At 41.4% G+C, this 288,358-nt stretch overlaps 3 protein-coding genes and 2 non-coding genes across 29 annotated transcripts in view; 3 read left to right on the forward strand and 2 right to left on the reverse strand.

Annotated features, from left to right (window-relative positions):
• The window catches only part of maea (macrophage erythroblast attacher, E3 ubiquitin ligase), a 38,061-nt gene extending 6,160 nt beyond the window's left edge, over nucleotides 1–31,901 (forward strand). For both annotated transcript variants that reach the window (XM_042343281.1, XM_042343285.1), the window contains exons 3-5: nucleotides 7,239–7,442; nucleotides 29,547–29,669; nucleotides 31,797–31,901. In XM_042343281.1, the coding sequence (XP_042199215.1) occupies nucleotides 7,239–7,442; nucleotides 29,547–29,669; nucleotides 31,797–31,886 (417 nt within the window). In that variant the 3' untranslated portion in view covers nucleotides 31,887–31,901. The remainder of the gene's footprint in view (nucleotides 1–7,238; nucleotides 7,443–29,546; nucleotides 29,670–31,796) is intronic.
• Nucleotides 31,902–34,757: 2,856 nt separating this feature from the next.
• LOC121848040 (E3 ubiquitin-protein transferase MAEA-like) lies at nucleotides 34,758–48,068 on the reverse strand. The gene is made up of 4 exons (XM_042342431.1): nucleotides 47,901–48,068; nucleotides 46,440–46,622; nucleotides 35,283–35,300; nucleotides 34,758–34,862 (listed from the first exon to the last, which is right to left on the reverse strand). The coding sequence occupies exons 1-4, from the start codon at nucleotides 47,967–47,969 to the stop codon at nucleotides 34,758–34,760; spliced, it is 375 nt and encodes a 124-aa protein (XP_042198365.1). The 5' UTR covers nucleotides 47,970–48,068.
• Nucleotides 48,069–55,577: 7,509 nt separating this feature from the next.
• On the forward strand, nucleotides 55,578–237,823 carry ctbp1 (C-terminal binding protein 1). Of its 24 annotated transcripts, XM_042343318.1 has the most exons (15): nucleotides 56,217–56,311; nucleotides 65,672–65,759; nucleotides 66,641–66,831; nucleotides 75,828–76,007; nucleotides 150,939–150,997; nucleotides 205,632–205,702; nucleotides 211,239–211,320; nucleotides 219,951–220,105; nucleotides 227,179–227,323; nucleotides 231,519–231,725; nucleotides 232,730–232,944; nucleotides 233,564–233,694; nucleotides 234,429–234,556; nucleotides 235,459–235,576; nucleotides 237,273–237,823. In XM_042343318.1, exons 5-15 carry the CDS (start codon nucleotides 150,946–150,948, stop codon nucleotides 237,454–237,456), a joined length of 1,488 nt encoding a protein of 495 aa, XP_042199252.1. In that variant the 5' UTR covers nucleotides 56,217–56,311; nucleotides 65,672–65,759; nucleotides 66,641–66,831; nucleotides 75,828–76,007; nucleotides 150,939–150,945; the 3' UTR covers nucleotides 237,457–237,823. The 24 variants fall into 24 exon arrangements, with proteins under 24 accessions (XP_007896153.1, XP_042199252.1, XP_007896162.1 ...); XM_007897962.2 differs by lacking the exons at nucleotides 56,217–56,311; nucleotides 75,828–76,007 and adding an exon at nucleotides 55,578–55,712; XM_007897971.2 differs by lacking the exon at nucleotides 150,939–150,997.
• Nucleotides 142,951–143,022, reverse strand: trnav-uac. Its single transcript has one exon. It is a non-coding gene; the product is annotated as a tRNA-Val (tRNA).
• A 43,217-nt stretch (nucleotides 237,824–281,040) lies between the features above and the next one.
• On the forward strand, nucleotides 281,041–281,113 carry trnat-cgu. Its single transcript has one exon. It is a non-coding gene; the product is annotated as a tRNA-Thr (tRNA).
• Nucleotides 281,114–288,358: the final 7,245 nt, after the last annotated feature.

Raw genomic sequence — 288,358 nt, forward strand, 5'->3', positions numbered from 1 at the left:
GTCAAGACTCACACATTTGCAAATAGCTGCCTGAACTTCAAAGTATCAATATAGAGACTTTCAGATTACAAATTAGAGTGATTTCCTGTGGAGTGCTGTTCCGTAGTGGTTAGAACACTTGCCTTGTAAGCGAGTAGACCCAAGTTCGATTCCTTGGCTGGATAAAACCTTAGGCTAGTTTTCTTACTCCACACATGTCTGTTAACCTAGCAGTAAGCAGGAACACGGTTGTTAATCGATTGGCGGATCGCTTTCTGTGGATGATAATCCCTTTAAAAAGAAATGTGGTCACTCAACCCACGACTGTTTGTGGGACACAGGCTGCTGCGTTTTAACCACCAAATATACATTCAATTCATGTTACGGTATATTCGGTGAAGGCTTTTGAGATGTCTTGATAATGTGATAAGGCGCAATATCAAATGGAAGGATCATTATTACTATTATTAATAACTTGGTTGCAGGAAAAGATGGAGGGGAAATAAGGAATTACAGTTACTTAACTAGCTAGCTAATTAGATGGTTAGGTAGCCTCTTCCCCTAAAAAAAAATCCTCTATTTAAATGTATCTTGTACTACAGCACATTAAACTTCACTTAACTGCTGTATAAAGTTGATCATCTAAAACTCTGCAGCCCGTGTCCTCCTGCACCAGACTCCGTGATCCTATTACCCCCATCCTCGCTTGACTCCACTGGCTTCCCATCACACAAAGGCTACAGTTCAAGATCCTGCTCCTCACCTTGAAAGCCCTCCATGGCCTCGCTCCCCTCCAAATCTGCGACCTACTAAATCCCTGCCCACTTTCTCCACTCAGGGGCTCCTGCTTCACACCCCTGCTTCGCCTGCCCTATCATTGGCAGGCTTTCTGCCACTCTGCCCCCACCCTCTGGAACTCCATCCTGTAGTCACTCCGCCTCGACCCTTCCCTTGCCTCCTTCAAGACCCGTCTGAAGACCCTCCTCTTCAACCATGCCTTCCTTCACCCTCTGCCTTCCACCCTCCCTGATCCGGACCCCCAGCTCGGGTCCGAAATACTGATAGTCCAGCAACTTGGGACGTCCTCCTGACACGAAAGGCACTATGCAAATGTAATTTTGTTGTTGTAAAGTTATTTGTATCTATGAGAGTTTGCATCGTGAAACCTTTTAAGATGTTCCTTTTATGAATAATGGTCTGAAAGTGAGTTTAGGAAATGTTTTGTTCCTGCATTTATATTACTGTAAAGTTAGTATTTTATTTGAAAATATAACAAATGCAAAATCAAACTTTGCTAAATGATAAAACACAAACAAGTTTTTTTGGTCTGACACAGTTTATACTGCACCTTTTATGAGAAGAAAATGGCAGCAAATCCCTGAAAGAAAACAGTTTTAAAAATAACTTGGAACCAAGACATGCCTTTCACAGTGATTTAGGCTGGAATCCAGTTGTCAACTGTGAAGGGGCGTGTGTTTGTCCAAGGCATCGATTCACACCAGCATGGTGTAAATCAATTCAGGTCTACTCAATAAAGCTTTTAGGCTGCTCAAGAACTTTTAAGGACAGTTTTCAATGTTACAGAATCAGTCACTCAACCAGCTCTTCAACAGTTTTTAAAAACTACTCGCAGTGGTTAGAGGAGCACTATGCATGCAAATCGGCTTCCACTACCCTTTCAGGCAATGCATTTCAGAAACTTGCTGTGTGAAAAAAATTCTTCTCACTTCCCCTTGGGTTCTTTTAACAAGTATTTGGGAAATATGGGAAATATATATTCATCTTTCTTCACTGAATCACTTTCAGCTTCAGTCTCACCAACAGTCACCAGGTGAATGAACAATTTTACCCAGAGCATTATTGATTAACCCCCCCACCCCAGGCAAAAATACCTCTAAATAATATAATAGGATCTTTGCATCCACCTGTGGACAGACGACTGGGATGTTGCCATCTCCAACAATGTCCTCCAGGTGTGATAAGTACTATATAATATATATTTTTGTATCACATTATACAGTACATTTTCTAATGAACCATAGTAAATCCTTGCAATCCTTCCATAATTTTGAAACATCTCTGCCAAGTGTTTCACAGGGAATTATTGTAAAGTGTCGTGATTGTATTTGTAGGTGAATTTGGCAGCAGATTTGCACACAGTAATGTCTCACAAACAGCCCTGAGTGAAGGACCAATTTTATCTAGAGGACTGTTGGTCAAGAGTTTAGAGAAACTCAGAATCCATAACTGGGTACAATTTTGAATTCAGCAGCTGTGCATTTCTGTAGTAGGTTTATAGAAAGAGAAATGCCACATTTCCGAGTGCTAACTTTGGTCTGAATTATATAGTGATGTTCTAACCTTTAATGACCCTAACAAGTAACTGAAAGTGTTTGGCTTTAGCTTTGACAAATTATTTTTATTTGAAGTGTTTTTATTTTGAAATCTTATGAAGCCTGTAAATAGGATTTGTACAAAGTAAAATTGCTGTGTTTTTTTCAAAATGAGACCTTAAACAAAGGCATTGCTTATACTTGGCGACAAGCTAATTTCAGCAATTTATTGTTTTGCCCACAAAATATACAGTCAATTCACTTTACAGTATATTCTGTGAAGCTCTTTGAGATGTCTTAATGATGTGATAAAGCACTGTATCAAATGCATGGATTATTATTGCTTCCCTGCTGCATTAAAACTGGTGCTTTTCCTTTGATTGAATTAACAAAATGAAAACTGAGTGAATATGTTATTCAGATAAGTTCTTGCTCTAATACTTCACCAGTTTGCATTTGATATTTAAAGCAGAACTTTGTGATACAGACATGCTGGGAAAAGTTCTGCATTTAAAAATATTTAAAATGCATTGTCTGTTTAAACATAATATTGGTTTACATTCAGACAAATAATCTAAAAAGGTGATCCTCAGGGTGATCTATCTTTGCATTATCCAGTCAAAGCAGATGAAATTGCAGTTGGGCACACTGTAATCTGCAGGAGGTGACTGTTAATCACCCTCTTTGGGATTGGTTTTTATAAAAACAAAATTAGTTCTTTAGAAGGAAGAAAAATATTTGACAACAGACTTGGATGATAAAGCTATCAATACTCTGTTGTGTGATTATGGGGAATATACAAGTTGGGTTGTAATTTGCAACCATATAGCTATGTCTTTGCTTTGAATTGCTAGGTTGGATATTTAACTGAGAAATATGAAATTAGTGGTGAGGTATGTATGTCAGAATAAGAAAAATTCTTATTCTGTATACATGTGCTTTCTGTAAGGATTACTTCTGATCCTTTTATTCAAAAAAACACTTTATTACATTTTCACTGAGTTTTTTCCACAGTTGAGATTCTTGCTACGGTCATCTGCATATACTTATCTGTTAAAAAGACCTACCCTCTTTATGCATGAGTATCATATACACCTCCTCCTCCACATGTACATGCTTTTGAAATTGTTTAATGATGGGTGGGATGGAGGAAGCTGAGATTTGGCTACAAAATTCTGGCACAATAACCAAGCCATCTTGCAGTAAACCTTTTAAATATGTCTAGGGTGTGTTTTTCACGTGAATACTCTAAAAAGCACTTGTATTTGCTATTCTGGACGAATCCTTTAGATTCTCCATGGCTGATTTTGCAGTTCTTTGCCTGTACTTCCCAGATGTCTGCCTGCTTAGAGATAAATGTCTACCCGTTCCATACAACTTCCATTCATTGTCCTCTCCCTCTCTCCTTTCACCTCCCGACCATGAGACCTATCTCCTTGACAGTACTTTTGGCTATCCTCCCCATCCCTCCCCCACCACCACCAGCTTGGGCTCACAGTCAGTTGTGTTAAGCATTTTGAGATGTCGTTTTGACGTGAAAAGTGCTTTATATATAAATTATTTTGTTCTGAAGATCATCTTACTGAATATAATATATGGTGGGCAGCTGAAATTTTTGCTCAGGTTTGGCTTAAGAGCAGTCCCCTTTTTCTGTTATATGCTCAAAATGGCTTTCCGCAAATTGGCTTTTAACTTTTTAAAACAGCTAACTTCTATTGTATAAACAAAGGTATAACTTTGAACTGGTACCCACGGGTACTAACATGGTATGGAGAAAAGGTGAAATGATTTTGTTAGTGTAAAACATGCACTGAAAATGGATCAATGAGCATTCAATACATAAATTATGAGGAGTAATGCCTGCATTCTCATTACATATGATCTATGTATCTTCAATTTATAATTTGTGTAATATAGTACTTTAGAAAATTCTCATACAATTTGATTTTCAGAGTACCCAAAAAAGCTTTTGTGTTAATTATATTTGCAGTTTAAGGATTAACATTTAAATTAATTGACTGTTTCTCGGATTCTTTCTTGGAATGTTCGGGAAGTCTCCTCTCTCTTGGAAGTGCCAATTAATTATAATTATAACAATAATTATAATGTTAATGAAATGTCATTAACATTCTAATTATTAGAATGTTACTTTAAGAATTAAATGTCAGATAAAATAAACATTTACAGAGGATTGAAGCAGCGCGTTTAATTCTTGGAGTGAAGGATTCAGTGTGTTTCTGCAGCGCCAAGTGATACAGTGATGTATCACTTTAGGTTGCGTCATTGTTGGGACAGGGAAATATTTTTTTATTGCACAGGCACTGAAGTAAGAAAACAGATATGAATGATTTGGAAGAAGTTGAAAGTTAATTGGAAGGTTAATTTCAATAGGAAGTTTTTTTTAATAAAAACACTTTTTTCTACCTTGCTCGATATGTTTTAAATTTTACTTTATTTTCCCTCCCTGCGACTTTGGCCTTTACAGGCACAAGATGATGTTGACAACTAGCCTACTTCATAAGTTATTACGACTCTATAGGGATTTGTGTATTTCTGCATATTTTATTAAGATTTGATACATAGGTTGTAGAATCAGAATCATTTACTGATTATTTAAGCACAACCTGCCCTTTAACAAATACTTTTTGAGTGGTCACAATTGAGTGGTCCATATATTTTCAAGTGTTCATTTCAACAACAACTTGCATTTATATAGTGCCCTTCATGCAGAGTCGTTTTGGAGTGTATAATTAGTGTTAATTTGTGAATTAACACTAATTCACTAGATTGAAGCAATTGACTACAATTTGTCAGATAAACTGGTCTATAGTTATCTGGCTAATCTATATGAAGTTTATACAGTAACATTTGCATAAGTTTTATACTTATAAATAATCTAATCGTCTTAAGTCGTACATGCACCTGAGTCCATTCAGTTTCCTATCAAATCCATTTAGATTTCTTTGCACTAGTCTTATTAATCATATCCTAATTTGTAAACCTGCTCCCCTATCCTCCATTTCACCCGCACTTACTGGCTGCATTGAATAGAGGCTAGTGACATCCTGACTGGTTGCAGCACTTAGCGACTGGCTGCATTGAATTGCAGGAAACATAGTCTTGATCTGTCGACGCATATGCAGAAGAACTTAAATTCCCGCGATGCCAATGCTTGCCGATAAGTGCGCATACGGCAATGGATCAAATCGCATTGAATCGCGGGAAATGTAATCTTGACTAGTCCACGCATGTGCACTTACTGGCTGCATTGAATTACATATGGCAATGTAGATTATTGATTAAATGGGATCTTATATGACTTGCACAAGTTTACGTGCAACTCGAACTTTATGTAAATCATATTAAATGTCATGTTCCTGCCAGATATGATGTGTGTGAGTTTTATTATATGCTGGAGGTTTTTTTATTCGAATCCACAACAGAACTTTAGCTGACATTCCAGCGAGTGCTATATTTTTGGAGTCGCTGTCTGAGAGACGAGGAGCTAAACCCTAGTTATTCAAAGAATACAATACAAATAAAGAGGAAACTCCCCCAGTCTTGCCCATCATTTAAGGACTGTTTAGTCTGTTTTTTATCTGCAAAAAAATGGAGTTTTGGGGCCTGTTTGTTTTGTCAAGCATGGAAATCTTGAAACTATTTTGCTAATTTTTGCAGCAAGTACAATTAAAATGTTAGTCAGCACAGTATTAAACATACAGAATGTAGTTTCCAAATTGAGCAAAAGAAAATATAATACAACAACAAGATTGCAATTATAGAACGCCTTTCACGTCGGGAGGACACCCCAAGGCGCTGGACAGTTGGGTCGGGACCCGAGCAGGGGGGAAATGGTCAGGGTGAGGGAAGGGAGGGAGCGAGGAGGGGGAAATGGTCAGGGTGAGGGAAGGGAGGGAGCGAGGAGGGGGAAATGGTCAGGGTGAGGGAAGGGAGGGAGCGAGGAGGGGGTAGAGAGTCAAGAGGGGAGCTGAAGGCTCGGTTGAAGAGAAACGTCTTGAGACCGGCTTTGAAGGAGGAAAGGGAGGAAGCGGCGAAGGCACTGGGGGATGGAGTTCCAGAGCCTCGGGGCTGAGAGGCTGAAGGCCCGACCACCGATGGTAGGGCGGTTGGGGCGGGAGATGTGGAGCAGATCGGAGCCAGAGGAACGGAGGGTACGGGCAGGTAGGTAGGGGGATAGTAGGTCGGAGAGGTAGGAGGGAGCGAGGCCGTGAATGGCCGTGTAGGTGAGGATGAGGATCTTGAATTCGATCCTCTGGGGGATGGGGAGCCAGTGGAGGCGAGCGAGGGTGGGAGTGATGTGGTTGTGAAGCCTGGTGCGGGACAGTACATGAGCTGCAGAGTTCTGAATGACCTACAGCTTGTGGAGGGAGGTGCCGGCAAGGCCGATGAGGAGAGAGTTCCTGTAGTCCCGGGGGGGATGGGAATGAGGGAGGAGAGGTTGGCTCCCCGGGTCTGTGTCCGGGGTGGCTGGCGAGTATGGTGGGGAATGGGGCAGTGGCTGCTGGACAGCCAACGCCGAGTGCCACGATGAGCCCGGCGGAGGATTCCTGGGCTGGAACAGAGGGAGGTTGTGGGAGGGTTAAGTGGTTATAGAAGGCGAGGGGACGGAGAGAGAGAGGAGGACAGAGAGGGAGAGATGCAGAGGGGGGAGGGTTTGGGGGGAGATAGGAGGGGGGAGGGAGAGAGGGGATGAGGGGACTCGGGTCAGAGAAGCAGCCATAGTGCGCACGCGGGGACCAGGAGCGAGCGGTCAGGTGGGTTAGCAATGTTTTGTTACCAAATGTATTTGAACAACATTCTGTATGATTCTAATATTTCTGAGCATAAATGAATTGGATTAATTGTCATATTACTGCAACCTGTTTAGTTTACAGATGCAAAAATAGTCTTGTTTTTCTCTTGCAGGCAGTTGAGTCGATACAAGCTGAAGATGAGAGCGCAAAATTGTGTAAACGTAGAATTGAACACTTGAAAGAACACAGCAGTGACCAAGCAGCAGCAGTTAATATGTGGAAGAAAAAACGCATGGACCGTATGATGGTGGAACACTTGCTGCGATGTGGCTACTATAACACTGCGGTTAAACTGACTAAACAGAGTGGAATTGAGGTGAGCTCAACCTGAAAGCAAGCACTGCTTTTTGTAGATTTTCAATTTTTATTTGAAAATAGAAGGGACATTTATTCCCTTCTAAAGGTGAGATGTTGGGCAAGTTTCCTTACTCCACACACCTCTGTTTACCTAGCAGTAAGTAGGAAAGCAGTTGTTAGTCAATTGGCAGATCGCTTTTCTGGGTGTAATAATTCCTTCAAAAAAAAAATAATTTGGTCTCAATCCATGACTGTTTGTGGGACACTGCTGTGCACAATTGGCTGCTATGTTTCTCCCTCAAAATATACCGTCAGTGCACTTTACAGTATATTCTGTGAAGAGTTTTGAGATGTCTAGAAGATGTGATAAGGCGCTATATCAAATGCAAGGATTATTATTCAGTTCATGTACCTTATTTGATATTATGTACCTCAGAATTTTCTGTGCTGCAGTTGTGTTTATATTGAACCAAGTGGGTCCCACAGCGAGTCTGAAGATAAGAACTAAGCTATATTATTGTATGATAGTCATTGTATTTCATTAATTGTATTCACTGCATAATTCTGACTGTCAATTTAGGATTTCCTCTGCAGCACACATTCTCATCTCTAGCCTTGTATTGCTGCCCCATTTATACTTCAGTATTGGTTTGACAGAGGCACTGGTTTTAAGACAACATGTCTGAGGTATATTGATAGCTGCAAATCTTGCTGTCGGGTTATAACACTTGTGTGTTGTACACATGCATACCAGATTCTCAAACTAAAAATAGCCAACAACAACTTGCACTTATATAGCGCCCTCCACGCAGGGTAGGGTCTCAGAGCGCTTAACAGTGGCAGAACCTGACTCTGAGCCTGGGTCGGTGGGGGAGCTGACCATAAGCATGGTCGAAAAGGAAGGTTAGGAAGGTTTTCAGATGGGACTTGAAAAAGGGGAGAGGGGGCAAGCCCTAATGTGGGGGAGGAAGGACAGCTGGGGGTCGAACCAGACGCCGAGATTGCACATAGGTTTGGTGAGTCTGAGAGAGATCCCGGGGAGGTTGAGAAGTTTATATCTGCAGGAGTGAAGACGTTGATGGGAGCCAAAGAGTATGGCTTCCGTCTTGTCCACATTCAGCTGCAGAAAGTTTACACTCATCCAGGCCCTGATGTCTGCCAGACAAGCTGATAGAACATCGGTGGACCTGGAGTTGGTACTGGAGGAGGCAAAGTAGATTTGTGTGTCATCTGCATACATGTGGAAGCTTACCCTGTGTCTGGATGACATCGCCAAGAGGGAGCATATAGATGAGGAAAAGATGAGGGACAAGGATGGAGCCCTGGGGTACCCCACAGGTGACCAGGCGGGGGCGGGAGGAGAAACCATTTGCCGAGATGAAGTGGAGGCTATTGGTTAAGTAGGACATGAACCATGCAATTGCCTTCCCACTAAGGTGGATGAGGGAGGAGAGGCCGTGGTGGAGGTCTTTATAAATGAATCCACCTTTGAAGGAGGCATCTTATGATGGAGTTGCCCAATAGTTTACATCATTATGCATTATTACACATTTTTAAAGCAAATTTGGTCATCAGAATGGGTTTTAGCTCCTATCCTATATCATTTTGAAAGTTTGAGATAACATGAAACATATTGAATCCATTTCAGCCTGTATTGGGAAATAGCCTGATGCTGATAGTCTGCTTGATCAGGCACTATTTTCTGTCCAGCTAACACTATGGTCTAGATTTTGTTCCAAATGTCAATTGCGATTTGAACTGTGTTAGTTAATATCTTTCCCAATAAAAATATATGATTTAGATTGAGATGGGATAATCCCCTGAATATGCTTTGAAACACAAGTTCCATATCTAAGGAATTCAATCTAAGAAATTAATCTGAACAATGAAGGCCTTAAACTGATCAAAGTTGAAAGGATTTTGAATTTGCTGTCACTGAGCATTTTCATTGAATAAATTTGCCATGATCCACAAAAACCTTACACGAAACAGGAACAATTTCTTCCAAATTTGGACAGCTTTGTTAATGTCAGCATTAAATAAGATATCTAGTCTGTTTTGAAAAGTGTATATTTTTTAAAAAATTTATAACGTGGGTATGAATAAAATACTGTGAACTGGAAATGTTTTCATTTCATTCTACTTTGATCAGTTTGCAGCTTTCATACTTTAGATTAATATCTTAGATTGAATTCCTTGGTTATGAAATTTAACATGCTTGAAATCATATTCATAGGATTATCCTGTCTATATTTAGTCAGAAGGTTGTGGGTTCAGGCCCCACGTTGGCACTTGAACTCATATAGTATGAGTTGACACTCCAATGCAGTGCTGGAGCAGATGCATTGTCGGAGGTGCTGTCCTTTGAATGAGACATAAAACTGTGGTCCCGTCTGCCTGTTCAGGTGGACGTTAAAGATCCCCCGGCACTATTTGAAAATAGAACAGAGTTTCTCCCAGTGTCCTGACTGACAACCTCCCAAATAAAATTGGTGATTAGTTTCATGGCTCTTTAGGGGACACTGGTCTGCAGCGTTCGGAGACAAATACACTAAATTCAATGAAGCTCTTTGGGGCATCCTCCTGATGAGAAAGGCGCTATATACAAAATTATTATTACGTGTGGCTAACTGGATCGAGTTACATGAACAAAAAATTCCAGACTGCATAACACAATTATAGAGTGCTTAACTGACAGGATATATACGTGGATTAGGCAGTTGAGTTGGGAAATGTGAACACTAAGGTTAGCCAGCATTTCAATATTAGAGAGTATGGCCTGATTTCTCCCCCCCCCCCCCCCCGCCCAGCGTGCGATGAGAAAAAAATTCAGTTACTATTTTGAAATAAATATCTTTAGTCACATATTTAGTGAACATTTCTGGAGTCAAATCACAGGGCCAACTTTTGAGATGAGTTGTTTCCCCCTCCCCTGTTTCTCTTGTTTTTGTAGGGTAACGCTCGCTTTGCAAGTGAGAGGACCCGGGTTCGATTCCCAGACAGGTGAAACATTAAGCAAGTTTTTTTTGTTATTCCACAAACCTCTGTTTACCTAACAATAAGTAGGAACCTGGTTGTTATTCGATTGGCAGATCGCTTTCTGGGATAATCACTTAAATTTAAAAAAAATAATAATTTGGTCACTCAATCCACGACTGTTTGTGGGTGCAATTGGCTGCCGCATTTCGCCCACAAAATATACAGTCAATTCACTTCACAGTATATTCTGTGAGGCACTTTGAGACATCTTGAAGATATGATGAAGTGCTATAGCAAATCCAAGGATTATTCTTATTCAAATGTATGAAATATTTTCAGAGAAGCATAGGAATATATACAACTGGAAGAAACTCAAGTAAAGTACCAAATAAATCCTATAATATCTTTCATACCCAACAATCTTATTTTAGTCAACTAACTATCTAATTCAGTATTTAATTTTCTGACACATTTTGCTTCTGTTCCTTCCCTGGAAAATCTATTCCTCATACTCTGCAAAGTTATTTAAGATGAATTCTCCTTGTTGTAGAGTTTGTAGCAGGTTAAAGTATATGAGGATTGAGTCTATCTCCACCCTTAAGGATTGTGAATTCTTCCAATAGGATCTCTCCTGAACTTTTCCTTTTCCAGATTGAAGATAGTCAGCTTCAATAGACCCTTCTTGTAACTTACCTTGCCTAATTCCAACTGTCAATCTAGCTTCCCCTTTAGTTGACACTTTTGAAGATGTGTTAAAGTGCTCTATCAAATGCAAGGATTATTATTATTGCTGTAACTTGAATTTTTCTTTTTGCACCACAGCAGTCAGAACTGAACACCGTGCTCTCAGTGGGGCAGAGAGTACTCTGTAGAGCTCTGTAACACTTTCTTTCACTTCTGCTGTATCCCTAGATCTTAGTTCATGCTATAATGCTTCCTTACACTATGCTAATGGTTTCATTGATTTATCAAAGATTTCATAGTTCCAGTTGAAATTCTACGTACTATAACACAGAAAACGTCAAATCATCCCATTGTGCTTGTAGGTATGAAATTATCTGTTCAACTGTTCAGCTTGGCTCGATTAGTAGCTCTCTTGCTTCTGATTCAGAAGATTTGGGTTTCAAGTCCCACATTGAGACGTGCAGTTGATAGTCTAGGCTTGCACTCCAATGGGGATGTAAAATAGTTTAAAAATTTGATAGGGATAACAAATTGTGAACAAAATATTCTACCCAGGTATAAATCATGTTTTATTTTTTTGTCAGCTGGATGGATGTCTGAACACATACTGAAATGCATAATCCATGCTTAGGAGTATCCCACCTGTACAAGTTCCCACGTATTGAGATGGAATGTGTGCACTCACCCTTGAATGATGCATACTGGTTATCTAATTCCAGAGAGTATTAGGCACAAACTGACAAGAACTAAGGCTTGGCGACCCCAGAGTGCGCGTTGGGGTAACTGCTGCAGTTTAACCAGCCTAAACCGCAATGCTTGCCATTGAGAGCACTGTCTACCAAGCTTTCCTACTGCTTGTCTAGCTAGGAGCACTCTACCCTTTAGGGCTTTGGCTTGCAGGGTTAACCGGAGCTGAGTGGGAAGACTATCCCCAAGACTGGTGTAACCTCCAAGTTGTGCCGATAGTTAAGCTGAGTGGTCTGTCATCAGCAATGCCCTGGAGCACTGCAGACCTGCCTACCAGGACCACTCCAGGGTTGACTTAATTTTGGCATTCGCCAAGGATGTTATCTCGGAGCCCGTTCAGCTCCAAGGAGACCCGACTTTACTACGCCTGCCCCTCCTCCGCCCGGGAGGATGTTTTGAACCTGTCATTCCCTGAAAGAGTGACTGGATACCCATACCTGAAAAACATTGAATTGAAACATTTTGTTGAGAAAATGTAGTTTCTTTTTGTTTTAAAAAATGCATTAATTGCACCTTATTTTGCCCCCTCTCTGTAGTCAAGATACTAATGGTGCATAATTTAACTTTGGAAAATGCTGTGGTTTGTCAAGGGCATCCTGCAAATAACATGTATTTTCTTATCAAATAACCTGATGTCCCACATCAAACAATAAAATGGCATTGAAGCCTCACAGTAATTTAACATATGCATACAGTCCACTGTTCAGATATATTGAGCATCAACCTCATTGGTATTCTTTTCCTGTAAACATAATGCCTGTTTGCAAAGCACCTGTTTCTCCAGTTATGAGGAAGTGACAGCCGTGACTTCCAGTGGAAATCTTGTGCTTGTATACCCAGTAGTCAAGAGTTGAAACATCTGTTTCTGGTTGAATGCATCCAAATGTTTTTGTTAGAAGAACAAAGTAGTATAGCGAGCTGACATCTTGGTCCAAACTGATATTTGCATTGTGTGAGGGATTCATCGGAAAAGAGCTTTGAATTTTTCGCACAGATCAGTGCCAGGATATTTTTGTAGGGTTTCACTTGTCTGCCATAAACCAATTCTTAAAAAATATACTCAGCACCATTATCGGGACATACACTAGAAGTCCATTTTATAGTATATTAATTCCTCCGTGCCTATGTAAGACAGTCAAAATAAAGCAAAATAACGTTGGTGTTCTAAAATGGTTAATACGTAAAATGAGTCCACAAGTTCGTTTCCAGGTGGGTCAACAAGTAATACAATAGATTTGCTGATGGAGTGAAATCCATGCAGTTGGCATTCTTTGCTTTCAAATACTTTAGTACTTTAGGTCCCATACCTCTGGAATTGAGAACGATTGCATCCAATGCATAAAAGAACAAAAACTTTCAGTTTGACATCTACCCTCAGAGAGGAGAACTGACCTCTACGTACTTCTGAGAACAGCACTGGAAAATATTACGGAAATGGTTAGAGTAATTTAATGCGACTAACGCGGCTGTAAGAACTTATGTGCAATGTATATGTTGCACTTTAATTGAGATTGATAGCTATAATACACCACATCACCAACAAGGTTTAAATTAGCAAACTCCAGAGGTCAAACACAATGTTTTTTTCCCATCTCTACTTATTTTCTATTTATGAAGTGTGACAGTTTTAAAGCTGGGTTAGTTGACTAAATTTCAAGCATTTATATGTAAAACATTGTATTATAACCTTTCAGAGAAGAGAAAACAATAAATTCAATACAGGCATAATGAACTGCTGTCAGCACAGATCCCAAGTGTGATGATTATGAATGACATTCAAAATTGCATAAGGCAACAACCAAGGACTCTTTAAGAATTTATTTTGTCTAATGTGTGACCAAATAACACTGACTGAAAGCCTGAGTGTGACCATGTCTTTTCATTTGGGTTATTTGTTAATCACAATTTTGAGGTGATAAATTGTTTTATTAGAGAGGAGTCAGACTTGGAAAATTTCTTGGAAAAGAAGCTCATTGCTAATCACTTATTAAGCTATAATGATCTATCTCACTTTGATTCTGTTTTGACCTTGATTTTATAATAATATTTGATACAGCATCTTATCACGTCATTGAGATGTCTCCAAGCGCTTCACAGTATACACTGTAAAGTGGGTATATTGTGGGTGAAATACGGCAGCCAGTTGCACATAGCAGTGTCCCACAAACAGCTGTGGATTGAGTGACTAAATTATTTTTTTTGGGAGGGATTATTACTACCCAGAAAGCAATCTGCCAATTCAACCAGGTTCCCACTTACTACTGCTTGGTAAACAGAAGCATGTGGAGTAAGGAAACTTGCCTAAAGTTTTGCCCTGCCTGGGAATTGAACCTGAATCCTCTCGCGTGTGAAGCAAGTGCTCTAACCAATATGCTTTAGGACTGTACTTAGATAATTGCTGCTTGTATTTTTTAAAATATTGGTCCCTGATTTATAGTTTTGGTAAACAAAACACAAACACAAAATACTGTAGATGCTGAAAATTTTAAAACAAAAGAAGTCCCTGGGAACACTCAGCAGGTCAGGCAGCATCAATGAAGAAAGGAAAACGAGTCAAAGTTTCGGATCCACGACCACTGAAATAATCACCTACGATTACATCTTGAGAATGTACTACTATATATCAAAGGTGTTATTGTGAACTTGCATAGATTACTCAAGAAGCTACACTTTTGTAGGCAGCCACTTCGCACACAGCAATGTCCCATAAACAACCTTGAAGTGAATGATCAATTCTGCTTGGTAGATTTTTGATCAGGTTACTGGGAGAAACTCCATTCTATTTTCGAATAATCCATTGGGATCTTAACATTTTGAACAGAGAGGTTCAATAATAATAATAATAATCCTTGCATTTGATATAGCGCTTTTCACGTCGGGAGGACGTCCCAAAGCGCTTCACAGAACACACTGTAAAGTGAATTGACTGTATATTTGTGGGCGAACGCGGCAGCCAATTGCGCACAGCAATGTCCCACAAACAGTCGTAGATTGAAAATGACCAATTTTTTTTATTATTGTTTTTTGGTTTTTTTGGAGGGATTATTATTATCTTGTTGATACTCGTCAACAAGGTGATGTCTCACCACTGTAATCATAGACAGACTGCAGACATGGTTGGGAATATCTCACTTGAAGGGTGGCTCCACTTGGCCATTGCAGCATTCCTTCAGGACTGTCTTGGAATGTCAACCTAGACCAGTGGTGGCCAGTCATTTTGGTTGGACAACAAAATAAATTTTCTTGATTGAATATTTCTTGATTTATATCATAAATATAGAAATATTCAATCAAGACAAATACGCAAACACACTACCAATTGAGCACAGATTTACTTAGACTAGTGCGAATGTTCAGGGCGCAGCTTCTTGATGGAATGGGCTGTAGTTTGGCCATGACTGCCCTCGATTATCAGTCTCAGAATCTGGGAAAACCGAGGAGACCAAGACACAATTACCTTCACTGACTACTTCTCACTGAAGAGTTTGAAGATTTGAGGGGGCAGTGGAATGTTGCATTTTATTTTAGTATAGCATTGTAAAAAAAATCAAGACACGATTCCTTTTTGTGCACTTTTAAATCTGAGTAACTATAACAATTGCACATTAAATGTATAGTTCTGTAAAAATGTTTCTTCACAAAAAAAATAGAATTTTTACTTGACAATGTGGTTAAGCAATGCAGTAGATTTTCTGCAGTGAAACTAGACTGGCATAACTCAGCTCAGTTGTTTTAAGGATCTCTACCTGTTTCTATGGATACTGGAGCTGCTTCAATGTGAAGTTATGTCAGAGCTGGAGAAGCTCCTCACTCTCTTTTGTACTGACATGCTATTGGTTTTGAATCAGTAGTTGCAAGGACTGTCAAACCCTGTGTGGGTTTATCAGCACACTGTGCAGTAATCATAGCTGTGTGTGCTGTTAATAGCCTGGGTTTCATGTGAAAGCATTTGCTGGATGACCTAATCCTTATTGTGTAAGAATATCCAGTTAATTTACTGAAGTTCTGTATTAAATACCAAAGGAAGCTTGTTGTTTTGCATACTAAACTATAATTGATTTTCTTCTGGCAGGACTAGAGTTCTGCAGAGGGTTCATGCAGATAAACCAACTGATTTTGATTCTGAAATAGTACCTTGAATTCACAATGTACATAAGCATAGTACAATTTTGGGGGGGCAGGTGGAGCTGAGGAACTAGTTATAGTTGAGTTAAGGGATGTTGAATGTCACATCTTTTAGAAAATATATTGATCCATTATATGGTAAACTAGGAATTCAGATCTGCAGCAGTTGAATAAGCCAAATAAAATCAGTTTACATTTAGAAAATAGATGATTGTTTGGTAAATATCCAGTGCATAGTTGTTTGGAGGAATATTTGAGTAGCTTTGTTTACCAATTAATTATAATCTGTTAGAAGTAAAACCATCAGTTGAATGAGATTCCTAATAAAATGTTGCTACAAGATGAAAGCTTTTTGGCCTTTTCACCATCCATGCTGTTTTGATGCAACTTTGCATTGGTCCCTTTTATCTCTTCGACAAGAATAAAGATAATTTCTAACATAATACATATTTCGGTTGCATCTTAAAATTCTACATAGTTAAGAAATATTTCAGTCAATATGAAAATGGTGCTCATTACAAATTACTGCTATGAGAGATCATTAACACCTAAATTTTAAATCTGTCTGTTAAGAGGTTAAACGATTATTCATCCAAGCATTGTTTTGATTATATTTCAGTAATTAGAATGTCAAGAACATGGAGCTAATTTCTAGCAAGTTCATAGTTTTTCCATATGAAACCTTTGAACATATCCCATTATATTTTACAGACATGGCTTCCTTTCAGTTAGTGTTAAACACACATATAATCTGGTCTATCCTATTGTCGTATATATTATGTAACCATCATAAATTACATGACATCAAAATGTTAACTAAATTGCTGAAAATGTGAAAGCCCTCAAGAGCATCTCTGCTGTAATCAAGATGCAAGTACAGTTTTCCATCTTAAATTGAAGCATGTAATTATCATTGTGGAGTGCAATCTTTTTGAAGAGCTTTGCATAATAACTGCCCATCTGACAAAGCTGACCTTCACAGGTATGACCACTTTCTGTCATTGCCCTGGTAAACCATGTTGAATGGATTTATTCCCAGTAACAAACTGTGTCCAATTGCTTAGAATTGGTATTTTGCAATTGACCTAAGTGGTTGATTCCATAGCATCTGTTCATATAACATTTTTATTATTGGTAACTCGACATTCTAGAGAATAAGTGAGTGGTTGCTGAAGGCTTGGTGGACATTAATAGAGAGTGGAGGGAAAGAGGAGTTTGGAACTTGACAGCTTTCCTGACAAGAAAATCTGCGAAGGCAAAGTGGGATACATCATGTTTGATCCACCATTGAGTAACTAATTGGTGCTCAACAGATCATCATTTGGTAAAATTAAACATTGGCAACAGTGAAAGAGGAAACTGTCCCCTGCAGCCCCTACGTTATTTCAACAATAAAATCAATGTACTATACTTGTAAATAGTGCATAAAATAATTAAAATTGTGGACTAATGAAACAGCAACTTTAGCTTTCTTTACTTTAGATTTTAGTTCATCAAATCACAATCTTGAAAAATTACTTTAAGTTTGTATGGTTTAAATTTGATTTTTCACACATCTGCAACGCATGCCTGTATTGTTTTGATCCAGCTTTGTCACTCCATTTCGGTGAATTGAAATGGACAAAGCATCATCACCGTATCATCAAGCGTATATTGGAATGTAGGAACAGGAGTGGGTCATTCAGTCCCTTGAGCCTATTCCACCATTCTTAGATCATTGCTGTTCTGCACTTCAACTCCAATTACCCGCCTTTGCCCCATATTAGCAACAACAACAGATTACATTTGTATAGCATCTTTTCCATCAGGAGGACTCCCAAGGTGCTGGACATTCAGGAATTTGGACCTGAGCAGGGTTTGGGATCAGGAGGGGTGGAGGTTATGGCTAGGAGAGTGGCCCTTGATATGCTTACCTAACAAAAAAAACTATCCACCTCAGTCTTGAAAATGTGAATTGATCCAGCATCCACAGCCTTTAGGGGAGAGAGTTCCAGATTTCCACTACCCTTTGTGTGAAAAAGTGCTTTCTGATTTCAATCCTAAATGACCTAGCTCTAATTTTAAGATGATGCCATCTTGTTCTGGATTCCCCCACCAGAGGAAATAGTTTATCTGTAGTGACATGAAATGTCTCCTGTGAGTCTAAATGGAAATAGAAGTTTTGGGGTAATATCAAAATAGAGATGTAATCAAATCAATACAATACAATTTACATTTATGCAGTGTTTTTCAGGTCAGGAGGATGTGTTCTAAATAGTCTAATTTTGATAGGTTTGTGTGTGCATGCAGTTTGTGGATTGCGGCAAAAGTTTATAAAAAATTCCTTGCTTCTGAATTTTCAGATTCTGTCCTACAGCAATATGATATTGAAGTCATTTACCTAGTTATTGTGGTCTAAAGGGTTAAAATATGATTTGTCTAACCTGTTTATACCTAGGTTAGTTCCAGTTGTACAGGCAATGGGAAACTCGCGTGACAACTTTCACAATGTTTTTTGCTGATTAAGTTCCAGTAACATATAAATACAAGTTGTAGAAACCTTGTATTTTCAGTTTATTCAGTGAAATACTCTCCTTGAAGGCAATTTGCTCTTTAATGCAGTAATCTTATTTATTGAGAGACCTTTGGGATTATAGATGATACTTGTACTTAGCAATTATGAACAGAAACCAATAAGGTTTCAAAATGTAGCTTGGTGGTATAACTGAAAATAAATTTTAGCTTCTCATCATGTGCCAGCTTGTTTGTTTAGAACATATGCATTCTCAAATTCAAATGATCCAAGTCTGCAATGTTGTCTACTGAATTGAATGTGTTTGTCATTGCACGTAAGATGTCCAAGGTGTTATCCTATATCATTTACTTAAATCTAAGTTGTTGAATTCATTTTTAAATTGTGGTTCCCAACTATTTTTGACTATTCCCCAATTCCTAGGCAACCCAATTAGCACCAGCAGGTAAAAATATATGGTATTGGTACTGACTCAAAGCACTAGTGAATCTCATGGCAGTGGGTGGAGCAGTCTAATTTACCAAACTGCATTACTGTGGAACTCAGGGCTGCCATTGTCATAAAGCTGTTGTGTTTCTCTGTTTTGGTCATATTGTTCATCACGTTGGGAACTTGAATATGGATGAGTTACTGGATGGGATCATACTGTTCCAAGTTCAATGAAGAAAAAAGATTTTGACATGTATTCTTTGCTCCTGACCAAGGTCAAGAACACATCCTACATATCTTAATAGCACACAAGAAAGGCACTACATTGCAGTAGCCCAAAAACCAAGGTGGTGCAGTTAAAAACCACCACTGTCATTCCTCAGATCAAGTAAACTCCTTCTCAGGTCTGCACGACGCTTTGTGAACCCCACATATCACTGTATTGCATTAAATCCTATAAACAACAACAAATTACACTTGTATAGCATCTTCATGTCGGAAAGATGTCCCAGGCTGCTGGACAGTCATAGTTTTTGGACCCAAGATGGGAGTTGGGGTCAGGAGGGGTGGAGGGCAGGAGGGGTGGGGGTGGGTGGCCGAAGGCACGGTCGAAGAGGAAGGTCTTTAGACAGGACTTGAAGGAGGCAAGAGAGGGAGTGAGGTGGAGGGATTGTGGGATAGAGATCCACAGTGTGGAGACAGAGATGTTGAATGCCTGACTATGAATGGTGGGATGGGAGGTGCGGGGGACCTGAAGCAAGCCCCTCCGCTGAGTGGAGGGAACTGACAGGCTGATATGGGGATTTTGAGACATCCTCCCAACTTGAAATGTACTATATTAAATGCAAAAATGATTTGCAATAATATAGCACCTTGTTTTATAAACTGAGTATAAGGAGGACAGAAGCAGGAGGAGGCCATTTAATCCATAAAGTTTTTCCACCAGTTTCTTCAGTTTATTCGATTTTTGGAAGATATTTTAATCCCAATGCTGTTCCCTTTTGCTTTAATTTCTTATTTATCTACTACCCAAGTATCTGTCCATCTCTCTTTTAAACATAATCATTGATTCCACCTCTAAAACTTTTCAGAACATTATTTTAAATAACTTGATTAAATCACTCCTTAACCTCCTCGGCTCAAAGGGCTATATTCTCTCGTCATTGCTAAACTTCTTCAGCCATGTATTTGTCCAGTGAACCGATCATTGCCAATGTGTTGATATAATAAGAAAAATAATTGTTAGTATGAGGAGAGGATATCTATTAAAGGAGAGCTTTAATATGTGACTTATTTATAGTTAAACTGTAATTAAGCATGAGAATCGGGGCAGCTTTATAAACCGATTTCATATTTCTAGTTTTATTGTGGGCTTGTTCTCGGTTTTTGCGATTTAACAGTTTAGAAATATAAAATTTGATCTTGGGAGCAAATATGTTTTTTTTCACATTTTCCTGCCGTTTCTTCCAAAAAACTTGTTCACGGTCCTGACATGAGGTTTGAACCCACAACCTTCTGACTGAGTCAAGTGACACCTATTGGCTGACCCACTATTCCATGGATGGAATCTTGGTCAAAACCTTTCATCATGTATTTCTGTGGGTTGTGCAGTCAAAAACTTTACTAAGCACAGCAAGTTGCATCGATCTTGTTTGTATTGAAACTTTTGTCATCAACTTTCCACAGGTTTGGTATCCTGGCATTTATCCATTTCCAGTGGCAGCTTTGGCACTAATTATTCAGATTTGGACATTTGCCATAGCCTTTTACAGCCTTTTAATGGAAACCACAGAGTCGGAATGCAGATGCATGTTTGTAAGGTTCAACTCAGGATACCAGCAACTGGAAGACCTGATTTCTTGGTATCTTCCCATATTTCATCCTGTTTCTTTAGAATATTCTATTTTTTTAAAAAAACACACACAACCTAAGCTGTTTCTGTTGGAGTCGAACACAGTTATTGAATAAGTATCTGTGTTTGTGAATACCGGAATTAAGGCCACACCCAACTTGGAAGATTTATTACTGTTTCAATACTCGGGTATGTGATCTGCTGGTAGATTAATAGAAGTGTTAGGAGATTGTTTAGGAATCATTTTAGTGGGGACAATAAAAGGCATCACTGTGACAAATTGTGTGCCAACAATGTGCTTATAGGTTTGCTGATGATTGCTGGCCTTGGAAGGGTTGTACTTTGCTTAGCTAATTCCAGAGAGTATTAGGCCCAGGTTGGTGAGGGTCAAGACTTGGGGCCCCCAGAGTGTTTGTTGCGATATTGCTGGAGCTCAACCATCCAAAACCATATAACGTGTCATTGAGAGCACTGTCTGGTAAGCTTCCCAATGCTTGTCCAGTTTCGACCACATTACCCATAGGACTTTGGTTTATAAAAGGGTTAACAGGAGCTGAATGTGAAGACTCCCTGCTCTCATTAAATAGTCTGCCTCTCCAAGACCTACAGATGAACCAAGCTGTCTGGTCTGTGATCACTGCCCTGGTACTATGGACAAGCCTGGTTTAGGTGACAGACTATCAAGAATGTTGGAAGATTGCCAGCTCAGCACCAAGGAGACATCATTTACCTTTGACCACCTTCTCTCCCTAGAAGGACACATAAGGATTGAGCATAGATTAAACATCCATGATTTATAATAATAATAATAATAATACATTTGATATAGTGCCTTTCATGTCAGGAGGACAACTTGAAACAATGCATAGGATATTCTGTGAAGTGTAATGACTATTTTGTTAGCAATTGTGGCAGCCAATTTGCCTACAGCAATGTTCCACAAACAATGTTTGGGGTCAGAGCACTATTTCTGAGCTATGGAGTTTAAATATTGCTGTTTATGTCTATGCTTCCATCAGATGCAAAGATTTATGTGGAAATTTCCATCACAGAGGTCCATTCGGCCCCTAGTGTCAATGTTCAGAATTTAACTGTTAACTGACAAATAGGGAATAACTCTTCAATCGATATATCCAGAATAAGGACATACAATAATCTGAAAATAAGAACTGAATGGTTTAACTTGTAAGAATGTGGATTGTATCAGACATGAACAAATGATGATGCAGATATTTGGGAAAATAATTTTAAAGAGTAATAATAAACCTTACATTTGGTATAGAGCCTTTCATGTCAGGAGGACGTCTCAAAGAGCACTTCACAGGATATATTGTAAAGTGTAGTGACTGTATTTGTAGGTGAATGCGGCAGCCAATTTTGGCATTGGAATGTCCAACAAGCAGCCATAAAGTGAATGACCAATTTTATTTGGGAATTATTTGCCAGGACAATGGGAGAAACTCCTCTTTTCGAATAGTACCATGGAATCTATAATATCCACCTGGACAGGCCTCAGTTTAACGAAGGACAGCACCTCCAGCAATGCTGCACACTGCATTGGAGTGTCAGTCCAGGCTATGTGGGTTGAACCCACAATCTTCTTCTGACTGAGAGGCAGAGTGCTACGGATTGAGCCAGGCAGATACATGAGTGAAACATTCAAAGCACAGGAGGCAATTTAACCCATTGTATTTGTGTTGGTGAAAACCCATTGAAGGTTTGGGCTTTCGTCCCATTTTCCAACACTGCCTCCATAAAATCTATTAAAGAACATTTTTTATGCATATCTGTTCCATACACATGCGAGAGGGTACTTACGTCATACTCAACTGGGGCTGTGTGGAATAAATTCTATGCATCTTAATAATAATCCTTGCATTTGATATAGCGCTTTTCATGTCGGGAGGACATCCCAAAGCGCTTCACAGAACACACTGTAAAGTGAATTGACTGTATATTTGTGGGCGAACGCGGCAGCCAATTGCGCACAGCAATGTCTCACAAACAGTCATGGGTTGAAAATGACCAATTTATTATTGTTTTGTTTTTGAAGGGATTATTATTAGGCGTGTGGAGTAAGGAATCTTTTGCAATACTACACTGGATTTACCTTGCAGTGATGACAGTGTCTGGATTCGCTGTCTGTGTGTGATTTTGCAGTCTTCAGCAGTTTCATTAGTGTCGATATGACTCCTGAGAGTTAGTTTAAGCACCGATATTTATTTCTGATGATGGTCTTGCTCATGTTTTGTGGGTGAGTCCAAAGTAAAATCTTGAGGATTTTTGTATACTTTAACCTGTATTACAAGTTGCTGTTTTGAGTCATTTGCCTTACGATCTGGGCCAGTTGTTTAAACAATATGTGCCAGTTATCTATTGATGGCTTTTCATTAATTCATAGCATTTGATGTGACTTTCATGTAGAATCATCTCAAAGTGTTTTACAGATAATTGCTATCAAATTACGCCCAGAAAATTGATGGTCAATTCATTTTACAGTGTATTCTGTGAAGCTCTTTGAGACGTCTCAACGACGTGATGAAGCGCAATATCAAATGGAAGTATTATTATGAGCTTGCCCAGGATACAACTGATACAGGAGATGATATCAGCTGAGGAGTTCCAACTAGATGCTTGCTTTCCTTCTCTCTCCCCCTCCCACTTCCCGAGTTGAACTGGTACAGAACTAGCTCTACCTTCTTTGTATTGTGATTACTAAGTACAACAACAACAACAACAAGATTCCATTTATAGAGCGCCTTTCACGGCGGGAGGACGTCCCAAGGCGCTGTACAGTTGGGTCAGGACCCGAGCATTGGGGGGAAATGGTCAGGGTGAGGGGAGGGAAGGGAGGGAGCGAGGAGGGGGAGAGAGTCGAGAGGGGAGCTGAAGGCTCGGTCAAAGAGAAAGGTTTTGAGACCGGCCTTGAAGGAGGAAAGGGAGGAAGCGGCGAAGGCACTGGGGGATGGAGTTCCAGAGCCTCGGGGCTGAGAGGCTGAAGGCCCGACCACCAATGGTAGGGCGGTTGGGGCGGGGGATGTGGAGCAGACCGGAGCCAGAGGAACGGAGGGTACGGGCAGGTATGTAGGGGGATAGTAGGTCAGAGAGGTAGGAGGGAGTGAGGCCGTGAATGGCCTTGTAGGTGAGGATGAGGATCTTGAATTCGATCCTCTGGGGGATGGGGAGCCAGTGGAGGCGAGCGAGGGTGGGAGTGATGTGGTCCCGAAGCCTGGTGCGGGACAGTACACGAGCTGCAGAGTTCTGAATGACCTGCAGTGTGGAGGGAGGTGGCGGGAAGGCCGGCGAGGAGAGAGTTCCCATAGTCCAGCCTTGAGGTGACAAAGGCGTGGACCAGGGTTTCAGCCGCGTGAGGGGTGAGGTAATGCCGTAGTCTGGCGATATTCCGGAGGTGATGGAAGGCGGTGCCAGTTGTGGTGCGGATGTGAGGGAGAAAGGACAGCTCAGGGTCGAACAGAACCCCGAGGTTCCTGACTGGCTTTGAGAGGTGGAGAGTGCAGCCTTGGATGCTGATGCTGTCAGCGCCTGAGGTGCGGAGGCGCTGACGTGAGCCAATCAGGAGGGCCTCAGTTTTTCGCACGTTGAGCTGAAGAAAGTTGTCTCTCGTCCAGGACTCGATGTTGGACAGGCAGCTGTCAGGACATCGGTGGTCGTGGAGTTGAGGGTAGAGGAGGAAAGGTAGAGTTGGGTGTCATCCGCATACATGTGGAAGTTAACTCCATGTCTGCGGATGATGTTACCTCAGGGGGAGCATATAGAGGGTGAAGAGGAGGGGACCGAGGACAGAGCCCTGAGGGACACCGCACGAGACAGTACGGGGGCCGGAGGAAAAAACGTTTGTGGAGACAAAGTGAAGACGGTGGGAGAGGTACGACCTAAACCACTCAGGGACAGTGCCTTGAAGGTTTAGGTGGGAGGACAAGCGGTGGAGGAGGATAGTGTGGTCGACCGTATCGAATGCTGCCGATAGGTCGAGGAGGACGAGGAGACAGAGGGAGCCCTGGTCACAGATGGTCAGGATATCATTGGTGACCTTGACCAGGGCAGTTTCTGTGCTATGGGCAGCACGGAAACCCGACTGAAGGGGTTCGAATAGTGCATGGTTGGAGAGGAAAGAGCGCAGCTGAGAGGCGACAACTCGTTCCAGGACCTTGGACAGGAAGAGGAGGTTGGAGATGGGCCTCCAAGTACTCAAGTAGTGGTATAATGGATCTCTCCAGAAAAAACATTAAATATAAATATTTTCTTATCCATGAAATAGATTCTCTCAGTGGGTCAGATTATAAGATGATTCACAGACTTGTATTATTTTATATTCTGTAGTTTTTAAAGTGGCTCACAACATGCCATTCCGTTTCTTCTCCCTTGTGTTTAATAACAGTTTACGTAAGTGGTAGGTACATTGAGGAATTGTAGATATTTCAAATCATCATATTTCCTCTTCCAATGAACCATTTGTCAATTTGGGATCTGTACGCTAATATAATCAGAATCTGTCAAAGTAACTGTCATACAGTGGAATGAATTGTAGTGGAAGTGTGATATATAATGTTGAAAAGAAAAATCACTATCAGATTGATTTCTGTAGAGTGATTTTTTTCTAAAATGCTCTTGTTATTCCTCCATTAATATAGAACTTCAGAAATGTGACTCAGAAAACGTCCCTAATCTAATTACAGTATGCTCTTTGTAATTGCTTTGTACTAAAGCATAGATCATCTTTCTGAAGGCGCTCATGTGCTTAATGCTGTTCCGCTGTGGATCAATGATGAAAATTTTCATATAGGCATTGCAGGAATTTAACTGCGCAAAATTAAGTTTTATTCCCTAAACTGGAAGAATATGGTCAATTGAAATTAAAGCTATATTTCATAGTAATTGATTTGAGTTCAAATGTAAATGTTTAATCTTTCTAAAAATGGTAAGAAAAGTATTAGTTTGGTATGGAAGTTTCTAAACGATGGTCACAATGTGATTTTTATGCTAATTTAAACATTCTGAGATCTGAATCAATTATCTGTTTACAGCAGCGTGAATAGTAGATTTCCCTGAAGATATTTCTGCACCATAGAGTAGAAGGTTCCGCAGTGGCATATTTGCACAGTGCTGAATGCGTCACAAGGGACGATCGGTCAGTGCAAATCAGCTTCCTCACAATATTAAAAAAAACTGGCATTTAAAATTGTAGGTTGTATAACCACTACTTTAAAAAATCTATTTGACACTGTTGAAATGTGATTGCGTTTTGGATTCAGTGATGGCTAAGGTCGTCTATACAGATACATGGCATTCCTCGTGAACTACAGGCCCGTAAATCAGTTAAGTGCTTACCCGAGGCAAATGGAATCCCATGTTAGACTTCTGAACATTATTTTGTTGCTCAAGTGGGTCAGATAATGCTTAAGGTCTCAATACAGCTCCAATATACTGGACTCATATGCTACTAAAGGAAATTATTTACTTATTTTAATATCGCCCACAAAATGTAGTCAGTTCACTTTACAACATATTCTGTGAAGCGCTTTGACACTTCTCGAAGACGTGATAAGGCACATTATCAAATGCAAGGATTATTTATTTCATTGTTAAAACATCATAGGCTTTTGAATATTTAATTTTGTTCATGTATAGCAAGTGAATGAAATAAAACATGGAAGGTTAAAAATGTTCACTTTTTTTTACTATAATCATGAAAATGACATGCACTGGTAGAATTTCCACTTGGTCTAGATTTACTCTATTAATGTAGCATGTTAAAGCTTCGAGAATTTGGCAAATTCTTAAATGTAGCTTTAAGTTTGAAGCTGATTTTCTATAAGTTCTTTTAAGATCTACAGAAAACAGATTTGAAAGTTAAGACTGAATTCTGAAATGTGCCAAACTCTGGATGGTCTAAAATATAATACAGTATAAATTTGTATAGCGCTTTTTACTTTGGGGGGGGGATGTCTGGCACATAAAATGCAACATAAACAGAGGTGTGATCTATGAGCATAAATGCTATATTCAAAATCTCTCCCACAAATCTTTCAATTCTTACATGTGCTCTGTGAATAAAAGTAATATTAGGATGTTCTCCCGACTTGAAAGGTGCTATAGAAATGTAAATTTAGATTGGAATATGAAGTCGTAGGGCTCTGACTACAATTTCATACTTCATCTTCTTTTTGCAATTCTAGAGTCTGAATTTTTGAACTTTCACGAATGAAAATGCTAAATCTTTTTCCCCGTTTGTTTCCTCCCACTGACCAAACAAATTCTTGCTGTGACTTTTCTCCCTCCCGTGATGTGCTTTTTCTATACTATAAACCTCACCCGAGTACCACAAGATGATGCCAGCTCAACCAGTATGCGTGAAGAGGGCTGATAAGAGTCCTGCTGAACCACTTGCAAACTGGCAGACTGGTGTCAGAGCATTTCCAAATGCTCAGTGATGTGCATCAAGTGTGTTAAAATTTGTGACTGGGACTCGGGGTTAAGTTTTCTCACCTGCAGTTGTAGAAATAGTTTGCCACGACCAGCAATATAAATACAGCTGGTTCAGGATTATTTTTTAATGTGGTTCAATGAAAACTAGATATTGCAGTTGAATTATTCTGGAACTTAACTACAATTATTATGAGCAGTTACTTACAATGCTGCTTCAGAAATGTAATTGTGTCAAGCAAATGTTATTTAAGGTACAGTACAATTGTACATTACACCATAAATTAATCAACTGTATTGGTGTTGTTGGTAGTGTCTTCGATTCAGTGATCACAGACAGTGATATTATATCAAGTGTTGAATATTTTCAACTGAAGTGTTTTCTGGACAGTAGTATATTGTACCAATGGAAGTGAAGAGCAACTGAGCAAAGACCAATGTTTTTGGCCCTTTTGTTTGTCCTCTAAACTGACCTCTGATAAATTGTAACGTTCTTAGCATTATTTAGCTGTGCCAGCGCCCTCTCGTGGAAATAATAAAGTACAACAATACACAAAAAATGCCAAATTGTAATAACTGGTTTGCACCCATGTAACCTCATTATCCAAAGCTTGCTTATAAATTGAGAGACTGAATTAACGCCATGGGGTTTGTGATGAAATGTAATCCAGTCCAGCACTCTGTTAGGATCTTATAACGAAAAATTGTTTGGGGAATAGGAGAGAAGTAGAAATTTCTCTTGGTGTTGCTAGGATACACTCAAAATGTAAATCTGCTTCACGGATTAGCTTTGAAAAGGCTGAAGAGGCTTTTTCTGGTTGGTCTGAAGTTCTGAAATTAAACTTTGCATTTACTGATATCCAAATTTGAATCATAAAAGAAAATGTTTTATCTTTTTGTTTTTTTTATTAATGGCTTCATTCACAGCCTGTAAGACCCGAAAATTGTGCAATTTGCGGTTCATGAATAGACCTTTGATTCTTCGAACAATAGAGAACATTTTCACATTCCCATTTTTTTGGATGGTCAAGTGCAACTTGACTGCTTCTCCAGATCAGTTGTAATTAAGGCTCCTACATTTGAAATTGCCAGTCTTTTTTCAGATTTCCACTTGCAATATTTTCTGATTTTATTGCTTGAATTTTACATAAATCCTTAATTTCAAAGCAAGTTTCCAGTGGCATTTATAACCAATCTCGCTTAGAATTCTAGTTTTGACTCATAAATACTGAACTTTGTAAAATGTTATAGGTATCTGTCAGATATTCCCATAAATAAGCAAAGGTAGTTTAGGAATTGAAGATTCACGCAGATTATATGACCAGCGGATCAGTGTCATTTATTGTACAGTATGAATAATCTTTTACTCTCTAGTATACAATTTTCAACAATCGAATTTTTTTTCAGTAGTTCTCTGCTAATGTTTGGAGCAAATATTACAATAAGTGGATTAAACAATTAACATTTATACTTTTTTAAAGTTAGCATTTCTTAGAGAGTTTCCATTTAATCTGAATTTGGTGTGATTTTTAAAAAAATGGTACATGACATAATTGATCATTCACTTCTTAGCTTAGCTGTTTGTGGAAAGCTGTGCACAAATTGGCTCCCATGTTTGCCCACACAACCCACAGTCACTGCAATTCCAACATAGGCTTGATGGGCCCATGGCTTGATTCTATGAGTTCTTAGAAATCTGAGCTTGTATAAAAGGAGCAAAAGAATGGGTTTGGGGTGTGATTAAGCAGGAATTCTTGACCAGCCAAAGGAATGCAGAGATGTTGACCAAAGTAATCAATTATGCATGTTGTAGATTTTTTATCACACAGTTCTAATATCTTAGTTAAACATCCTGTTGTATCACCTTCACTTGCTTCATGTTTTACCTTTGGCCTGGACTGAAATATTAATTAGAGCATAAATCTCAACACCTACATTGTGAATTCATTGATAGCAGTTTTTTTTTCCTGACAATATAATGGTTCACAGAGCTTTTAGACTTATTCTAAGTAATGACATTTAGATTGTAATGTACTGGTCGGTTGTAAATAAAGTAAATAGCATTACATTTCACAATCAAACATTTCATCTAAATTAAATGTGAAGTTATTATGTCTGATATGGATTAATTTCACATTTGAAATTTTAAGGTGCTTTTGCCAGTGACCACACATTCACAACTAGTAATTTTGAGCAGTGGATAATGCTTTACATTTTGGTGAAAGGGGAGAGATCAAAAGGGACTGAGCTCATTTTAAAATTGTTCATAACTCAAGCTGGGATAAAAAATGTTGTATACCTTACAACTGGGCCAAACTGTTTATTATGTTCTGTTTTTTCCCCCCATCTAGGATCTTGTGAACATTGACATGTTTCTTACAGCAAAGGAGGTTGAGGAGTCGCTGGAAAGGCAAGAGACTGCCACTTGTCTGGCCTGGTGCCATGACAACAAGTCAAGGCTGAGAAAAATGAAGGTATGTTGGGTTTATCAACCAAGATGGTTTTGAGTAGCCCACAATAAACCACATCTTGTAAGTTTTTGGATGATTTACATGGTAGATTAGATGTAACTGATTACCTCAAAGCAATATTTTATTAGAAAAGTATTACAACCCTTCAGCTTTATAACAAGATCAAAAAGTAACTTTTGTTCGAATATGAAGCAGTCCAGGAAGCTACCCTGCGTGAAGGGCCCTATATAAATGCATGTTGTTGTAGAAAACAGTTCAGTGCCTCTTTGATCCGGGGAAGGGGTAGAGGTAGAGCTCCCATTTCAGGAGTTGCCTTGGTGCTGAGTTCCTGATACAGCATAGGTCTTCATTACAGAATGCAATACATATATTGTTTGTTAGGTGGGAGTCCAACCACAGGGAGGTACAGACAGACTAGGATTCTATTAATGGGCTAGTGAACATTTTTGTTGGCTATGTTTTTGTAGGTTTTCAGTTAACACACTGCATAGGTTACAGTAAAGTGAATTTTGGCAAATGCATGACACTGCCGCTTCTCTGGGATAAGGGAGGAACCACATTCAGTGTTTTTTGTTTCCGACTCATCTTTACCTTCCCACTCACTTCAGTTCCGATCCCTAGCTCGGATGTGAAAGACACAATATATATGCAAATTTGAATCGTATTGTACTCAAAATTAACTAATTCCTCAGTACCATCAGTGAGCAAATTGCACTCAAATATGGTTGGACCCTATTATAAGACACCAGCTTGGATCCATAAACGCACACCATTTTTTGTCGGTCCCCATTATAACTGGTCTTGTTATACAAATGGCCATTGATCAGCACTCCTGGGTCATCAGATCATTATTGGCATTATTTCCTGTGCATGAATAATAATTCTTGTATTTGATTTATCGCCTTATCATGTCAGGAGAACGACTGAAATTACTTCACAGGAATTACTGTTAAGTGGAGTGACTGGAATTTGTAGGCAAACACAACAGCACAATTGCGCGCAGCAATGTCTCACAAACAGCGATGAAATGAAAGCCAATTTTTTGGGGGGGATTGTTGGCCATTGTTGGGAGAAACTCCTCTCTTCGAATTGTGCCAGGAGAACTTAAAACATCCACCTGAACAGGCAGACGGGGTCTCGGTTTTATGTCTTGTCCAAAGGACAGCATCTCCGACAATGATACACCCCCCACCACTGCATTGGGAGTGTCAGCATAGTCTACGTTCAAGTCTCGACGTGGAATTTGAACCCACAACCTTCTGACTCTGAGGCGAGAGTTCTACCACTGAACCAAATGGGAACACAAACTGAGAGCTCAAGTGCATGTTGCTTTTAAAGGCAAGATATTTTTGTTAATGTAACCTCCCTATTGCAAATATATTTCTTTAGCTAAAATTCTATGTCTTATTTGGTCCAATTTAAATAAATAGATTTGAAAATATTTTTACAGTAATGCATGAGCGAATTGCTGATGTTTTTAAGTGAAATCCTATACGTAACCGTACAGTTTTGAAACTGCTTTCATATTCCTTTGTTTTGCCAACAAAATAATCAATTCACTTTACAATATATACTGTCAAGTGCTTTGAGACGTTCCAATGTCGTGATTAGACGTTATATCAAATGAAAGGATTATTATTATTCTAGTTGCTCAAACTGTGACTGTCCTTTGTTGAAATAATAATAATCCTTGCATTTGATTTAGCGCCTTATCATGTCTTAGAGATGTCTCAAAGCGCTTCACAGAATATACTGTGAAGTGAATTAACTGTATATTTTGTGGGTGGGACACAACAACCAATAGCACACAGCAGTGTCCCACAAACAGTTGTGGATTGAATGACCATATTTTTTTTAAGGGATTATTTCAAGAATAATTACATTTGTTAAAATCGTTAAAATAGCCAATGAATGAACTAGTATAGTCTCACTTACAGCTAATGCTGAATAGTACAAGTTGGCAGTTTCTGAATCTGAAGATTTTACAATTTAATCCCAAATATTTTGCATTTCATCATATGATGAATGTTTGTTACATGTGTCAGCTTCTGTCAGCACTCGCCTCAGTGCAGTTTGATGTAACAGATTACAGCATGACCTGTTATTGAACCATTTCTTTTGCTTTTGCAGAGCTGTCTGGAGTTCAGCCTGAGGATTCAGGAGTTTATTGAACTTATCCGACAGAACAAGAGGCTGGAAGCTGTCAGGTACAGGACATAAGACTTCTCCCCCCAGCTTGGAAATTTAGAAATAGTTGGTTGAAGTTGATTTATTTGTTTCCTCCCTCTCATAATCTATTATATCCTCGCTCATTCCAGTTAACCCACAATACACAAGTACTGTAATATTATCTGGTAGGTCAACAGTGTTCAACATGAGCAGTGCTCTGGTGCTCTTGTATTATCTGTGTTCAAACTTAACACTGCTCTGGTGCTGAATGTAACTGGCATAGCATCAGTGACTTATTATAGCTAGACATGTTATAGTCCAGTGGAGCAGTTAAACAAGGGAGAGAAGCCTACAATTTGGCAGCACTGTCATGTGAAATGTACATGTTCAGGATTTTGTGCTTGTATTTCTGTAAAAGAGACATCAATCGATGGATTTTTGGATGGTTGTTAATCAGTTTATGAATCCACTATAATCCCATCAAATAGAGTCCCACTTCCCTGCCCTTTCTGTGTACCCTTTTATATTTTTATTTTCAAATATTTATCCAATTCTTGTCAAAGCTATTATGGACAAAAATGTGCTTCTCATTGCTGTGGAAATTGAAGGAAGCAGGAATTAGATTTTCTGCTTGTTGTTGAATTCAATACATTTCTCTGAATAAATTATCCATTTCCTAGTAGATAATGGATTTTATTATATTGTTCCTTTTGAAATATAAAGTAGTGCTTGGGTTAGACAGCACTATATGTAGTTTACTGGGTTAGCCAATCACTTAATGAACTGTAACCCAATTACTGCATCACTCCTATAATCTAATTTGCTATGTAAAGCCTGGATTCTCTAGTAAAAATTTAAATTATTCCTGTATACTTTTCTATAGTTCAATAAATCCTAATTACAGCTCAAAGGATATCTCTCTGATTAAATTCAAAACAATACTACAACAGTTTTCCTCCAGAGCGTACAGAATAGACAGGGAGATAGTGAGATTGGTAGTACTGAATTTGCATCTTTGAAGTGACTTGGAAGAACGTTGTGGACAAAATTATTCTGTCGTTTTGCCTCCAGTCATCTTGATAACTACATTCTCCTTGGAAAACATTTGTGTAAAGTGGCGGAGAGAAAGAATATTAAATGGAAGGTGCTCTTAAAGTATTTTCCTTTCTCTCTACAAGGTTTCTGTGGCAAGCTCCATGTTTCAACCTTGGAACATGAGGAGTCAGGGTGACCCTTGATGGTGTAGAGGACAGATCGTGCTGGACAGTTGCTCATCAATCTCAATCCGAGGTCATGTTGAATTTGCTTGTCTCAGTGAGGGCTGCATTGGGAGGCTAAATTGGCCATGGCTTTCCCAGATTTGCAGAGAGGAAAACACCCAGGGTTCTTGCTCCTGGCTCCTCTACTGTTTGTGCACATGTGTGGCAGCCAGCTGGGGAGCAGTTATGCTTGGCTACACTCACTGCTAGAGTTTACACAGGAACAGTGGCCACTTGGGTGAGGCTCCAGAGAGAAACCTTACCTATAGACCACACCCAGGAAAAAGGAGGTCAGACCAGGAGCTAGAGGGAGAATGGGGAGAAATTTTGACACTTGACCCTCTTTCCAGGCTCCTAAGATTACTTGAACCAGTTAGTACAGCCACTGTCTTTTAGAAGAGTGGAGAAATCGTTCTTTTACAACAAAAACAACTTTATATAGCGCCCTCCACGCCAGACGGCGTCTTGAGCGCTTCACAGTAACGGATCCCGGGCCGAGCCAGGGGGAGGGGTCGGAAGGTGACCAAAGGCGCGGTCGAAAAGAAAGGTCTTCAGCAGGGACCTGAAAATAGGAAGAGAGGGGGTGAGGTCAAGGGAGTGAGGAAGGGAATTCCAGAACCTCGGGACATAGTGGCTGAAGGCATGGCCGCCGAGGCTGGAGCGGAGGAGTCGGGGGATGAGGAGGAGGCCAGACCCGGAGGAACGAAGGCAACAGGTACTGTTTTGAGGAGAGAGGAGGTCGAAGAGGTAGGGGGGTGCAGAGGAGTGGAGAGATTTGAATACAAGGGTATTGAATCTTGATCTTGACGGATCTTGAAGTCGATCCTCTCGGGGATAGGCAGCCATTGCAGTCTGGCGAGGACTGGGGTGATCTGGGAGCGAAGTTTGGTGCGGGTGAGAATGCAGGCGGCAGAGTTTCGAATGATCTGGATTTTATGGATAGGAGACCGGCAAGGAGGGCGTTGGAATGGTCCAGCCGAGCGATGACGAAGGCATGGACTAGGGTTTCAGCGGCTTTTGGAGAGAGGTATTGGCCGAGACGGGCGATGCGTCGGAGGTGGAAGAAGGCGGTTCTGGTGAGGGACCGGATGTGGGTGAGGAAGGATAATTGGGGGTCGAACCTGATGCCTAGGTTGCGTACGGGTTCGGAGTTTTATGGGGATGTCGGGTAGGTGGAGGAGGTGAGAGCCATGAGATTCTTTGTGTGGAACTGCCTTTCTTCCGATCAGAGCATCTTCTGACAAGTTTACCAAGACCGTATGGATTCACCATATAGTGAATTAGTGCAATTTATTACCTGCTGTCGGGTACATCTACTATTTCAACAACTGTTGATGATTTGGAATTTTTACTAATTTTCCAGTGAGTATCAAAACATTAGTTCTTTGCCTCCAATTATTTTTTTCATGAACCATGTGTTTTACTGGAAGGAAACTACCACAGCAGTGTTTCAGTGCAATGCAGGAGAATGAATTTGTGTGCCTGCAATTCACTGCAGGGCTGGTTCCCATCTTAGTCACATTGCAATGGAGAAGTAATGAGCATGTGGAATTTGCTTCACCACAGAATGGAAGAATTAGATGGCATGCCTCCCAGGCTGTAGTCTCTCTCTTGCACCTGTTCACAGACTGATTTAAGCAGAGGTCTGGGAATGAGTTGACGCCTACCTGTATTCTTGGCAAGGCACCAACAGAAAGATGAGGGTAAATGGGATGATTGGGCTGGCAGGCAGAAGTGTGTAAACATGTTTACTTTTTTGTTTGCTCCACTATAAATAATGCGTTGAATATTACATTATTGGAAACTTTAAATGTTGGCGAGCTCGGTAAGCTGCATTTCCTGATCTGCAAGATTGTCATATTTATAGTGGTCAGAGCACTCGCCTCACAAGCGAGAGACCTGGGTTTGATTCCCGGGAAGACAAAATGTTGGCCAAGTTTGCTTACTCCTCATGCGTCTGTTTACCTAGCAGTAAGTAGGAACACGGTTGTTAGTTGATTGATGGATTGTTTTTCTGGGGTTAATAATTCCTTCAAAAAATAATAATAAATTGTTTACTTCAATCCATGACTATTTGTGGGACACTGCTGTGTGCGATTGGCTGCTGTGTTTAACCCACAAAATATACAGTCAATTCACTTTACAGTACATTCTGTGAAGCCCTTTGAGATGTCTCAAAGAAGTGAGCTTGTATCGACTCAACTGCCTGCAAGAGAAAAACAAGACTATTTTTGCATCTGTAAACTAAACAGGTTGCAGTAATATGACAATTAATCCAATTCATTTATGCTCAGAAATATTAGAATCATACAGAATGTTGTTCAAATACATTTGGTAACAAAACATTGCTAACCCACCTGACCGCTCGCTCCTGGTCCCCGCGTGCGCACTATGGCTGCTTCTCTGACCCGAGTCCCCTCATCCCCTCTCTCCCTCCCCCTCCTATCTCCCCCCAAACCCTCCCCCCTCTGCATCTCTCCCTCTCTGTCCTCCTCTCTCTCTCCGTCCCCTCGCCTTCTATAACCACTTAACCCTCCCACAACCTCCCTCTGTTCCAGCCCAGGAATCCTCCGCCGGGCTCATCGTGGCACTCGGCGTTGGCTGTCCAGCAGCCACTGCCCCATTCCCCACCATACTCGCCAGCCACCCCGGACACAGACCCGGGGAGCCAACCTCTCCTCCCTCATTCCCATCCCCCCCGGGACTACAGGAACTCTCTCCTCATCGGCCTTGCCGGCACCTCCCTCCACAAGCTGTAGGTCATTCAGAACTCTGCAGCTCATGTACTGTCCCGCACCAGGCTTCACAACCACATCACTCCCACCCTCGCTCGCCTCCACTGGCTCCCCATCCCCCAGAGGATCGAATTCAAGATCCTCATCCTCACCTACACGGCCATTCACGGCCTCGCTCCCTCCTACCTCTCCGACCTACTATCCCCCTACCTACCTGCCCGTACCCTCCGTTCCTCTGGCTCCGATCTGCTCCACATCTCCCGCCCCAACCGCCCTACCATCGGTGGTCGGGCCTTCAGCCTCTCAGCCCCGAGGCTCTGGAACTCCATCCCCCAGTGCCTTCGCCGCTTCCTCCCTTTCCTCCTTCAAAGCCGGTCTCAAGACGTTTCTCTTCAACCGAGCCTTCAGCTCCCCTCTTGACTCTCTACCCCCTCCTCGCTCCCTCCCTTCCCTCACCCTGACCATTTCCCCCTCCTCGCTCCCTCCCTTCCCTCACCCTGACCATTTCCCCCCTGCTCGGGTCCCGACCCAACTGTCCAGCGCCTTGGGGTGTCCTCCCGACGTGAAAGGCGTTCTATAATTGCAATCTTGTTGTTGTATTATATTTTCTTTTGCTCAATTTGGAAACTACATTCTGTATGTTTAATACTGTGCTGACTAACATTTTAATTGTACTTGCTGCAAAAATTAGCAAAATAGTTTCAAGATTTCCATGCTTGACAAAACAAACAGGCCCCAAAACTCCATTTTTTTGCAGATAAAAAACAGACTAAACAGTCCTTAAATGATGGGCAAGACTGGGGGAGTTTCCTCTTTATTTGTATTGTATTCTTTGAATAACTAGGGTTTAGCTCCTCGTCTCTCAGACAGCGACTCCAAAAATATAGCACTCGCTGGAATGTCAGCTAAAGTTCTGTTGTGGATTCGAATAAAAAAACCTCCAGCATATAATAAAACTCACACACATCATATCTGGCAGGAACATGACATTTAATATGATTTACATAAAGTTCGAGTTGCACGTAAACTTGTGCAAGTCATATAAGATCCCATTTAATCAATAATCTACATTGCCATATGTAATTCAATGCAGCCAGTAAGTGCACATGCGTGGACTAGTCAAGATTACATTTCCCGCGATTCAATGCGATTTGATCCATTGCCGTATGCGCACTTATCGGCAAGCATTGGCATCGCGGGAATTTAAGTTCTTCTGCATATGCGTCGACAGATCAAGACTATGTTTCCTGCAATTCAATGCAGCCAGTCGCTAAGTGCTGCAACCAGTCAGGATGTCACTAGCCTCTATTCAATGCAGCCAGTAAGTGCGGGTGAAATGGAGGATAGGGGAGCAGGTTTACAAATTAGGATATGATTAATAAGACTAGTGCAAAGAAATCTAAATGGATTTGATAGGAAACTGAATGGACTCAGGTGCATGTACGACTTAAGACGATTAGATTATTTATAAGTATAAAACTTATGCAAATGTTACTGTATAAACTTCATATAGATTAGCCAGATAACTATAGACCAGTTTATCTGACAAATTGTAGTCAATTGCTTCAATCTAGTGAATTAGTGTTAATTCACAAATTAACACTAATTATACACTCCAAAACGACTCTGCATGAAGGGCACTATATAAATGCAAGTTGTTGTTGAAATGAACACTTGAAAATATATGGACCACTCAATTGTGACCACTCAAAAAGTATTTGTTAAAGGGCAGGTTGTGCTTAAATAATCAGTAAATGATTCTGATTCTACAACCTATGTATCAAATCTTAATAAAATATGCAGAAATACACAAATCCCTATAGAGTCGTAATAACTTATGAAGTAGGCTAGTTGTCAACATCATCTTGTGCCTGTAAAGGCCAAAGTCGCAGGGAGGGAAAATAAAGTAAAATTTAAAACATATCGAGCAAGGTAGAAAAAAGTGTTTTTATTAAAAAAAACTTCCTATTGAAATTAACCTTCCAATTAACTTTCAACTTCTTCCAAATCATTCATATCTGTTTTCTTACTTCAGTGCCTGTGCAATAAAAAAATATTTCCTTGTCCCAACAATGACGCAACCTAAAGTGATACATCACTGTATCACTTGGCGCTGCAAAAACACACTGAATCCTTCACTCCAAGAATTAAACGCGCTGCTTCAATCCTCTGTAAATGTTTATTTTATCTGACATTTAATTCTTAAAGTAACATTCTAATAATTAGAATGTTAATGACATTTCATTAACATTATAATTATTGTTATAATTATAATTAATTGGCACTTCCAAGAGAGAGGAGACTTCCCGAACATTCCAAGAAAGAATCCGAGAAACAGTCAATTAATTTAAATGTTAATCCTTAAACTGCAAATATAATTAACACAAAAGCTTTTTTGGGTACTCTGAAAATCAAATTGTATGAGAATTTTCTAAAGTACTATATTACACAAATTATAAATTGAAGATACATAGATCATATGTAATGAGAATGCAGGCATTACTCCTCATAATTTATGTATTGAATGCTCATTGATCCATTTTCAGTGCATGTTTTACACTAACAAAATCATTTCACCTTTTCTCCATACCATGTTAGTACCCGTGGGTACCAGTTCAAAGTTATACCTTTGTTTATACAATAGAAGTTAGCTGTTTTAAAAAGTTAAAAGCCAATTTGCGGAAAGCCATTTTGAGCATATAACAGAAAAAGGGGACTGCTCTTAAGCCAAACCTGAGCAAAAATTTCAGCTGCCCACCATATATTATATTCAGTAAGATGATCTTCAGAACAAAATAATTTATATATAAAGCACTTTTCACGTCAAAACGACATCTCAAAATGCTTAACACAACTGACTGTGAGCCCAAGCTGGTGGTGGTGGGGGAGGGATGGGGAGGATAGCCAAAAGTACTGTCAAGGAGATAGGTCTCATGGTCGGGAGGTGAAAGGAGAGAGGGAGAGGACAATGAATGGAAGTTGTATGGAACGGGTAGACATTTATCTCTAAGCAGGCAGACATCTGGGAAGTACAGGCAAAGAACTGCAAAATCAGCCATGGAGAATCTAAAGGATTCGTCCAGAATAGCAAATACAAGTGCTTTTTAGAGTATTCACGTGAAAAACACACCCTAGACATATTTAAAAGGTTTACTGCAAGATGGCTTGGTTATTGTGCCAGAATTTTGTAGCCAAATCTCAGCTTCCTCCATCCCACCCATCATTAAACAATTTCAAAAGCATGTACATGTGGAGGAGGAGGTGTATATGATACTCATGCATAAAGAGGGTAGGTCTTTTTAACAGATAAGTATATGCAGATGACCGTAGCAAGAATCTCAACTGTGGAAAAAACTCAGTGAAAATGTAATAAAGTGTTTTTTTGAATAAAAGGATCAGAAGTAATCCTTACAGAAAGCACATGTATCTTATTCTGACATACATACCTCACCACTAATTTCATATTTCTCAGTTAAATATCCAACCTAGCAATTCAAAGCAAAGACATAGCTATATGGTTGCAAATTACAACCCAACTTGTATATTCCCCATAATCACACAACAGAGTATTGATAGCTTTATCATCCAAGTCTGTTGTCAAATATTTTTCTTTCTTCTAAAGAACTAATTTTGTTTTGATAAAAACTAATCCCAAAGAGGGTGATTAACAGTCACCTCCTGCAGATTACAGTGTGCCCAACTGCAATTTCATCTGCTTTGACTGGATAATGCAAAGATAGATCACCCTGAGGATCACCTTTTTAGATTATTTGTCTGAATGTAAACCAATATTATGTTTAAACAGACAATGCATTTTAAATATTTTTAAATGCAGAACTTTTCCCAGCATGTCTGTATCACAAAGTTCTGCTTTAAATATCAAATGCAAACTGGTGAAGTATTAGAGCAAGAACTTATCTGAATAACATATTCACTCAGTTTTCATTTTGTTAATTCAATCAAAGGAAAAGCACCAGTTTTAATGCAGCAGGGAAGCAATAATAATCCATGCATTTGATACAGTGCTTTATCACATCATTAAGACATCTCAAAGAGCTTCACAGAATATACTGTAAAGTGAATTGACTGTATATTTTGTGGAGAAAACAATAAATTGCTGAAATTAGCTTGTCGCCAAGTATAAGCAATGCCTTTGTTTAAGGTCTCATTTTGAAAAAAACACAGCAATTTTACTTTGTACAAATCCTATTTACAGGCTTCATAAGATTTCAAAATAAAAACACTTCAAATAAAAATAATTTGTCAAAGCTAAAGCCAAACACTTTCAGTTACTTGTTAGGGTCATTAAAGGTTAGAACATCACTATATAATTCAGACCAAAGTTAGCACTCGGAAATGTGGCATTTCTCTTTCTATAAACCTACTACAGAAATGCACAGCTGCTGAATTCAAAATTGTACCCAGTTATGGATTCTGAGTTTCTCTAAACTCTTGACCAACAGTCCTCTAGATAAAATTGGTCCTTCACTCAGGGCTGTTTGTGAGACATTACTGTGTGCAAATCTGCTGCCAAATTCACCTACAAATACAATCACGACACTTTACAATAATTCCCTGTGAAACACTTGGCAGAGATGTTTCAAAATTATGGAAGGATTGCAAGGATTTACTATGGTTCATTAGAAAATGTACTGTATAATGTGATACAAAAATATATATTATATAGTACTTATCACACCTGGAGGACATTGTTGGAGATGGCAACATCCCAGTCGTCTGTCCACAGGTGGATGCAAAGATCCTATTATATTATTTAGAGGTATTTTTGCCTGGGGTGGGGGGTTAATCAATAATGCTCTGGGTAAAATTGTTCATTCACCTGGTGACTGTTGGTGAGACTGAAGCTGAAAGTGATTCAGTGAAGAAAGATGAATATATATTTCCCATATTTCCCAAATACTTGTTAAAAGAACCCAAGGGGAAGTGAGAAGAATTTTTTTCACACAGCAAGTTTCTGAAATGCATTGCCTGAAAGGGTAGTGGAAGCCGATTTGCATGCATAGTGCTCCTCTAACCACTGCGAGTAGTTTTTAAAAACTGTTGAAGAGCTGGTTGAGTGACTGATTCTGTAACATTGAAAACTGTCCTTAAAAGTTCTTGAGCAGCCTAAAAGCTTTATTGAGTAGACCTGAATTGATTTACACCATGCTGGTGTGAATCGATGCCTTGGACAAACACACGCCCCTTCACAGTTGACAACTGGATTCCAGCCTAAATCACTGTGAAAGGCATGTCTTGGTTCCAAGTTATTTTTAAAACTGTTTTCTTTCAGGGATTTGCTGCCATTTTCTTCTCATAAAAGGTGCAGTATAAACTGTGTCAGACCAAAAAAACTTGTTTGTGTTTTATCATTTAGCAAAGTTTGATTTTGCATTTGTTATATTTTCAAATAAAATACTAACTTTACAGTAATATAAATGCAGGAACAAAACATTTCCTAAACTCACTTTCAGACCATTATTCATAAAAGGAACATCTTAAAAGGTTTCACGATGCAAACTCTCATAGATACAAATAACTTTACAACAACAAAATTACATTTGCATAGTGCCTTTCGTGTCAGGAGGACGTCCCAAGTTGCTGGACTATCAGTATTTCGGACCCGAGCTGGGGGTCCGGATCAGGGAGGGTGGAAGGCAGAGGGTGAAGGAAGGCATGGTTGAAGAGGAGGGTCTTCAGACGGGTCTTGAAGGAGGCAAGGGAAGGGTCGAGGCGGAGTGACTACAGGATGGAGTTCCAGAGGGTGGGGGCAGAGTGGCAGAAAGCCTGCCAATGATAGGGCAGGCGAAGCAGGGGGTGTGAAGCAGGAGCCCCCTGAGTGGAGAAAGTGGGCAGGGATTTAGTAGGTCGCAGATTTGGAGGGGAGCGAGGCCATGGAGGGCTTTCAAGGTGAGGAGCAGGATCTTGAACTGTAGCCTTTGTGTGATGGGAAGCCAGTGGAGTCAAGCGAGGATGGGGGTAATAGGATCACGGAGTCTGGTGCAGGAGGACACGGGCTGCAGAGTTTTAGATGATCAACTTTATACAGCAGTTAAGTGAAGTTTAATGTGCTGTAGTACAAGATACATTTAAATAGAGGATTTTTTTTTAGGGGAAGAGGCTACCTAACCATCTAATTAGCTAGCTAGTTAAGTAACTGTAATTCCTTATTTCCCCTCCATCTTTTCCTGCAACCAAGTTATTAATAATAGTAATAATGATCCTTCCATTTGATATTGCGCCTTATCACATTATCAAGACATCTCAAAAGCCTTCACCGAATATACCGTAACATGAATTGAATGTATATTTGGTGGTTAAAACGCAGCAGCCTGTGTCCCACAAACAGTCGTGGGTTGAGTGACCACATTTCTTTTTAAAGGGATTATCATCCACAGAAAGCGATCCGCCAATCGATTAACAACCGTGTTCCTGCTTACTGCTAGGTTAACAGACATGTGTGGAGTAAGAAAACTAGCCTAAGGTTTTATCCAGCCAAGGAATCGAACTTGGGTCTACTCGCTTACAAGGCAAGTGTTCTAACCACTACGGAACAGCACTCCACAGGAAATCACTCTAATTTGTAATCTGAAAGTCTCTATATTGATACTTTGAAGTTCAGGCAGCTATTTGCAAATGTGTGAGTCTTGACAATGATCCTGTCCACACTGCACATCTTCCTGCAGGAGTCACGAGATAGCAATCAGGAGTGGAAAGTCGAAGGGCGTTGTGGCCAGTCGAACCATTGCTACTTGCTGCCACAGCTGAGATAAGTTAACTCTACACAGGAAAAGGCAAATTCAAGTCTGTTTTAAAAAAAAGTTCAATGATTTATTCGCAAGATGAATAATCTGTCCAATAACCTAAACTAAGTGCAGCTGTGCTGCTGAAATATCCAGCTGGCAACACTGAATTTATATAAGCAGAGGAATTTTCCTTCTGAGTCCTGTGAACAGGTTTTCCCCCAAAACATAGTTGGAATACCTACAATACCAATACAAGACAGTTGGGCCCAATGCTTCATAGACGTCCTCCTGACACGAAAGGCAGTATTAATATTTTCACAAAGCTGCAAATTAGATGCAGTTTTACTGTAGCTTGCACCACAAGGGAGAGAAGTTCATCACATATGCAAATCAAACAAGAACAATGCACGAGTTAGCAGCTTCCTGCACCGTTGGCAAATTTTCTGTCACTTTACTATTGACTCTGATCCCATTCTCCTGCTCCCTATCCACATCCTTTAATATTCTTCTTTTTCAATATCTCATTTCCGATTTAAAATATTGATGAATTCTTGCCTTAACTACAATTTGTGGTAGATTTCCAAATTCTAACCAACTCTCTATCCAAAGGTTTATTTTTCTGACCTCCTATTGACTAGGCTCTGTGGTTATCTTAAATTTGTCTCCTCTTATTACTGGCTCCCCACTGGTGGAAGGAATCTAATACTTTTTTGGTCAAAGCAGAATTTAATTTTGACATTAAATTGTCATGTAGTTCTTCAACTTCAAGCCAATTATGAACAATAACATACTTACTAAGTGATTTTTTACAGAGTGAGCTAAATGACTAATATTTCATCAGAATTCCTGTTGTACAGAAAGATGTTTTTTTTTAAAAAGGTAACATTTGTATTTTATTACCCCACCCCCCCAATTGTGCTAGAGCGATCCAAGAATATTGTTTGATGATTACAAAATGATTTCTGCCTGCTGAAGGCTGGTAATTTCCAACCAGGGAGATATAAGAAACTAAGAGTAAAGAGGATATTACAAAATACTAATGCCAGGTCAGAAGATGTTGTATATTTGCCTAAGAAATGATTTACGTTGCAAAGAAATAAACACAAACATACACAAAAAAAATGAGGAATGATACTTTGGTGCACTATCACTCACGGGTTGCATTTTGAAACAGACAGAACAAAAAATCTATGTGGATCAAAATTGTGATTAATGAGTGGCCAATGCAAAAACTGCCATTACCACCACCTAAACTGACAGTACTTGTTTCACCAAAATTCCAATCTGACAGAAAAAAATACAGGAAATATTCAAAATAGCTGAAGCATACAACAATGAATTAATCTTTAGAATCCAGTGGACAGGTTAGCCCATTTAGTGCACTCAAGTTGTCAATACCATGGATGAGATATATTAATGTTAACCTGGTCATATCTATGAAGCATGAAAAGGATAGAAGGAAGTCAGACTGATCAGAAATAAATGTTTAAGTTACAAAAATAATGTTTTAAGTGTGTATGATTAATATTACAGTAATGAAGGTACTCTTGTAAGGCAACAATTTTAATGTTATAGCTTGCAGGATGAAGTTTTGGAAAATGGCATTCCCTGACGCTGCTGTCAGCCTATGGATTAAGGTGTACCTGTTTAGAAAATATCTATTTTAGGTACAAAAAGTTTGTATTTCTTCAGAACAGGCAATTTAATGCTTGTTAATATACAAATATCAGAATTTTGTAAAAAATGATTAGACTGCATCTGTAATCCATTGCATTTAGCACTCTACTACGTATAGCAACGATAACACTAACAATTTCCATTTACTTAACACCCTCGACTCGCTTAGGGTCTTGGAGCACTCAAGTGGAACAAATTGCACAATCATAATAATCACAAATCAATTAAAAAATGCAATCATAATAAGGACCTGTGCATTTCATTGTTTTTATTTAAAACAAGTTTATGTTTCAGGTGAGTCACAGAATCAGGATCTTTTTCAAACCGCTTGATCTAATAATTAGATTCTGATTAACATTAACCTTTTAATTCTGCACAAATTCAGGATACGAATGTCCTGGGGACAACTCTCTACTCATCTGGGAATGCACTAAACTTGATCTGGGAATGAGTTTTATTCCCTGCTAGTTGATAAATCCGAGTCATCAGTTTGCCATTGATATAATTTCTGGCACTGAATGATTGGATAGTATGTGCTTAGCATTTTCCCATTTTAGGTACACACCACCAAGCTCTAAATTTACTATCCAGGGCAGAATAGTTCACATTCACCCACCATAGTAAGTACATTTATCACATGGATAATCTCATCCAACATAATAATAATAATCCTTGCATTTGATATAGTACCTTGTCACGTGATAAGAACATCCCAAAGCGCTTCACAGGATTTACTGTGAAATGGAGTAACTGTGTATTTGCAGGCAAGCATGTTTAAAAAGGATTACCAACAAATACACTGGTATTACAACGTGGTGTTTTGGGTCCATAAAATTGAACCGTGCATTACAATTGAAATAAAAAAAAGGATTCAGATCCCACTTCCGAGTCATCAGGTCACTATTGATATGACTTTTGACGGTAACTGGCAAGATTCGTGCACATGCCTGTTAGGAGTGAAAGCATACCACCTCTGGTCCACTACCCACACTATAACAAGTCACATTATAATGGGGTCGGACTAGCATTATTGTAAAAAGAAAGTACTGGTGTCATTTTTGGGTGCATTTACTTGGAAGCATTACTGAGCCTTGCAGCATAAGGAAGCTGCATCAAAAGGCTTTATTCCAAAGAATGGCATAACAAGCATTGCTTCAACTGAAACGATTAAAAAATTCACAGAACATAACAATTTAGTGAAACTCACAGAAGTCTTAATCAGTCGGGAGTATAACATTTAATATGACTTGCACAAAGTATGAATTACAAGCAAACTTGTCATATAAGTCATATAAAATCCAATTTAATCATTAATCTATTATATAATTACAACATTTGATAAAGCGCTTTATCACGTCTTCGAGACGTCTCAAAGTGCTTCACAGAATATACTGCAAAGTGAATTGACTGTATATTTTGTGGGTGAAATCTCCACTGTGCATGCATACTTCCATGCAGTGGTAAGTGCGCATGCGTCCACATGTCAGACTATTTCCCGCGATTCAATGCAACTGGTAGCATTACGAATTAGGAGACAATTTGCTTTATAAAATACAATTCGTGCAAAAAAATCTTAGGTAGGAAACTGAATGGGACTCTGGTGCATACGACAGGCGATAATACGATTTATAAAGATAAGACTTGAGCAAGTTTTATTAAATTAATTAGGTTGTCTCTGCTACTTGAGATTTTCAAGTCAAAGCCCAAGAAGATACGATTGTCCCAGCAGGACAAGTAGCACAACGTTTGCCAGTCAGCAAACACACATTCTGCAGTCCCAAAGCTTTGACTCTCGCCAACCTGTGCAGATACTCTCCAGGGTTAGGTGAGCAGGATGCGTCCCACCAAGGAGTGTGCATCTCAAAGGAATCGGAAAGGCAGGCACTAGTAACTGCTCTCACCAGTGAATAGTTTTCCAGTTATTGTGATATGAAGATTACCTCAAAGTGAACCCGGATATATTTACTGTCTACAACAAGTAACTAATGGCAGATTTGGTGAATAATAATCAGTGAAACAAACTAAAACAAAACAAAGATAAGCAAAAGTATTTTTAAAAAGTTAACATGCAGTACTTACATTACAAAGCATTTAATATTATAAATTAAGACTGACAATATTGTGAAACAGATTGTTCCAGGTCATTTGATGTTTGTTACGAACCATAACATAGAACATGTATTGTACCTTTCTCTTTAAGGCGCTGAGTTTCTCCACCACTCCATCCAGCAAGGTCACTACAGAATCCACAGCTGGGCAGTTGCTCAAGGTTTTCTCTAGTTCTGCAACTACCATGGTCACATGACTTGTTTCTCGGTCAATATTTTTCTGAGCGGCTCGAAAGCGCTTGTTCAAAGTTTCATAAGGTACCTACAAACAAAGGTTAAAATTGTTTGGTTGCAAAATGCTGAAACAATCAATGATATTATTTGGATTCATATTTCTTTGGTTAAAAATGGTTCTCTCACTGAAAAACTGAATCTTTAAATGAAAGAATGTTTTTGTATTTTCACATAGGAAAATAAATCACTGACTATTTGTTTGGGAAGAGAAAGGCTGACTTTCTGAAATGTCAACAATTTCCAGAAAAACACTGACTCATCAATGATGTAACTAAAATGTTCTAATCCAACAGTTTATTTACAACAGTGAATGTCCAGCCAGGCTGCAAGAAAAAGCATCATATAGCAACTTGTCAATATTTGATTCAGACTAAAATAACCATAAGCATGTTGCAGAGGAGAATAGATTTTAAAAGTCAACCTTTTCTAACACATTACTGTACTATTTAATCACAAACCACCTCAGGGGAGGGGGAGAGGAGAATACAAACCCGAAACATTGCTGCTTTGTTTAGACAAACCAATTAATTTAATAGGAATCTGACTCCCATTGCAGTGTAGGCCGCAGCATAAAATAGCAGAACATTAAATAGTAGTGTTTACGAAATAAGATACTCTCATTTGGTTTTATACTTCTGTAATGGGTCCCAACTTTACACGAATCATAGAAAGTTGACAACACAAAAAGAGGCCATTCTGCCCATCGCAGCTGCCCCACTGAAGCCTGTTACTGTCTTCCCATTCCCCTACTTTCTCTCCTCCCCCAATGTTCTTTTGAGCTTCTTCTCAGTATAATGACAGTCTGAACATTTTTGTTTACAATTTCCGGGTCGCTCACAAGGACCACAGTTGCTCTCAGTTTGCCGAACCTCACAAAGGGGGGAAAAAAAAACCTGACAAGTGAATGTGACATTTTGTATTGAACATTAATCGCAAGCAGCACCGTGGCATTCTCGCCATCCTCCCCCTCCCGAACAGCCACACACAGAATACATCGATTACCGTTTTACATAAAAGAGAGAAAACCAACCACCGCGCGGTTTGGTTTCACCTTGAATTCGGCACTGGGTGGGGGCGGTGACACAAACGATTTGCCTCGGAAAAATAGCTGCAAAAGAGGTTGAAACGGCCTCTTTTTTTTTCCCCCCCTCCCCTCAGTCAGCGACTAAAAAAGGTCGTGTTTTCACTCAAAAATAGCAGCCCTTCTTTCTGCTCAGAAAATGGGTGAAGCAGCCGAGGATGGGGGGTGGGGGGTGGGGGGGACACGGACAGGCGCGGCGGCCTCGGGGTTCACCAACAGCCGTACCTTCAGAGTGGGGTATTCCTGCACCTTTAACGCCATCGAGAGCTGAGCAGCGGACTCCTGCACCGCCATCTTATCTCAACTATCAATACTCCGAGGCAACATGGGTAGACCAGACCGGACGTGAGGGCGACAGACAGACAAGACAGACAGAGACGGAGGGAGAGAGAGAGAGGGAGAGAGGAAGAGGATGTTTGCGAGAGTGAGAAAAAAAGCGTGAGAGAAAATCAGAGAAAAAAAGGGTGTGTGTGTGAGAGAGAGAGAGAGAGGAGAGGGAGTGTTAGTGAAAAAAAATGAGAGAGAAAGGGAGAATGTGTGTGTGTGTGTGTGTGTGTCAGAGAGGAGGGGAATCGGATGGGGTTTATTCAAAGGCAAAAAGTTTGTCCCCGTTCGTCAATCAACTTCGTCGAAGTCAAACCGACTTTTTTTTAAAAAATACGAAAACCGAGTGGAGCGCGAGACGACAGTTCATCTTCTTCTTCCTCCTCTTCCTCCTCCTCCCCCTCCCCCCGGGCGCGGAGAAAGAAACGAGTTAATTTAACAGAAAGTTTACGGGGCCAGAGTTTCGTGTGTGTGTGTGTGTATATATATATATAATATGTATATAAAAGTAATGATTTCCTCTGCTGTGGCTCCGCTTTCCCCCTTCGTTTTGCTGGTCAGCCTGACGTCACGGGGGAGAGCGCAGCCCAACACACCTGACGTGAAGCTGCCGTCATCCTCGCCCCCTCCCCCTCGCTCTCCCAAACAGCCAATCACCCGCGCGCACTGCTGATAGACGTATACACTGACCAACCCAACCTGCTTAGTAGAGCGGAAGTTCCACCCTTCAACTCCCCCCTCCCACCCCCGGGCCGCGTGGAGCCACGGGACAATAAGACAATAGGATGCGCACGGCTCTTCGTCCCGCCCATGCGCCGCCCTCAATATTGATCGATGTACATTCTGACCAATCGGAAGATTCAGCGCAGCAAATGCCTCCACTCCCGCCCCGCCCCCGCCTGGGATTTTGATCGACGTGTGAACAGATGCTGTAGGTATTTCTCAGTGATGACCAGGACAGAGAATGACAAGTTCAGCCTCGTGTGAGGGGACTGTGTTTCCCCACAAACAGCAGCCACGATGGAACACCAGGACATAAACCAAGAGGCACATTGCTGTGCGCACCAGCAGATTGCCATCCAGCTTCCTGGTGGGGTTTTTGCAATAATCCAGAGATGTTTTGTCAACTCTATAATTGACCAGACCGGCTGCAGCTGCTGCAGACATTAAGCAAAGCACCGTGATACCGTATAGATAAAGCATAGCTGTTGAATGTCCCACCTGTGAGCTGTACACAATGAGAATCCCCTATACAGTCAATTCACTTTACAGTGTGTTCTGTGAAGCGCTTTGGGACGTCCTCCCGACGTGAAAAGCGCTATATCAAATGCAAGGATTATTATTATTATTGTGGCTGCCAACACTGCAGCTCCCAGAACTGGACCTGCCATTAGACTGTAGGTCCTAAAGGTAACCTTCAGAGCTCTGTGCTCTTCCAGGGAACGCCCCAAAGTTCTTCCACATAACGTAAAACATGGCAGATGCAAAGACGTGGAACTCAATGTTGAACGGGTACATATAATGGGAACTGTTGTAGAAAATAGCGCAGGCATTTCTATTGCAGCTGCAATTTGATCCAGTGTCACCTACAAAGAAATGGAATGAAGCATTAACTTGAAATTGGGCCCGAGATTACTTGGTAACAAAAGTCTACTTACTGTTGGCATCCTTAAAATATCATTGTAAATTCCTGTTTATTTTTGGTAGGCACTTTGTAATAACCCTTCAAGTCCCTATTCAAATGTATTTTCAAGTCATTTTGCAATTGCATTGCAATTTTTGTTACCAAAATGAGTGCCTTATCACATCAAAACATCCTTCATAAATGTAAATTATATTCAATCATGAAACGTCTGAAAGCACTTCACAGGTAATTGCTGTCAAGCGTAGTGACTGTTTTTTTCACAAGCAAACATGTCCGTCATTTACAGCAGCAAGATCCCAAAGACTGGCATGGGAAAAATAGCTAATCTACGTGGGATAGCTAGTTAAACACAACAGCAAGCAGTTTTGGGTCCAACATTTTCACAAAATCAGGGCAGGGAAGAGGGGGAGTTTACCTAATGAGCTAATCCACTGGGATATTTCCAGGACCAGAATATCTGCCAATGTAATAATAATCACCCTTCTAATTACGACACTGAAAATCACATTCTCTCCATATTTCTATTTTTCTTTGATTCTTCATACAAAGACACTCCACTCATTAAAAGAACATCTACTTTATTCACTCTATGGTTGTCTGGGACATTGCTTTGCGTAAAATTGTCCCCTACAAAACAGTGACTTTACAGTATATTCTGCAAAGCGCTTTGGGATGTCCTCCCGACATTAAAGTTGCTAGACCATTTGTAAGGATTAATATTATCTATTAGTTAGGATTAACATACATTATTCCCAATTGAATCTCCAAATTTTTGGTCGTTGGAAGACATCTATCATGAAATGATTAAAGCTTATGTTGAAGCAATGGAAAAGATCCCAAAATGATGCCCGGATCCCGCTACTATCGAAGCCTGTTCTCACCTAAAAACAGATAAATACCTCCTGAGCTGGCACGCACCTTTCAATGAAAAACGTAGACAGTATACATTGCATTATAGCATCCTGTGAAAGGTACAATGCCTTTCACATAAAGCATGTCTCAAAATGTTGATGGATGTAATGGTGAGCACCAATAATAATAAAAAATAATCCCTGCGTTTGATTTAACATGTATAATGTCAAATTGTAGAAAAAGTGTTTTACAGCAATTAAGTGCAGTGACTGCGTATTTGTAGGCAAACTCAGCAGCCAATATGTGCACAAACCATGTCTGACAAAGAGCCAGGTGGTGACTGACAATTTATGATTAAAGCACAATCAAATAGTTATGTAAGATACATCATTTTTATGCCATGGTTCACTTGATGGAATGAATTGTTCTCATCTCCTATTGTTATTCTCGCCACCTCTTTTCCCATTTTCAGGTCTCAGCAGAGGACCTTTCTTTTTGACTGCGTCTTTGGTCATCTTCTTCACCTGAGATTGGGCCCGAAACCACTATTTCATCTCCCTCAACTCCTATATCCCTCTCCCCACTGCCTCCAAACGTACCACCATCTCCTACCACCCCTGGAAGAAGATCTCCCCGCAATCCCTCTCCGATGCCCTGGAGTCCTCTGAACTCCTTACACTCCAGCTCACCTCCTGCACCAACTCATCCTCTGCATTTAGTCTCCTCCACAGCACCCTCTCCACCACACTCGACACCCTTGCCCCTATCGCCTCCCGAACTGCTTCCTATTCCCGATCCTCACCCTGGTTCACCAGTAAAGATCAATGCTGATTTATAGCTGACAAGTGTTTGTGCAAGCCATTTTTAAGAAAATTGTCTTTGGGTCGAGATCAGCTTACCTGCTTTACAGTCAACGTCAGCTCATCTCATCAAAAACAGCACTTTGAAATTGTTGACATTGTTGACTTCCCTAACTACCTTAAAGACCCTTCTCTTCGATCATATCTACAGTCATTTCCCCTCTTCCCTCGATTGGGCTACTAACTATGCAAACCTTTCTCCAAAACACTCCAAGGTGCTATCCTGCATGAAGGCTATTATATAAATGCAAGTAATTGTTTTGAATGGGTTTGAGCTTGCCAGGCTGTGATCGGCTGCACCAATTACCGATTGCTAGATGGTTCTACGGACGATGTGAATGTAACTGATTTGGGCGGGAAAACAAAAACTAAATGACAATAATTATTTCAATACTTGTCCACCAGAATTTCAACCAATAGACTGGAAACAAGTAAATGTGGATGTTTTATTCAGAGTTGTAAACGTTACATCTGTCAACTATAGACACATTTGTCTGATCTTAATAAATGGAAAACGCATTAAAACGCACTGGAAGATTATCTGTATGAAAATAGCCCAATAAATGACAGTATGATAGGAGGATAAACCCTGTCACTACCTTTTATGGTCATTGATGATCAACCTATGTTAAGGGAGCTAACAAGGGCTGGTTTTAACTTTTGTGATAATTGAGCACCAGCTCGCACGGATAATTGAGCACCAGTATAAAGCTGGGGGCTTGGGCATATCTGCAGAAGGTTGACGTGGAGCTCCCTTGCTAAAATCAACCTTTTTTTTTTTGGTGTGTGACCCAAATCCTCCTACAGCCATGAGAACTTGGAGTCCAGATGATTTTATTACTTGAGTTCTTTAGGAAACTGCTTAATATTGGGTTTGGAAGACTAAAGGATAGATACTTTGGTAAGTAAACAAACATATTTTCCTTCTGTTCAAAAAATAGTCCCTTCCTGGATTGTTTTGTGCCTGTGTGAAGTAATACATTTTTCCACAATGTCTGATGACAATCCCTGCACCATGCCCCTCTGGGTTCTTCTGGTCAACCAGTTACATATACATTGTAACTCTTTTGCACTAATTCCTGCCTTCTTTACTTTCAGTAGCAGCCTCTTGAGCGATTAAAGGCCTTACTAAAATCCAGATATAAAACATCCACAGCCTTATTGAGTTCCTTTGTCAAACCATCAAAGAAAAGCAGTAAATTTAGATTGGCAAAACGTGTCCTTCATGAACCGATATTGGCTATCATTTGTAACTTTATTTCTGCCCAGGTACACTGTGATTTTATCTTTAATAAGAGTCCCCAAAATTGTGTGTCAAGCTGGCTTAGTTGGTAGCACTCTCACCTCTGAGTCAGAAGCTTGAGGGACTTGATCTCATGAGCTGAGATCTCCCTTGCCGGAACTCAAACTCACATAGTCTAAGATAATACTCCAGTGCAGTGGTGTAAGTGTTTTGCATTCTTGGATGAGACATTCAATTGAGGTCCAATCTGCCTGTTTGCCACAACATGAAAAAAGCAAGGGAGTTTCTCCCAGGGTCCTGACATGAAGGTAATGGAAAATTGTGTGCCCATGGAAAGCAAAAGTACCATGCTTAAAGGCACTCTTGCCTGGTTGGACGGAGCTACAAAGCAACTCATCAAAAGGAAAAAAGCATTTAAGGCCAATGAAGGAAAATGACACAGAGTTACGTCAGATTCAATACCAGAAGACACGCGAGGACTGTTTCTAAAAAAATAAAAGGAATCAGAATGGCGTCAAACTTTGCATGTCTTCTGGTATTGAATCTGATGTAACTCTGTGCTGTTTTCCTTCATTGGCCTTCAATGCTTCTTTTCCGTTATTGTCTTAAACAGCTCTTTGGCTCGGACTATGGTGTGAGACTATGGTAAATGGAATCTTGTTGTTGAGAGGGTTGAACGCTTTTTGGAATGTGCCTCTGTTGAGAGTGTGGGTAAGGAACATAGCACAGGTATGTTTGACTCGTATACAGTATTTGTGCAGCGCCATGAGGAACAAGAAGTAAGAATGATTTGAGCTCCTTGATTATATTCAAGAATGATATTGTTGATTCTTCAATGTGATATAAATTGTCATAGCAATATCACAATGGATATGTTCCAATGAAATTGTGTGTAAGGCTGGCTCAGATGGTACGACTGGCAACTCTGGGTCTTAGGGTTGTGAGTTGGGCCCAGTCTTGTTTTTGAATACAGTTTATAATCCTGACAAATCTGAAATCTGTTTTTAAACTGTTTTTGAATACAGTTTATAATCCTGACAAAACTTTGAAAGAAATAATCATGATTAAATACAATAACTGCAAGCATGCGTACTGCTAACTGTGCTCCCTGCTCCGTTGCGTCGCCCGATTAACCACTTACAAGGATTGAACGAGTTCAGAGAATATACATTCCATTAGTATAATCTTGGGCCCAACCTCCTCTTTGTCCCTTGTACTGTTCGCTCCGCCTTCAGACACTCCAGTTCGAAATTCTGGAACTTCTTCCCTCAATCCCTCCACCTTGTCCCCTCCCTCCTCACTTTCAAATCCCACCTAAAGAACTTCCTTTTTGATCGTTTCTTACGGTCACCTCCCCTTTCCCCCTGGCTTGGGGTCAGACTCCACCACTGTCGAGGGCTCTGTGATGCTATCCCGCCTGACGGGCGCTATATAAATGCAAGATGTTGTTGTTGCGTAATTTGTGTAAGTGCAGTGAAAGAGGACTCTTTTTGCCTGGTTGGAACTAGGAAGGTTGTGGGGTGATCGATCTGATTTGACAAGAATCACAGGTCATTGAGTCAGTAACCAGAGGGCATCGATTTAACAATAGTGAGTAAACAAACAAAATAGAGAGGTGAGAAGAAACACGCACAGAGTTCAGGGTCCATATTTGCCTTCAAGAAGGAACTGGACAAAGAAAAGTCAGCTGCAATGATGGGGGTTAAAGGGCAGGTAAATGGTACTGAAAAGATTGCTCTTAAAGGCGTGAGCATGGATACAATGGGCCAGATGTTCCTCCACCTCCCACAACAAAAACACACACCAGTCCCTTCAACAACAACTTGCATTCACAGGATAGCGTCCCAGAGCGCTTAACAGTGCAGAGCACAAGGCCAAGTAGGAGGAGGTGACCCTAAGCACAGTTGAGGAGGGTCTATTTCAGCACCTTGGGATATCCTCCCGACGTAAAAGATGCAATACAAATGTAATTTTGTGTTTGTTGTTGAAAGCCCAGCCACCAATGGTTGAACGCTCCGAGACGCGTGTCCGGCGTGGAGGGCGCTATATAAATCCAAGTTGTTGTTGTTGTTGAACGGATTCCTCACCCACCCACCACCAGCCCCTCCCACTCAGACACCACCAGCCTCTCCCCCATTAAACACCAGCCCCTAAACTCATTGAGAAAATGCTGTTGATCCGGTCATTACCTTTTGTCCTTTTGATATAGGAGATGTGTGTGTGTGTGTGTGTGCGATGGGGGCAAAAAAAAAAACTGCGCCTTTGAATGAGTCGTGTATTAGTTGCGTCTTTTCAGGAAATTATGTTGCCAATGTAAACTTGGTGTCTTCTGATCAGAAATAATAAAATGCAATGTTCCCGAGGACAGAATGGTTTGATGAACAAAGTAGGAGAGAGGGAGGAGGACTGGTCCTGCTGTGCAACACCAAGTTACTGAAAACAAACGTGGGACTGGCCCTTTGCAAGTGTCCTGGGTCGGGAATGGTGGGTTGTGGTGATGTATTTGTATTGAGAGTCTGTGTTGGTGCACACGAGGGAGGAGAGAGCGAGGGAGGAATTTGTTAAATGTCACAATTGTAGCGTTATTGCTCACTGTGTTGGAATTGGGAAGAGACCAAAGACAGGCAAGTCAGGACTACCCGACAACAGTTTGTGCAGATTTCCTAAGCAATGTTTGTGAAACTTCAATGGGGTGTGTGTGTTTGTGTGGTGGGGGGTGTGAGGGGTGGGTGGGTGGTGTGTGTGTGGTGGGTGTGTGGGGGGGGGTGTGGGGGGGTGTGTGGGGGGGGGGGTGTGGGGGGGGGGGGCTGCCAGGGTCCACGCGTGTAGAGAAACATGTGTTGTGGGCAGATGTTCGCAGTTATCAGGATTGCACTCAAAACGAAGCCAACACGTATGTGCATGTTCAGGAGGTGAAGGATCGTTGGGTCATTCTCTCTCTCTCTCTCTGTGTGTGTGTGTGTGTGTGTCTCTGCCTTCCCCCAACTCCATAAACTCGTGTGATATTTTTTTTTAAAAAAAAGCACGAAACTCGGTTCTGTTTTCCGTCTCCGAGATCTGAAAAACACACCCGAAAGAAGTCGGATTTCCCCTTCGCTGTCACCATTGCGACGGTCAGTAGTTTGCAGGGCTCCGGGTTTGCAGCTTGTGATGTGTTGGGGACTGAATGCTTCGGTCCCGATCTATTTAAATCTTATAGCTCCGCAAACGTTACCGGTTCCCTCACCGGTGAATGCAATAATCAGATTTTTTTTTTTTAAACGCGTTGGTGTTAAAACAAATTAGACCTCACCATTTCCTTGTGGCATAGGGACACTTGAACTAACTCTGACCCCCCTTTTTTTTTCCCCCCCTTCTGTTTATTGCAATTAACAGTTTGTTGAGCGGGGTCTGTGGGTGTTGGTGGGTGTTTTCCTCCCCTCTGGGTGTCCCGCGGGGTTTTTCACGCAGTTATTTTTTTACCCAAAAAATAAATAAAATAAATGCGATGTTTATTAGCAGTTTCCAGCAGAGGGTCAAATGATGTGCATCGCATCACACGCCGTTGTTCCGCAGATGTTGTAAACGTCGAGAGCGGACTTTCCTCTCCGGTGAAGGAGGCAGCAGAGCCCGGGGAGGGGGAGGGGGAGAGGGGAGAGGACCGGGTGCGTGTGCAGAGAGGCGTCGCATCTGGAGGGCAAAAGCGGAGGATGGAATCTGTCCGCTTTGTGCGGTGTGTGGACTTTGCGGGGAGTGGGGGGGAGGGGAGGAGGGAGGGGGGGGGGTGTTCATCGGAACAGTGCCGCTGTAATTGCCGGAGTTGCGCGGGGAGGGAAGCCGCTGTGGGGGCACTGTGGCTGTGGGGGCACTGTGGCTGTGGGGGCACTGTGGCTGTGGGGGCACTGTGCTGTGGCTGTGGGGGCACTGGGCTGTGCTGTGGCTGTGGGGGCACTGGGCTGTGGCTGTGGCTGTGGGGCACTGTGGCTGTGGCTGTGGGGCACTGTGGCTGTGCTGTGGCTGTGGGGGCACTGTGGCGGCACTGTGGCTGTGGGGGCACTGTGCTGTGGCTGTGCTGGCTGTGGGGGCACTGTGGCTGTGGCTGTGGCTGTGGGGGCACTGGGCTGTGGCTGTGCTGTGGCTGTGGGGGCACTGGGCTGTGGCTGTAGCTGTGGCTGTGGGGGCACTGTGGCTGTGGGGGCACTGTGGCTGTGGGGGCACTGTGGCTGTGGGGGCACTGTGGCTGTGGGGGCACTGTGGCTGTGGGGGCACTGTGGCTGTGGGGGCACTGTGGCTGTGGGGGCACTGTGGCTGTGGCTGTGCTGTGGCTGTGCTGTGGGGGCACTGTGGCTGTGGCTGTGCTGTGGCTGTGCTGTGGGGGCACTGTGGCTGTGCTGTGGCTGTGGGGGCACTGTGGCTGTGGGGGCACTGTGCTGTGGCTGTGCTGTGGGGGCACTGTGCTGTGGGGGCACTGTGGCTGTGGGGGCACTGTGCTGTGGCTGTGCTGTGGGGGCACTGTGTTTGCTGTGCGTTGAAAAAGGTACGTGAGATCTCGTCCGCGTTCCTCCCCTCAGTTTGCAGGGGATCAGCTGCCCCCGAGAGCTCAGTCAGTCACTCGCCCTGTGGCCGCTCGGGGGCCACTTTCGCCATATTTTTGTTGATTCAGATCCACTGAAGGTGATGGGAGTGACTTCTCCAGAGTCCATTCCCCTCCCAACCTTCTCTCTCTCTCTCTCTCTCTTTCTCTATCTCTTTTAACCTTCCGTTTCGTCATCGAGAGCCTCGACTTGTGTTTCAATAGAAATGTATTTTTTTTTAAAAAAACGCACACCCTCTGCCTTCGGGAGTTGTGTTTGACACAGCGTTTCACAGCACTCATCGGGCAGCACCGCACAGCACAGTACAGTACAGTACAGCACAGTACAGTACAGCACAGCACCGCACAGCACCGCACCGCACAGCACAGTACCGCACCGCACAGTACCGCACAGCACAGCACCGCACAGCACAGTACAGCCTTGAAATGTTTTGCTCTGTTTTAAAGCTTCTATCTGTGTGTGTGTGTTGGGGGATTATTAATAATAATCTTCGCATTTGATATAGCGCCTCATCACGTCGTTGAGACGTCTCCAAACGCTTCACGGGTTATACTGTAAAGTGCATCGACTATTTTGTGGGCGAAATTGAAAAGAAAATATCGACTGTTTTAATCACCAGGTTTGCAATTTAATGATAACCTCAGGCACCCGGCGGAGACTGCCCAGGAGGGTTTGGAGAGCTTTGTACATAATCTGGTGTATGTTATAGCAACTGTAACGGCTTATCTAAGCAAATACTTTTCCCCCCCCCTTCTTGGTTTAGATCAGAAATGCTGTGATGCACATTATTAATTTACAGTGTTCCCTTGTTCTGCCGCAAAGTGCAATTCCACCACACTTGGGTGGTACACACTTGCTCAGCCCATATTAATTACTGCTTCATGTCCTCTGCCCACTCCATCATTGGCAGTTGACCTTTCGGCTTATCTGCTTCCACCCTCTGGAATTCCACGCCAGAGTCCTTTCACTTCACCCCTCCCTCACTTTTTTTTAACGTCTGTCTCAAGACTTTTTGACCAAGCTTTCAATCATCTTTGCCAACACCCCCCACCCCCCCCACCTTTTTTTTTGGCTCCCATCCTACTGAATCCAACCCTCCATTCTTCAGCACCTTGGCATGTCCTCCCGATGTGAAAGTTGGATGAATGCAATTTATTGCTGGTGGTGGTGTTGGTAGTTACAATGGAATCTCTCACCTACAGTTAAACAATTTGCTTTCACTCACTCTTGGCAATATTATTCCACTTAGGGAGCTTCTGTGTTTTTTTTGGTTACACACAAGGAAACCTGTCACCATGTTTAATGTCCAAGTCGGTCAGAGTTTCAATTGTGTATGCCATCTGTAGATGGAAATTTCCGTGTCTGGAATGGAATGTACAAAACAAATACAGTTTATGTGTTGGGAGGACACTCAAAGCGCTTCAAATTCCATATCTATTGGATCAGTGTGAAAGTGCAGTCTCTCTCCGGAGGGACGCACCACACTTGCCTAATTCTGGAGTATGGGTGCAGGTTAAGAGCCAAGGTCCGGGGACTCCTATTGGGTGTGTGGTTGGGGAGGGACAGGTGGAGAGGTGGTAGGTGCGGAGGTGGGGGGGAGGCATGCTCCTGGCATTTAACCAACTAAAACCACTTAACTTTACAATTGACTGCACTGTCTGGCAAGCTTCCAGTTGCTTGTCCAGCTGAAACCACCCTACCTGTTCGAGCTTTCCCTTGTAATTTATAAACCCAGCATACAATAATTTAATAGCATAGCGTTTATCAGTGCAGCTAGGAATAGCCAGCTACATTCATTTATTTGTCAATAAATGGAAGGCAATCGGGATATTATCCATTTGTTCCTCTAATTTATTGGTAATTGGAGGATGAGGGAGGTGGTACAATATAGCAAATAATATCCATTCAAGATATTCTTCTTTTAGCATTCTCCACACTCTGCTGCGTATTGGTAAATACATTTGAGATGGTAAACAAGTAGGACTTGTCAAAAGTTGTGGGTGGGTTTGTTGTGTTGTTTGGTACCTCTTAATGATTGTTTACTTCATTACGTTTTGAATACCTCTATTTTGTTCTGCACAATGGCTTTCAGTGCTCTTCATGCTTGCTTTAAGCAATGTGTTCAGTGTAATTGAGTGCTTATATTTGTTGATAGCCAGATTTGTTGCCTGAGGCATATATGATCCTAGTACACACCAGATATTTCTGAGATTCTCTGAGTTGGGAATTGAACTTGGAAATCCACACAACCACAATTTCCTTCCTGTAGCACATTATCACGGTGAATAGCATCTATTGTTTGAACCACTTAGCTCTTGATTAAAATCTTTACTTGGAAGAAGGCTCCACTGCTTTGTAATAGTCAGCTTACAGTACTAGTGAGATGCAGGTGCTAACCTGAATTGGCATGCTAATCAAGTGATCCTTTTTTCATGCAAAGGGTAGTGGCAATCTGGAACTATCATTCCAAAAAGTCTGATCCATTCAAATTTTCAAGATTGAGGTGGATAAATTTTTATTAGACAAGGTTATCAAGGGATATGGGGAAAAGGTGGGTATTTGGAGCCATCATCTAATAGAATGGTAGAACAAGATCGATGGACTGAAGACCTACTCCATTTCCTATTTTCCTGCCTCATCCTGGTTTCTTTTTGGGTGATCTTCACTTGTTTGTATCTTTCCAATTCCATAATTTCTATGTCAGTGCATTCTGTCCCTCAGGGCTTCCCACAACCTTCTCTTTATCCTTATTTTGTTAGTGCTGTTCATGTGTCACACAAACTTGAATGGTGGTGAATGTTAACATTGGCCTACTTCATGTCTTTTCTTCCCCTACACCCTGATCCACAAGTGAGCTTTCAACCATTTTGCCCCTGCTCTTTGGAACTCCACCCTGAATCCCCTATAACTCAGCTCCTGCCTCCCACCTTAAGATCTATCTTTTCAACCAAGCTTTCAGTCACCTTTCCTTCTGCTCCTCCTTCCTCAGCTCCCTCCACTTCAGATGCCCAATCAATTTGTGTAATGCCCTCCCGAAGCAAAAGATGCTACTTAAAATAAGGTGGTGGTTGTTGAAAGCAAATTCCTACCTTGGCTAATTTACACTCCACTAACAGACAAACTTGATGTAACAGTATTTTTCTGCATGTGAAACCATAGTGCAAAGATAATAATAGATAATACAAGCAGTTGGTTTCAAAGCTGAGGGCAGTGCAATGACTGGGTCATGTCACTCACGTGAATTTGTGCATTCCAATTTGTGTGATGTGTATTCACTAATTTTGAATTTGAGTCTTTTAATTCCATTAAGATAAATAGATTCAGTTTTTATTATTATAAATATAATGTTATGAGATTTTAAAAAAAAAGCTTAACTATATGAGAATATTGAAAACAAAATCACAGTATTTTAACTGGTTACAAGCATTCGTGCTTTAGTCATGTAAAATTTCCAGTTCACTGTAAATTATTGTTTGATCTTTGCTGAACCAGAGAGCTTAATAATTGAGAATGCCCACAAGCACTTGCCATCTTAACTTAACCTTGGATGACTGCTAACAAGACATTCTGGTTTAAGAGTCTGGAATCTAATTTTGATGCATTTTCATTTCTGTGATGGTTGCTTAAGTCTTACTTAGATTTTAAAATGTGATCAATAGCTAAAAAATTAACAAAAGGTGGTTGGAGCCATAGAAAATTGCAGCACACAAGCAGGCCGTTTGGCCCATCATGTCTTTGCTGGCTTTTTAAAGAGCAATCCTTTCAGTCCCATTAATATCATGTTATGCTACGTCCAAATCCCTAAATGTCCTGGACCTTGGGACGTCCTCCCAACATGATAGGCAGTATATTAATGTAATTTGTTGTCATGTTCTAAGCCTCCTTTAGGAATCAGTTTATAATTTCTTAGTTCTCAGTGAGGTTCAGGATCTTTTCAAACATCCGGCACTGGTGCATGTTAACAGCATCGCCAGTGAACAATTTGCGGACGACTATTTATGGTACTTGTATTTTGAATGTACAGCGATTTGGTTTACAGGCCCTACAGAGAATTTATAGAACTACTGGCTAGGAACAATGGGAGTTCAGGGAAAGCTCTGAAACTCCAAGGTGTGCTAACTGACCACACTGTCCGTGTAAGATAAAAGAGTATTTGACTGAGTGGTTGTTATGATGAACATCATGTCACGCTTTTCTAGCAAAATATCTGTTCATGCAGTTGAACTGGAAGAACTATGCGTTTCCCTTGGGAAACAAGATAATAAGTTAATGGATAACCTTGAGTTAAGTGACTTGGCAGATGATGCAAAGTTTTGTACTGCACAGTATTTTGTTCTACTGCCTGTTTATGTTCTGCAAAAAGAATACACACCTACAGATAGTTTAAATCTTAAATTCCAAACGGACAAGTTAATGTGACAATATTATGGAACTATTATAATAAGGAGTTGATTGAATTTCTTTAGGGAATTGATTGAATTTCGCAATTTGATTAATTTTATTCAAAAATGTGCCTTTCTTGCCATGACCTTAAGTGACTTTTGAGATTAGGGAAAAGTTAATTTGACGTGTCAGTGATAGCTAATTTACAAGATTGTCATTTTAAAGTTTTTGTGAATACACAACAACTTCTGGGTCATCGAGTCATTGCTAACATAATTTTCCGCATACTGATCTATGCGCATTTCTTCTCAAGACAAGTGATGCCAGTAGCGCTTCTTGCACATAGCTTGTGTGTATAGGAAGTGACATCAGTGGTGACTGGAATGACTGGAAATCGGTCATTTTACTGTGCTTTTTGTTTAATAATGTGAGGTCTGAGATAAAGTGGACCAGTGTCATAAAGAGCTTGTCCTGTGCTAACATAGACAAGAAACGTGGTAAATTAATTAAATCATTAGCAAAAAGATCAAAGTTACAGACAGATAGACTGGGAAAGAAGAGTCTAGAAAGAGAAGTTAAGGGGACAAAGACCTAAAAGTAGCAGAGAGATAATTATCCACACTAACTTGAACCAGCTCCAGTGTAGATAAGCAAACCATGCAGGTAATCGCCAGCACATAGAATACAAATTGACTTCAATGCTAACTCAAAGAATGTTCCATCAGGAGCTCCTGTCTTTGTAGGTACCATGGTGCTGCCAGCTTTTCTCTCAGTATGGCTTCCTCTTTGCCTCACACACAAACTTTCTCAGCCCCCATCATTTATAATCAACATTGTTATAGATATTTGTGTTATTATAAGGTTATACTGGTGTCACGCTATCACACAATGAAAACTATATTCTGACTCAGATTTGTGTGGAGGCAGGTGGAACAAAACAATGAATATTTATTGACCTCGGTTGCAATTAGCTGCAATCTTGGGCAGGAAGAATTGACAAGGTAGGAAACACTGTTTTAAAAGTTCAAGCTACAGAAAGAACTTGCACTGTACCTTTTCATGTTGACATGTCTCAAAGCATTTCACAGATAATTACTCTTCTACTTTCGTGAAATAATATTTTAAGTAGCAGTTGTTCAGATTGTGCATTAATTAAGAGTAGAGTTTATCTGAAGCAAACTCTTGTCCACATCTCTTTAAATGACAAAAAATAGTCTTACATTTGATGCCGTCTTAAAGTGCTTCACAGGATTTATTGTGAAGTGATTGTGTATTTTGTAGATTAATGTGGCAGCCAATTTGTATACACAGTTACAGTGTTCCACAAACAACCATGAAGTGACCAATTTTATTTGGGGGATTGTTGGCCAGGATACTGGACAAAACTCTCTTTGTCTTTTGAAATAATATCTTGGGATTTTTAACGTCTGCCTGAAAAGGCAGATGGGATCTTTAGCAGATGGGATGACCTCCAACAATGCAGAACCCCCAGCACAACATAGGAGTGTCAGCCTAGACTATCATTTCAAAGCCACAATCTCTCAGTATTTCATCAGCTGTTTAAATGAACTTGCCTTTTGTTTATATTGACAAAGTAACTTTGTCTACATATGTGTGGGCTGTTGTCACTTTGTTTTAGCGTACAGGATTGTGCCAAAGAGCAAAGAGCAGAAAACAACATCAAATACCAATTGGCTACTCATGAACAAAGTCTGCCTAGTTTAAAATGCAGAATGTATCAGTTTTCCATTTTAAAGCTGATTTGGCAGTATTTCAGCTTGTATTTCAGAGGCAAAGATCTTGAAATGGCAGTCAGAAACATTGTAAATTATAAACAAGAAAATTCCCAGATGGAAAAACACATTTGCAGGTTGTCGTGTTAGAATTGATCTTTGTAGAACACAGGTGGCAATGTGTAGCACCCTCTGGGTATAGTAATTTATACAGTCAGAGCTGCTCTGCAACTGTTATAATCTTGTGTCAAATGGAGTAAATTTAATCCTATCAGTGCCAAATGTGGAATTGTGTTGAATGTTCCTCCTCAAAGGAGATTATTCACAGTAACATTTTATGTTTTTTTAAAAGGCTGTCGAACAAAATTATCTTTCAATGTAGTGAGTGCCGATGTTTATTTTTACCTGACATTAATGTCTAACGTGCTTTAAAAATAAATTCTGCTTTCTAATTAAACAAAGAATTTGAATATTATATCAATATCTCAAAGCATGTGCAACAATTTTTCAACATTACTTTTTGTATGCAAATGTGGCAGTCATTTTGCACATGGCAAGATTCCACAAACAGCCAATACAAAATACAATACAAAATTACATTTGTAAAGCGCCTTTCACGTCGAGAGGATGACCCATTGTGCTGAACAGTCAGGGATTAGGACGCGAGTGGGTGGGTGGGGAGGCTGGGATCAGGGAGGTTGGAGGGCAGAGACGGTAGCAGGGTGGCCAAGGGCACAGTCGAAGAGGAGGGTCTTGAGGTGTTTCTTGAAGGAGGTAAGGGACAGAGCATGACAAAGGGAATGTGGGGTGGGGTTCCAGGTGGTGTGGGCAGAGAGGCTGAAGGTCTGACCTCTGATGGTGGGGCGGCCCGGGGGACATAGAGCAGGCTGGAAGCTGCTGAGTGGAGGGAGTGGACAGGTTGATAAGGGATTAGCAGGTAAGAGAGCAGAAGGGACAAGGCTATGGAGAGCCTTGAAGGTGAGGACAAGAATTTTGAACTCTATCCTCTGAGAGATGGGGAGCCAGTGGAGCCGGGTGAGGATGGGTGTGATGGGGGTACAGAGCCTGGTGTGGGAGAGGACACAAGCTCCAGAGTTCTGGAGGGTCTGCAGCTTGTGGAGGGAAGGCTGAGAAGTAGGGCGTTGGCATGGTCAAGCGTGGTTGTAATGAAGGCATGTATGAGGGTTTCGGTGGCCTGAGAGGTGAGGCAGTGGCAGAGTCTGGCAATGTTCTGGAGGTGGGGAAAGGCAGAGCGGATCATGTCATGGATGTTGGGGTGAACGGACAGTTGAGGGTTGAACAAGATGCCCAGGTTCCTGACTGGCTTGGTGAGGTGGAGTGTGTGTCCTTGGATCCTTGGATGCTGATGCTGCCAGTGCCTGAGGTGAGCTCAATCAGGAGAGCTGATGTTCAACTGTAGTACGTTGGCTCTCATCCAGGACTTGATGTTTGACAGACAGTCTGTCAGGTCGTCGGTAGTCCTGGGGTCGAGGGTGGAGGCAGAGAGGTAGCGTTGGCTGTCATTCGCTTACATGTGGAGGTTGACCCTGTGTCTGCGGATGATGCCACCAAGAGAGATCAAGTACAGGTTGAAGAGGAGAGGACAGAGCCCTGAGGAACACCGCGCAAGATGGTGTGGGGGGTGGAGGAGAAGCCATTTGTGGAGACAAATGACCTATTTATGTGTGGGTTGTTGGCCAGGAATCCAGGGGAACTCCTCCTGAAGTGCTCTGAGACGCTGTCCGGCGAGGAGGGTGCTATATAAATCCAAGTTATTGTTGTTCTTTTCAGATTGTGTCATAGGATTAAACATGAGCTTTGGTTAGCATCTTGTACAATGGCATCTCCAACATTGCAGTGTTCTCCTAGTATTGATTTTATTAGAAAGTTAGGACTGGACCTCATACATGAGAGTAAGATAACGTGTACTTGAACGCACGATCTTCTGACCCAAAGGTGATATTCTACCAACAGTGTCAAACTGACTTGTAAGATGCAAGACTTGAATGCTTCTTTTTTCTCATAGCCAGTGACCTAACTGGACAAAATGCATTTGAAGATTTGAAACTTTAGTTTCATTATCAGTTGTGAGAAACTATTATATTGATTTGGAGTACTGTTTAATATACTATAATTAATGTTAAGTATCATTTAATTTTTATGTCCAGTTAGCCGTAACCTGGCTCACCTGTCCAGCCCCCAAGGAGTGAACGAACTGATCCTCCTTTTGTTCATTCACATCCCCACCCTTACCACCCCCTTTACCCCCCAATCCCTCTTCAAAGTGATTTGGGACTTACTTCTGAGGTGAAAGGCACTATATCAATGTAAATTTGTATGGTATTGAATTGTAAAGTGACCATTCTTTATTTTGGTTTACAGATTGGTGCAATTCCATTGAACTGTATAGACGTTCAGGAAAAGTTAAACTTTAATTGATTGCAAGCTGACTCAACCAAAGTTACAGCAGGTATGCCTTCACCTTTATATAGTGTAATTATTACATTGTTTCTGCTCTGTAAGTCCCTGGAGCTGCTATGTAGTGTTGAGTATTCAGTTTGGTGTGTCAACCTAGTGAGTTTGGTAGCATTCTTGCTTCTGAGTCAGAAGGTTGTGAGTTCAAGCCCATTGTTGGAGCTTGGAGTTCATATCGTCTAAACTGACACTCCAATACAATACTGAGAGCTTGCTGCTTTGTTGGAGGTGCCGTCCTTTGAATGAGATGTTAAACTGAGGCCCATCTGTCTGTTTAGGTGCATGTTAAGGATCCCATAGTGCTTTTCAAAAAGAGAGGGGAGTTTCTCTCAGTGTCGTGGCCAATAGTCGCCCAAATAAAATTGGTCATTCACTTTGTGGCTACTTCGACATTGCTATGAAACACACGGTCATTCCACTTTACAATATATCCTGCAAATAGATTTAGGATGCCCTCCTAACATGAAAGGTGCTGTGCCAAATGTAAGGATTATTATTGTTAAGTAACATATAAACAAAAAATACACCGTCAGTGTGTAATACTGGAGTGGCGATTGCACTAGTTTGTCTAAAATTATATTATTACATTCCATTTACAATGCATTGAAATTGTTACCTTCCTGTATTTTTGATATCCAGAAAAATGTATTTATTTCTAGGCCTATGTAACTGTAGGAGCATTCGTACAAAACATCTTTTGTTGGTAGTTTCAGCTTGGAATGACATCCCAACTTTTATTTCCCTGAATCTTTGCTCTGCCAGTACCTCCTCTTTTCCAGTGACTGGTTTGTACGTAAATTAAGATTCATGCATACGTGGGACTGAGTTAAGCGACCATCAGTCCACAGTGAGTGGTAATGGGCTGTTTGATTACAGCAGATCATTGTAACCAAACCCAATCCTGTCCTCATCTGACAAGCAAACAAACAAACAGACACCATTTGCAGGAGGGCCTTCGAGAGGGGAGCAGAATGGCTGAAAACTCGAGCACGAATGGCACTGAATGCATTTCGCTGATGCTGAGAAAAGGAAATTCAGGAACGTCACCTAATGAAGAAAAGGGAAAGGTTAGAAGGAAGATTTTTACACAGAGGATTATTAGAGTAAGGAATATCTTACCATGAATAGTTGTTGAAGCCAAGTCCATGACTACATTTAATAAAGCACTCAATAAATATGTGAAGAAACTAATATTTTAGGATATGTGGTGGTGTGTGCTACAAATTCAAGGATTATTTTTATTGTTATGGTTCTATAGTCCTTTTTTGCAAAAAAAAATCCCATCTTGCTGAAAAATGACTTAATCGAGGCTCAAAAATGTACAAATTGAATGCTTTAGATGAGATTCATCTTGAAATATCAGAATGAAAGAAAAGTTCTGCTTCTTAAAATACAAATATTCCTCAATCTCAGAATTGCTTGTGTAGGTGGAATAAGCGAAATGCAAAGTAAACCTTCCCCTGAAACTAATGTGAATTTGACTCTACATGTCCACTATACAATGCCATCGCTATGTTCGAGAATGAAAAGAATAATGAGTAATGTTATGAAAGGGAAGAATTAACCATGGGAGTTTAGTTCCCCTTTAAATTTGCATGTTTATTGTCAAGGGACCAAAATTGTGCATGTACAAAATTGTAATTTCTACTATTTGAACCAAAATACACTGGATTATTGTTGTTTATTTCGTTCACTAGCCAAAAACTGGCAATGAGCAGGAAGTGGCAGTTCCTGGGCTTGACTCCAATCCATTGTAGTTTTATTCTGAAAATTTTTCAAGATATATTGTTTTTTCAGAATCTCTGCTGGAGTTGTGTGAGGATACCTGATTACATTGACCATTTAGCCTGATCTAAACGCATCCAATCATTGCATCTGATTTTTAAAAATCTTAACAAACATTGTGTCCATGAACTACTTTTTATAAAACTAATAATAATCCTTGCATTTGATATAGCGCCTTATCAGGTTGAGATGTCTCAAAGCGCTTCACAGAATATACTGTAAAGTGAATTGACTATTTTGTGGGTGCAACACGGCAGCCAATTGTGCAAAGCAGTGTCTCACAAACAGTCGTGGATTGAATGACCAAACTATTATTGTTTTTTTAAAATTTTTTGAAAAGTTTGTTTTTTGATGACAGGTAGGACTTAAGTTAGACGCCAGACATGATGCTTGCAGATAAGAAAAATACAATAATGGTGCATGCCACCCACTGTATATCAAAGAACAATAGAAGTGTATTCTTTAATGTTTTTTGAGGGGTAAATACAAATAGAAGTTTGTGCAAGTCTGATTGCCAATTGGTTTCCTCCACCAACAGACGAGGTCATGCTGGCAACCTTTCAAATATGCAGCTGTTTCAAAAAATGCAAGCACATGGTTTCTAAAGCTGCAGTAATCTTTCACAGCAGACCTCTAGTGAATAGCAGGTCAGTTTTTGTACCCTCAAAGAAACTAACCAGTGAGACATTTCACAGGAGGGCCATCAATAAACAACTGTTATACAGCTTCTCCGCATTTATTTCCTGGAATCCGCCGTGCTCCATTGTGAATCCAGTTGCGCAATTTCAACAACAACTTGCATTTATATAGCGCCCTTCATAGGAACCCAGTTGTTTATCGATTGGCGGATCACTTTCCGGGAGTAATAATTCCTCAAAAAAAAAACATTTGGTCACTGAATCCACGACTGTTTATGGGACAGTGCTGTGTGCAATCAATTGCCAGATTTCACTCACAAAATATAGTTAATTCAATTTACAGTATATTCTATGAAGCGCTGAGACATCTCAATGACATGATAAGGCACTAAATCAAATGCAAGGATTATTATTATACTTCATGGTTATCTAAAAATTCCACAGTTTTAGATCCCTTTTATTAGATCATAATAAATGTTGGTACTGCAAAACGCATAAGAATGATGTATGTATAAAGCACAATGTGACAAGATCTTTAATATTGCTAAAAATGTTCTGTTCATTATCCTTGCGATATTTGAGAGATTTGAAACTAGAATGGGGAAATGAGTCTAGTGTTATTCACTCACTACATTTATACTGCACAATGGATGCTGCATGAAAAAATGAAAAACATCGTCATTAATCTTACTTCATACCAAAATTTACCATACATATTTTTTAATAAGTTATTGTAAGTGTACAAACCATCTGCACCACCTAGATGCATTTTGTTTTCATCAGCTGGGTGCCTGACATGTGAAGGACAAATTGATAGACTTCCACATATGTATGTCACCTACACATGGAAATTTCCCTGTGCCTGGAATGGAATGCGCGCTCGCTCCCCAGAGGCACACACCCTGCTTATCTAATTCTGGAGAGTACAAGATGCGAGTTAGCAAAAGCCAAGACATGGGGCTCTCAGGCCGGTTTGAAGTTGCCCCATTATTGTCTTTGGAGCCACATGGGGAATCTGCTTGTCAGTTATATAACCTCGCAGGAAGGCGAGTGCCATTTGAAGAACTCTATGGCTGGAAGGAAACACTAATTTTCCTAAAGAAAATTCTTGCTGATTAACTGAGCAGAGAGCCCAGCAATATGAGGAGGGAGCTAAGTGAGATGGAACAGAGTGAGAATTCTGTTAAGGAACTTGGTGAGAGTGGGAATTCGGTGCAGAGGTGGAAAAAGGTGCTTAATTATAAAATATATAATAATTATATTAAAAATATAAAACATGTCTGAGAATATGGCAAGGCAGCTGAGACTTGTTGCATGCACAATGGGTGCCATGTGGGAACTCCAGGATGTTTTGTGTGCCCTGGACAGACACCTGTGTAGGAAGAGCCTCTGGCTGCTCTAGTTTGAGCTCAGGGTTTCTGAGCTCGAGGAGAGGCTGGTATCACTACATAGCATAAGGAAGGCTGATGGGTTCATAAATTGAACATTTCAGGAGGTGGTCACCCCACAGCCACAGAGGGTTCAGAAGAAGAATGTGTGGGTGATCACCAGGCTTGGTAAGAAGAGGGGCCAGGAAGTGCAGAAATCCTCTGAGTGTGTGGCACTCACAAACCAGTTCTCTGTACTGAATACTGGCCAGGGTGATGACACCTCTGGGGAGGGGAGTCAAAAGAAAATGGATGCACAGGGGGCCCCAAGGAAGACTGTCAATGCAGTTGTCATTGGGGACACAATGATGAAAGTTGTAGACGGGCATTTCTGCAACCAAAGATGTTACTTTCGCATGGTATGTTGCCTCCCCAGTGCCAGGGTTGAAGACATCACTGAATGGGTGCAAAATGTTCTACAGGAGGAAGGGGAACATCCATAAGTCGTGGTCCATGTTGGGATCCATGACATAGGGAAAAAAAGGGCTGAGATCCTACAGGGAGAGTATCAGAAGCTAGGGAAAAAGCTAAAGAGTAGGACCTCAAAAGGTGGTGATCTCTGGATTACTCCCAGTGCCTCGTGCAAGTGAGTATCAAAACAGAAGGGTCAAATACATGAATGCATGACTGGAAAAATTGTGCAGAAAGGGGGGCTTCAGGTTCCTGGATCATTGGGACCATTTCTGGGGCAGGTGGGACCTGTACAAGGTGGATGGGTTACACCTGAACAGTACTGGGACCAATGTCCTTGCAGGGAGGCTAGCTAGTGCTGTGGGGAAGGGTTTAAACTAATTTTGAGGGGTGAAGGGAATCAGGATGTAGCATTTGAGAGGACAAACAATTTACATAGAAGGCTGGGAGAGACGAATAGCAATTTAATAAAGGAGTAGTCCAGAAAAAGGAGGTATTAGACAGGGGAGAAATGCAGAGCAGACTCGGTCAGTCTTGGAGTGCATGTGTGTAAATGCATGGAGTGTGACAAATAAGATTGGTGAGCTGCAGCCTGAAGTTATCACATGGGGTTATGACATAGTAGCAACAACGGAGACCTGGCTCAAACAAGGGCAGGAATGGGAGCTGAATATTCCTGGCTATTCAGGAGGGTTAGGGAAGGAAAAAAAGGAGGGGGTTGGCAATATTGATTAAAGACACAGTTATGGCCCTGCAAAAGGATGATGTGCTAGAGGATCCAAAAACAGAATATATTTGGTTAAAGTTAAGTAGCAGAAAAAGAGCTGTTAGTCTGTTAGGTGTAGACTATAGACCATCAAATAGTGGGAAGGAGATAGACGAGCAAATCTACAAGCAGATTTCAGAAAGATGCGAAACTAATAGAGTAGTGATAATGGAGGACTTCAATTATCCTAATATAGAGTGACAAAGTAACAGAGTAAAGACCAAAGAGGGGAAATCATTCTGGAAATGTGTGCAGGATAACTTTCTGGATTAGTATGTTTCCAGCCCAATGAGGAAGGAAGCAGCGCTGGATCTAGTTCTAAGGAATGAATTGGAGCAGGTTTCAGTAGGAGAGCATGTGGACAACAGTGATTACAACATCATTACATTTAGAGTACTTATGAAAAGGGACAAGGAGCAATCAAAGGTGAAGATACTTAACTGGAAGAGGGTTAATTTCAGTGAGTTAAAAAGGTGGACTGGAAAGAAAGATTGGCAGGTAAAACATCTTAACGAGCAATGGGAAGCATTCAAGGAGGAGATAGTTCAGGGCAGAACAAATACATTCCTACAAAAGGGAAAGTTAGGCATCCAAACCTCCCTGGATGAATAAGGAAATTGGGATTAAAATAAAACAGACAAAGGCTGCTTATGATAAATGTCAGGTTGAAAGTACAGAAGATAATTAAATGGAATATAGAAAGTACAGAGGAGAACTGAAAAAGGAAATAAGACAGGCAAAGAGGTTGTATGAGAAAAGATTAGCGGGTAATATAAAAGGGAACCCTAAAATATTTTATAAGCATACAAAGAATAAAAGGTTAGTCAAAGGTAAGGAGGGTCCAATTAGGGACCAAAGAGGAAATCCTCTTGTGGAGCATGGCTGATGTACTGAATGAGTACTTTGCATCTGTCTTCACAAAAGAAGAGGATGCAGCCAATGCCACAGTATCGGAGGCGAGGGTAGAGAAATTGGATAACAAGAATAAGCCGAATGGAAAGGTTGACGGTGCTCAAGGTAGATAAGTCACCCGGTCTGGACGGGATGCATCCTTGGTTACTGAGGGAAGTAAGGGTGGAAACAACGGAGGCTCTGGTCACAATCTTTCAATCTTCCTTGGACACCGGGGTGGTGTCAGAGAACTGGAGGGTTGCAAATATTACTCCCCTGTACAAAAAGGGACAGAAGGATAAACCCGGGAACTACAGGCCAGTCAGCCTAACATCAGTAGTGGGGAAACCTCTGGAGACTATAATCAGGGACAAAATAAATTTTCACTTAGAAAGATATGGGTTAATAAAGGACAGTCAACACGGATTTGTTAAAGGTAAATCATGTCTAACAAACCTGATCGAGTTTTTTGATGAAGTAATGGAAAGGATGGATGAAGGTAGTGCAGTTGATGTAGTTTATATGGATTTTCAAAAGGCGTTTGATAAAGTGCCAAATAAGAGACTTGTAAGCAAAATGGAAGCCCACAGTATTAAAGGGAAAGTGGATACAGAGCTGGCTGGGAGCCAGAAAGCAGAGAGTGGTGATGAACAGTTGTTTTTCTGATTGGAGAGAGCTGTGCAGTGGTGTCCCCTAGGGGTCAGTATTAAGACCACTGTTGATTTTAATATATATAAATGACCTGAACTTGGATATAGGGAGTAAAATTTCCAGGTTTGCATATTGCATATTTCCTAAGCTAGGAAAAGTAATAAATGATGAGGTGAATAGTAGCAGACTGTAAATGGATATAGACAGACTGGTAAAATGGGCAGACATGTGGCCGATGAAGTTTAATGTGGAGAAATACAAAGTGATGTATTTTGGGAGGACAAATGAGGAGAGGCAATATAAGCTGATGGTACAATCTTAAAGGGGGTGAAGAAACAGACACCTGGGGGTTCATATCAGTAAATCTTTGAAGGTAGCAGGACAGGTAGATAAAGCTGTTTTTTTTTAAAAAAGCATGCAGGATACTAGGTTTTATAAATAGGGGAATAGAATACAAAAGTCAGGAGGTTAATGATGAACCTTTATAAAACACTGGTAGAGTACTGTGTTCAGTTCTGGGCACCGCACTTTAGGAAGGATGCCAAGGCATTGGAGAGGGTGCAAAGGAGATTTACCAGAACGGTACCAAGAATGAGGGACGTCAGTTATGAGAAGAGGTTAGAGAAGCTAGGATTATTCTCCTTGGAGCAGAGAAGGTTAAGAGGAGACTTAATAGAAGCTTTTAAAATTATGAAGGGATTTGATAGGGTGAAAAAGGAGAAACTATTTCCACTGGCGGGTGGGTTGGTAACCTGAGGACACAAATTTAAAATAATTTTAAAAAGAAACAAGAGGGGAGGTGAGGAGAATTTTTTTTCACACAGCGAGTTGTTCGGATCTGGAATGCGTTGTCTGAAATAGTGGTGGAAGCTGATTCGATAATAACTTTTAAGGGAGAAGCAGACAATTGTTTGGGGAGGACAAGTTTGCAGGGCTATGGGGAGAGAGCAGGGAAGTGGGATTGAATTGGATAGCTCTTTTCAAAGAGCCGGCACAGACACAATGGGCTGAATGGCCTCCTTCTATGCTGTAAAATTCTATGAAAACAGTGAATCAGAATAATCCTGAGGCTGATATTTTCTGTTTATCTTTTGCCCTTTATAGAGTATTTGATTTCCAAAATCGAACAATTGAGGCATTTCCATTAACTTCCTATTAGTGGGAGTAATCCTATCTTCTTTCCAAGACCCCAAGCCATCTTACGGGAAATTATGTTGTGCTCTGATTCCCCTCATCATACAATATTCAGTTTCTACCACATGCAGGCTCATAAAAATCATAACAATATCCTTGCATTTTGGTATAGCCTTATGTTGTTGAGATGTCTCGAAATGCTTCTCAGGAATTCCTGTAAAGTGAAGAAACTATGTACTTGTAGGTAAACACGGCATCCGACTTGCACACAGCAATGGCCCGTAAACAGCATGAAATAATTTACCAATTTTATATGGGGGATTGTTGGCCAGGAAACTGGAAGAAAGTCTCTTCTTTTCGAGTAGTGTCATGGGATCTTTAATGCCCTCCTGAAAAGGCAGATGGGGGGCCTTGATTTAAGTCTGATCTGAAAGATGGCACCTCTGGCAATGCAGCACACCCCCAGCACTGGAGTGTCAGCAGAGGCTGAGTTTGAATGGCAAGCTGATTTTGACAAAAAAAAATCCCCCCCCCCCCCCACACCATGGCTGCAGTAATACCTACTAGAGCCAAGCAGAAAGAAAATGGCCACTGGAAAGCTGGCAGAAAAATAGTCCAAGTTTGAACTCGCTTGTAAATAATGCCAAGTGAAGTTCACTGGAAATGAGTACACAGGGCTTCCTCCAGTTCTTACATAATAATAATCTTTGCATTTGATATACCATCTTATCACATCTTTGAGATGTCTCAAAGCAATTCACAAAATATACTGTAAAGTGAATTGACTGTATATTTTGAGGGCGAAATGCGGCAGCCAACTGTGCACAGCAGTGTCCACCAACAGTTGTGGATTGAGTGACCAATTTATTATATTTTTTGAAGGATTTATTACCCCCTGGAAAAGTGATCCGCCAATCGACTAACAACCAGGTTCCGACTTATTGCTAGGTAAACCAAATCATGTGAAGCACGGAAACTTGTTCAACATTTCGCCCTGCTGTGAATCAAACCCAGGTCTCTCGCTTGCGAGGCGAGTGCTCTAACCACTGAGCTGCAGGACTCCACTGGGTGGAAAAGAGCAGTTATATGTCAAAAGATTGAGTTGTCTGGACTAGTTTTGTGATAACCGGCTTCTGTTGTATTGTTGAAGCTTTTGACCTCTGACTGGTGGAGGTATTGTTTAATGGTTAGAGCATTTGTGCTGTTGTAGTCTAGTCAATGGTGGAAATGCATTCCTGCTGATTAACTGCAACTGTGCCACTCAGTGTACTGCTCGTGGAGTTCCTGGTAGTGGGTATCTGTCTCGCAAGAAGTCAAACCTATATGGGGGTAAGTAAGTGTCGCCTTTCTGATGTTCAGCTGGCCTCACGGTGACACACCTGGCAAATGAAGAGTGACACTGAGTGAATTCTTTGGACTGCTCCGACACTGACAATGATTTACTAGCCTGTCTGGATCATCAACAAGTAAAGTCCTTGGGGGATGGGGGTTTTCCCCCTCAGCTCCTGATAACCTGCAAACTGTCCCATTACCTCAATGCACACTTCAGGGTTTCTAATGCAGTGAAACCTGTTCAAGCAACCACCTCTGTTAACAACCACCCTGAAAAAGCCCCTTCAGTGTGTGTTCACACACCAAGAAACTCATGCTCGGAGGCCAACCTTACATAAAAGCCACTTTGGAGCAGTCCCCAGAGAGGTTGTTGAAGACAGTTTTGACTGTGGCTTGGCTTCAGCCAATTCACACATGTTCTCTAAGCTTAAACCAAGAGTTTGCGGGAAGGATTGCTAGTTTAGAAATATACAAACAGAAACTCTGCTTCTGTGAGTTCTCTGTAGCTGGAAGTGGAGAGTCTTAAACATGTCAAGTGTTTTGCACTCATAGATGATAAAAAAAGAAAAGGTAATGTAGTCTAAACTATTGCAATAGATTTTTAACAAGATGGGAAAAGTGTGATGCAGTTTGTTATGAATATTTGACACAGTACAGAGCAAATTATCTCGCCACCTTTTGGTTATTATCAGTGTGGTGACTAAATTTGCAGTAAAAATAGATTGTGTTAATAGCAGTAATAAATTAGCAATATATTGTATTAAATATTTTTAACAAAATCAATATAGCACAGCAGGATTGTGCAGAAGACAATTTGGTTTCTGCAGCTTCTCAGTCTGCAAAGACTGCCAGTGATTGATCCAATCTAAACCAGCAGATGTCAGCTTGATACAACACCGCATCAAATAACCATCACAAACCTGAGAGGGGTGTGTGTGTGTGTGTGTGTATATATATATATATATCTAATGTACACCGCGCTATACATTAATAATGTACCAAATAAAATAGATTTTTTTTCTTTGCAGGTGAGGAACAGCTAAACTCTCAACAGCTCAGTAATCCATATCGATTAGATTTGTGTGTTTTTCTCAAGTTGTGCAGCTAGACAGTTCGGTGAAGACCTTTGAACCCCTCCTCGTTCCTGCCTTCATCTGTCATGGAAAAACATAAAGTAAAGCGACAGCGCCTTGATCGGATGTTGGAAGGTTTGAAGCACCTGTGGTCAAAATGATTGTTACAATTTTATAGTCACCTATGATTTTTTTGCAGGCTTGTATTTTTTTGAAAGATACATGCTCGAGACGGGTGTTGTTATTATTAATTATTATTGTTATTCTAGTTCAGCCAGCTAGTACTTGTTTTCATCAAATATATTGCGTAGAAACATGTGCAAATTAATAGAAATACAGTGTTTAAATTTAAATGGTTAAAAAGCAAGAATTATTTTAGTACTGTTATAGTAAAACACACTCTATATATTTAATTGTGGAATATTTTTTCCAAATTGATATCTTCTTTCCAGGCTGAAACTGCAACTGGAATTTTTGATTATCCAAAACACTATGTAGCCAATTATTATTGTCAGTGGAGCGGTTCTGATTCTTGAACATGTCTGGTTAATAGTTTCGTTTCAAGTCTACACAGAATCCCAATGCACTCGTGATTTCTATCTCATGGTATTTGGCCAGCAATTTTTCAGAAATGGAGTAATTTATACTGTTTGTGTTTTCTTAACGCGCTGTCAGGTGTGCTGTTTTTGAGATGGACTGTGATGGTTGTGAGGCTGGCAGATGGCATTATAGAACTATCTTAGTTACAAAGCTTTGTCTGTCCTTCCTCTCTTACATCCAGAGTAATATTGTACAGCCTTCATCATCCTGCTTTCGTATTGCTCGATCAGCATACAATTTTATTCACTATTTTGAAAACTAAGAAATTGCTGGGGGTGGGCGAAAAAGGAGAATTCTGTCCATTCTTCAACTCAGGAATTGTTAAAAACTAGTTTTGCCCTTGAGAAAAAGTGAAAATGGCAACATTGGATTGTAGCAATTGAGGCAGTCTATTCTGGAATCTATCGGGACCGTGAAAAATCATCAAGGATGCTTATTTCATTATTGCTATTCTACCTTGTCAGCGACTGATCCGGAGGATATATTTTCTTGGTTAGAGCTCCCTACACCTCAGAATGTTTACTAAGATTCTATCTTTTCTCGTAGCTCATTTTAAGCTGCAACTCCCAAATATCTCCCCTTATCTAGATGATTGTCTTGTACACAAATGTAATTTCACTTGACTTAATTGAGGTGAAGTGCACTTGATTAAGTCTGAAGTAAGTATCTTGGAAAGATCTTGTGGAAAAAATATAAGGAATGTACACTTTCAAACACAATGGTCAAATGTACAGGAACCAAATCTGGTTTATTATCATCACTTACTGCAGAGACTGAAGAAACATTCAGTTTGCAGAAACGTCAAATCCTTAAGACGTGAAATACTGCTGTTTCACCCCACCTTAAAGTCAAGTTCATTCATATATTAAGGCAGGAAAAGCATGGAAACTTTTAATTTCATTTTGAAAATGCACTCATAACGTACTGAATGTCTGAGAAATTATAAATAGAAGACCGCTTCAGATAATTTTGGCATGAGATATGTACTTTGCGAAGCTCTTAATAATATGCGTCAGAATGACCGTAATGTGCTTGGTTCCTGTCGATGCAGCAGCGCAGAAATTACTGTACATTATCTTAAATGGAGCCTGGGGCAACATGTGAAATGATGTGTTGAAGAGACTACGCATTTTAAAAAGCTACTGTATTTCAAAATATAACAATTGTTTTGATGTCGATTTTGCAGCAATGTCACATCATTAAGTATTTTGTCACATTCTAAATTGCATAAGCATTGCATAATTTACGGTTGTCAATCAAATATCATGCAGTAGCCCTGATGTGGAGATTGACATTGAATGCCATCTTGAAATAAAATGTGGCAGTTCAACTAATGTTTTTCATTTTTTTTGTGTTTCTAAAGCTGTTTAGGAAGGGGTGCAAAGACTTGTTTAACATATAGTTTGCACTCTAAGACATGGAATAGAAATTCTTATGCAAACTTCAGTAATTTCCATCATTCCTGCACATTGGGCTAGAATTCATTATTAATTGTACGTCAATCCATTCTAAGGTTTTGTCACCCACAGGTTCTTGTCTTAAGGAGCATCTCCTTTATGCAGTACTAGATTCCATGCACTCATTTGCTTTTTGGGGCTTTCTTCTATATTCCTGACAATATCCCACCCTCCCGAGCACCCACCTCCAACTCCAACTCAGGTGCAAACCTTAGACTGTCCAGCATCTTGGAAAGTCCTGGTGACATGAAAGGCAATATTTAAATGTAAATTTGTGCTGTCAACCCCCCACCCCCTCACTCCCACACTCCGACTGCTACCCATCCTCCGCTACTCGCTTTTGTACCCGTTTCCCCACCCTCTGTCACGAAACTCATCCTATCCCTAAAACCAACCACCTGCTCCCTTGACCCCATCCCCACTCCACTCCTTATCTCCCAGCTCCACTTTCTTGCCCCACATATCACTGACATCATCAACCTGTCCCTCTCCTCTGGCTCTGTCCCCATTCCCTTAAAAACTGCCACCATCACGCCCACCCTGAAAAAACCCTCCCTTGATGCGTCGCAGCTATCAAGCTACCGGCCCATCTCCAACCTCCCCTTTCTCTCCAAGGTCCTGGAAAGAGTTGTCGCCTCCCAACTGCGCTCTTTCCTTTCCACCCATTCTCTTTTCGAACCCCTTCAGTCAGGTTTCCGTGCTGCCCATAGCACAGAAACTGCCCTGGTCAAGGTCACCAATGATATCCTGACCATCTGTGACCAGGGCTCCCTCTGCCTCCTCGTCCTCCTCGACCTATCGGCAGCATTTGATACGGTCGACCACGCTATCCTACTCCACCGCTTGTCCTCCCACCTCAACCTTCAAGGCACTGTCCTTGAGTGGTTTAGGTCGTACCTTTCTCACCGTCTTCACTTTGTCTCGACGAATGGCTTCTCCTCCACCCCCCGTACTGTCTCATGTGGAGTCCCTCAGGGCTCTGTCCTCGGTCCCCTCCTCTTCACCCTCTATATGCTCCCCCTTGGTGACATCATCCGCAGACATGGAGTTAACTTCCACATGTATGCGGATGACACCCAACTCTACCTTTCCTCCTCTACTCTCAACTCCACGACCACCGATGTCCTGACAGCCTGCCTGTCCGACATCGAGTCCTGGACGAGAGACAACTTTCTTCAGCTCAACGTGCGAAAAACCGAGGCCCTCCTGATTGGCTCACGTCAGCGCCTCCGCACCTCAGGCGTCGACACCATCAGCATCCAAGGCTGCACTCTCCACCTCTCAAAGCCAGTCAGGAACCTCGGCGTTTTGTTCGACCCTGAGCTGTCCTTTCTCCCTCACATCCGCACCACAACTGGCACCGCCTTCCATCACCTCCGGAACATCGCCAGACTACGCCATTACCTCACCCCTCACGCTGCTGAAACCCTGGTCCACGCCTTTGTCACCTCAAGGCTGGACTATGGGAACTCTCTCCTCGCCGGCCTTCCCGCCACCTCCCTCCACAAGCTGCAGGTCATTCAGAACTCTGCAGCTCGTGTACTGTCCCGCACCAGGACCACATCACTCCCACCCTCGCTCGCCTCCACTGGCTCCCCATCCCCCAGAGGATCGAATTCAAGATCCTCATCCTCACCTACAAGGCCATTCACGGCCTCGCTCCCTCCTACCTCTCCAACCTACTATCCCCCTACCTACCTGCCCGTACCCTCCGTTCCTCCGGCTCCGGTCTGCTCCACATCCCCCGCCCCAATCGCCCTACCATTGGTGGTCGGGCCTTCAGCCCCGAGGCTCTGGAACTCTATCCCCCAGTGCCTTCGCCGCTTCCTCCCTCTCCTCCTTCAAGGCCGGTCTCAAAACCTTTCTCTTTGACCGAGCCTTCAGCTCCCCTCTCGACTCTCTTCCCCCTTCTCGCTCCCTCCCATCCCTCCCCTCACCCTGACCATTTCCCCCTCCTCGCTCCCTCCCTTCCCTCCCGTCACCCTGACCATTTCCCCCCTGCTCGGGTCATGACCCAACTGTGCAGCGCCTTGGGACGTCCTCCTGACGTGAAAGGCGCTTTATAAATGGAATCTTGTTGTTGTTGTTGTAATTATATGGCATATGAGAATAGACACTGGCTTCTGTCAATTGAAACCCGTTCATCCTTGTCTTGATGAATCATCACATCATTGGACAGCTCTCTCAATGGCAAGCTATGCAGGTTACCTGGTTAAATTCCATCACACACTCTGGAGTCCCTAAGCTTTGGCTTTCACAAAACAGTGGCTAATAATCACTGAAATTTGCTGGGCATCCAATCTAATATTGTTATCTTGTGAATTCCAATGGATGCAGCCTCTGTGAACCTTTGTGGAAAGGGACAAGACCATTTATGCACAAGTTCCCATGATTTCCTTGAGATTGCTATGTCTTCAGTGTCAATGTCAGGATGGAAATAATCCAGTTCTCTGCATTTAGCTCATTCAATATCATCCAGATACGTATATCTGTGAATTTTCTTCTAACTGGTTGAGATGTGTTGACCGGTCTTGCAAATCAAAATGTCGAGGAAATAATGGTGTGCTTTGCATTGTAAGAGGTCAATACTATATATGGTACACAATTTAAATGATGGTGTTGCCTTTGCACTGATTCATGATATTTCTTTTTGAGTCTGTTTATTCAGATTGTAATTCTGTTTGTGTACACGATATGAACCTGGAATTCCTTGTACCTTACAATTGAGCATTACTAAACGTTTTTTTTCACTTAACCACGCTGACCTTACACGGAAGACAAAACTGCTGTATTCAAGTGACCTTTTTCATTCCAAAAATGGAACGTGGAGAAATAGCTTGTTAATTAAGCTCTTTTTTTCTTATTGTAGCCATAAATTTATCAGTTATCCTTGAGTGTTTTGTACAGGAAATGCTACATTACACAGGACAATTAGTCAGTTTGCCAAGTCGCATCATGACAGAAAATGCTAAAAGAACACTGACATTAACAATATGTCCAGTCATATCCTATGGAAAGAGAAGATTTTATAAGGCAGGCACTAATTTTCCCACCCTATTCCTGTGATTGCCTGAAAACCCTACTGACTTGCCGTTCCCTTTACTTAGCGTAAAATACTGCATCCACGTCTCCCACCCTTTCCATTCCACCATCAGTGGATGAGCTTGCATCGATTCTGCCCCTGCTCTCTGCAACTCCGTCCTGGAACCCTCCGACTCGCCTCTTCCCTCTTTGCTTTCAAACTTGCCTCTTTGACCACGCTTTCAGTCTTACCCCACCCTCTGCAGCTCTTTCAACCCCCCCCCCCACCCACCACTATCCACTGAAGGCATTTGCAAGGCCCCTACATTTTACCAAATGATGATACTAAATACTATCTGCTTAATCAGGTGTCAAATCCATATAGGTCTGATTGTGAAAAGGCATGTTGAGATCCCATTCCTTAGACCAGGAAAATCTGAAATTCCTTAAAGTATTCACTAGATCTCCTTGCGGCCCCTGACTGATTTAGGGCCCCATGAAATTGCACAGGTTGCATGGCCCAACTGCTGCCAGCTATGTAAAGCACTTTGAGACGTCCTCCTGATGTGAAAGGTGTTGTATCAATGTAAACTGTGTTGAAATTTGCACAAAACTAACCTTCACAAAGGAGGGACCGATTGTGCAATGAATGGTAAGGAGTTATATCTGCGTTCTATTTTTGAGTTCTGCCACAATCATTTTGTAACCTTGCATTAGATTGTGCTTTGGTCACACACAGGATTATTTGCTGCTGAACTGTTGGTGTAATTGATCTCTGTTGGTATGTACTTCATGTACATTACTGCTGCTGTGTTTGGAATGTAATTGTGTAGTTTTTTTAATTAAAGTGCTTGGATTTATTGCAAGCTGGATGCATTGGAAGCCATTTTTAAATGTTTGAAATCTCCCAAAAGCGAATACAGTATACTGATTTAGTTTTGAATTGCCAGTGAACGTAAATGTGGGTAACAAAGCAAAACCAGGTTGTCCTGTTTTTGTAATGATCTCTTCGCCATCACATGTTTCAGGATCATTGCAAGCTGCATACAAAATTGATGCCTCAGGGATACTTATTATATTATTTCTGCAATTGATTCTGTGTGTGAGCTATTAAATAGTCTTCCAAAATGTGTCTTGTCCAGCAAACTGTATTGAGACATTTGCACGATTCTAAAATGTATTTGCTGCCCCATATATCTGAATGAGTGTCTTATCAATATGTATTTCCAGTCCTGCTGTGCTTATGATAAATCCCTCTCTTGTTCCCAGCTAAATATATCCTCAAATCTTGCTTATGCTTCGCTACATTTATTTCCCCTATGTTTCATCTATTTCCTCATCTGCTTCTGCATGGTCCTTTTTTTTTAGTCGGGAGTAAAATAATGAAATGGGAATTTGGCATATCTCTGCATTTTTTTTCTCGCTACTCTTTGTACAACCCTGTTAGGCTTCGAGGAGTCCTAACTGCAAAGTTAGCCAAATGCTTTTTCATAGAATCTTAGTCCTTCTGCTGAAGGGGAATTTTTCACCTTTAAATAATTAGGCAGCAATTATGCTGCCTTTTTATTTTGTTTCCTCATTTCTTCAATATTATAATCCCTTGCATTTCTTATAGTACCTGATCACGTGTCTCAAAGCGCTGAACAGTATTTTACTGTGAAGTGTCATGCCCGTGTTTGTTGGCAAACGCAGCAGCCAATTTACAATGTTCCACAAACAACTATGAAGTGAATAACCAACTTTATCTGGAAGATTGTTAGGTAGGACACCAAAAGAAACTCCCTTTGTTTTTGTATTGTGCCACGGGATCTTTTAATGTCTACCTTAATGTGCAGAAAAGACATCTAACATCTAATCAGAAGGACGGCAACTCTGACAATGCAGCACTCTCCCCAGCACTGCATTGGAGTGTGAGCATCTTACACCTTTGCGACTGAAATGTTAGTAACCATGGAATTTTGTGCCTTTGATTCCTGTAGAACATCACTTTTGCGTTTGATGGTAGGAACTAACTTCATAGTTATGTTCAAAAATCTTATGAAGGGGATCACTGCCCTTGAACTTCATTTGCCAATTGTCTCATCTTCTCAAAAGGTGCTGTGATCTCAGCTGCTGAAGATAGATAAATTCTACGCCATTGATCTGAGCTGCTCGTCTTGAGTCAAACGTTGCAAAGATGGCAGCGTATCAGACACTTGTTTGTTAAAATTAATTCATATGTGAATCCAAGGCAAGTGGACAGTGGCAAAATCTACTTCACACGTTAGTAGATTCAAGGTTCAAGCTGAACACTTGATCTACTTTCAAGGCACGTTGGTATGGATGATTGGCTGTGGCAGACAGCAATACAGGGGCAAAGGATAGAGTGTAAATCCCCATTGTGTTGTAGTTTTCAGGATCATCTTAGACTCACATCCAAAGTCAAGCCAGTTGTTTAGGTGGGTCTTGGAGATGCCAGAGACTGCCCTGTTCTGTAGGTGGATTTAGTCGTACAAACGGATAGGAGATTTGACCTAATTAACATACATATCTACTCTTTTTGTAATGCTAAACAGGGTATCAAACTGCTACATCTCTTTTCATCCTAGTATGCTTTCTTCTATCTGGTAATTATCTCTGGTTACCATGGACACTAAAAGCAAAATGTCACTACCTCAACATTATACAGTACAGTTGTGTACCTAATAGTTTTCTGTATCCATCTTACACATGATCTTTCTGGAATTTATTACCGGTTTTCTTCTACTCAGACTGTTTCTTCAGGTTAACATAACACAGAATTTGGATTTCCTGATCCTTTTTGCAAATATTTTGAAATTGAGGAAGCAAAAGCTTCATTTGTAAGTCTTCGATGAAGTTTCTCGTTCTGTAATACTTACACGTTTGCACACAGATTGTGTATAATTTGTATGTTTTTACATCACAGTTGAATTTTTGTCAGTTGGAAAACATAAAATTCACAAAGTGCTTTTCTAATCTTGATTTTGAAAAGATAAACTCGTTGTTTTGGTCAGATAGATTTCTGGTGCATGCGGAATCCCATCTCAGTCCTTGAATATGCAAACTAGGCTCAGAGTTTCTTATATACACTGCACCTATGCATGGAAATTTCTGTGTCTGTAATATAATGCGCATTCTCTCCCTGGAGGGACCCACCCTGGGTACTTAATTCAGGAGAGTTTTAAGCGCAGGTCGGTGAGAGGCAAGGTGCAGGGACCCCAGAGTGTGTGTTGATGAGTGAAGGAGTAAAAATTGCTTAACGTGGCATTATGAGCACAATCTGCCAAGTTTTCTGCTGCTTGTGCTGCCGGACCACCCTACCTATTAGAGCAACTATTTATTGAGAGAATGTTCACTGTGCTGGGATGGCAGCTTGGGCTATCTGCTCCTATATCGATACCAATGCCACTATTGGATGGCTAGAAAGAGGTACTATGTAAGAGAAACACAAGGGAGACTTTCCGGGTGATTTTCCTTCTTTTTGTGGCAGTTCACAGCAGCATTGCTGAGTTAGAAAAATAAGGGAAATCGAATCTTACAACCCTCTGTTCCAAGGCAACAAGGGGTTTGGTATCTGATGTTTGCTTAACAGTGCCATAATCATTATTTGAACCTCTAGCTCCTCTACTGGAGATCTGTAATCTTATCCCAATTCTGTGCTCTTTCTGTGATTCCTTTCATATTATACAAAACAATTGCTAAATATTGAGTTTATCCCCCCTACTGATTCACCAACCAGTGGGAACAATCTTATACAATTGGTCCCTTCAATAGCATTTCTTGTGATATGTAATCAATTATCTTTCTAACCACTCGGGTGTCCCGGCCATACTGTATAAAGGTAATCTTTCAAACTTCATCTATTTCCTTAATGACCCGACATTTGATATTTGCTTCCCTTGACCTAGTTTAGCTGCAAGTTGTGGGATCAGACCTCACATCAGGAATGAGCTCAATGTCTTAGCTAACACTCCAATGCAGTGTTGGGGAAGCATTATATTATCTGAGATACTGTCCTTCAGATGAGATGCTAAGTTGAGGTCCCATCTTCCTGTTCATATGGAAAGAAAAAGGAGTTTCTCCCGGTGTCCTCCAGATAAAATTGCTCATTAATTTCATGGCTGTTTCATGGGCTATTGCTATGTGCATACTGGCTCCGGGTTCACTTACAAATACAATCATTCAATTTTATAAAAAATTCCCAAACGGCTTGATGTTTTGACGTCACAGGTGCTAAATCAAATGCAAATATTATCTCCATGGTGCCTACAGCATTGAAATTACCTTTTTCCAAAATGTCTTCTGCACATTTATGTACAAACATCACATTCCAGTTCTCTTTCTCCCTCCCCATTATATTTCCCTGGTCATATTATATTATAATAATAACAAACTTGCTCTCTGGGGTTTTTTTGAGGCAAGGGGACATTTCCGAATGCTTTCCTATATGACAAAAGTTATTTCATATGATTCAGAATGAGGACACCACCACAGCAACAACGTGCATTTAAATAGTGTCCTTCACTTGGGGTAGTTTGTTGGTGAGCTCAACCATAGTGATTACTATTCTGACCCAGGTAAAGCTTGACTTCAAGTGAATAGTCCCCCCATCGGGCATATGATCTAAATGAAATAATTTCCTGTATTGTCAGCGCCTTGGTATGTCCTCCTGATGTGAAAGGCGCTTTACAAATGTAAATTGTTATTGTTGTCGTCATATTGTCAATGGTATATCAAAGACACTGTTAGCAATACTGCAGCTCACTCGATACGCTTCATACTCCAGATTTCTGCCTTCAATTGAGAATTCTGCTCTTTGCTGTACTGTCTGAAAGCTGATATCATAGCCTCATATTCATTTTCTCTTGACCAAAAGTTTAGAGTCCATTTCATGCCAATGGTGACTGAACTTATTGATACTGCTCAGAATGAGTGTTATCCTGGTTTAGTTGGTAGCACTCTCACCTATGAGTCAGACATTCATGCTAAAAGTGTAGCCCCAGGTTGGACATTGCTGTGCGTAACTCAGCTGCTGCATTTTTCTACAGATACGCAGTCACTCCACTTCACAGCAAATCTTGTGAAGAACTTAGAGACATCCTCCCAACATGAAAGGTGCTTTACCAAATGCAAGGATTATTGTAGCTATCACCAAAAGTAATTTTAACATAGCTCAGAGGACTGGGTGAAGTCTACCCTTTTAGTGTGAACAGATTGTCAAACTCAGTAGCACAGGAGATTTCCATGTGTAGGCGGGATGCTTGGAATTCTCAGTTTGGTTTGGATACTCTTTAGCATGGTGATAGGTTTCCGTATGCATCAGACACCCGGCTGACCCCAAAAAGCCAGTAGGAGGGATCCTGAGAAGTTGGTGGTACCTATGAAATGCAGTAGCACCCATCTGGTGCAGTGCTTCAATCTTAAATTTCCAATCTAATTGAGACTGTGCGTAGTATTAAAATTGTCTGTTTTCTTTTAGGAAGAAAGAACCAGCTGGTAAATTAACTGATATCTCGAGATTATTTTAATTGTTAGCACCAGAGGGAGCCATTACATTAATGTCGATGCCATTTTATGTCTTCCGGGGTTAGCATTCCTTGTGTTGCTGTAGGAGATTTTTATTGCTATATTTTAAAAACCAAACCAATAGTGAGTTCTGTGTTGTAAATTTATAGCTAGTGTGTTTAATCAAATTAAAGTTAAATTGGACTGAATAATTTTAACACTCATCAGTAGTAATTAGTGTACAGTATACAACATGTGTGAGTTCCAGAAGTCCCCATATGTTTCTGATGATAAACCTGAGAATTTCACAAATACTTTTCCTGCAGATTTCGAGCTACTGGACATAATGATGGTGTGTTTAATGCGACAGCCTGTGACCGCATTCACACTGACGAGCTAAATAGTTTTAAATTCACCCTTTGAAATAACCTTTATGAAGAAACACTGGGATGTAAATAAAACAGTTTAATTTGTCTAAATCCATTTTCTCCATTCATACATAAATAATTATAGAAAAACTTGCATAAGTCTGATCTCTAATCGCCTAAGTTGTACATCTGCCCAAGTCCTATTCAAGAGTTTGTATTCTATGCAAGTTTGGCATAACTCATACTTTGCATAAGTCTTATTAAATGTATGGTCCCAACTGATACAACATATGTGAGGTTTATTGTAAAGTAGCTAATTGTCAGCAAAAATATTCAGTACAATTTTACCTGCTGTGACAACCCCTCCAATTCCAGCACAAACACAGTTTTATTCAGATAGTGCACCTTTAAGTTGCTAAAGGCTTAGGGATCTTGATTCACAAAATTAATTGGGTCCAATCAACATTTAAAGAACAACTTGCATTTTATATAGCGCTCTTCACATAGGCTAATGTCTCAAAGGACATCACAGTGTCAGATATCGTTGGATGTTAAACAAGAATTGGTTTTAAGGTGGGATTTGAAGACAGAAAAGGGACAAGTCGGAGGGGCCAAGGGGAGGAGTTTGAGGTTTACGGTGTAGAACTGCTTAAAACAAATGATGCTTTTGTTGCAAATTAGTGTGAATTATTTCGCCCAATCAATTCACTTTACAGAATATTCTACGAAGTACTTTGAGATGCCTCGATGATGTGATAAGGTGCTATATCAAATGCAAGGATTATTATTATTTGCTTATACACTCAGGTAATGTCGATCTGAATAGTTCATGATCTGAATAGTTGCTTCTTGGACCTGCAGATTATTACTTCTGAAAAAAATAATAAAAGCACTTTAGTATGTTTTCCCAGTTCGCTCATTATACACAAGGCTAGATAACATCTGTATTCCACAGCACAGATAATCCTGTTTTAACCACAATTTACAGAACTGAAGCAGTTCCTATCAAACTCGCCTCAATGAAGTGCATGAAGTACCTTTAATCATGCTGTGGCTGAGAGGTTGCTATTTTTCACAAAATTAGCACAAAATGTTTTATTGCATCAGTTGACAATCAAATTGGTTTAGACAAAATGTATTTCTGGAATGTCTGCTGTCAACAGTCTAAAAATGTTAGTGAACACAATTTGAAGAGAATAGAGTCAAAAGATTGCTGCCTGGCAAGGAATTTAGAGCAAGTTAGGTCCAGTACTTTCATTTTTGAGCTCACAATAATTAACATGGAGACTGGTGGCCAGTCATTGTCTCTGCCAAAGAGAGCATGCTGACCTTTTTGTGCGTTTTGCTGGAAAATCTTTTCGTGATTTGATGAGACTATTTTTCTGCCTGTTTTGATTCTTTTGATTTTTCTTGTTTTGTTATGTGCGATCTTCATATTTTCTGATTGGGTCATTTGCATCGTCATTAAATTCCATGTTGCCTATTCATTAAGTCAGGCAACACCATTTTACTCACCAGGTCCTGTTTCAGGTACTGGGTGAAATACTTCTGAGCCTTAGCAGATGGGACATTGTTGTTTCTCCATACTGACAGTGCAGGCAGGATGTCTACCCATGGTCAATCGCTTTGGCTTGTTCAGTGTGATTAGTGAGGATAGCTTCAATACCTCCAGTACATAATGGAAGAAAAAATATATCATCACTCTGACTGCAATACCCACCCCCAGCACTGCTCAATGTCTGTAGAATCAAGAAAAACCCAGAGCCATTGGCCCCATGCAGATATGGTGGCTTCCAACCCCAGATTCCAGAAGACTTGCAAGATGGCTTTGGTAATTGGGGTATCCACATTCATTCTGCACAAAACATCAGCTTGGCAGACCCAGAGCGTCTGCCTGAAGACTCAATGACCCCCAACTTGTGATAACCAAAGGAAATCCTTGATGTCAGTGAAGCCATGAGCCTCAAGTAAGTAGAAAATTATTCTTCTGTATTGTCAAACTTGATATGCCCCCAAAATAGAGGGCTTTTTGTGTTTTTACTGACCCCCCCGGTAGCAATCACATAAAATATCTGTTTAGGGAATGTAATAATTCTTGTATTTGATATTGCGTCTTATCATGTCTTCGAGGCATTTCAAAGCACTTCACAGCATATACTGTAAAGTAAATCGACTGTATATTGTATGCGAACACAGCAGCCAATTGCGCACATGTCCCACAAACAGTCGTGGGCGGCTATTCACAGATAGAGAATATGTTGATAGATTGAGAGACCTGAGCAGCAAAAGGAAGACAGACCAATAAGACGAGGCCGACACAAACAAAGGGAGGCTGAAGCAGATAGTTTTTATAAAGGATGTTTTATCGAGTGGCCTTGAATGTAGATACTGTTGTTATTCTAATAATACTCCTTGCATTTGATATAGACCCTTATCACATCATTGAGACGTTTCAAAGCGCTTCACAGAATATACTGTGAAGTGAATTGACTGTACATTTGTGGGCGAAACGCATCAATTAATTGCGCACAGCAGTGTCTCCCAAGTAGTCGTGAATTACTACATTTTTTTTGTGAAGGGATTGTTACCTCCAGAAATCATCTAACAACCGGATACCTACTTACTGCTAGATAAACAGAGTTGTGTGGTGCAAGCAATCCTACCTGGGAAGTGAAACTGGGTCCTCTTGCTTGCAAGGCGAGCGCTCTTACCAATATGCTACAAAACTCTGGAATCTATTGGTGAAGACAAATCTAGAAGAAATGTTATCAGGAAAAGACGATAGTTTTTTTTCCCAGTCATTTGTTGTAATGATTCATCAGCAGAAATATTAGGTACATGGGTTCTGAGATTTGGGCTCTCGTGAGATACAAGTGCAGAAGATTGCTCAGACTTGTCAGTGACCTTATCAGTGACCTGATTTAATAAGCCACAAGAGGTAAAAGGCTAAATTCTATTAATTTTGTTCAGTGAAAAAAATGTTTGGACTGCAGTTTGTAGTAGAAGTTTTTTACAATTATGTCAAATTTGGGGCTATATTCTTCTCACTCGCCCTCACCCTCTTCTCTTACATAAATGTATACATTATACACTCTAGCATACCATACTAAATCTGCTAAGAAAAGAAAGTGTCAGCATTACAGATGCTGTGTCATCAAGGCAGTATAGCATTTTACAGGTTGCACCTGCCACAGTCAGTGAGAGGAAAACTGCTGCACAAAAGATACAGATCTTGTTGTTTGTTCCCACAAAACCACGCTTTAAAAATCAAATGATAGTTGGGTGTTACCGGTGAACTTGGCTCCTCTCCCCCTTGTTTTTTGCTGAAATGTTATTTCCAGTTCGCAAGATGAGAAATATTTTGAATGTTAATTGCAAGGACTTTCTGCCCCATCCCCACTCCCGCAAGCTTTAGGAGAATTGGTTTGGATCTAATAATTCTAGCATTTGATATAGCACCTTATCACATCGCTCAGACGTCACAAAGCACTTCATAAAATATACTGTAAAGTGAATTGACTATATATTTTGTGGGTGAAACACGGCAGTCAATTGCACACAGCAGTGTCACGCAAACAGTGGGAATGACAGGATTGAGTGACCAATTTTTTTAAGGAACTATTCCCCTCGGAAAGCGATCTGCCAATCTACTAACAACTGGGTTTCTACTACTGAAGGTAAACCGAAGCATGTGGAGTAAGGAAACTTGCCTAAGGTTTTGCCCTGTTCGGGAATCAAACCCGGGTCCTCTCGCTTGCAAGGCTAGTGCTTTAACTAATATGGTACGGGACTTGACAAAGTAAAGCAGGTAACTTGCTAATACTGTGACATGGAAAGTCCAATACATAAAGCTTCAGGCCTTGTTGTTGTGATGGAGTAATGTCTTAGTTATGGACAAGCTGTAATTGTCAACATGGAAGTGTATTATTAACAACAACAACAACAAGATTACATTTATAGAGCGCCTTTCACGTCGGGAGGACGTCCCAAGGCGCTGGACAGTTGGGTCGGGACACGAGCAGGGGGGAAATGGTCAGGGTGAAGGGAGGGAGCGAGGAGAGGGTAGAGAGTCGAGAGGGGAGGTGAAGGCACGGTTGAAGAGAAAGGTCTTGATTCCAGCCTTGAAGGAGGAAAGGGAGGAGGCGGCGAAGGCACTGGGGGATGGAGTTCCAGAGCATAGGGGCTGAGAGGCTGAAGGCCCGGCCACCGATGGTAGGGCGGTTGGGGCGGGGGATGTGGAGCAAACTGGAGCCAGAGGAACGGAGGGTACGGGCAGGTAAGTAGGGGAATAGTAGGTCGGAGAGGTAGGAGGGAGCGAGGCCGTGAATGGCCTTGTAGGTGAGGATGAGGATCTTGAATTCAATCCTCTGGGGAATGAGGAGCCAGTGGAGGCGAGTGAGGGTGGGAGTGATGTAGTCACGAAGCCTGGTGCGGGACAGCACACAATACCAGAGATGGCTATTTTCACCCCAATAAGTGAAACATATGCAAGTAATCACTACAGTACCCAAGCTATGCAATGGAGCTAATCCAAGTAACACTACAATTTGAAAAGAAACGAGTAAAAATCAAATTCTTCCATCTGTTACTTGAGAGATTAAGTCAGGCTGGTAAGGATTTCTCTGTGTTTGGTAGATGAACCAAACGCTTCAAGCTCCACAGATTAATTTCTCTCAGTGCACATCAGGTCGCTGGGACACTGCCAAATATATTGAACTACATTATTTCCTGCTTCCTATGTGAATTCAGGACCAGGATTCAAATATTAGTATTTTTGAGTATAGACTTTATATTGGCCTTATTAAACTGTTATTAACCAATGCAAATATGGTTTTAAAAGACGCGTTAGAATAAACATTTTTGGGGGGAAAATAGTGTATTTAATGTTTATTTTTAATAATTCTAATCTTGGCTTTGGTAGTTTTAATATTAACTTTGTAGGAAATTGAGCGATTCTGATACTTGAATAAGTTTGCTTTGTCAGTACTGATACTTCTTTAGTATCTTGATGCGTGAACTAAAAACTTGTAGAAGCTGTCAGCCCACAGACTTTTTCAGAAAGCAGTAGCAGTCCTGATGGTTAAATATTGTTACAGCTGTTAAAGGCCCAAGATAGCTGACTAACTTTAAGGGTACACTTCCAAATTAAAGAAAAAAATTGCAAATGCAAAGTAACTGGCATAACCCTCTATTTATGCATTAATATATGCAAAATATAGTAAACCTCACATAAGTTGTGCAAGTGGGACCATACAGATAATATCAAATATGCAAAGTATGAATATAAACTCTTGAACGGGACTTGGACAGGTGTATGATTTAGGCTATTAAACGATTTATACATATCAGACTTAAGTGAGTTTTGCTGTATATTAAGCCATGAAACAGATTTTTTTGTATATTGATGTTTTTGCCAGAAATTCTAGGTGAGTTCATAAAGCTGATTGCTAGATTGGTTTAGATGAAGAAGGCCTTTTGGTCATTTGATTTTATCCTTCCAGATTGCCGATTCTTTGTCGCTTTCTCACTCTCTAAGGATATATTTTTAACAATACATGGACTTAAAGCAGTTGCATTGTACTGTATTTTAATGAGAATAGGAGACTGTTGTACAGTATTGATGTTACCACCACATGTCACAAGCAGTGTGCTTACTTGTAAAGCAGGATTTGCACATCAAGGCTAGATTTTCTTGTTGGGATCTTTGCATATTTTTAAAGTTACAGCTGATGGTCATGTTAGCTTGTCACCAACTAAAAGGATTATCATGTTAAAACAAATGATAATCTTTATTTGTCACCAGGTTAAAACAATTTCCTTGCTAAAACCAATAGCTTGCTACCCAATTGACAAAATAGAGTGTTTAGCCCTAACAAGGAACACTCTCCTAACTATCCAGTGTCAGAAGTGGTACAATATTTTAGCATTATTATTGCTCAATTTTTTTTAATGGCTAGAATGTCTCCAAAAGCATTGGAGTCATCATGGCACGCCTTCAGCTTTGAAAGACAGTGCCAGCATTCATCCATTGCAGCTCTTGATCAGTGGATCAGATGGATTGAGTCACACAGGCTAAGGGAATTGCCATGGAGCACATCTAACAATGTGGTATTAGCATGAATATCTGCTTTAATAATAATAATCCTTGCATTTGATATAGTGCTTTTCACGTCTTCTAGACGTCCCAAAGCGCTTCACAGAATATACTGTAAAGTGAATTGACTGTATATTTGTGGGCGAACGAGCCAGCCAATTGCGCACAGCAGTGTCCCACAAACAGTCATGGATTGAAAATGACCAATTTATTATTGTTTTATTTTTTGGAGGGATTATTATTAGGCGTGTGGAGTAAGGAAACTTGCCCAAGGTTTCGCACTGCCTGGAATTGAACTCAGGTCTCTCACTTGCAAAACAAGTGCTCTAACCACTGAACTACAGGACTCCACTATCATGTCAGTTACATGTTTTCTCTCTTTGGCCCATCTCCCCTACCCCCCCCCCCCCCCACCATGTTCACTGAGTACTTTTATGAACCCCTCCAATCGTGTTTCTGTGCTGCCCACAGCACGGAAACAGCCCTGGTCAAGGTGACGAATTACATTCTCGCCGTCTGTTACCGGGGCTCCCTGTCTCCTCGTCCTCCACGATAGGCTCGCACTAGCGCCTCCGCACCTCAGGCACTGGCAGCACTAGCATTCAAGGATTCACACTCCACCTCACCAAACCAGTCAGGAATGTGGGCATCTTGTTCGACCCTCCACTGTCTTCTCCCCAACATACATGCCATGAACTGCTCTGCCTTTCCCCACCTCCACAACATTGCCCGACTCCACCACTGCCTCACCCCTCAGGCAGCCGAAACCCTCATACATGCCTTCATTATAACCAGGCTTGACTATCCCAATGCCCTGCTTGTCGGCCTTGCCTACTCTTCCTTCCACAAGCTGCAGATCATCCAGAATTCTGCAGCTCATGTCCTCTCCCTTACCAGGCTCCGTGACCCCATCACATCCACCCTCACCCGGATCCACTGGCACCCCATCCCTCAGAGGATCGAGTTCAAAATTCTTGTCCTCACCTTCAAGGCCCTCCATGGCCTTGCCCCCTCCTACCTCTCCGACCTGCTAACCCCTTATCAACCTATCCGCTTCCTTCTGCTCAGCAGGCTCTGGCCCGGTCCATGTAGCCCGCCCGGCCCGCCACACCTTCGGCAGTTGAGTCTTCAGCCTCTCTGCCCTGACTCTCTGGAACTCCATCCCACATTCCCTTTGCCTCGCTTCCTCCCTTGCCTCCTTCAAGGCACACCTCAAGACCCTCCTCTTCAACTGTGGCTTCGGCCACCCTCCTACCCACACTCTCCCTGCCTTCCACACTCCCTGATACCAACCCCACCCCCTGGCTCGGGTCCTCATCCTGGACTGTTCAGCACTTTGAGACATCCTCCTGACGTGAAAGGTGCTTTACAAATGTAATTTTGTATTGTACATAATTTATTGAGTGGATGTTGTCGAACAACTGGAATGGAGAATGTGTCGGGATCCATAGAGATGTGCGAACAGAAACACAGTGTTGATAAAGGTAATTGAACGTACCCAAAACTTGTTTTATAATATTCCTTTGTCAGCCTGGCGCAGTGGTAGTGCTCTTGCCTCTGAGTCAGAAGATTGTGGGTTCAAGCCCCACGTTGGTACTGGAATCACATGGTCTAAACTGACACTCCAATGCAGCGCTGAGGGTATATTGCTTTGTCGGAGGTGCCGTCTGCTTATTCCGGTGGACGTTAAAGATCCCATGGTACTATTCGAAAAGAGAAGGGCATTTGTCCTGGCCGCCAATCTCACAAATAAAATTTGTCATTCACTTTTTGGGACATTGTTGTTCGCAACTGGCTGCCACACTTCGCCCATAAAATACAGTCAATCTCCTTTATAGCGTATCCTGCAAAGCACTTTGAGACTTCTCAACAACGTGATAACGCATTATGTCAAATGCAATTTTTTTTGTACAGAAAGATATGCAGTTTGATTTTTACATCAAAAGTTTTTTGAGAGTTATTTTTTAACATACAGGGAACCTGAACAAGACAATAAACATACTGTGCGCTCTAAGTGTTAAAGACCACTTAGGCAGGTGTTGCTCAGTTTCCACAACATCTGCTTATTGCTTTTTGTTCACTTTATCCAACCTGCAGATGGTCTTGTTTGCCCATTTCTGTAGGCGGTTCTACAAATCCTCTATCTTTTTGTTCTTTTTTTTTGAACCATGTTGATGGACTAACATTTGAGCATGCCCATTTATCAAACCAACTAATCTAGTAATGGTTATTTCATGTTGTTATAAATGGAAACAGCTGCGTTCTATCTATCGTTGCCTAAATGGTTGCAGGTTCTCTAGCCCTTTCCAAAGTTTTGAGACGATGGGATGTACAGAAAATTAATGGCTTGTGATTTCTATTTTAACAGTATTTGTTGTTATTACAATTTGTGGCCAAGTACAAAAGATGCAAGCATTATAATTTGCTGTTCTGAGGTGTGAGTGGATATATCTCATTATTTTCTTGGGTTTGGGTGGGAGGGCAAGCGTCAGCAGGGTTGGCTCCAAGGTAACATATGTGGTAACAGAATGTTGAAATCAAGTCGGTCCTCTGTGGCAATCTCAGTAGTCCAATTCCTGAAGGAGCCAGGACCACAGTTCTTCAGGGGATTATGGACGCAGGGTAATTTCCATGTGTATGCAGCATACATATGTGAAACCCTGTCTGGATTGGATACTCTTAAGCATGGTGATGGGTTTCCGCACATGTCTGACACCCGCTAACCAAAAATAATTGGGGAGAAAACACACTCAATTGCCTTGAAAATACCTAAAAAGTTAACACTATTATTGAATTCCATGCTTCATTTGTATTGTGTTAACATTTATGAAACTAACATGCAAATTTTAAATAAAAGATAGGATAAGAGGTTATTAGGATAGGTCAGGAGGTTGCCCTGATGTGAAAGGTGAAATTCAACTTCTTGTTGAAACAGTTGATACTTAACATACATACAGGTGTCTAAACTGTCTTGTTTTGAATAAATAGTGCCAAAGAATCATCCCTGTGTCTCAATTTCTATATGAAGATCATTCTGTTTTAATTAATACGTTTTCTTTTTCTTATGCAGCCTAGTCATAGCAACCAGTGAGGCATATTCCTCCTGGGTGTTGTATGTCTCTAAGCATTGGTGGTAATGTTCAGAGATTGCTACAACCAGATGTTGGTTAATTTACTTGACCTAAGCCATGCCCCATGTATGTAGTAGTTGCATATTTCATAACGGGAGAAAGGCGCATTGTGAAGATAGACTCCTACTCTTAAGAACCAAGGAAAATATCTGGTTTCTTACTATTATTTTAGGTCTGAGCAGTAATTTTAGATCAATGTAACATCAGAAGTCCTGAATAGTACCTTTAAAACAAGTAAATGTAATACTTTTAACATCTTAAAGTAACAAGATGGGTTACCTTGAATTACTTGGAGTGATACAACATGGAAACAGGCCATAGAATGCTGACATTCAATTTATTTTGCTTTGGTGATTTAGATGAGGAAGGTATATTGGCCAGGACATCAGTAGAACTTCCTGCTCCAATTGAAAATTGTTCCATGGGATCTTTAATGTTCATCCAAACGGACAGGCAGGGGAGACCTTGGTTTATTTGTGTAACATCATTGCTAATTGCATTAATTAAACTTCAGAAAATTGAAAGATCTCTCCACCTGGCTGGTCAAATTTGCTAAGAAGCATAAACTCAAAGATTTTAACCAGATTCAATTTTGGGTAGATTGAAAAGAAATTCACAGAGAGGGTTATAACAATAGGGATTACGTTGTCACAAGTAGGCATCGAAACCAAAACCACAGCATGCAAAGGGAATCGGATAGATATTTGTGGAGGAATGCAAGGCAGTCCCATTAATAACATGGATGTATGGGTCCAGAAGGTCAGACATCATATTAAAAAAGTAGGAAGAATGGCTAATTTCTGGGTCTTTGGCTACTGCCAACATCCCTTTGGCGTGTTGCACACTATACACAGGAAGCGCTGCTGACATTATTTCCCTCTGTGCTGTGCATCAGGTGCCATGTGAAAGCAATGCCACCGATATTGCCTCCTTTAGTGCATCATGGGCACGGGCAACGGGCAAGAAGCTACTTTGGCGCTTGATGACACCGAAGTCAGCCGTTTGTTAGGGCAGGAAGCTGGCCAGTCCGCACTGGAAGCCCATAGAGCCCCCACATTAAAATCCGACCCATGCCCAATAACAGGGTTCGCTTTAATAAGATACGGGGAAAGAATGGAGAATTGTGATGAGAATAGTGGAGGAGCTGAGATCAGGATAGGGTCAAAGGGCCGAATGACCTCCTTCTGTGTTATAATTTCGATGATTCTATGTTGTGATGGTATAAGTTATAACTTCAGGATTTTTTTTTGTTGGTACTATTGTTGTCTATTCTGAAAGCAACGGCAGTGATTGAAGCCCTCCTTAGTGCCCTAGACAAAAGTGTCTGTGGTATGAATGAGCTTTGTTCAAAGTCTGGCAATGGAAAAGCTCAGAAGATGTTCCCTTCAAAACTTTATGACATCTCTCTAACCCGCAAAGCACCAATTCAAAGATTTAGTATGAATTCCCTAACTATGCTTATATAACTTATCTTGAAGACTTGATAAGGCACTATATCAAAAGCAAGGATGATTATCATGATGCAACGACAGCAGTCTGCAGCAGAAGAACATTTCTGAGGCTAATACATTTTCATCCAATTGATTGCCTCTGATTTTGCAGGAATATTTTCTAATTTTGTTCCAGGAGTGAACCCTGTTCCCCTTTACTGAATCCAGAAAAAAATTAAGGTGGTTTTGCAGTGGAGTACTGCATAATTTACATAAACTGTGTTCAGCAATACAGTAGGTCAAACTGCAATCACTTTATATTAAAAAAAAGCATCAAATCTGCCTGCTTGCAGTTGCGGAGTTGCTGAGCTCTCAATGTAGGGAGACACCAGGGATATGCGATTCTGCTGCAAACTCTTTCACTGAGACAACTTTGCTTTTCTCCCCCACCCATTCCCACACTTCCTTCACATCGTACAGTCACTGCTTGGTCAGTTTGCAGTGGTGTGTGCTGGATAAAAAATTAAGGTCAAGAGATTACTTATTTTACAGGATCTTCATTCTTTCATTTGAAGGGTCTAACACCCGCCATGAATCAAGACTTGCATCTTTGACTGCACTTTCGGTCGTCTTTCGGACGCCACCCTTGGCTCCCTCCCCCATCTCAGGTACCCAGCCAAGTGTCCACTTTTTAGGACATCCTCTTAAGGTGAAAGGCTCTTTGTAAACTAAACCTGTATTGTTCGCAATATTGTTCTGCAGTCCGCTTGGGTTCATCTTTTAACTTAGGGGCTGTATCAAAATGAACTCATGGTAAAGACCCTATGTCGCATTGACTATGAGTTTTCTTCTCCTCCCCCACCTGGACCAGAGGGTCTTGTGCTGTGTTGGAGTTGCTTCAATTCAAAGAATGAAAATGACATTGCAAAATAAATCATTTGTATTCATGTGGGCAAAATACACGTGGTTTTAATTTAGGTTTGGTGCCAGCAGCCACCAGAGCATTCCATGGAGTTAATGCATGATATTCACAGTGGAAATGAAAAAATGTGACTTTGCAGCAAGTTTAATAACCATTCTTGGGTAATTCCCCCTTCTATGTTCTGTTTCATTTTGGTTCAAAAATTATCCCAGTTAAAGAAGCCCTTTGCAAAATCTTTTTAGGAATTTGTACAACAAAATCATGTTGATTGGAGATAACATTTCAAGTGTGTTCTGCTGTTCTGTGTGGAATTTCAGCGTTTGCTGGAATACATGAAGAAGTGAGACTGGAAATCAACTTCTATTGATCTGCAGTTTTACCTGTCAAGTATGGTTGGTAAAATGAGATTCTCAATGTGAAGGATGTAGAATGGAGCACTTTCTGAGTCCAATAGTCAGCAACAAGCACTCCCAGGTTGGGTGCAGAATGGGCTATAAACAGAGCCTTTACTCTGCTCTGACCTCCAATAAACATCTTGCGATATTTCAATTTCCTATGCCAGTCACCTTGTGGCCTGTCTGAGTCCAGTATAATTCAATGTTACAACTTGTGAGTTTTCATCACCCTGACGTTTTTCAATGTATTAGCCACCAGTTGATCAGTCACTGGGGGCAGGGAGTCATCCCACTCAGCTCCTGTTAACCCTGCAAGCCAAAACCCTTACAGGGAGGGTGGTCCCAGCTGGACAAGTAGCGGTAAAGCTTGTCAGACAGCAATATCAATGGCAAGCTATGTGGTTTTAGCTGGTCAGACTCTAGCAGTACCCCAATGCAAACTCTGGGGTCCCCAAGCTTTGGCTTTTGCCAACCTGCGCCTGATACTTTCCAGAATTAGGTAAACAGGATGTGTCCCTCCAGGGAGAGAGAGAGCACATTCCATTCCAACAATCTATCTCTGGGATTTCCATTTTAGGTGGGATGCATGGAATTCTCAGTTCAGTTTAGTTTGGATATTCTTAAGCATGGTGATGGATTGTGTCAGACATCCGACTGACCAAAATAAAATGTATTAGCTGCAGTTTCTGCAAGCTAAATCCTGATCCCTTTTCAATTGTAGAACTTACACTTCTGTTTATCAGCAGTTGGTGAGTCCATGCCTGAGGGGTTAACAATTACCTTGAACAGATTCAGGAGAGTACAAGATTTTATTTAGTGACTCACCCTGGTGCCAAAGTCTTTTTTTCAAAATGTTGGATGTGAGCAGCTGAGGCAGCATCAGCATTTATTGCCTATCCCTCATTTCTGTGAGGTGCTGGCGGGCTATCTTTTTTTACATAGCTGCAGTGCAGTGTTCGTTAGCTACACTAATAATTTCAGACAGGAGTAGTCCATTTTTCCATTGAGCCAACCCATTCAAGTTCTCACATAATTTATTTGGTTTATCCATACGTCGCCTTTTGCTCTATGCATGGAATTTGCTTTCTTCTTGCACAAAATAATGGATGGTGAGTAACCACTTCTGTTGAATTATGGGGAAGCAGACACTGCCTCTCTCAAAATTGGAGGCTTGGAGTGGATAGATTTCTGAAGCCATCAGTATCTTGTGCAATAGCAATAAAGAAAGCATACAACAACAATAAATTACATTTGTACAGTACCTTCCACTTCAGGAGGTTGTCCCAAGGTGCTGGCTTAAGAGATCTGGATCTCTGGTTGAAGAGGAGGGTCTTGATACATGCCTTGAAGGGGGGTGGGGGGGAGAGGCAAAGGGACTCTGGGATGGAGTTCCAAAGGATGGAGGCAGAAAGACTGAATGTCTGACTGCCAATGGTGGGGCGGGTAGGGTGGGGAGATGTGGAGCAGGCCGGAGCCTGCTGAGTGGACAGGACAGATTTAAAGAGCTGAAGTGGAAATCATAGGAAGTGATGCTGAGCTTGTACAAGTACTGGTCTGATCCCACCTGAAGTATTGAGTTCAATTCTGATTGCTACATTACAGTAAAACACTTTTGGCATTAGTGGTGGTACAGGACAACTAGATTGGCATTTGGAATTAGGCACTTAAGTTAGGTGTAGAGACTAAGGAAGCTAGGAATGTTCACAATGGAGAGAATGCTTAAGGACCATCTTATAATAATAACAGTAATAATAATCCTTGCATTTGATATAGCACCTTATCACTTCTTCGAGACGTCTCAATGCATTTCACAAGATATACTGTTAAGTGGATTGACTATGTGGAACAGGAGAGGCAGATTGCACAAATTCAAGTGAAAATGAAATAGCTGTCGATGAGGAATTGAATTAAGCACATGAGAGAGGGAGAAAGGAGTGTAGAAACATGTTTACGTTTTAATTTTTACTTTGAGACTGGCTTAATGGACTGCAATTCCGGTCCTATACATTCTTATGGTTTTTATAATTAGTTCCTTACACTAAAATGAAATATCAGTAGCATACGTTTTTCTTTGAAGTCTGAACCTTACTTGATTTTAAATGAGATTTCCTAACATTCTGTGTTATGCTGCAGACATTGTTGTAATAGTGTTATGGTAGGGTGAGTAAATTGCTTAGTTCCTTCATATAATTAGCAGGCAAATGGTAAGCCCCTTTTCTAACAGACTACCCATTCAAAAATAAATGACCATTCAATTAATGTTAGCAGAAAACATAAGATTACTCTTATGCAACAAAGATCACTCTGTATTAAGTTTTCAGTAATTTTTGACTCCTCACATCCACTATGAGATAGATTGGGACTTTCTTTTCATCAGTCTGATATGAATTTGAATGCAGATCCCAAAGTTGAAAAGGTATGTTTTAAAGATTTGTGTGGAACATATATTGCAGATGTACCTCAGATGTGATCAACTGGTGGTACAGAGCACTGGTTATTCGTGTTATCGATTACGTTCAAACTGAATTCCTCATTCTCAACAGGGCCATTTAGATTAGAAGCTGAACTTTCTCACAAGAAGAGAGGGAAAATTTGAAGGCAATTTACTCCATCCAAATTGTTACTCCAGATTATACTCACTCATTTTACAACATCAGAGCATACCCCTTCAAATATCCTTCTAATCCTCTCAAATAATGCTAAAATAATTGTGGTCAATCAATCCATGACGGGACACTGCTGTGCGCAATTGTCCACAAAATATACAGTCGCTACACTTTGCAGTGTATTCTGTGAGGTACTTTGAGACGTCTCAATGACATGATGAGGAACTATAGCAATTGAAAGAATTATTATTATTAGATAGCAGTATTGGAAGTTGTCTCAGCCTATTTCAGCTAGGGAATGTGAGGGGATCTGAAAGGGGAAGACAGGGGCTGAATTCAAAGACCACAGGTTAATGTTTGCTATTTGATTAGGTTCACTTGTTATTTACTTTGATAGCTGAATTCATCGCACCTCGGATTAGGAAGCTTGTGGGTACAATACCATGGCATAAATCAAGAAATGTTCAATCAAGAAATTTGTCAACCATGATGATTGGCCACCAGTGGTCCAGGCTGACGCTCCAAAGCGATCCAAAGATGTTCAACCTGTCTGCCTGTTCAAGTACTCCGGGATACAACCTCCGCATGAAGGGCACTATATAAATGCAAGTTGTTGTTGTTGATGTACTGGTGGATGCTCAATATCTTATGTCACTGTTCAAAAATAGAAGGGAGTTTTGCCTGGTGTCCTGACCATCAATCCTCTAGAACATCGGTCACTCACTTCATGGCTGTTTGAGATTGCTGTTCACAAATTAGCCATCACATTCACGTACAAATGTCACAGTCACCACACTTTACACTATATACTGTGAAGCACTTTGAGATGTGTTTCTAACGTGAAAGGTGCTAAATCAAATATAAGGATTTTTGAAGAGATTGTTTGCCCAAAAACGTATTCACACAGTGAATGTCCTTCGGAACTATTCAATTTCTCTGTTTGCTCGTGTACATGGAGGGAATTAATTTTTTAATATAAATATATTTTCCATAGCTGTTCAAGCATTTTATAAACCATTTTATATGTAGACAAATGTTCTTTAGAATAGTAGAAATTAAGCTTTTATTTCTGCAGAACCTAGACTGAGCATGCTCAGGGCTGTATTTTGAAGAAAATGAAATTAAGGGCAAGAATCTTCTTTGATAAAGACATCTGTCTTGGCCAACATTATTATTTTCCTGTGGGATTTTTTCCATTATATTAAGCATGGTCTCTTATCATAATCGTGAGTTAATAGAGGATATATGTAATCATTAAAGGCAAAGTAACAGATCGATAGAAGCTGTAGAGAGTGTGGTTTTGTGGTGGTGTGCTAAGTGCATTTGTCTCTTTTTTATAAAAGTGTGTTCCAACTACAAATGCAGTAGTAATCAATGCTTGGTAACATTTAGCAAGTTTAACTAGATGTCATAAGGGAGCACTAATGCCTTGAAGATGTTCATGGGCATCTTTACTAGGTTGAGGTAGGAAAATGCCCAGCAACAGATTGTGACTCAGATTAGACCAATGCACGTAGCAAGCACATTTCGATTATCAATCAATGAGCAATGCATGCTATATGCAATTCAAGGCTGGAGCCAATGAGCACTTAAAACTGTAAGGGGTGTAATCTTTGCAATACAGATAAAAAACAGCTAGCTGGGGGTGGGGGCTGAGTCAGAATTTCAGGCTAAGTGTAATTACAATGCCAATACCAACATTTTTCGGCACTGTTCTTTTTTAATGTGCAAATAAACTATCTTTGGCTTTTGTAGTCACTCATTGTAGCAGGCCTACACATGAACATTGTGAAAGTTGGCCATTGTAAAGATTAGCAAGAGCAGTGAGGCAGACAAAAATATAACACAGGCTTTCCCCACCTCCAGAACATCGCTCGGCTCCGCCACCATCTCATGCCACATTCATAACATTCAAGCTTGACTACCCAAACTTCCTGCTTGTCGGCCTCTCCAACTCCTCCCTCCAGAGACTGCAGATCATCCAGAACTCTGCCGGGTCATCTTCCACACCAGGCTCCGTGACCCTATCAGCTCCCTCCTTGCCGGACTCCACTGGCTTCCAATCACACAGAGGATACAGTTCAAGATCCTGATCCACATTTTCAAAGCCCTCCATGGCCTTGCTCCCCCCTACCTCTGCAAACTTCTAACCTCTACCAACCTGCCAGCTCCCTCTGCTCAACAGGCTTTGGCCTGCTTCACGTCTCGCGCCTTGCTCGCCCCACCATTGGCGGGTGGGCCTTCTGCCATTCTGCCCTCATTCCCTCCCTTGCCTCTTTCAAGACCCATCTCAAGACCCTCCTTCGACCATGCCTTCGGTCACCCTTCTTTCCCCCCACCACCACCCTCCACAATCCTCACCCCCAGCTCGAGTCCGAAACACTGATTGTCCTGTGCCTTGGGACGGCCTCCCGACATGAAAGGCACTATACAAATGTCATTTTGCTGTTGTTGCTCAGCAGGGGGTTGGCGTGTCCCAGGAGAGTTAGGAGTCAGGAGTCTACGTGCAGCCCGCAGAAATGTTCCCGGTCTGGCTTGGTTCGAATTCTGGATACTCAGAGTCTGGTAAACCACAGGTTTACTGTATTACAAAAGTAAATTGTGATCATTTATTGAAAGAATAACAGCACTTTTAGAATTAGACAGTTAATCACCACTGGTGAGGTTCCAGCAAACTGGAAGCAGCAAATGTAGGTCCCACACCAGAATAGTGGCAGGAACATACCTGTCAACCACAGACCCATTAGCCTGACCTAAACAACTGGTAAAATGTTGGAGTGAATCATCAGAAAGAAAATAATAATAATCCTTGCATTTGATATAGCGACTTATCACTTTTGAGACGTCTCAAAGCGCTTCACAGAATATATTGTAAAGTGAATTGACTGTATATTTTTGTGAGCGAAACACAGCAGGCCCAGCAGTGTCCCACAAACAGTTGTGGATTCAAGTGACCAATTTATTATTTTTTTTGAAGGGATTATAACCCCTGGAAAAATGATCCGCCAATCGACTAACAACTGATTCCTATTTACTGCTAGGTAAACAGAGGAGTAAGGAAATTTGCCCAACATTTTGCCTTACCAGGAATCGAATCCAGGTCTCTCGCTTATGAGATGAGTGCTCTAACCGCGGAGCTACAGGATTCCACAATGGAAGCTTACTTGAACAAAAATAACCTCATAAATGACAGCTAGCACAGATTCAAAAGGAGAGATCTTGTCTGATCAACCTTACAGACCTTTTTGAGGAGATGACATCCCAAATATACATTTGACAAACACCATACAAAAGACTCTTTTACAAACTGAGGTCACTCGATATCAAGGACATGGTTTCAGAATTGGCTAAAGGGAACGAAGCAGAAAGTTATGTTAGAAGAGCTACTTGAAAATAGCAGGAGGTATTAAGAAAGGTGACAGAACTATACTGGCAGAAGTCTGTATTGCGACCAATCCTGTTCCTTACATACATTAATGAACTAGATTTGCAGATTCATTGTAAGGTACAGCAGCACATTTGCAGATAACACCAATTTGGGGGGATAAACTGTGCAGGGTACGGATGATTTATTGGCTGATGATTGAATTTTAATACAGATAATTGCAAGGCACTGCATGTATATAGTGAGTGAAATTAGGAGACGCGTGTACTCCATGGATTAGATGGAACTTTCCAAGGGGGAAGCTGAAAGAGATCTAAAGGTGTTAGATGACTCATCACTCACCATGTCAAAAACAGTGTGAGGCAGCAATTAGATACATTGGATGATGGCCTATATTGTCGAATGAGTTGAGTTCAGATGCCTAGAAGTTGCACGCTAACTGTATGGTATTCTTGATCAGGGTGTACCTGTGTACAGTTCTATTTGCCATGACAAAAGGCTGAGTTGTTGAGGCAGTTTAGAGGAGAGCAATAAGGATAATAATAATCAACCTTACAATTAGTACAGCGCTTATCATGTCAAGAGGACATCCCAAAGTACTTCACAGAATATACTGTAAAGTGGATTGACTGTTTTTCGTGGGCAGATGATCCTGTGTTAGAGAAATGAGCTATAAGCAATGATTAGACAAGTTAAGGCTGTTCGTGCTCCCGTTGTTGAACACCTGCATCCTCGTTCAGCTTCCACTGGCTCCTCATCCCCTCCAAGGGATTGAATTTAAGAACCTCATCTTCGCTTTTAAAGCCCTCCACAGTCTTGCCTCACCCTACCTCTGCAACCTGTTAAAATGTTACCAATCTGCTAAAATCTTAACTAGCTGCCCGTTACCTCCGCTTGGCAGGCACTGGCCTGCACCCTGTCCCCCGCCCATCCCGCCATCGGCAGTTGGGCTTTCAGCTTTTCTGCTCCCAACCCCTTTGATTGTCCAGTACTTTGGGAAGTCCTCCTGACGTGAATAATAATAATGCAATATAGATGTAATTTGTTATTGTCTTCGCTTGTGAAAGGAGAAGTCTCAAAGGGTACCTTATAGAGGTATATAAGACTCTAAATGGGATTAAGAAAGTAAACCCAGAACAATACTGGTGGATGCAATGAGACTGCAGAATAAGAGGACATAGGTTTATAGTTGCAAAGGGCAGATCAACAGCAGAAAGCTTTCTTTACCTAGAGGGTAATTAACAACTGGAACAGGTTGCCAGGAAGGGAGGTTGAGGCCGGTATTTTGAACTTGTTTTTTAAAAAACACAAAACAAAAAAAAAAAGCTTGATGCTGTGATGGGAAAGTGGGTATTCTGAAAGAACGTGATCTTAATAAAATAATAATAGCCCTTCATCCAAACCTCTCTTGTGAATTTGTACCCGAATAGGTAAGCATTTACATGAGGTTAACCAAAGACTCATGATATTTATATATTCATCAATGCAACATTTTACACTATGAAACTTGGAACACTATGAAACACGTGATTATGGAGTCTGATTTGGCACAATGAAATTAATTGTTCTCCCCATCATATCATCACCTGGAATTAGTGTTCTCCTTTACACGTTTAGAATGATGTGATGTACCATAGTCACAGATTACATAACTGTCTATTACCTGAGATAGATGGGATTCCCCACTAGGCTACTGTCCTCAATTGCATGGTGTTAGATCTTGTGGATTACATCCCTTGGGCCACATCAGACCTGCAGACTTCTATGTTGCTCTTAATGGAACAATCTTCAAAAACTGTCATCATTTTCCTATGTATTACCTGTTCATCATAATTTAGCATTTCTTTATGCAAATACATATCCTTAGTTTTCAACTGTATAACCTTGTACCAAATGTATAACCTTATGCTTCACATGTGGGGTGGACTTTAAGCCATTTTGGCGCCTGCTCTCTAAGACCTAACTTCTCCACCGAACTTTCAGTCATCTTTCCCTCTCTCCCCACCTTGGGTACCTCACCAGCTGCTTGAATTGAATTGTTTGGAGACTTCTTCGTAACATGAAAGGCGCAATATAAATGCAAATTGTGTTGGAATGACAGTGGAGTCCTTCGGCATTCAGTTCCACCTTATTTTCATCTTCATATTATCATCATTATTATAATGTAATCCTTGCTTTTGATATAGCGCCTTATCGTGTTGTTGAGACGTCTCAAAGCGCTTCATAGTGTATGCTGTAAATTGATTGACTGTGTATTTCGTGGGAGAAACGTGGCATATCCTTACAAACCTACTTGTTCCCACAGACTTTCATATCCTTGCTATTTGCATATGCTTCTCTTTCGGTTTGACTCACAAGCCTTCTAACATTGACATGAATATGATCAGCTTGATTCAATAAACGTTTAAGAAGTCTGAATTTTAGGTTTGCAGTAGCTCCATCTTGGCTGCCGCCCTCATTTCTGTGCCTTGCAGATGTTCACGTTTAAGTGCACATAAATAAGGCCACTTGGGTAATGTTCCTTTGATATCCAGTGCTCGTGCAACTGTTCCTCAGCAAAAGCAGCTGAGGAGAGATGAGAAAATTTAAGAAAACTATATTCTTTAGTATTGACTTCCATTCATTAAGTAAATCATTCATTTGTAAGTCGAATGCAAATGAGTTCTGCATTATTTAAATAACATGAAGTAAAGGCTTCAATTCTTTCAAAAAAAATTGATTACATTGTATAAATATCACTGTTCTGAGCACTCCAAGATGCCATCTGGTGTGAAGGGCGCCATGTAAATGCAAGTTGTTGTTGTTCTGAAGAGGGTTGATGACTTGATTTTATTGAGCAGACGTGTAGATTATTTCTTCTAATTCATATGACAATTTGGGAAATCTATTATAAGGCAATTCATTCAAATATCAAAGGGAAAACATCTGCTAATGAACTACAGTAATTAACTACAGGGAGGAGAATTTGCATTTTCAGACATAATATTTATGTTGGTAGAAATGCGGGATTGCGTTATGATGTGTAGTGTTACTGTAGAAACTGATGAGGGTCATTATTGCTTTGCTAGCAGCTACTCTATCCCTTCACTACATGCTGTCAAAATCCTATTTATTTTAATTAAGGTTTAAGAATGTAGGAGTTGCTTTTTAAAGAAAAAAATTGACCAAATGGAGCTGTTGTCATGGCCTGGGTAATTCATAGTTGAGAATGAAGCAATCATGAAGGTTGTCTTTACTTTAATAATGCACAATAATATTTGAATTTAATATGGCGTCTTATGTTGTCGAGACGTCTCAGAGTGCTTCATAGAATATATAGGAAAACGCCATTTGCCTGTGCATTCTATCTTTAATAAAAAGGCACTGATAATAATAATAATCCTTGCATTTGATATAGTGCTTTTCACGTCTTCTAGACGTCTCAAAGTGCACTACATACTTTATTATTTGAACATTTGCCAAATATTTCCTTATTTGTGTTCTTGTTCTGTTTGGAAGGATGTATAAAATTATTGAAAGCTATCTGTATTTCTTATGACGTTTTGATTGAGTCCTCCAACCCCAGCCCTCTGACTGATTAGCGAATTAGCATTAAGCAAATTAAATTCAAATGGAGCGAGAATGCCAAACCTAATCTTATAAAAACTAAAATAGCGACAATAATGGATGTTTATTGCTATCATCTAAAGAGCAGGATGTTTTGTCAGCTTGACTCATGGCTCTCACCTTGAAGTCTGCTGCAGGCCACCGAAACCCTCAAACAGTCTTCATTACATTGAGGCTCGACTATGCAAACTCACTGTTTGTCGGCCTTCCCACCGCCTCCCTCCACAGGCTGCAGATCATCCAGAATTCTGTAGCCCGTGTCCTCTTCCGCACCAGGCTCCGTGACCCTATCACCCCCATCCACACCTGACTCCACTGGCTTCCCATCAAGCAGAGGATACAGTTCATGATCCTGGTCCTCCCTTCAAAGCCTCCGACGATCTTGCTACCCCCTCCCCCTGCGATCTTCTAATCCCTACCACCCTATTTGCTCCCTTCGCTCAGTGGGCTCCAGCCTGCTTCACGTCCCCCGCTTTGCTCGCCCCACTATCGGCAAGTGGGCCTTCCTCCACTCTGCACCCACTCTCTGGAACTCCATCCCGCAGTCCCTCTATCTCAACCCCTCCCTTGCGACCTTCAAGACCCACCTCAAGACCCTTCTCTTTGACTGTGCTTTCGATCTCCATGCTTCCCCTCCCTGCCCTTCACCTTCTCCCACCCCGACCACCAGCTCGGGTCCGTAACTCTGTCTGTCCAGCGCCTTGGGACGTCCTCCCGACGTGAAAGGCGACATATAAATGTAGTTTTGTTGTTGTTGAAGTCAGGAGGTTGTTGATTCAAAGCCCCAAGTCAGGATTTGAACTGATACTCCAATGTAGCACAAGGGGGATACATTGCATTGTTGGAGTTGTCATTTGTATGTTCCCATTTGCCTTATTTTGGTGGACATTAAAGTTCCTAGGACCTAGCTTGAAAAGAGAAGGGAGTCCTGGTGAATAATAATCATGTTTGATAAAATTGGTCATTCTTTTACTGGATGTTTGAGGGACCTTGTTTTATGCCAAGAAAAACAAGTCACTACATTTGTCAATAATTATTGCAAGGTACTTAGACATCTTGGGGCTATAAAAATGCTAATTCTTTATTTAAATATGCTCTGTAATTTGGAAGTAGGTTTGTTTTCCACTTCTGGCCATTTACAGGTGTTGTGTAGCATATTGGTTCGAACAAGCGAGAGAACCCGGGTTTGATTCCCGGGCGGGGCAAAACCTTAGGCACGTTTCCTTACTCCACACATATCTGTTTACCTAGTAGTAAGTAGGAACCTGATTGTTGATTAGCGGATCACTTTCTGGGGGTAATAATCCCTTTTTTAAAAAAATAATAAAAATAAATGTGGTTACCCAATCCATAATGGTGTGTGGGACACTGCTGTGCGCAATTGGCTGCTGCATTACATCCACAAAATATACAGTCAATTCACTTTACAGTATATTCTGTGAAGCGCTTTGAGACGTTTCAACGATGTGATAAGGCGCTATATCAAATGCAAGTTTTTTTTATGAATGACCAGTACATATACAGCTTAGACTGTCCAAGTGAGGGAGTTTCTCTCCAACCTCGGATTGCTGCTTTGTGGGAAGGCGATTGCCTTAACGTGATGAAAAGCTTGAGAAAGTTTCTGAAAGTGTTCGGTCCTATGCTTGCTCGTAAATCATGTTATGCATATCAAATAGATGTATTAGTATATTTGCCAAAGGTATATTAGATTTGAAATAAGCTGAATGCTTCCTTGGTGAAAGATTCCACCAATGTCATTTTTTTTTTATCTTAATGGCAATTAGTACTGCTACCTCTTCGACCATGCTTACAGGCACTGTCTCCTTCTCTGTGCTTCCTTATTCAGTGTCTGACGCTCGAGTCAACTTGGTAACGATAATAATAATCTTTGCATTTGATTGTAGTACATTGTTACATTGTTGAAATGCCTCAAAGTGCTTCACAGGATTTATTGTGAAGTGTAACTAAAATACTGTAGATAACCATAGAAATGTACAGCACCAAAGAAGGCCATTTGAGCTATCATGTCTGTGCTGGCTCTTTCAAAGACTAATCTTTTGTATTTGTAGGTGGGTTTTTTAGGCATAGTTTAAAGATTGATGGGGTTGGGGTGGAGAGAGACAGAAGGGTAGATGGAGTGAGTTTTAGAGATTAGATGTTTGGTGTCTGAAAGCAACCTTGTATATAGAAACCAGGTTTAATTATCTTAATTTATTAATGTTATTCATAATTGCTCAACTGCACACTTCAACTTTTTAAAGATTGTTTTGTTGTAATGGCAAAATCTGTTTTTCTAATTAATGTAATTTGTAAACTTAAATGAGGCCAAATTACCATAATGCATAAACAGATTCTAATGGGATTTAAAAAAAAATGCCTTTAAATTCTTTACAAACATGAATGAGGCTTAGTGTTTTTTGAACTTAGCACAAAAATGTGAAAAAAAATCAAAGATACAGCTACCCTTGTACTTAGTCACACAGACTATGTGTGAACTAACAAGCAAAATCGGCAGAATAACAAGGTAAAAGTACAATTGGTGTAACTATTCTGACCTTAGAACTTCAATATCACAGGTAGCTCCCCCAATGGCTTTGTGGGTTATGGCAATGCCAGATGTAGCACTAACAAACACACAGAGCAGAAATGCATAAGTTTAATTTCATATACAATATACACTTATTCACAAAATAGATGGGCACCTGACTCATCCACAAAATATACAGTCAATTCACTTTACAGTATATTCTGTGAAGCGCTTTGAGACGTCTCAAAAATGTGATAAGGTGCTATATCAAATGCAAGGATTATTGTTATTAAAGATGACCGAAAGTATCAAAGATGTACTTTTTCAGATATCGAAAGAGGGGAGGGATAGTGTTGGAGTGACTCCTAGAATGTGCGGTAGGAAGGGTGGGGGACATGAAGCAGGTCTGTGCTCGTCTAGCAAAGAGAGTTTTACTGTGGTAGGAGTACTAAATTGGCCTTACCTATAGCTTGGTAACAGAAAAATAGGTTGGAAGCTCTCTCTTGATCGCTATCTAGTAACATAGCACATTAAGACTCGCCTACTACTTATTGTCCAGGTTCTCCTCAACAACAACAGCAACTTGCATTTATCATGCAGCGTAGCATCTCTTTTCACATGAAGAAGAGTCTGCCACTGATTGTCCAGACTCCTCACATTTGAAGGCTAACCACTTTTAGGTAATTTACCAAATTGCTCACACCCTTGAAACCACAGCCCAGCAAGAACAAGCATCTTCAGGGGAGGAAGAGAGAAAATTCGTCAAGCGTGAACTTACTGGTCAGATAGTTAATTGGTGCCAATCTACTTTTCTGAAATATGACACAAACAGTTTTTCAAAACCTGGATTGTAACTGCTTTAATGAATCAAAATAACACTCCCAAATTCCATTCCCACCATTGGCTGGGCTTCTGTGTCACCCCTGAAGCGTTTGCTTGCCTATTTATGAGCTTGCTGCAGCTGCATCTTGTCCTCATTAACCTTTTGAATACTGGATTTCCCCAGAGGCTGGAATGAATGACATTATGTCTAATTATGATATTGTAGAGGGGGATTTTTGTTTATGAAATAAGTTGACACAAATAATGTTACTTTGAATGCAATAAAAAAACACACAGGAAAAGCGAACTGGTTGTTTTCTAAATGGAATCATTTTGCACCACTTCTGGGAGAACCTTTCACAGAGAAATATTGGAAGGAAAGAGCTGAGATCAATTTTCTGATATGGGGAGGGAGAAAGAGAGAAGTTATGCAAATCAAAGTTTTTTTAAAAAAAAGTAAGAAAATATAGAGTCAGAAAGGTAAGGGGCAAAGAAAGAAAACTAGCAAGACAATCCTGCCCCTCCGATTTCTCCCACCACTGTGGTAGTTTTTCAAATTTTTCAGAATGCTTTATTTTGGCCCCTGAAGTCCAATTGTGGTCTTCTTAAAAGTGGGAGGGGGGAAAAAATGGTCTTTATGGGGAAAAAGTGCTTGGTAGCATATTTTATTTGGAGAAGAGCCAGACTAACTTTCATCAAAATGTTTTCACCCAGAAAGTGATGTGTTTTATGTAATCTCTGCCATCACATTGCATGTTTGGAAACATATAAAAATTGACACTTTTTGACAAATATGATGCCCCTTTAAGTTTACTGTTTCTACACGATAAACATCTTTCAGAGTTTGTTGAGCCAAAGAGCATTCTAGTTTACAGTGCTCTGGGATGCTACTGTGCATGAAGAGTGCTATATAAATGCAAGTTGTTATTGTTTGTTGTAGTTCCCATAAAAATGTTGAGTCTCATGCACTGTGTACAGTTCATTTGACTTTTTTAACTGCAGGTTTTCTTATTGTGAAAGTTTGGACTGATGGTTGAAGAATCCTATCCTGTAAATGCACACATCAGCGTTTGCAAAATACACGTTTTGCCCACAAAGTATGCAGTCAATTCACTTTACAGTATATACTGCGTAGTGCATTGAGATGTATTGAAGACGTGATAAGGAGCTATATCAAATGCAAGGATGATTATTATTATTACTTTGTTTTTTTTATTTTTATAATTCATGATAGGCAAAATAGGTCGGTGGAGGGGAGCTATTAAATGTTTTGACCCGAAAAGTGAGACAATGCTGGGTTCCTGATGTCATTTTTGAACGTTTAAACCTCTACTCTTGAGGCGGAGAGGAGAACGTTTAAAAACTAGTGGAATCCAGTTTTTTTAACAAAAAATTATATTATAGTGTGAACAAAATAATTGGAACTGCTGATGTGCGGCAATGTGTTGACATAAAAGATCAGCTTAGGACTGTTGGGCAGGAAGGATATCCAGTTAACTATTGAAAGTGATTTGCGGATGATGGGCACTGGGTGGGTGGGTGAGTGAGTGGGTGGGTGAGTGAGTGGCAGCATCACACCTAGTGCAGAAAAAAAGGGGTTAATGTTTGGCAACACTGTGCTTTGTCTGCTCGCAGCCCACTGTTTGACAGCAGCCTTTGTACGGCTGGAATAATAAGGTCCAGCCCGTCATTTCCCCCCTCGCCCACCCCCTCCCCTAATGCAGGCATTATTGTCCAACATTGTATAGTACTCGCCATCTCGGAGGGGTTTTGTTCCCTTTTATTTGAGCTGCCCCTCACCCCCAGTGCCCATGTATTGCAGTGCAGTGTGTGTGTGTGTGTGTGTGTGTGAGAGCCAGCAGTTGTCTGGCTGAGTAATGAGCTATGATACGGTTGGCCACAGTCCAGTAACAGCTGCTCCTCATTGGGCTGTTTCAAGCAATCGGATACACTGATTGGTTTCGTGCCCCTTTTTTTTTGCTGCATATTTTTTTTAACCCCAAAGCTCCGAAAGCGTAATCGCACGAGAAGCCCAAGGTGGGATGCAAGGTTTGTTGCTTTTCTATCCTTTCTGGTGCACCGGCGAGTCCTGCTGCAGCTAAACAGGAGGGGAGTGAGGAGCTGCCGCATTCTTGTAGGTTTACCCCAAAAAATATGCATAGCCCCCACCACCCTCCCTGCAGCTCCCCCTCGGTGGGTTGAGGGCGGGCGGGTTATTTTATTCTTTGCGAAGCTTGGGTGGGGTTGCCACAGGATCGCTTGGGTTTTGTGCTGTGCATGCAATAAGGGGATGAAGGGGTTGGCTTGTATATTTAATAAGCACAGGCCGCCAGCAAAACCTGGTGCGCAATTTTCTCTCTCTCTCTCTCTCTCTAAATTGTGGGGTGGATATTGGATCTGCAAGTTCAAGTTCATCAGCATGTTCCAGCAGCACCTCGATACTGGTTGCACGGTGAAGAGCATTTGGCCTCATTGCGCCTGGATGTGATCTGTTTGGGATGGATGTGGTGTGAGTGAGTGAGTTGAGTGAGTGTTGTGTGCAGTGGTTTGGGAGATTGCTTCACTGTATCTAACTTGGGTCGAGTTTGATACACTACAAAGGCTATTGTTTGCTAGAAGTTTACACTGAGATGTTTTTTCCCAGTTAAATCCCAGTTAAAGCAAGTTGAGAGGCTACTGGGTTATACCTAAACCACTGTAATGTTTTGGCACTGCGATTCCCTGGGCTGGAGTGCAACTTTGTTCTTTAACGAAAAAAAAGTTAATGTGTCCAAAAATAATTGGAGCGCTGTATGCATTAAAAATTCTGATTTATATGGACCATAAAGCCAAGATGCTGATTAAAATGTTTTAAAGTAGAACTCTTAGGTTATTTTTTTTAAAAAGGCTATTTTCTATAGCTTGTAAGACCATATTAGCTATAAAGCTGAATTTTATATCAATGCATTAAATTGTCTGAAATGGCGATGTTAAATGGCCTGTATAATCAAGCAGGGGATTCCCATTTACTAGATATTAGCAAAGTTTCAATAAGACATTTTATATTTTAAAAAATTCCCCAGTTCTGTAGTGACAGCTGAGAAGCTGTTCTTTGTTCTGAAACTGTTAAATACCAGAGTACATTTAGGACTTGCTGTGTGTTTAGACTGGAGAATGGAAGGGAAATGTAAAAAAAAATTTTGCTTTTTATTTCTGCAGTGTGTAAATCTACATATGATGTTTCGGTTACAGTGCTAGGTATAGTCCTGTCCTTTCCTAGCATTTTGAGAAATAAAACCTGTTTAGTTTAAAGTGCGCAATGATGTCTCACCCCTGTGTTTTGCTCTGAAAATCCCTTATGCAATACAAGGGCATCGCTGCTGTTCAAAGCAAGTTCTGCTGATTCTGCCTATTGTCCTGTCATTAAGCGATTCTCCTATTCAGCACAGTATCGAGTTTACTCTGAACTAAACCGCCCTTTTTTTTTAATTAATTTTTTTTAGTAAAAATGCCTGTTTGTAATCAGGACTGATGCTGTCTTGCTGCATTTTCTTCACAAAAATGTCTTAGTGATGCCATCTCAGTGCAATTCTTTGGATGTGTTTTTTTGTAACACTTATTCAGTTGTGAATATAGTAGCCTAGTTTTAGGGCTGTTGAATTGAACTTGATGGTGCAGATTTTTTTTGGATGCTTGTGGCAGAAAGGAAATGAAACTGTTTATATAATGTCTCTGAGTACCTTTCCAGTTAGGCCGCAAAAAACTTAGGCCTTCATTTCAACTTTCGAGACATATACACTTTAACTTCCAGTCGAAAACCCCTTTTTTTTTCAAAACCAATTCCTCATATGAGCGGAAATATGAAAATGTACAGAAAATTTGTGAAAACATTTGCTTTGTGAATGTGTTTGGGTGAATGTCCACCCTTTCTTGAACGTATAAAATTACAGAGGTTTGGAATGAATGATATTTATAGGGTGTGGTTGCACCCAAAGTACTGTTTACCTAGCACCAAAGTTACACTTTTAACTGCTAAATGTATTTGGTATGGTGACTGCACTGATTGCACTATTTAAAGATATTGGGTGGAAGATAAATTCCTGCCACCTCAGCTCAGGTTTGGAGATGTTACTTTTTTTTCTTTATAAGCTGCTTCAGGATATATATGCATTTCCAGATAAAAGACGGGCATAGAAAGAGTAAACCAGATAAAGAATTGTGCTTTATGTGGAAACTTGTACAAATGGTCAGCAAATCTTCTTTTTGTATTACCAAGGTTACAGAATTTAAAGGAACTCCCAAATTTTATTTTTNCTGTGGTCCATTTACACACTCTGCTCCACAACCCAGCACGGTGGTGATTAGAAAGATCAGTGAATGTTTTCAGATGCAAATTGTAAAACTCGTTTCAGGTTTTTACTGTGGATTTGTTTTTTTNAAATAAAAAAATGCAACAACTCAGAAATAATAAACAGAATGAGCAGGAATTAGAGCAAGTGGTTGATAAAGTTCGGATAGATACTGTAGCTGTGTTGAGAAAACAATTTCAGATTTCAAGTGAATAATGTAAATGTTGCTTTTGTTATAACTGGCTTGTGACTTGATGCTAAATATCAGCAATGACTGGCATGTCCCAGATCATTTTGTGAGATCTTCTCTGAAATACAAGCCAACATCTGATACCTTTACAATGGTTGTTATTATTTATTATTGATGATAATAATAGTATCAATAATAATTAATGAATCCTTGCATTTGATTTAAAGCCTTTCACATTGTGAGGATATCTCAAAGCCCTTCACTGGATTTACTGTAAAGTGCAGTGACTTTATATTTTGTAAGCAAACATTACATTATAGGTGATGTTTGGTTGTCAATAAGGCAACCTACAAGGTTACCAGCTCCTCATTTTTCCTCTAATCTTCTAAAGGCTTCAGTGTGTGCTGAAACTCAAACAGGAGAACAAGGGGAAAGGAAAGACTGGAGGAAAAGAGGCAGAAAATTATTTTTTGCAGCTGAAGAATTTTGCATGCTGGAAGCGAGAGAAACCTTCTGTATTGCAATAGTTTATTGTGATGTTTAATTTATGGTACAATCTGAAGAGGAAAATGCCAAGATCTTGCACTTTGGTTAGCTACAGATTAACTTTACGATTTGTTTTTCTGTGTCGATTTTGTTAAGTGCCTCTTTAAGGGAAAATTAACAATGTGCAGTGTGGCTGCAGCCTTTTTGCTTGTAATGTTCTGTGATGAATCAATTCAAGGTTTTTAAACTAATAATGAGGGATTTCTTTTCTGTGAAATCTGTAAATTGAGTGATTGGGAAGTTGAGATGTTTTAAAATTAGAATCCGCTGAGTTTGAATAATATTCTGTGCATTGCTCCCAACATTGAAGGCCATATGGGTGGATGACATTTTGTTCTCTATATGAATTATGGACAGATGTATGGTTGTGGTTGGCATTGAAGGGTTGTAGTCTGCAGCAAACCACCAGTTTTTGAGCTTGTGATATTGACAGAATGTCCGTCTGTTCTAGTGAACACTTCTTCATTCGGGTCATTGTTTCTGCATTTAATCACTCGGTTTATTTAGTTTTTGTAATGAAGGATGATATTTTCATTGAGTCAGTCAACTGACTTGACACAATTTTGTTTGTTTTGTAAAATAATGGTTTGAGAACCAAGTTTCAACCAAAACAGAGCTCTGAGAGCCAGAGCTCCGAGAACTGGAACCTTTGCGTCTTTCTATGAGTACAGTAGCAGGAAATGAACTTAAACTGGTTTAACATATTGTATGCAAATACTTACGGATGTGGTTTAAGTGCACGGTTCAAATTACTTTTAAGCACAGGATACAGACTGCTGTCATTTTTGTCTGGTGCTGTGTTCACTGTTTTGTTTCACAGTTCTACACTAACCTTCATGTTGCACTGTGCTGGAAATGATTTGCACATTCAAATATTTTATTAATTTTCCCTTTAGTTTTACTGCTTGGCATCAACTCATTTCGGCTCCATTTTACTAATTCAGCGATTTCCTATTGAGTTGGGTTTTCTACCTGGAAGCTTTTTATGCTCAGCACATTGCACCAACAATAAAGCCACAGTATCTTTTTGTTGGTTTTTAAAGCTATATACAGTATTAATTAATTTTAAAAAAAGCTTTAAACAGAAAAAACTATTTTATTGGTGCCTTTGCTGATGCTCAGATGACTGACTGTAACTGCTTTCAGTTGAAATACAAAAGCCTCTTGTTTTCTAATTAAATGGCTGGGGGGAACTCAGAAATGTTTTGTGTTAATTTTTTTTGTTGTTACGGCCATGCTGATAAGAAGATGTGGATAGGACTGGAAAACAAATTGCCGAGTGATATTGAGAAGATGTAAGGAGAGCCCCAGTGGTCGAAAGCAAGTTGTGGGCTTCTTGACATTGCTGAAATGGTTTGTTTTTTTGGCGTCTCAGCACATTCAAGTTGGCAATCTTATTTACACAACATATTTTAATGCAGCTGCAATTTAGTATTTAAAAAAANTTGTCCAGAAACGGCAATGATTCCCCAGTTATCTAGGGTCTTGTGAAATCAGCCTTTTTGTCAATTTTGACCCAAATGCAAGTACAATGCATCTGTAACCTGCAGCTATTTTTATGTATTCAGCACCAGAATGTGCTAAATTGTTACCTCAGGATGAACTGTTTAACCTTGTAAAACAAGTACTGTGTTAGCAGAATTGTGGTACAAAAGAAGTAGGCAAGCAACCATTTTATTTTCATAACAATACTGTTAAGTTGGATAAGGTTTAGTTGTTCTCCAATTTTGCTATCTTTGGCCAACTTTTTTTTAGATAAATAAACTGGCATTGAAAGATGGTATTTGCAAGTATTCAAATACTGTGGTCAATAAATGAGTGTCATCAGTGCATACCATAACAGCAATCTGTATTGGATATTGTAGTATTTGAATTCCCATTCGAACGTAAATGATTTCTTGGTTCAGTAGCAATCAAATGAAAGCGATCAAATGGCAAATGATGTGCCTTTGTTTAGTCCTAGGGTACTACTGTAGTTGTTCCACACATTGGATGTTCTGCAGCCTTTAGCTTTATTGGGTATTCTGGTTGCTGTCACTTCACATAATGTAGCAGCCAAGAACGAGCGGAAGGCCCAAACAGTTGAAGTTTGCCTTACAAATGCACAAACCTCCATTTGTGGGCAATGAAACAGTGCTTGACATTGCAGAAAAAACAAAACGTAACTAATAGCTGCAAGAATACCGATGTACTGTTGCGTGTCTCGCCCACGTACATGTTTGGCTCCCAATGTGTGGATCCACGTAAGGGCTCACAGGTTTGTTTTTCTCTCTTGACTTGTTTAGAGACTCAGTCAGCCCTGCTGTGTATAGTGTCAGATTTTATAATGGATTCAGAAGACTTGCTCTTGGTTCATTTGCAGTGATATGAGAGGCGAAAGTGAATCTTCTTGAAAGACAAAACGCATTTGAATGAACTAATAGCATTTGTGTCAGTTTGCTCGGGATGGGGGAGGATATAGAAACAAGCAGCTTCAGAAGCTACTTGACTAATAATAAGAGTTCTGTGTTCCCAAAATACAATGTTTACTTCCCCTCCCCTGAACGTTGAACGTTACAAATTGGTTCCTTTTTGTAATCGGACAACTGGATGGGTTTAAAATAAATGATGCCTCAAAACGAAATTCTTGGGGGATTTTTCTGCATTCTATGATTAGAAGCAATTTTATTTGTACAGATGGTTGTTACAAAATGGCTGTTGATGCTGTGCCCATTTAGGAGGGAATTGGGAAAAATAATTTCAAAGGTTATGGGGGGAGGGGAAAGAGGAGAAGGCAAGGGAATGGGATTAGTGTGGAGAGCTCCATTGGGGACCCAGCATCAGCACAGATACAAATGGGCAAATGGCTTCCTTCTGTGCTGTAAGCATTCTGTTCTGCTGCCCACAATCTGCTCTCAATCCCAGAGCAGCATCTTTGCAATCATTTATTATTGCAAGAGTTTGGTGGTCTTTGGCATATATTATGACCCACTTTGGAGGAGAATGAAAGTGGGTTATTTATCAGAACCATTTTTATTTATCCACATAGTAGATGTATTCTAACTATCGTGTCATGATGAGAATAGAAATTGAGGATTACCACTGGAAAAAAACAAAAGATTTTTTTAAAATTTAGAACAAATGTAGACTGTTTGTTGTCACACATGGAGGGTTAGCATGAGGAGTGTTTCAATGGAAATGGACTGAAGAAGCTGACATATGACAACATTTGAAAAGGAATTTGAGAAATACCTGAAGAAAAATATTCAATGATTCGGGGCATGAGCGGGGAAATAAAAGTAGGAACGATTGCTTAATTTGTTGACCAGCACACACACGATGAGCCAACTGTCACCTGTACTGTAGAGTCCTGTAGTGTATTCGTTAGAGCACTCGCTTCGCAAGCGAGAGGACCTGGGTTTGATTGCGGGGCGAAACCTCAGGCGAGTTTCCTTACTGTTTACTGAACAGTAAGTAGGAAAGTAGGTTGTTAGTCGATTGGCGGATTGTTTTTCTGGTGGGAATAATCCCTTAAAAGAATTTTTTTTTGAACATTATTTGTTCACACAATTCATGACTGCTTGCACAATTGGCTCCCACATTTTGCCCACAAAATATACAGTCAATTCACTTTACAGTATATGCTGTGAAGCGCTTTGAGACGTCTTGGAGATGTGATGAGGCGCTGTATCAAATGCAAGGATGATTATTACTGTAAATGTTTCTATGATTTCTTGCTTTATATAATTTTTTTTTAAAAAATTGCTGCAGAATCTGAGCTTATTTTAACCAAGCTTTTTGTCTCTCTGCCTATGAAAACAAGTACGATTTCACCAGCAACTTGCACTTCTGGGGCTTTCACATTGAGTGAATGTCAAGGAAGTGCCTTAAAAAATGATGGGAACGGAAGTTAGAACTGAGGATGTTGACCAAAAAAAGCACAGTCTATTTTTGTTTTAAAAAGGACCGTCAAAATGTAAGTTGACTATTTCTCTTGAAAAGTGAGTAAATTTGGCCAGGCTTTCATTGTAACTTGAGCTGTGGACTGAATTCTGTAATGAGTAGATCTTGTAATGAGATTCCGAGAATGAGGTTATAAACCTGATACTTTCCAACCCAACCCAGCAGGTGCTTTTTTTCCCCTTCTGTTCTGCAAAGTTTCTTTGCCTAAACAAACTTATTCTTTGAGTTTCCTTTTTTGAAATCTGACCTGTATTTTGTTGCCCATGTAGATTTGGGTTGACTATCCTATAATTTAAAAGTACAGAGGAATTTATTGCCTTTTTATGTTTGTTACAGTTGTTGCTCTGTTCCGTGGACGTGATTTTTTTTTAAACTGAATAATTTCCACTGATGATGACAATAATAGCAACAAATTACGTTTATATAGCGCTTTGCACGTTGAGAGATGTCCACGGCGCTGGGCAGTCGAGGATTTGCACCCAAGGTGGGGGTTGGGATTAGGAGGTGTAGAAGGCGATGGGGGTGGGTGGGTGACCAAAAAGGAGGGTCGTGAAGGAGATGAGGGAGGGGCAAGCCAAAGGGACTGTGGGATGGAGTTCCAAAGAGTGGGGCCAGAGAGGCTGAAGGCCGATTTAGTGTAAAGTGGTTGTGTATTTTTGTAGGTAATAATAATACTTGCGTTTGATATAGCGGCTTATCATGTCTTTGAGACGTCTCAAAGCGCTTCACAGATACACTGTAAAGTGAATTGACTGTATAGTTTGTGGGTGAAATGAGGCAGCCAATTGCGCACAGAAATATCCCACTAACAGTCATGGATTGAGTGACCAATTTATTATTATTATTTTTTTTGAAGGAATTATTATCCCCAGAAAAGTGATCCGCCAATCGACTAACAATAACAAGATTTCATTTATAGAGCACCTTTCACGTCGGGAGGACGTCCCAAGGCGCTGGACAGTTGGGTCAGGACCCGAGCATTGGGGGGAAATGGTCAGGGTGAGGGGAGGGAAGGAAGAGAGCGAGGAGGGGGGAAATGGTCAGGGTGAGGGGAGGGAAGGGAAGGGGGGGCGAGGAGGGAAGAAATGGTCAGGGTGAGGGGAGGGAAGGAGCGAGGAGAGGGTAGAGAGTCGACAGGGGAGCTGAAGGCTCGGTCAAAGAGAAAGGTCTTGAGATCGGCCTTGAAGGAGGAAAGGGAGGAGGCGGCGAAGGCACTGGGGGATGGAGTTCCAGAGCCTCGGGGCTGAGAGGCTGAAGGCCCGGCCACCGATGGTAGGGCGGTTGGGGCGGGGGATGTGGAGCAGACCGGAGCCAGAGGAACGGAGGGTACGGGCAGGTAGGTAGGGGGATAGTAGGTCAGAGAGGTAGGAGGGAGCGAGGCCGTGAATGGCCTTGTAGGTGAGGATGAGGATCTTGAATTCGATCCTCTGGGGGATGGAGAGCCAGTGGAGGCGAGCGAGGGTGGGAGTGATGTGGTCCCGAAGCCTGGTGCGGGGCAGTACACGAGCTGCAGAGTTCTGAATGACCTGCAGTGTGGAGGGAGGTGCCGGGAAGGCCGGCGAGGAGAGAGTTCCCATAGTCCAGCCTTGAGGTGATAAAGGTGTGGACCAGAGTTTCAGCAGCGTGAGGGGTGAGGTAGTGCCATAGTCTGGCGATGTTTCGGAGGTGATGGAAGGCGGTGCCAGTTGTGGTGCGGATATGAGGAAGAAAGGACAGTTCAGGGTCGAACAGAACACCGAGGTTCCTGACTGACTTTGAGAGGTGGAGAGTGCAGCCTTGATTGCTGATGCTGACTAACAACTGGGTTCCTACTTACTGCTAGGTAAACAGAGGCGTGGAGAGTAAGGAAACTTGCCCAACATTTCGCCCTGCCTGGGAATCAAACCCAAGTCTCTCAATTGCGAGACAAGTGCTCTAACCACTGAGCTACAAAACTCCCCGTAGTGTGGTGATTTTATTTGTGTAAGGTAGTCTATCTTGTCCAGATGTATGTGGCACTACATCTTTCCCAGTGCAGTATCTAAACTTTGAAAATACCTTTGAGCTTAGTTTTCTGGCAACATATAACCATTTCAACTTCCATAACCTACAGTCATTTCCCATCAACATCTCCCTTACATTTACCACATGTTATATTGCACAGGGACAGATGGAATTGTAAAATAATTCTGGATCTTTGCAGATTGAAGGCATACAACAAGCTCAGCATTCAGTGATTCCTTGAATGCCTTTTAAAGCGTAATAAAGAACATGTTAATTTAAAAACTGGCACTGACATAAGTAATCATGCCAAAGAAACTATTTGAAACCATAACCCATTCAACATTTTCATGTCAAATTCATTCTGTTAGCTATGACAGCTTTTTAAAAATTATTACGATATTACCTTTTCAGCCATTACTGATTGGAGATGTTGGCCAACTCGGGGAACAATTATCCTACTAATTGTTAGTAATTTACCTTAAAAATGTGCTTGTTAGATTTTTAAATCGTCTGCGACTTCAATGCTTAAGAATTTTGTGCATCAAGAATGCATACAAATGTTCCCTGTTTTTTAATCTCAACAATATAGTACCAGCACGGCTTCTGGTTTTATTTCAGCAGAGCTTGATAGCTAAGCAGTTGTATTTTGTTTCTGAATTGGCTCTCCCTTTAGTGTTGCTCTAGTAACAGATAATACACATGGGAGGCAAACTGACTTTGAGTGTTAGTGTAGTTTGTGCGGAGAACCTGATTCTTCCCACCACAAAAGGGTTTATTGTAGTGTTTAAATTTCAAATTAGATTATCTGTGAATGGAAATAGTCACGGGGGGAAAAGCACAATAAACTGTACAAACAATAAAAGGCCGTCTCTTTAGCATTGTGACTTTTTTAAAAAAAAATCTGAATCAGACAGAGCGAAGCTGATCTATACAGACTTGGAAGGTCGCAGATTTGATCCCAGTCTGAATTAACTGATCTGTGCTCTGCTCCCCACAGGATTTCTATATGATCCTAGTCTGGGGAATAAGAGTTGCCCTCTTATTGCTATTCCAGGGACCCCTGCTGATATACTTTGAGTTTATCCATAGTTTGTGATAATGCCCTCTATAGCCAAAGAGTCAGCCAACACTGATTTCCTGAGTTCACACCGCAAGACCAGATAGAGAACAGTGGCTGGTGCTGGGATGAACCATACTAAACATATGCCAATTTCATTGCGAGGTTGGGGGTGTAAATAAACCTTTGGAGGAGGAGTACTCACCAATTATACTGATGGTTCAAACCTATAAAAAGAGAGCTCAAGAACAAACAAAATATAGACCAACTTTAAGCACACATGTAATCAGGCTGTTGTCCATTTTTTTTCCCTCCCTGGTGGCTAAACTGAATTGTAAACATGAATTTCAAAACAGCCTGCTGGTGAGGAGCAGTGTGACAACGGAGAAGAAACATTGGCGGCAGTGTTTTAGTGCTGAACTGACATTACAAGATCTGGCTGTCACATTAGGAATAAATTCCAGCAAGTTTGAATCAAAATTTTAACTTGTGCTAAAAATGCTGATCGAATACCTATTTGTACCTTGAAATGTTAAATTATGTGAAAGCTGTTATGCAAGTCATCTTGTTTTTTTATAATAATAATTCTTGCATTTGATATAGCGCCTTATTATGTTATCATTCAAAGTGCTTCACAGGATTTACTGTGCAGTGTAGTGACTATATATTTTGTCAGCAAAAACGACAGCCAATTTGCCCACAGCAATGTCCCACAAATAGTGTTGAAGTGAATAACCAATTTTACTTGGGGGATTGTTGGCCAGGATACTTATACTGCCAGACATTGAGAGACATGTGAAAATGGTGATTTCCTTCAGAGTTTCCTGGCGAATACCTGATATTTTCCTCATGTGTAATAGGATTTTGCTCCATAGGAAATTATGAGCATAAACCCGAGTCCTGCCCCTCCAAAGGGGAACGGCACCGCAAAGCATTTGCTGAAATGTGTTGTGGTGAATTGAGGGTGAGCGAGTGAGCCAAAAAGCATTTGTAATTGGGGCTATATTTTGCCACTGAACTGAAACTGCAGACCCATTGAAACGGATGATTAAGGTGGATATGTTGTTGGTATTTATGAATTCTAAAACATTTTTTTTGGCTGTTGGAAATATTTGGGTTGAAAATATTGCTTAGGAAAGTGAGTGTCATCGCAAGATAAAGCACCTCTAGGCAGAAAAGCAGACAATCGTCACACGGCATCACACGAGGAGACCTTAGCTCCAAGGAGGACTTGGGTTGGAGCCAAGGTCTTGTGAGTCGCAGTGGGGTAAGTAGATTTCCGTGCAGAAAACAGTTTACATCATAAAGCACCAGTAACACAATCACTTTCCTGAGAGCACTTCTTCAGCTCTGTTATCATCTTTGGCTTTCAGTGTACAAATTGAAAACAAAACATTTGCGGTTGAAGCAGGATATCTAGGAACTTGGAGGGTTGTATCAGTGTAATTTATGTACAATCATAGTGGTAGCACTCTGCGTCAGAAGGTGTGGGTTTAAGCCCCTTGTCAGGACTTGGAATCACATAGTCTAAGGCTAAGCTGATACTCCAATGCATTGTCAGAGGTGCTGTCCTTGAAATAATTTGAGATGGCTTGAAAAGGTGCTATATCAAATGCAAGGATTATTCTTATTATTTTATCCGCAAAACAGTGATTGGGAACTTTCAGTTTGCAGCCTTTCTGTGTGTGTTGGGTGGGGGAGGGGGGGGTTGCAACATCACCTTTCCAATTGAAGCAAAGTTGTATACCATTGCTCTAGTTTTCTGAAGGGCTGATGTTTTGTGGGAATTTAAAACAATAATAGTTTTTCAGAGATACTTACTTTTCATTGTTCATTTGAAAAATGGGACAAGGCAAAAATGAAAGGGTCAGAGGCGGGGCCCTGAGCGATGGGAAGCAGGTTCACGCTCATCATTTCCCGTGCGATAAGTTTTAAATCTCATCCGGCCTGGCGTAAGGAGACAAAGCTATCAGCAAGGGCCATCTGCCCTCTCAACCATAAAGTGTCTGACAACTGAGGACAGGATGCTTAAAGAGAGGGCAAGCAAGTCTTAACATAAAGGGGAATGGTGTGGGGTGATATGTGTGAGAGAGAGAAAGAGAGAGCTGGAACAAGTGACTCAGCTTAAATATTCTGATTCAAGCCCCGGAGTCTATTGTCTCTCCCACCTATTAAATTCTCAGATCCCTGAATCAAATATTACTCTGAAGCAACTCTGTGCAAAGAGGCAGCAGCAGGCACTGTCTTGCTTCCCAGTGAGTGTATCACACTGTACTTCTGAGGGCAGTCATGGGGAAGCTTCAAAGCCCGAGCTCCCCCAGCCTCCCTTCTGAAAGAATATGTCGTGTTGAGCAGCCTTCTGGAGTAAACTACAGAATTGTTACGGAAAGGCCATAATAAACGTTGAATCTTTTCGTGGAACAGCTTGTCTTTTATGTAGCCAGCTGACAACTTCTCAGATACTACAAAGACAACAACTTGCATTTATATGGCGCGCCTCACACAGGATAGTTCTAGAGCACTTGGCAGTGGTGGAACATGACACCGAGCCAGGGGGAGGTGATCAAGATTAAGGTCTTCAGGCATGAGCTGAAGATGGGGAAGGAAGGGACAAGGTGGAGGGACAGAGGAAGAGTGTTCCGGAGTTTTGGGGAATAGTGGCTGAAAGCACGGCCACTGATGGTGGAACGGAGAGCACAAGGAACACGCAGAAGGCCAGAGCCAGTCGAGCGGAGGCAGCTGGTAGTGAGTTGTGTGGGGGTAAGCAGGTTAGAGAGGTAGGGAGGTGCCAGGGTATGACGGGATTTTAAAACGAGTGTGAGGATTTTGAAATTGATCTGTTAGGTGATAGGGTGATAGTGGAGCCTGGCTAGAACTGGTGAGATGGGGGTACAAAGTTTAGCATGCGGGCGGCAGATATTGTAGCACTGAACCGGTCAATAAATTGAATTCAGTTATAATGGTGAAGAAATGGTGTTCAGGGTAACTCACACAGATATCTGGAATATTGCTGTTGATCATTGAGCAGAGGTGACAGTTGGTTTTCTACCAATTTTTAATTGACGCTGATAGTGCTAGGAAGATTTTTTTTCAGATTATTTTGTTTTGCATTTGAATTCCACCTGCTATTCTGCACCCTTTCCTCTTTCCTAATTTTCAGAGCAACTAGTAACTTGCTCAATGGATAGCAGTATAACCGGGATGAACTGTACAGTGTTGATCTGGGCACCTCACATTGTTTGACCTTGATTGAATAGCTTAGGAGAGGCAGTGATCTTTGCTTGCAATGCTGGGCTGTGCGAGGACCTTGATGATCGTGAAGGTTCCAGACTTCTCTCATTACTGCAGTGAAGTCTGGAGTGTTAGAATAATTTTATAATCTGTTCCGTGAACATATTTGCATTAATAGTAATTATAATAATAATCTTTGCATTTGATATAGCACCTTATCATGTCTTTAAGACTTCGCAAATTGCTTCACAGAATATACTGTAAAATGAATTGACTGTTTTGTGGGCGAAACACGGCAGCGAATTGAGCACAGTAGTGTCCCATAAACAGTTGTGGATTGAGTGATCAAATTATTATTTTTAAAAATATATATTTGAAGGGATTTTTACCCCGGAAAGTGATCCGCCAATCCACTAACAACCTACTGCTAGCTAAACAGAGGCATGTGGAGTAAGAAAACTTGCTTAAGGTTTCTCTCTGCCTGGGAATTGAACCCAGGTCCTCTCGCTTGCGAGGCGAATGCTCTAACCAATACACTACAGGACTACACACATAATCAATTGATCACTTATGCTCATGTTTTTATGACCAAGTCATTCAGCTTCTGTTGTGCAGTGTTTTTCGTTTGATTCCTCTGGGTGGTCAGGGAAATGTTCTACAGATCATTCCCTCAGAAGGTTCAATACAGAAGTCACAAAGCATGACAGAGTACATTGTACATGATCTGTGGCGAGGTGGTCTGATGGGCGATGGGCTGAATTATCCTTGTTACCACCGCACTATGCAGATGCATCCATATATTTGGTATGCAAGCAGGTATGGTAATCTAACATTGTTGCAGAAAACAAAATGACACTGAAGACAATGTACAGTTTGTTGGCTGGGCAACTTAATGCACAGTGTTTGCTTAAATGGTCTTTGGGAAGGGTTGGGTCTGTTGTAATCTGTAAAAGCCTTCAGGAACTTTTCTTAGTTTGTAGGCTTTGTGCAGGCCTATTCTAACAACGAATGAGATCTTCACTGTTTTTGGGAAACAGTAGCTTTTCACAGTAGCAAGGACCATTAACCTGAATCATCAATGTGATCTGTGTCATTTGATGTATAACTACACAGATTCCAGTTACATAGCAATATTATGATTCGGATACTGCCTTCAGCTAATTCATCCATTTAGTTTATTAACAGAGAGAGAGAGATTAAACAATACAGAGCTAGTAATAAATAATGCATGATTACAAATGCTAAGAAATATTTTGAAACAAGTCTTTGATTGAATCTTACAGCAGTGCAAAAAGCTTTGAAAAAGACCTCTGTTTCACAATGTATCAACCACTGGAACGATGCCTTTCCAACTGAAAGCCACAGTCAGTTGAAGAATTAGGGAAAGATCCTTCAACTCTACAAAGTTGAAACTCTACAAAGTTTAAATTCTTTAATCCACTATCAGTGATAACAATGATACTGCTTGAGAACAAACTATATCAGATTGTATCTAAATGCTTTCTTTCTCCCCCTCCCCAATCCAACGCTTTATTTGTCGTTTTGATTCAGTAAGCCACTATAAAATGATTTTAGAGTTCGGGTTGCTTACTCCAAGATTGTTTCTTTATAGGTAGGCAAGCTTATTCTGTGTTGGACAGGCTTAGTTGGTAGCACATTTGCCTTTAAAACAGAAGGTTGTCGTGGGTTCAAGCCCCATGTCTCGATTTTGAAATTGAGTGATGTAAGCTGTTACTTTTGTGCAGTGCTGGGGGAATGTGGCATTGTCAGAGTTGTGGTCCTTTGGATGAGATGTTAAACTGAGATCCCATTTGGGTGGGCATTAAAGATCCCATGACATTATTTGAAAACAGAAGAGAGGATCTCCTGGTGCTCTGGCCAACTCCCATCTCTCAAAATGAGATTGGTCTCATAATAACATAATAATAATAACGTAATGGCTGTTTGTGGGGCAATACTGTGCACAAATTGGTTCCAGATGGGCCAGTAATTAACAATGTTTGACAGATCAAGAATGTTTTGTTTGAGGACAGGGTAATGACAGTGGTTTAGAGGGGGAGCAGGATGGTGCTGGCGGAGAGGAAGCAGGCAAAAGGATGTTGTCTATTTGATGCGATGAAGTCCAGAACCTCTTCTCTTTGGCATCTGAGGTGAGGATGGCGTGTGCTTGAAGAGGGGCTCAGAGGAGGTGATGTCTGGTGGGAAATGGGAGCTTGGGATGGTTTTTGGGAGGGGCCCAAAACTCCTGATTGTCCAGCGTCCTGGGACATCTTTTCAACGTGAAAGATGCTATACAAGTGTAAGTTGTTGTTTTTGAACTCCAGGGTAGTGTTCGAGTAAAATGCAGCATTGGCTTTCTTATCATCATCTATCTGATTCCCTTTTAAAAGAATAGGTCACCCTATGATGTACATTCAATTCTCCTAAAACTCTAGTCATATTTCAGAAAAATAATGTACTATTTGAATGTTCACTCGAGCTCTGCCAGCCATACTAACACTCATTGAAGTCATCACTCCTGTAAATTGTCACCGCGAGTGTAATAGTGCCAGCCCACCAAAATTGTTCTGTCAGGAGTTTGTGGAAGCGAAATCATCTTGATGTGCCTTTGTAAGTGCAATTCTTTGTTGAATGTGAATATTAGATAATGTACATCTTTCTCTCATTTGTTGTTTCACCAAGAGCCACAGGTATCTCATTTTGAAACAACATATTTATGCAAAAAATAAATTGCTTCAGACAGTATGTACTGGTTGAAAATTTTGCAGCGTTCCTTTTGACGAGAACTGTACCTTGAAAACCATCACTAAATGTAGCAGTATATATTTTCTACTCCGTACGCAAACTTGCATCATAATACTGTAGTAATTGCATTGACTGTTTAGAAGCAGAGTCTAATGTGTGGCAAATGGTTTTCACTGAGCCGTGTAGGTATGATTATGTTGCCAGTGAAATTCTAATGGTGAAAGGAAAACTTGTAAATCAAGCATGAAATAAGCATGAGCAAAGAAAAATCATTTTGTCTCCAGTCATCCGTTTCTTCCTGGCATAGCATTTGTTCACCTTTACATATGCTAACCTGTTTTGTTGCAAACAAGAAGACAAGTATCGTTTGTGTGACTAATGTTTTTTGCGTTTTTAAAAAAAAATCACTTTGAGATGATTCCATCGTGAGTTGGTGTCGCAGCAGGTTTTGGCAAAGAGCAGTGAGGCTCATTGCAGGTTCGTCTTGTTAATAACTCCACCCCCCCCCAAAAAAAAGGTGCTCGGGCCTTCAGCCTCTTTGCCCCCACCCTTTGCAACTCCATCCCACAGTCTGTTAGCCTCGCCCACTCCCTTGCCTCCTTCAAAGCCTGTCTCACAACCCTCCTCTTCGAATGTGCGACTAGTCATCCTACTACCCCTGCCCTCCACCCCACCTGATCCCAACCCCCAGCTGGGATCAAATCCCTAACTGTCCAACGCCTTGGGATGTCCTCTTGACGTGAAAGGTGCTGTACAAATGTAATATGTTGTTGTTGATACAAGCACCTAAAATAGCACTGCCAACCCTCCATTTCTCCCTTTCAAGTGACCATTCTGCATTGTCAGCCTCGACTGGACTGGTGGAAGGCTAGACTGTAGAAGGCATAACAGCCTGAACCTATTCTTACCCAACACTCTGGATGGGAACTCGCTCCTGTTTACTTTGGTTGAGAGTAATAGCACAAACCACCAACTGAACCTTCAACCTGTACGGACATGACACTGAGTACTTGGCCATTACAGAGAAACCAGACATATTAACTTATATATTAACTTGCTATCAGACATTTTTCTGTATTATGAATATACAATGGAATACAAATTAAGATTTCTATAGTGCGAAAGGGTATCCCAAGGCACAAGGTGGTTTATGGTTTGCTCCTGAGCTCGGGGTGGGGGTGAAGTGATGGGATTTGGGAAGGGGGCAGATGGTCAAAGAGGAAGATCTTGAGGTGGATCTTGAAGGTGAGGCAAGGAGTGAGTCTGGAACTCCGGGATGGAGTTCCAGAGTGGGGGCAGTCACGCTGAAAGTCTGACCTCTGATGGTGAAGCGGAGGACATGAAGCAGGCTGATGCTTGCTGAGTTGAGGAAGCAGTTGGGTTGGTAGGGTTTGAGGAGATCACAGAGGTAGAGTGGGACAAGAATATGTAAACATATAAAAGTTAGGTTGAAGAATTTGATCCGCTGGGGGAAAGGGAGCCTGTGGAGCCAGACGAAGATGGGAGTGGTAGGGTCGGGGCGTCTAATGCAAGAAAGGACACTAGCTGTAGGGTTCTGGATAGTCTGTAGCTTGTGAAAGGAAGAGGTAGGTAGTCCACAAGCAGAGAGTCAGTGTAATCTAGCCCGGCCGTGATAAATCTTTACTGCAGACTTCTGTGTTGATGTGTGTTTTTTAATTTCGTGAAAGATGATTCACAAATTATAACAGCATGTTAATCCCGAATGGGATGAGGGGTCAGAGTTGTAACTTATTTAATGCTTCTGAAGAAGTAATGTCCAAATTCTTTGCTCACTCCATCCGCTTGGTATTTTGATAATAACTTGCATTTATACAATACATCAATACATGTAAAGTAAACATCTTGAAGCAATTTACAAAATAAAATTGATTCATAGAATTGATTGCACAATTAATTGATGCTCACATTTGATATAGCCTTTTCACTTTGGGAGGGCATCTCAAAGCACTTCATAGGATATACTATAAAGTGCAGTGACTGTATTTTGTAGGCGAACAAAGCAGCCAATTTTTGCATGTGTGGGGTGATGCTGCATAAGGATTGGAGCATGAGGATGAGGATCTTGAATTTGATCTGCTGGGGAATGGGGAGCCACAGGAGCCAAGCCAGCAGAGGTGGGGGTGATGGGTTTGCAGAGCCTGATGTGGGAGTGGACTTGGACTGCAGAATTTCAGATGGAATTAGGAGGGAGGATTTCGGGAATAACTCATTGGTATAATTGTTGGAATGGACTTGGGGAAAAAAACAGAAAGAAACCGTTGTTAAATAATGACCAGAACATTCCTGAAGAACTTTTACGTGGAATCTTGAACCACAGAGGAAATAGGGGAGCAAAAGTGGTTTGATCTAAGTGTTTAACTTAAAATGGTTTTGAGAAAAACACAATTAAATCCCATTTGTCATGGGAGAATTTTACAAGGTCTGTGCCACACATAGATTAATTGGCACACATTCTTTTGGAACATTTGATGTCGAACAGCTGAACTTCACTGGTTTTCTTTGCAGCAACTCCTTTTGGATGAGGGTCTGATCCTAATTGCTATGGCGATGGTATTCCATTGTAATGTGAAGTTAATATGGCTTTGCCCCTTCAAGCATTTATCCATCTGTTTTCTGTGCATTCTTTATTTAGACATTTGTACTTCTTTTGGAATTAAGATATTGGGGTTTGCCAAAAAACGTCCAGAGAGCAACTTGTATTGTACGAATGTCACTGTTCATTTTCCCACACTAGATATTTGATGACTCTGAGATTAGCCAACTATTTCACAACTAACATCTTTGTTGTTCAGCCAATCTGGCCTGGATTTGAATTTGCTCTCAGAGGTGAAAGGCTAATATTTTAATCAATCCATTCCCCCTGTGTGGTCTGAACTTCCGATTTGTCTTAAAGTAAATAATTTTAAAAAAACATTGAAAATTACATCTTCTTAGACACTCCACAACTACAACAGCCTACTAGGGAAGGAGGGAAGAAGATAAAGAGTAGCAGACAAGTTGTGATGTTAGGGGATTTCACTATTCGATTCACAGATTGCATTCTGTGCAAACCAGACCCAGAAAATAAAATGGTAAATTGCCTACCAGGTGCACTGGTTGAGGATCTGACTCCCCGGGTTGACCAAATGCCACAGGGAGCATGTGAGGAACCAATTGTAGCTGTCCATGTGGGAAGAAATAACATAGACAGAAGTAGACCAGAGATCCTTCATGTTAAGTTTAGAGCATGAGGAAGGAAGCTAAAGGGAAAGACGTCAAGTATAGTATTTTCCAAAATACTACCTGTACCACATGCTAGTGAGCAAAGACAGAGGATAAGATAGAGGCAGACCAAAGCGTTGCTAAGGCATTGATGTAGGGAGTCAAGCTTTTGTTTCCTTAAAAAATGGGGCACCTTATGGAATAGGGGGCATCTATACAGACCGGATGGGCTCCACCTAAACAAAAGTGGGGGTGGAGGTGTTGGCGTGCAGGATGGATAGTTTAGTTAGGGAGTGTTTAAACTAGGCATAGGGTTAGTTGCGGTAGATGTAAGAGCGCACCTGAACCGATTAGGGAAAACCTTAAGGCGTACCAGTATGATGGGTCTAACTCCAAAGGTTGGTGTAAAAGAAACACAAAATGCTTATAAACTAAATGGGAAAGACAAAAAACAATGGAGCTATACTTGTATTAATGCAAGAAGTTTGACAAACGATGTGTGATCTGGAAGGTCTTGTGGGGGGTGACAGATTGGACATCATTAGCATCACAGAGACATGGTGGAATGAATCCAATCAATGGATACTCACCTGGAAGGTTATAAACTGTTTAGGAGGGACCATATCGAGAGAAAAGGAGGTGGTGTGGAACTATATATAAGCTCCATTATTGAGACAGGATATAAAAAAGGAAATGGCAGACACAGAATCAATTTGGGTAGACTTAAAAGATGGTAACAGAGAGAACCTATTACTGGGGGTCTGCTATAGAACCCCAAGCCAGGGTGAAAGCCTTGATCTGGAACTGTGTGATGAGATAAGGAAGGCGACTAGGAAGGCATTGACCATAGTAGTTGGAGATTTTAACTTACCCAAAATTGATTGGGATAATAATGTGCCTATTGGTAAAATAGGGAAAGATTTCTAGAGTTAAAGGAAGACTGTTTTATGACTCGGTTTGTAAAAGAGCCATCAAGGAGAGATAACATCTTGGATTTGATAATGAGCAACAAGGGCAACCCAATCTCCAACAAAAAAGTGGGAGAAACATTAAGCAACAGCGATCACAATGTAGTCATATTAGGCATTTCAAGAGTTGGTGAGTTTATAAAAACCCAAATAAAACTGCCAAACTTCAAGAGGACTGACTGTGCGCTTGAGAAGTCTAGTCGGAGTGGGCCTGGCAGGTTTAAGTATGGCAATGGGAGTGGAGGATCTATGGAGTTCCTTCAAGGAGGTGATTATGAAGGCAATGGAACAATGTGTAACCATGCGAAGCAAAGGTACCAAGCTTAAAGGCACTCCTGCCTGGTTGGACGGGACTGCAAAGCAAATCACAAAGAGGAAAAAAAGGCATTTTAGGTCATGAAAGAAAATGGCACAGAATTTGGTCGGATTCAATACCAGAAGGTATACCGGGACCTCAAAAAGCATCAGAATAGCGAATAAAAGCTTTGGATTGAACATAGCAAGAGATGTGAAGGATAATAACATGTTTTTTTAGTTACATTAAGAGTAAAATAAAAATAAGCAATGGAATACATCACATGGGGACAAAAAATCCTGGCAGGGACTATTATTTGAAAATGAAATGGACCTGGTGGTCCTAATTGATAATAAATTGAAGCTCTCCCTACAATACTTTGTGGCAGTGAGTAAAGCAAACCAGATATTGGGATGTATCAAAAGATCAACAGCAAGCTAAAATAGTGGGGTAATCCAGCCACTGTATAAATCATTGGTGAGACTATCCTTGAAGTACTGTTCTGGACGCCGTAGTACAAAAAGGATATTGGACAAATCGAGAAGATACAGAGGAGGGTAACCAAAATGATTGAGGGAGTGGAAGGACTGGACTATGAGGAGCGACTGAGTAAATTGGGCATGTTCATGCTGGAAAAGAGAAGATTGAGAGGCGACATGATTGCTGTCTTTAAGATTTTAAAGGGGCAAGATGATATAGATCATGACAGGCTGTTTCAACTTGTCCAGAATAGTAGAACCAGAGGACATGGCCTGCGATTGAAGGGGGGTAAATTCAGATCAAATCTACCAAACACTATTTCAGTGAGCGAATAGTGAACCTGTGGAACAGGCTCCCTCGGGAGATGGTTGAAGCAGGAAGTGTTGATTCTTTCAAGCACAGATTAGATAGTTTTCTTTTAGGAAATAACATTATGGAATATAGTACACAGGTAGTTCGGGACATATGTCCATGCGACCGCCAGGAAGGTGGAAGGCGAACAAAAGTTTTTTAAAATTTATTTTATATAATTCCCACAAAGGTTCTATGCAGTCTTTCCATCCTCCAGCATCCTCAATGTGCTGCATTCCAAATGCTTTACGCCATCTTTCCCAGGACCTCAAGGTTGCGGAGCTCCTTAAATCTATCTGTGTCCCTTTCTCCTGCAAGCTTTTAAAGCTTGCTGTTCCTAAACTACCATTTTACATTACTTTTTTCCTGTGTTCCTCTTTTCAAGGGTGTGGACTTTGGCTCTTCACCTGAGTTCCAAGTTAAACAAACAAACAAACAAAAAATTGGAAGTTGCACAACCCGATCATTGTTATTCTGTAGCTTTCTAGGTCGGGTGTGTTTTTTAATGTTTAAGCCTTTTATTGTTTAGTGACTAGGTATGTAATGAATCTGTTGAAATATTGTGATTGTGATCTTAGTTGTTTGCTCACAAAATAAATGGAGCCAAGGAATGATTCTCCTGGTATTTGGGGAGGGGAGAAGGATTGAAAGAGTAGGAAACTTATTAACTACAAAATAGGTTTGGCTTCACGTTGTGGCAAGATGGTCCACTTTACATTGCTGTGGGAAAACTGGCTCCTGCGCTTCACCCACAAAATACAGTCAATCCACTTTGCAGTATATCCTGTGAAGCGCTTTGAGACGTCTTGACAACGTGATAAGGCACTAATTCAAGGATTATTATTTATTACAATATATTCTATAAAGCACTTTGAGACATCTCAACAATATGATAAAGTGCTATATCAAATGCAAATATTATTATTACACTGCATTTCAACTTTTCTACCATCAAAGTAGAAATGATGGATATGCCTTGAATGAATTATGGGTGATGTGTTTGGTGACTAATGGCTTTAAAGGTATTGCTGAGGTGTCAATTTGGAGGGAGTTAACAGATGCCAGCTCACTGCTGCAAGAGATAGTAAGTGTGGAAGGAAATGAATTCAGGCATGTAATATTGCTGAAATAAGAGATTTAGCATGTGGAAGTGTTCAGGAAAGATCAAAAAGGTTTATCAATAATACACTGAGCTGAAGGTTTACTGGATTACAATATTAATGTGCCCTATCCTGCAGTCTGAACCCATTATAATGTAATGTTTTGGATTAATAAAATTAGACCACACGCTATATATAACTAGTCCAGTTTTTGAAAATTGAGTTGTTGAGATTGAGCTACTTTGGAAATAAGTTTTAGAGGACATGGATTATTAACGGTGGAGCAGGTGGAGTGGGAATAATAATGACAATAATAGTGTTTTGGTGTAGCATCTTATCACATTGATGAAACATCTTGAATCGCTTCAGAGGTTACACTTTAAAAGAGTATTTTCCTTTTGGTCAGCCAGGTGTCTTGACGCATGTGAAACCCATCACCAACCTTAAGAGTATCCAAACCAGACTGAGAGTTCCACTTTACATTGTAAAGCCGCCTAAGCACGGAAGTTTCCCTGTGTCTGGAACGGAATGAGCACTCTTTCTCTGGAGAGATGCATGCTACTTCACTTAATCCCGGAGAATATTTAAGCACGGGTCAGCAAGAATCAAGGCTTGATGACCCCAGAGTATGCATTGGTCCTCCTGGAGTTTAACCAGCTGTGATTGTGTATTTATAGTTCGTCGATAGGTGGGCTAGGACGCAAGGCTGGAAAGATTGCATAGATCCTTTAAGCTCTAATTTTAAAGAGTTACATCATGTATTCCCTCAATTAACTTTACTCATGGCAACAAGTTCACTTCCTCTGATAACTTAAGAGTTGACAGAGCTTCCTGCGTTTGTAGCATCCCTGGAATGTAAATGCACCACAAATGCAGCTTTGCTGTGCATGAGGAGTATTTGATGCAGACTGTGGTGACCAAATTGGAAGTGTTCAATTCCACGCCTTTGGCATCTTCCATTTGATAAGCAAACAAAATAAAGTTATAGCACTGGCTGATTGCAATCATTTTCATTGATGTAAAGTACTGATTTGTTCTTGCAACTACTTCACAGATTGCTATGGTCATAAACCTATTTACAACAGCAGCCTGGTGTGTGAATGATGCCAGTAAATGTTGATATGTGTAATGTCCTTAATTCCTAAAACAATCAGGATTTCTAATTGTGGGACGGACATGCCAGGTAGAAATGCGGCATTTTCCCTCTTGCTGCACATTCTTTACCCGGAGGGTAGCTGAGTTATGAAATTCTCCGCAATAAACTGTCGCTGAAGCAGAGGCTATGAATTCTTCTAAAAGGAAATTGGATAGATGTTTTAATAAAAGGAATGTTAAAGAATATGTGAGAGCAGGAGAGTGGAAGAAAATTGGGTGCCTCATATGGAAAGAAAACCACCAGGGCAGATTTGATGTGGCAGATGGCCTCTTTCTTGGCTGTAACATTCTGAGAAGGAAAATAAAACAAATGCAATGTGCAAAAAGCCGAATGCAAAAATAGTGATATGAGATTTATTCCTTGAGGTTTCATTTTTCTGTTTTGATTGAGCAAAGGCAACTAGCTTTTGCCCAGCTAAAACTAATGATGGACTACAACAACAAAATTACATTTATAGAGCGCCTTTCACGTCGGGAGGACGTCCCAAAGCGCTGGACGTCCCAAAACGCTGAACAGATTAGCCAGGCATAAATAATAATTTTAATCTATCTGACAGTTCCTCCTTATTGTTTTAAATGCCTCCATCAGATCACCCATTAACCCCCTCAATCAAATTTTCTTGATTAAATTTTCTTGATTTAAGCCATAAATCAATAAATGTTCAACCAAGAACAAAATGAAAGCACACTACCGATGGAACACAGACTTACCGAAAGGCGCTCTATAAATGTAATTTTGTTGTTGTTACCTAGCTGTGTGTGAATGTTTAGGGGGTTGTGTCTTCACACCCTCACGGGCCACTTCCAGCCCTCAGGACATGATAAGGAACTATATCAAATGCAAGGATAATTATGTTTTTTCTATGCTTCCTTCAATATTTATTATAATATCCTTACATTTAATGTAGCACACTATCACTTTAACAAAATATCTTGAATCACGTCACAGGATACACTTTAAACTGTGTAATTTGTAGGCAAACAGCAGAATACCTTAACATCACAACGCATAGCAGTATAACTGGGATGACCTGTACAGTGTTGATCTGGGCACCTCACATTGTTTGACCTTGATTGAATGGTTTAGGAGAGGCAGTGATCTTTGCTTGCAATGCTGGGCTGTGCAAGGACCTTGATGATCGTGAAGCTTCCAGACTTCTCTCATTACTGCAGTGAAGTCTGGAGCGTTAGAATAATTTTATAATCTGTTCCGTGAACATATTTATATTAATAATAATCCTTGAATTTGACTTAGCATCTTATCACGTCTTTGAGACGTCTCAAAGGGCTTCACAGAATGCACTGTAAAGTGAATTGACTGTGTATTTCGTGGGCGAAAGGCAGCAGCTAATTGCACATGGTTAGTGTCCCACAAACAGTTGTGGATTGAGTGACCCAATTATTATGATTTTTAAGGGATTATTTACCCTGGAAAAGCGATCCGCCAATTGACTAACAACCTATGTATACTTATTGATGTGGACTGACAGTAATTTGGAGAAGTAATTAAAGAAGCCTTGATCCATAGTTTTAACCTCAGTACCCACACAACAATGTAGTTGGAACCCCATCTCTTTGGTAAATACAAAATAATGTGAAACAAAATATAATAATAATTCTTGCATTTGATACAGCACTTTAACAGGTCGTTGAGATATCTCGAAGTGCTTCACAAGATACAATTTAAAGTGGATTGGCTGTTTATTTTGTGGGTGGAATATCATAATATGACAAAACAAAAACAGCAACCATTAACCACTACTATTCACACCACCAACTTAGCCTTCCTGAAGCCACTCGCACCACCACGAGAGAGTGGTAGCCCAGTCAGAATCGGCGCTGTTGCTCAGTGCTGTGTGACCAGTCAGTTAAGGCAGACCTTGTGTGGGGATTAGAAGCGAGTGAGCCAGTGGCGAGCAGTGTTACAGCGGTAGTTTGGGGGTCACGGCAGCATGAGCTGCTTCAGGAAGGTTTGGCAGGTAGTGTGAGTGGTAGATGGAGAAGGTTCAATGGGAGAGGTGGTATTAATGTTGGTTTATCCATTAAAAATGTGTTCTTTCTTTTTATTACATTAATGTAAATGTAATAAAAATAAATAAAATGAGATTTTTAATGCACAAAACAAAATAGCACAAAATTCCCAGAAAATAAAACTAAGAATTATAAAAAAATAACAAGTATTTTATGGGACTTCTAAATATAATTTGTTTGCTAAAAATGGTTACATTTGATTACACAATGGGGGAATGTTCCTTCCATATACACGTGTATGCTGTTTGTACCTGATGCCATAAATGGTCGGGAAGTACTTTGCAGCAGGAAGTACTGACTATGGAAGAATTTGTACCAGTTTAATGATATCTGATTCCATCATGTTTTGTTAAAAAAATGTTTGGAGTGTTTTGTATCTTTTGTTATCCCTGCATATAGTCAGTCACAGTAGGACTCTGTACAGTAGCATGAAATGAATTGACTTGTTGCTTAAACCATATCAAAAGAATCAATATTAAAATGTTTGGGTTTATGTACTTTGTGCTGCTATGACAAATGGGCCACTGAGCAATTTTACATTTGCTTGATTGCTACATTTAACAATGTGTGTTGTTTAACATATTGTATGTAACTGATGAGTAATGCCATCAGGTCTATGTTGATTGTCTTGGTTTCTTTCTAAGCATCAAGTAATATAGTATTCTGAACAGTAGTACCATTGTCCCAGTGAAGAATTGATGCAGCAAGACTTACTCAAGAGGAATTGTTTCATTATTAGTAACTGCATAGTAATCACCTTCATGCTCACAGTTTGTAAGAGAGAATGTAATAAATTGCAGATATTTGTAGTGGATAACATAAGAGTTTGACTCTGAGTAAAATGCTGTCGATTACATTGGTCATCTCAAAATAACATTTTATGTAATAATCCTTGCATTTGATATAGCGCCTTATCACGTTGTTCAGATGTCTCGAAGCGCTTCACGGAATATACTGTAAAGTAGATTGACTATATTTTGTGGATGAAATGGGGCAGCCAATTGCACACAGCAGTATTCCACCAACAGTCATGGATTGGGTGATCATTTTTTTTGTTAGGGATTATTATCCCTGGAAAGCGATCTGCCAATCAACTAATAACTGGGTTCCTATTTAGTGCTAGAGAAACCTGAGGCATGTGGAAAAGGAAACTTGCCCAACATTTCACCCTGCCGGGAATCGAACCCAGGTCTCTCGCTTGAGAGGCGAGTGCTCTAACCACTGAGCTGCAGGACTCCACAATTGGAATTTGAGGCTGCCTCAGGTTTTGCCCTGCCCCCAGGAATCAAGCCCTCTCGCTTGTGAGGTGAACACACTAACCAATATGCTATGGACTCACAAATGTTAGATGATTCTTCACCAGTTGGGTTCTGTTTCAGCAAAACAGGAACCAGGCCAGCTCCAAACATGGAAAGCGGCTTTTTAAAGTCTTTCAAAAATGGTTGCCTTCCTATTTCTGCCGTGATCAGGATTTTAAATGAGCATATAAAATACTCTGGATGTTTCAGTAAATAGAGTCTGCCAGACCTCTGATCATTAGTTGTCTGTAGAATCAATGGGTGCTTCTATATTGTCATCGCTGGTTCTGCAGTTCCATTTCTGGCACTTAGCCATAGCCATTACCAGTACAGTCCTTTCCTTTTCGGTTGGTCTCTTGTCTACCTATTCATCTTTACTACAGGTTTCCTACAGCGAACCATACACATCTTTGCTCATTTACATGATTAGCTGGTCTCTCAAAAGGACACAGTAAATTGGCATGAACACAATTATGGGAAGGGAAGAAATAGTTAGCTCTTAGCCCATTTGTCAGAATACTGTTGCATGGACTGTTTGTGGAGAAACCACGGGTTTGATGCTCACTAGTACGTAGACTTTTAGAATTACGTCGCTTGGGCTGGTAAGCCTGCAGCCAATGCTTCAAATCAACAACTTGCATTCATATAACACCCCTCATGCAAGGTAGGGTCCCAAATCACTCACCAGTTCACCTGCTTGAGAGAGTGCTCTGGGACATTGCCCTGTGTGTGGGGCCCTATATAAATGCAATTTGTTGTTGTTGAGTGGATGACCTATTCAGACATAGGACATATGATGGACCTTGGGAGGTTGTTATCTTTTGAAGGCTACTGTTGATCATAATGTATATCTCCCTGCTCAAACTTGCTTGTTTTTGCTTAAGCACGGTGGATCAGTCGCTCTGGATTGGCTATTCTTGTAGACAAGGAGGTGTTTTGCTATTTCTCCCAATTCCATACAGAAGATTGGATTGGCTTGTGATGATTCTGGAAACCCTACACTGATTTCAGTTTTCTGAGATCAGAATGCCTGTCAGCCTGGCTCAGTCGGTAGCACTTTTGCCCCTGAATCAAATGGTTGTGGACTCAAGCCCCATGTTGGGATTTGGGACGCACACTCTCAGCTGAAACTCCAATGCAGTGTTGGGGAGTGCTGTTTTGTTGGTGGTGCCGTCCTTTAGATGAGATGTTAAACTTGTTCAAGTAGACTTAAAAGATCCCATGGCATGATTCGCAAATAGATTTTTTCTCAGTGTTCTGGCCGACAATCCTCCAAAATTAAAAAGAAAGTCATTCACTTCATGACTGTTGGTGAGAAGTTGCTGTGCACAAATTAGCTACCGCTTTCACCCACAAAATACAGTCACTCCAATTTACAGTATACCCTGTAGAGAAGCGCAATGCAACGTTCTCCTGACATGAAAGACACTGTACTAAGTTGAAGGATTATTGTTATATTTTTCCACAGAAAAGACCTCTGTCACATGTGTGGCCAGATTCATTCATTGTCGACCTGAAGCTAGATCTTCTAGATTATGTTGTTGAGTGGGTCATCAGTCAGGGTACATGTATTTGAAATCTCCCTCCATTCGAGCTTCCTGAATCCTCCCATTTTGTAAGTGAATGAAAGAGCTGCATTTTCATTGCATTACTTTGCCGAAAGGTCTCAAAGTGTTTTTATTGCAAATGCTGTTGAGTGTAGTGACTTTCTTTGTAGGAAAATGCTATATAGGCTTTTGCGCCAGCAAAGTTCTGCAAACAGTTATAAAGTGAATGATCAATTAATGTGGAAGATAGTTGGCCAGGACACCAGAAATTAAAACTCCCTTCAAATAGTATCATGGGTATAACTCAATCCAAAGCCCATTTTCTTTTGGTCAACTGGGTGTCGGACACATGTGGAACCCCATCCCTGTGCTTAAGAGTATCCAAACCAAACTGAGATTTCCATGCATCCCACCAACACATGCAAATCTCAGAGATAGATTGTTGGAATGGAATGCGCACTCTCTCCCTGGAGGGACACATCCTGTTTACCTAATTACAGAAAGTAATAATAATCCTTGCATTTGATATAGCGCTTTTCACGTCGGGAGGACGTCCCAAAGCACTTCACAGAACACACTGTAAAGTGAATTGACTGTATATTTGTGGGCGAACGCGCAGCCAATTACGCACAGCATTGTCCCACAAACAGTCGTAGATTGAAAATGACCAATTTATTATTGTTTTGGGTTTTGGAGGGATTATTATTAGGTGTGTGGAGTAAGGAAACTAGCCCAAGGTTTCGCCCTGCCTGGAATTGAACTCAGGTCTCTCGCTTGTAAAGCGAGTGCTCTAACCACTGAGCTACAGGACTCCACAGGCGCAGGTTGGCAAGAGCCAAGGCTTGGGGAACTGCTGGAGTCTAACCAGCTAAAACCCCATAGCTTGCCATTGATATTGGTGTCTGGTAAGTTTTCCCTCTGTTTGTCCAGCTAGGTTAACAGGTTGCAGAGTTAACAGGAGCTGAGTGGGATGACTCCCTGTCCCAGTGATTGATTGGGATCAGGAGGGGTGGGGAGGGTGACTGAAATCGCTGTCAAAGCGGAGGATCTTGAGGCGTGTCTTGAAGGAGGCAAGGGAGGGGGCAAGGCAGAGGTCTGATGGCTGTAGTTCCAAAGAGTGGGGGCAGGAAGGCTGAAGGCCTGACCACCGATGGTGGGGTGAGTAGATGGGGGACTTGGTGCAGCTGAGTGAAGGGAGCGGACAGGTCGGTATGGACGGCCTTGATGAAGGTTGGTATAACATCCTCTTGAATAGAAGTAACATGGGAAGGATGTACCCAGTGAGCAACATTAGTTGATATTTGTTAAGAAAAATAAAGTTCAATATTTTAATAGCGAGCGACTTAAACTGCACCATCCATAGAAGAAGTTGGTTCTGTTAATTGCTGTCTTTTGGTCATGACAGAATGTTGCAGCATTTCCTCTTAATTGCTCTTGACTGTGAGACTAACTCGGGAGTTCAGAAAGTAAAAGTGTTCCTGTAATGCTCTATCCTCTGAGGAGCCCTATATAAACCCACGGGAATTTGCCTTCATTTCTAGTGACTGAATGAAGTTGTTTCCACCCTTCTTCTTTCTTCAGTCAAGGTCGACTTTTACAATGGGATTTTATATATATATATATATATAGTGTGTGTGTATATATATATACACACATACATACACACACTAACAACAACAAATTGCATTTATGATGAATTCCTGATTATAATACCCTGGCTCATAGCATCTCCCACAAAATACAGTCATTTTACACTTTAGAGTATATTCTGTCTCAGCGATGTGATAAGGTACGATATCAAATGCAAGGATAATTATATCACATGGCTTTTTTCATCATGCTGTCAATATCTGCTGTTTCTTACATAAAATGCCTTATGTGAGGTTCTGCCTGATTATTAAAGTCTTGAGTGATACAGGTTTTAAAATGAGCAAACTGAACAAAAAATTATTGGCACATAAACTTATCCTGTACTTAACTTAAATGAGGTTTAACAAATAACCTGACAGTTGTGGGGGGCAGCCCATTCTGTCACATCGACAGCCGCTCGCTCTGCACAGGTGTTGTTTGTTGCTGTGGGTGATCCTGGTCTCAGAGCCCCCTTGTGGCCTCGGAGAACTGATGCCTACATCGTCGCCCAGGGCATAAAGTCACTGAGTTCTTTTCCTTTCAAGCAATGTGGTCCAATTGGCGGCCCGTGGGCCGCATCCAGCCCAGCAGGTGATTTTATCTGGCCCGAGACCATTTCTAACATTCCAACTTCTGCTCCCTCCCTCCCTGGTGATAGTCTTCCCATGGCGGTGGCAGGAGCCGGCGGTTGGGAGGACACAGCGCGGAGAGTGAAAATAATACCAGCCATTACTGCATTCTGTCAGGAAGGCAAGCGCTTCTCTTACCAACTACAACCTTAGCAACTGCGCCGGCTCCTGTCACTGCAGATGGTGATTGGTGTGCAACTGATTTGGGAGACAAAGGGATTGAGAGGAGGGAAGAGAGTAGGGCAGAAGAGGGGAGTCTGGAGAGTATGTGTATGAGAAGGGGGAGAGAGCAAAAGAGATTGAGCGAGAGAGGGAGAGTGTGGGGGGGAGGGAGTGAATGTGAGGCAGAGCGGGAGAGAAAGAAATGGAGGAAGAGTGATTGAGAAAGGGTGTTTGAGAGGGGATAGAGAGAGTGTGTGTGGGAAAGGGGAAGAGTTAGAGAGAGTAATTGCGAGAGTGATTGAGATGTATGAAGTGGGGGAGTGAAAGAGAGTGACTGGGAGAGACGGTGTGTGAGGGAAAGAGAGAGAGTGTGTGTGTGAGAGAGAGGGGGTAGAGAGAGAGTTGAGGGAGAGAGCATGAGGGAGGGGGAGAGACATAAACTAAAAGACTGAGCGAGCAGGGGGAGAATGGAGGGGAGCGGTTCATGGTTCACTGTCAGGACAGATGATCGGAGCTTAAATGAATAAAATTACACATATTGCCTATACATAAACGTATACTTAAAATACATTTAGTTACTCCATGTCAACGTCGCAGTATTTTCGGGTTATGTGCAGCAATGTGTATTAAAGCACTGCTGAGTTCCCTCTATGCTTTTCCAACATTAAAGGAAAACCTCCAAGTGTGACGCTTCCCACACCAGCCACCCTGTAGGCTCCCTGTGTCAGAATGCCAGCCATTACACTGTGTTACCCCCAACCATGAGGAAATGAGTGAAGCCATTTCAATGGAATCTTTACCACAGGCAGAGAGAGAGCATTCACATCACATTATGATCTGCACTCAAACGTAGGTTCCTGAGGTGACCATGTTCACGCCCATTGTACTGTCAGTCAACTTGTATTGTCAATTCACTTGTCAATCTATACTATACACAGTCAATCCACTTTACAGTATATTCTGTGAAGTGCTTTGAGACATCTCAGCGATGTGATAAGGTGCCATGTCAAATGGAAGGATTTATTATTATCTCTTATTAAAAATTGCAAGCACATGCCTAAAGGAAAGTTTGCACAGACCTGCATTTTTAACTTTCCCTTAAACCGCACAACCCATCTTGACTCTTGTCAAAACGATCCCAGCTATGCTACAGTGAACCCTGCAATAAATGAACCTATTATTCTAATTGCTTAATTGCGCTTAACATGTTTGATCTAAAAATTTTCTTTGATTCTAAATCACTTTGTAAATGAGGCTTAAATCCTCATTCATTTCTGTTGTGACTGGTGAGATACTGTGCAGTGCAGTGAAAGTATTGGTAAATAAGATTGTGACAGTACCTCTTGTGACATCCGTATGATTGCCTAGTCTAAATAGTCAATAACTAGCGCAGTGTTTCACATCCATTATGTTTTAAAACAAATTCTGAAAAATACTTGATACTTGAAGTACAGTGTGAAGACTTTATTTGGATGGTTTGCATCTAAGCATATTTCTCACACTTGTTTTGTTGAATCAATTTAAAAATAAAATAATTGAATCCTACAGCACAGAAGGAGACCGCTCGGCCCATCGTGCCTGTGCTGGCCCTTTGAAAGAACTATAAGTGTACGTTTAGTTCCACTCTTCTGCTCTTTCCCCATAGCCTTGCAATTTTTTTTCTTTTCAGGTAAATACCCAAATCTTCTTTTGAAAGTTATTATTGAATCTGTTTCCACCACCCTTTCAGCCAGTGCATTCCATTTTTACCTAAATTAAATTAAAAATGTGTTTAATTTGCGCTTGGCTCAGAAAATCGAAATGCTTGCCAAATGTTTACATTTGTACTGTATAAGTCACTGTATACTATTATGCAAGTTCATCTTCAAGTTCCTCACATATAAGCCCCTGCACGCACTATCACCTCCCATTTCTAGAATCTCCTGCTCCACACTTCTGCTCACCCATAAGCTTGGCTAACTCATGCCTGCTTCACAGCCCCTACAACCTCCATGCTTTCCGTTAGTGTGTCCCTAACATCTGGAACTCTCCATCTCGCTCCCTCTCTATCTGTGTTTAAATCCTGCCTAAAATCTACATCTTTGACCATGACTATGGTTTTTAGTCTAGGGTCCTGGTTGGTCTGCCACATCCTAATCAGGCCTTGTGCACAACATGCATGTTGCAATACCATATTCAGAGCAACACTGCCTCTTATGGAACAATGGCTTTCAGTACTTCATATCTTTACTTAATTTCCATTCAAATGTTACAGTTTTTATTAATGTTGAGTGAAAGTTTTTTTTTGGGTGAAATGCGCCAACAAGATCGAAAAAGGAGTTTAGGTGGAACTTCTTTATACAGAAGATGGTGAGAATGTGAACTCACTGCCAGAGCTTTGATTGAAGCAGAAGCATCAACCTATTTAAGGGGAAACTTGATGCACACGTAAGGGAAAAGAGAATTGAGGAAGGTTTAGGCTGCCGTGGACCACCAGCATGGACTAGCTGGGCCGAATGGCCTGTTTCTGTAGTATAATATTCTATGTTCTAATAATAATCCTTGCATTTGATATAGCGCTTTTCACGTCTTCTAGACGTCCCAAAGCGCTTCACAGAATATGCTGTAAAGTGAATTGACTGTACATTTGTGGGCAAAACACGGCAGCCAATTGCGTACAGCAGTGTCCCACAAACAGTCATGGATTGAAAATGACCAATTTTATTATTGTTTTGGAGGGATTATTATACTAATTATTATAATAATTATACTGTACCATTAATTTGTTCATGAGAACTGGTTCACAAGAACACATTTAAATTCTTACGGGACAAAATAATTGTTGGGTCAGCAGTTTAAGATTGGCAACTTCATTTTGAACACTGTTCTGGTGCTGCCGTGGCTGAGAACTGGTTGGCTGCTACTCACTCAGGTATGGGTTATATTTTAGAAAATCAAGGTCTAATTTAGTGATGACTCTCTGAAACGTTATTCTGTAGTTTGACATTGTCTATACTCTCTTCCAGTAAGTCTTCTTGTAACTGGCATTTCTTCAATGTTTTACATTTTGTTTGAAGAAATATTTCACTGTTGAAGTAGTTGATTTGTGCAATGCTTTCTTGTTCGGTCAGAAAGCTATGACTCTTTGTATGTAATGACAGGACATTGTTACAGTTAGCATTAGGAATGCATAAGATTTTCTTTCGGTATTTATTAATGCTTGACTAAACTGGCCAGTCTGAGGCAGAAGTTGCAAGTGCACTTCATTTCCTTTCCACCACTGTGTGTCCACAGTGTGACTGGAAGCAGACCTGAACTGCACCAAAGTGCATTTCGCCCACAAGATACAAAGTCAATTCGCTTTACAATATATTCTGTGAAGCGCTTTGAGACGTCTTAACGATGTGATAAGGAGCTATATCAAATGCAAGGATTATTATTATTATTATTTTTATAAATGGGTCAGCCAGTGTTTATTTCTCACATCCAGCAAAGTTATAGACTGAGCAATATGTAACCAAGTTTCATGTACAACAATGCTGATGAACTCAGTTGAACAAAATCAAATTAACATTTTTGTAATTTGAGGAAGTATGAAGTATAATCAGTTTTACTTGGGATTGAATTAAAAAGCAATATTTGCAATGTAAATGAATCTCTTTTTCCGTTTGTAATTTAAGTTTTTCTAAATTTTAAAGGTAAAAAGCTTTGAGACATCCTCTTGTTGTGAAATGCCAGATGCTGTCTAAAACTATAGATTTAAAATTAATTTAGCAAATGATTCTTTGCATCATTTGGAACAGTTATTTTAGATTTAATGAATTTTCTGCTTTACAATAGAAATTGTACAATCCTTTTCTTTTGGTTTGCATATGTTATCATCTGGACCTAAAAACCTAAACTGAGCATTTGTGTTTTTTTGTAAAAACAGTGTTAGTTCTTCTCAAAATGGTTGGGCGGGTATTCTGGAAAGATGAGATCAAATGGACCGAAGGACATTCTTCATCTGAGCCTCTATTGTAATCTTCACTTCATTCCTTGCCTGAGAGAGTGGGAATAATGATCTTTTAAGACTCTGCTGCTCTTGCAGCAGCAGGTGGAAGAAGCAGTTGCAGCTGAAATCCACCATTTATTTTTCCATCTCCTACCCAGCTCTGAATGGGATGAAAATGCTTTGATACCTCCCTTACTCAATTTTTCGTTGAAATATAACCTATTGCCACACTCACCCACAACAAGCACAGTCACTTTGTAACTGTCCTGTGAAATGCTTTGGAACGTCTTCCTGACGTAAAAGGTACTATATGAAATATAAGGATTATCATAGTTTACAAATTGTTTTTGATTTTTATTTTGTGCACTCATGCGAATGTCAATCTCATTCAAATCGGACATTTCAGATTGGTTGCACAAGTTCAGCCTTAAAACAAAACAACTGGAACCTAATAAGAATGGTGTTCACGTTTTAATGGCATCTTTTCTTCAAGCCAAAATCGCTGTCTTCAACACTGAAGCCAAACTAAATGAATCCTGCAATGCCAGTTACAATTTTCACACAAAACAGAAATGTTCTTCCTCTGTAACAGCGAGGCACTAAGTAGGAGCTAGAGACGGGAAATGTAAATTCATATTACAGCTCAAGTACAAGCAGTCATACTGTGGCATTGTGGGTTCAAGCCACTTGTCAGGACTTTGAGCTCACAGTCTGACACTCCCAGTGCAGTGCTCGGAAGCACTACGTTGTCAGAGGTGTTGTCCTTTGGATGATAGTTAAACTGAGGTGCCCGCTGCCTATTCAGGTGGACGTTAATGATCCCTCGATACTATTTGAAAAGATAAGAGTTTCTCTGATGTCTTGTCACCAGATAAAATTGGACTTTTACTTCACGGTTGTGTGTAGTACATTACAGTGCCACGTTTGCATACAAAATACCCAGTCATTATATTTTATAGTAAATCTTGCAAAGAGCTTTGAAATGTCTCTTTGAAATGAGTGATAAGGAATTATATCAAATGCAAGGACTGTCATCACAGGGTCTTAATTCAAGGATCCTGATGACGACAACAACAATTAGCATTTACAAAGCGCCCCTCATGCAATGTAGCGTCCCAGAGCGCTTGACAGTGGCGGAGCACGACCCGGAGCTGGGGGAAGGGGGAGATGACCGTAAGCACGGTCGAAGACGAAGGTCTTCAGTTGCGACCTGAAGATGGGGAAGGAGGAGGCAAGGCAGGGGTATAGAGCAAGAGTGTTCCAGAGTTTTGGGGCGTAATGGATGAAAGCGTGGCCACCGATCGTGGAACAGAGGGCATGAGGGACAAACAAGAGGTTGGAGCCAGTTGAGTGGAGGCAGAGTTGGGGAGTAAGCAAGTTGAAGAGGTAGGGAGGTGCCAGGGCGTGAAGGAATTGATGATCGCTTCCCATCTCCAACGATACTATAATTAATGTTAAGCCTACTCCCAAGTAGTGGAGTCCTGTAGCTCAGTGGTGAGAGCACTCGCTTTGCAAGTGAGAGACCTGAGTTCAATTCCAGGCAGAGGGCGAAACCTTGGGCAAGTTTCCTTACTCCACACAGAGCCTAATAATAATCCCTCCAAAAAAAAAAACAATAATTAAATTGGTCATTTTCAATCTACGACTGTTTGTGGGACATTGCTGTGCGCAATTGGCTGCCGCGTTCGCCCACAAATATACAGTCAATTCACTTTACAGTGTGTTCTGTGAAGCGCTTTGGGACGTCCTCCCGACGTGAAAAGCGCTATATCAAATGCAAGGATTATTATTATTATTATTATTAAAACGGAAATGCATCTCTGTCATTCAGTCTGAAGGTCCTGAATTAGAATGAGCTGCTGTAAAATGTTGCACCTCAGCATCAGGGAGCAATAATCTTGTTTGGGTTCACCTATTGAGTGGCCAGGCCATTCCTCCCTGAAGCTGCTTGAAAGGAGTTTGCTGAATACACATTTGAACCATTTACCTGGTGGCTAATTCCAGACTCTGCCTGCCAGAAGTTGAGTTTGCAGCATTGGCTTGAGATCATTATTGGAAGCGGTGCAAATGCTGCCACTAAACAAGAATTGCACAATTCTGCCAACTATTACCTTTCTTGGCCCCTTCAGACCATTGTACTGGCGCTCAGTATTGTAAGGCTACTATGCTGATGTAGGATTAGACAGGATTTTGCTAGTTATTTTAAAGTGGGGGGGGGGAGGAGGGGGTGGGGTGTGCGGGGAGATGTGCTATAATGTGTGTGCAGCACTTTTTTTTGCATACTGTGAACATAGCTATTGTTAGCAATTTGTTTTTATTCTTACTTTGAAATTAGAGTGAAGATGATGGATACACATCGAGAGACAAAGTGGAGCAGCGGCCTGGAGAGCTTAAGTACGTTACGTTAAACTACCGTCGTCTAACGGCTATCTTTTATTATATGTGCTGGGTCATTAATTATTATCTGTAAACAAGTGCAAATAACCCAGTATTAGGTAAAGTGATTTTCATTTTACGCGGATTTTAATGTTCGGGAGTTTTGGAAGATCGTGGGGGTGGGCGGGAGAATGTAAATTTTTAAATTACACAGCTATTTTATTCATTGTATTTTACACTGTCTGCTGCTGCTGTTGTGAAAACTTGAGTTCGATGATGTTGGTAAAATGAATGAAAAATTAAATGCAGTTCCCACAGGGATGAGATGTTGCATAGTGCGTAGAACCTTTAATTAGCCCCTCCTTACCCCTCTATGCCACACAATCCCTATAATAGCACTGATTGATTGTGATACACTTCTAAAGAGGAACAGTGAAGCATAACATACATGGGTTAATGTTCAGAGTCCGATCCTTCATCAGAATTAAATGAAATCGAGCTGAGGTCTGATGGACGGTCGCACACTAAATGTTATCATTGCTTTTTCTTTGAAATGCTGACTTACCTGCTCTTCACTTCTGATACCTGCGATTCCTGTGTCAGATTTCCAGCATCTGCAGTTTTTTTTATTAAGTCTTGTGTAACTGAAACGTTTCTGTGATTTTCCAAAAAGTTTGTTTTGCCAAGTTATTTTTTAAAAAGAAATCTACAATTTTCTCCCTTCCTTAAAATATTTTAGGCTTTTTCACTTTGCCAGGGGTAAAATTCCACCTGCATGGGATGCCTCCAACACCTTGCCCAAGTTGCCTCTTAAGCATGTTGTGAACCTTGACTAGTAGTGAAAATCTGGAACTCTCCCCCCAAAAGGCTGTGGATGCTAGTTTCAATCAAATTCTCAAGACTGAAGTGGATAGATTTCTGTTAGGGCAGGGTATCAAGGGATATGGGGTAAAGCCGGGTAAGTGGAATTGAGGTACAGATCAGCCATGATCTAATAGAATGGCAGGTCAACAACAACAAAATTACATTTGTGAAGCGCCTTTCACGTTAGGAGAATCAGGGTCGAGGGGCTGAATGGCCCACTGACTGTGACTATCGGGAATATATTAAACAGTCTTGGAGAATCCCAAATCAGTCTCGTTCTATTGTCTCACAGCGTTTTCACAACCTTCCCCAGTAGTATTGCTTGTCAGCAATCAGCAATGAGCTCGAAGGCTGATTATTTCCTACTCGCCTAAGACAGAAGCACTGAGGCCACATATAGGCCTTGTGTCACTCAGCTGAGATCACCAAACTCAATCTGGTGATTCAACCTGGGACCTGTCCAGTCTGTACAGCTCAGGCTACTCACTCAATAACCTCACTGAGCCATTGGGGGGAGGTGGGGTCTAATTTCATTTGTAACATTATTTCAAGTGTACTTTGCACATGATTGCATGAATGATACTGTACTATGGACAGACTGACAATATAGTACTCCAGGACCACTGCTGCCCTGACAGACTGCCTGTCAGACATCAAGTCCTGGATGAGGGCAAATTTCCTACAGTTGTATGTGAACGAGACTGAGGCCCTCCTGATTGGCTCACGCCAGCGCCTCTACACCTCAGGCTCTGGAGGCATCAACCTCCATGGTTGCACACTTCAACTCACCGCCAGTCAGGAACCCAGGTGTCTTGTTCGACCCTCAAGTGTCTTCTTCCCCACATCCAAGCCATGACCCGCTTTGCCTTCCCTCATCTCCGTAACATCACCCGACTCCGCCACTACCTCACCCCTCAGGCTGCTGAAACTTTAGTTCATGCCTTCACCTCCAGACTCGACTATGCAAACGCTCTGCTTGTTGGCCTTCCCAACTCCTCCCTCCACAGGCTGCAGATAATTCAGAACTCTGCAGCCCATGTCCTCTCCCGCACCAAACTCCGTGACCCCATCTCCCCCATTCTCGCCCGACTCCATTGGCTCCCTATTCTTCAGAGTATCCAGTTCAAGATCCTGGTCCTCACCTACAAAGCCCTCCATGGCCTCGCCCCTCCCGACCTCTGTGACCTCCTAAACCCCTACCAACCTGCCTGCTCCCTCCGCTCAGCCGGCTCTGGCCTGCTTCATGTCCCCCAACCCACCCACACCACCATTGGTGGGAGAGCCTTCAGCCACTCTGCCCCAACCTCTGGAATTCCATCCCCCAATCACTCCGTCTCACCCCTCCTTAGTCTCCTTCAAGTCCAACCTCAAAACCCTCCTCTTCGACCACGCCCTCAGTCACCCCCCTTACCCTCCCCTCCCTTCCACCCCCCTGACCCCAGCTCGGGTCTGAAATGCTGTACACTGTCCAGCACCTTGGGACGTCCTCCCGATGTGAAAGGCGCTATACAAATTTAATTTAATTTTAATCCTTGCATTTGATATAGCGCTTTTCACATCGGGAGGACGTCCCAAAGCGCTTCACAGAACACACTGTAAAGTGAATTGATTGTATATTTGTGGGCGAACGCGGCAGCCAATTGCGCACAGCAATGTCCCACAAACAGTCGTAGATTGCAAATGTCGTAGAAGGCACTGTCCTTGAATGGTTTAGGTCGTACCTTTCTCACCGTCTTCACTTTGTCTCAACGAATGGCTTCTCCTCCACCCCCCGTACTGTCTCATGTGGTGTCCCTCAGGGCTCTGTCCTCGGTCCCCTCCTCTTCACCCTCTATATGCTCCCCCTCGGTGACATCATCCGCAGACATGGAGTTAACTTCCACATGTATGCGGATGACACCCAACTCTACCTTTCCTCCTCTACTCTCAACTCCACGACCACCGATGTCCTGACAGCTGCCTGTCCGACATCGAGTCCTGGACGAGAGACAACTTTCTTCAGCTCAACGTGCGAAAAACCGAGGCCCTCCTGATTGGCTCACGTCAGCGCCTCCGCACCTCAGGCGCTGACACCATCAGCATCCAAGGCTGCACTCTCCACCTCTCAAAGCCAGTCAGGAACCTCGGCGTTTTGTTCGACCCTGAGCTGTCCTTTCTCCCTCACATCCGCACTACAACTGGCACCGCCTTCCATCACCTCCGGAACATCGCCAGACTACGGCATTACCTCACCCCTCACGCTGCTGAAACCCTGGTCCACGCCTTTGTCACCTCAAGGCTGGACTATGGGAACTCTCTCCTCGCCGGCCTTCCCGCCACCTCCCTCCACAAGCTGCAGGTCATTCAGAACTCTGCAGCTCGTGTACTGTCCCGCACCAGGCTTCGCGACCACATCACTCCCACCCTCGCTCGCCTCCACTGGCTCCCCATCCCCCAGAGGATTGATTTCAAGATCCTCATCCTCACCTACAAGGCCATTCACGGCCTTGCTCCCTCCTACCTCTCCAACCTACTATCCCCCTACCTACCTGCCCGTACCCTCCGTTCCTCTGGCTCTGGTCTGCTCCACGTCCCTACCATCGGTGGTCGGGCCTTCAGCCTCTCAGCCCCCAGGCTCTGGAACTCCATCCCCCAGTGCCTTCGCCTTGCTTCCTCCCTTTCCTCCTTCAAGGCCGGTCTCAAAACCTTTCTCTTTGACCGTGCCTTCAGCTCCCCTCTCGACTCTCTTCCCCCTCCTCGCTCCCTCCCTTCCCTCACCCTGACCATTTCCCCCTCCTTGCTCCCTCCCTTCCCTCACCCTGACCATTTCCCCCCTCCTCGCTCCCTCCCTTCCCTCCCCTCACCCTGACCATTTCCCCCCTGCTCGGGTCATGACCCAACTGTGCAGCGCCTTGGGACGTCCTCCTGACGTGAAAGGCGCTTTATAAATGGAATCTTGTTGTTGTTATTGTTGTAGATTGCAAATGACCAATTTATTATTGTTTTTGGTTTTGGAGGGATTATTATTAGGCTCTGTGTGGAGTAAGGAAACTTGCCCAAGGTTTCGCCCTGCCCGGAATTGAACTCAGGTCTCTTGCTTGCAAAGTGAGCGCTCTAACCACTGAGCTACAGGACTCCACAAATGTAATTTTGTTGTAGTAGTATTCCAGAGTATTGTTACTAGTTAAGAGTACTTTGGAACAATATAAAACAATATATAGTGTTATGATTTTAACAGCGAATGTAATTGGATTCCAATACTGAGTTTTATGCGGCAAGCATATACCGAATACATGAGCTTACAGGAATTTGGCAAACCTTAAAATGTTATCTTTGGCACAGTCTTTGAAGAGTTTAATAATAATCTTCTTTCACATCATTCAACAAGACATGAAAGACTATGGAAGGGGGTGGGAGCGATTTTGGATAAATTGTGAAGGCTTAAATGGTTACAAGAGAATCCATAGCTATCGTTGCCTCCTTTAGGAAAAAGTGTCTCCCAACTATTTTGTGACACCAAGGGAAGAATATGAAAGAACACCACACCTGAAGTAACAGCATCCAGATTTTTTTTGAAGAATCTCAAACTTGGCTTGAAATAGCTGTATGTTGCTCTATATGTCTTGAGGTGACCAATAATAATAATACTTTGCGTTTGATACAATGTCTTATCACATCTTCCAGATGTCTCAAAGTGCTTCGCCCTGACCAAGATATTAAGCTGAACTTTTCAGCAACATAACATCTTGGTAGATCATACTCAACATCGCCATTGGAGAGCAATCGCCAAGAAATGTTGACATGAGTAACCGAGCCCACATGCATAGACTGGCTGGGGGCAGGGAAGAGATCATATTAATGTTGCTTCTCAACTTGCAGATGCCAGCAATTTGGACAATCCAGTTCTAGATGAGACTGAGGTATCTCTGTGTTAATGTGGTGCTGTATTTCACATCAGTGCAATCCTGAGTGTTATCCCCATCTTAAAATTAATGCCAGGCACCTATTGGTTGTAAATTGTATGCTATGAAGCAGTATTTTTAAATCGTTTTTTTCAATGGGAATAATTTTGTCTGTTTACTTTCAATTACTTTCAGATATAGCTGAGTTGCATTTGGTGTGGTTCAGCTTCTGGTTCAATGGATGATATAACATTATCCCCATTCATATAGCATTACATTGATAGAATCAGATTTCCCATTAGTCAGACCATCTGCTCACACTGCATTGCAAATGTCAGCATTAGGATTATTGATTTATTTCCTTTTTCCTCCCCTTCAATTTCAATAACATGAATGCTGTATTTTGGTGTTCAGTCATAGAGAATTAGAGCTTTTTGTCATATTTGTTGCATGTAACTTGTGGTTGGATTGCATAGTAATTTTCTAACAGTTATTTTGACATTTTCAAGGAGCTATGCAAGGTTTCAAAACATAACCGGACGAGGTCCGAGATATTCAAAGGATGCAGGGTTATTGGATGACGAGAAAGTCGGAATCTTTTTTAAGATCTCTTTTGATTTGACAGGAATTACTTGGCACCCTGGTTTCCAACCATACTCTCACGTCAATGTGATTGAGCTTGATGTTGAAGGGCAGTAATGAGATGAAGTACTCACAAATCTTATCGATCAAGGCCCATCGTCTCAACCAATGACTTGCCCAAGAGTCATTTTCCCAATTGCACCATTAGGTATAAAAGGAATTGTTTTGGAAGTTGGATAAATCGGTGAGATGGCACTGATCAACTTTTGCCTTTACCTCTTACTGAAAAAAACCTTCCCTGGACCCGTTGTGGAGTCCTGTAGCTTAGTGGTTAGAGCACTCACCTTGCAAGCGAGATATCTGGGTTCAATTCCAGGCAGGGCGAAACCTTGGGCAAGTTTCCTTACTCCATACGCCTAATAATAATCCTCCAAAACAAAAACAATAATAAATTGGTCATTTTCAATCCACGATTGTTTGTGGGACACTGCTGTGTGAAATTGGCTGCTGCATTTTGCCCACAAATATAAAGTCAATTCACTTTACAGCATATTCTGTGAAGTGCTTTGAGACGTCTAGAAGACGTGAAAAGCACTATATCAAATGCAAGGATTATTATTACTGTCGGGTCTATTATGCGCCATGCGTAACCCATGTGTATTATGCAATTAACATCTAATCCTTTTCATTATTTTGAATTGTATAAGAACACTGAGAATTCACTCTACCGTTTACATGTGATACACAGTGACTATGTAACAAAAATTATTTTTGAAGATTATAAAATGCAAGCTCGTTACTATGAAGCTTTCCTTGCAAGATCACAAGATTGGAGGCCCTTTGCCCCATCCGATCTCATCCCTCCAGAACACCCACACCACCACTCCCTGACAACTGCATCAAGATGCATTTTAAATCTAATATCCTGACCTCCACCACTTTTCCTGGCAACCTGTCCAGTTGTTGATTACCCTCTGCATAAGGAAAAACTTCTTGGTATCCGACCTGAAATTGCCCTTTACAACTACAACAACAAATTGCGTTTATACAGTGCTTTTTACGTTGGGAGGACGTCCCAAGGGGCTGGACAATGAGGGGTTTGCACCCGAGCCACGAGTTGGGATCAGAGAGGGGTGGAGGGCAAGTGGGGGTTGGAGGAAGGAAGATGACTAAAACGAGATGGAAAAGGAAGGTCTTCACACGGGCCTTGAAGGAGGCAAGGGAGGCGACTAGGCAGAGGGGCTCTGGACTACTATAATACTAAACCATACTCGCACACCAATATGATTCAGCTTGATCTTGAAGGACAGTAATAATAAAATGAGATGCTCACAAACCTTTGATCAAGAACAGACACAATCTCAGTCAGTGACTTGCCCAAGGGTCACCTTCCCAAACGCACCATTAGGTATTCAGTAGATTCTACGGCGCTATTTGGAGAGATAAGGGAGTTTCTCCCAGTGTAGTGATCAACAATCTCTCAAATAAAATGAGTCATTTGTAAGACAATGCTGTGTGCAAATTGGCTCCTGCAAATTTGCCCACAAGGTTCACAGTTTACAGAAGCACTTTGAGATTTCCTCCTGACATGAAAGATGTTGTACCAAATATGAGAATTATTATTGTTTTTGGCCAGGATATTTGTTATATGACCCCACTGAGTACTGATTGTCCAATCATTAGACTCCATGTTCCTTTTCCTTTTCCAACTGTTTTTCTGTTTTTCATTAAAAAAAATTGAAAATTAAAGCAATATAATCCCACCACCTACATGCAACAAAAATGATACAAAAACTCAAATCCTTTCTAGCCAAACATTATTCAAAGTGCTCCTTCAGTACGTTTTGTTTTAACGTGTTCCATGGTAACAGGTCCTTGTGGTGTTTCATAGAATATTGCAGTCCAGAAAAACAGACCATCCAGCCTATCAAGTCAAGGCAGGTTAAATAGAGCGAAACCACACAGAAACAGGCCATTCGGCCCATCTAATCCTTGCTTTTCTCAGTGCTTTTCTCTGCCTTTGTTTCTTCTCCACATGAGACACCTCATCTAATATCACTTCTCCTACTTACTTCCCATATCATAATAACTGTATTCCTCTAAGCCCTATCATTGGTGTCTGAGCTTTACAATTCTATATCCCTAACCGCTAGGCCTCCTCCCGCCCTCTGCTGCCTTGTCTCGCCCCTTAAAGTCCTGCCTTAAAACCTACCTCTTCAACTGCGACCATGGTCAACTTCTCCTTCTACCTCCTCTGCTCACCGTTGCTTAGTGGCTGTCCCTGCCATTGTAACACGTATTTGTATAGTACCCTTCACGTAGATGTTATTCTGCATGAAGGGTGCTATATAAATACAAGTTGTTGTTTTCCTCTTTTTCGAGGTTCTGTGCAATTCCCTTTTAAAAATGAATATATCTTTCACTATGTCAAACAAACCCCACAACAGGTACGGTGACTAAGAAAAGCTGAAGTTCAAATAGATGCAGGAATGTAATAAAATATCACAGTGCTGAGTTATAAAACCAGGATTAAAATATAGATGTGTAGCTATATTAGGACTGCATGTTTACTGTTGTTTCTACGTTTCTGATCACCTAACTCATATAGAATAGGTTCTATTTCCAGTTGAAATGTTTATATGTGCTTCGACCAAGTAAACCTGTTATGTACGAAGGGATGGATATGTGGGTGGATGTTTTGTTGGAATATTTGACTCTAGTTTTCCAGTACATATTGTTTTGTTGATGATGGGGTGGGAGGTTGGGGAGAAAGGAGATAGCACTATTTTAATGCTTTTATTTTAAAATTAATGTGCAAAAACCAGCATATCGCAAAACTTGTGGACAACTGAGACAACTGTTTGTGGGACACTGCTGTGCGCAATTGGCTGCCATGTTTCTCCCGCAAAATACAGTCAATTCACTTTACAGTATATTCTGTGAAGCGCTTCGAGATGTCAACCGTGATAAGGTGCTATATCAAATGCAAAGATTATTATTACTATAAATATAGAATTTCTTTTGAAATGAAGGCTGATCTGAATATTAAAGGGGAGCACCTGTCAGCCACCCTGGGAGCTGTCAGTCTTAGGTGCGAGTTGAACCTACCTCCCAACACTATGTGTTAGAAATGGAATTGACATCCTGTCAGGCATGGTGTTAAATTTGCTCTTACTGGATGCAATAGTAGTGCGCTTGTTTGAGTAACACACTCTTGAAGATTGGCTGACCCGGTGCGAGAAAGATGAAGTAAAATTTGGTTGAAAGCACACTAGTGTGCATTGAGTACATCTGGAGTTTGGAGAACATTTTTTGAATTCCTAAGATTTTACGAATCCTAAGGTTATAGTATTATGCACATTTACATTGCAGGGTTGCCACAAACAGCTCTACAGCTTTCCAAAGGCTTGGAATGCCCCTTTGAAAGGTGGTTTTCTCTACCCTTCTGGCATCAAAATTAACAATCCATGTAGATTGGGGGAGTTTCACAGCCTGAAAGCAGAAATTGTGATCTGCACTTTTTTAAAAAAAAACATGGATTTGCAAGTTCCACAATTGTTTCTGGATTACTTCCAACTATGCGTTCTGATGCTTCTGTCAAGTTGACCACACAATGTAAATTGAATCATTATTATTACTCTTTCATTATTTGACCTCCTGTGCCTTTTCCATTCTTGTACAGTTTTGATTTTTTTTAGGATATTGAATGCCCTTCTCTCCTCTTTCTCTTCCCCCATCATTGGATTGTGATTTATGAATTGCAAAGACGCCCATGAAATTGATTCAACCAGTCAATAACTAACCCTATTGCATTTAAAAATCACTGCTACAAACAAAGGTGAATTTGAAACTAAACTGAAGGGCACTATACAAATGCAAGTTGGCGTTGTTGTACTACTGTACTATATACTCCCTTAAAAGCAAGCGAGACTAACCCCTCAATGGGCGAGAATAACATTATTACTTGTGCTTCCCCTGGAGGAAAACTATTGTTAGTCTGAGATGGCATTGTGTGCTATCACAGCAAAATCCTTACTTTCCCTTTCCAAGTGCACTTAATGCTGAAGTAAGTGTTCAATGGGTTCGAGTGAGAAAATAATGGGGGGAAAACATTAATTACATAGAAAGTTACAACAAGGATCATTTAGTCCAAGAGTGTGTTTTTTCTCCACATGAACTGCCACTCCTGCCAATCCCCTCTCCCATACCATCTATATTGCCTTCTCCCTCACATTTGATGCTTTCTGATCAACAACAACTTCTGGCAGTGTGAAGAATTCTCACCCTCTGTGTGAAGAAGTATCTTCTAAACTCCATTTTCAAACTACTACTGGCTTATATTTAACACAGCCAGTAGTATTCGTCAGCAAATGGAAACTATTAATGCACAACTTATCAAATCCTTTTATGATTTTAAACACTTATGTCAGTTGTCTCATCTCCAAAGAAAAAAGTGTTAACCTGTCCAATCTTTCTTGGCAGCTGTATCAACTCATCCCTGGTAGGATCCTATTAGGTATACACTGTACTCTCTCCAATGCTGCAAAATCCTTCACCTAGTTTGGTGACCAGACCTGCATGCAACACGCCAAATGTGATCTAACCAATACTTTATAGAAATGTAACATTATTTCCCTTCTTTTGAACTCTTCTCGTCTGAATATCAAGCCAAAGACGCTATTTGCATTCTTTATAGCTTTATCCATTTCTAGTGCTACTTTTAGAGTGAAATTGGGTGGGGATGAAAGAAGTGTCTCACTTAACTACATTAACTACTCCACTGATATAAAAGTAGTATTTTTCTATACCTTGTGGCAAATCTGTATTATTGTATTGATATAAAGAGATTAGCAGTTAATGATTTTAGCGTGTGCTCTTTTTGCTTTATTTTCAAATTGCTTCATGATGCCTTGAAACTTGAGTCTGCAGTCATTTGGTATTAATAATAATCTTTGCGATTTGTGTAGCATCTCCTCACGTTGTCTTGACTCACTTCGGGTGGGGGCGGTGGGGGTTACTGTAAAGTGCAGTGACTATTTGCAGGTGAACTCCTCACATGACGTTTTGGCTATTAATCAGGGCAGGGAAAGTCACCTCAAGGAGCTCTGGGCTGTTTTCTTTCTTTCTGTTTCCATATCATAAATAAATTATGACTAATCATAGTCAGTCATTTTCCAATTATGAAGAGAGCTGGGCCATTTCCGTAAGGTGTTGGGCATTATCTTCTGTTCAGGTTATTTTTTGTGATTTTTCTGAAGCCTGAAATCACCATGTATAGTGTTGAGTCTGCATGGATTTTAGCCCTGCTTTAACAAAAAAAGCCCCAATCTGTTTTGTGTATATCTTTTTTGTGCAGCTGGAAGAACAATTCATTCTTGCTTACTGAAGGCAGGATTATATGTCACTGTGCCTTGACAGAAATTCAATGAATATTCAATGAGAATTTTAATGCACTATCATCACAAAGGCAATTGGTGGGTAGCTATATTAAACACTTTCTTCTCTTTGGTTGAAATCTGCTGCCTCATCCACCAGATGACCTTACAGTATTTGAATTCCTGGAACCTTTCTTCACCCTTGGAGGCACTGTCCAAATGAGCAATGATGTAAAACTGCCTTTGATTATCTGAATTGCATCTGAACAGTGCAAATGAACTCCCCAAATCTTTAGGACAAAGGTAACAAGTCTTCGTAATTTGTAACAAAGCAATGATCTCAACAAGATCATTGATTATGAAAGAGATCATAATGTGTATAATTGACTAGTTAGTTGGACCTTTGCTTTTTAAACTATTGATGTTATTAATAAGATGAACCTATTAAAGAAGAGCAAACTTGAGGGAGAAAGGAATAGAGGGATTGAGGGGGGTGGTGGTGGGGGGGGCTTGTGTGGTGTATAAACACCAGCACTGACTAGTTGGTCCGAATGGTCTATGTTTCCAAGCTGGGTAACTCTAAATAATTAAACTCTGTTGAGCCAGAAGAAATGCTGTACAGAATACTGAGAATTTAAATGGTGGAAAAGAACCTAATTAATCATTTGTAGCCTGTTGGTGCAGTAAATATATTTATATAGAAGCTCAGGTACAAACGCTTGACTTTCCAGAGCCTAGCATGTCCTCCCGACATTAAAGGCACTATACAAATTTTAATTTGTTGTTTTCTGATAAAACTGGGGCCACAGACTGGTACAATGTCGTCTTTGTTGTCTGGACAAAACTTAACAAAGTGAGGTGCTGTACTTTCTTCCCCCACATGGGTGGAAAAATATCTCAGGGTGCCTTGTGCATCTGTCACCACCTGCACAGGTCACCTGCCCATCTTTTGGTTGAGTGGGGATTCAGACCAGAGGAGTGGTGACCACTGAAGCAATCTCATGATAGTGATCAGTGACTGGTTCTTGACCCGCATAGAGTAGCTGCTATATTTAAAATAGTATTTAGCAGCTCACTAGAACGGGGTAAACACCTGGACCCTTTGTAGCTGAATCTAATATTACACCAACCTTGCATACAGCCAGTCAGCAGGTCTACAGAAACTCTTGTTTTGTGGGCTGAATTTTTGAACATCTTTAGCTGCTGCACTGTGATGATGAAAGGCCTCCTCCACCCCCCATCCATAATAATGATCCTTGCATTTGATATAGCGCCTTATCACATAATTGAGACGTCTCAAATTGCTTCACAGATTATATTGTAAAGTGGATTGACTGGGTATTTTTGTGGGCGAAACGTAGCAGCCAATTGCACAGCAGTGTCCCACAAACAGTCATGGATTGAATGTTAATGTTACAATTCCTGTCGTAATTCTACTCAAAGATCAACATCTCTGACTACTAGTTATTAGGAATTTTGTATTAACTGGCAATGTAATGAAAAACACAAACGTTTTGACAATATTCAACTTATTGCCCCCTTTTTCTTCTATTCTTTTTACCCTTTTCTTCCTGCTTGTGTCGTTATTTTATCCTGTTGTGTTGTGTTTTTTGGCTTTAAAAGCCTTCCCCCTTTCCAACTCCAGATATCCAATCTTATTGGTAGAAGTTTTTTTGTTTTAAATAGTTTTTCTTTGGACCTTTTTTCTTTGGACCTGGTTTTGTAGCCAACGTAAAATCCAGACATGGGTCACATTCTGATAATGATAATCCTTACATTTACATAGTACTTTTTATGCCATCAAGATATCTTAAAGCGCTTCACAAGATACACAGTAAGGCGATATGACTGTTTATATTGTGGGCAAATTACAACAATTTGCATTTATATAGCACCCCTAACACAGGGTGGTGTCCCAGAGCACTTGACATTGGTGGAGTACAATGCAGAGTTGGGAGAAGGTGACTATTGGCACAGTTTGAAGAGGAAGGTCTTCAGGCGTGACCTTAAGATGGGCAAGGCAGGGGGATAGAGGAAGTATGTTCCAGAGTTTCAGGGCGTGTTGGCTGAAAGCACGGCGACCGATGGTGGATTGGAGGCCACAAGGGACATGTAGGAGGCAGAGCCAGTTGAGTGGAGACGGCGGTTCGTGGGTTGGGGGTATAAGCAGGTCGGAGGTGTAGGGAGGTACCAGGGCATGAAGAGATTTGAAGACGAGTGTGAGGGTCTTGAAATTGATTATAAACTTTTTGGTGATCCCTTTTGGTGATCAAATGCAAGGATTATTACTAGTATCTTCCCCTCCTGTCATCCACCCATCTTGGGCCTCTGGTCAGTGTTTGTTGAACAGCTTGAGATGTTTTCCTTATGTGACGTGCAAAGTGTAAAATAATAATAATAATCCTTGCATTTGATATATCCTATAAGGATAAGTTGCTGTTATTATGCTCCGAGGAACTCCAGGGTCAGAAATAATGGACAGCCAGTCCTAAGAGCAAATTATTTTTATCTATGAGACGAGTTGTGTGGAGAATTCCTCAGGAAATGGAACAAGACAATAAAATGGAAGAAAACTGATATATTTTTAAAAGACTACATGGTATTCGTTTAGATAGAAATGAGAGGCAGAACGAGTAAGCTTCCATGTCAAAATCTTGACGTGCTTCACACAGAGAGATACTTTAAAGGATGTGTTTATCTCTCCCCTATTGTTAATCAGCGGGATTTGAATGTGATGGATGGGTGAAGTTGTCAAGTGTCTGCTGTGTACGATTTGCCAGTGATGTTTTATCAACAAATGGGGAATGTTTGATTGTCACAGGCTGAATAGCTGTTTGAATCAATTCAATAGGAAACTGTGCCAGAATGTAGATGTCAAATTATCTGTATGAATGGCTGTCTGTTACAATTATTATTCTGACAGCCTATTTTTACACTGACTTGTCTGAAGTCCTCAAAATGGGAGTTGTTTTAATCTAAGATGGGAAATACATTCCAATGCCAGACATCTAGTTGAATTTGGCAGCAGCTCTCTTCAGACATCTCCTGAAATGATGTGTTAACTTAAAACTTACCTGTGATATTTTATGTTGGAGGAGAAAATGATGAATTGTTGCATCAATTTTACAAGGCTGCCTTGAGGACAGTGTTTATATATTCTGTACCTATTGGAAGATGGATTTTGATTGTTTATTTTCCCACATACACCACATCTTCAAGGCTTTCTTTAATCTGTCTTCTTCAATAAAGCTCTGTTTCTAATTGGGAAATGTAACTTTTCCTGAATGTAATTTTTTTACCTTGTGTTTGGTGCTGAAGAACAGATGAGAACAATACACGTTAACAGTGTAATGGAACAATTTTGAATTAAAAAAAGACCCTTTTACCAGCCTCGCCCCATATCTGGGTTTGAATGAACAGAATGCCTCCAGGCTTCAGAGCTACATCATGAAAGTGTCTGTTGCAAAGCTGCGTCAGTCAAAGTTACTTAACCTTGGCATCCCTAATGTTTTTTCATTTGCATTTTATCTGCAATAGTGTGCACCTCATTTCAAGACACAAAATGCTAGCCTCTCGAGAATTACCTAGTAACAAGGGTGTGGCTTATTGATCTTTTTTTTACCTTCCTTTCTGTGTAAATGAATAGCATCTGCAACGAATGCAGTGTACATACAAGGATTAATATTATTATTACATGAATCAAGCTCAAGAAAACCCAGTACCAATGGGCTGTTTCAGGTCCCAAAACCCAAACATTGTGTTCGAATGGGGCCAAAGTGGCCACCAACAAAGTCACTTCCTGCACCCTGTGATTATTTCCTGCCTGCCCAAAGTGCCGGACTGTTAGCTCAAGGCTGGAGAGTCCCAACGGACGACCACGTTACAACTTAACTCGCACAATAGTAATCCATTTTATAACTGAATCATCCTGCATGTGACATTTCTTTAATTTTCATCCGTTCCTGAAGAACGTGTGTTGTGCTAAGAGAGCGGGCATTTCGCTGGGCCCATCCTCGCTGTGTGAATGTTGCTAATCCATTTCTTTTACCATTCAATATTGTCTCCTTATAATCCTTGATATAGCGCCTTATCACGTCTTCAAGACATCTCAAAGCGTAAAGTGAATTGACTGTATATTTTGTGGGTGAAACGTGGCAGCCAATTACTCAGAGGAGCATCCTACAAACAGTCGTGGATTGCATGATCAAATTAAAAAAACATGTATTTTTGAAGGGATTTTTACCCCCGGAAAAGCAATCCGCCAATTGATTAATAACCGGGTTCCTACTTACTGCTAGGTGAACAGAGGTGTGTGGAGTAAGGGAACTTGGCTAACATTTTGCACTGCCCGGGAATCAATCCTAGGTTCTCTCGCTTGCGAGGTGAGTGCCAAAAGACTCCATTTCCTTCCTTTTGTTGGATCAAATTTGTCACCTGGTTCCACCAATAGATGAGACTAAGGTGGAAAGTAAATTGCTCCACTTGAAATGAGGGGGAGAGAGGAAGCTTTCTAAAATCCATTGTCCTGTACCTCTTCTCTGGGCACGTGATCCAACCAAGAGGTGTTATACCTCCCTGAAGAGGTAGACTGAGGAGAGCTTTTGGCAGGTTAAAGCTGTTGCCCTCACTGACGAACTAGACTGAACATTGTCCACACTTTCAAATCCTTCCATGCTTTGCTTCAATCTAACTGAAACCTCCTGCAGACTATAATAATAATCCTTTCATTTGATATAGCATCTTAACACATCATTGAGACATCACAAAGCACTTCACCGGATATACTGTAAAGTAGATTAACTGTATTTTGTCGACAAAATGTGGCAGCCAATTGTGCACAGCAATATCTCAAACAGCCATGGAGTTAGTGACCAATTTTATTTGAGGATTGTTGGCCAGGACATTGGGAGAAACTCCTTTCTCTTTTTGAATAGTGCCAAGGGATCTTTAATGTCTACCTGAACAGGCAGACGAGACCTCGGTTTAATGTCTCATCCAAAGGATGGCACCTGTAACAATGCAACACACACACAGAACTGTATTGGAGTGACAGCTTAGACTGTGTGATTCCAAGTCCCGATGTCAGGCGTGAACACACAACCTGCTGACTTGGAGGCAAAGGTGGTTCCACTGAACCCAGCTGACAGTTGCTTCTCTATAGTTCTCAAAAGAAAACTTACAGAAAAACAACTTTGAAATGAAGACTGTATTTAATAATTTGGCAAAATCCTGGTCACTCAGAATTGCTATGTTAATGGAGTAAATTTAAACCTCTGTGGAATTTCTCCTCAATTATAAGGGTTTCTCATTGTAAGTGCACAGTGCTGAGATTTGCTGCATTTTACAAACAAAACCCAATAATCCATTTGAAGCTTCCTTGTATTTTATGTGTGCCTTTGTAACTATATATATATATATATATATATATATCGCTGCTATTGCTTTCAAAAGAGCTGAGGTACACTTCCTGAAAGAGGTCAGTGAAAACTGTAAAATGGGAAGGGAGGAGGAAATGTTGACTGACATGATCGCAACAATGCCAAACACTAAAAGGGGCACAATCCCTCCTTCTAATGCGGATGATCATGTGTCAGCTGAATGAGTTTCTAATGTGTCGGTGGGTTTCAGCAAACTACTATAGTGACTTGAATGTATTTTTTGATAGCTGCCCCCCCCCCCCCCACCACACAGTCTATAGTGAACCCACAAACATCAGTCATTACCATCTGTGATCATTCAGCAATTCAGCATCTTATCTGGTGACCAGCCCTGTGGTAAGCTCATCCTGTCCATTTCTATGCTTTTGGATTGCCAGGAAAATGGGTGGATGGAGAGGGTGGGGGTTGTCTTGCTGTAGGAGGACAGGAGCATGCAGCTGTAGTTCCCTCCCGTGGTTTGGTTCCAAGAGGGTGGGACCCTTTCAGAGATAAACCATGCTCCATCTGCTTTTACTTTTAATGTGAGATTTTTATTAAAAACGTACAACTTTTTTTACACTTCGCTGGCAGCTGAACCACAATATTTGCAGCTGTTTAAGGGAATACGGCAGCCAATTTCCACACAGAAATGTCCCACAAACCATAATGCCTATTTTTTTTTGGCTTGTTGACCAGGGCACCAGGAAAAAAAACCTCTTTTTTCTTTTCAAATAGTGCCATGGGATCTTTAACGTTCACCTGGCCAGGGAAGCAGGACCTTAGTTGAATTTCTCACCTGGGCAGCAGCTCTAACATTGTAGTGGCCCCCCCAGCAATGTACTGGATTGTCCCCAAATCAGATTTGAACACACAATTTTCAGAGACAGAGTGCTACCAACTGAACCGAGCTGACATCTGCGACTGAGTTCTTGCACTTCAACATCATTCCTGGGTCCTTTCCTCTCACTCCTTATGAGAGGTTGCTAAACTGAACTGTATGTCTGTATAATATTAAGCATCTTTCATCAACTCCAACTGATATCCGCCTATCCAATAATGTGGGTATTGAAAACAAATTTGAGGTAACAGAGCATTTTCTTGTCCTATGGTGCATGAGTCTGAGGAACTATTCTTGTAAGATATACCAAGCCTATCCAGACAATGAGCTCTTTAGAATAATATAATAATATCTTTGCATTTGATATCGTGCCTTATCACGTCAAGATGTCTCAAAGCGTTTCACAGATATATTGTAAAGTGAATTGACTGTATATTTTATGGTTGAAACATAGCAGCCAATTAAAACTAAGCAATGTAATAGCCTGTTTAAAGATCCATAACCAAACTTTTTCACTGTCCAAGTTTAATTTAGCAGTATGATTTATATATTAGTTTATGATTATAACATCTTGCTGCATCCACACCCTTGTTTTTTTTTGTAAATGCCTTGTTGAATGACTTGTTTGGCAGAATAGGGTTCCAAGCACTCTGGGACACAACATTGCGTGAGGGGCGTTATATAAATGCAAGTTGTTGTTGTAGATTGATGTCTATGCCGTTTGATTGCACTCTTGCCTGTGAATCAGATGTTTGTGCTTCCCCACATCAGAATGTGAGCTTGTAATAAGGCTAACGTTCCAGTGCATCACAGAGAGAATCCTGCATTGCTGTCCTTCTGATAGGGTATTAAACCAAGGGCATGTCAGTCAGTTTAAGTTGACATATCGCTGTCCTGGCCCATCTTCCTAATCCAAATTCATCATGTTAAAAAATAATAATTGGTCCTTTATCTCATGGTTTGTCGGGCGTTCTTGGAGCTGCTGTTTTTTGCTGACAAGTCAATGCACTTTAGAGTTTTGGCATAAGCTTATATATCAAACATAGCAGTATAATCGCCATAGAACCCATTCGCACAGCTCAGGCACCAAAGATTGTTTGGTTCATTCCTAGACATTTCCATTCATGTGCACTGCACATTTCTTCTGGTTGGTAACTCCATGGATATTGATTGAATGCAGCCTTTTCATTGAATGGAACTATTTATAAATGCTGTGGAAGTCACGTGTGTAGCCTTGATGACAGAATGCCTATTTATCAACGTTTCCCCAGCCCTTTACAATCTGAAAATGTCTGTCTGTCTTTTCAAAAAGTAAAAGTAGTAATAATTCATTGGATTTGATATAGCACTAAACATGTCTCTGAAACCCCTCAAAGTGCTTCAGAGGATTTTTGCTGTAAAATGTAGTGACTGTATTTGTAGGCGAACACGGCAGAATATCCCATAAACAGCCATGAAGTGAATGTCCAATTTCATCTAGAGGATTTTTGGCCAATGCACTGGAGGAAACTCCTTTTTCTTTATGAATAGTGCCAAGTGATCTTTAACATTCATCTGAACAAGCAAACGGGAGATTGGTTAACCTCTCATCTGAAGGCTGGCACCTTTGACAATGCAATGCACCCCAAAAACTGCACTGGAGTGTCAGCTTAGACTATGTGAGTTCAAAGTACTGCCATGAGGCTTGAACCCACAGCCTTCTGATTCTGAGACAACTCTGCCGTGTCCTTTGTTACCATCCTCCAAAGCTTGACAATGGGCAGGCAAAATCTTTACCTTTACCCACAGCCTTAAAAAAAGAAGGAAAGTCATTCTGAACCCTATGTGTGACGCTTATAGTGATGATATGATGTCGTTCGGGTTCCTCACATTCACATTTCGCTGGCCTACAGATTTTTGGGGCAGCCCTTGATTGCCATTTGTAGATTTTGTTTGAGAAACAAATGTTGCTGTTGTATTTTCCAGTGGCAGATGGTGGTTGGTAGAAATAGGCCAGGAGGTCAGGGTGAGAGTAGTTTTGAATGGATAAAAGTCTAGGGAACCGTGTTGGTTTACAGTTCATAGACAAATTGAAGAAATTGCAGTTTGGCAGAGGTAAAAAGTATTTACAGCAGAAAGTTTTGCCTTTGTCTAAAAATAATAATAATTTGGTCACTCAAACCACAGCTGTTTGTGGGGCACTGCTGTGCGCAATTGGCTGCCCCATTTCGCCCCCACAGAATAATATACCATCAATTCACTTTACAGTATATTCTGTGAAGCGCTTTGGGATGTCTCGAAGATGTGATAAGGCTGGATCTCGAATGCAATGATTATTATTAAATGCAAGGAGTGTTATCTAAGCAATTCATTATTGTATTTTGTTTGAAGTGCAACATATTGAAAGTAAATGAGTCACCGAAGCCATACCATTCCTTTAAAGGGCAAGTACTGATGATTTAAAGTTTATCGGGCAAGTTTTCTCACAGGACAGTGTGGAAGGTGGTTGTGAAAAAGCAGTATGTGTAGTCACATGACAGATAATGATCAGCAGCAAACTGAGGTTTTTGAATGCTCTAATCATAAGCATTGTGTTAATTTGCGATCTACTTTGTATAAAACAGTATTTGAACTTTTGGAAGCTACGTTCAAATAAACAATGACATAAGAAGTATGTTCTGAGTGAATTCTTTAGGTTTTGTATTAGCACCGTGCAGTTCATATTGAAAGTGCCAAGATAATTGCACAATCTGGAAAGATTTTTTAAAAAGTACAGTAAACTCTTGATAACTCAACGGTGACTTAACGTGTCACTGTCACTTAAATAGCCATGCTGGTTATCTCCTAGTTGCCTCACACACAAAATGCTAATAAGGGTCTCTACTTTACTTGGTACTCTGCTTAGCACATAACAAGTAGCATTGGAGAAATTCTTGTAGGATAACTTCTCCTATAAGATGGTACCTTGCATTGCAGAGGCCTCCTACCATATCCCGTGACTGATGCAAGCACTTGGTCTAGATTGGACATGCTTACTCAGGTGTATCCCAGACGCCTTTGGTCTATTGGAGGATCATAGGTTGACAGCATAGGTTGGGAGACCAGAGGCCTCTGCGATGCATCTGAACATGTGGTCCAACCTCCACCGAATGGCCGCACTAGTTATAGCGCTCAACCATGTGGCCCAGGAAGACCTATACCTGACTTGTTATTCCTAATTCATCGCTGAGCTCTTTTCCCTTGGAGTGATGAGTCATCCAGAGTTTACTGTTTGTGCAGAGAAAATATTAGCCGATGTATTCACTGCTGTAAAATGTATTGAGGGCAGATTCTTGAGCAACGAGTGAATGCTTGTATCTACAATGACTATACAATTTTGCACCGTGAACAAAATTCTGTTTGTCCCACCTCCGTTCTTCCTCTGTGGAAGGTTGGGAGCCTCCTCAATCCGCTATTTATTGACTGGATTATACTGGTGTGTTAAGTGATGATGTCGAGCCTCTGAGACAACAAGCGTGTCTTGCCCTGGCTCTTCTTGACAGGACGAGCTTGTATGATTGTTGGTAATTGAATAAATAGACCAAAAATATGTGATGGCCAGATACCTGAAGCCAAAAACAACTGGCAATACTGTTATCTGCAGTACTTTGCTCAATAAACAAGCCACAATGTGACCAGAGTATAGTGGGTTCAACTGTTGCCATTGACAGCTATGCATCCTGTCAATTAAGTGCATGGCTGTCGCAGCAACCATAATCACATGTACATTGTACATGATGGAAGCGGATCCCAGGAAGGGTAGTTGGGGCCAGTTCATTGGACTTATTTAACAAAACAGCTTGATGCTGTGATAGGAAGATGATAGGGTGGGTCTTCTGAAAGGATGAGATCAAATTGGCTGAAAGCTTCTTTATCCAAACTGACCTTGTGATCATGACGCCTCTCTGGTCTGCCACATATCTTTGCACTATTGGGGGAGTCTGTGACTGGAGGACACAGATATAAAATAGTCACAAGAAGAGGAAAGGAGAGCATTGTAGAATTATTTATTCACATGCAGAGTTTGTGGAATGTCCTGCTAAATAAGGTGATAGAGGCAGAGTACATTACTAGTTTCAAGAGGGAATGTTTATGAAAAACAAGATTTGATTGGTCAGGGCAGTGGGATTGAATGGACACCTTGCTCTGAGAGCCAGTGCATACTCGATGGATCGGATGGCCTTGTAGTTTTTATGTTTATTTCCATTTCTGCACCATACCGGATGTAAATGGAAAAGTGACTGGAGTAAAGGCAGGCAGCAAGTTGTTCCTGGTGTTATGCATTTCTTTGGGGCCACTCCCTGGCCTCTGGATGAGGATGTGTTCACAGTCTAGTGGAGAATGCCAATTGTGAAGTGTGCTTAAGTGTTTCAGTAGGAGCGTTATAAGCTGATTAGTAGGAAGTGAACTAAGGGATATTTCACATGTAGTATTCCGAGGCATAGTATAAAACAGCACAAGGATATTTGGATGTGCCACAAGTTAAATAACATAGCTGAATATAAACACTTCAGTTTGTCTTCGTTGCAGTTTTTAATGGACTCTACAAATTCTGCCTGAAGGAGGTAGGATTTCACTTCCATTATCAATATATTTGGCCAGGGTGGAAGCGAATGTAGGATAGCACCACAATATTTTCACAGTAGTGCCTCCTAGAGTTCAAAATCTTCATTCTCACTTTCAAGGCCTTCAACAGCCTTGCTCCTGCCTTCCTCTGTGACCCAATAACTCCATATAGACCTGTCCGCTCCCTCTGCTCAGCGGGCTCCTGCCTGCTCCATGTCCCTAGCCAAGCCCGCCCCACCATCGGTGGGCGGGCCTTCAACCTTTCTGCCTCCATTCTCTGGAACTCTATCTCACAGTCCCTCTGCCTCGCCCTTTCCCTTGCCTCATTCAAGGCCCATGTCAAGATCCTTGTCTTCAACTGCGCCTTTGATCACCTTCCTATCCACATGCTCCCTGCTCTCCACCCCTCCTGATTCCATCCACTAGCTCAGGTCCAAATCCCTGACTGTCCAGCACTTTGGGATGTCCTCCCGACGTGAAAGGCGCAATACAAATGTATAATGTATATAATATTATTTTAAAAAATCGGTTGTATGAAGTTGTTATTTCAATTGATATTTTTCCTTTTTTTAACGAAACATTTTGCAGTGCCTTGTGTTAAGAGCCAGTTCCTGCTCTGAAAATTCTTTGCAGAACTACTGGCCTTGGTTTGCAATCGCAACAAATTTATCATTGCATCGCATCACCGATCTGGAAGCTTGTTTTAATTTGGTTTCTGCTGCTGCATTAAAAAAATCATGCCTTGCAGATAAGACTTGCAGCGACAGGGTGATCTGCTATGCGGCGTGAATAATAGTGTAGCAGCTTTGCTGGGCAGGCTGATGCACGCTATCTGTAAAATGTGTCCCAAAAGGATGGCTGAGTTTCTAATGGAACTGTGTTCTCAAGCACACAGTTTATTGCCTTTATGTTCTACATTCATTAGGCGTGATGGATAAAGATGAAGCTGTCCGCTGGTTGTTTTTGTTTCATACATTTCTACCATAGTGCAGTACATAGTGCCTGGAATGTTTTTCCCACACAATATTGTCAATTCACTGTATAATATATTCTGAGAAGCACTTTGAGACATCTCAAAGTCTTGATACGGCGTTATATCAAATGCAAGAATTATTATTATAATGTTCCTGCACATTGCTGTCTAATCTGCAAAAGGGTGTTCAGTGGTGAATGGAAAGATGTCCATTTATTTCTAAGTGAAGATTTCAGGGTTCATTCCGATAAGTGGAGTACATCATCATTTGTCAAAAGTGGTTTAATCAAAGCCAAAAATAAACTGAAAACCCATCAGTAGGAATGTGAGATATTATGTTACTTGACTGTTGATCTGCTTTATAAAAGGCTAGAAATTCAGACAGAACGCTGATGCAAAGCTGCATATCAAAAAGATGTAATGTTGTTATTCAGGGTCTTATTTTTGTGTCTTTGCAGTCATTGATCCAGGGCTTGAAAAATGAAATGATGCCCAATGAAGTTGAGGCTAATTGCACTTGCATAGTAGATGCTGTGAAAGAGTGTGTTCAAGCCAACTGCAGTATTGCATATCTTTTAGTGGCAGATGTGTTTTTAGGCACTGATGCAATTCACAAAATTATAGGAACGGTTTGAATGAAGAAGGCCCTTCGGCCCATTTGATCTCATCCTTCCAGAACACCCGCACTACCATCTTTCCATTACAGCGTCAAGTTGTTGCTCAGATGAGTTCAGCACCCTTAACTTCCACCACCCTTTATATTAACAGTTTTAATTGTTTGCCCTCTGTGTAATAATAATCCTGAGATTTGGTATAGTGCTTCTCAATTCAGAAGGACATTTCAAAGTGTTTCACAGGATAAGATGTAAAATGTAGTGACTGTGTATTTTGTGGGCAAAAACAGAAATGTAAAGCAGTGCTTGTTGCTGCCTTTCCTAAAGTTGCCTTCACATCACTGAGTCTTTGATCTCAGGTGCTGTTGGCTTCATATATTTGATTGTACAGTGGAGCTTATGCATGAGTAGCGTGCAGGAAGTGATGTTGTGTCAACCTGATGACCTGGAAGTCACCCATTTTCTGTTGTGCGAGCAGCTGGCAGGTTATTTGATGCTAACCAGTTGGCTTTCTACTGGCATTTGGGATTTTTTTTGCAAAGTAAATATTAGAGTCAACATTCCCAATCACATCGTAACAAGATTCCACTGTGTTCTGGCTTTGCTTTCTCTATTAAATAAAGCACCTTAATCTTAAGGTTCCTTCAGACACATTGCTTCAATGCTAAAGACCTTTAGTTTAACTCGTCTTCCCTCTATTACTGGGGATCAATTTTTTTCCTACACAATATCGGTCACTTTTGCACTTTGTTGCTTCTGGGCCTTGTGTCATTATGACCAGAACTGTGCACAATACTCTGAGGATGGTTTAACCAGTTACACATAATGACGTGTGGGGATGTGAACTTGACTGATTTGGCAACATGGCCAAATCCTGTTTGCTTTTTTATTGCTGTCTCGCACTGTTAGCATATGCTGAGCAACTCCTGGGTTTCTTGGCGTATTTCATTTGCCCGTGATCAGACCAGGTGCTCTGCTTTGAATGAAACTGAGGTCTCATCTGCTTGTTTTGGTGAATGTTAAAGATCCAATGGCACTTTTTGAAAAGAGAAAGGAGTTTCTTCTGGTGTCCTGGCTAACAATTCCCCAGATAAAATTGGTCAGTCACATACATACTTCATAGCTGTTGTGGGACATTTCTATGTGCAAATTGGCTTTCGTGCCAACCTAGAAATACTACACTTTACAATAAATTCTCTGAAGCACTTTGAGAGATTTCAAGCAAGTAATAAGATACAATGTCGAATGCAAAGATTAAAACATGGTCAGAGGAGACATGTATTTCTGTTCTGTTGAAGTAGAAATTTGGTTTGTTAGAAAGCAGCTAAATTTGGAAACTCAATCAGTTTCTTGCACTGTACACTTTACAGATTGAAAATGGAAAAAGTTACTAGAAATATGCATCCACATTTTAGTAATACTGCATTATTTATTTTAGCAATACTGTCGTCTTCTACTTTAAGTGTCTTTGTGGGAGCATATTCCACAGGCAAAAATGCTTCATTACATGTTTGCTTTTTATGCCTTTAAATGTGTTTACTTTTTACTTGCTCTGTTTTATGCCACAATAACCGTTCGCCTGATTCCTGACTTTCGTGCTTAGCCAGTTTAAGAATTAAGAGACGTTTTGTAGTGCGGAAACGTGTTCAGAAATGAGCATTCTTCATGCCTATAAACTCTATTGACCTCATTTTTTTTCAATACCTGAATGTTAGAGAATTGTACAAATTATGGAATATTAATTTCATATTTTACAAAAAGTGCATTTTTTTTCATATTCCTTTGGCTTCTGTTTCTTAAATGTACAACATCATTCCCCAGCTGGGAGGGTAATCAGACAATCACCTGAGGGTGATCATCTGCCTGGAACTAGCTGCTTGATTTATAGTAATAATCCTTACATTTGATATTGCAACTTTCAGATTGGGAGGATATCTCAAAGTGCTGAATTGGAGTTGCTATGTTTTTTGTGGGTGAACCTGGCAGTCAATTTGTGCGCAGCAATTCCCACCAATACCTGTGAAATGAATTACGTATTTTATTTGGGGGATTGTTGGCCAGGACACTGAGTGAAACTTCCTTCTGTTTTGAATATTGCTGTGGGATCTTTAACGTCGGCCTGACCATCCAGATGGGACCTTGGTTTAATGTCTCTTCCGAAGGACAGCATCTCCAACAATGCAGTGCTTCCCTAACACTGCATTGGAGTGTCAGCAAAAACTTCATGGGTTTCAAGTCTCAATGTGGTGCTTGAACCCACAATTCTTTGACTTGGAGGCAAGAGTATAGTCAAATAAACACTATTTCTAATAGCCACAGTTTGTTTTTAATTTCCTCCCCACCCTATGGAGGGAAACACCTGGTCTATACTTGACATTTACTCTTGTGCTTTGTTTGAAATTCTGAGCATGAGAAAGCGGGGATTGAGAAAAGCTCCACTCCTTCCATAGATTTTCAAAGCTTGCCCAATTTTGGGTTCAACCCCACTCATGAACAAAATGACTGCATTGATACCCAAAGGTGACTAATCCAAAATGCAATCTTGACTATTAATAATAATAATCCTTGCATTTGATATAGCGCTTTTCACATCTTCTAGACGTCCCGAAGCGCTTCACAGAATATACTGTAAAGTGAATTGACTGTATATTTGTGGGCGAACGCGGCAGCCAATTGCGCACAGCAGTGTCCCACAAACAGTCGTAGATTGAAAATGACCAATTTATTATTGTTTTTTGTACTTGGAGGGATTATTATTAGGCGTGTGGAGTAATAATAATGATTATTAATAATCAACTTTGGCCTGCTTCTTCCAGACAACATTCCTCCCCTCCCCCCCACCACTCCCAGCACAAACCAAAGAGATCTGTGGTGTTATTGCTTATTTCAACATGTAATCATGTTGAATTGATTTCAAGATCCTCACCCTTGTATTCAAATCCCTGCACTCCTCTGCACCCTCCTACCTCTCTGACCGCTCTCCTCAAAACAGTACCGGTTGCCTTCGTTTCTCTGGGTCTGGCCTCCTCCTTGTCCTCCGAGTCCTCCACTCCACCCTCGGCGGCCGTGCTTTCAGCCACTATGCTCCGAGGCTCTGGAACTCCCTTCCTCACTCCCTTCATCTCGTTCCCTCCCTTCCCATTTTCAGGTCTCTGCTGAAGATCTTTGTTTTCGACCACGCCTTTGGACACCTTCCTCCTCCCCCTGGCTCGCTCCTTGGATCCGTTACTGTAAAGCGCTCTGAGACGCTCTCCGGCGCGGAGGGCGCTATATAAATCCAAGTTGTTGTTGTTGTAATGAAGCTATTCTTATAACCCCAAACACTGTTCCCAGACAGATGTTTTTCTAGAACTTTTGTAAGACCATTCACCATATGTTCATCATCTCAAAGAATCCCAATCGATGTATGAGTGATGACCCTTTACTTCTTGTTGACAATGCTTTATAAACTATATAGTTAAATTGAGTGGTACGGCACAGAAACAAGCTATTTGTCCAACTTGTCCAGACTGGTCTTTATGCTCCAAGCGAATCTCTATTCCTAATATTCCTCACACCAATACCGCTCTATTTCTTTTTCCTTCATGTATACATCAAGTTTTCTCTTAAATAGATCAATCCTATTTGCTTCAACTGCAGCTTCAAGCAGTGATGTATCTGAAGCATTTTATTTGCTGTATTAACAGACGATTTCTAGATTGAATCTCAATCCTGTTTGATGATTTCAAAGCTTCAGTGTTTGGGAACAGCCAAACAAACTTGGAGCGAATCAAATACGAACTACAGCCTGAACTACTTTCTCCGACAATTCTTGTGTGTGTCCCAACTGTCCAGAGTGGCCTGTAGGCAGTCACTGTGTAAACGGTTTTCGCAAGTTTGCAGAACTCTGCTTTGATTTTGGTTTTCAAATGCTGTTTCCAAGTGTCGTGTCAAATGCACATATTGTACCCAGTGTGTATTGACGTTGGGCACATTGTCACATCATTGCACAATGTTTGATGGAGCATGCAGTTCGGAACTTGAACCAGCTTGCTGGCCCCTGCATCTGGACACTGGCCAGGCTAGACAGAGGACCAGCATTCTGAACAGAGAAAAATCAGGGCTTGTTTTATTTTGGCTTTGTCTCCTTGGAAAACAGCCTTGGAATTGTTCTACAATTTAGGGATTCGATTTCAGAGCCATTCTGTAAACAAAGTAGGGTGCGACATGAGTATCTCACTCCATTACCAAGCTACATAGAAGAGCTTTACATTTTTAGCTTTGTTGCACAAGTACACAGTTGTTTGTTTTCCATGAGAGTTCATTTGTGTGAACACCAATGCACCACATCTCATAGAGGTCTTAAGTCAAGCGCTTCAAGGACTACTTTGTGTGAAGGGCACTCTGTACATGTCAGACTCCGCCATTGTCAAGCGCTCTGGGATACTACCCTACGTGAAGGGCCCTATATAAATGCAAGTTGTTGTAGTTATTGTGCATGCAAGTTGTGGTTGTTGTAAACTTGCTGTTTTGCTGTACTTGTGTATTCAACATCACAAAACCAAAGGATCCAATTTAATGTCAGTTTTTGCTTAGTGTAACAAAGATGACTTTTAGGAGAAAATAATCTTGCTTGCTTCAATACATTGGCCAGTTCTTGAATTAAGTTGGAATTAGCTCAGTGAGTTTGCACAGTGAATAATTGACCCATGCAGAACATCAGCCTCATTGTAAAGCGAACACAGCAACCAATTTGCGCAAAGAGAATGACCAATTTTATCTTGGATTATTGGCCAAGAAGTCGAGGAACCGCTTACTTTAAGTATGTGGCTTGGCTGAATTTTCTGTCCTCTCACAATAAAATAGCTTTTTACCAACATTCATTCGTGAGAGTCTCACATTTATAATGGTCTCTTGGGGACCTGTTGCTTACGTGCCCCACCCTAGTAAGTATGAGGCCAAGTACCTTTTAGAAAAGAAGAGAAAGTTGGCAAGGAGAAAAAANGTTAACGTTTGGTTCTAAAAATATAAAGGGCAATCAAACCCAAGTTTTTAAATTAAAAAAAAGTTTTAGCTGGAGTGGCCTTTTTTCATGTTGGAGTGAAGAATTTGATGGTGGATCCACTAATCCTGTTACTTTTATTAAAAATGGGTTCAGCAGTGCTGAACATGATGGTAAGAACTTTGTATTGCTGAAGAGCTTTGGGGAAAAAAAACAGGGGCCCAAATAATTAAACTGCTTTGCATTGCTACAAATTCGATTCACACTGAATTACAGTTTGGCCTCGGGTGTAACTCTTGCCTCTGTGTCCAAAGGTGATGGGTTCAAGAATCCTTTTGGAACTTTGAGCTTATTGTCTTGGTGGACACTCCAGTAGGTGAGCGCAGAGTGCCATGTTTTGTACGAGATATTAAACCCCTATAATAATAGTAAACCTCTATTGGACTGTTCAGGTAGATGATAAAGATCATCATTGCCCTATTTGAAAAAAGGGCATTTCTTACAGTGGCCTTGCCAGTAATCCCTTATATAAATTTGGTTATTCACTTCATATCTGTTTGTGGTGTGCAAATTGGCTTTCATGTTCACCCACAAATATACATAGGTGCTACCCTTTACAGAAAATCCTGTTAAGCGTTTAGATGGTTTGTCGATGTGATAAGGTGCTATTTAAAGGTAAGGATTATTATCAAAATGGAGCATCATTTTGCCCACTGAATTCGGAAGTGGTTTTGAATGTCATACATTTCTTAATCAAAGATTCACCTTTTAACACAATATCTTCTTTTGAGTCAAACCTGTTTGTTATTTAACTGTAGAAGATATCAACAAACTAAAGCAGAAAATACTGCTGAAAAGGTACAGTAGGTAAATGGGTACTTGCCTTGAAACTTCAATGTTAATTATCTATCTATAATTTGTGTGTCCTGTAGTGTATTGGTTAGAGCACTTGCCTTGCAAGCAAGAGGACCCGGGTTCGATTCCCAGGCAAAATGTTAGGCAATTTTCCTTACACCACACATCTCTGTTTACCTAGTAGTAAGAAAGAACCCGGTTATTAGTCGATTGTCAGATCGCTTTTCCGGGGGTTATAATCCGTACAGAATTGAAAAAAAAAAAAAATTTGGTTACTCAATCCATGACTGTTTGTAGGACACTGCTGTGTGCAATCGGCTGCTGGATTTTGCCCACAAAATATACAGTAAATTCACTTTACAGTATATTCCGTGAAGCGCTTTGAGATGTCTCAAAGACATGATAAGGCGCTATATCAAATGCAAGGTTTATTATTATTCATTAAACAATTCTCTCCTCACTTATGTAAAGATGACAATGCTAAGGATACCTGGCAGACTGTGAGGAGTGAAGACGGAGGGGCTGACAGGAGAGTGAAGTGTTGGTAATGGGATTCCATCTGGTGATGAGATTAACTTGTAGGTGGTCCATATGGTGGACGCTGAAGATGTACAATAATTTGCATTTCTATAGTGCACTCCACATCGGATAGTGTCTCGGAGTGCTGCATAGTGGTGGTTAGGCACTGAGCAGGGAGGGGGGGGGGGGGGGGAAGGTGGCCATAGGCACAGCAAAAGCGGTAGGTCTTAAGGTAGGATTTAAAGATAGAGTGGGGTGAGGAGGAAGGATTTAGGCAGGGAGTTCCAGAGGTTAGAGGCGTAGTATTCTGCCTGTTGTGAACATGGGCCTATGAGAAGAACAATACATGCGATCAAGGGTCTTCACTATCACAGAGCGTTTGTGATGAAAGGGGATATGTCAGGAGCTCTGGTGCAGAACATGGACCAAATGCACACTTGAGGCTTTGCTGAAGCCTCAGCACAAATATCAGGAACAGCTTCTTTTCTTGGCAACTTTCTAGCCAGCAGACTTCGAAACCAGCTTCAACATTGTGGTAAATGCAGCGAGAGCAGCAAGTACACAGCAATTGAGTGCTGAAAAAAGGAGAAAATGGATTTCTGACAGCACGAGGTGATAGACTCTTTCGGATGCTGGTCTTTTTCAATTTAATTTTTCTAACTTCTGTTTTTCTTGCTGCTGTCACATTTAGTTAAGACTTATAGATTATTTGAAACGTCATCCTCACGGGAAATGCTCTATGTAAATATAACTTGTATATCTAACTATCCACTTACTGACATTCCACAATCGTGGTAATGTTCCATTAATTGCCCAACAGTTAAAATCCAAGTAGCAGGGAGAGAAAAGTTACAATGTTAAATTATTTTTAACTTGTTCCTTATTTCTTTTTTGTGTAGGGACTCTTGTAACCCGTTATTCATTTCTGACACAGGATTATACTTGAAACGATTTTGTTTTGAATGCTGATTGGCTTGTGGTACATTTGCAAGTTTCCCTTTTTGTTTCTCTTTATAGTTAAAGCCACAAAGTATCTTTGGAGCTTGGCTTGTGGATGCAAATAGCAATCCAGCGTATTTCACAGAAACGATAGGGCAAAAAGCCATGTGAAGTCTAGCTTTATTTATTTGATTTTCACTTATTTCTCGGAACCTTTGGCCCTAACCGTTCCCTGACCAGGAAAGCTTTTTTCCACCTTCATCACATTACCCACCTCCATCAGTGCCTCACAACAAAAGTAGCCAAAACCCTCAGCCACGCCTTCGTCACTTCCCGGCTGGACTATTCCAATGCCCTCCTCACTGGTCTCCCCAGCTCCACCATACACACAATTCAACCAATTCAGAACTCTGCCACCAGATACTCACCCGCACAAACTCTGTACCCCCATCACACCAGTTCTTGCCAGGCTCCACCGGCTCCCACTTACTGAACGGATCGATTTCCAGATCCTCTCACTTGTTTTCAAATCCCTTCGTGTCCTCACACCTCCTTACCTATCAGATTTGCTTACCCCCTCACTCCACTATCCGCTGCCACTGCTCGCTTGGCTCTGGCCTCCTGTTTGTCCCTCGTCCCCTCCGCTCCACCATCAGGGGTCAGACTCTGCCACTGTCGAGCTCTCCGGGCCAGTACCCCGGGTGAAGGGTGCTATATATTTGCACGTTGTTGTATCTTACAATGTATACTTGCTCTCAAATGCATGTTTTCTGTGGCAGTGCTGAGGAACAGGATTAGCTTCATTGGGTCATTCCCTCCAAATAATAATAATAATCCATCCATTTAATGTAACGCCTTATCACGTCGTTGAAACGTATCAACTGCTTCCGAGAAAGTACTGTAAAGTGAAGTGACTGTATATTTTGTAGGCAAAAATACTTCAAGCAATGAGTATATTTGGAGTTGCTGACTATTATTCCATCTTTTCTTCCTTCTTTCAACCTTTGCACATCCCACAAATAATATTTTAACTGTTAGTTTGTATGGTAGATTTCCCATAAATTAATCGCAACAGAACTGATGTTTCTTGAATGTCTCACGCCTAGACATCTTTATTAACAAGAGGAGGAGAGAGAGAACTTCGAGCATGTCTGTGCACCAGTTCCAGCAGAACCTGATATTTTATGCATCTACGTACACAGTACCAAGTCTGTGCCTGGAGGACATTTCCTTTTTTAAAAAAAATCGAGCAACCAAATAAAGTGCCAGAAACAGCACTTTGAACTGAGGGTGTGGTTGGCTGTGCAGCTGGGCAGATAGATAATGGACAGTTCAGCTCTTGGCTGGGATTCAGTGCACATCATCTGTTTCCTTTTCTTTTGCTCCAGTATAAGCATGAATGTGAATTGCCTTTCGCAAACCATAAATGCAATTAAAAGGATAAAGGAGGATATTGCAGGATTTTGTGACAGAATATTTTCCACTGCTGCTTTTTTCTAAAAAAAATTGGGATGGAAAATACAGAGAGGTTGCTGTTTTACGTCAGAGGCTGAAGTTTTGGGATGAGGTTGGCATAATATATGCAAGACGGAACAATAGATAATGGAGTTTGTATTCGAGGTGTGGCAGGCAAGAGTAAAATAGATTTGAAACTTTGCCAAGGGCTTCAAAGAGTCCTGATTCTTCAGCTGCACAGTAAACGTGCCTCGAATTGATTCAGGACGATGGTGCTGATGTAATATTTATGGATCAAAGCCTTTCGTCTTAATCTATAATGCAGTGATTACGATCGAAACGACTTTGAACTTGCACAAAAAAATTCTTCCAACTTTTATTTATAATGGTGATTGGGTGACGTTTGGTATTGTAGCAGTTCAGTGGGTCTCTTTCCTCTTTCTCCCTCCCCCCCCCCCCCACCAACCATCTCTCTTTTGCTGAACCAATCTGTTGCAACATTTTCCTAAGGTACTGGTTACATTTGGATTTCATTAACTCCAATTTGCTCTTAATGAGCATTATTCCGATTTCACTGCCCCAGCCGCTGCAAGGTAGCCATTACAAATGAGCAGAAATGTCTAAGATAATTTTCACGAACTAAAAGGCATTTAGGTTTTCCTAAACATGTCTCAAAATTAGTGAGTGGTTTGGGCACCCAGATGCTATCTGTGAGCATGTGGAGCTGTCAAGGAACTTTCCCAGTGGGTTTCCTTTGGTTCTTTTTTCTGTCAACATCTTGTGAGTCTGAATCTCGCCCTCTGCCTTCTCCATTTCCCACTGCTCTGCAGGTGAGAGAGATGGAAGGAAACTGTTGGGGCGATGGACTGTCCTAAGTTGCTCCATGCTCTGAAACCAGCTTATAATGCTTGGTTTATTGTATATATGGTATACAGTACCATAAAGTGCTTTGAAACATCCCCCGACGTGACTTGGAGGTAAAAATGCTACCATTTGAGCCAGGCTGACAGTGCTGTCACATAAACACACTGTAAGAGTGGAGGGCCTTATCAGCAAGACAGTTTATGTTTATATAGGGCTTTTCACATTGGGAAGACATCTGAACATGTTTCACTCAGCTGACTGGGAGCCTGATCTGGGGTTACGAGGGGGCTGAAGGAAGCCGAAAGCAGTTGAAGAGTTGGGTCTTCAGGCATGTTTTAAAGGCAGCGAGGGAGGAGATGAAATGGGGGTAGCTCCAGAAAGCAAGTGCAGAATGGGTGAAAACTTGGCTGTTGATCTTGCAACAGATCAGACAGGGAACAGGAAGCAGGCCAGGGTTTGCTGAGCAGAGAAAGTGTCTGGAATATGAGGGTCACAAAAGTAGGGTAGGCTGAGGCCATAGAGAGTATGGATGAGGATCTTGGATTTAATCCACGCGTGGATGGGAAGCCAGTGGAACTGAGAGAGGAAGAGGATAATGTGCTGGCAAAGCCTGGTGCAGGAGAGAAATAGGCTGCAGAGTTTTGGATGGCATGAAGCTTATGTAGAAACAAACTAAGGAGACCAGGGAGAAGGCATTGGAATAGTTGAACCTGAATTTGATGACCAAATAGGCTTGCGAGGCGCTCACTCCATTTCATTCAAACTGCTGTGTCTTGTTTGATCCCCGATTATCCTTCTGACCCTACATCTGGACTTTCACGCTTAGCTTTCTCTCAAATCTGTCTGGTTGACTTTTAGCTGTAGAAAGTTAGAGCTCAGCCAGAAGTATACATTTGCCAATGGGTAGGGTGGTACTAGCTGGACAAGCAATGGGAAGTATGCTTGTCAAGTAGTTTCCAAAGCACACTCCAGGTTCCCCAAGCCTTGGCTCATGCCAACCTGTATCTAACACTCCAGAGTTAAAACAGCAGAATTAGGTAAGCAGTGTGCATCCCTCCAGGGAGAGAATGTGCATTCCATTCCAGACACAGGGAAATTCCCATGTAGGTGGCTTACATGGGTGGAGGATAATCGTAGTTTAATTTGTAACTGACACCAGATTGGGGGGAACCATGAAATCAGACAAGGCAGCAAAATTATTACAAAGAAAGGCTATGCAGATGGGTTGATGACTGGTAAATGACGTTCAATGCAGATAAATACAAGATACAACATAAAGGGAATAAGAAACACAAGTACTCCATGGATGGGACCGAACTTGCTAAGGGGGAAGCTGAAAGAGGTATAGGGGGTTTTGTTGAAGCGTCACTCACCATTGAGTAAGCAAGTTGTGGGTTCAAATCCTAGCCTGACATTCCAATGCATTGCTTGGTGGGGGAGAGGGGGCTGCTTTGTTGGTGGTACCATCACATGGTTGAGATGCTAAAACTGAGGTGCTTGAGGTGGACATTGACAGAAGGGAGTTTATCTCAGTGTCTTGAGCAACAGTCACCCACATGAATTGGTCATTCACTTCATGGCTGTTTGTGGGGCTGCTGCGTTTACCTACATTGCACTTCACAGTAAAATTCTGTCTGTATTCCCTTGAGTTTAGAAGATTGAGTAATAAAGGGATTCAATACGGTATCTACAAAGAAACTACTTCCTCTGTTGGGGGAATCCAGAACAAGGGGCATCATCTTAAAATTAGAGGTTGGCCAATTGGCAGTGAAATCAAGAAGAACTTGTTCACACAAAGGGGAGTGAAAATCTGGAACTCTCTCCCCCAAAAGGCTGTGGATGCTGGATCCATTCAAAATTTTCAAGACTGTGGTGGATGGATATCTGTTAGGTCAAGGTATCAAGGGAAATGAGGCAAGGGTGGGTAATTGGTCTTGAGGTACAGATCAGCCATGATTTTATAGAATGGAGGAACAGGCTCGAGGGGCTGAATGGCCTACTCCTGTTTCTGTGCTCTATGAAGCATGCCTCTTGATGTGAAAGTCCGCATATCAAATGTTTTTTTTATTGCTTATTATTAACTGACCATGCTTCAAACAGGATCTTAGGCAGTGGGTCTGAGCAAACTTGGGCTGATTCTACTCCACCCTCCAGCCCTGCAGTATTGAGCATTTTTGCTCCCCAAATCGTGTAGTGGCTGGAACCAGCTGACTCGGCACCCACTGTAATCGAGCCCTTCTGGCTGTATAAATACATGCCCTTAATTTTAATAGTGAACAGAATTTAAGATTGCAGAAGCTGTGGAACAACAAATATTGATTTTAGATTCACTTTGTGCTCAGTTCGTAAGAATAAGATATTATTTAGCCGTGAAATTTATTTGCCCACAGCATGGGTGTAGTGTATAGACGGATTTTTTCCAGTGTTTTTCAGAAAATGGCTTGGAATTAGAAAAGCAAGCTTAGATAATGGTTTCCAAACTCTCGTTTACAGTACATTTCTCTCTCTCTCTCTCTTAACTCAAATGACAAGAGTGAAACTAACCAGATGGCAAAATTAGAGGCACTCAGAACTTTGGCAGAACAATGGTTAGTAAATAGTGGAGCTGTAACTGTTGTGAGGTTGTCAATGGTGTCTGCAATCTGTCAGAAAATTAATTCAAGAAAACCATCTATGCATTGTATGAGATGGACCTCTTCTTCTCCCTTCCAATAGTTGATCATTTATTTTTGAAGGATGTTTACATTGGTCCAATTTTTTAATTTTTTTTAGCAAATTTATGAAATTCTTTCCCCACTCCTCTCTCTTTTATCCTCTTCTCTCCTAAAGGCTGCAACTCCCTTTTTATGTTGTTTTATGTTTTGCTTTTAATCTTTCGTCACTTCCCTTGCCGTTTGTGATTTTATGCGGCTTTTGTGCAGTTAAACATGCGGCTGCAGGTTGGTACAGGGCAGAGTACGCTCGCAATTGTTTGTGTCTAATTACTTCTTGATGGCATTCTGAATTATGATCACACAAATAAATAAAATTTATGTGCAATTCAAGCATTTGCAGCTGCTCCATAAATTAGTGCATGAAAGTTTCTAATAACCACTTTAATTCACATCTACATTTGGCAGAATTGCGTCTTGCAGTGCATAACATCTGTGTATGTTTATTATTAATAGACCTTTAACTTTGTTTATTGTGCCTGCAGATAATTGCTGCCAAAGCTTTTAAACCGGTTTTAATTATCTTTAAAGAATGATTTTACATGCAAAATATTCAGGCTGTTCGGCGTTTGAAGCCTCCTCTTGATGTTTCTCAGTTAATGGATTGGAGTTTGACGCATAACAATTGCTTGTTTTTGCATTGCCTTTTTATTCAGTAATCTGCAATTCTAAACAGGACTATTTTAATACTTTTTGCAGTGTCTTATTCGATATAATCATTAGTCTAAGCATAACCAAGTGGAGATGGAAAATTGTATTTTATAACTTATAAACAAGCTGTAGAAAATGCACAGACAAAACTATGCTGCATTTATACAGTAGAATAATGATCATAATAAACCTTGCATTTAATGTAGCACCTTATCACATCATCATCAACGTCTCAAAGGGTTTTGCAGGGTTTATTAATTTTGTAGGCCTTCCTTCCTTCTGTGACTTTCTTGAACTCCTACCGACCCAGCCATTTCTTCACTCACCCTTTGCTCAGCTAGTCATCAATTAAAATGATGCTTTTTTAATGTCTGCAATAGTAGGAAGATGCATCTCACAAATGTTCTGCACCCTGTCATCTTCACAACAGCCAACGCAATAAAGTGTTGATTTGGCTTTGGCAATGAGGTGGTCTGAACAGGCTCTGTTCAGGATAATCCAGCTCCCATTTGCTGATCTGATTTCAATATTGGGTGGTCTTTGCCCAGTGCTGGGAATGTTGCCAGCAGGTACTGGTCCCCTCCACCTAATCTTGCTAGTTCCCTTAACCAAAGAGTTGTTGGGAAGGGACCAGTACTCCACTGCTTAACCAAACTCTTAACATGCCCAAACCTCACCCATTCTCCCTGCTCCTTCTGCAAAAACCTGAATCCAACTAGTACATGTGTCTACCAAATGTGCAGACCTTTCATGAAATCATTGATATGGTCTGCCTGCAATTACCATGTAAACTGTGTTACCCATAAACTGTAATATACACCTCAATAATGAGCTTTGAGTGGCATTTTGACATCCTGTGAAGCACTTTGAGATGTTGCAGTTCCAAATCCTTGACTGTCCAGTGCCTTGGGACGTTCTCCCAATGTGAAAGGCGTTATACAAATATAATTTGTTGTTGTTGCTGTCTCGATTATGTAATAAGGTGCTATATCAAACAGAAGGTTTTTAATACTTATTTTAAATTGATTAGTTACAGTGATGGATTTCAACAGTTTGCTGTCTTGTTTCTGAGTAATTCCGCTATGTAACCAGGCCCACTCTAGGAGCCATGAGTCTGGCACCAATTTGGTATTGAAGAGATTTTCATATGGTCAATATCATCAACTAGGCTGAGGCCTAAATTGGCCTCAGCCTAGTTGACGATATTTACCATATCAAAAAAGACTTCTGGCTTAGTCTGTGGAACTCTCCGCCACTGATGTGTGGGGTTGAGTGGCCATAACCAGCGCCAATAGAAAATTGCGGAAATATTTAACGAAAATTGCGGGGGAAATTGACCGATCTTTGGAAAATTGCAGAGGGTTGATTGGTGCTGTTAAGAGGTACGTTTTACTGCCCAGCTACATTCCTTCACTTTATTGATAAAAACAAAACTTATATGAAGAAATAACACATTGTTGCAAAAAAAATATTATGAATGCTTTCTTCAACAAAAACTGGGTGGCCCACTTGGGGGTGGGGTGGGTGAAGATCTCTGCGCAGGCCCGAGAGAGACACGTACGCACTCACAGAGGCACACTCAGACACACGCACACAGATACAGACAGAGCAGAGAATCACACACACTCACGTAAAAACGAGACAGAGACACACAGGAAATCTCAATAGAGGGGCCTTGGGGGGTGTGAAGCCCATTTCCCCCTCGCGGGGCACTGTGCATACACACCTGGAGCCGCTCCGCCCGCAGTAGCATCGAGTAAACAGCTGGCAGCAGCAGGGCAAGAGGCCCAGGGCCGAAGAAACTTAATGTTTTAATGGTTTATAGCGGAGAGTGCTGTTCATGGCGGATTCTGCACTTTTCTAATGGAGGCAGAGCCAGTGTCTTGCACTTGAAGTACCTGTTGCACTATATTTTTGTGCTGCAATAAACCTTACCAAAGCAGCGACTTGCAGCCAGTGCATTAAATTGTAGATCAACTTTCTAAAGCATTCAGGCCAATTCCAGGGACATATGGAGTCCTGTAGCTCAGTGGTTAGAGCACTCACTTTGCAAGTGAGAGACCTGAGTTCAATTCCAGGCAACGTGAAACCTTGGGCAAGTTTCCTTACTCCACACGCCTAATAATAATACCTACAAAAAACAATAATAAATTGGTCACTTTCAATCTACGACTGTTTGTGGGACATTGCTGTGCGCAATTGGCTGCCGCGTTCGCCCACAACGTGTGTGTGAAGCCCACAGTGTGTTCTGTGAAGCGCTTTGGGACGTCCTCCCGATGTGAAAAGCGCTATATCAAATGCAAGGATTATTATTATTATATTACAGTGGTTGCTAATGGGAAACGGTAGATGTGCCTTCAGGGCCTCTGATATTTGTAAGTTTGGTCTATAGCACACAAAAAAACAAAAACATTCTGAAAGCAAATTGTAAGATTAATTTCCAACCTGTCATTCTTGCATGTAACTGACACAAATGTTTATTCCCCTTTAAGTCTCAAATTTGCTGGTACGTTTAAATGTGTGTTAGAAAATGCGCGCAATCAATACACTGCTTGATTCCAGTGACCCAATTAAAGCATCAGGTTCCCCTGCATTCTTGGCTCGTGTTCAAAGTTTTAATATTTAAACATTTCAAGGTTTGAAACTTGACAATTAAATGTTACCTTTCCAATATACAGTAACAATTTACAGAGAGCTGACCTCTTCCTGTGTGTTCTGCTCTCACTCCACATGTTTTTTTAGGTAGGGAGGTACCAGGGCATGAAAATCCCTTAATGCCCTGGCTCCTCCCAATCTCTCCACTCTGCTTACTCCCCAAATCACTACCTGCTGCTTTCGCTTGACTGGCTTTGGCCTCCTGCATGTTCCTCATGCCCTCTGTTTCACCATCGGTGACCGTGCTTTCAGCTACTACCCCCTGAACGTCTGGAACACTCTTCTCCTATTCCTCCGCCTTGCCCTCTCCTTCCCCATCTTCAGATCGTGCCTGAAGACCTTCCTATTCGACCGTGCCTACGGTCACTTCCCCCTTCCCCCAGCTCAGCCTCGGGCTCTGTCACTGTCAAGCGCTCTGGGACGCTACCCTGCACGAGGGGCTCTATATAAATGCAAGTTTTTATTTTAGAAACTGATACTTGACTTCACTCTGCGCCTGACCCCGCACTCCACCAGTGCTGGTAAATAACCAGGCATGGAAATAGGGATGAAGAATAAAGGTTGGCAGAATAATAACATATTATAATAATAAAACAATTTGAAGTAAATTGCTGCAAGAAGCAATTTCATGTGAAACGATTTAAGTTGAATCTTTTAAGGAGATGCAACAATGTCCCATTTCAAGATAATAATCCTTGCTTTATTTCAATCCTTACATTGTAATCCTTGCAAGATTTTACATCAATATGTGTATTATATAAAACGGATCATTTATTATTATTAAGGTGAATCCTGTAACATTTTAACTCATTGAATAAATGGCATCAGTTTTTTGTTAATTTACGAAAGCTACAGAAAATATTTGGGGGGTTTTCGTTCATATAGGGTCAAAAACGTGTATTTTGGAAACTGCAAATTGCACTCAAGTTAAGCAGGTTTTAATAACACTGCACAAGTGGGATTACTGTTAATGTGATACTTACCACAGCAACTGTTCGTATTTCCACAACAGAAGATGTATCTGTTGAAACAAAACTCCCATTCACATCATTGGATTTAAAGAGATATGAAAGTCTTAAATATAACCTACTGTTAAACTTGGGGGACTTGGCTAGAACATGCATTACACTTATGTTATGGAATTCAATTATTTTAAATCCCAGAATTATTTGCCGATTAAAATGGATGTGATTGTTTTCAACTAGTGTGGATTATGTGTTGTTAATTTAAAAATTCTGATTTTTAATAAATATATGTATTAAAGCTTTGAAAACAAGCCGAGGATGCAATGGACACTGGGGCTTAAATTGTGTCACTGTAACCGTGTAGCATATTTATTGTGTACATAGTCAAACACATGTTTAACAGCCAAGCACATTTCAGACTGAAGTGAGAATAAACGTTAGTCACTTGTAACAGGCAAGAAACTTGCAACTTGCTTTGACTACAAATACACAGTCACTGCACTTCACAGTAAATCCCATGAAGTACTTCGAGATGTTTTGATGTGATAAGGTGCTATATCAAAGGCAAAGATTATTATAATTATGACTGCAATATATCTGAGATAATTTGGTGTGCCAAAGTTCAATATTAACAGGATTGTCTATCTTTGAATTTTATATATTTAACATTTTTTGATAGGCATTATAAACACTTATTTTACATTTTGGCAGAATTTTTAGCAATCTTTTCAGCTCCAAAAATCGACGACTTTCGGGTCATAAAGTTGTCACAGACCTCACTTCCTGCACACTCAGTGGTGACCTTATGACGTGCAAAGGGGCAATTTTTGTAGTTTAAGACAGTAAAGATATGGAGGGGAAAAAACACAGTGTTTAACATTGACAATTCATTTTTCTCCATTTAGAGAAAGAGAAAACTTGACAAATTCTGATCGTTCAAACAAATGGGAAATAGCAGTCTAAACATAAAACTGCCAGCTGGATCTCTTGTGTACTATGTGTAAACACTTCTGTATTGTGCAACATGTGTAAACGCATGTGCAAAGTGAATTGCAGATGCTTGTGATTCTGTAATTAATAGCCAATACAAAAGAATTGGTTAATTGTATCGTAATTCCCATTTAGTGGTTAATTGTACAATTAAGGGGTCCTGCAATTTCCTCTTATGCACATGCCTTTACACATAGTGGATAAGAGATTCCAGTAAGATAACTTCCATAAGATGGGCTTTTCATTTTATGTCCATAGTTTAAAAGCAATGAATCATAATAACCCTCGCATTTGATATAGTGCCTTTTCACGTCTTCGAAATGTCTCAAAGCGCTTCACAGAATATTCTGCAAAATGAATTGACTGTATTTTGTGGGGGAAAAGCTGTAGCCAATTGCGCACAGCAGTGTCCCACAAACAGTTGGGGATTGAGTGACCGCAAACCTTCTTCCTGTTCCTTTCTAATCCTCCCCCTCCCATTCCAAAAATAAATCGAGAACAATTCTGGAATTCCTATCTAATCTTACTTTTGCATTTTCTTCTCTCAATCGTTTGGTTCCACATCAATGACCTAACCACTGTATCTGGGGACATTTGCTGACAATGCAAGAATAGGGGAAGTTGTAGAGGAAGCAGCAAAAGACTTGCAAAAGGATTTGGAATTGGTTACTCAACAGGAATTTAGTTGAAGGGCAAACTAAATTTGGCACTATTAGTTGTAACATCCAAGTATTAGTCTGAGTTAGTAGCACTTTTGTATCTGGATCAGAACTTTTGCATTCAAGCTCCATTTCAGGACTTAAGCTCATATAAATCAAGTTGTTGTTGTTGCTGCAGGTAGTCAAAGGGAGTGTTGCATTGTCTAAGGTGCTGCCTCTTTGACATTAAACCGTTCTCGGCAATGAACTGTAAACATCCATAAAGTGAATGAACAATTTTATCTGGGGGATTGTTGACCAGGACACTGGAAGTAACTAGTTTCTCTCTTCAAATAGTGCTATGGGATCTTTTAACGTCTACCTGAGCAGGCAGATGGGACACAGTAATGTATTTTAAGCGTAGTGACTTTCCATTTGTAAGTGAATGTGGCTGAGAGTTTTGTCCACAACAATGTAACACAAACAGACTGGAGATGAATGACTAATTTGACTCTAGTATTCGTTGGCCAGGACACCAGGAGAAACTCCTTTTATTTGTCTAATAGTGTCATGGCCTTTTTTGTGCTTACCTGAACATGGTCATTTTGTCAGTGATGCCTGGTTTCCCTGTCTGATAATAACTCCGCTCGGCTAACACAGGCCTGCTGTATACCCCCTTCCCCATCTACGCCACCATCAGTAGCTGAGCCATCAGTCATTATGCATCCAAACTCCCTGCCTCTATCTCTCTGCAGCTCACTGTATGCTTATTCAGAACATGTGCCAATTTTACCCAGCCCAGAAAATGTATTTCATTGAAATCATAGAAACTTTCAGCACAGAAGCCAGCCTTTCGGACCATCCAGTCTGCACTGGCTCTCAGAGCAAGCTGTTCATTCAATCCCAATTCCCTGCCCTTTATTCCTATAACCTTTTCAACCCTCTATCTTTCATATATAAATATTGTAAAATTCCTTCTGTGTCAGTAGCTTAGTCCATTCCACACTTCCCTATGTTTATCAAGATAAACGCTTTCAGGCCACGGAATCTGTTCCTTTTTTTATATAAGAAGACTACTTCTTTAGTCTCCTTGAGAAGGTGAATAACAATTTCCAGAAAGATAGAGGCTCTGAAATATTCCACAGACATCCAAAGCAGATTTTCTAATACTCCAGCAGAGCAGCCCAACATTACTATTTGCATCACTTTGTTCTGTCCAGGTGTTTTACATAGATTAAATGTATATAAATCATACATGATTTACATGCATTTAATGGTGATGTACATTATCAAAAGATCTGGAATGGTGAAGAGTGTATTCATTCAAATGATTTGATAATCCCTGCCTGTACTTTATTTTTGTAACCTTCAATATAATTTGAAGCCAGATATTCATTCATCTGTTTTTAAGTTAATGTTCTGCACATTGACTGCACGATTCAAAAGAATGTTTTCTCTTTTGTTGCCTCCTCCTGACACTTTGATGATGACTAAATGTGCCGAATAACCTGCCTCTGTGGATGCCGTACTGCTGTCTTTTGGTGCTGCTTAATATTCTGGGTCATGCTTCTCCTGAATTCTCAACACCAACTTACATTTACATAGTGCCCCTCACGCAGGATAGCGATGCAGAACGCTTGAGCCAGTGGGAGATGACTGTTGGTATGGTCAAAGAGGAAGGACTTCAGGGGTGACCTGAAGATGGGAAGGAAGGGGCAAGGTGGAGATATAGAAGAAGAGTGTTCTAGAATTTCGGGGCCTAGTGACTGAAAGTGTGGCCACCAATGGTGGAACAGTGGCCACGAGGGTCATGCAGAAGGCCAGTTGAGCAGAGGCAGTGGGTTGGGAGGTAAGCAGGTGGTGGGTTTGGATGGTGGAGCTGGGGAGACCGGCAAAGAGAGCATTTGAAAAGTCGAGTCAGGAGGTAATGAACGCATGGACGAGTGTTTCAGCTGCACCAAATGCCATTGCAACTATTGCCAATAGCATTTATCTGCCAATCTTTAGCCCATTGGCATAATTTGTAGGAAGCTTTCCACAATCAAATTAATTCCATTTATTTTGATGGCGAATTTGGATTCTGGAGGAATATTAACTGGAAATTTCAAAAATAGAAGTAGGGAGAAAAGAAGAGAACAAAGAAGAAACGAGGAAACAAGTGAGGAATGAAAGACAGAGTTTGGGTTTGGAGTGGGGTCCAGCATTATGTACAGGTGACAGAGCCGGGAACAGGAGATAGAGCAGCCTGGTGTTCTGATCCATCTGTTCCTCCCAGTGGTGCAAACGCACCCAGCTCTGCTCCATGTGTTTTGGCTGGTCTCTATTAAAGAGAATGGATCTGCTCAAACATGCAGACTGTCCTTCCTCATAACTAAAGCAACGAGATCACAAAAGGTGAATAGTTCGGAGACTTGGAACATATTGTACTGTACAATGTACCTTGCATACATCATGAAGGCCTATTTTAAGTCGAGTGTCATTTTTAAAAAAAACTTCAAATCTTTGCCTAATCCAGGGATGTCTTATTCCAGCAGTTTGCAGGCAGTACACAACTACTAAAAAGTTGCAATGTTACTAGTTCATTATAGTTATTCACCAGCGTAAAGTATTTAAGACGTAAAAAGCGCTATATCAGATGCAAGGATTATTATTATTATGCTTGAAGGCTTAGTTGAGGAAGGACAGAGGAGACTCATGTGGAGCATAAACACTGGCATAGACCAGTTGGGCCGAATGGTTTGATTCTAATGTATTTATTTACCATTGTAATAAACCTCTGTTATAATTTACAAACTGGTATTATTGACCAATTCAGAGTAATCCAGTGGAATGTTACAGCCCAGAAGCTGACCATAAAATCTGCACTGGCATCTTTCTGCAACTGGGTATATCTAATTGCCACTAGTCCAAGTTGCTTACTCTCTACATTGGCCCAGAATTCCACCTAAGCTTAGCCTGGTAAAACCGCTGTATGTCTTAAAATATAATGCAAAGCAGATCTGGGGAAACTAAACCTTAATTTTAAGAATTTTCCATGTTTCTGTGCAGTCTTAAATTTTAAGACAAAATGGTCTTGTAGGCAAGATTTTTGAATTTTGGGCCTCAAATACTTAATTCCACATGCTTGTTCCCCATATAATTTTTCTGAAGCATTGAATGAATTCTAAATTCACCCAATATCATCCCTGTATATTGTTTTCTTTTTCAAACACTTATATACAGTATTTTTAAATTCTTTACCTTTTGATCTGTGAAAGTATATCTGGACTCTGCTTCAACAACAGCAATTTACATTTATATTGTTATTTATATTGTCCTCAAGTCAAGAGGACATCCTGAATGGCCTGAAAGTGCTTGACAATGTTGGAAAGGGCAACTGAGCGAGGGATGAGAGCCAAGGGGGTGGGAAGAGGAAAACAACGTCAAAGAGGTATGTTTTGATATGTATCTTGACCAATAGTTGGGAGGGAGCGAGTCGGAGAGAATGTGGATGGATTTCCTGAGAGTGGGAACAGAATGACTGAAAGCTCTCTTGTGAATGGTGGGACAGATAGGGAGGAGGACATGAAGTATAGGCCAGTACTTGCTGAGTGAAGGCAGCAGTCATGCAGGCCAATGTGCAATTTAACACCTAGTCTTTTTATAACAAAGTGGCGAAGTTGGCATTAAAAGACTCCTCTGAGTTTCGATCTTTTCCATGTTCTTTGCAAACATGAATGAGATTTCTAGAGATAATTGGGACCGAATTTGAAAATTTCTCCATACACTTCATTTACTAAAAATGAATTGAACATAGCTCCCTTTTCCTGATTTTGCCTTTCTCTCATAACTTTTGTTTAAACCCAATTTGTACCTCAATGGTCTGTCCACTCACAGGCACTGGCCTGCTCCATATCTCCCGCCTAGCATGCCTCACCATGGGGTTCAGGCCTTCAGCCTTTCTGCCCCAACCTTTGGCACTCATCCCACATTCCTGTTGCCTCGCCTTCTTCAAGGTCCGTGCATTCGGCCACCATCCTACCTCTCTACCTGCTCTGCCTTCCACCCCTCCTGATCCCAACCCCCAGCTCGGGACCAAATCCTTGACTGTCCAATGACTTGGGATGTCCTGCCAACATGAAAGGCGCTATACAAATGTAATTTGTCCATTTAGATTGTTTTTGAGGGATACAAACAGTACCTTAGTACAGTAACGCCCCGTGATGCATTTTAACGGGGTATTGCAAACCGTTTCTTGTGGAAACAAATGCCTCACTGAAATAAACTTTGTATTGCAAGGAAAATTCCATTTATAAGAGATCACTGAAAAGGCTGTGGGCCAACACTCCTGGGTTCCACAAGACATTCTCCCTGTTAATGATTTCACAGTTTTTCTTTGAAATTGTCCTGGCACTGCGATTTGTATCACAAAGTGTTAATTGGGCGTCTCTGCGTGTGGGAAACTCTTGAACTCTAACCTCTCCTGGGTCATGGATAGTACCAGATAGTTCAGGGAATGACCTGTGGGAGCACAGGGGCACAAACCGCCGGCTGCTTAGACACTGTTTGTTTTCTCTGTCTGGTATCGGGCATGCAGGTTTTAAAGTTTTTGGTACTTCAAATAAAAGGCAGATACAAATCCTTAGGCGCATTTTGCATTGACACGGAATACTGCAAACCCCTCAGAATTCATTTCCAGCAGTGAGTGTGACCATTTTCCCCAAATGGACAAATCTGCAATCCAAAGGACTGAGTAACTGGTTTGACACAATGATCTGAAAGTCTCTTCAATGGAAAGGAATTGTTTTATTCTATACACCTCGCTGCTGTACAGTAAATTGATTCAAGTTTTTTTAATAAATTATAACGCCTCGCTGCTGTTTTTTTGTACTGCATATTTGCTTTAATTTGGCTTTGTTCTTTAATTTCCGCACTGCTTCTTCTCATAAATATTACTGGCTCACGCTGGAGTCTAGTTCCACAGTCCCAGCCAGTTTCTTAATACCTTAACAAATAGCCATTCTTTGTGCATAAACCAAGGAAGTGAATGTTTGCCAGCTTTGATGCTGTGGGGCAGCAAAGTGAACTCAACGCTGTATTCGCCCAATTTCCAATTATTATAATAATAGTCCTTCAATTTACATAGCGCCTTATCACGTCGTTGAGACGCCTCAAAACGCTTCACAGAATATATTGTAAAGCGGATTGCTGGTGTATTTTGTGGGCGAAACGCAGCAGCCATAAACAGTTGTGGATTGAGTGGATTTTTTTTTGAGGGATTATTACTCCCAGAAAGCGATGTGCCAATCTGGGTTCCTACATACTGCTAGGTAAACAGATGTGTGGAGTAAGGAAACTTACCCGCATCCTCTTGCTTGCAAGGCAAGTGCTCTAACCAATACGCTACCTGCTCAACATCCAATTCCTAAATCCTTTCTAGGTGAGTGATTACTATCTAGCAATGAGGACTTGGGCACCTTGCTGATTTTTCCCCTTTCTTGTCCACAGTTATCTCAGACCTGATAATAATCCTTACAGTTGTCATTTTATGCCTTATAGCGTTGTTGAGACATCTCAGAGAACTTCACAAGATTTTACCGAGTAGTGACTATATATTTGTAGATGAACATGGCAGACAATGTGCACACGGCAACATCTCACAAGCAGCTATGAAGTCAGTGCCTTGCATAGATTTTGTAAACGGGTAGTTGCAGTTCTGTGTCTTAGCAAAGATTATCTTGGTCATTTTTTAATTTTGTCCTCCCTCTTCCATTTAACGCACAAAGACTCAACAGCAAGCCCAACTACTCTGCAAGAGAATGGAACAGTTTACTGCATACCACGTCCACTATAATATGGAAGCTGAGTTCTTTAGCTAAAGGCGCTATACCAATGTAATCTTATTGTTGTTTAGCTATCAGTGGATAGCAATTAACCCCAATATAAGATACTTACTACCAGATAAAATTTAGCCTCCTGCTATTACCATTAACCCTGCTTTGATGGAAGCTAAACTATCCAAGCAGAAAACAACAACAACTACTTGCATTTATACAGCACCCTCCACACCCGGCCATGTCCCAGAGCACTTAACAATGGTGGAGGCCGATGCCGAGCCAATGGTAGGGGAGAGGTGACCATAGGCACGGCACGGTCGAAGAGGAAGGTCTTCAGGCACAGCCTGAAAATGGGGAAAGAGGGAGCAAGGCGAAGGGATTGAGGGAGGGAAAAGACCATATTTCCAAGTATTGTGGTTAAAGATTTTGTTTGGATTGTTCTTGCAGGTCTTAAAGACATACAGTATCTCTGCAGAATAATCCATTCTTTTAGAAGAGGAAACGCAACTCTACATGCAAATTCAGGAGGGCACGGCAGATTTACACTGTCCAGACATGTAGTGTTTCTTGATAACTGAGATGATGTGGCAAATTATTTACCATAAATAACTTGTGACATATCAAAATGTGATATACGCCTTATCCATGGAGTTTTCCATCTAATTATGGATTAAAAGTCTTTTGTCAGGAGCCCCAGATTTTTTTTCCTTGTGCTCTTTTAAGATGTACGCTTCTTTCCGTCTCCTACACGGTGCCATCCTTCAGATGAGACAGTAAACTGAGGTCCCATCTGCCTGCTTAGGTGGGAGTTAAAGATCCCATGGCAACATTCAGAAAGCGAAGGGAGTTCTCAGTGGCTGTGTTCGTTGCAAGTAAATGTAGTGGCCAAATTGAGCACAGTAACACCTCACAAACAGTAATGAAGAAAATGGTGAATTTTATATGGGGGACTGTCGGCCAGGACACTATAAGAAACTTCCTTGATTGATGTGTCACCTCAGTGTTAAGTGGTTGAGTTTTTTAATCCCTCATTGCCTGGTACAATGCTACTGGTGTAGATTATAAAGTAAAAGGAAATGTCTCACAATTATTTTGTTCCCACTTTCCATCTGGTGTCCTGGCTAACAATCCCCGAGGAAAAATTGGTCATCGATTTTGACTATTTCGGGGACATTGTTGTGTGCAAATTGGCTGCCACATACTCTACTCGGTCACTACAATTTTGAATAAATCCTGTGAAGCAATTTGGGACGTTTCATCACCAATAGCTTGCATTTATTTATATAAGCACACCCTTCGCAAGATAACACATGGAAAAATGAGTTATTAATGTTTTCTGCAAAATGGACGGGGAAGAGCCATCCAACCGTTCCTCTTTTTTTTAAAAAAAGCCAAACTTTTGTTTTCTAGTGTAGAAAAAATATTTTTTTAAATTCAAAATGTTAAATTTAGAAATTTGCTTTGAGATGTCTCAATGACGCGATAAGACTCTATATCAATTGCAAGGAATAGTACACATGTAAAAGGTTATACAGTAATGCTTATATTTGGTACAGCATCTTTCACATCGAGAGGAGGTCTCAACGCTCTTCACAGGATATACTGTAAAGTGAATTGACTGTATGTATTGAGGGTGGGCGGGGAGGTTGACAGGAGAATGGAGTTAAATGTTCTTGTGGAGAAACAGCACAGGCACAATGGACCAAGTGACCATCTCCTGTGCTGTAAATTTCTAATGATCCAAACCCTGTTCTTATCTCACTGAGAAGCTGTTGTAACATGCAGCTGACGGTGTGTTTTTTTCCTAAAAAGACAACACTCCGATGCATAAAAAGTTTCTGTCCATAAATAGAAATGTCTTATTTAAACAGGATGCAGGATCAGAACTGTTTCCTTTTGCCTGTCATGCAATAAATCAGTCTTTCGTAAGACATTCAGCCACACGTACAATAAAGGGTCTGTTATTCTATAACTCTTTGTTCTCACCAGATTTCATTGCCTTTTTATATTGTGGGGGAGGGAGGGAAGAAATGAGCCAGTGAGTGGAAAATCTAGGTCAGATTAGTTGCATGGGTAAATAGTGTGGGTTCTCTGCATGTACTGGCAGAATATAAGGCTTTGATTGTAGAATTCATTGTAAAAATAGATGTGGTCAATGGTCTGATGGCTTATCTAACAACTTTTATCAGATCATTAAGAGCCTAGAAACAAACGGATGGCTGGGTGGAGGGGAAGTACGTTTTATTTTGTAACGAATTTGCCCATTTCACTTCGTTTCTGAAAAGGCAGTTTTTTTTATTAAATGGTCAGCTACATAGAGTGGAAAAAAGTTCAGAGACCCTTTACGTCGACCTCCTCCCACTCACGATTCAACCCACCCCTTGTCTCCTGGTGCACGGCATTCAGTTTCCTCTTAGAGATGCAAAATCAGACGTAAAATCTCAATGGCAAGAGTTACATTTCAGACTTATTGGAGCAGTACTAGAGTCGGACTCCATTATAACATGCTGCAGTGCAGCGCAGGTTCATTTAGAGCGCAGCTGTATATGCATCCTCAGCCACTTAATGGTTATTATTATTATGTCCTGTGAAGTACTTTGGGACGTCCTCCAGATGTAAAAGGTGCTACATCAAATGCAAGGATTATTATTATTATTAACTTGGGCCACCCCTCCACCTAATAACCACCCATTTGTTAATGGCTTTTGCTGCTAACTGGCTTCTGCTCCAAAAGATGTCACCGTATCAGCGGCAACAGCTGGAAACAGTGGTGAGCGCGGGGTCTCTGAACAGCTGGCTTTGCAGGAAGACAGGCAGTTGCCACCAGATATGATGTCAGCAGCAACCTGATGACAAGATGTGCTGGCCGCCGGCCATTACTATAACCCGGAGACTGGTTTTATGGACCTCAAATCATTGTTTTATAACAGGGTTCAAATCTGTAGCTTTTTTTGGTATTGAAGGATTCCAGGGTAGGATTTATCCTTTATTTTCTTTACAAAGATCCCAGCCTAGTTTAACTTTTTGTATTCTTTGAATTGTCTATGATTATTTGGATGCCCCATTTCCACTGCAAAGTTTTTGTTTCTTTAAATAATGCTTGGAAAACTCCATAAATCCTGATTTCAGGCATTGAATCCATTTCTGAATTCTGTTCCCCAAACCACCTTCAGAAAGTGGTCTCGGAATCTGTCAACACAGGTCATGTAAATCATGTTTGACTCTGAGCTGATTTCAAAAGTGCTGTGTAACTTGTTTTAATTTGTTGGTCTGGTCTAAATCGTGTTTCCCACTCCCGAAGCCCAAAATAATAATAATAATCACAATCCATGCATTTGATATTGTTTCTTTCCCATCTGTAGGATGTCCCAAAGAGCTTCACAGGAGATCCTGTAAAGGGCCATGACTGTTTTTTGTGGGCAAAATCTCATTTCACTTTTAAAGACTATTGTTTTAAAAACAATTGTGCGAGATTTTGGAAAATCCCCCAAGCTGCAAGACAAAAATTATGTAGTTCCTAAAAAGAGCAGTGTTTAAAAAAAACTTTAAAGCTTGAATGTAATAGTTTTTCAAAATTCTGAGTGTATTTCTGCCCAGATAAAATTGGTCATTCACTTCATGACTGTTTGTGGAGATATAGCTGTACGCAAATTGGCTGCCGCATTCACCTCCAAAATATGCTCTGAGGTGTTTTGAGACACCCTCCCGATATGAAAAGCACTATCAAAAGGGAATTGGATACGTATTTGAAAAGGGAAATTTTGCAGGGCTATGGGGAAAGAAGGGGAGAGTAGGTCTAATTGAATGGCTCTTTTAAAGTCGCGGCCCAGCACGATGGGCACCTTCTGTGCTTTAACATTCTGTGATTTTATTCTGTATAGATTAGTATTGTTTTTAAGAACTGAAGAAAATGGCTTTCAAACTAAGACTGAATTTAAAAAGTTTTAAGGCAAAATGAGCTTGCAGGCTAAAACTAGATGTAGTTTCAGCCCTCTCTGATCAACATCCTGCCTGCTTTAATCCACCCTGTGTGAATGAACTATAAGTAACATTAAACTGGCTGTGTTACAGATACATTGCATTTAAGCCTCAGGATTAATTCTGACCCTGTTTGTGTTGCTGTTGCTTTAAATTAAGGTGGCTGATCATACAAGGCTGAGTCATTTGCTTAATGACATGATATAATCGATCTTTACCCCCTGGAATCCCAATAGTTAGTTTTGCTTCTCTGCGTTGTCAAATTTCATACCTGTTCAAAAGTCGAGTGTCCTTTTGCAAACATTTCAAAGCCTGGGCCCGACACAGCGAGAATAGTGTAATAATAATAATCCTTGCATTTGATAAAGCGCCTTATCACGTCTTTGAGACGTCTCAAAGTGCTTCACAAAATATACTGTAAAGTGAATTAACTGTATATTTTGTGGGCGAAACGTGGCAGCCAATTGCGCACAGCAGTGTCCCACAAACAGTCGTAGATTGAAGTGACCAATTTATTATTATTATTATTTTGGGGGGGAGGGATTATTACTCCCGGAAAAGCGATCCGCCGATCCACCAACAATCGGGCTCTTACTCACTGCTAGGTAAACAGTGTAGGCAGTTTGGCTGGTTAATTATACATCGCTCTCGATGCAAAATTCTGGGCTGAGCAGTCAGATGATTGTGCTGGTCTGTAACTAACTCCACCCCTGGCCTCTCCCCCTCTAGCAGACAGACAGACCGACAGCACTTAGCTGCCACTAACTTCTGGGAGAATTGAACGGGCCGCCATATGTCCAGTGATTTCATATCTCAGTGAAGTCTCACTCAGCAAAAAAAAACATAAAAAGGGGGAAGTAACGGCTGTGTAGATGGGGAGCTCACGCCTCCAGAACACAGGGTTCGCTCTAGGTAATGATTCTTGGCTTTCCTTCATTAGAAATGACCAAATAAAGGTGTGTTGGCAGTTGGCAAAATATTTGCATGTTACTGTATAAGCAGCAAGCTCCTTCCAACTTCCCCTCCCCCACCACCGTGCCCTGCTGCGTGCATTTTGCAAGCTGCTGTTTAACATGAGATTGTTTATTGACGAGTTAGTTGTACAGATGTGCAGTCTCCCCCTTGTTACAATAATAATAATAATCCTTGCATTTGATAGAGTGTCCTGATCACATCAGCGAGACAAGCTTCACAGGATTTTATTGTGAAGTGGTGTGACTTGTTTGTATTTTGCGGGTGAGCTGCTGCAGTTGAAGCACTTTGTGTTTGTCAGCAGTTTTTTCCAGCAGTTAATCTCTTGAGCTGTGTTTGTCATGTGTTACGTTTGACAACCGAAAGGGATTTTTTTTTTTTTCCCCCCTCTGTGGCATTAATTCCTGAAAAGTTTTTTTATAACAATTTTAGCCGTGAAATAAGCAACTGCTGAAATCCAGCTACGTAATACTGTAACAATAATAATCCTTAATAATAGCGCCTTATCAGACCGATAAGATTGAATGCGCTTTACAGGAAATATTGTAAAAGTGTAATTTGTGGGTGATGTGACAACCAATATCCACACAGCAATGTCCCATAAACATAGAGAGAATGACTGATTTTATTTGGGGGATTGTTAACTCAGAATAGTGGAAGAAAAAATATATAAATAAAAAGAACAGGGTAGAGATGCTTGGATGTGGGGGCAGAAACCTGAGTTTCTTTCATAAGACGTGTGTTTTTGGGTGAAGCTGCTTTTCCCCATAATTTGGCCCGTGTTGGGCAGCAGTTTCCTACGTAAAGCCTCCCTATTCTCAGTGGCTCTGAATTCAGCTGTGTGGATGTAAAAGATGCGAGCGAGGACAAGATCCTCCTTTTTCCCTCGTTTTAAACTGAGTTTCAACTCCGGCAAAATACGTTTGTGCAGCGTTTCAAAACACCCCTTGAACAGAGATAGTTTTCAGGCATTCGGTTGATGCCACTCGCTGCTTTATTATTTCAAGAGAATTATTGGACTCGGGTGGTTGTTCCATAAAGTTAACCTGCTCTCCACCCCCCCCCCACCTGATTTTTTTTAGAAAAGCACCCGATCAATAGCACAAAATGCAATAAAACTGTATTTTGCCTTTTGAAAAGTTTCCTAAATATTGCTGAGTAAATTGGCTATTTGTGTTCGCCTACAATTGTACAGTCACTACATTTTACAGTTTTAAATCTTGTGGAGCATTTTGTAATAATACTTGCAATCAAACATTATCACATCATTGAGACGTCTCACAGAATATACTGTAATGTGAATTGACTATATTTTGTGAGTGAAAAGTGGCAGCCTATTGTGCACAGCAGTGTCCCACAAACAGCTGGGGGAGGGATTATTGTCCCCGGAAAGCGATCCACCAATCAACTAAAAACTGGGTTGTTACTTAGTGCCAGGTAAACAGAGTAAAGAAAGTCAGGTATGTGGAGTAAAGAAACTTGCCCAAAGTGTTGCCCAGCCCGGAAATCAAACCCGAGTCATCTCGATTGCGACAACTGCGCTACAGGACTCCACTTTGAGATGCTTCGAGACATCTCAAGGACATAAGGCGCTGTATTAAATCCGAGGATGATTACTATTATTATTCAGTAACTAATTTAATGTGTAAAGAAAAGTTGGAACCAAACACAAGTGTAAAGATTATTCGTTGTCGTTGAGTCGAGCCGTTTTGATCATATTAATAATAATAATCCTTGCATTTGATATAGCGCTTTTCACGTCGGGAGGACGTCCCAAAGCGCTTCACAGAATATACTGTAAAGTGAGTTGACTGTATATTTGTGGGCGAACGCGGCAGCCAATTGCGCACAGCAATGTCCCACAAACAGTCGTAGATTGAAAATGACCAATTTAATTATTGTTTTTGTTTTTTGGAGGGATTATTATTAGGCGTGTGGAGTAAGGAAACTTGCCCAAGGTTTCGCCCTCTGCCTGGAATTGAACTCAGGTCTCTCGCTTGCAAAGCGAGTGCTCTAACCACTGAGCTACAGGACTCCACAAATGGTGTTTTCAGTTACTTGTGATATCATTCTAATATTTCATTTATATATTTGGCATTCTCTTAAAACTATTTTTCCCTTGCGTGTGCCTCGTGTACTCTGATGTGAAACAATTACATCTCCCATCCACCCGTCAGATAACTGCTATTAAGTATTTTGGTGTAAACTGCTTTTTGTATTAATTTAAAGTCAGCCCTAAAATGTGTTGCATTTTTGCTCTCTCATGACTTTGCAAGCTAACATATTTTTGTGGTAAAGTTTAATTTTTCATCTGCACATGTTCAAGAACCTCAAAACTGACTCGATTTGAAAGGCAGCCTTTATCTTTTTGTTGATAAGGCTGCACCGATTATGAGGGGTTAATTTCAGATTGCCTATCTAAGCTGGCCGGCGTTGATTGAAGTGGTGCCGCTCTCTGTTTATTTTAGCGCAAGCGAGAACTGAGGAGACAAAGTTGACAATATGTACAAATAATGATTTTATGTTATGTTTTAGATCATGGGCAGGATGATGAAGATCGCCAAAAACTCCCATGCATCCTAGACATGACAAGTGGGAGAGTTATGGTCAGTAGGGTCAATTTAATAAATAAATCAGTAAATTGTTAGAATAGCAAATTGATGTAGGCTCTCTCTCTCTATATATATATAGAATGTCCAAGTATGAGAAGCTTAAAATATTAAGTTGCTGTATTTTAGCAATGATGTTTTCTTCTACTTTATGTTGCAATGAAAGTGCTTTCTCTGCTCTGCCTTTGCAAGGCTGGGAAAAATGTTAAACGTTTTAGAGCTGTTATTTTTCTCTCTCTTAAGCCTTTCATCGCATTGAAATCTTTACCTGAGGCTCCGACATCAGCACAGTGTTGTTGATCTGTGATGTGGTTATGTTAGAGGGACCTATAAATGTGTGCTGGCTGATGTCAGGTGACCTTGCGATCTTGCTTGCCATGTTAATACTGGTTTTATTTTACAGTGGTCGGCAGTTTGATTTTGGGTTGGGAAGGGTGGGGAAGAGAGGGTAGATTCCCATCCCCAGTTCTGCTAACCCTTTCACCAGGGATAAGTCCCAATCTAGTTTGAATAGAATGCCTCTAACAGCAAGTTAGTTTTATTTTATGTTTTTGGTTGTCGTGTGTTGGGATTTTTCTCTCACCACTGTTTCCGTTTCTGGTATCCCTGGCTTTGCTGCTCAGCATAGTGTGAGCCCTTCAGTTTGGGGTCAGCCGGGTGTCTGACACATGTGGAAACCCATCACCATGCTTAAGAATATCCAAACCAAACTGAGATTTCCATGCTTCCCACCTACACGTGTTTTGCTGGGACAAATTCCCGGATGGAATGACGCCTGGGGGCGTGTCAGCCTTTTTGGGGGGGAACATCTGGGTTACGGAGAATGGTTCAACCCAATGGAACCACAGCTCCTGAGAGTTGCTGACTAAGCAGTGTTGGCGTAACAATCTTGGTGTGATGGCAATCCTGGTGTGATGTCTACCTCCTACTAGTGAGAGGGCAAGGAAATGACAAACATCATCTCTGAGGAGGGCAAAGGAGGCTGGCTCCACATCACCTTGCTAAGAGCTCTGTGATGAAAATTAAAAGGTTAAAAGGAGGTTCCAAGTGACACAATTTGGTTCCCATGTTCAACCTCAACCTACATTACCAGCAGTGACCCTCAAAATGCTTGTCCTAGGGAATTTGACTGCAAACCATCCCTTCACAGTTACTCAGCTTTTGCTACTCATCTTGCAGACTTAATACACAGATATGTTACCATTATCCAAACTGTTGCCACGATTTGAAATCTGTGTTCAATTTACACGAGCAATAATTTGGACAAGTTTTAATGCTGCTGCTTCTGTGCTTCTTGCTTGTTTACAACTCTTGTTTGTGCCAAAACAAATTCCTAAACTTGATCCCCAACCAGTGTTGATGACAACATGCCCATAATCCAAGAGAAAGATTTTCATATAGTCAGGCTCTGTAGTTTTGGTGTTAATCGCACATTTTCAGTCACCTTTCCCCTCTCAAACCCCTTTGCCTCCCACCCTCAGCTCGGGTGCCCAGCTAGCAGTGCCGAAGCGCTTTGAGATGTCCTCCTCATGTGAAAAGGCACAGTATTGTGTTTTGTTTGAGATTTCGGAATACCATGCTATTTAAAATAAATAAACATCTAAAATAAATGCATTAGGGTGTTACCAATGTTGAAAGTAACTTCCTATAACAATCGTAAACCCAGGAACTATTTTGGCCAACAACAGAGCCAGTGCCTGAATGATGGACGTTTATTTGTAAAATCTAATTATCTAACCACATGACTACAAAACTGTATTGCATCAAAGGTCATGGCAGGCTGTTTATCAATCTTCTACAATGCTAATTAATAAAGCATTGGTGACAGGTGAAGAAAAAATAAATGCAACTAGGCTGTTAGTTAGTTTCGCAAATATGTCTGTACGTTATAAATTTTAAAAAGCATCCACAGAACGGAAGCCTGTCTTTCTTCCATTAAGCAATTCTTTTCACCAGTTCGCTTTGATTTACGAATTTCCCTAATAACCCTTGTTAGAAAATCAGTATGGCTCATTATATGGATATACATCTCGACTCCTTGCAGTAACATGTTAAAACAATTATGTTCAGTGGAGTGTACTTGACATTTGCCCAGCACACTGTTTACCGCCATGCAAAACATTGGTTATCTTGTAGTTGCCACATTTAAACTCTTTCGAGCACCGATTGTCACATAAGCCAGAGTCAGATGCTTGTGCAGTATTTTGCAATGAAGTCTGTTAACCCATCTTCTCTTTTATAACATTTTTTTAACTGTAATGTGTTATTAACCATAGTTTTGGTAAATTTGAATGCATCTTAAAAATGTTTACTATCTTGACTTTTTACAGAAAAGTGTGTTAAAAACATAAAGTGCTCATTCCCTTCCGGAACCGTTAACTATTTACCATCATGTGCTCTATCCAGTTTCCCTCGAGCTTCCGAGGATAGCAACCAAATGCATCTGAATCTCCCAAGATTAAGTTCTGATTATCTTCCTGATTTACAATGATTATAAAGGACACTACTAACAAATGGCTGCATAAGCTTTCATAACTGTATTTAAATATGATTTGTATAAAATCAATACTTGAGGAAAATTAACCTTAATGGATATGGAGATAGAGCAGGGGATTAGGAAATGGATGTAGATCAATAAGAAACACGATGAGCCAAAAGGCTTCCTTATGCTGTAAACTTTCTATGATTCTATTACTACAATTTTACGGCCCACACTTACTACTGCTGTCAGAAGCATTCCACAAGTGACTCACGCTTGATCCCAAAAGCACATCTTCCCTTTTAAGCATTTCCTTTACATCAGCAAGGAAGTGATCAGTCAAGTGACACAAGACTGAAAAACTAACTCATATTCAGTTGAGTCATTAGAAGTAAGTTCCAAACAGATCAAATCTCCAAAAACTCCCTCCTCCCCCCACCCAAACAAAAATCATAACAATCCAAATATTTAAAATAAAAAAGTAACAAGTTCTGCTTCATTCCATTTATCTGCCTCATGTGACTGAGGATTGAAGGCAGGAAGTCTCATCTTGATCTAGGTCAGTGATTTCACCAGACCACTGCTTGGTTGTCAGTCCTTGACTTCAATGGACAGCCTCAGGCCTCCCCCCCCCCCCCCCCCCGCCCCCACATCTTTTCATTGTTATTAAGGACCATTAAAGTCTCTTTCTATTCACAAAATAATAACCTGGATTTTTTTATACTCGTATTTCTGTCAAAAAGAGGGAAAAATTCAATGGGGGTGGGGGTGGGGGGGGGGGTGGGGAGAGAGGGGGAAACAGTGTAAACCTTATTTAGGAACATCCATGTAACCTCGGTGCATCCCTAAACCTCCTTGCCATCACAGCTGGTTCCAGGAATGCATTGTGTAAGCGAGATTCATGATTTCAATCTCCCATCCTGGAGCAAGGAGGGTCTGTGTGTACACATCCATGGGGGCTGGGGAAAAAAATGGCAAATTCAGGTTTTAACAGTTCAGATGAAATTTTGTATTCAATCGATTTTAAGTTTCATTGAAAACAATCATTTATATCGGGGAAATATTGGTTTCAAAAAAAGCCTGTTTTTAAAAAAAAGGCCTTAAAAATTATTATTGTTTTGATACATCAAAATATATCCCAATGTTCCCACTAACTACACGACAGAACTAGGACATCTCTCTCCCAGCAATTTCATCTTCCCACCCAACTCTTATAGAATTAAATCATTGCTGTGGCTCAGTTGTCTTGGGTGGCTTAAGTAGTATTTAACCTGCCCTGTATCAGAATAGTATTAGTTACATTGTTAAGTGAATAATTAAATCAGAATGTGAATGACAGTTTGATTTAACTCATATCCCTAACGTTCTTTAACCATTTTGCCAAATTTGGAAGAAAGTCATTGCTTTCATGAGACTTGGATGCATTGAAAACCGGGGCTGACATTTTGTGCGTAAATTTGTGCTTAGCTTTGGAGCAAGCTGAGTGTTTGGCACTTTTTTTTTCACCTTCCTGTTTGCAGAATCCCCAAGGAAGTCCAGCAAAATGGCTACTCTCTTAACGCTGACTCCCCTTTGACAGCATGGCTAAGAATGGAAGCTTGCTAATGTTGACTGACTCACTGACGTGGTGTGCACCCTACCAAATTGTGAGGTTCATTGCTTTGGGGTATCAATGTGCTATGTGCTACATCTGGTGCTTAACTGACTACAATTGTGGAGCAAACATTCTGCTGCTGTACTGTCATGTAATTTAAGAATGCCAGCTGGCACTGAGGTGCAGGAATGTACATTTTCCTGCCTAGTGCAAACACATAACCTTTTGCATTTGCAAATAGAATGTGATGCTTGTCCCACTTGGTTAGGAAACACATTCTGTGATGCCTAGTAATTTGACACTTTATCAACTAATTTGATTTTTAAAAAAAAACTGGCGTAGTATTGGTTAATAACCACTGGATGTTCTTAGCACACTTTGGAAGTACTGTACTTGATTTGTTCTTACTGAGCAACATAAAGTGGTAGAAAGTATGTTAAGCGTTTACCTTTCTTGCACAGTAGTTTCACGTTTTGTCAATCTGGGTAGCATAACTAAGGTCAAATGGTGCTGAAGGTCACACTTTTCCTCTGCTTAATAAAATCCCTGCATTTTGATCAAAATCATTTGATTTTTGATATTTTCTTAGTGATACAAGAAGAATTGATCTTGGAGGCCTAATGAGGCAGTGTCATAACTGAAACTTCCAGGGGGTTAGCGGAAAATCAACATCTTAAAATGTATTGAATCATAGAAATTTACTGCACCGTTCTCAGAGCAAGCTGTACTTTCAATCCCATTTAGTGAGACAACTTTAAAAGGCAATTATGTTTTATATATTTTGTTTAAAAACAGCCCCTTGAGATTTTTGGAGTTTTTTTGTCTCAAGAATTTTTTTTTTAGTATTTTAGTATTTTTTTAAAAAAGCATTTTTACTTAAAATTTGCTATTTTTCACCTGGACACTCCAATACTATGCATCTTTTTCAGTGAGATCCTTTAAATCAAATAACTAAGCTAATTTACGTCTCCTGAGGTTGTAAGCACAGGAACTTGCTCGAAACAAAGAGAGGTTTTGTAGGGTGAAGTCAAAATCGTTCCAGCTGCTGCCTAAAAACACAGAATAAATTTCACTGCCGCTCTTGGTTAAGTTGCCTGTTACTGGTTCAGTCAAATGCTATTTACAATAAAACTGAAATGAAGGCCATTGTATCCTTAATAGCTGAAAATAGATTATTAGCACATGTTCTACATTTTAGGCACTGAAGGGTAAATGTAAGAAACCATGGCAATTTCAGTTTTGTGAATTATGGACTGTTAAATTGCAATGAATTGTTCTGCTCGTTGGTTTTCTCATTTACAAGTGAAGTTGCTCTCGAACAAGAACTTTCTAAAAGGCAATATGACTCGTAGGTCAGTATGGCTTGCTTGTATTAACGCTTCAGTTGCACAGGATGTGAACAGCAGTGCATACTTGTTTTACCCTTTTTAATAATGCATTTGTCTATTAATTATGTTTAGAAAAGGCATTATGGCTATCGCTGGGTTCCGACAGATGAAGCAATGAAGATTTTTTTACACAAAAATGACTACAGTATGCACAGTGGGTCTTTTTTTTCATTGCTTTTATGAACTTTCTACCCTGTAGTGCAAAGGCAACAAAAAAAGTTGCATCAAAACTGTCTCTTAATTTTTAAAATTTAATTGAAATTCTTCCTTAATCCTCTAACTCACCGAAAGTGCCAGCCATTAATCAAGATCATTTGTAAAAAGAACCGTGTGTTTCAAACTGTGATGTTTAAGCATGTTCTAATTTCTTCTGTAAGATGGATGGTATGATGTCAATATTCAGCGACTGCAGAGTTGATGCGTAATTATTTAATATACTTAAATCTTGGTACAACAAACTGGTTTCCACAAACCTTGTGTTGTAACAAAGGTTCACCTTGATTTTGGCTGATGCTCTGTTATAATCTGCAGAGAAGCTCAACTCTCAGTAAAAATATCCTCTTAATATTAAGAGTGGGTCCCCCCACAAATTTACAATGGATTTTGACCATATTAAGCTTTGCAAAAATTGTGCTAATGGATCAGGGTGCCTGGTTTTAAAAGGTGAAGGTATCTGCTTCTAAAGTCTGAGAGTTCATGTGCTTTCTCTTTCCCACTCCTTTCTCTCCTCCATTGAAAATGATTGTTCCCTTGTTTTTTCTGATTGAAGTTGCGTTCCTCTAGAAGGTTTTATTTACAAAAAAACAAACCCTAGTAACTGATCCTTTCCGATTACTAATTGACTTGCTGTGACAAATTCAATGTGATCTGGTTGTGTCCATAACTGCACTGCGAACTGCAAGAGGAGAAGCAGCAGGTGGGTGGGAATGAGTTTCTGCACTCTACTAAAGCCATCCTTAAAACCAATGGCAAAACTTCCATGATTTGTTGGCTGTAGAACTGCAATATTAATAGCTCTGTGGCTACCAATGCCACATTAGGTGATTTAGGACATTGGTGCCAACATGTTGATGCCATGGAATGGTTGGTTCCATCCACCAAGTTTCCAATTTCTGTCTTGTTGCTGTACAGAAATATCTGTGAAGCGCTTTGAGACATTTCCAAAACGTGATAAGGTGCTGTATCAAATGCAAGGATTATTATTATTATTATTTACTAAAGGCTATGACTTACTTTCTTCGCTGGTAGGGAGGGGAACATTGGAGGGTGACATATCCCTGGATTCTTTGACATATCCTGACAACTGGGTTCATAGTGGGATTGGCAGAACCCTAGGAGCAAGTCACCAACTTAGGCTCTTGACTCCAAGTAGTGTGTGGCCTGGAGACATCAAGGGTAGGAAAATGTTACACTCAAAACAAATATTGACGCCAGTTTGACTCACTGTTAGCATTAATGTCATTGTGTAAGTGGGCTATAGAGTCTACATTTTGTATGCAGATTCTGTGGATTCATTAGGATCAACAGAAAGGGAAAGAGAGAAAGAGAAAAAGACTAGTCCCAGCATCGAACATAGTATTTTTCCAACAGATGGAATAATACATCTCTGATGGCAATAGGGACAGTTTTCAAATGACAGACATAAAAAATTCAAAACCTTTTTTTGAAAAGCAAAAACAGGGATGTATTTTTATACTGTTAGTTCCTAAATAACCCATTATTCTCTTCATCTACAAACTGAAGTGTTCCAGTCATTGACAGATATGTGGACAACATTCGCGTTCTTAACACTCACCACTTCAAAAAACAAGCACCTGGCATAGTATGTTAAATAATGCTAATGTTAGATGATCGCCCACAAATTATACACAACCACCTCACTTTTGTGATCTGCTTTGAGACATCTCGGTGACGTGATAAGGCACTAAATGCAAGGATTTTTTATATATGAATTAACACTTCCCAAGAGTAACAACCATTGAATCTCAGTGCATACAGAGGCAAAACTGTTTTCTTGGTAATATTGAACCTAATTCAGTGGCACCAATTAACAACAACGACTGTTTTCATTGAGGCCAAATTGGCCCCATAGGTCTAACAATGTCCCCCATGCCAATGCAGTTGCAACCTTAAACTAATTCTTACCATGTGCTTAAAATTCAAAGGTGTGTTTTGGAAATTTGGGTTCCATTTCACATCGTTACTGGACTGTGAAGCTTTAAAAAGCCCAATTCCTCCCAATTTAAAAAAAACACTGTGTATTTAGTGTGTTTCTTTCTTTATTCACTGTCCTCCACGACCCACTAGGTGACCACAGTGTTGGTGCTGGTGGTGGAAATAATGCAGCAAATATCCACTCTAAAATGCTGTGACGTTATGCTCTTAAGTTATTGACCTATGAAAATTGCAGCAGAAGCTTCGAGCAAGTCCTGAGTGGTGAGGACATGAAGTCAGGTTGAGACTTTATTTGATGACTTGAGTTGAAGTTCCATTTCTGCTTTGGCAGCCTCAGTTCAAGCCATTCCTTAATGAGTCTGGTCACTCTGTCCTGGTAGGAATACTCCTTTGACCCCACATCGGGACAGTATTCTGAGCATGAGAATGGCTTTTGGGAGCTTTCTTTTGAGAGGACAGTCAAGCTGTGGTTGAGACCAACCTCCCCACAGGTCAGCTTCACCCTGAATTAGGAACGCTCTGTTAGAGCTAGGTGGAGGTGCTGTGGTTTTCAACATCTCGGGAGGGATTTTATTTTGGCCCAGACAGCCCTTCCTGACTGAGTACATTACCCATCAAAAGGACTACAGAAGAGCACTCCTTTGTGTTCTCACGGGCAGCAATGCTGGACTCTTAATGAAGCCTCTTAAGTTCAGCCTATTGTATCACTGGTCTCTGCGTTGGTTCTTTGACTCAGTGGAAGTAGATCAGGCAGCAACCTGTACTTCTAGATGTCAACATGCAATTTGCTAGTACCAACTTGCATTTACCAGATGGAGACCTGTATCTTATTGGTTAGAACATTCGCCTCTTAAGTGTGAGGACCTGGGTTCAATTCCTGGGCAGGGCAAAACCTTAGCCGAGTTCCCCTTACTCCACACGCCTCTGTTTACCTAGCAGAAAGTAGTAACCCGGTTGTTAGTCAATTGGCGGAATACTTTTCTGGGGGTAATAATCCCTTTAAAAAAAAAATTTATAATAATAATAATGTGGTGATTTGGACTATTTGTGGGATACGGCTGTGCGCAATTGGCTGCCGGGTTTAGCCCAAAAAATATACAGTCAATTATATAATATATTATACTAATATAATATACTATTATCAGTATAATTTGTGAAGCACTTTGAGACATCTCGATTTTAAATACAAAGATTATGTTATTGTTAAGATCAGTCAGATCACAAATTAGCAATGTGCCTGTGTTGTCCATGCCCGGTAGTGATCTCCCATCTTCTCTGTGTAGCTATTGTCATTTATCAGTCTTCAGTGAAGTGAACAAGATGCTGAGTTAATAAGAAGGAAAGTAAGGGCCGTTTTCTTTGAGCCACAGCACGTTACATGCGTTGTATTCTCTTCTTTCTACCCCTTCCTCTCCAGTTCTTGGGCCTGACAGTTCTGTGGGGATGTCATAGAATCATAGATTTATACAGCACAGAAGGAGGCCATTCGGCCCATCGTGTCTGGCCAGCTCCTTTAAAAGAGCTATCCAGTTCAGTCCCACTCCCCCGTTCTCTCCCCATAGCCCTGCAAACTTGCCCTCCCCAAATAATTATCTGCTTCTCTCTTAAAAGCTCTTATCAAATTGGCTTCCACCTCCCTTTCAGGCAATGCATTCCAGATCCGAACAACTCGCTGTGTGAAAAAATTTCTCCTCATCTCCCCTCTGTTTCTTTTAACAACTATTTTAAATTGGTGTCCTCGGGTTACTGACCCACCCGCCAGTGGAAATAGTTTCTCCTTATTCACCCTATCGAATCCCTTCATAATTTTGAAAACTTCTATTAAGTCTCCTCTTAACCTTCTCTGCTCCAAGGAGACTAATCCTATCTTCTCTAACCTCTTCTCACAACTGAAATCCCTCATTCCTGGTAAATCTCCTTTGCACCCTCTCCAATGCCTTGACATCCTTCCTAAAGTGTGGCGCCCAGAACTGAACACAGTCTCTCGCTGAGGCCTAACCAGTGCTTTATAAAGGTTCATCATAACTTCCTGACTTTTGTATTCTCTGCCCCTATTTATAAAGCCAAGTATCCCGTATGCTTTTTTAACAGCTTTATCTCCCTGTCCTGACACCTTCAAACATTTACTGATATGAACCCCCCGGTCTCTCTGTTCCTTCACCCCCTTTAAGATTGTACCATCGGTTTATATGGCCTCTCCTCATTCTTCCTCCCAAAATGCATCACTTTGCATTTCTCCACATTAAACTTCATCTGCCACGTGTCTGCCCATTTTACCAGTCCTCTTGCAGTCTGCTACTATCCTCCTCACTGTTTACTACTTTTCCTAGTTTATGTCCTTCTATGCATTGCAGAACTAGGAGAAATCACTTGACAATGTCTTAAAGAGATTATGTCATAGTCTCATAAAGGGGTTTCGTTTCATGATTTTTATTTTTTGCCTGGCAAAATACCTTCAGTTGTGGTTACCCAGCAGTATGTGAAGGATGGCAGGGCTAGAGGAACAAAGAAGAGCTTAACAAGGTAGGTCATCTCTTTCTGTGCACAGCAATATTTATTATATATATATATTAAAAAAATGGACACTCCTCCAAAGCGTTGAATATTGTTGCTCGAGTGGAACAGCAGTCAAGACAAAAATAGTCTTGTGAGTACAATTCTGACCATAATCAGCAAAGCCTCACAGTCCGACAAAGTATCTGATTGTGATTTCTACCTTATTGTTGAACACAGATTGAGTTTTAAATTTGGCTGCATTTTAGGAACAAAAATGCCTAAGCACATCTATGTAAATCTTGTTAATTATAATAATAATAATAATAATCCTTGAATTTGATATAGCGCTTTTCACGTCGGGAGGACGTCCCAAAGCGCTTCACAGAACACACCGTAAAGTGAATTGACTGATATTTTATATTTTAATTGTTCATTTTATATGCTAAACATGCATATTTACTCTTATTGTTTCAGATCACTGATCACCATCTATTTGTGCTCCATTTGTATTGTATAACAGTGAGAAGAACACAGCTATTTTTTCTCAAAAACAATTCTTTAAAGTAACTGTCACAAAATTTGACATATAAATACATTTTCATTTTCCAGGGTAGTGAGGTTGTGGAACTCACTGTCTGAAGCGGTGGTTGAATCAAATAGTGTAGATGCGTTCAACAGGAACATAGACCTTCACATTAGGGAGAGGGGAATAGAAGGGTATGGGAGGGAGTAAGGAGTGGGTAAAGACTTGTGTGGAATATATACACCAGGATGGACTGGTTTGGCTTGTTTCTGTGCTGTGCATTCTCTGTAATCTCTTTGTATCTCTTTGTAACGTCGACATATAAGCACTAGTTAATGTAAGCCAAGGTGGAGAGTACGGAGCGGAAATTATACTAGGGAGGCAAATTTTAGAGGTTTTTGTTTCCCTTTAAAACATCTGGAAAATGTATTGAAAAGTTACCAAATGAGCCAGCTGTGAGCAAGACTTATCATTTATTAACATACAAAAGTGAACATTGCAATGTGGTAGAACTACAATGTGCAACATTAAAAGGTAGCTTGTACCTTCACAGTCACTAATCTTGTTTGTACTGGGGAGGGGTTTGCAGGGATATGCAGTAAACTACAACAACAACTTGCATTATATAGCACCGTCCACGCAGGGTAGTGTCTCAGAGCGCTTCACAGTGGCGGAGTCTGACTGAGCAAACTACAGGGATATGGGAAAAGGGCAGGTAAATGGGACTGAGGATTGTTTAGGACCCGAAATAGCTGACCCGAATGGTCTTCTTCTGTGCTGGACATTTCTAAGGTTCTAGTGTAAGATTTAACCCTTCACTGGAACTTGTGAGTTATCCAGAAAAGGGAATTTTTAAAAAAAGTTCCCTCGCCCAAACAAAGCTTCTGTTTTGTGGCGCTGGCAAATTAACAGGTTTTATTTCTAAAGTAAAGTGAATTAAAGAAAATCGAGACGAGGTTTTTTTTGCAGTATCAATATATAACCAACATTCTCTCTAGTATTGAACTTACTTTTATATTTTGTGGAGTATTCTGGGCTCTCTGAATGAGTTGGATATTTTCCAACAATTGCAGATGTTAGCAGTAGAAATCACTTAAAAACATTTTTTGTTATGTTAAATCATTTGGCTCCATTGGATGAGCTAGCACCAGGCTTGATGGGTCAGATAGATTACACAGTGTTTGCTGGGTTTAAAAATGTATTTGAATACGTTTTTTTACACTCAGCATATCCATTTCACTGAGCTACAGCTAAGAAATTAGTAGTGCGGACCTACTTTACCTTCTCCGTTAATATATCCCTGTGCTGTTGCTTGGCATGTTTTACTCTATGCTGCCTGTGAAACTGAGAGAATGATGCAGAGAGTTGCGTAGTATTAATAATAATAATCCTTGTATTTAGCACCTTATCACATTGTCGACACGTCTCAAAGTGCTTCACAGAATGTACTGTAAAGTGGATTGACTATGTATTTTGTGGGTGAAACACGATGCCAATTGTGCAAAGCAGTGTCCCACAAACAGTCATGGATTGAGTGACCCAATTTTTTTTGAGGGATTATTATACCTAAAATGCGATCCGCCAATCGACTAACAATCAGGTTCCTACTTACTGCTAGGTAAACAGAGGCTTGCGGAGTAAGGAAACTTGCCCAAGGTTGCACCCTGCCTGGGAATCAAACCAAGGTTCTCTTACTTGCAAGGCGAGCACGCTAACCATCACTCAACGCGTTGATCTTGTTGCCTTGGGCTCTCATAAACTGGTGCTTTCACAACCCATCAAGGCTCATGTGATCCCTCCCCTCTCATTTTGGGTAGAGGTCTGCCATACATCGCTCTGCGCCTGACCCCCAGTTCCTTGCTTGTATCCTACACACAGGCATTATAAAACTCCTTTTGCTCTGAATATTAAATTCAATGTTACAGTTCTACTGAAACAGTAACTGTTGAACTAAGTGATAGAATTTATTGAACTTTTTTTGTTTTAAATGTACCAAAGTCTTGAGAAGCCTAATAGGGGTGAGTTCTTTTTAAACAGGGGATGTTTCAGCTGATCTCAATGGGATGCATGTTAACCCTTCCCGCACAACCCCTCCCCAATAAAATAGGAATCTATAACTACAGCTCATTGGACTTGTCTATAAGACAGATTTTAAGTACTGAAACATTTCTGTGGTTGCTGTCCCTGACCTCAATTTACAATCTCATAAGCAGAGTATTAAAGAGGTACTTTTTGAATTGAAGTCATAAAATGCAGGAGACCAACCTAGATTTGTATATATAATAACATAATAATCCTTGCATTTGATATAGTGCCTTTTCACGTTGTTTAGACATCTCAAAGTGCTTCACAGAATATACTGTACAGTGAATTGACTACATTTTATGGGTGAAACTTGGTAGCAATTTTGCACAGCATCGTCCCAGAATCATGGATTGAGTAACCAAATTTATTTTTTGGAGGCATTTTTACCCCTGAAAAGGGATCTGCCAATCGACTGACAACTGCTTCCTACTTACTGTAAGGAAACTTGCCCAAGGTTTCATCCTGCCCGGGAATCGTACCCAGGTCCTCTCACCTGCAAGGCGAGTACTGCAACCAATTCACTACAGGACTCCGCTGAATGTTGCCAATAACCGGGGCTGGGCTGCTCCCACCCTCAGCAACTCTGCCAGGACACATCCCTGTCATCTGCAGGATTCAATGAAACTTCTGTAGTTTAGACCCCAGTATCCCCCAGAGATGTTTGTGAAAATATGTTTTTGAAAATGCTAGCCTGCAGCTAGGCACTAGAAGATGTGCGGACGTGCACTGCAGTCGGTAACTGAGCTGCTCCGATTTGCCCAAAGTCACAGTGGAAGTGAAATTCCTGGTTTGCCGCTTGGCAGCTCCTCGCGGCAGCAAACGACTAAGAACTTGCTGTGTGGGGAAATGCAGGTGGAAACCCTTATCCAACCACTCCATGGCTTATCAACGTGTTTTGCACAGTGTTCCCTGGTTAAGGGGAACTTTAGATGGAGCTAACGATGCCAACAGATTTTTAAAAAAGCGTTAACTAACTGTTTTCGCTCCAACTAGTGTTAGTTATAGTAGTGTGTTCTATAGATGGATTTTGCAATTGCCAGAGTCGTGAGTGTTGACTGTTTGACCCGTATTCAAATGATGCTTTCTGGCATCTAACTCTCTGTAGTATTTAATCCCAGTGCATCACCCAGGCTGCAATGCATAGCCCCCTATCTTACTGGCCTCTCAATTAAAGCTGTACAACACAACACAGTTCTTTATGGCAGTGCCACAGTTCAATCTGCATTAGCACAATTGTGCTAGAAACAATACACTGAAAAATTAAAATCTTCCCTTTCCCCACGACTAAAACTCTGTACAGTAACATGCCTTAGAGTAATATTCCTTTCCTCTTTATATTTAGGTCTTCGAGGCTTTTCTTGTATTTCTGTAAGACAGTCTGCCTGAGAATATTTGGAATGAATACTGTATGACATTGGGGGGTGTTGGTGGGAGAAGGAAAGCGTTCACGTCCTGTTTGATTCCCAGAATCTCACCTGTTTTCTTTTATTTCCCTTTGACTCTAGGCATTCGTCCTCCTATCATGAATGGCCCCATGCACCCGCGCCCCCTGGTGGCGCTGCTGGATGGCCGCGATTGCACCGTAGAAATGCCCATTCTAAAAGATGTAGCAACAGTGGCTTTCTGTGATGCACAATCCACACAAGAAATTCACGAGAAGGTGAGCGCACGCGGAAACGTGGATTTCAGTCCTCTTTTCAGTCCTCAGCAATATCTTTGGTGTTGCGTAACAATCTGGGAGAATCACCCGCTGAAGACTTGCAGCTAAACTTTGAACGCTTTGCGGTTTTGTTCTGTCCATTTCAGTTTTTTAAAGTGAATCTCAGGGTCTTCATTTGAAATGCAACGTGATGCTGTGATGGGGAGGGGAACAGTGGGGTGGGTGTTCTGGAAGGTTGAGATTGGACGGGCCAAAGGGCCTTCTTCATCCAAACCAACCTTATGTTCTTGTGAAACAGGCATTAAAAAGGTTCTGGAGTGTGTGTGTTGCATTCACAGTTGCTGGTGAGTATTTGATTAGTAAGTGTATCTCTTAACGATTGATCACCTGCCCAACAGTCTGGGGCTGGTAGAAATCGCTTATTATTAATTTATCTGATTCTTGACGGATAAAATAGATGTTTAATTTTTTCCTCAGACTTTTATCGCTTTTCTTTAAACTGCGAAAATAACCAACCTCCGGACTGTTGGTTGCCTCGGATGTCACTTGCGGTTCGCTGTGTGTAAACGTCACACGGAAAGGACCTCCCGGAAACTCAGAAGTTGGCAAATGCTAAAAAATCAACTTAAAAAGTTTGTCACCTGTGAATGAATTCTCACAAGGTTGAGTTTCTGACTTTGGTGTTGAAAACGCATGAGTTTCAGGAAAGGAGCCTTGGGGTTAAGCAACAGCAATTTGCCTTTATAGAGCATCCTTCACATAGAGTTACAGGAGCGTTTCCCAGTGGCGAGGACGGTTGCCAAGCAGGGAGGGGAGATGAGCGCAGCCAGTCGAGGAGGAAGAGGCAGGACTTGACAAATTAGCGAGAGCACAACGTGGAGGAGTTGAGTGAAAGAGTTCCAGAGGTTAGTGGTGTAGAACTGGAAAGCTCGACCACCAATGATGGTGCGTGTTTGACGGGGATCCTGCAGTGAGTTTGAATTAGCCGAGCGGTGGGGGTGAGCAGAGGATGGGGTAGCAGAAAATCAGAGCGATAAGGAGCGTATCACATGACGGGAACCCCATGTACATTGCACCAACTTTCTGCAATTTCAGCGTTCAGAGATTCTATCCTGTGTGAAGGGCGCTATATGAATGCAAGTTTACAAAGATTTACAATGAATGTGCAGCACGGAAACAGCCCACTTGGCCCAACCAGTCTGTGCTGATGTTTATGGTGGGTATGGGAGGGAGGGACTCCACACGAGCCTTTACCCGCTCCTTTACGCTCTCCCAAACTCTTTATGTTCTCTTCTCTCTCATGTGGAGGTCTAGGTTCCTCTTGAACACCATATGTTTCATTCACAATCTCACTCCGTGAAGGTCCTCCTAAATTCTTTTTTAGATCCCCCAGTCGCTAGCTTAGTGTCAGTGTCTCCTGGTTACGGGGTCCCCAACAAGTGGAACAGCCTATTTATGTTCACCTTTTCGAAACCTTTTTTAATTTTAAACACTTTTATTCGGTTCTCCCTTAACTGCCTCACGTGAAAAATGGCCCAACCAATCCACTCTCTCCTGATAGCAGTAACCTGCCAGCCCTGGTATCATCCTCGTAAACCTTTGCTGTACTCTGTGCATCACTATATATTTGTTGCAATTCAACTCCAGGGTGCTGTTTATTCCAAAAGTACTTATTATCATGCTCACGCACTTTGCGGTTTTCCATTCCAGCACTTTTTCAATCACTTTCTCAGTGGGCTTGTCTTAACAGGGAGAAACTTTATACCAGACTGACACCAAATTGCACTCTTACACCACATGCTGGTTGTTTTAGGGAAGATAGACAGTCAATCACTTGGCAGATCTAGAAATAGTACCTGAAACCATAGCAATTTGTAATACTACAACGACAACTTGCATTTATATAGCACCCTTCAAGTGAGAGCGTGTCTTGGAGCACCTAACAATGGTGGAGCCTGACACCAAGCAGTAGATAGGGAGGAGGTGACCATAAGCACGTCTTCAGTCGTGATCTAAAAGAGGGGAATGAGGGGGCAGTGCAGAAAGATTGAGGGAGAGTTCCAATGTTTTCAAAGCGGCTGAAAGCATGGCTGCCGATGGTGGATCGGAGGGCACGAAGGACGAGCGGGAGGCCAGAGCCAGCCGAGCGGAGGCAGTGGGTAGCGGAGTGGGGATAAAGCAGGTCAGAAAGTTAGGGAGGTGCCAGGACGTGAAGGGATTTGTAGACAAGTGAAAGGATCTTGAAATCCATCCGTTCTGTGACGGAGCCAGTGGAGCCTGGCAAGGACTGGTGTGACGGTGGTACAGAGTTTAGTGTCAACTCCTGCCTTTGCCCCACACCCTTTTATATTTTTCAAGTTTTATCTAATTCCCTCTTAAAATCTAATATGGAATCTGCCTCAACCATGGTTCCACATGGAATATTCAACATCCTGACAACCTTCTATGTAGAAGAACTTCTCCCAACCTCTCCCTTTGGTTCTCTGAATCTCTTGTAGTGGTGGTGCGTGTGGTGGAGGGGAAGAGGAAACCCTAATGATTGGGAACAAATGAAGCAAAATGCATTTATTATAGATCAAATTATTACTTTATAGTTTCTCAAGTTCTCACGATTTGCTCCACAAGCACGATACAGTTGAAATCTGACTTGGAGTTAGATTTAGCGTTTCATGGGATGTTATTGTAAAATGTGATGACTGTATTTGCAGGTGAATACGGCAGCCAATTTGCACACAGCAATGTACTGCAAACAGCCATGAAGTGAATGACCAATTTTTATTGTTTGAGGATTGCCAGCCATGATACTAGGAGAAACTCCCTTCTCTTTACGAATTGTGCTATGGGATCTTTAATGTCCAATTAGACAGGCAGACAGGATCCCCACTCTGCGGTTGAAAAAGCTCATAACTCAAATACACCAGGATTCTTCTGTATAAAGAGAGCAATCACTTGCATGCACTTGCAGGCTTATACTATTGCATTTATGTTTCAAGTAATAGATATTTAACTACCAGAGTGCTCTGATCTCTTTGTAACCCACATTTAAAAGTGTTTTTTTTTGTTCAGAGAGGAGAGATCGAGGCAGGAACAGGACTGGGAATTGGGAACAGCATTCAGTGGAAAGCAGGCAAAAGTGTTGAGCTGAGGATTTGGCTTCCCCACGTGATGGAATCCATAATGAATTTATTAAATCTAATAGATTCAGCGTAATAGAAAATTTAGCTGCTGCCATTGTAAATCTAAACTGAAATCTAGTGATATTATGACCGTTTGTCTTATAAGAGGCCTTAAAATTGAGACCTCTAGGCTTAATGGATTGTTCTTTGAAGGTGTGTTTAATTCACTAGAGCTGGGTTTAAGTATCTCCTTCGTTATATATTTCCTCTAATGAGTTCAGTGTTTGCTTTACCTATATTAGGGTTTACAAGAATGAATCCAGGGATGAAGGGCTACAGCTATGAGGAGATATTGGTGAGGCTGGGTGTGTTTTCATTGGAGCAGAGACGATTGAAGGGAAAACATGACAGAGGTGTACACAATTATGAAGGGTTTTGTTTTAAGTGTTCTGAGACGCTGCCGAGTGTGAAGGACACTATATAAATGCAAGTTGTTTAGGTAAATAGGGAAAAGTTATTTCTATTGATCAGGGATTCAGTGACTTGGGGACATAGTTATCAGAAAGCCACAAGAATTGCGAAAGGAGATCTTTGGAGGAATTATTTCACGCAGAGAGTAGTTGGGATGTGGAATAGGATGGTTGAGATTAGGTCCATTGTAGCCGTGTAAGGGCTGTGGGGCGGAGTTCCTGAGGGTCGGGCAGAGTTCCTGAGGGTGGATGGAGTGGCTGAAAATCTGTTCATCAATGGTGGGGTGGGGGCATGAGATGCACATGGCCAAAGGAACTAACTATTCAGAAATTAGCTAGAAATGTTCCTGGAAATTAAATGCATTGAGGAGGTCAGTAATATGGTTGACTACCTGAAACTGTTCTAGTAAGGCAACAGTAACCTCTGAAAATGAATGTCCCACAGGAATTTTTATTTAGAAATGTTTAATTCAGACGTTTCAAAAAACTTCTTTTCCCCCATCAAAATGAATGCGTTATTTTGCCCTTGATCGTGCTTTAGCTTCTGTAATACTGTGTAAGAACACAGAGAGTCTGTTAAAGGATTAAAGGGATTTTCTTTTTTTGCTCCATTAAAACCAGATGTTGAAAGATTTTAGTGCTTGTTTCACTTAAGCTCCCCATTAATGCTTATCATTTTGATTTTGATTCAGGGCAAAAGGAGCTTACATATAAATTGGCTCATTGTGCTTTTCCTTTAAATAGAATCCAAGTTTGCAGCTAACCCTTAGATGTGTGCTGGAGCTATGGTGCTATTGTTGTTTCATATCATCTAAGAATATTATTTTTTAATCCAGGTCTTTACAAAATATTTATGTCAAATGTCGATCTACTTTTTGATTTCTCTATTATCAAATACTTTGGGATGTCCTTTAGATATGAAAGGTGCTACACCAAAAGCAAGTATGAGTATTATCTATCAGAATTATCAGGACAAAGCAAAAGTACCAGCTGATTAGAAGATTTTGCAAACCTGATGTAAAGATGTAGACATTCCAGAAATCTCCTCAGCCGTCTGGTTTCACAAGGGAGTGGGTTAAAATCTGGCCTAAGATCACTGGCTGCTCATATCTCAAAGAGACCAAATGAAGACATGAGCGCCAAGTCTGATTTGAATTAATCAGTGTTTTAAAAATACATAATTAAAGAAATGCAGGCAAAAGGATGCAGACTTGGAAGGTTTGATTCCCAATGTGTGCTGAACTCTCTGTTTGACCGTGTGTTAATCCAGTGAGCGACTGTTCTGGATGGTCCGAGATTCAAATCCCAATCTCTGCTGAAGTCACTGTGGGTGAGTGGCTGAGCTGTACGGAGATGGAAGGTTTGATTCCTGGTCTGTGCTGAACTACATGTTGTTGACCTGATTGAGTGTCTGAGCCATACAGATTTGGATTCCTCGTCTACAATCAGTGCCTGCCCTCACCCGAGGCAACAACAACAACAAATGACATGTATAGCGTCTTTCACGTCGGGAGGACATCCCAAAGCGCTGGACAGTCAAGGATGTGTACCTGAGTTGGGGGTTGGGATCAGGAGGGGTGGAGGGCAGGAGTAGGAGAGTGACCGAAGATGCAGTAGAAGAGGAGGGTCTTGAGACGGGCCTTGAAGGAGGCGGGGTGGGGGTGGTTGGTGATGGGGAGGCCAAGGTACTGTGAGATGGAGTTCCAAAGGGTGTGAGCAGTACTAACATGCCAGAATTTACGGCTTGAGGGTGGGGTATTAAGCTCCGTTGTTATCAAATCATGACCCTTTTCTCCCCCCCAACCCCCCGCGTACACAAGGTACAGGAAGACAATGGCTCCAGAACAAGTGGAACGGAAACGATTGTTGGCGAAAATTGATAACAGAATTCCTTGAAAACATTCTATAAGCTGTATGGAAAATACTGATAATAATCCTTGCTTTTGATATAGTGCCTTATCAAGTCTCAAAGCTTTGCACAGAATATACTGTAAAGTGGACTGTTCCCACCAAATGCACACAGAGTGACCAAATTGTTATTTTTTTGTGAAGGGATTCTTACACCCTGAAAGCGATCCGACAAAACTAGATAATGCATTTACATGAATGGAAATTTACTTGGACAAAACTGCCCTAGGCCGGTGTCTGTAACTAGGGGTGGAATTTGCATTTTTCTTCCTGCTACTCTCTCTCTCCCCCTCCTCCACCCATTTCCCTGGGTTTCTGTAAGATTTCAGCAGCGGCTAATAAATGCAAATTTTTTATATTATTTTTGTTTCATACCTTCCGTTTTGCTGACAAATTCTGTTTAATGTCTAAACAAACCTAGGGGGAGACCTGGGATTAGATTATCACTATTTTCTTAGCGCTCTCCAAGTGTGTAGGATTTGGCAAATTCTTAAATGTAGTCTTAATTGTGAGACCAGTTTTCTGAAGTTCCAGAAAACAGGCTTTGAAATTAAGAGTGCATTTAATAATTTGCCAAATTATGTATGATCTGAAACACTCAGGAAATAGTGCAAGTCAAGACATGGATCGAATCTCTCCCCTGTTTGGCAGTGTTCCTAAAATGCACTTGCGTCGCTGATAAGCATTCACCAAGCAAATCTCACCCACCCTAGCTCTGCAGTGATGTACCACACAATCGCTTTACCTCGCAAAGACTTGGAAAAACCTGTCCCAACTGCTCCCTTTGCTCAATGAGCACAAGCCTGCTTTATGTACTGTCTCTACCCTAACTACCCCAACATTGTCAGGTGGCTTTCAGCCATTCTGCTCTCCTCCTTTCTCTGGAATCCCTCCAACTTCCTCCCTCTCTCTCCTATTTCACGATGTGTCTCACAACGTACCTCTTTGACCATGCTTTCAGTTGATCTTTTCCCCCTCCCCAACCCTCTTAAGCTCCTACCACCATTGAGCACTGTAAAGAGGTTTGAGATGTCCTCACGATGTGAAATGTGCTATTTTGTGGAGTCCGGTAATGCATTGGTTAGAGTCTCTGAGCCTCTCAAGCAAGGGGACCCGTAATCGATTCCCAGTGCGAAATGTTAAGCAAGTTGCCTTACTCCACATGCCTTTGTTTACCCAGCAGTATGTAGGAACCCGTTTGTTAGTCGATTGGCGGATTGCTTTCCGGATGTAATAATCCCTTCACAAAAAGAAAAGAAATAATAATTTGATCACTCAATCCAAGACTGTGTGTGGGACACTGCTGTGCGCAATTGGCTGCCACGTTTCGTCCACAAAATACACAGTCAATTCATTTTACAGTATGTTCTGTGAAGCGTTTTGAGACGTTTCGAAGACGTGATAAGGCGCTATATAGAATTCAAGGATTATTATTAGATAAATGTGCATTGTATCTTTTTTAATTGGTGGACATTACAAAACTGTTTTGAACCTGTCAAACCTCAGGTGAGAGTTGATCTGAGCAAACTGTGAATGTCACTGATCTGTTCAAGTGGTAACATCTCCTTTCTTTGCTTAGGTACTAAATGAAGCAGTGGGGGCGCTGATGTACCACACAATCACTTTAACACGCGAAGACCTGGAAAAATTCAAAGCACTTCGAATAATTGTCAGAATCGGGAGTGGTTTTGACAATATTGATATCAAATCAGCTGGGGATTTAGGTATGGTTAATTCCGCCAACTGCGTTATGCTACATTGAGACTGAAAAAGAGGAGGTCTCAAAGTTGTGTTTTCATTCCTTGCCTTACATTATGCTGACAAATTGTGTATCCAACTCCTTCCTGGAATCCATCAAATTCCCTCTTTTCAAGGTACATCTCAACATGTACCTATTTGTACTTTCAGTCATCTTTCTTCCCCACACCCCCAGCTTGGGAATCGAACCATACAGATCTACATTACAGAAGAAGACCATTCATCCCGTCGTGTCTTTGCTGGCTCGATCCTTTCAGTCCCATTTACTCATTTCCAAATATCTATCTAGTCCCCTTTTGAAAGCTAGTTAGGATTCTGCCTCAACCACTGCTCCTGTCAGGGCGTTTTATGTCCTCAGTACTCTGTGTGAAAACACTTCTCTTAACCTCCCCGTTTGCTAGCACTGTGAAGCACTTTGAATAGTCCTCCCGACATGAAAGGCAAAATGTATCTGGTGACAAAGTCTAAAAAATGGGGAAGGTGGGGTCATAATAATAATAATAATAATAATCCTTGCATTTGATATAGCGCTTTTCACGTCGGGGGGACGTCCCAAAGCGCTTCACAGAACACACTGTAAAGTGAATTGACTGTATATTTGTGGGCGAACGCGGCAGCCAATTGCGCACAGCAATGTCCCACAAACAGTCGTAGATTGAAAATGACCAATTTAATTATTGTTTTTGTTTTTTTGGAGGGATTATTATTAGGCTCTGTGTGGAGTAAGGAAACTTGCCCAAGGTTTCGCCCTCTGCCTGGAATTGAACTCAGGTCTCTCGCTTACAAAGCGAGTGCTCTAACCACTGAGCTACAGGACTCCACGAGTGAGACCACAAAATACAGTCAATTCACTGTGCACAAAACTGAGGCCCTCCTGATTGGCTCACGTCAGCACCTCCGCACCTCAGGCGCTGACAGCATCAGCATCCAAGGCTGCACTCTCCACCTCTCAAAGTCAGTCAGGAACCTCGGGGTTCTGTTCGACCCTGAGCTGTCCTTTCTTCCGCATATCCGCGCCACAACGGGCACCGCCTTCCATCACCTCCGGAATATCGCCAGACTACGGCACTACCTCACCCCTCACGCTGCTGAAACTCTGGTCCACACCTTTATCACCTCAAGGCTGGACTATGGGAACTCTCTCCTCGTCGGCCTTCCCGGCACCTCCCTCCACAAGCTGCAGGTCATTCAGAACTCTGCAGCTCATGTACTGTCCCGCACCAGGCTTCGGGACCACATCACTCCCACCCTCGCTCGCCTCCACTGGCTCCCCATCCCCCAGAGGATTGAATTCAAGATCCTCATCCTCACCTACAAGGCCATTCACGGCCTTGCTCCCTCCGACCTAATATCCCCCTACTTACCTGCCCGTACCCTCCGTTCCTCTGGCTCCGGTCTGCTCCACGTCCCCCGCCCCAACCGCCCTACTATCGGTGGTCGGGCCTTCAGCCTCTCAGCCCCGAGGCTCTGGAACTCCATCCCCCAGTGCCTTCGCCGCTTCCTCCCTTTCCTCCTTCAAGGCCGGTCTCAAAACCTTTCTCTTTGACCGTGCCTTCAGCTCCCCTCTCGACTCTCTTCCTCCTCCTCGCTCCCTCCCTTCCCTCCCCTCACCCTGACCATTTCCCCCCTCCTCTCTCCCTCCCTTCCCTCCCCTCACCCTGACCATTTCCCCCTGCTCGGGTCATGACCCAACTGTGCAGCGCCTTGGGACGTCCTCCTGACGTGAAAGGCGCTCTATAAATGGAATCTTGTTGTTGTTGTTGTTGTTAAATCTCACCTTAACACCTACTTCTTCGACCATGCCTGTTGTCACCTCCCCCTTCTCCCCTGCTCGACATCCATCAATATCAACAATAGCTTGCATTTATATAACGCCTTTGATGTGACTAACATCTCGGAGCATCTAACAGCAGTATGGTTTGAGGCCGAGCTGGAAAGAGAGATGACCGAAGGCACGGTTGAAGAGGAAAATCTGATTTGAAGACAGGCAAAGAAGAGGCCAAGGCAAAGGGATTGAGGCTCACACCGCTGCTCAAGTAGAATGAATAGAGACATTGAAACGCTTTGAGATGAAGTGGAGCGTAGGAAATTGGCAAAGAGAGAAAAACTCAGATAAAACTAACACAAATATTTGGATAGCTATTGTACACTCTGCTGTTCTTGGACCCAGTCGCAACGCACCAGTTTTACACCTAATATAAAGCTTCTGCTGGGCAAGGATTGAAGGACTTCCTGCCAATAGGAGTTGACGTTCAGTATCTTTCAGCTGATGCTTCAATCAGAAAAACAAAACATGTTGATCACCACTTGGTAATACTTTTATTCAGCTGAGAGGCATGTTACTTTACTTTCCAGGAAAGCCCATTGGCAGGTGTTTGGGATATTGGGTGCTAGTCAGACTTCAGGCTGCTGGCCTGGAGTCACGTCACTCTGTGTCGAGGCTGCTTCTGAGGGAGGCTCACTCAGAAACAACAGCAACAAAATTACATTTATCGAGCGCCTTTCACGTCGGGGGGGTGTCTGAAACAACAACAACTTGAGCAACGAGGTACCTCAGTGTGTCCACAAAGTCCTGTTACCCCCTGTTACAAAACAGGGATATGAGTCTAGGGAGGAGCTGAAGCAAGCTGCCAGAGATGCAATTCCCCTCCTCACTCGATCCATGTTATGGAAGATTCATAGATTCATAGAATGTTACGGCACAGAAGGAGGCCATTCGGCCCATCGAGTCTGTGCCGGCTCTTTGACAGAGCAAGTCACTTTCACGAACCCCAATCACCAGCTTTCTCCCTATAACCCTGCAAACCCGTCTTTCCCAGATACCTATCCAGTTCTCTCTTAAAAGCTGTTATCGAATCAGACTTCACTGCCCTTTCAGGCAGATCATTCAAATTCAAACAACTCGCTGAGTGAAAAAAATTCTTCTAACCTCCCCTCTGCTTCTTTTGGTAGATATCTTAAGACTGTGACCACGGGTCACAGACACACCTACCAGCGGAAACAGCTTTTCCTTATCTAGCCTGTCGAAACCTTTCATGATCTTGAAGGCCTCTATCAGGACCTCGCGTAATCTCTGCTCTAATGGGAAAAGTCCTAACTTCTCCAGCCTGTCCTCATAGCTAAGGTTCCCCATTCCTGGTATCATTCTTGTGAATCTCTGCACCCTTTCCAGTGCCTTAATGTCCTTCCTCAAGTAAGGTGCCCAGAACTGGATGCAGTACTCCAGCTGAGGCCTAACCAGTGTTTTGTATAGATTAACCATAACCTCCCTACTCTTATACTCTATGCCCCTACTAATAAAGCTCAGTACACCAAATGCCTTTTTTACTGCCTTATCTACCTGCCCCGCTACCTTTAATCATTCGCTTACTTGAACACCCAGATCTCTCTGTATGTTCATCCCCCTTAAGATTGAGCTACCAAGTCTATATTGCCTCCTATCATTTTTCCTACCTAAGTGTATCACCTCACACTTATCCACATTGAAATCCATCTGCTACATGTCAGCCCATTCCACCATTCTGTGTATGTCTGCTTGCAGTTGGTTACAGTCCTCCTTGCTATTTACTACGCTACCTAACTTTGTATCATCTGCAAACTTGGAAATAGTGCTCTCTATGCTCAAGTCCAGATCATTAATATATATTAGAAAGAGCAGTGGTCCCAATACCGGTCCCTGGGGGACACCGCTGCACACCTCCTTCCGTTTCGAGAAACACCCATTAACTACCACCCTCTGCTTTCTGTCACTCAGCCAGTTCTTAATCCAAACTGCCACTGTCCCCTTAATACTGTGGGCCTCTAATTCTTGTATTAGTCTCTTAATACATGGTGACGGATCATTATCTGCCATAAAAATGATGGCAGTCACACACACCCATCCGCTGGATGTCTAAATACAGTTAAACACTTGTACTGATTATAGTGAAGGGCTTCTAATACAATTATCATCATTCTTCCACATGTTTCCACATCGTTTAATAAAATGGCGGGGTACAAGAAACGGGCCCGTGTTGCTGAGGGAAGGGAGTGCCTGGGTTGGTAGAGTTCAAGAAGGTTGTGGAAGTAGGTTGGGGTGAGAGCATGCAGGAATTTGAAGGCATGTTCCTTTGTGTGGTGTGTGTGTGAAATGACTTTAGTAACTGTGTGTGCTGGTTTTAGGTATTGCTGTATGCAACGTGCCAGCAGCATCCGTGGAGGAAATAGCAGACTCTACAATGTGCCACATTCTGAACCTGTACAGACGGACCACCTGGCTCCACCAAGCTTTGCGGGAAGGCACAAGAGTTCAGAGCGTTGAACAGATACGGGACATTGCTTCAGGAGCTGCCCGGATTCGAGGAGAGACGCTTGGCATCATTGGCCTTGGTAAGACTCCAGATTTTATTTAGAAAAGAAATGAGCAATCCATTTTGAGGGAAAGTGTTCTGGTCAACCTTTAAAAGAGATGTTTTTATACTTTTGGGCTCTGTTTCTGTTCCTTTGGATGTGACATTAAACCGCATCAGTCTGTTTACGTGGATGTTAAAGATCTCGTGGTACTATTTGAAAAGAGAATAGAGTTTCTCCCAGTGTCCTGGCTAACTGTCCTGCAGATAAAAGTGGTCATTCGTTGACTGTTTGTGGGACATTGCAATGTTCAAATTGGCTGCCAGGTTTGCCCCCAATCATTCCACAAGTTCTCTTGTGGAATGATTGGGGGCAAGGATGCAAGGATCATTATTGTTGGTTATTTACATCCCATTGTATGATACCTTTTATTTGATCAATATTGCAATTGTGTTCAATGATGATTCTTGCATTTGAAATAGTGATTTAGACGTGACGATGTTGTAGCTTGAAAGGTCTTGTTTATCATTGCATTTTAATATATCTTTCCACTCAACCACTCATTACAAATGAGCAAGCAATTCTAGTCTATTAATTAGGCTATACAAGCAAAACCAATCTTCAGGAATAATGCAGTCGAGAGAACAAAATATATTCAAATCCTGAGACCTCATTTGTACAGAGTCCAGGATAAGTATATCAGGGTCAATATGTGAGAGTTCAATACTTTTAATGCATTTATGCAACTTTTTTTTAAGCATTAAAAAGGAAATACAATAAATTTTCCTTTGGATGTTGCACTCCCACCTTAACAATTACCTTTTCCATTGTGCATATGGCTACCTCCCCCTTCTGCCTTGCTTGGCGTCCAACCTCACCACTGTATAGCACACAAGACTCTAACCCGCATGAAGGGCTCTATGTAAACGCAAGTTGTTGTACTCTCACGCACTTTCTAAAATGTAATATTTTAAAATTCGCAACAGTGCAGCTTTTCAACTGGCAAACAACGGTCAATTTTTTTTTTCCTCTTTATCCACCAGGTCGGGTTGGTCAAGCGCTGGCATTGCGTGCAAAAGCGTTTGGTTTTAATGTGATTTTCTACGACCCTTACCTATCAGATGGCATTGAGCGCGCGCTGGGGTTACAGCGAGTGAGCACCTTACAGGACCTCCTCTTTCACAGTGACTGTGTGTCCCTACATTGCAATCTGAACGAACACAACCACCACCTTATTAATGATTTCACCATCAAACAGGTAAGCTAGCCTCATCCCAACGTGCTCTCAACAATTCACAACATTTCCAAGCTCCTCTCTGTGAGCCCGGCAACTGGCCATTTTGTAGGACGCCCAAATCCTTGAAATTCTCATCATCTTAGCTTTAAGACTGTTGTACTAAAACTCAAAGTGCAGAACTTGGCATTTGTTTTTGAATTTGGCTGCAATTTGGAAACTTGCGAAACAATTTCGAAAATAAGACTGAATTTTTTAAAACAAAAATCCAAAATTCTGCACAATTTTAAATTTCAAGACGAGGGTCTTGAGGCTGAGATCCTGAGGAATTTCAAGCATCTTTCTAAGGTAAATCCATAAAATGCCAGCATTTTGTCATAAGGCCAGCTTGTAATCACAGGATGTCCTGCCTCCAGGCATGGAAGCAGCACCCAATCTGCACTACTTGCCTGCATTAACCCCTCTCTATCTGCATGACTTAAGCTGCGTATAAAAATGTTTCCATTCAATGTCGGGAAACAAAGTCCATGAATGGACCCACCTCAACGACGTGATATGGCGCTTTATCAAATACAAAGATTATTATATTATTAAATGGTGTTGGTTAATGTGAATGTGGGTTCATCTTTGTTTCCCTGTGTAGATGAGACAGGGAGCCTTTCTGGTGAATACTGCCCGGGGCGGGCTTGTCGATGAAAAGGCACTGGCTCAGGCTTTGAAGGAAGGAAGGATACGAGGGGCAGCCTTGGATGTACACGAATCAGAGCCATTTAGGTACTTTGTTCTCAGTTTGTAATCTAAACTGCTCTCCTGTTTTATAATCCTTAAATATTCTCGTTGCAGTACAGGTGTTTAAATCTCCATCTGTTGTACTGCAGCAATGTGAAACTGTTGACAAGTTCAAATGGGATTTTTAATTGAGAAATTCAGAATGGGCTTTTGAGAGAAGATGTCTCCTGAGAGAACCTTATTGAAAAAGTTAACGCAGAATAATACTTTAGTCCACAAGACAGTAGAACAAGACACAGGTTTAGAGAGGAGTAAAGGACATTCACCAGTAAGGTTTTCGTTTCTCGGAGGCTAATCAACGACTGGAACAGATTACTAGGAAGGCTGGTTGAGGCCAGGTCAAGCAGCTTGATGCTGTGACAGGGGGATGGTGGGGTATTCTGGAGGAATGAGATCATATGGGCCAAAGGGTCGTCTTCATCGAAACCAATCTTGGGTCTGCAGGAAGTACGTCACCGAGCCTTGCAACAAGTCTGCCCTGAAAGTAGATCGTAACAGATGGAGACCTGCGTGTCCGTGTAATTTCCTTTGCTTAAGAAATCCCATTTGAAATTGCCAAGATTTAGACCCCATTATTACCCAAGAGGAAAGCATGGATGACATTTTACACAATGATACGTGTCTGATATACATGGCATTTTATTACCAAAGGTGGATTTGTGTTTCAATTGAATGGAAATTTGATTTTAAAACCCAGAATATTAACCTATATTATCCAGTTTCAGTCAAGGTCCATTAAAAGATGCTCCGAATCTGATCTGCACCCCACACGCAGCCTGGTACAGTGAGCAGGCATCTATTGAAATGCGGGAAGAGGCAGCTCGTGAGATCAGGAGGGCGATCACAGGTACAGCCTGTCCTCAATCTGACCCAGGCTTTTTCTCTCTGTCTAAACTATTGACTGCATATTTACTTCACATCTTCTTTCAAGAACAAATTAGATAGGTTTCTGTTAGAAAACAAAATCTTGGGATACAATATATAGTTTGGGTCACAACATGTCAAGCGACTGCCAGGATGGTGGAAGGCGAACTGGATGGACCTTGGTGTTCTTTTGCCGAGCAACTCCTATGTTCGTCTGCTAGTTACATAGATTTGCCTAGACTGTACAGCACAGAAACATGCAATTGGGCCCAACTTATCCATGCTGATGTTTATATACCACTCGACTCTCCACCCACTGATGTTTATATACCACTCGACTCTCCACCCACTATTTAACCTTCTATTCCCTTCGCTCTCATGTGTAGAACCGGTTAATTTTTCTATAGTGATTTTTCTCTTTTAGGTTAAGCAATACCATCTAGACACTCATGAAACATTAAAGACTGTTTACCACAAGCAATTCCATTCTGTGTCACATTTTATATTGATATATCCTTTGGATTATTGTTTAAAGAAACTCAAGAATAGACTCCCAAGCTGAATACTGAAGTTTTTGTTTCACACAGGGTGCTGGTAGAGAGAAATGAGCAAAGTGTCTGTCTTTTGGGTTAAAGCCAAACTCCTGACTGCCTGTTTAGGTAGACATTAAAGATCCCATGGCAATATTTGAAAAGAGAAGGGAGTTTCTCCTGATATCCTAGACAACAACCCCCCAGATAAAATTGGTCACTTACTTCCTGGCTGATATGTGGGACATTGAGCTCAATGTCTCAGCCATTGTTACCAAGGATGTGTTTGTTTTGTTCATCGGGCTGTGGGATGACCCAGTTAATGAACCACCCATTCAATGTTATTTTCCTTCAGGGCGCATTCCAGACAGCCTGAAAAATTGTGTTAACAAAGATTACCTGACCGCAGCGACTCACTGGGCTGGAATGGACCCCACAGTTGTTCACCCAGAGCTAAACGGCGCTGCCTATAGGTAAGGACAGTGTGGCAATCTGGCACCTATTATTTACTAGAATCTGAGATGACAAAGCTGATAATAGAATATTCTTTTTAAGTTTTCTCCTTTTTTCCGTGTACACTATTGCCTCGACACTGAACAAGGTTTCTTTTATGAAGAGGAATCTTAGGTACATCAATAGTACCTTTTTTCACAACTGGAGAGAGATATTGGCTCAGTTGGTAGCATTCTCGCTTCTGAGTTGGGTTCATATAGTTTATGCTGACCAACTCCAATGCAGTACTTCAGTTCAAGTACTCCATTGGAGCGTCACCATAGACTATCTGAGTTCCTCGTTTGGACTTGGAACTCGTACAGTCTATGCTAACACTTCGATGCAGTGCTGGTGGAGTGCTGCATTGGTGGAGACCCAGTCATTCAGATGAGATGTTAAACCAAAGTGCATCTTCCTGTTCAGGTGGAGGCTAAAGATTCCAAGGCACGAGTTGAAAAGAGAAGGGAATTTCTGCCATGTCCTGGCCAACATTTTCCTCAAATTAAATTGGTCATTCACTTCTTGTGGCTGTTTGTAGTTCACTGCTGTGTACAAATTGGCTGCTTTGTTTGCCTGGAAAATTATAATAATAATAATAATCCTTGCGTTTGATATAGCGCTTTTCACGTCAGGAGAACGTCCCAAAGTGCTTCACAGAACACACTATAAAGTGAATTGACTGTATATTTGTGGGCGAACGCGGCAGCCAATTGCGCACAGCAATATCCCACAAACAGTCGTAGATTGAAAGTGACCAATTTAATTATTGTTTTTGGAGGGATTATTATTAGGCGTGTGCAGTAAGGAAACTTGCCCAAGGTTTCGCGCTGCCTGGAATTGAACTCAGGTCTCTCACTTGCAAAGCGAGTGCTCTAACCACTGAGCTGCAGGACTCCACAGTCTACAGTAAAATCCTGTGAAGCACTTTGAGATGTCCTCGTGACATGAAGGGCTACATCAAATGTAAGGATTGTTATTCTATTTAATCGAAAGTGATTTGAATGGAGTGGGCAATATATTTAGTGGTCAAGACAATTTATTTGGTTCTGATCCCTAAGGACAAGGTTTTATTGAGTTGAGTCTTGGACCAGGGCTGGAATCCAGAGGAGACCACTATTGACTTAATTACTCATCCTGTTTTGCCTGGGAACAAAGCCATGGGTTTTGCAGGATGTCAAACCGAGCAGAACTTTTATAAAGTAATTAATTTGAATGTAGATTAACTGTTTTTGCATTGAACCCTTTCACCATATCTGTAACCACATATCTGCTACCCTACTACCCGGCCACTCATCTCTACTAAGCAAATACCAGCTGCTTGATGTCCCCACCCTCAGTGAGCCAGCCTACTGCCCTTTTGTCCATCTCTGGAACCCTATCCCAGATACTCTCCGCTTCACACCCTCACGCCCCATTTTTAAAGTCCATCTTGTGGAGTCCTGTAGCTCAGTGATAACAGCACTTACCTCGCAAGCGAGAGACCTGGGTTTGATTCTTGGGCAGGATGAAATGTTGTGCAAGTTTTCTTACTCCACTCGCCTCTGTTTACCAAGAGGCTGCTCCGCGTGAAGGGCGCTATATAAATACAACTTGTTGTTGTTGCCCTCCCCTTCGGAACAACTAGCTCCCCGGCTGGATCGAGAGAAGGAGGTGATTGTGTAATCTGCTTTCTTCCAGATACCCACCAGGCGTCGTTGGGGTGGCTCCTGCTGGAATGCCGGCAGCAGTAGAAGGAATAGTGCCCAGCGCTGTGCAGTTGTCACACAGCCTCTCCACAGTAGCCCATCCACCACACACCCCATCCCCAGGCCAGACAGTCAAACCGGAGTCTGACAGAGATCACACAGGGGACCAATTGTAGCCGGATGGGCCACAGCCCGAGATGGTCACCAGCGGAGGGAGATGTCCAGCAAAGACCTGGTTGTGGAATTTTGGTGAACAATGGACTATGGAAGTAACTGAGAGCTTAGAAACTGGTCCCACTTCAGATGCGATGTGGGCGAGAAGAAGACATTCGGTTTAATCTGTTCCTCCGTTATATTGTAACTTGTCCCTGTCCAGTGGACTGACTAACTGTTTCTGTGTCATATGGGTTCCCTGTGAGCAAGAAAAAAGTTCCAGTAGTTAATTATTCTATCATGAATATACTTTGTCTGTGTACAGTTTTAGAGCGTAAGGGTTTATTCGCTTAGCTGTGAAACAGAAACCAAGCGAGGCATTCGTTTTTTTTAAAAAAAAATGATTTTTTTTCTTTTGAAGAGAAAACGATCTTTCTTTTATACATTAAAACTCATGCCCAAAAAGAGGCAGTTTTCAAACGTCTCAGGAAAAAAAAAGATGAAATGGTAAGTAATTCCCACCTATTTTGTTTTCGCCGCCCCACATCAGTGAGAGCATTGTCTTTTGTAAATGCTTGTACTTCTTTTTAAAAAGAAAAGCATCAATTTGTGATAAAACACACCCTCTTCATTTTTAAAAAAATGGTATTTTATTGGCATGATTTCTCCCTTTTTTTTGAGGAGGGCCGGATGGGGGGGGGGGGGGGGAAGAGGCAGGGGTTGGAGGGAGGGGGCTAAGGAGAATGTTGCAATGAGATTTTTTTGAGAACCAAGTTTCATACCAAGCAGCGCTATTGCTTTTACTCACCAGTTGACATGTATCTCATTGGTGGTATGCGTACAGCCTCTCCGGACTACTGAAAAGTAGCAGCATTTTTTTTTGCCTACATCAATTCCTGTTAATGTGGTAGGCTAGCAATATTTTGGTTGAAATAATCATGTTTGTGACTGTAACCGTTTGTATGAATTATTTTAAAGAAATAAAACAAAAACCCAGAAATGTGCGCCCCATTTGCGATATTTGTCATATTCGCAATACCTTCTCTTCCCCATTATCCCTCCTCCACCCTCCCATTATTGTTACGGTTTATAATACGGTTCAGTGATGCTGACATCTGGCTGATTAAACGGTCTGAGACGCTGCCCCGTGTGAAGGGCGTAATAAAAGTGCAAGTTGTTGTTGTCATCGTTGTCGGCCTGGCTCAGAAAGTTGTCCCACATCAGGAATTTGAGCCCACAGGCTGCCATTCCAGTGCAGTGCTGGGGGAACACTGCATTGTCAGAAGTACCGTCCTTCAGTTGAGGCATTGAACTGAGGTCCCTTCTGTCTATTCAGGTGGACATTAAAGATCCCATGGCACTGTTGAAAAGGAGAAAGGAGTTTCTCCTAGTGTCTTAGCCAACAATTCATCTCAAAATAAAATTGGTCACTCATTCCATGTCTGTTTTGGGACATTTGTGGGCAAATTGACTGCCACATTCACCTACAAATACAGTCATTACACATTCAGTGACGTGATAAGGTGTTTTATTATTTTTCTTTCCTCTAAAGTTCCCTCTGATATTTCTGACGTGGAGTCTTGTAGCATATCGGTTAGAGCACTTGCCTCGCAAACAAAGAGCACCTGGGTTTGATTCCCAGGTAGGGCAAAACTTAGGCAAGTTTCCTTATTCCACACTCCTCTGTTTACCTAGCAGTAAGAAGGAAGCCGGTTATTAGTTGATTGGTGGATTACTTTCCTGAGTTATTAATCCCTTCAAAGAAAAATAATACTAATTTGGTTACTCAATCTACGACTGACGAGCACTGCAGTGCGCAATTGGCTGCTGACGTTTCAACAACAAAATATACAGTCAATTCACAATGACGTGATAAGTCGCTACGTCAAATACAAGGAATATTATTAAGTTGTACATATATATATTTTTTCAATGACTCAAAATATCCCTGTTGATGTGTGGGGTAATCAGGGTCCTCCTGGGGTTGAATTGGTTCCTTAGGAGTTAAAAGTTGTAGCTTAACTGCGGTAGAGAAATTCCACCTGGGTCTAGATTGACTTTATCTGGAGCATTTCAGTGTTCAGAATGTGCCAAATTGTTGAAATTGGGCAAACGAGCTATATTTTGCAGTCTTGATATTGGCTGAAACTTCTGCTGCAGATGTTTTATACATAACAACATGTAGGAGCAGGAGTAGGCCATTTGGCCCTTCGAGCCTGCCCCACCATTCAATCATGGCTGATCTTCTAATCTAACTCCAGCCAATAACCTGACCCTGCCTTATCCTCATATCCCTTAATCCCTTTTGTAATAAGAAATCTATCTCAGTCTTGAATATGTTCAAGGACTGAGCGTCAACAGCCCTTTGGGGTAGTGAGTTCTATACATTCATCACCCTTTGAGTGAAGAAGTTCTTCCTCAACTCAGTGAGAAAGGGCTGGCCTCTGATTTTAAGGTTGTGACCCCTGGTTTTAGTTTCTCCAACCAGGGGAAATAATCTCCCACTATCTACTCTATCATGCCTTTGATGATCTTATAGGTTTCTATAAGATCCCCTCTAATCTATATTCTAGAGAATATAGGCCCAAATTAGTCAGCCTATCCTCGTAACGCATCTCCTTCATCCCTGGTACTAACCTAGTAAATCTTCGCTGCACCCCCTCCAAGGACTTTTAATTTACACGCGGGGTACATCCTTCCTTAAATAAGGAGACCAAAACTGCACACAGTATTAAAGCGTCCACTGATTGCCAATCCAATTCCTGCCGCGGTGTGGGGACTGGCCAGGTTAATGGGACTGAATGGATTACTCGTAAAAGGGCCAGGACAGACATGATAGGCTGAATGTTGTAAATAATCACAATGTTTAAAAATATCCCCCAAATTATCTATTAATGAGATTGGAAATCGTTGTTAATGTGTTACACACGGGTGTCTTAAAATTCAATGCAAAAAAGTGGTGTGGAGGCTATGTTGGTTGCATTGGCACAAAGTTAAATTCCTCTACGTACTATCAGTCACTCTGCCTGTAACCTCTAATGTCTTCCATGCTTCTCATCTCTTTCCCCATGTCCAGGGGCAGCCGAAACCTTATTCAAATGCCTTGCTCGCCGGTCTCCCCAGTTCCACTATCCACAAAATCCGGTTAATCCAAAATCCTGTCATGGCCTGGGCACCTCCCTATCTCTCCAACCTGCTTACCCCCCAAAACACTGCCTGCTGCTTTCGCTCGACTGGCTCTGGCCTTCTGCTTGTCCCTCGTGCTCTCCGTTCCACCAATGATGGCCACGCTTTCAGTCACTTCGCCCTGAAACTCTGAAACACCCCCTCAGTCCCTCTGCCTTGCCCCCACCTTCCCAATCTTCAGGTTGTACCTGAAAACCTTCCTATTCGACCGTGCTTACGGTCACCTCCTTCCTCCCCTCGGCTCGGAGTCGTGCTCTGCCACTGTCAAGCACTCTGAGCCGCTACCCCGCGCGTAAATTAAAAGTTGTTGCCTCAATACAACTGCCTTGTACCCTCTTTATTATCTTTAAATAACTGCAAGTAGTTGTTAAAAGTACAACATCCTCTTTGCTCATTACATATACAGTAATGTACTGACATTCTGGGGTTGATCCCCATCCAGTATATTATGTGAAAATAACATTCAGGCGGGTTCCCTATGTTGTAACTATGCAATCGCAATCTTAACAAACTAGCATTAATGCAAACTGTGATGCACGTATACTATCCCACATGAAATGCTTCAGAAACCTTCTACTAAGTCTATGTCAAGTCTGTGACTCTGCCCTTGATTGGTGTGGCATGTGGTCGAATTTCTAATCTCAATCAGTTCGGTGGGCAACGGTTTAAGGAATGTGGGGAAAGATTTGAAAAAGTGGGATTAATATTCAATGAATAAATCAAATTACAAATTATGCAGTCATTACACTTTACAGTGAATCCTGTGAAGCACTTTGAGATGCACTACTGACATGAAAGGAGCTGTATCAAATATAAGGATTATTATTTTTTATTAAGTAGCTTAAGAGACGATCATTTAAATGTAATAATAATTAATAATACTTACAATTATGGGGTCCTGTAGCATATTGATTAGCGCACTTGTTTTGCAAGCGATATGTTAGGTAAGTTACCTACTCCACACACCTCTGTTTACCTCGCAGTAAGTAGGAACCCGGTTGTTAATAATAATAATAATCCTTGGATTTGATATAATGCTTTTTCACGTCTTCTAGATGTCTCAAAGCACTTCACAGAATAGTCTGTAAAATGAATTAACTGTATATTTGTGGGCGAAATGCGGCAGCCAATTGTGCACAGCAGTGACCCACAAACAGTCGTGGATTGAAGTGACCAGTTTTATTATTTTTTTAAGGATTACTGTTAGTCGATTAGTGGATTGCTTTCCCGGATAATAATCCCTTCAAATTTTTTTTTAAAAAATTATAGTTTTGTCAGCTAATCCACAACTGTTTGTTGGACACTGCTGTGTGCAATTGGCTGCTGCTTTTGCCCACAAAGTATGAAGTCAAATCACTTTTACAGTATATTCTGTGAAGCATTTGAGAGGTCTCGAAGATGTGGTAAGGCGTTATATCAAATGTAACGATTATTATTATAATAACTGATATAGCATCTTTCATGTTAGGAGGATATCTCACCTCACTTCACAGTGTGCACTGTAAAGGGTAGTGATGGTGTACATTTGTAACGGCAGCCAATGTTGCACACAATCATGAAGTGAATGACCAATTCTATTTGGGGATTCGTTGGACAGGACACGGGGACAAACTCCCTTCTCTTATGAATGACCTTTGTTGAAAAGGCCTTGAAACTGACTTTGCATCTGTATGGCCTCTTGCTCATTATAACAGTGTGGTTACTGACCGTTCACGCGAAATCTGCGCCTGTCACAACCGCATCCATCAGCTGCTCAATTGAAGCGATTTCAGGAACAAAAGGGTGACAGTGGGGAGTTTCTTTCGTGTTCACTCCCAGACGGGGAATGACAATGACTATGCAGCTCATGGGGTGATTGCGTCAAGCTGAGTCCCAGATCAAATCATTTCCGTATTTGCCAGACACAGCGAACTGAGCTAAGTAGGTAAATGTAAAACTGTAAAATGGCAGATAAAAGGCACTCGTGCATACACAAACTTTGCTGCGCTAATAGAGAGGCAGGACTTTTAATACAATTTACATTTATACAGTGCTTTTTGGGTGGGGATGACCAAACGTGTGGTTACAGAGGTTTAAAATAGTGCTGAAAAAGAACTGGCTTCCCAAGTTCTTCCAAATTGAAGAATCTTCCACCATTATGTGTGATTAAATTAAACAAAATTGGTCACTCAATCCACGACTTTGTAGGACACTGCTGGGCACAACGGGCTGCTGTGTTTGAACCACAAATACAGTCAATCCACTTTACAGTATGTTCTGTGAAGTGTTTTGTGATGTCTCAAGGACATGATATTAGGCGTTAAATCAAATGCAAGGATTATTATATTATATATTGAGTGCATCAAAGTCAAAAAGAAGTCTGAAAGGCTAAAGGCTTGAAGAAAGCTAGAAATTAGATGGAAGCTAAAAAAGCTTTGCCTGAATTGTTTCATAAATTCAGAAGCAAGTGTAATGTAAGCAGTCTGCCTGTAGGTGGCAGAACAGTTACACTTCACACACCAATCCCAGAGCAGGGCAGTGTGAGCACTCAGCAGATCCCTTTCAAAAGTGATAGTGAGAAAATTAATATGTTGCGATCACGTCGTTGTGTTACTGCAAGACTCGTGGGAGAGAACCGATCATTTCAACGTACCGTTGTGTCTCGTGATGTCGCAATCATCACCACCGATAAACAATAACAATCCTTGCATTTGATGAAATGCCTTTCATGTCAGGAGGAAGCCTCAAAGTACTTCACAGGATTTTACTGTAAAGTGCAGTGACTGTGTTACAGTCATTCTGTAGGTGAACACAACAGACAATTAGTGCATGGAACATCCCACAAACCGCCATGGGGTGAATTATTAATTTTATTTTTGGGTTTGTTGGCCAGGAAACTCCCTTCTCTTGTCAATTAGCTCCATGGGATCTTTAACGTCCACCTGAATACACAGATGGGACCTTGGTTTAACATCTCAGCTGAAGGACAGCATCTCCAACAATTCAGTAAGGATGTAGGTTGAAGCCCCATGTCAAAGTCTCGGCTGACCCTGCAGTGAAATCTCGGGAAGTGCTGCATTGTCAAAGGACATAAAAGCGAGGCTCCATTTGCCTGTTTTCAGATGGTCAGTAAAGATGCCACAACAACATCAACATCAACTTGCACTTATATAGCGCCCTCCACACAGGATTCCATCACAGAGCACTTAACAGTGGCGGAGCCTGACTCCGAGCCGGGAAGAGGAGGGAGGTGGCCGTAAGCACGGTTGAAGAGGAAAGTTTTCAGGCGGGATTTGAAAGAGGGGAGAGAGGGGGCAAGGTGGAGGGATTGAAGGTGTTCCAGAGTTTTGGAACGTAGTGGTTGAAAGTGCGACCTCTGATGGTGGAGCGGAGGGTGCAAGGGATGAGCAGAAGACCTTTGTCAGTCAAGCAGAGGCGCCAGGTAGTGGATTGGAGAGTGAGGAGGTCGGAGAGTTAGGGAGGTGCCAGGGAGTGAATGGATTTGAATCCGAGTGTGAGAATCTTGAAGTTGATCTGTTCGGTGATGTGGAGCCAGTGGAGTCTGGTCAGACCTGGTGAGATGTGGGTACAGAGTTTGATCCGGGTCAGTATGTGGGCAGCAGAGTTCTGAATGAGCTGGATCTTTTGAATGGTGAAGCTGGTGAGACTGGTGAGGTGTGTGTTGGAGTAATCCAAGCAGGAGGTGACAAATGCACGAGGGTTTCGGCTGCATTTGGGGGAAGGTACGGTCGGAGGCGGGCAATGTGGCAGAGATGGAAGAAGGCGGTCCTGGTCAGGCATTGGATGTGGGGGAGGAAGGACAGATGGGATCGAACCAGATGCCTAGATTGCACACTAGTTCGATGAGTCTGAGGGAGAGACCAAGGAAGTTGAGGAGTTTAGATCTGCAGAAGTGAAGACATTGACGGGAACCAAGGAGTATGGCTTCCATCTTGTCCATATTCAGCTCCAGGCCCTGAAGTCTGGCAGTCAAGCTGATAGAACTTTGGTGGATCTGGAGTTAGTACTGGAGGAAACATAGCATATTTGTGTGCCATCCACATACATGTGGAAGTTTACCCTGTGTCTGCGGATGACATCGCCCAGAGGGAGCATATAGATGAGGAAACGAAGAGGACCAAGGATGGAGCCCTGGGGTACTCCGCAGGTGACGGGGCGGGGGCAGGAGGAGAAACCATTTGCTGAGATGAAATGGAGGCGGTTGGTTAAGTAGGACTCAAACCATGCGAGTGCGGTCCCACTAAGGTGGATGAGGGAGGAGAGCTGATGGAGGAAGATGCCATGGTGGACTGTGTTGAACGTGGCAGAAAGATCCAGGAGGACGAGGAGGCAGAGGGAGCCCTGGTCACAGATAGAGAGAATGTCGCTTGTGATTTTGAAAAGCGCTGCCTTTGTGCTGTGGGCAGGCGAAAACCAGACTGCAGGGCCTCGAGGAGGGAGTGGAGGGCGAGGTGTAACCAAAGTTGACCTGCAACAATGCATTCCAGGACTTTGGCAAAGAAGGGTAGGTTGGAGATGGGATGGTAGTGTGAGAGATTAGAGGGATCAAGGGTAGGTTTTTTGAGGAGGGTTGTGATGAGAGTGGTTTTCAGGGGAAGTGGAACACAGCCCGAGGAGAGAGACTGGTTGACCGTGTCGGCCAGCAGGGGGGAAAACAGGAGGAGTTGAGTGACCAGCAGCTGGGTGGGGAGGGGTTGAGGAAGCAACTTCATGCTGGTGATTCTGATTAAGAGGGAGGAGGGAGAAATGGGGGCAAAGGAGTGTAAGGAGGGGGGAGTGGCAGGAGCCATGGCGGAGGGAGAAGGCGGTTTAAATGGTCTGGGTGGGGTGGAAGGGGACATGGGGGTGGGGAGGACAATGCAGCCAAGCGGATGTTTTCAATTTTTGAGGCCAAGAAGTCTAGGACTTCTTTGCACTTGGTGTTTGATGTGAGGATAGAGGGGGCTTGAGACAGTGCACGGAGGAGGTGATGGACGGTGGGAAACAATGTCTTTGGGTGTTTTTGGCCTCCAGGTTGACTTTGGACTAAAAGTCAGTCTTGGCCTATGAAAGCGAGAGGCGATGGGTGAGGAGGTGCTCGAGCCACAGCTGTCGATGAATCGTGAGGCTGGATTTCTGCCATCTGCACTCGAGCATCCGGGTTTGTGTTTTGAGTGAGTGAAGGTGACTGTTGCACCAGGGTAGCGTGTGGGTTTGGGAACAGCCCTGGATTTCAGGGGAGCCAGGGAATTGTGGAGAGATGGTCATTCAGCAGCTTGATGGTAGCATCAGGATCGCTGCGGGTGGAGGGCCGGGGGAGAGTGGGCATTTGTGAGGAACTTAGGGGGAAGCTTTTTCCAGGGCACAGTACAAGCTGAGAAGACAGTTTCCCTTGGCATCTTGGCCAACAATCCCTCAGCTTTGTCTTTGAATCACGGTTGCTTGTGGGTCCTCGCTGTGCGCATGTTTGTCTAGACAAAACACTTGACACTAGCCATGAGCATCTGTAGGGTGGTCCTAGCTGGACAAGCAGCAGCTAGTTGCCAGACAGTGTTTTTAATGGCAAGGTGTGTGTTTTTAGCTGGTTAGACTCTAGTAGTTACCCAAACACACACTCTGGGATCCCAAAGCCTTGTCTCTCGCCAACCTGTGCTTAATAATTTCTGGGATTAGGTAAACAGGGTGCGTCCATCCAGGTGGGAGAGTATGCGTTCCGTTCCAGACACAGTGTAATAATCGTAATAATAATTAATAATAATCATTGCATTAGGTATTTAGTGTAGGTGCACATGGAACTCTCAGTATGGTTTGGATACTCAGACATGTTGATGGGTTTCTACATGTGCTGGACACCTGGTTGACCCCGCAAAAAATACCTGCAAAGCACTTGAAATATTTTAAAGCGCTAAGGCTCTGTAAAAACAAGGCACTGTAGATCCTGTGAAGCGTTTTGAGATGCCTCAACAAGGTGATAAGGCACTATAATAATAATAATCCTTGCATTTGATAAAGTGCTTCACACAATATACTGTAAAGTGAATTGACTGTATGTTTTGTGGGCTAGATCAAATGCAAGGATTATTATTAATATAATTATCAAACACGAATGCTCCCTTTTCTTTCTTCTTTCTTGCAGTCTTCCAGGAAAATCTGGGTAGAAATTCCTTCACACTAACAACTGCAAGCCATACTCAGCAGCTAGCAAATGAAGTGAGGCACAACATCAAGAAATATTTCTGGTTATGGACTGTAAGCAGAGCATTCAATTAAACCATTCACATCAGGCGCTGTGCTGACCTAAGCATATTTTTTCAGGCAGCCAAACCAACTGGAATGAATATAAATTGCTATATTAAATTACTTGCTGGCTGCAAGTTCACCTACCAGTGAAAATGATCTTGTCTCGCGCCCTCCAAAAGACGAGGACATTGCCAATGGTAAACCCTAGCTTTGTAGGCATATGTTGCCTATGAGGGGTGTTGGTAGTAAATCGGAAGAAATTATTTCAACTGGCTGTTGAGTCAGTCTCTGTAGGGGCTCAATTTTTGATAGTTATAATAATAACAATAATGCTTATTACATTTGGTATAGCACCTTTTCATATCTGGAGGATGCCCCAAAGCACTTCACAGGATACACTGTGTGTTTTGTGGATGAACACGGCAGCTAACTTACAAGTTAATGTCCCACAAATAGTCATGAAACAAACGATTATTTGGGGGAATTTTGGTCAGGACTGGGAGAAACTCTTCCCTCAAATAGTGCCATGGGATCTTGAATAGAAATAATAATAACTTGAAATAATAATTCCTTGCATTTGATGTAGAACCTTATCACATCTTTGAGACATCACCAAGTGCTTCACAAAATATAGTGCAAAGTGAATTGACTGTATATTTTGTGGGCGAAATGCGGAAGCCAATTGCGCACAACAGTGTCCTACAAACAGTCGTGGAATGAGTGACCATATTATTATTGTTTTTTNGAAGGGATTATTACCCCGTAAAAAGCAATCCGCCAATCAACTAACAACTGGATGGGTACTTACTGCTAGATAAACAGTGGCATGTGGAGTAAGGAAACTAGCCTGATGGAAAATAAACCCAGTTCCTCTCGCTTATGAGATGAGTGCTATAACCAATTCACTGCAGGACTCCACAAACATCTGCCTGAACAAGCAGACGGGACCTCAGTTACTATCTTATTTGAAGGTAGCTAACAAACGAACATTTGGGGAATTTTTTTTACACATACAATTGTTAGGATATGGAATGCCCTGCCGGGAACACGGGGTGAGGCAGAATCCATGGTAGCTTCCAAAAGGGAATTAAATGGATATCTAACAATGGTGTAAACTACAGGGGGATGCAGGGGGAAAAGGTCGGTTAATGGGACTGCAAGAGTTGCTCTTTAAAAAACACGCAAGACTGAATGGCCTTTTTCTGTGCTGTAAATTGCTAATGTTTCTGTGTCATAGAGAATGCGCAGTAATATCCTAGCTGAATTTATAATCTTGCTGGAATTCAGGAGAAAAGTAACACCATATCATTCAAATGATAATTAATAAATATTATAATGAAATATATGATATATAGCACCTAGTCACATCATTGAAACAAGACTTGGGGACCCGAGAGTGTGTGTTGGGGTGCTGCTGTGGTTAAAACCGCATGGCTTGCCATTGATATTGCTGTCCGGGAAGCTTTCCCACAGCTTGTCCAGCTAGGACCACCCTACAAGCTTTGGCTTGCAGAGTTAACAGGAGCTGAGTGGGATGACTCCCTGCCCCCAGCGGACTGGTCTGCCCTATCAGGGTCTGCCAACGAACTAGGCTGGCTGTGCTGTCATCAGCAGTGCCCTGGAATACTGTGGACCCGCCTGGCTCAGGAAACGGACTACCGAGACAGCCATGGAGGGCTGGCTCGATTCTGACGTTCTGTTGCCAGGCATGTCACCATGGAGCCAGTTCAGCTTTACGGAGATCCCGCTTGTACCAGTGTAGGCAGCAGAACAGACCAGCACCAATATCAAACAAAGAACTGGACAGGTTCCTAATAATAATGATAATAATCCTTGCATTTGATATAGTGCTTTTCAGGTCTTCGAGACGTCTCAAAGCGCTTCACAGAATATACTGTAAAGTGAATTTACTGCATATTTGTGGGCGAAACATGGCAACCAATTGCGCACAGCAGTGTCCCACACACAATCGTGGATTGAAATGACCAATTTATTATTGTTTTTTTTTGAGGGATTATTATCAGGCGTGAGGAGTAAGGAAACTTGCCCAAGGTTTCGCTCTGCCGGGAATCAAACCCAGGTCTCTCACTTGCGAGGCTAGTGCTCTAACCACTGAGCCACAAGTCTCCTGTCAGTTCAATTAACTCAGGGTAGTTCACTTTATAATCTGTTCATTTCATTTTGCCTGGAAATGTCCAGAAGTGCTTCACTGGCAATTGTTGTAAAGTGTAGTGACTGTGTATTTGTAAGACAACCTAATGTGTCCCACAAACAGCCATGAAGTCCCACAAACTCTTTAATGTCCAACTAAACAGGCAGGTGGGACCTCAGCTTAATGTCCCATCCTAAGGATGGCACCTCCAGCAAGGCTGAGCTCCCTCAGCACTGCATTGGAGGTCAGCCTGTACTGGAGTTCAGAGTCCTGATGGGGTGGGGGGGGGGGGGGGGGGGGCTTGAATCCGTTGTCAGTGACTTGCCCATTTATTACCTAAGTAACAACTTCCTCCAAATCTTCATGTTTCAACAACATCTACTTGCATTTATACAGCGCCCTACATGTGGGTAGCGTCTCAGAGCACTTAACAGTGTTCCCTTGGCATCCAACAAGATCAGATCAATCAACCACCTGTCTTCGGTTGATTCAACCCTCCAAGACACTGCCCAGAAGAGCACTAGACACATGTAAGTTGTTGTTGTTCATAATGTGTCTCTGGAGGGTCTCTCTCTCCTCAGGTTTTCTTACATTTCTAACCAGCGGGACTGGCAAGTCGCATCAGATGTTAAACCGATGACCTTTCAACCACTTTGTCCTCGGTCTTTGGAACTTCCTCTCTGAACCCCTCTGCCTCGCATCCTCCTTCTCTGCTTTCAATACCCTTCTAAAAAGCATGCCTATTTGACTGTGCCAACAGGTTCAACACAAGTGTTGATGAAACATATCTGTGCTGCTCTTTATATGTCCCTTAAGCCAGTTCATAACCACATTTAGAGTTGCATAGAGTGATATAGTCCGAAAAACAGTCCAATTGACCCAACTAGCCCAAGCTGATGTTTATATTCTACACATGCTTCCACTCCTCCTATACCCCTCTATTCCCTTTGCATAGGAACATAGGAATTGCTGGACAATAAAAGACCAAGGACCATCTAATTCACCTTCTCCCACCTTGGCAGTCACAATCCTGCAATAATGGAGATGTTGATACCAATTAATTCTGTATGGATTAGACTACAACACAGTGGAAAGCTTAGATCCAAAGTTGCCTGGTTCTTCCAAGAAAACTACACTTGCTATATGTCATGTCTCAAAATTACTGTATCCCTTAAATATAATTTTCTAAAAGAAATGTATCTAATTTGTATTTGAATGAATAGTATTTGAATCAATATTGAATGAATACCTGCATACCTTTTGAATTCGCTCTTGACTATGCATCGTTATTTTTCTTACACCTAATCTCTTCTCTTACACTTTTCTCACACATTTCACCCAGTGTTTTCTAACGGTGACACTGACTGAACTATGTTATCTCAACGTGGTACGTAATCTTATGAGAAACAGCAAATTATTGCTTCTAATCTCAAGTCGTGTTTCCATTTTTCTTCATGTTCTGCAGTTACTTGCTCACATTCCAGTTAAATGGCCTGCTATTATTCATGTCTTCTCAGCGCATCAGAATCCTACATCACGTCCCCTCTGATTTATTCTCCATAGCAAAAAACAAGTTCAGTTCCGCAGTCTCAAATCCCATGTTGCTCTCCTCCGTAGCTTTCCTCATTACATCAGTGCTCTTCTGATGGTTTTATGCCTAAAACTACACAGCGTTTGATAGATGGTCTCAACACATCTCATCACAAGGTTAGAATAACCTACATTGATTCATAGTCAAATGTCCTTGAAATGCATCCCAGTGCTTGAGCAGCCATGTGGTTAACAGCTTCGGTGACTGTGTGTTTGGACTGAACGGTGGTCTGCAAATCACACCCACGTCATTTTATCTCTCTGCCTTTGCAAGCAGACCCCACCCATCCTTTCATGACATGAATGTTTACCGTATTCCTGGCCAGTCATGATTAATCTTCCACTTATCTAAAATAACGATAAGCTTTGTATTTGACGTAGTACCCTGTCAAGTCATCAAGACGTCTCAAAGCGCTGTGCAGGATTTACTGTAAAGCTACAGGACTCCATTTACTGTGGAGTCCTGTAGCTCAGTGGTTAGAGCACTCGCTTTGCAAGTGAGAGACCTGAGTTCAATTCCAGGCAGAGGGCGAAACCTTGGGCAAGTTTCCTTACTCCACACAGAGCCTAATAATAATCCCTCCAAAACCAAAAACAATAATAAATTGGTCATTTTCAATCTACGACTGTTTGTGGGACATTGCTGTGCACAATTGGCTGCCGCGTTCGCCCACAAACATACAGTCAATTCACTTTACAGTGTGTTCTGTGAAGCGCTTTGGGACGTCCTCCCGACGTGAAAAGTGCTATATATCAAAATGCAAGGATTATTACTATTAGTAAAGTGAAGTGACTGTATTTTGTAAGTGAACACAGCAGCCAATTTGCATTCTGCAGTGCCCCACAAACAGCCTTGAAGTGAGTGACCAATTAATATTTGAAGAATTGTTGCCCAGGACACCAGGAGAAACTCCCTTCTCTTTTCATATAGTGCTAAGGGATCACTAACCTGGACAGGCAGACAGGATCTCAGACTAATGTCTCATCTGAAGGATGCCACTTCTTTTCTCTCCAATTTGATTGATTAAAAACCCGAATCTTTATCGGTATCAAGATGGTGTCCAATTCTTGACACCAAAAATAGACATAATCCACCCTCCCTGATGAGAATAATTTTTTTTCTGGATAAAAGATATCCACAAAATATAACATTACATGTCCTGAAGAATGTTTTTACTAATAATAGGAGTCCAGTAGCGTAGTGGTAAGCGCACTCGCCTCGCAGGTGTGAGGACCTGGTTTCGAATCCCAGGCAGGGAGAAACCTTAGGCAAGTTTCCATACTCCACACACATACCTCTGTTTACTTCGCAGGAAGTAGGAACCTGTTTATTTGGCGATTAGCAGATCGCTTTCTGGATGTCAATGATCCCCCCCTCCCTCAAACAATAATAATAATTTGGTCACTCAATCCACAGCTGTTTGTCGGACACTGCTGTGCACATTTTGCCCACAAAGTCAGTCCACTTTACAGTATATCCAGTGAAGTGGTTTGAGATGTCTCAACAATGTGTTAAGGTGCTATATCAAATGCAAGGATTATTATTATTATAATATTTTAGAAAAAGGAGAATGCGTACTTCAATGCATTCCATGATTTAGGAATTTGATAATTCCACATTTCTGTTAAGAAATCTTTCAAGAAATAGAGGAAAGTGAGAACCCAACTTTCCCAATGTGCCCTGACCAGGGATCTGCCAACAGGTTAGAATAACTACCATTGAATTTAGTTGAATGCTTTCAGGACACAATCTTCATCTTACGTTAAGGCTATGTGGTTTTAGTTAGTTAGGTTCCAGCAATTATCCCAATGCACAGCCTGGGACCCCCAAGCCCTGGCTCTTGCTAACCGGGCCTAATACTTTCTGGAATTCGATAAGCAGGATGCAGTCCTCCAGGGAGAGAATGCATATTCCATTCCAACAATTTATCTCTGGAAGAGATAGGATGCATGGAATTATCAGTTTGGTTTAGATCCTCTTAAGCATGGTGATGGGTTTCTGCATGTGTCAGACACCCGGCTGACCAAAAAAAATAGAACTCGGTCATTCACACCATAGGCGGTTTGTGGAACGTTGAGTTCACAAACATTACTGTCGCGTTGGCCTCACTAAAGCAATCAGAGTTGCACACATGACAGCGATTACTATAAGAAGCTTTGAGATGTTTTGAGATGAGAGAGCATTGAAGAAATTAAACTCCTTTCCTTCTGCACGGAAGCCTTCCTGACTCCGGTGGAGGGCTGCAAGCTGACCAGAGGTGAACGAGTGGAACTTTTACTGTGTGCATCTGCTTGTTAAATACCTTGTAAAAAGCTTTAAACATTGTCAATGAGGTGGATGGTATGTGTCAGCTACTTCACATCGTCCTCCCGACGTGAAAGGCGCTATACAAATGTAATCTTGTTGTTGTTGTTGAATACCTGCACAACGTAACATCTATGAGGCTGCATGTGAACAAATCCACAGTTTACAATGTTGTCTCTCTGGCGTTTTAAGGAAGAGTTACAACTTGAGACAAAAGTCATCAAATCATCTGCAAGGATATAAGAATCCTATCGAGTCAAAAACTCTGACGAGACTGGAGGAAGTTTTATTAGGTATTAGAATTCCTGAAGCCCTGCTAATTTTGCAAAGTTCGACCACATCCTCAAAGGGCGGTTAAGGTGCTGGAGGCTCCTGGCTCCTATCACCCAGCGAGTGCTCTGTTTCTGTGGAAACTCGCCTCTGATCCTCGTGCTTCGGGTAATGGGAAACAAGAATTGTTTGAACCGTCTTGTGACACTTCATACTGTGCTGTTTCATCTTGTTCACTGCGCCCTGACTTACATCATTGCTCCACTTTATGTTCTGTGCCTCTCAACAGTGTGGCCAACCTCCTCCAGGCCCCTGAATTCAACGCTGCTCATTCCTCACTCCCCTTCAAACTCCTTTTGCATACCTGTTTGCAGTGTGTCAGCCAGATCAGATTGAACTTGCCAAGGGGGAAACTGAAAGAGATCTAGGAGTGTTCGTTAACTTGATGCTCACCATCACACTGTTTAGACATATAATAATCCTCGCATTTGATATAGCGCTTTTCACATGGCAGCCAATTGCGTACAGCAGTGTCCCACAAACAGACGTGGATTGAGTGACCAAATTATTATTATTATTTTTTTCTGGAAAGATTATTATCCCTGGAAAGCAATTTGCCAATCGACTAACAACCAGGTTCCTACTTACTGTTAGATAAACAGAGGGCTGTGGAGTAGGGAAACTTGCCTAAGATTTTACCCTACCCAGAAATTGAACCCAGGTTCTCTCGCTTGCAAGGCGAGTGCTCTAACCAATACGTTGTGGGATTCCACATTCACCAATATTGGAAGCTGCAGAAATGAGGCACCTTGGGAGCCTTAGAAAGGGATTAGTCTTGCGAGCTGCAGCCTCCACATGAGAAATGAGACTTGAATTAGAGAGCAGCTGGTCACCTGGGCTGAGGAAGTAGCTGGGTGATTAATGGTGAGAGCCCCATAAGGCTGGACTCAGGACCTAATTGAAAGTTATAGCCTCGTGTTACAAACAATTTGCCTCATGACGTGCAGTTTGGATACCGCGGTGCCGTTGATTGAAACCACATTGGGGTAGATGCAAAGCAGACGTTAGCATTATCAGCCTCTGATGGATAGCATACCTCAAGGACCATAGCTCTTTAACATCCAATAACTACTAGTACTACTAATAATAATCCTTGCATTTGATACAGCCACTTATCACATCGTTGAGACATCTCAAAGCGCTTCACAGAACATACTATAAAGTGAATTGACTATATATTTTGTGGGTGAAACATGGCAGCCAATTGCACACAACATAGTCCCACAAATAGTCGTGGAATGAGCGACCAAATTTTTTTTTAAGGGATTATTACCACCGGAAAAACGTTCTGCCAATCGACTGACAACCGGGTTCCTACTACTGCTGGATAAACTGAGGTTTGTGATGTAAGGAAACTTGCCTACGGTTTTGCCCTGCGAAGGAATTGAACCCGGGTCCTCTTGTTTGCAAGGCAAGCACTCTGAGCAATACACCACAGAATTACACTACTTTCAGATGATGTGGACACTAGGCAGTCGGCAACAGTGGGGAGCATTGTGATGGCTGGTTAAGAAACAACATCTTGCATTTATATAGCACCCTTCATGCAAGATGTGGAGTCCTGTAGCTCAGTGGTTAGAGCACTCGCTTTGCAAGCGAGAGACCTGAGTTCAATTCCAGGCAGAGGGCGAAACCTTGGGCAAGTTTCCTTACTCCACACGCCTAATAATAATCCCTCCAAAACAAAAAACAATAATAAATTGGTCATTTTCAATCTACGACTGTTTGTGGGACATCGCTGTGCGCAATTGGCTGCCGCGTTCGCCCACAAATATACAGTCAATTCACTTTACAGTGTGTTCTGTTAAGCGCTTTGGGACGTCCTCCCGACGTGAAAAGCGCTATATCAAATGCAAGGATTATTATTATTATTATAAGATAACATCTCGGAATGCTGCACAATGGTGGGGTTGGACACTGAGCAAGGAAGAGGTTGGAGGAGGAGGTGACGTAAGTGCGGTCAAAGATGTAAGTCTTAAGGAGAGATTTATAGATAGATAAAGAGGGGGTGAGGTGGAGGGATTGAAGTAGGGAGTTCCAGAGGTTAGGTGCGAAGCGGAATGTCTCAAAGATGTTACAGTCATCGTTGTCAAGCGTTGGAACCATATTGCGCAAAGCAACGTCTCACAATCAACCACGTGGTGAATGAACACATTTTTATCTGAGGGATTGGTGGCCAGACCACAGCAAGAGAAACTCCTATTTCTGTGTTTCACCCACAAAATACACAATCAATCTACTTTACAGTATATCCTGTGAAGCACTTTGAGGCATGTCAATAACGTGATAAGGCACTATATCAAATGCAAGGATTATAATTATTAGTAGTAGTAATAACTGCAGTAGTGTACAAGGTGATGTTCGGGGGAGAATGTATTGGTATTGGATTGCTCCAATATATTGATGGAAAGGTGTGATCTCAGTACCCCACCTGAGACAATTTCATCATATGTCTGCCCTTGTTACAATTGCAACAAATTACATTTGTAAAGCGCCTTTCATGTTGGGAGGATGTTCCAACGTGCTGGACAGTCAGGGATTTGGACCCGAGCAAGGTGGAGGGCAGGGCCTAGGGGTAGGAGGATGACCCAAGGTACGGGCGAACAGATGTGCCTTAAAGGAGGCAAGAGAGGGAGCGAGGTGGTGCCTCCAAGGGTAGGGGCAGAAAGTCTGAATGCCCGACTGCCGATACTAGGGCGAGCTGAGCAGTGGATGTGGAGCAGACCGGAACCTGCTGAGTGGAGGGAGTGACAGATCAATATAGCAATTTATTACAGTTAAAATAGAAAAAAGTCCCACAGAAAATAGATATTAATAATAATCCTTGCATTTGATATAGTGCCTTATCACACCGTTGAGACGTCTCAAAGCGCTTCACAGAATATGTTGTAAAGTGGATTGATTGGGTATTTAGTGGGCATATATTAATGAGCTGTTAATATGTGTCTAACCCAAAGGTCAGCACCTCTGACAATGCAGCTCTGTCCTCGCCTTGCCTTGTCTGGTCCTTATGGTGTCCAGCTGGTACAGGCATAACAAAGGATGCACATTGCCAAATGCGATATGGAGCCCAAGTGAATGATGGCACTGCTTCAAACTGTGCAGGTATCCCAGAGCTCTGCTCTCCAACTGATGTTCGGCCAAACTGCGGATAACCCTGAGGTTCACCTCTAGCACCTGAAAGCGTTTTGCAAAGACAGGCGTCTTTAGTTAGTCCTGAGTTCGACATTACTTCACAGTCTTGGCATTCGCCATGGAAACAGCAAAGAATCCCTCTAATGTGTCTTTCTTCGCCCGTTATTGACTGCCATTTAACATTTGCAGCTCAGGAATGCCGATTTGTTTTGAAGATGGACGGGCAGATGTTTAACATTTTGTTCGGTTACATTTGTGCTGTAATTTATTTGCCTTTCCAAGAAAATACGAGGTGAAAGGAGCACAATTATTGATAGCTATGACAATACCCAAACCAGCTTTAGGATTTTCCTTTGCAGGGTGTTCACAAAGTCCTGTTAACCCCGTTATTTTCTCTACAGTGCACTGACCAACAACTGAAACACGTGGAAGGATGATGATAATATGTATTAAGAAGTACTTCTTTGTATTCAGTGCAAGTGTTTAACTGTATTTAGACGGCCAGAGGATGGGTGTGTGTGAGTGCCATTATTTTCATGGCAAATAATGATTCGTCATTATGTTCGGTGCGACTTCATCCATGACATAATGGAGTGAGGAGGAAGTTAAACAGGGGTTAACAGGACTTTGTGGACACAATGCACACAAAAATCTTAGTCTTGACACCCATCTGAACAGGCAGACGGGACCTTGTGTTGGCACCTGTGACAGTGCATTTCTCCCAATCCTGCTTTGGCTTTGAGCTCCACATGAGGCTATGACCTACAACCTCTGACGCAGAGGCAATTTGACCTGTCTGATTGTGAAAGCTATTCTTTTGTTTCTGAGTCAACCTCTTGTAAGAATGATCATATGATGTAGCGCCTATAGCATCAAAGCATCTCAAAGCTATTAGGTAATTGCAGTCAAGGTGTAGCGATTGGATTTTTTGTAGGCAAACACAGCAGTCAATTTGAGCAGAGCATGGTCCCACAAACAGCCGTGAGGTGAACAACCAATTTTAACCTATGCTTGGGTAGCAGCGCAGCGAGGTGCAGTGTGGCTGATCACCATGGTTAAAGAGAGTAGCCGTGATGAACAAGTAGATAGATTAGGACTCTTCAGCCTTGAAAAGAGACGTTGAAAAGAGAGGATTCATATAGAGTTATATACATTGGTAAATGGAACTGAGAAAGTAAACCTAACTGAGAAAGGGACGCTGGCTGCCGCATTTTTGCCCACAAAATACACAATCAATCCACTTTACAATATATTCTGTGAATCACTTTGAGACGTCTCAATGATATGATAAGGCGCTGTATCAAATGCAAGGATTATTATTATAAACCCAGAACATTACATTCACATACACTACGACAGCAAAACAAGACAACACAGGTTCAGGATTATGAAAGGGAAAGTTGAGGACAAACACCAGAGTCATTTTCTCTAGTCAGAGGGGAAATTAATAAATGGATCAGGTTGTCAGAAATAGTGGTAGAATAGAATCACTCGTTTTGAAAGCAAGAGGATACGGGTTTGATTCTCGGGCAGGGCAAAACCTTAGACAAATTTTCTTACTCCACATACCTCTGTTTACCCAGCAGTTAGCGGAAACCTGGTTGTTACCGATTGGTGGATTGCTTTCTAGGAGTGATAATCCCTTCAAAATAAAATAATAATCTGGTCACTCAATCCACGACTGTTTGTGGGTCACTGCTGTTTGCAGTTGGCTGCCGCGTTTCACCCACAATATATAAGGTCAATTCACTTTACAATATATTCTGTGATATTTTGTGGAGTCCTGTAGCTCAGTGGTTAGAGCACTCGCTTTGCAAGCGAGAGATCTGAGTTCAATTCCAGGCAGGGCGAAACCTTGGGCAAGTTTCCTTACTCCACACGCCCAATAATAATCCCTCCAAAAAAAACAAAACAATAATAAATTGGTCATTTTCAATCTACGACTGTTTGTGGGACATTGCTGTGCGCAATTGGCTGCCGCGTTCGCCCACAAATATACAGTCAATTCACTTTACAGTGTGTTCTGTGAAGCGCTTTGGGACGTCCTCCCGACGTGAAAAGCGCTATATCAAATGCAAGGATTATTATTATTATTATTATTAAACGTTTTGAGACATCTCAACGATTTGATAAGGTGCTATATGCAAGGATTGCACACAGCGGAGTCCCACAAACAGTCGTGGATTGAATGACAATGCTTTTTTGATTATAACCCCCGGGGCAATAGGAAGAGGCATGTGGAATAAGGAAATGTGCCTAAGGTTTCGCGCCGCCCAGAAATCAAACCCGGGTCCTCTCAGTTGTGAAACAAGCAGGATCACAGCAAGGTGGGGAATAGTGGCCCTGGCATCGTAGTGGTTTCCAAGCTGTTAATATGTTAAAATGCGAACCTGTCAAATTCACACTTTGGGAATCAATCAACTTTGGATATTTCCATGTAAATCCATTGTGCAAGGGATTGTTCCCAGGGCAATGCCTGAAACCAGGCAACCTCTCTCCATTACAGCATTAATGCAATGGAACTGATATACGGAGAGCCTTTGTTCAACATATTGGCTTAGATCAGAACTGATCATGACTTTTATTGCAAACAGTACCTAGCCAGATGCGATGTGCTCTGGCACCAATAAGCAACTCATGTCTGGCTCTACATACCTCACTTGAGATGCACAGGTCATGGCACCAAATGTGCCCCAACTTCGAGGGAATAGTTTCCATCTGCTTTCCTTCAACTATATTACATTTTACATGACTATGATTTTAATTGACAATAAAATAGTGCTCACACAGTGGTCTGGTCCCACGTGGTTCAGGCAAGTGATATGCTGGATACAAAGGGACTCACAGTTACTGGGACACAATGTTAAGTTAACACTGATTGGTGTTAAGACAGATGTTCTCCCAACACAGCAGCCCTCTTGTGATTCTATGATCTGACCAAGAAATATTCAGCGATAGGCTCAGAAATGGGGGAACGATCTATCCTCCCAGCTTCCCAACCGAGGTGGTCAGGGGGAAAAAGCAAAGATGGAAAGGGGAAAATAAAAGTGCAACAATTGGTTTTAAATCTACTTGCCCATTTGGGAGTTGAAATATATAACATTTTTTTGCAGCTTCTAAGTGCTAATTATCCTTGAATTCATTAAGAAGCAGAGCATCTCTCACCCCTTGGTATTAACAAAAGCCTCCATTAGCTTTGAAGATTATTTTACTTATTATTTTAATAATATGGTCACTCAATCCATGACTGTTTGTGGGACATTGCTGTGTGCAATTAGCTGCCACGTTTTGGCCACAAAATATACAATCAATTCACTTTACAGTATATTTTATGAAGCGCTTTGAGACATCTCAACGACATGATAAGGCGCTATATCAAATGCAAGAATTATTATTATTATTATTATTATCAAGTCCTTGGAGTTAGCAGTTCCCATAACAATGGAAAAGAACTTGTATTCTTGTAGCGTCTCATCAGATACATGTTTCTCAAAGCATTTCACAGAATTGTTAAGTGGCGTGACTGTAATTATTTTGGAAGGGAAATTCAGCAGCGCACAGTTAAGTCCCACAAACAGCCACCAGATGACTTATTATTTTAATAGTAATTCTTACATTTGATCCTTGCACCTTGTCATGTCGTGGAGATGTCTCAAAGCACTTCACAGAATATACTGTAAAGTGGATTGATTGTATATTTTGTGTGCGAAACGTGGCAGCCAATTGCCCACAGCAGTATCTGACAAAAAGTCACCAAAAAGAGTGACCAAATAGTTTTTTTTAAGGGAGTTTTAGGTCGATGTTCTGACGAAAGGTCATTGACCTGAAATGTAACCCACTTTCCTCTCTCCATACATGCTGCCTGATCTGCTGGATGTTTGAGCAACTTCTGTTTTTATTTAACCTCCTAAATAAAAATGATTATTCACTTCATGCCTGTTTGGAGGAATTGCTGTTCAAAAATTAGCTGCTGATTCACCCACACAATATACAGCTATAACATTTTACAATATATCCTGTGAGGCGCTTTGAGAATTAGAGGTGTAGTGACCGTAGGCTCGCCCACCACTAAGGGGCTGGGGGACATGAAGGAGCCACAGTTACACCTTTGGAAGGAGCGAGCAGAGGAATGGGGTAGGAGGAGATCAGAAAGATAGGGTGGTGCTCATGCATAATAATATAATAATTCTTGCATTTGATATAGCGTCTTATCACATCATTGAGACGTCTCAAAGCGCCTCACAGGATATACTGTAAAGTGGATTTACTGTATATTTTGTGGGTGAACACGGCATCTAATTGCGCACAGGAGTGTTTCACACTGTCCCAGCACTGTCCCAGCATTGAGTGACCACATATTTTTTTGAGGGATTATTACCCCTGGAAAACAATCCACCAATCGACTAACACCTGGGTTCCTACTTACTGCTAGATAAACAGAGATATGTGGAGTAAGGAAATTTTCCTAAGGTTTTGCTGCAAGGGATGAAGGACATGAAAGGATTTATAGGTGAGGATGAGGACCTTAAAGTCAAGACACAGGTTGGCAAGACCTATGCTTGGGGAACCCTAGAGCGTGCACTGGAAGTAACTTCTGAAGTTTAACCAGCTAAAACCGTGCAGCTTGCCATTGTGAACATTGGCAATCTTCCCGCTGCTTGTCTAGCTAGGACCACCCTAACTAGCAGGGCTTTGGCTTGCTGTATTTACAGGAACTGAGTGGCCCACAGGAAATTATTGTTCAACTATGTCGGCTGCGTCTTCTCACACTGGGCAACTCACGCTGAGCACAGTATTAGTGTCACAGTGAATTGTGGTGCAGTGAGTTAGATACCCTGTGGGAATGTAGTCATGGTACTGGGTTTACCACTGACTCTGTGAGTTAATGGTCTCAAAACTGATGTTGAGGAAAAGATAAGTTTGATTATGAGGCAAAATTCAACACCACATCGGAGGAAACTCAAGTGAAAATGGAACATAGTCACAGCAAAACCCTAAGAACCTGGCATTTTCAGTATAGAATGAAGTCAAATTAATATAGCTTCAACCAAATACTGCAAAGCTTTTATAAAAGTAATACTTGTATTTAATACAGCGCCTTTCATGCTGGGAGGACATCTCAAAACGCTTCACAAGATTTATGTGCTTGGAGACAAAATAGGCAGTCAGTTTTGCTCATGGCAATGCCCCACAAACAGCCATGAAATGAGTGACCAATTTTATCTGTTGGGATTGTTTGCCAAGATACTGGGAGAAACTCTCTTCTCTTTTACTCCGCTCTCCCATCAGCCTCTGTGCTTCAGGCCACCAAGCCCCAAACCTCTACAATTCTCTGCTCAACCCCTCTGCTTGCCCCCATGTTGCCCATCTTCAGATCGTATATGAACACCTTCCTCTTTGACCATGCCTACGGTCACCTCCCCTCTCTACCGGCTCAGCATGAAAGGCCCTGTATAAATTCAAGTAGCTGTTGTTGTACCACACTGCACCTCAAACTCTTTACCCTTCAGCAAGTAGCACTGTTGCCATCCTTCCTGTATTTGAGGCTTATCGACACTGCTGTGCGCAATTGGCTGCCGTGTTTCACTGACAAAATACAGTCAATTCACTTTACAATATATTCTGTGAAGCGCTTTGAAACGTCTCAAAGTGATAAGGTGCATACATCAAATGTATACAAAAAAGGAATAGTACTATTATGAAAAGCAGAGGTGAGCTCTTCATCACTGAGATATGTTTGCCCAAAATGTTAACTAAGCCTCAAATAAGGGATCAGCTCTTTAAGATGGGTTTTACAACTCATCTTTTACACCTGAATGACAGCAGATGGAGTTCGTCTCTCAGCACCTCTCGCAAAAGGTTTTGGCAAAAATATTAAACAGGAATAAGTAGCGGTTGGACTAATAATGCCAGCCATCTAATATCATCAAGGGAAGAGTTGCCAAGGGTGGGAGGAACAGGCCGGATATACAGCTGTAGAATTAATTCTCATCAACTTTACACAAATGAAAAATAACAAGTCCTCTGTCCAAACATAGGGAAAGGATGAAGCTTTTGCATTTTAGTAGCAGCCTGATAAAGTTAGCAACAATAATAATAATCCTTGCATTAGATACCGTGCTTTTTGCACTCAAAGGCCTAGATTGACACTCCAGTGCAGTGCTGGGATAGTGTTGCATTGTTGGAAGTGCTATCCTTTGGATGAGACATCAAACCAAGGTCCCATTTAGGTGTTTGTTAAAGATCCCATGCCACGATTTGAACAGAGAAGGAAATTTCTCCTGTTGTCTGGACCAACAAGCCCCATTGGTTACTGACTTTATGGCTGCTTGTGAGACATTGCTGTGCACAAATTTGCCAACAAATACACAGTAATCACACTTTATAGTAAAATCCTATGAAGCGCTTTGAAACATCTTTTCAATGTGAAAGGCACTGTATTGAACCCAAGGATTATTTTATAACATGAAAACACCTCAAAGCGCTTCACAGGGAATTACTGTCAAGTATAGTGATCGGTGGGAGTTTCTCCAGGTGTCCTGGCCAACATTCCCGATTGATCATTTTATTTGTGGTTGTTAGTGGAATGTTTCTGCAGCGAATTGACTACTGCGTCCGCTTACAAAATACGCAGTCACTACACTTTTCAGTAAATTCTTCGAAGTGCTTTGAGACATCCTTGCTTTCAATGCCCTCCATAGCCTTGCTCCCCCACACCCCTGTGACCCGCAAATGCAATATCATCCTGTCTGCTCCTTCTGCTCAGGCTTTTCTACGTCCCCTGCCCACCATTGATGGTCAGCCCTTCGTCTCTCTGCTTCCACCCTTTGGAACTATCCCGCAGTCCCTTCGTCTCGCTCTCTCTCTTGCCTCCTTCAAGGCCCATGTCAAGGCTCTCTTTGACTTTGCCTTTGGTCACCCTCCTACCCCGACCCTTCCTACCTGCCAATCCTCCTGATCCCAACCCCCAGCTCAGGGCCAAATCCTTGACTGTCCAGCACCATGGGATGTCCTCCCAATGTGAAAGGTGCTATATCAATTGCAAAGAATATTATTAAAGGGTACCATAGTCTCCCAGTGCAGCTTCCATTTCCACTTACAGAGCAGCACTGTTACTGCACTGTTTGTCCGCTTCTGCTGTAGTGTGAGCTGGAATGCTAAATTGCCATTGCTGGGATATTAAGGAGTAAACTTTGTCCAATATCAATGGAAAGGAAAGCTTCCAGTCAGCATCGGAGCATGATGGGCTGAATGGCTTCCTTCTATGCTGTATGAACAGGCACCTATTGTTTGTCTGGGTTCGATTCCCAGTCAGGGCAAAACCTTAGGCAAGTTTCCTTACTCCACATGTCTCTGTTCACCCAACGGTAAGTAGAAACCCGATTTTTAGTCAATTGGTGGATCATTTTCCGGGGATAATAATCCCTCCAAAAAACCATGTGGTCACTCAATCCACTAATCTTTATGGGATGAGTGTGCACGGCCACTGATGGTAGAGTGGAGGGAGTGAGAAAACAGAAGAGAGTTTCTCCCGATATCCTGGCCAAGAATCCCGACAGATAAAAATTGGTCACTCACATGGCTGTTTATGGGGCATTTCCGTGAGCAAGACTGATTCTATTGGTTGTCCAAACCTCTCTTGTGAGCTTCATTCATCTCCAAGTACCCTATAAATCCTGTGAAGTGCTTTGAGATATCGTCCGAGCATGAAAGATGCTGTATCAAATACAAGTATTATTATTATTTACCTAGCAGTAAGTAGGAACCTGGTTGTTAGTCAATTGGCGGATCGCTTTTCCAGGGGCATTAATCCCTTCAAATAAATAAAATAATAATTTGGTCACTCAATCCACAACTGTTTGTGGGACACTGCTGTGTACAATTGGTTGCCGCGTTTCATCCACAAAATATACAGTCAATCCACTTTACAGTATATTCTGTGAAGCGATTTGAGACTTCTCAAAGACGAGATAAAGCGCTATATCAAATGTAGGGATTATATATACTATATATTATTATCCTTTAATTACTGTCGTCTCTACTCCAAACTGATTATGGAAGCTAAGATGCAACCAAAGACTCTCACAAACTGAGCTATGGTTTGCTGCCCGGCTACTCACATACTCTGAGGACCCAATAAAGTGGAGAACGATCCACGTTTGAGACTATCTTGACAGGTCTCTTTTGCAGAAGGCACATATTTAAGATAATTTGCAAAAGAACCACCAGGAGATGAGGAGAAATGGTTTTACCCGATCTGGAATGCATTACACCTGAAAGAGTGGTGGAAACAGATTCGATAGTAACTTTCAAAAGGAAATTGGATATATAAAAATGAAAAAAATGAGGGCTATGGGATAAGAGCGGTGGAATAGGATTAGTTGGTAGCTCTTTCAAAGAGTGGGCAAAGGCACGATGAGCCGAATGGTCTTCTTCTGTGATGTAAGATTCTATGAGTCTTTCTGAATCAATATTCAGGAGGCATCCACTTTAATGGATGTCTCTGTGAAAATGTGGTGATGAGCTCTGTTGGGTCGCACTCACGGGAACGTATGAATCTCACGATGATGCAAGGTCACTGCTAACACATACTGTACCATCAGGAATAACACCCGTGCCTCTTCTCCCACGCAAACCTAAACAGTTTCATCTTTAACACCAAGGTGACTGTTCACAAGATCACAAGAGAGGTTTGGACAACCAATAGAACAAGAGGACATAGGTTTGGAGTTGTAAAAGATATTTCAGGAGGGAATGGTAGGGTGGGTATTCTGAGGGATGAGATTGGATGCGCCAAAGGGTCTTCTTTATCCAAACCAATTTGGGATGTTGTGACCAAGGCCCTTTAGCCTATTTGATCTCAGAACGCTCACCCCACCACAGCACCTCAGTCACACCATTGACTTGTCTTATTATTAACTTGTCTCTTAAATGAGACCAGTGTTCTGGTCTCTATCACACTTCCTAGTAATCTGTTCTCAGCTGTCAATGACCCTATGGTTGCAAGTTTAGCATTAATAGCCGATTCCCTTAAATGTTCTCAATCAGTCCATTTGAAAGGCCAATTACTTTTAATTCCATCCTTTAGATGAGATGTTAAACTGAGGTCCCACCTGCTTGTTCAGGTGGGCATTACAAACCCCATGGCACCACTCGAAAAGGAAAGGAAGTTTCTCCCAGTGTCCTGGTCAACAATGACATTGTTGTCCACAAATTGGCTGCCATGTTCCCTTACAAAAAAGACAGAGGGACACTGCACTTTACAATAAATCCTGTGAAGGATTTGAGACTTTGACAGTTCCTACTGATATGATACATCAAATGCAAGAATTATAATGATAATAATAAGAAAGCTTGCATTTGATATACGCCTTATCATGTCATTGAGACGTCTCAAAACATTTCACAGGATATATTGTAAAGTGGATTGACTATATTTCGTGGGCAAAACGTGGCAGCCAATTGCACACAGCCGTGTCCCACAACGAGTCAACGAGTTACCACTTTTTTTTTAGGGGATTATTACCATTGGAAAGCGATCTACCAATTAACTAACAACTGAGTTCCTACTTATTGCTAGATAAACAGAGGCACGTGGAGAAGGAAAGTTGCCTAAGATTTTGCCTAGGCCAAGATCGGTCTTGGGTCTTCTCGCTTGTGAGGCAAGATGCTAACCACTAAGCTACAGGACTCCAGTAGCTACAGATGATGAAGCTACAGTAAATGATGGAGTCAAAGGACCCTCTGCAATCTTCAAATTATTTTTCTCCACCAATTTCCGAGACAGCTGCCCTTCGTAATCCTATGCATTTAGTTCGCAGTTGACGTCAGCTGCTCAGAAGTGACTAACATATTCCTCACCCTGATAAATATTGAATAGGCCGTTTACAATTCTATTGATTTTAATGAAAAACATCTGCCGGCTGATTCATAAAACATGCTCTGGGCTGACAGATGCTCCGCTATTCTGCAGATCTGATGTTAAGGTAATGGCCAAGACCCGACACAAGAAAGATGTGGATTCACTCCTTCCATCTTGTGCCACAAGTTACTGTGAAACAGATGAGGTGTGAAAGTACACAGTAGCAATTTTGGTCCCAATACGCTCCTCACAAGCCTGATCCAAGCTAGAAGGAAAACTGTGTCCTGACATTACCAAGTGTTGCAGCACTCAATTTATGTCAGTGCTGTTCACCCCTCAGAAATAGGGACCTTTTAATAGTAATAATCCTTACATTTATCTAGTGCCTTTGAACATCAGGAGGTCGCCAATTTATACACAGCACTGTCTCATAAACAACCGTGACGTGAATGATTGATTTTATCTGGGGATTGTTGGCCGAGACATTAGGAGAAACCTCTTTCTCTTTCTGGGTAGTGCCATGGGATCTTTAATGTCCACCAAAACAGGCAGATAGGACCTTGGTTTAATGTCTTATCCGAAGGACAGCACCTCCGACAATACAGTGCACCCCCAGCACTGTACTGGAGTGTTAGCATGGAAGCTGCTGCGGGGAGAACTTGTGGGTTAGCATGATGCATGTCCACTTCCCACCACCAGTCTCTGTTGGAGACCCTTAGCAGTCTCAAAGTGCATATGCAAAGACCCACACAAAATAAACAATCTTTGGCATCCATCTGAACTACCAGAAGAGGAAGACGGCACCTCGTTTAACATCTCGTCCGAAGGACACAAAGTTTGCAAACCTGCGATAATTTCATTCTGCTAATCTTCATTGAACTTGTGACCAGCGGGTCCTCCCAAGCTGAGCAACCCTCAAATGCTCTGTAATTCTAATATATTTGCTCACTATCTTCAGTGTACTGATCTCAGGAGGCCAATTCCTGAGCCTGGCAGGTCCACAGCACTCCAACGAACTGCTGATTACAGACCAGCCAGCCTTGAAGGCACAGACTAAGGCAGGTCACTCGCAGCAGGGATTGTTCCCACTTAGCTCCTGTTATCCCTGCAAACCAAAGCCCTAAGTAGCAGGAAGCTTATCACAAGACACTGCTTTCAATGGCAAGCTATGCAGTTTTAGCTGGTTAAACTCCAGCAGTACCCCAACACATACGCTAGAGTCTCTGAGTTTGCTAACTTGCACCTAATACTCTCCGTGAGGTTGGGTGGGGGGAATTGGGGGAAAAAATAATCTCCTGTACAATTAGTCATGACACTTGCCTGTTGCTACCCTCTAGTGGTGATATGATGATACATCAATTTCAATTGTTTTTTGCTCAGGTGGGTGTCTGACATGCACGGAGATCTTGCCAGTCTCCCTAGCTCCAAACTAATCAAAAACTCTTCCACCTGCATCCTCACCCACACCTCGCTCTGCATGCCCGTCAGCTTGCCAGGCTCCAAGTGGATTGATTTTAAGGTTCTCACCCTCACCTATAAATCCCTCCATGCCCTAGCACCTCCCAACCTCTGTTATCTTCTCCTACCCCACTCCTGTTCACTCCACCCACTTGCCGAATTTGGGCTTTCTGCAAGCCCCCCGCTCTCTCTCTACCTAGTGTTCCTAACCTCTGGAATTCCCCTGTCTTGCCCCCTCTCCAGCTGTCTCTAAATTGTGCATTAAAATCTACCTCTTTAACTGAGCCTGGGATGAGAAAGATGATATATAAATGCAAGGATTATTATTATTACATTCTATTTGCCTGCGTCTAACCCTGTCTGCCTGCTATACACTCTGTTTGAACCTATCTGCTTCCATTTGAGCAGGATGGTTCCTTACTGTTACCATGGAGACACAATTATCAGTGTTTGTTACCAAAGTATCATTTTTGATAATTCAGTAGGATCTCAATCTGTCAATATATTATAAATAAGAACCAGAATACTGTACTGCCAGAATTTACATGAATGGGCCTGGAGCTCAGGCACAGAGTCCAGGAGAACAAACACAGTCGCTGAATAATAATAATCCTTACAGAATGAGACTTGAAACCGAGGCTCCATCTGCCTATCCACGTGGAGAGTTAAAGATCCCATGGCACTATTTGGAAGGGAAGGGAATTTCTCCAAGAGTCGTGGCCAACAATCCCTCAGATATAATTGGTCACTCTATGGCTGTTGGTGAGACATTGCTGTGCGCAAATTGGTTGCCATGTTTGCCCACAGAATACACAGAGTCACTCCACTTTATACTATATCCTATGAAGCGCTTTGAGACGACGTGATAAGGCCCTGTATCAAACGCAAGTTTATTGTAGTATTATAATCTTTGAGAGCAAATCTGGCCTTTAGCAGTCAGTGCTTCACACAACAACTTATCTATATGTATATCACAATATTAGGTATGGTTGTGCTATAATAATTCTCTAGGTCCTTTTATAGCCATGAATCATAGCTTGTAACTTCACAAAGGGGATTGTAATTGTAGTCAGATGTGTAAAAGAAGGTAAACACATACATTTTTTGAGGGAAAATGCATTTGGCTGTTTTGAGCTATTACTGTAATACGGACATGTGGATGCATTTTTTCACACGGTTCAAAGGAGTTGTACAGCACGGCAATTACACAGTGTGGTGGATTTGAAACCTTCTCCCACCGATGGAGTTATTCGCTGGTTTCAATTACTAAAAGAACACACCAAAGTAAGAAACGAGAGAGGAAGAAAACAATTCAGCCTTACACCCCGAGTTTTACAACAGCACACGCACTATAGGATTGAGCCACGGTCAGTGTCATGCGAGTGATCTTTGGTGACTCATTGAATGCTGAACGGAATGTTTACCCCTACGCACCAAGTGTGGTACTGGGGTGAGTGCTGCATTGTCGAAGGTGCCCTATTTGAGATGAAATATTAAAATCAGTTCCACACCAGGCTGTCCCTCATGTGTGGGCGTTAAAGACCCCTTGGTATTGATCGAAAAGTAAAGGGACTTTCTCTCTCCCTGTGTCCTGGAGAACAATCCCCCAAATAAAAATGTGGTCATTCACTTTGTGGCTGTTTGTAGGAAATTGCTGTGTAGAAATTGGCGCCCACGTTCGCTTACAAAAATGCAGTCACTACATTTTACAGTGAATCCTGTGAAGCACTTTGAGATGTCCTCCCAACGACTTGAGTTATATCAAAGGTGGCGGTTGAAAATATTGTGGGAGGGGCTGAGTAAAGCTTAATTATAGGGTCGCTCCCTTTTAGAAAGGCAAGCCGCTGGCTTGACTGAGAAGGTTCTCAGACAATCAGAAGTGAGGGTGCCGAGATGAGAGACCCACCCGATGGAAATGGGTGGGTGCCAATCACAGGAGAGGGGCCAGTGGTGGCCACCGGTGCTGTGGATTGGGGCTACCTGGAGGACTATCTGTGGTCTTCCTCAGGGCTTTCCCCTCCCAGCTCCCCTTAAAGAGGTGACTGAAGATAGATTGGGGAGGGGGGGCTGAGCTAGGCCTAGTCACCCGCTGCTTATGATCAAATACAAGTATTATTACTATTATTTAAGGAACCATTTTTTAGCCGAGCAAAAATACAGTGGATTCTCACTCAGCAGCGAGTGTGAAACAGACACTACATTTGACAGTAATTACTACCAAAGCACTTTGAGATGTTTTGATATTTTAGTGTCAAATACAAGGATTATTTTTGATAATGGTAATCCTTTTTCTATATTATTATTAATAATAATAAACATGGGCAGTTCTAGCTGGGAGAGTGGTGTGAAATCTACTGTGATTATACAACATAATAATAATCCGCATTTGATATAGCGCTTTTCACGACTTCTAGACGTCTCAAAGTGCTTCACAGAAGGTATATGACATGTTTATCCATCAACACCCCTGCCCTGGTTGTCCTGTTAATGCCAATTCACTCCTTACCCTGAACAGCTTAATAAGTGCTATTATACTAATGGCTTTTGGATCGCTTGACACTACGGTAAAATGTTTGCTTGCAGTTTTATATGTTACCACTTTCTTAATGTCTGTATGTTCAAGCCCAATTGCTAGAATTAGAGTTCAGTTTGCTCGTAAATGTTGCCATAAGGAATGAAGCAGTGTTTGGTAGCTCGAAGGCACAAATGTTTCCCCCACTTTAATCTGGCTGAGTCCTTGCTTTGCAGTGTGATTCCAATAGGTGCTGTGTCCTGCGATTACAGAAATGTACAGCACAGAAGGAGGGGATTCGACCTATCGAGTCTGCGCCAGCTCTCAGCGCAAGAAAGGTGATCTGATCTTTAATAAGCCTATATTTGATGTAGCGACTTTCAAATCAGGAGGTCGGTAATGTGGAGTGACTGTGTGTTTTTGTAGGCGAATGTGGCAGATAATTTATACAAAGTGACATCCTGGAGTCCTGTAGTGTATTGGTTAGATTCCTTTTTAAAAAAATTAGTCACTCAATCCACGACTGTTTGTCGGACACTGCTGTGAGCAATTGGCTGCCATGTTTTGCCCACAAAATATACAGTCAATTCATTTTACAGTATATTCTGTGAAGCGCTTTGAGACATCTCAAAGATGTTATAAGGCATTGTATCAAAATGCAAAGATTTCTATATTGTCTGGGGATTAAACACAAAAACCTTTGAGAGTTTCCACAAAATTCTTAGCCTGAAAGATGACATCATTTTTAAAATTTAAGATTGCGCAGTAACGTGGAATGTTTTTGAATTTAGCCTTAATGTGAGTTCTTGTTAAAAAAGGGCTATTAAAATGTAAAACAGTATCAGCCTGGCTCAGTTGGTAGCATTCATGCCTCTGAATCAGAAATAACCAGTTAAGTGGTTATGAGAGATATTATAGGAGCAATGCCAAGTGTGAAGATTCTTCAGATATCATTATGAAGTGTCAATCTGTGGTCCCCAAGCCTTGGCAACCTGCGCCTAATACTCTCCGGAATTAGGTAAGCAGGATGCACCCCTCCAGGGAGAGAGCGTGCATTCCATTCCTACAATCTATCTCTGGGACTTCCATGTGTAGGTGGGATACATGGAATTCTCAATTTGGTTTGGATACTCTTAAGCACGGGGATGGGTTTCCGCATGTGTCACACCCAGCTGACCAAGAAAATATAAAGTGTCAGTTTCCCTGAATCTCCTCTCACAAAAGAGGCAGCGTTCTCCGATGGGAATGGAAATAAGAATATGTTTTTAAAACCATTATTAACCTTTCATCAAGTTACTGCACAAAACTTGTGATAATTAACACGTCACTGGTATCTGGATGTGTGACTGACTGGTTGATGTATTAATTTATTGACTGGTATCAGGTAATTTCTGATTCAGATGAGACTGCTAATAATAATAATAATCCTTGCATTTGATATAGTGCTTTTCACGTCTTCTAGACGTCCCAAAGCGCTTCACAGAATATACTGCAAAGTGAATTAACTGTATATTTGTGGGCGAAAGCGGCAGCCAATTGCGCACAGCAATGTCCCACAAACAGTCATGGATTGAAAATGACCAATTTATTATTGTTTTTTTTTGGAGGGATTATTATTAGGCTCTGTGTGGAGTAAGGAAACTTGCCCAAGGTTTCGCGCTGCCTGGAATTGAACTCAGGTCTCTCACTTGCAAAGCAAGTGCTCTAACCACTGAGCTACAGGACTCCACAGCTACCGATTGAGCTGGACTGACACACATAACTATAGGCTGATTGCCCTCCTTTTTTGTGGGGAAAACCCCCCTGTATGTTTCAATGTAACGGGAACAGCTAAACATAGCTGCAGAGAGTTGTTATTGAGGGTTGTCCGTCCACCTTCCATATGGGTTAGAGACACTGCTGTTGAGTAGCCCAAATTATTTTAAGAAACAGCAAGCGGATAAGATCAAAGGAGCGCATATAGCTGAGGTTGTGACTTATCGGAACCAATGGATGGATGATGTCTAACTCTCTAATGTGTTGTTAATTATTTAGTTTCCTTATTCACTGCAGGCAGTTGCCATAATTACTCGCTCGGATTCTGATCTCAGTTGCATTGTATTGATTCCGTGGGGAATTTTAAGTTTCTTTAAACCTGAGTGAAAACAAGATAACTGTTTACTGCGTTCCTGTGTTTCCTTGCTACACTTCACATTGAGTAAAGAGAATGCCAAAACTTAGTTTTCTTCACCAAAGGTCGAATTCAACTGAGAATGTTCAGACTGGTGCTGGAAAATAATGATAAAAATAAACAATAATAATGGATGGAGTTCCAAAGAGTGGGGGCAGAGAGGCTGAAAGCCTAACCGCCGATAGTAGGGCGGGTCGGGCGGGAGACATGGAGCAGGCTGGAGCCTGCTGAACGGAGGGAGTGGACAGGTTGATAGGGGGTCAGCAGGTCAGAGATGTAGGAGAGAGCAAGGCCATGGAGGGCCTTGAAAGTGAGGACGAGGATTTTGAATTCTATCCTCTGAGGGATGGGGAGCCAGTGGAGTTGGGCGAGTTGGGGGTAATGGGGTCACGGAGCCTGGTGCGGGAATGTGACTCAGTGGTGAGAATGCGACCACTGTGCCAGGCTGACTAAAGCGCATTACTGTGTATTTGCAGGCAAACATGGCAGTCACATAGCAATGTCCCACAAATGGCCATGAAGTGACCTAATGTTCCCAAGGGCTTCTTTTGTTCAATGGCTCCAAGGCTCCTTAAACCCCTACATGATTCCCAGCTCGATGATCCTAACTTGTTCCCAATCTTTGGAGATACAAGCCGCCAGACTCAACCCAGTTCTTTGTGGTTATAGGCTCTTGCACACTAAAAGGCTACCTCGTTCATGAGGATTACTGCAAAACACCTCTGATAACAGGTCTGCCTTGTTATTAGGACTTGGAGGGCAAGAATCCACAGGAGTGGAAAGATTCCCTCCCACTCCCACTTTTTTGTGCAAACAACAGGCTGTCTGTGAGGGAGCCAAAAGCATCAGAATCACTGTGGTTTTAATAGAACTCACAAAGGTCTTGTTGGATTTGCATGGTTATGGGCCAGAGCAAAGTAGTCCGTCAGGATTCAGCAAGTTATGTAACTGTCTGTGTAAGTAATATACAAAACATGGGGTGAAAATCACCTCTTTATTAACAGATTCTAGGTCGGATCTGATGTGCTAATAAACACATCAATTAATATGCGTTGTTTAATGAATTGTTGGCTGGACATTCCATGATGCCTTACAATTCACGATTGTGCAAAACTAAGTAAAAATTCTTCAATTCATTCTTGTTTTTGGATGCTGGATGTGTTTGGAAAATCAGCTTCGAAATTAAGACCATTCAGGTGGACATTAGAGATCCTATTGGAAAAGAGTTTGACCTGATGCCCTGGCCAACAACCCCCCAATTAAAATTGGTCAATCACTTCGTCTCTGTTTGTGGGACATTGCTGTGCGCAAATGGACTGCTGCTTTAAATACACAGTCACTACACTTTACAGTAAATCCTGCGAAGCACTTGAAATGTCTCGACAACATGATAAAGCACAAATGTAAGATAATCATCTCCCTTCAGTCAGATTTCATACTTGTAGCTCATCTACAGTTTTCAGCAGGAAATTGTAAGATTATGTCTTAATGTGTCGTGCTGGCTCAGTTGGTAGCACTTTCACCCTTGAGTCAGAAGGTTGTACATTTAAACCCAACGCTGGGATTAGGAACTCATAGAATCTAAAATTGCCACTTCAACGCAGTGCTGGGTCTGTACTGCATTTTCATAAGAGACTTTAAAACTGAAGCCCCGTCTACCTGTTCAAGCGGATGTTAAGGATCGTATGGCACTTTGCAAAACGAGAAGGGAGTTTCTCCCAGTGTCCTGGCCAACAATCCCCCAAAATAAAACTGGTCATTCACTTCATGACTGCTTGTGAAGAATAAAGGTGTCTGCCATTCTAATATGCATTATCCTTTCTTTAAATAGTTCTATACACTGGATACATGTGGAAATCTTTAGACTTATCGAAGGGGGAGAAATATCTCTGGTTAAATTTCTTGAGCACCAGTTGGCTCATTATTGCTTATTCTTATTAATTGATGCTTAGTCATATTATTATTAATGAATGTTTATGGAACACTGCTGTGCGTAATTGGCTGCCAAGTTTCGCCCACAAAACACACAGTCAATCCACTTTGCAATATATTCTGTGAAGTGCTTGGAGATGTCTCAGTGACGTAATAAGGCGCTATATCAAATGCAAGGATTATTATTATTACACGTTCCTCCCAGTTAATAGAGTGAACCAGGAGATAGCAGCTTTCCTTACGGTTTTCACCATCAACACTTCCCTGTGGTTCAAGCAGAGGGTGGTTCACCTTTGTGGGGGCTACATTGAGTTTTATATTTCCCTATGTGGAACACTATTTCAGTGAGCGAGTAGCAAATCTATGGAACAGACTCCCTAAGGAGATGGTGGAAGCAGAAAATGTTGAGTCTTTCAAAAGCAAATTATATAAATTTCTTTTAGGAAATCATATTTTGGGATACAGTGTAAAGTTTGGGCATTGATATGTGCAAGCGACTGCCAGGATGGTTGAAGGCGAACTGGATGGACCTTGTTCTTCTAGTAATTCCTATGTTCTTATGAATGTGCTGCTTGGTGACCCACTCAAGTGTTAACAAAACTCAGGAGGTTTTCCATGAACAGAAGGAGTCTTTCCGTTTCCAATGGGACCCGAGCCCACATTTGCAAAAAATAATTAAGCGCCCGGCCAAGCTACTGCACAGCAGGGAAGGAATCAAATTCATTACTGTAGCTCTCCGGAGGAAGTGAACAGACCCAAGTCTATGTCTACAATTTGATTCAAGAAATTTCTTTATTTTAAGACCTATCAGTGCAAAGGCCAAAGGCACTCGGCCAAAGAAAGGACCAGGGACTTGCATTTTTATAGACTCCTGTAGCATAGTGGTTAGAGCACTTGCCTCGCAAGAAAGACGACTCGGGTTCAATTCCTAGGTGGGGTGAAACCTTAGGCAAGTTTCCTTATTCCGTACGCATTTAGTATGGTAGGAGCCCAGTCGTCAGTCGATTGGCCGATCCAGGTATAATAATTTGGTCACTCAATCCATGACCGTTTGTGGGACACTGCTGTGCACAATTGGCAGCTGTGTTTCACCTACAAAATACACAGTCAATCCACTTTACAATGTATTCTGCTAAATGCTTTGAGACGTCTCAATGACACAATAAGGCACTATTTTAAACGCAAGGATTATTATTTCCAGCTCCTAGGGACGGGACGTTCTTCTGACGTGAAAGGCGCAATATAAATGTCATTTGTTGTTGTTTTATAGCACCTCATCACATCCAAAAGTACAACTTGCAGCTAATTCGCTCCTTTGGGGTAGTGATTGTTTTTGCAAGCAAAAGCAGTCCCACTAACTGCGTGAGGGGAATGACCAATGTACTGGCACGTTGGTCAGAACACTGTGAGAAACTCCCTTCTCTTCTATTCCCTCTGCCGCACCATAAGTGGCTGAGCTTCCAACCATTCTGCCCCCGCTCTCACCACCTCCCTCCCCCACATTTAAAGCCCGCTTTAAGACCCATCTCTTTGACTTCAACTCCCTCCTCCTCCCCAATCTCCCTGGCTTGGGTGCCCAGTCAGCTGTGTGAAGCGCATTGAGACCTCCTCCCAGTGTGAAAGGCCCTATATAAATGGCAACTGTTAAGGCAAATAAATTGGTCACTTCAACCCACGACTGTTTGTGGGACACTGTTGTGGGCAACTGGCTGCCGTGTTTCACCCATAAAATATACAGTCAATTCACTTTTCAGTATATTCTGTAAGGTGCTTTGAGACATCTTGAAGATGTTATAAGGCGCTATATCAAATACAAGGCTTATTATCATTATTATTATCATCGTAACATATTAATTGTTGTTGTTGATGTTCACCTGAAGTGGTGGATGAGACCTCAGTTTAACATCAAAGGTAAAGGCCCTAGACTGAGCTCCAGGTTCTGATGTGAAGCATGTGAAAACTTAAGAAGTACTAAAATATACATGCCACATGTAAATTGCAAAGATATTTTACAGTTGTGAATTTCATAAAATTAATTCTAAAACAATCCCTTCATTTAACAAAGCCCCTTGTATGTTGTGTGATATAACATGAAAACAGGCCACTTGAGCTAACTAGTTCATGCTGGTATTTATACTTTATTCAAGCATCCACCTCTCTAATCAGTACTGTTAGACTAGAGACAATGAAAAGTAGCTTTTGAACAGATGTTAGAAAAAAATATTACATGAGATTTAAATGTTTGGAATAAGCTACCTACCAAGTGTGCTAGCCTGCCTCAGTTAATAATAATCCTTGCTTTTGATATAGCGCCTTATCACATCATTGAAACATCTCAAAGCGCTTCACAAAATATACTGTAAAGTGAATTGACTGTATTTTATGGGCGAAACGCAGACGCCAATTGTAAACAGCAAGGTTCTACACACAGTCGTGGATTGAGTGACCAAATTATTATTATTATTATTATTTTTCATTATTACCCCCAGAAAGCGATCCACCAATTGTTCAACAACCAAGTTCCTATTTACTGCTAGGTAAACAGAGGCGTGTGGAGTAAGAAAACTTGCCTAAGATTTCGCCCTGCCCAGTTGGTAGCACTCTTGCGTCGGAGAAAGAAGATCGTGGATTCCAGACCCCCTGTCGGGATTTGAACTCATGAAATCTAGGCTGATACCCCAATGCAGTGATGCATTGTCGTAAATGCCGTCTTTCGAATTAATCATTAAACCCAGGTCCTATCTGCTTATTTCAAAACAATGTTGCGACTCAAAAAGAGAAGGGTCTTTCACCCATTTCTTGATCATCCCAAATAAAATAAAATAGCTTTATCATGTTCTGGAGATGTCTCAATATTCTTCACAGCTTATGAAGCCTATGTGGCAACTATGTATTTTGGAGATTAATGAGGCAGCGAATTAGCACACAGCAATGTCAAACAAACAGCCATGAAGTGAATGATCAATTTTATGGGGTGGGGGAAGGGTTTGATGGTCAGGATACCGAGAGAAATTCGCTTCTCTTTTTAGTAGTGTCGCAGGATCTTTAATATCCACCTGAACAGGCTGGGACCTTGGTTTAATATCTCATCTGATGGCGACATATCATACATACCACCAGCACTGCACTGCAGTGTCATCTTAGACTATGAACAGAAAGTCCCCGGCCAGGGGTTTGAACACACAACCTTCTGACTCCAAGGCGAGAGTGCTGCTAACTGTGCCAAGCTGACTCTGGCAATCTTTATAGAATTATTACTGTTTTCCACTTTACTTTTTTCCTTAAAAATTTCAAGTTATAATGAATGCAACAGCAATAAATGTAGGAATGTTAGGGGTACACAAGAGAAATAGGCTCCTGTGTCTTAATAAACACTTTGGTCTGCTGCCTTGATTGTTTATTTAGTGCACAGGAGCCATTTATTGCCTTGTATACCCTGGGATTCCAAACTTTATTGCTATTAGACTGACTGTGTGTTAAATTTCACATTAGCCACGTTTTACTTCAAAATGTAGTTTCCTGCTCGGCACACACAAAAAAACCCTCTCAACGTTAAGAGCGAACTGCAGCCTGGGGCAAATTATAATAGGCAGCAGACCTGAGAAAGAATGAAAAGCATACAAGGGATAATAAGCAGACAACACAACAGTGAAAATATCAAAAAACAAAAGAAAATGTTCAATTTATTATACAGTGAAACTCACATAAGTCTGATCTGTATAAATCGTATAATCGCCTGAGTCGTACATCTGCCCTAGTCCTGTTCAGTAGTTTATAATTTATACTTTGTATATCATATTACATGTTTAGTTCCAACTGATTTCAACTGTTTAGTTCCAACTGATTCGACTTGTGTGAAGTTTACTGTTGCGCCTTCCACGTCAAGAGGACATCTCACAGGATTTATTGCAAAGTGTAGTGACTGCGTATTTGTGTGTGGGGGGGTGGGGGGAGGTGGGGGGCATTGATGGCCAGGACACCAAGAGAAACTTCCTACTCTTTTTGAATAGTGCCATGGGATCTTTAACATCCAGCTGAACAGGCAGACAGGATCTTGGTTTAACATCTCATCTGATGGCTCGCATCTCCTACAATGCAGCACACCAACATGGCAGCTAATTTGTTCGCAATGAGGTCCCACAAACAGCCTTGAAGTGAAAAAACAATTTTATTTGGGGGATTGTTGCAGTATATCCTGTGAATCGCTCTGAGATGTCCTCCCAAAGTGAAACATGATACAGCACCTTTCATGTTGGGAGGAAAGTCTCAAAGCAGTTCACAGAATACACTACAAGCTGCATCAAGAACCAAAAATTACTATTTACTGTCCAAAAAAAACCTCAATAGTTGAGTAATACTGAATGCTTTTCGCTGTAACCCATATCTTCTCTCAATCACAAGGCCAACCTCTCTTTTGGTCACACTGCATTCCGGGGCAAAGAAACTCCCTGAAGCACAGTGCTTGGTTTACTTGCCTGGTTAATGTCACTGAAATTTTATGTCCTCGACTCTGCTGTTGGAAGAAGCTTTGAGGCCTTGTGGCAAGAATCAGCTACTGCCAATGGCTGAGGCCATCTGGCACTGCTGGCTCTCAGCAGTGTTACCTTAGTGAGAGAAAGGACTATCCAGGCCAGTCCAGCAGCAAAATGTGGGCCACACTTCAAAACTTCGCATCAGTTTTGTTCCTTGCTTTTTTTTCCATTTCAACCCGCTCTGACCTGAACCTATCCAGATCCAAGCCAGTGCAGACATGACTCCATTCTGAGTGCAGCTTTCCCTTCCTTTACCCAATAAAATAAACAGTCAATTCACTTTATAGTGTATTTAGTGAAGCGCTTTGAGACGTTTCGAAGATGTGATAAGGCTTTATATCAAATGCAAGGATTATTATTATTATTATAAGTCAAGTAGGGCAATGATGAATATTAATAATCCTTGCATTTGCTATAGCTCCTTATCGTGTTGTTGAGATATTTCTTAAAGATTCACGATTGTTCAGAATCTTAATCAGTCTTAATTTCGAAACTGGTTTTCCTCAGTTCTTAAAGGCAGATGACTTCCAATCCAACACTGTAAGCATTTCCCACTTCAAGAATATTCTAAGACCCACCGCCTTCGCTCAGCCATCTTAGGCCTTCTACACATCCCTCGACTCCTCTGCTCCACCATTGGTGGCCGTGCTTTCAGCCACCGACCCCCTGGAACTCTTTGCCTCAATCCCTCTGCTTTCCCACCTCTTTGTCCGTCATCAGATTGCACCTAAAAACTCTCTTCTTCGACCGTGACTCCGGTTAACTCCACTTTCTCCTCGATTCAGCGTCAGACTGTTAAGCACTCCAAGATACTATCCCGTATGAAGGACATTATATCACTGCAAGCTGTTAAAAGCAAAACGGACTGACAAGTTAAGACTAGATAGTTTCAGACCAGATGTCAACAGAGGTCAAGGCTTCAGAGTCCAATTGTAACGATTTACAGCACTCCTATGGCTGAGATCATCTAACTAAGCACAGATAGCAAACCAGGGTCTTGATCAATACCACACCTAGTGATGCATATACCCTTCGGGGAAAATGGAGTAATTTACTTTGAGGTGAAAACCATAAAAGTATTGTAAAGCCCAGCTGGACAGAATGACTATAAAACACTATGAAAGAGAAGTGATATGCTGCTTTTTCCGGAAAAGGGCCTAGGAAGGAATGATCCATGGAAATGATTTGGCTGCTTGTTTGGAATTGCTGTCTGATAGTAGAGGAGACTGCCTCTACTATAACGAGAGGCTCAGTGGTTTATTTGCTGCAGGGAGTTGGCTTGCGGGCAGACAACATTTGAGAAAACAATCACTTTCTCAATTGATAACAATAATAATCCTTGCATCCATAAAGCCTTAAACCTCTTCATAAGATTTCTGTGAAGTGAAGTGACTGTGCTTTTAATAATAATCCTTGCATTTGATATAGCATCTTATGATGACATTGAAACGTCTCAAAGAGCTTCACAGGATACACTGTAAAGTCGATTGACAGTGTATTTTGTGGGCAACACCTGCAGCCAGTTGAGCACATCAGTGTCCCACAAACAGTCATGAAGTGAGTGACCAATTTTATTCTGAGGGATTGTTGGCCAGGTCACCATGAGAAATGGCTTTCTCTTTTGGTATAGTGTCATGGGATCCTTAACATCCACCTGAACAGGCAATTGGGACATGGGTTTAACGTCTCAATGCGTACTCTCTCCCCTCCACTCTCCCCAACACTCCACTGGAGTGTCAGCCTAGACCATGGGAGCTCAAAGCTTCGACACTGGATGACCATTCATTCCCTCACTTAGATGTTTTTAGGGCTTGGAATTCATTACCACAAGGTGGGTATTGAGGCTGGATTGACAGAATCATTCAACAGGAATGGGATAACAACTTGAGCAGCAACAACAAAATTATATTTGTATAGCGCCGAGAAAGTTAAGGGACATGGGGATAGGACTGGAAGGGAGGATTATATATGAGAAAGGATGACTTGGAAAAACAGTGACAAGGATACAATGGTCTCCCTCTGTGCAGTATGTTTCTATGCTTTAATGTTTGCTAATTCTCTGAGTGAATATATTGTCAGGAACTGTATGTGCATCCATATTGTGCCAAAGAAACATTGTGTTTGAGTCAGGGATTACATAGAAAGGTGGACATTTTCAGCACCATTTGGCGCATTGTGTCTGTGCTGAATCATACCTGTGGTGCTTTTAATCACTTTCTGTAGGAGTCCTGTAGCTCAGTGGTTACAGCACTTGCCTCGTAAGCGAGAAGACCTGGGTTCGATTCCCGGCTGGGCAAAATGTTGGGCAAGTTTCCTTACTCCACACGCCTCTGTTTACCTAGCAGTAAGTAAGAATCAAGTTGTCAGTCAATTGGCAGATTGTTTTTCCAGGGGTAATAGTGCCTGTTAAAAAACAATTTGGTCACTCAATCCATGACTGTTTGTGGGACACTGCTGTGTGCAGTTGGCTGCTGCATTTCGTCCACAAAGTTATACAGTCAATTCACTTTGCAGTATATTCTGTGAAGCCCTTTGAGATTTCTCGAAGATGTGATAAGGCGCTATATCAAATGCAATGATTACTATTATTATTCCAGCTCTTTTCCCACCTATTTCTGCAAAGCCTTGGTACAAGAGTCTGTTCTAAAGCTTAAGAGAGAATACAGTAAAACTTGCAGAAATCTTAACTTTATAAATCATTTAATTAACTTTATAAATCGAATCATTAGCACAGCGTAATAGCAGCATGGGATATCCCTGTGCAGAGCTCTCTCCAACCTCAATTATCATACAGTATCATTAATATAACAATCCTTACATTTAATATAACAACTTGCATTTATATAGGAACCTTCGCGTAATACTGTCTCAGAGTGCTTCACAGTGGTGGGTATCATGCTTATAATGTCAAAACATGTCTCAGAAGACTCATCAAGCAATTGTGAGTTTTGACAAACCTAGCAGCCAAATTTGCACAGAGCAATGTCCCACCAACAGCCATTAAATGAGCAATCAATTTTATACGGAGTCCTGCAGCTCAGTGGCTAGAGCACTCGTCTCGCAAGCAAGAGACTTGGGTTCGATTCCTGGCAGGGCAAAACCATGGGCAAGTTTCCTTACTCTGCACTCCTGATAATAATCCCTCAAGAAAAAAACACAATAATAAATTGGTCATTTCAATCCATGACTGTTTGTGGGATGCTATTGGCTGCCTCGTAACAGTCAAATTCACTTTACAGTATATTCTGTGAAGCGCTTTGAGACTTCTGGAAGACGTGAAAAGTGCTATATTAAATGCAAGGATTATATATTATTATATGGGGAGTGGGGGTGGGGTGGGGGGAGGCAGATTGTTGGCCAGGATTATTGTTGACAAACATTATTTTTGAGTAAAGACAGTGTTCACCGAATCACAAGATTGGTTTGGATGAAGAAGGCCCTTTGGCCCATCTGATCTCAACCCTGGAGAATACCCACCCTACTCTCCTCCCAACACACCATCAAACTACTGTTTGTCTTGATTTAATTGTGATGCATACATTTAACCACTTTGAGACGTTCATTCTACATGAAAGTCACCATGCGAGTGCAAGTAGTCATTGTGTTAATTATGTCCAGTGATAATTGACAACTCATGTTACAGTTTTTGCCCTTGTCTTAAAGTTGTGTGAAATTCCCTGAATGTCCAGTAAATAGACCACCTGCTAGTACAGTAGTTTGTGGGAATCTGTTCTATTATTATGCAATGTGTGAAAGATGTTATTGCTATGCTCTGGGTAACCATCCCTGATAATCTCATGTGTTAACAAAACAGAGGCAGAAAGTAGCCCTCTTGCGGAATGGATAGAGCTGTAGCTTACAAACCAATTGCTTAAGAGATCTCAACTCCAACAAGATGTCATCTCTAACAAGGTGTCAACTCCAACAACATCTCAAATCCAATAAGATCTCAACTCCAATAAGATCTCAACTCCAATAAGATCTCAACTCCAACATCTCAACTCCAACAACGTCTCAACTCCAGCAACGTCTCAACTCCAACAACATCTCAACTCCAGCAACATCTCAACTCCAGCAACATCTCAACTCCAACAACATCTCAACTCCAATACGATCTCAACTCCAATAAGATCTCAACTCCAACAACATCTCAATTCCAGCAACATCTCAACTCCAGCAACATCTCAACTCCGATCAGATCCTAATATCGATAGGATCTCAGCTCTGATGCCGGGTCCAACCCGAAATCTCGTGACTCACCACGACATGCAGGGGGTAACAGTCAAAGAGGCTTTATGGGCTGATGGCCTCTTCCTATGTTTCCTAAACCTCTGATTTTTGTTTGTTGACGTATCTGCTCTTGGCCTACCCTCCTCTTGCCTGCAGTTCCACAGTCCCTGGCTGCCCTCTGGTATCCTTCCCCCCACGCCGCCTAAGTGGCCAATGTTCACGTGTGAGCCTCCAGCATTACTTTCAATAAGTAGAACTTGAGCCTCTGAGTCAAACATTCAAGCAGCACGTTGTGACGTTGATCTCACTGTCTAAGCTGATACTCCACTGCAGTGGTGAGGGATGCACTGCATTGTCGAAGGTGCGTCCTTTATAAGAGACGTTAACCCGAGTTCCTGACTGCCTGTTCAGGTGGACATTAAAGATTCCACAACACTATTTAAAAAAAGAAGAAACTCTTCTTGTGTGCTGGCCGACAATCCTCCAGATAAAATTGGTTATCTGACTATTTGTGGGACAGTGCTGTGTGCAAATTGGCTGTCACATTTATCTTGAAAATATGTAGTCACTACTCTTTATAGAAAATTTTGTGGAGTGTGTTGGCATCATATTAAATGCAAGGATTGTTACTATTATTACAATGCAGTTTACATATACGTTTACTCTTCCGACTGCCCACCTCCACTCTTTCAAAACCTGTATCAAGACAAACCTTTTTGACTGGACTTATATTGCATTGCATATAGCATCTTTCACATCAGGAAAGCGCTTGAACGTGTATTTGTCTAGAACTAATCATTTTTGTACACACTTTTTACCTAAGACTGGACTGCTCTGCTCCCCGATTACCCCAGTCCTTGCCAGAGTGCACTGGCTGCCTGTCCCAGAGAGGATCGACTTCAATATCCTCACCCTTGTATTCAAATCCCTCCACTCCTCTGCACCTCCTACCTCTCTGACCTCCTCTCTCCTCAAACCAGTATCCGTTGCCTTCGTTCCTCTGGATCTGGCCTCCTCCTTGTCTCCCGAATCCTCTGCTCCACCCTCAGTGGCCATGCCTTCAGCCACTACGCCCCGAGGCTCTGGAACTCCCTTCACCCCGATCCCTCCCTTCCTATTTTCATGTCTCTGCTTTCTTTTCGACCGCGCCTTTGGTCACCTTCCTCCCCCTCCCCCTGGCTCGGCCCCTGGATCTGTTACTGTGAAGTGCTCTGAGACGCCGTCCGGCGTGGAGGGCGCTATATAAATCCAAGTTGTTGTTGTTCTTTGGCTCTTTCGAGAGTCATATCGGTGTTAAACACATTCCACCTTCCCAGGGTTGTACTTTGATAAATATTTACATTTCTTCCCGGTGTTCATCAGCTGCTATGTTTGCCTGTGTAAAGGCATACACTTTCATTTCTAATCAATTTTAGTTCGCAAAGTGTTTTGAGATATTCATTTTACATGAAAGGAGCTATATAAATGCAAGTTATTATTATTTGACTTCTCCACCTTACCTCCACTGAATTATTCTGCCTTTATTATACCTCTGACCTGTGCTGATTATTGCTCATTATTCTTTTTCATAGTTTCCATATGTGATGGTGGTATGTGTGTGCGTGTGCACGGGTGATGGATAACAATCAGGGCCAGAGAGAAGGAGCTTTGATATTTTTTACTTCACGCCTTTTAAGTACTTCTAATGCACTTTACAGTATTTATTCTAATATGCAGTGACTATATTTTTGTGGTGACTGAATGCAGCAGTCAGTTTGCACGCAGCAATGCCCCACAACCAGCCATGCAGTGAATGTCCAATTTTATTTGGGGATCTGTCGACCAGGAGAATTAGAGAAACTCCCTTCCCTTTTCAAATGGTGCCGTGGTGTCATTGACGTCCACCTGAACAGGCAGACGGAACTTCAGGCTAACATCTCATCAAAAGGATGGCATCTCCAACAATGCAGTCTGAGCACTGTATTGGAGTGTCAGCTTAGACTGTAACTAGTTAAAAATCCCGAAATGGGACTTCAACCCACAACCTCTGACTCAGAGGTGAGAGTGTTATTGGACTGAGCCAGGCTGACACTTGACATCGAACAATAGAAAGGGAGAGAAAAAGAGTGCTAGAGAGAGAGAAGGCTGACACAGTGTGGTACTACAGCGACAGTATAACTCTTGTTAGAACAATGTTATTAGTTGGCACTGTAGCTAATCTATATTGTGTGTGATGACCAATTATCTGCACTATTTGCTTATCTACAATGCGATGGATGGTCCCTAAATTGTGAGGACAGTTGTCTCTCCACTGCTCAAATTAAGTGAACCCTTCATCTCATTGCTCACTATGAGACTTTGCTAACTCAGATGAACTCTGGTTTATGCCCACGTGTCAAAAGTCAACCAAGTGAGTCCTGTGATGTATTGGTTGCAGCATTTGCCTTGCAAGCAAAAGGACCCAGGTTCAGTTCTCGGGCAGGGTTAAACATTAGGCAAGCTTCCTTATTCCACACACCTCAGTTTACCTAACCGTTAGTAGGAACCCGGTTGTTAGTTTATTGGCGGATTGTTTTCCAGGAATATAAACTCTCCGAAACAAACAAATAAGTATAATAATCTGGTCACTCAAGCCATGACTGTTTGTGGGACACTGCTGTGTGTAATTGGCTGCCGTGTTTTGCCCACAAAATATACAATCAATTCAGTTTACAGAATATTCTATGAAGCACTTTGGGACGTATCAACAATGTGATAGGGAGATTTATCAAATGCAAGGATTATTAGTATAAACTAAGTTGAGAATTAGGATGTGAAATGCAATGCTAGGACCATTATTACTCCTTCTCAGTGTCTCAGAACATCCTTATGCTGATGGACTGGCCATATCAGGGATACCTTCACTGGGGGAGCTCAGTATTGAAACAGTGCTGTTTACAATGAGATTTACAGGCCAGCTAGGCAGACAGCATGGAGTCTGCATGAACAGATTTTATAATTAACATTTTGTATAATAATGGCACTCCTCCAGCAACTATTGTTGTAACAATTATTAAATTTCTCTGCCTCTGAAGCTAACTAGTCTGGCTTCTATTCCTCTGCATGTACAAGATGGTTTTGTCTTTGCATGGTGTTTTGTTATGGGCATAACCAATGCCAGCCACATAAAACTTTCAGGTTATTTATTGCTGTGCCTCTACAAATAACCCTCACCATGGTTCGTTCTTTGTACACTTAGAACCAAAAGTGTCTTATAAAAATATTAAAAAATAATCCTTGTAATAGATATAGTGTGCTTCACGTCGGAGGGACATCTCAAAGGGCTTCACAGGATAAACCATAAAGTGACGTTTTTTTTGTGGGCCAACAGGGCCTCAGGGACCTTGGCTGAATGCAGCAGCCAATTTGCACACAGCAATGTCCCACAAACAGCCTTGAAGTAATTAACTCATTTTATTTGGAGATCGTTGGCCAGAACACTGGGAGAAACTCCCTTCTCTTTTCGAATAGTGCCATGGGATCTTTAACGTCCATTTGAACAGGCAGACAGGGTCTCGGTTAATGTCCCATCCAGAAGATGATTTGAAAAGAGAAGGGAGTTTACTCCCTTTAGCCAATGATTCTCCTCCCCCTGCACCCCCCACCCAAAAAGAATTGGCACGTCATTACTGATCATAGAGTCATTCTGTAGTGTTGAGTAGTGGTTTGTTCGTTTGGTGTGGTATGATATTTTCTAAGGCGCTCCACTAGTTCTGACTTTTCAAAATGTATCTACATACAATTAATGTGGGAAAATCATGTAAATTCATTCGGGAGAAAAAAAACAAATGCAGATGGATTTGTTTCTCCAAGGCTAAGAATTTCAGCCGTATAACTTGATTGTTCCCACAGGAGGAGACAGTGTTCTGGACCAGACGCTGATAACTGCGGGCCAAATCGGTCTGCCTTCCGGGAGATGAGAGAGTTTGCAAGCCAGCAAACTTATACAGCACTCGGAATACTAGGGTGGATAGTTATATCCGTAACTCTAACTGTCCAGCGCCTGGGGACGTCCTCCCGATGTGAAAGGCGCTATACAAATGTAATTTTGTTGTTGTTCTATGTTTCATAACAGATTCGCAGTGATAATTAACCCATTAAAATAATAATTGTTACATTTGATATAGCACCTTTCATGTCAGGAAGACGGATTAAAGCGCTTCACAGAATTTTTACTGTGAATGTAGTAGGTTAGTGGGAATGTAGAACTGTAGAACTTGCTGCAGAAGCGGTGGTTGAATCAGAGAGTAGTTGCGTTTAAGAGGAAGCTAGATATAATACACACAAGAGCGAAGAGAATAATAATAATAACTACAGAAAATCAGGAAATATATCGATCTACAAATTGAATGCGGACACATGTGGCAATGTAAAACAAACATTGTTCCTGTAGGTATCGGTGCAACAGGGACTGCTAATAAGACTATTCAAAAATGGCTTGACAAGATATCTGGTGAACAAAATATCAACCTCCTGCAAAATGTAGCTATTTTAAGAAGCTTAAATGTATTATGAAAAATAACATCAATTCATATGTAAAATGGCAGTGTTATTGGTCCCGTTAATGAAAAACATTTAGAAATTACCTCTAGAGTGTGACAACATAATAATAACATTAATCCTTGCATTTGGCATAGTGCCTTATCACGTCATTCAGACGTCTCAAAGCACTTCATAGGATAGATATTTGTTAGGTAAAGGTATCAAGGAATATGGGGCAAGGTGGGTAATTGGAGTTGAGGTACAGATCAACCATGATCTTGTAGAATGGCAGAACAGGCTTGAGGGACTGAATGGCCTACTCCTGTTCCTATGTTCCTATGATGTACTGTAAAATGGATTCACTGTGTGTTTGTGGTTGATTAGAAGGGTATGGGAGGGAGTAGGGAGTAGATGGAGACTTGTGTGGAGTATAAACCCAGCCATGGACCAGTTGGGCCGAATGGCCTGCTTCTCTGCTATATAAATCTATGACTGTGTATTTATAAGCAAACCGACAGCTAATGAGCACGCAGCAATATGCCACAGACAGCCATGAACTGAAAGCCCAATGTTACCTGGAGGTCAGATGGGAAGATTAGATCACTCTGAGCTCAAAATGAGGATGTAATTTTATAATGAGAGATTAGAAGAATTTTTCAAGAAGATTGAGGTGGTACGTGGAACAGACACTCAATAAGTGGGACATTAATAAACAGTTTCAAACTTGACAACATCTTAATGGACATCAGGAAATTTCTGAATAGACTTTAAACCTTGCGGGTAGAATGGCTGGAATTTATGACAGGGTAGAC

This window comes from Callorhinchus milii, unplaced genomic scaffold (genome assembly GCF_018977255.1).
Source record: "Callorhinchus milii isolate IMCB2004 unplaced genomic scaffold, IMCB_Cmil_1.0 Scaffold1, whole genome shotgun sequence".
Lineage (NCBI taxonomy): Eukaryota > Metazoa > Chordata > Chondrichthyes > Chimaeriformes > Callorhinchidae > Callorhinchus > Callorhinchus milii.

Bases quoted from the DNA above. Each gene is read 5' to 3' on its own strand.
- LOC121848040 (XM_042342431.1), bottom strand. From the start codon at position 47,969: ATGGCGGTGCAGGAGTCCGCTGCTCAGCTCTCGATGGCGTTAAAGGTG. The intron at 46,623-47,900 runs GTACGGCTGTTG...CTTTGTTTGTAG, and splicing joins AGGAATACCCCACTCTGAAG to GTACCTTATGAAACTTTGAA.
- ctbp1 (XM_007897962.2), top strand. The intron at 227,324-231,518 runs GTATGGTTAATT...TGCTGGTTTTAG, and splicing joins CAAATCAGCTGGGGATTTAG to GTATTGCTGTATGCAACGTG. The intron at 234,557-235,458 runs GTACAGCCTGTC...ATTTTCCTTCAG, and splicing joins GATCAGGAGGGCGATCACAG to GGCGCATTCCAGACAGCCTG.